The following is a 288,358-nucleotide window of genomic DNA, read 5'->3' on the forward strand; positions in this document are numbered from 1 at the left end:
TATCAATAACAGAGGTGCTCTTAACGATAGAGACTCAACCAACTAAGCTAACCTTCGAGACTAATTAATAATTATTCATAATAAAAAACATATAAAATATAGAAAAAAGAAAAAGAAAAAAAGAATAACTATATCTCTCTCTCTCTCTCTCTCTCTCTCTCTATATATATATATATATATATATATATATATATAGATATAGATATAGATATAATTAATATATAGTTAAAAGTAAATATATATTTAAATATAGAAATGTGAAATAAATAAATAAATACATCTGTGATTTATAAATTATAAAATGCACCATCTTGAATTATTAAGTAGGAAAATTTATGGTGATGTAGGAATGTTACTCTCCTATCTTTTGGATCATAGAAATAAAGTATTAAATAATATCAACTAATCAATTGCCTCCTATAGGCCCAATAGGCCATAGTGCTCTTAGTGGATGTTAATCATCATCATCATCATTTAACCATATAAAATAAAATAATGATTTGCATTCATAACTATATATATTCAATATTTACAATAAGTTCCTCCCCCCACCCCACTAAGAACCTGTTTGACTTGTTAAGTCAACAAAACTTCAATGAAGTTACAACACTTCTCTCCCTTCTTTTTAATAATAGAAATAAAATATTAAATAATCTCATCTTTTAAGGTCCACTACACCATATTGGTCTTAGTAGAAGTTAATCATCACATAATCAAATTAAAAATTATACAACTTGTAATTAAATATATTATTAAAGTATAATAAAATTAAAAATAAGAATACTTTTAGAAATGTCAAATTTAAATAAATATAAATATTAAGAGTTAATATATATAAATTTTAATTTGGGACTCACCAAATACCCAAAATAATAAAATCTCTTGAATGAAAACACTAAAAAATATGATCTTCAATACTTAATAAATTTATAATTAAAATAAATCTATACTATGATGATGATGATGATGGTTAATGTCCACTTAAACCAGAATTTGGTCTATCGGACCTAAAGATATGAATTATTTAGTTGGATTTAAGATTTTATTCATATGCTCAAAAAGCTTGGAGAGAAGCCTCCCGAACTCACTATAATTTTGACAACCTAAAAGACTAGGAAGGTCAGTGTTGCAACAAAGATTATGAAACTAAGATCTAATGTGGTTGTACACGTGGCACTCTAAGAGGAAGTGATTTTCATCCTCGATGTTCATATTCTCACAGAGATGGAAAATCCTTTCCAACCATAGTGTTTTAGGAATTTCCCAACGACCCGTTTCACTATGGATCTCATGAGAGTTCGTTCTAATCTTGTCTATATTAATTTTCTTCTTTGAGCTAGTTAAAAACAAAAAGATACTTTTGATACTCTATAGTGGGATTAATGACCTCCTTATAATATCTTAATTTTCTTTTAGCTGCTAAATCTTTCTCACACCATATTTTTTCTTTGAAATTGGAAGTAACAATATTTTTAATGTTATTAATGTTTTTCAATGCAACATTCTTGTCGATCTCCCAATGGTTTAACCAGGCCATGGTGTCTTTATACAAACCTTGTTTGAGCCTTAGGTGGTTTTGGCTGGAATTTAAACCTAGCTTAGGAAGTTTATGGTCTCCTATGTTATTGAGTTTGTGCTTATACAACAAAAACCTAGTCATAGCTAGGCTCTCGATAGAGGAAATACCCACTTCTATAAGGAGAATAGGATAGGGTGTATTGCTTTTAATTTTGAGGTTATACATTATAAAATGCTTCTGGATTTTTCAATATTTCTCCAGGATTCTCTAGAGATGATGCAACCCCAAACCTTGCATCCATATAAGATAAGAGGAGTGACTAAAGTTTCAAAGAGGAACTTATTTCTATCCCACATTACAAGGTTTGCCATTTTACAATTATTTTCAAGACCAAAATAACCTTTCTACCCCCCAGTAATCATTTTCTCAATGCTATAGGTCTTGTTGAGCTTGTGATGAAAATCAATTCCTACGTACTTGTAAGAAGACACTTCATCCAAGTTACTATTGTCATACATAAAATTAGTGTAAGTGTCCTTCTTGGATTTGATAATCATAACTTTTATTTTGTCAATATTAACACTCATACTTTTGGTAGAGCGGAAATTCTTAATTCTTTAAAAAAAAAATATGTAGTTATTTTCATAAATAAATAGGTAGGAATGCTTACATTTAAATTATTTTATATGCTAGTAAGGCATTAACTTCATTCTTTTATATAGGTTTGAAACTTTACATCTAAAGTACTTTAATACCCACTTTGGTATCAGTACAAAAAGACGAAGTTCTTGCTTGATATGATAGAGCTGGATGCTAATTACGATTGCTTCTTTATTACCCACTAAGGTATGAACTTAAAACTAAGTATCTGCTGATACGTACAAAAAGGACAACACATGTTCAACTGGATCCATAGCAGTCATGTTTATCCATAATCATCCCACCAGTCTCTGAACCACTTACATTGTTGGTATCCTTGATAATGACCAATGGCGTTGAACTTGAGTCTGGTATAATGGGTGTCGGCTTTGTCATCGATGTTGAGAAATTCCCACCAGAGCTTTTTGTAGTCTGCGAAGTCATATACTGTATCTGGAAACATGATCTGACAATCATTTCTGGGCCATCTAGCTGCGGGTTGAGTTCTGACATGACCAGGTTCATTCCAGAGATATCTCATTCTGTAGATGCAGACATAACTTTCATACATTCCTACGCTACGACCTCCATGGTACCAAATAGTAGCAATGTTGTGAAAGTTTTGTTCCAAAGCCAGCCTTGCATATTCGGCATCTCTTCTTGCATTGTCATATATCATATCATTGATCCATTTTCCTCCTTCTGGATATACTTTTCTTTCTGGAACAAAGTGTTGAAGGTCTGTATGTGGCTGTAAGTTGGCATCTAACACCTTAGTGTTTCGGAGCTGCCACGTGGGTGTCCAGTTTCTTTTATAGGTCTCCCAGTCTTGATTATCAGGAATAGTTCTCAGGACTTCTTGTTCCTGGTGCTGGTCCCTCTCAGTGATAATCATCATGACATGATTTTTATCTTCAATGTATTCCCTGCTTAGAAGATCAGGCAGATTATTGTCTTTTCCCTTGATGTGCTCCACCTGAAAATCAAAGTTTGCAAATAAAGCCTGCCATCTGGAAAACTTGGCTTCTCCAGCCTTCTTGATATCTTTTGTTAACACTTTCTACAGAGCAGATGCATCAGTTCTGAGAAGAAAAGGTTTATTAATAAGGTAAACTTCAAACTTACTGATACAGTTCCATGCTGCCTTGACCTCTTTCTCATGCATGAAGTAGTTCATTTCAGTTGGATTCCATACTCCTGATGCAAATTGTACAACTTGTTCTTCTTTTCCAACCTTTTGTTTTAAGACTCCACCCCATCCAATATTACTTGCATCTGATTCAACAATTTTGTATGCAAGATCATCAGCAACATATAGAATAGGCAAGGATTTTACCTTAGCCTTGATGTTCTGAACTGCTCTTGTATGGACTTCTGTCCATCCAGGAGGATTCTTCTTCTTCAATCTCTGGTTTAATATCCTTCTGTCACTGGCGCAGTCCTGATAAAAGTTGCTGACATAGTTAAGACAGCCTAAGAACCTTTGCAGCTGGTTTTTGTCTGTGATGACATCTGGAAACTTATCTGCAAACTCTAAAGCATGTTTTTGCAGAGAAATCTGCCCATTGCAGATCGTATGACCCAAAAATTTGATAGTGGTTTGGAATACCTCTATCTTCTTTTTGCTAAGCACCAAGCCATTGTGCTTAACCAAATTCTTAAAAACATTTACATGTTTAAGATGTTCCTGGATGTTCTTTGAAAATATTAGTACATCACCAATATATACAATTAGCCAATCAAAATATGGCTTGAAAATACCATCCATTACCTTTTGAAATTTTTAAGGATCATTCTTGAGACCAAAAGACATGATGTTCCACTCATAATGTCCTGCTGGTATGCCGAAGGTGGTTTCAAATTTATCTTTCTCAGTAATGGCCACTTGCCAAAATCCTGCTTTCAGGTCAAACTTGGAAAATATCTTTGCACCTGCTATCCTTCTTATTAAGTCTCCTTTATGTGGGATTGGATAGGTGTCATCAGCTAGGACTGAATTTAGAGGCTTATAGTTTATGACCAGTCTGGGGATGCCTCTGATCTGTTCAGGTCTTTTGTTGACATAGAACCCATAACAGTTCCAGGGACTGTTGAATTCTCTGATCAATCCTCTACTAAGGAGCTGTTGAATCTCTTTCTAGCAAAGATCTTTGTATTATGTATTCATCGGGATGGCTCTGCTCTTACAAGGTTTGCCACTGTATCCTTCCTCGTTAGGGAGTTCGACTGTGTGCTACTTTCTGTGCCAAAAGGCATTGGGTTCCTCTGAGCAGCATTCTTCTTCTAATTGTTTCTTCAATTCTCTAATTCTCTTTTTGATTTGGGGCAATTTGAGCTGTTCTTCTATTCTCAAAGTTGACTTAAGATCTTTTAGATCTGTCAACCTAGCTTCAGCTCTATCCAAATCTTGTACAGTGTGTACCATTGTAGAAATTCTAAGATTGGAGATATATGGAAGTTCAATTTTCTTTCTTGTCCCTTTTGAAGTGGGGACAGAAATAAAATATCCAGCTTTGCCTCCCTTGAGTTTGACTGACCCATGGGGTTCTACTACTGTAAGAAATACATTACCAAGTATGCAATCTACCAGAATGTCAGCTACTGCAAACTTCAAATAAACACAGTGGCTTTCAAAGCAAACAGATGCTTTGGGTACTTCATATCTAAGATTTTTATTGCCCAATCCTACCACTTCTATTTCTGCAGTTACCCAATATCTTGCGAGGATATTTTTTATATTCAAAATATTAATATCTTCTCTGGAATCAATAAGAGCAACCATTTCAAACATTTTCCCTGTTATGCAGATATTTAGTAAAACATGATGCTGCTGGTATGAGATGGTTAGTAGCCTCATATCTCTGAAACCAAAATTTGGATCCTTCATACCTTTAGCAATTTCAATTTCTTGATTATTGCTATGAGAAGAAGTATTCTAGGGCTGATTATTATTTTCTTCTTTTTCCATTTGTTTTCCTTTCTGTATTTCTGCCATTTGAGCTTTTAATGCAGAAATTTCAGTCTTGAGGATATGAATTTCTCGACTGAATTCTCCTAAAGTAAGGGACCTTACTCTATCAGGCTTCTGTTGATGCCTCTGAAATGATTTTGTATTTTTCTCATATGATGCATCAACAAAAAGAGATTTCTTACCTAAGTTGTTCAAAGCTTTTGTTTTTAGCTGATCCATAAAAGCTTCGGTCAGGCGATTTTTCATCTCTCCATCCTCCATGGCACGGATCTGAGATAGGATCTTCAATTCTTCTTCTTCTGTGGTGGCCATAAGGAATTTTTCTTTCTAGGGCTTAAACTTTTCCCCGTCTTCTTCACTTGTTTCACTGGAATATTCAAAATCAGAGTTATATTGAACTTGACAGGCACATTCTTCAGAGTCAGAACATAAACAATCTAAAGAATCAGAATCCGAATATTTTTTTATATAAGCATGGAGTTCTTTTATAGAAGAAGAACTGAAAGAATCATAAGAAGACTCTTCTATTTGATGTTGCTGAGCTATCTCTCTGATTGTTACATTGGGGCAGCATTCTATATTGTGAGCATGAGAACCACATTTCATGCACACCATTGGTCTTCTTCCTTCTTGCTTTACTTGCTTGTTTCTTTGGGCAAAGGCTTGGGATTTCTTGCCTTTGTTTAACTTTGACTCTTCTCCTTCTATACATCTGGAGGAAGTATGTCCATTTTTCCCGCATAACCAGCAAGTAATTTTATTCCATTTCTCCTGCTTATTGGTGTGCAGGTGGATATCTGAGGGACTATAATAGTGTGTCCTGGGAACATACTTATAATACCCTTTCTTTGTTCTGGATTCTTGGCCTTGCCTCGGTTTTGAATATCTCCTTTTATTCTTTGGATAATTTATTTAGTTTTTGTAGAAAGTTTCTTTAAACTCTCTTTTGGCTCTTTTCTTAGCCTTCCTTCATTTTACAAAAGGATCATCCAATGTTAATCCATATTTGCTGCATATGGATTTTTTGTCGGGAAATCTGGAAAGCTTTTCCAAAGACTTATTAACCTTTGAGCTAGTACAAAGACTGACTAGTGTCTTTATGATGAGAGCATAAATCTCTCCCCATGTGTATGACTCAAAAGGTAATGGAAAGACTTCCTCCATTTTTATATAATCAACAAATTTAGATGGCAGAGCTGCAAGATATACCTGTTTCCATAGCAGGTTCTTTGAGTCTTTGACTTCAAATATCCTCTGCATCCAATCTCTATGGAAGTCATCATATTGGGACATTTTATGGCACTTTAGATTCACCAAAATGACTTCATTTTTATCAGCAATTTCTGTTTCACTTCCACACCAATGTTCCAGAATCATTGATGTTAATGCCTCTATCATGTTGCTGATAACTGTGCCATCGGGATTATGTATCACGTCTCCTTTTTCATCCTTAAGTACTTCTGCTTCCATTGTGTCAATAAGCTTTGGAGATGATTCTGTCTCCCACCACCTAAGGAGTGTCCCTGTAAAACACTGAATAATAGTCCTACAAGCATCAATTTCAGATTTTCCCCTGAGACACATGAGTTTATATTCCGTGTACATCATGTCAATCATTTGCCTTATTTGGCCAACACTCATGCTATCTATATTCCATTCTCTGTGAGAATCTGGAAAAAATGTATGTGCTTCAGGAAGCTTTCCTTTTCCTTCTATATCAGGTGTTGGATATCTGGTGAACCTATGTTCAAGAGGTTCATATATGGGAAGGATCTGTGTATCCTAATGTTTCTGCTCTTTCCCCTGATCTGTATCTTCATCCTTAAATAAGGATGCAATAGTGATTTTATTTGTAGCCTCAGAATCTGATGAGGTGGCTTCTTCTTTAGTAAATAATGTTGGAAATCTGTTTACATATTTCATAGGGTCTTGAATTCTTATGCTTCTTTTCAGCAAAAAGGAGTTTGGAACTAGTTTCTCAATCTTAGACAGATTCATCTTTTCAACTCTATCTGTTAAATAAGTTATTATATGTTTAGTTGCATCCAAATGATCAACTAAATTTTCTTCTACTCCTTCTATTTTATCTAAAGAACTTCTTGCATAAGAACAAATCATACTAGATTCAAACTGTACATTGTTCAAGCATCTATTTACATCATTAATTGATACTTGGATAGTATCAATTTGTTCCTTGACTTCTGCTGATTTTGCAACATTCATTTCTAAGCCTTTTACTGTAGTATTTGTCCAATTAAGTTGTTCATTGGCTTTCTGTATTCTGTTGTCAATGCCGAGGGCATTGTCATCTTTTTGGACCAGTGGGATGGGTTTGGCTGCATTTTGTTTTTCTCCTATAACAATTCCTTTGTAAGAAGGAAAAGTTGCAGGAGTTTCTATTTTGGATCCATCTAGTGCAGTCCAAGCATGCTTGCTTGCTGAAGTGCTGGCAATACCAATGAAGACATTTAATGGAGCAATATTATCTTTCCATGAATAGAAAGATATCCAAGTGTTGTTCATCTCCATATAATGTTTCCAATCTTCAGCAAATTGTTTCTTCTCAACAAGAGTATAATTCTGATCAAACTCATCTGCTTGAGGATTAGTGTATAGATCCCAATTTAACATAGCTTTCAACCATTGGGCACTAATCTCAGATTTCAAGCATCCATCCATAAGAGAATAAAAGTTATGAATCTGCATTACCGCAGGCTTTTTGTAGTCAGAAGAAACAGGGAAAAATCTGCAATCTGGAATTAGGCCTTGCGCCTGGTCAACGTATCCCAAACCATATTTGGGTTTGGCTAGTCTCATCAAACACATAATTTCTGTCAGCCTTGGATCTTCTCCTTCGAGAGTGGTAAGCTCATGCATCACGAGCAGATGATCAGGGTCTGATTCATGTGGGAAAGGAATATCTGTGCATTTGGGATTTGGGCATGAATTTACAGATGTAGTAGGAGGAGCGATTCCAGTTCTAGGATTATGGTTCGAATGGAGGTTAGATTTGACCAGAGTAAGCAGATTAAGAGGTTCTTGGAAATATGTACATTTGACTTCTAAAGAAGAATAATTTACAAGCTGGGCTAATTCATAAAAAGAATTATGTTTACAAAAAGATGAAGAGGAACAAGCTGTATCTACAATGAAAGGATCTCTGTAATACTTGGATTGTTTGTAGGCTAACTCTATTCTTCTTCGGTTAATAGTAGATCTTCTGGGAAATGAAATAACTACAGAAGAAAATTTTTATGTAATATCAGCGGAGGTAATAGCTTTAGGAGTGAAAGGCTTAGGATTATTTACAACCCAGTGTTCTGGAAATATCAAGTCTTCCCATCAGATGGTCTGATGCTCAATTCTTTGGTTTCTTGCATTAGTGAGAACGACTATACTTGACTTGGAATCTCTGCTGGGTGTATGGCGGATGGCTGGCCAAAGGGTATTAGTATGTCTGAAATAGCCTTTGGTTTGGATGGAAATATTATTTCTCTTTTTCTTCATGTCGAAACCAGTGGTTTGAATCTAGAGTTGTAAAATGTGATCTATGGTTTCGTCAAAGGTATACATAGAGAAATTGGGATAACATTCGAAGTAGACTGGGCCATCGGATAAAGGAGTAACAACCCCACCTATTAAGGAATATGTATACTTGTTGTGTGTCATATCTTTGACAGTGGATAGCACAAAAGTATTTAGGCCTTTATGTGTTAAAGCATTGATTCCGACGCGGATACACCCTAAATGCAAATAATTTTTCTTTAGCCTTTTTGCTTCTGCTTGCAATTCTTTAGGTTTTAACAAAGATATAGTCTGTATATTATCTGAATTCTCCTGGATCTGGCTTACAGACTCTTTAATGCTTATTCTAGTGGCTACTATTAAATGAGAAGCAGAAAGGTCACTATACACTTCTGAGGGAGCTATTTGGGGTAATTCCCATCGGGCTAATGGTTGGGATTCTTCATAAGACAGTTCAACAGAATTCAAAACTATACTAGAACTACTAGCAAACATCTCCCTTAAAGGGTTTTCCTCAGCCTGTGAATCTCTCTCTTCAAGGTCTCGGAAAGAAATAGATTTCCGGGGGGGGTCCATTCTTTTAACGAGTACAAGATTTAGAATACTGACCTCTGAACCAGACGTTACTGGCTTTGATACCAACTTTTTGCAGAGGCTTCTGATCACAAGCTTGCTACAGTGCTTAGTGCTACAGTGTACTACTAAAGCGCACTGCTACAGTGCTGTTGCTACAGTGCCACGTGCTTCGCGCGCTATGCTGCTATCGCTTTCTCTGCTAACTTGGCCTTGCTGTGTCTCTTCAATTATCTCTGACTACTGACACCTGGTGAACCAATGGTGACCCAATGCTGAACCTACTCATAAATTTCACGATCTCGCGGCCCCAACAACGGCTTTCTCGCCTAACAATGGCCTTGGCGTCCCTTCGTTCCTTTGGCGAACTTCCTGCGAACTTTAGATGACAGCTCAAAGAAAGCTTACTACTACAGCAGGCTTAATAGATGCACAGAGTATTCATATTGTAAAATGGCGTACTCATTTTATTTTAGAATGGATATGACTTGTTTACAGAAGAATTTTTACAAAGAGATTTCCTTACAGAGATTGACTATCTTCGCATTTACTAGGCTTTATGCTATTCGCATGGAATAAGAAATACCGGAGTCTACCTGGTGAAGGATAGACTCTGCCTCAGAATCAGACTTAGACACATACAAACTAGTCAACTCTCTATATGATTCAGCCACTTTAGGTTCTCACCAGCGTCAGGCACTGATGCGCAGGCTCCCAAATCACCTAAGGACTTGAGTTCCTCTCGTGATGTAGGAAGGTCAGACTAAACGTCCACAGATGCAGAGCAGGAAAGGCACCTGACACAAACTCTCAAAGACTCGGACTGACTCAAACTCCAAAAAGGTGAATGCCTTGGCAATGAGCCTTACCCTCCTTAAATAGGAAGTGAGGGGGGACAAACATCACTATAGGTCATCCGAGAACTGACTTAAAGGTGCAAGGAATCATAGCTTTTAGGTACTTCCAGGGCAATGTCCGCACAAAGATTCCAATTCGAAAGGTGGATGGAATAATTTCTTTCGGGTAATGCCAAGGTGTTGCCTATTTAGCACACTCCTGTCCGAAAAATATCTTATGGAAAATATTTTTACAATACAAATTGGATGCTTTTGCCAAAGCCGAAGAGAAAATTAAGATACCGACAAAATAAAGTGGATGCTTTTCGTAAAAGCCCACAGGAAATAATATCTACACAGTGGAGGCTTTAATACAGCAAATCCCATGGGAAATCTGGTCACAATTAAGCCCTTGTGACTGGTTCTTACATCAGAAAATAGTGAGGCTAGGGAATCTATCTGTTTTGTATTGCATTGTGTCCCAGGCTTTTGTATAGATCCTGCGGAAAATCATAGGCTTTCCAAGCACAATTTGGTATTGGACTTTGGTTAGTACAAGCCATTCCATGTGCTCTCTCATGTATTCTTCAAGGGAATTATTATATGGAGAGGACTTGTATGTTGACCATTCCCCACTAGCCATTTGTTTAACAGTGTTGTAAATAGGGTGATTGCAGTCAATACTACATTGCTCAATACATGGTTTGCAGAGCTTTTTGCAATATTTGCTAGATGTGATATAGCTCTATGGTAATTATGATTACCATCAGGCAGAAGGAATCATGATTTGGCCATTTGAATGTGAATAAAAAGCACAATTCTCATGACCAGAATGTATTAAATGAATTTAATTTAATTGTTAGGGTTTATATCAAACATTGATATCGTAATCAAATATATTATAATTAAAATTTTTGGAATCATTTGTAAAAAGACACAATCACAAATAAATAATAAAATATATTACAATTAAAATTGTGGAACATATTTAAATTTTTGAAATTTATTAAAAACCAATGCAACCTAAAAAAGTATGCAATACACTATAACCATTAATAAGCAAAAAGACTAGGCATATGCTGAGCATATTCTCTTGGGAATTAATCTAGGCCCTCAATTAAAAAAAAAAGTGAACACATTTTCTTCCATCTAAGATTCATATATATAAACTTATAACGAATGAAATCAACAATATGAAAATAAAATATTTTTTGATATAAAACTCAATAAATAATCCATTAACTTCAACTTCACCCTAGGATATGATAGAAAAAATAAATTCCATCCTATCAAATTGGATTTGAGAAAAAAATAATATTGTTATATATTTTTATATTAATTAAAAATCTTAAAATTTATACTAAATTATATTTAATCTTGATTTCTAGTATTTTCTTACTCATTTATTTTCTAAAATTTTGTATGTGAATTAATTTATATATATATAAAATGTTGTATATCAAACATTTCTAAATAAATATTAAACCTAATTAATAAATCAATAATTGTCCCACTATTAAATGAGAATAATGTAATATTCCAAATGAAAAACAAGCTAAACTAATAATTTTAATATTTGCAGATGGTTTCTTACCACTTCCGATATCTTTCTCAACAGATGGGTATTTTATTTTCATTCATGTTCTGTGTGTATTTTATTCTCATACATGGATGTACGGTAAATTCACGGTTGCTTATTTTCCCTTCATGATATCACTTCTTTATGTCACCATCCCACCATTTGCTCGGGGATTATGTATATTTAATTAATTATTTAAAAGGGGAAATAAACGTAGGTGCAGAGACCATTAAGTTACGTTAAGGTTAAGAATAATCAATATTAATGGAGAAAAGTCGTGATTTATAAATTTGGGTGTTGGGTAAAGTACCCTAAAGTTCCCCAACGATGTAATTTAAACTCATGATGAACATCAAACTCATTGTTGGTGTCTTTTCTTAAATCTCCTTGAGGATGTAACATGTTTTAATTGAAGATGGATTTGTCTGAAAGTCTCGAAAATGGTATAACTAAAGCATGAGATGTTCTTCTAGAAATACAGTTCTCCATCGTTGTTTGTTGCTCTATCGTTGAATTATATGCTTATGCTTATCCTTGTTATATGCTTATGACCATATTTTTATAGTATTTTTATGCTTTTGTACCGAGTAATTTTTCTATTAAGAAGATGAATTATTAATTAAATCCATCGTTTTTATCCTTCAGAAATCATCTTCTCTATTATGTCAATCATCTTCTCTACTATTACCACTTATGAGAGATGGATGTATAGCATATTTTTACTAAATGACACAACTTTAGAGATGAGAAGATGATATTGTTGAGTGATGTAGTAATTACAGATACAGAGTTAAAATTAATATTGATGTGTTTTAAGATGAGAAAGTTGTGTTATCTAGATTAATATTAACATTTTAATTTTAGTATTACATGTTATTGATATTTATTATTATCTAAACTTAGTAATAATGTGTAATCAAAACTTCACAATTTTTTCTATGCTTTAATGATTGTAAGTGTAAGAATATTGAAGATATTGTTGAAAATTTATATGAGAATCTCAATCTAAATTAAAGCCTAATTTGGGGTTTTACATTATGTAAGTGTGGGTACAAAGCATTGATCATTAGTGATTCGAATTGGAAAATAAATATGTAGTTGAGAAAAATATTTGATTTTGATTAGCCATCTTTAATTTTAATAAATTACCACATAATTTTAATAAGTTATAGATTTCATAGAGAAAATGTTGATGGTGCATACTCAAGCTAAGTTAGAGATCTTGAATAAAAGGAAATTGAGATCTATAATATGTCATATAGGTCTCTCTTAGATATTTTTATGAATCTATATAATTGAAGTGTTAAATTTCGTCCCAAATCTAATAATATATTGCAAAGCGTTTATAAAACAACTTAATAGAATCAAAGAGATTATATACATTAATTAGAAATTGATATCATTGAATTTGGGTATAATGATGGTAGAAAATTAGTTTAAAGATTAAATAAATACTTAAATTTGCATCATCTATACTTGAAAATTACTCTATAAAATTATCCTAAAAATTAATAAAAGACATGATAGAATAGAATTTTAAACTTTTCCAAAATCTTGCTAAAAACAAGATAAAATAAAAAAATTTAAAATTAATTTAGTTTTACTCTCTTCATGAGATTTTATGCCTACTTTATGAACTTTTGTACATATTTTATGACATTTTATTATTTTTAATATTATTTTTATATCACAATTTATTAATTATATATTTTTAAATTTTAATTTTAATTTAATTTAATTTCATAAAATTTTATTAGATTATAAATAATTCTATAATAATTATTTATTATTATTTATTTCATTGAAAATTATTTTTTATAATGCTGAATAAGATCATTTAATGAAGAATATAAAAATAAACTATAATTATAATAATCAAAAAATCATAATCAAAAGCAAAAAAAAAATATCGATCGGGGTACGAGTTAGGTAAAGGGGCATCATGGGATTCAGGAAAATGTAATAGTAAGAGTGAACATTAAGGCAGGGGGTGGCATGCCACCCCCACATATGCAAATGCATGCATCATAAAATAGGTAGTAATTTCACTCAGCGAGGGTGACTGGAATGTAGGTTATTGCAAGAGGAGGCAAATTGAATTGGGGCCATAAGTATTTTGAGAGATATGGTGAGGGTATCACAGGTCACCGAGCAGAGGTTGCAAGAATAGGTCATTGTTGCAATGTGGGGAGTGAGAATGATTTTCTTCTTGTCCTCAACCTGCACATACGAATGGCTCGACCTCAACTCTGAAGGGTATGTTTTGGAAGGCTTTGTAATTTACATCATGAATATGGTTATATTTCTCTACAAGTAGAGTGTTTTTTCGAATCATTATGGTCACTCCATCACATTCTAGGATTCATTATGTCATAGGGTCGACAGATGGTCTTAGACCACCTCCGCCATACTTCAGTTCAGAGGATGGTTGTGCCAAATTTGTTTTCATGTCGATATTATTGGCTTAGTTATGTGCATTTTATGTTCAACTAAAAATTGGGGCTCAGGGAATCGAGGGGACATATAAGTTTCCATTCTCAACCATTCTGCGTGGGGGAAAGTTTTTTCCAATCCTTTTCTATTTTGGGTTGAGGGTTTTATATATGCTAGTAACCACAATGATTGTTTGCGACAAAGAAGAGGTTCTCCTTATATTCATACTCGGATTACTAGTGGAAGCCTTATAAAGGGTAATGTGGCTTAGGGGAAATGCCTTTCCTTTTATATCTACAAACATTATGGGGAAACAACCCACCATGGAGGGATGGGTCAAGATGTCATGATCGCAGCTCATCATTATATGGAATGACTTTGGATTTTGTCTATTAAATTTATTCTTCTCCATGGTTGTTTGGTAGATTTTGACATGTACATCTTATTTTAGGCACTTTAAGCGTGTGGTTGAATTCTCTAGTTGAGGAAGCCTACTGATCGTGTTCAAGTGTTGACCAAAGATAACGGGCTAGGCTTCAATGAACTCTTAAAGAAAGTTTTCAACAGGAGGAGAATAAAATATATGGTGTGCTCCAACTATAGGACTAGTTCAGGTACTGGAAGAGGGAGAGGGTGAGGCATGGCCCAATCTGGCTCCAATAGAGGCAAGCGCCATAGGCATACTTCTAGTACGAGCCACGATGTTGCCAATGCTTACCGAAATGGAACTCACTCACAGGCCAAAGAGACTATTTGTGATTGGGAAATTGCAATTCAAATAGAGCTAGTCCTAAATGAGCATTACCTATTAGAAGAATGGGCTGGCATTATTCCAGAACTAACTAATACTCGGGGTTGTCACACCTTATTTTTACAAATCGTGCATGTTTCCTAGTTAATGAAAACATTGTTAGTGAAGGTCTTGATTCTTCCACTGAATAGTAGCCCAGGAATCATAGAGGAGCTACAAGCAATCCACAGGGAATAACAACTGATCTAGTGCCAAATTCAAACAAAAATTCCTACTTGATCTCCATAAGAGTCACAGTCCATGCTTTCCACTAATAGAATAACTAGGAACTATAATGAGGGAACCAACCCCAATATATTCTTCTGATGAATAGACTCCCCTAAATGCATAATATATCTTTTTTTGTTCTATAGAGTGGGGTGATAGACAGTAGATGTTATCAACATAGTTTTTTTTATGTAGCTTTCAAAGACTCACTCAAACAATTTAAATTTTAAGATATTTATAACTCAACCTTATAGTCAACAAACTCAATTTCCCACTGGATAGGTTAAAACCATCTAAATATAGATGCTCATGATATATTTATTTATTGATCTTTAAAAAAAAAAGAAAACACCACATCCATTTACAAACAATTAAAAAAAAACAAAACAAAAAAATTAAAATTTATAAATACAATAATAAAGTATAAATCTATATTAAAATTTCAAACACAATATCAAAATATTATAGATTTTAACCTCCCTCGATCCACCCACCCTTAATATTAATATTTTACAAATATAAAAACAAAGGTACTAATAATAATTCATTCACTTTTCATTATATATATATATATATATATATATATATATATATATTATTATTTTTTTCCTTTTGAAATACTAGGTTAAACCTAACATTAAAAATATTTTTTTAAATAAATTTCTAAAAAATTATATGCAATACTTTGAATTTCAATATATAGTTAACGCAAAATGCTCGGTTAAACTTAACATTAAAAATATTTTTTAAAATAAATTTCTAAAAATTCATATACAATATTTTGAATTTCAATATATAGCTAACGAATACTATACATATAGTTAATGAATTATTTATATATATATATACAAAATGACTTTTTTCATGATTATTTTTCTTGTTAATTTTAATTAAAATTTGACAATATTTTAAAAAATTTGAATTTAAATTGTTTAAGCTCTCTAACTCAAGTGTCCCAGGGTATTTGAGGGTGCTAAATATATTTATCCATTCAAAAATCTATTTAAAAACAAAAAAATATTAAAATTGTATTTTCGGATTTTAATGAATTAGAGTGAAACAAACTATTTCATCTATAAATTAAACTACCTCTATATATTAATTTTTAATAATATTTTTCAAGAATAATAATATTTAATATAATATTTTTTAAATTAAATATTATAAAAATAAAAATAAAAACCAATATAATTACAATGTATAGAAAATGTAGGGATTTTTTTTTGCTGCGTTGTTGTTGTTTATCTTTCTTTTAACTTTACATGATATTTAAATTACATGGAATACATCTTTTTATTCACAAATTTATATATTTAAATAAAAATAAAAAAATATATATTTTTGAAAAGGAAAAACCTACATAGTACATGTATATTTTTATGCTAATTATTTTCTTTAAACTCTTTAATATATATATATATATATATATAAATATAAATTTTAGAAAAAAAAAAAAAAAATATATATATATATATATATATATATATATATAAATTTTAGAAGAAAATAAACTATAAATATAACCTAAAATCAAATATATGAAAATAGTAAATCATTAAATAAAAACTGATTGAGAAATCCGCTAACATCAACTTCACCACTCGACATAATGTAGAGAAGGGATTTCACCCCTTCAAATTATATGGGCAAAGAAACAAATTTGTAGAAAGGGCACACGTTTTAGTTTTTTTAACCTTTGATTGAATTACAAACCTCAATTGAAAATTATTTGAAATCTCACTTTGTTGATTTAAATAGAATTTCTCAACTAAGTTTCTATTGTCAACATTATAAAAAAACACCTCAACTAAAGAAATATCTGAGTGAAGATCTTACTAAAAATAAAAAATGGCCTAAGTTAAATCTAATTTCTCAAATAAGGTTATACGTCAACGTTATAGAAAAATGCCTCATCGAAGGAGAGACGTCAACGCAAGTTCTATGAAATAAATACTTTTACTAAGGAAATAAGTTTATCGAGGCTTTGCTTTAACTTAAAAGCCTCATAATGCAATAAATTTTAACATAAAACAATACATCTAGGAAAAAAAATGTAAAATTCTGAGAAGCTAATACTAAACAACAGTGTAATCACATTAATTATGGAGAATTTAAGAAACCACCAAAGGATATATTAGTTCCAATGCATTGATTTTTATGGATGAAGATGAGGTCTGAGAATAAGCTAGAGAATACATTATCCAACCACAAACAAAATTAAGAGAGCACTAAAAAGAAATGTTGAACAACTTATTATTTAATCTTCAATGCATCCAATTGGGGATCATTTAGGGCATCAAGTTTAGGGCTATAATCAATAAATTTTAACCACGTTGCCTCAATTAAGGTTGTATTCATAGTTTCATTTATACTTTTGTTTATCACTTATATATTTAGTGATATAGGGATATAATCCTATTAATTATTGCAAGGTCTTATTTCCTCTTCATGATACTTACCTCTCCACATGAATGTGGGGCATCATTATTCACATAATCTCATCCTTCCCCTCAACCCCGTCGTTTATGCCGTGTATCTTAATTCTCTTTCCTAGTTACTTCTATGCAATAGGATTAAATTCTATGCAACACTAAAAAACATTTTATCAATGTTTGAGGAAGTATACCCAAGGTGTACCATAAGAGTTGATGAGGTTATCGATACCTTTACCTTTTAGAAAAAAAATTGGATGATTTCCAAGAATGCATTCCTATGATACACAATTATAATACTAAATGTTTAAGAAAACTTGTCATGATACAATACTTGTTGAGATCGCGTAAAAGGTGGTAGCTAATGTGACCAAATATTCCATGCTTAATTCATCCTAATGTGTTAGAAGTATATATTTTGTGAGAAAAATAGAAAATGCATACATATTGGACTAGACATCTTCTTTGCAGCCACAATACTTGTTCCATCAGAAAACTCCTATAATGACTATTGAATCAGGTGTGAAGTACACTTGTTGGTACCTAAATGGATTATCTAATAAATGGAAAGATGGCTTATGGAAAAGGAAGCTACATGAAATATATTATAAAACTCCCATGACCTAAATCAATGGCTTCTTTCCTACATACCTAAACTAGTAAGTAACCTCTCATTAGGATGGTAACACTTATGCATGGATTAAAAGTCGTGAACATTTCTTGTGATGATGCCATATGGTTCAAGGATCTTAAATCACGAACTACAGAAGCTAATGTTGAAGGGACAAAAAGAAGTGGATAACCCAATTCCATTCCTCTTCCTTTATGATATGTTGGTTTTTCATATTTCTTAACCTTATTCTTGATATTACTAGGTAAATTGATTTATCTGAATGGGAAAGTTAAGCTTGTTGTGCTTAAATCCAATTCAGAATATAAAAAAGTGCTTGAGGGTTTATGAGATAAATTACAAGTTAAGCATGAGTTTTTATGTGAATTTCATGAGAAAATTAACATAAATCGAACGTTGAACAACAGAATGTAACATACATAAACATCACCATAAACAGTAACATATCAGAACATGATGAAGTAGTTCACCCCTCCTGGGCTATGTCTCCTGGTCCATCTTCCAATGGTTTGGTCCTCTTTTATTATACTCAAATTTGTGAATACATGAATTTACAGTGCTCCAATGGCTCTGAAACCTATTCTAGTGGCTTCAGAAGACCTATTCCTAGTTTGGATGCCATTCGCTCTACAAATTCCCTAAAATTTGCCATCGATCCTACAGTTTTGCCCCAAATTGTGTTAACTGAGTGCCATTTTGGCTGATTACCGGTGCATTTAGTGGGTGTGCTAATTTTTCCATTGAGGCCTTAATGCCAAAAATTCTGGCCAAATGGGGTCCACATTCCCGGGTGCTACGACTAACACTATATCCCGTCATTCGAGCCTCGAGTCCTCGCACCATGGTCACATTGCTGCCACAACCTTGGAGATAGCCCCTCTTTGCCTGGCCCTCGATCCTGGTAGTGGTCACATGGTAAATTTTAATGGGGGCCTGGGGCTAAGCCCTGGTCCCTTCCCCCAACCACTCCGTTAATCAAATTCAAATAGGCGTTAAGTTCTTATAGTGTTAAGAACTAAATGGATGTTGCCTTGGTAATGACTTGTGTTGGAGACTTTGGAGGTTGTGGGTTTGACCCCACCCACTGTTGCTCAGACCTCACCACAATTTTGTTGGCCCTCGATCTTCCACTTGGTGGCCCCTAGCCATGCCACGTGGCAGCCTATGATTGGCCACCCAAAACCCAATCAAAACGTGCCATATCACACCAATAAACGAATGCCACTTGTCATTGCATGATTCGACGGAAGAGCCCAGTCATATGCACAGTCACCCTGCCACATAGCGATTCCATTCATCCTAACATGTCAGCAGTACGGATTGCTAACTTTGCAGTGCTGCATTTTTTTTCCAAATTCGTCTGTTTTCGAAAATGAGCAGAACATGTTTCTAGGAGCATACGGAGTTTGTTTCATGCGAAATGAGTTGTGCTAGACTCAGAATGATGAGCACTACGCGATCGTTCAAGTTCCACACCGATCCGACAAATTCTAATTTTGAGCCATTTAGGATTCATTTCGATGACAAAACTTGATTTGAAGGGGAAAGTTAGGTTTGCTATGCTTAATCCAATTCAAAATATAAATAATGTGCTTGAGGGTTTATGAGATAAATTGCAAGTTAAGCATGAGTTTTTATGTGAATTTCATGAGTAAATTAACATGAATAAAACGTTGAACAACAACATGTAACAAACATAAACATCACCATAAAAGGTAACATATCAGCACATGATGAAGGAGTTCACCCCTCCTGGGCTACGTCTCCTGGTCCAGCTTCCAATGGCTTGGCCCTCTTTCGTTATACTAAAATTTGTGAATACATGAATTTACAGTGCTCAAATGGCTCTAAAACCTATTCAAATGGCTTCAAAATACCCAAAAATGCATGTATAGTCTCTTCCTACTCCTGAAAAGACCAAAGATTCCACAAGTTATGAGTTTTCCTAGGTTAGATGTTATTCGCCCTACAAATTCCCCAAAATTTGGCACGCATCCTATAATTTCGCCCCAAATTTTGCTAATCGTGCATCATTTTGGAAGATTTCCATTGCATTTAGTGGGTGTGGTGATTTGGCCACTAAGGGCTTATTGCCGAAAAGTGTTGCCACATGGGGGGCCATGTGCCAAGGGGCCGGGACTAACGATCCAACCATACGAGTCGGGACCCTAGTCCTTCGCACCCAGGTTGCATTAGCGCCACCCGTCGTGGGGCTGGCCCCTCTTTGCCTAACCCTTAGACCTGGTAGTGGTCACATGATAAGTTTAATGGGGAGCTGAGGCTAAGCCCTGCTCCCTTCCCCCAATGACTTCGCCAATCAAATTCAAATAGGAGTTAAGATCTTATAGTGTTAAGAACTAAATGGATGGTGTGTTGGTAAAGGCTTATGTTGGAGACTTTGGAGGCTACGAGTTCAAACATGGTTGCTTCTGCTCATACCTCAACATGATTTAGGTGGCCCTTAAGTTGCCACGTGGTGGCCCCTGGCCGTGCCACATGGCAGCCTGTGATTGACCACCCAAACCCTAATCAAAATGTGTCATATCACACCAATACACATATGTCTCTTGTCACCATGTGATTTGATGGAGGAGCCCATTTATATGCACAGTCACCCTGCCACATAGGCATACCAGTCAGCCTGCCACGTCAACAGTACAGTCTACTGACTGTGCAGTGCTACATTTTTTTCACCAAATTCGCCTGTTTTGGAAAACGAATAGAACATGTTTTTGGGAGTAGACAGAGTCTATTTCACGCGAAATGAGTTGCACCAAATTTCGAATGACGAGAACTATACTGTCGTTCAGGTTCCACATTGATCCATCAACTTTTAATTTTGAGACTTTTAGGATCCATTTTGATCATGCCTCCCCACTAAAAAGGAATTTTGGTCTCCAAAAGTCTTATAGACAGAATTCGGACTCATTATAGAAATTCCCCAAACTTTATTTGACTTATCTATAGTCAAAAGAAACACTGTCGCAAAATAGTGATTTATACATGCATCACTTTACAAAATTCCCAACTTTGGGGAAACATGACATGTGCTTTACATATATATTTATAGTAATCATCTGGACAAGTAGTTCATCCATTTGTTACCCAACGAGGTGAATGAACCCTCTACTTGAACTTTTTCTTCTCCTTGATTTGATTATTGGATGGTCACAACTTGCGCCACTTTTTCCTTTATTGCTTCCTCTTTAGGTGCTTACATTTTTTGCTTTCCCTTTTTTTTTTTTTTTGAATTTGTCTACTCCTATATTGATACAAAAATATTTTTACAAAGAGGCAGTGGCCTTGAGAAGTCTAGCCCAAAGATGCGGCATGCTCACATTACATAGTTGAACACTGACCAAAAAGACTTGTTGAAAACCGACCGAAAGAGCTTCTAGGACCATGACCATGACTAGTTCATAGAAACAGAATATGCCAATATCGAAACTGAAGACTCACTAGACGTAATTCAAAGACCAAAACATGTTGATTGGGCACATATAAATAAATAGGGAAGCGCTGCCCAATTCAAAACTGAAATCTGACCCATTAAACAATTGTAACCGTAATTGAGACCCAAAGACACAATCAGAAGAATTCCGCCCATGCAGGGGAAACCGGCAATTTAACTTTAGAAAAAAGGTCTGATTATGAGAACTGTAGAGCATGTAATGACTATAACATAGGAGGGAATTGAGCACCTTCAAGCAACTGATAATCAAAAACCATTGAACGCAGACCTGATTAAGCTTCATGAGAGGTGGAAGGTGACTCTTCAATGATGCAACACACATATTTGTAGGGATCTTCATCCTCAAAGGGATGGCCCTCTTTGCCTAAAGAACCGCCACCAGTAGGGATGCTCGGACCAGCTTGAATGTTCATGTCCTGGGTTGCAGTGCCACCAGGATCCTTACTCTGCTTGTTTTTAATCTGAGAAGCACCATGCTTATCTTCCACCCTCGTCTCTAGAGTGACCCCTGGTGTCACAACAACCAGACCAGAAGTATCCTCTCTAAGCTCAATAGTGGCTGAAGCTATGAAGGGGAAATTACTGAGTGTACAGGGGAACTAAAAATGAGCGGTGTGAGATTGAAAATTATGATAGCGTGTTGCTGAATTATGCTACTCTCAACCCTGTCCATGACCACTCCTAGTAATGGGATAACGGTCAGAGCAGAAGCCCGAGGAATAAGACGAGGAGTCTGAAGTAGAGGAGGAGGGTTGGCAGATAACTCGCCCACGAGAACTTCCCCTCTTGCAGCGCATTCTCTGGCGCAATCTAGGCATAACGAAAAGAGCAGGAGGTGTTGAACAAGCAGCAGTACTGTGAAGGTAGGGGGGACTGAAAGGGGCCTAGCTTCAGCTTGCAAAGGAGCACTGGGAAAGACTGAGGATGAGCGACAACTGAATTTGCAGAATGGGCTTTGTGAAACATGAAATCTCGGTGATAAATCAACACAGCATTCCAGAGCACAACATTTCCCTAGGTTGGTCCAAGAGTGAGGCTCTTCGGCACCAAGGGAACAACATGAGCATAGGGGAGGAGCATGAATGAATTCTTGGAGGGGCGCCATGACAAATGAACTTGCAAGCTGGTGTGAAGGGATGAGCTGCATTAACGCAGCATTGAAGATGTTAGTAGAAGACTTAAAGACTGGCATCATGCAAGGCCAGATGGCGGTGGTAATAAGCCACTCACCAACCCACCAAGCTGCCCACGTACAGAACGCAATGTTACACACCCACATCCAGGAGAGATAGATCTTGTTGCACCAGAAGAGTGCAGTCTTGTTTGAGTTGTGCATCATTAGAACTGCTTAGTGGACCAGAGAAGAATGGAAGCCGCTGATCGATGCCTTGATTAGCCAGTCTGTCTGCTACCTTGTTAGCTATACATTGAATGTGCTTGAAGGTAATGTTGCGGGATGCCCTGAGCCATTCTTCAATTTGTTCCAATCTGCTTAGAAGTCGCCAACTCGAAGCGATATTTGCTGCTGAGGTGCCTGAGTGAATCCGAATATCTGCCTCTATTAAGATTTGAGAATCCCATTCTACCCCTAGAGGGAAAAGATTTTCTATTTCTACTATACAAATGCCCTTCCATAAGCCTTCAAGTTCAGTAGCGTTGTTGGTGTCTCTTCCAAGCGAACCATGATATATGTGCAAAGCAGAGCCTACAACATCTCTGAAAATACCACCGTAACTAGCAAGCCCAGGATTGTCCTTAGCAACTCCGTCGAAGTTCAGTTTGTAAGAGTGGGTGGTAGGAGGAGACCAGAATTGGGGAGAATCAGTATGGATGGAGGAGCTGGGCTTGACTTGAGCTAAAAATGTGAGGTCCAGGTTCCAGTTTTTCAGAATGAGGCATTCCTGGGGTGAAGCTGGTAAATCCGAGTCTTTCCAGTCTCTTAGAGCTAGAATTTCTTGAAGGTTTTGTTTGAGAAGTAGCCACAGGGTGTCAAGGGGTGTACTGTGATTTTTAAAGACCCTGTTATTTCTCTCCTTCGAGATGATCCAATAGACAAAGCCCGGTAAGAGGTTCTAGAGGGAATTGAGTAGTATACTTTGGAAAGGATGTCGAGGCCAGTTCCTGATGGGGTTTAAAATATCTCACACACATCTACCCATTCTTCTGTTGCATTGTGCAGTTATCTCCCAAAATTGTGCTGCTAATGGGCAGGTGTCCAAGAGATGCAAGATGGTCTCTTTTTGAAGATTGCAATCGGGACTTCTCGAAGGCCCAGTAAATCCTCGTGTTTGTAGATTGTCCCAAGTGAGGATCCATTGTTTTCTTAGTAGCCAAAGGAAAGTAGAGACCATAGGCCAGATGCTTGGTTGTCAAACCTGATCCCATAGCTGATCCTTTATCATCTGTGTGGGTTGATAGAGAAGTTGGTATGCTTCCTTGGTAGCGAACATACCTTTGGATGTATATCCCCATTGCACTTTGTCCTTCTGATCAGAGATTTTAATTTTCCTGAGATTGAGCTCTTGATCAATCTCTTCATAAGTTTCCTCCTGCCAGTTAGCCTACCAGGTGCCAGCTGATCTCCAAAGTTGAAAACCTTGATGGGCTTGCTATTGCCAAAACTGATGGACTTGGATTTGATCATTGTGCTGCATAGTATCTTGCCACTTGGGTTTCGGAAGAGAGAGGCAAGTTTGGGAAGTTGTTTCAAAGAGTCCTCCCAAAATCTTGCTATGGTACCCGAATGGATTTCCCATAAGCTATGTTCTTGAATAAAGGCACTATGTTGCTTGGCCACATTCCAAATCAATGAGCCAGGGGTTGTTGTGCTGATGCGGATGAGATCCTCCAGTGGACTACCTAGAACATATTTGGCCTGCCAAAGATGTGCCCAAGGAATGTGCGGTTTGGAGATCCAGTTCCACCAGATGCGGGTGCCCATGGTGTTATTGTTGTGGAGGGGATCCCTTAGACCAAGCCCACCAGCTGACTTCGGAAGACAAACATCAGTCCATTTGACAAGAGCCCATTTTCTGTTGAGGCCTGAAGAACCCTAAAGAAAGTTTCTTTGAAGATTGCAAATTTTTTAAGAACCCATTTAGGGGCCACCAATATAGAAAATAAGTACAGAGGCATGGCTTAGAGAAAGGATTTGATTAGGATAAACCTGCTAGCAATGTTGAGTGAGCGGTAGGTCCAAGAAGAGAGCCTGGTTTCTAAATTGTCAAGGAGAGATTTCCAGGAAGCATGTTTGATGGCTAAGTCAAATAGGGGAGCTCCAAGATATTTCGAAGGAAGCACAGCTATCAGGAAGCCAAAAATCCTGGCTATATTTCTCTGAGTGAGAATGGGAGTGTGGAAGAAGAAGAGCTGGGATTTGGAAGCAATGATGGTGGTGCCAAAAGCTGTTGAGAAGAGATTGAACAGGGACTTGAAAGCAGAGGCCTCTTGAACTGACGGATGGCCGAAAAGCATATTGTCATCGACAAACTGTTGGTGAGAGATGGGGGGTTGACCATGAAGAGAAATGCCCTTTAAGGAGTGTGAAGAGATAGCAGAATGAAGAAGGCGACTAAGGCCTTTGGCCATGAGAACAAAAAGGAACAGAGAGAGAGGGTCGCCTTGATGAATACCCTGGGAGGGATGAAATGGCGAGGAAGGAGAACCATTAAGAAGGATGGAGAAACAGGGGGAGGAGATAAGATTCATAAGCCAACGTGTCCAAGTAGCACAGAAGCCCAATGCTAATACCATTTGATTAATATAGGTCCAGCTGAGTTTATCGAAAGCTTTATAAAGATCTAACTTGAGAATCATACCTGGCTTTTTTAGAATCTTGAGTGAATGGATCACTTCATGTGAGAGAATGATATCGTCCAGAATCTGGCACCCTTCTACATAGCTTGTCTACTCTAGTGAAATGAGGAGAGGGAGAAGAGGATTGAGCCTATTTGCCAGGACTTTAGATATGAGTTTGTAGATTACATTGCAGAGTGCAATGGGCCTATATTTATCAGGTGTATTGGATTCTTCCACTTTAGGTACTAGTGCTATGAAGGTCGTGTTAAGGGAAGGAAGGATCCAATGCATCAATCATGATTCTTCCACAAGCTCCCAGCCCTCTATTTTGATATGCTCCCAGAAAGCATGAAAGAAATTCGCTGTGAAGCCATCGGGGCCAGGCGCTTTGCCATCCTTAAGTTGGGCCATAATGTCCTCCACTTCCTGCATAGAGATAGGCTGGAGAAGCATATTGTTGTGGTCCACCGTAATTGGAATATGCTGTGTAATAGATCGAATGGCCTGATTTCTGCAGCCTGGAGGCTCCCGAAGAATGTCCTAAAAGTACTCTTTGAATTCCTGTTCCACTTCTTCATGCACCTCCAATCGCTCCCCTTGCCGATTATTAATGGAGGTGATGTTATTGTGCATTCTAATTTGAATAGTAGACCTGTGAAAATTTTTGGTATTTTTCTCCCCATCCTTAAGCCATCTGACCCTGGATTTTTGATGCCACAGGGTCTCTTCTTGTTGCCTTCATGCTTCAATATTGGTTAAGAGGGCCTTCTCCTCTTGCGCATAGTCTTCCGTTCTTCCCTCAGAGATAATACACTGTTGCAATGTATTCATTTGCTGCTCCAGCGCTTTCTGATGGTAAAAAATGTTACCAAACTTAGTGCGATTCCATGATTTGAGAGCTTGTTTGAGGTGTTTTAATTTTTGTTGAAACTGGAACATCTTGGCTCCTTCAGGAGGAGTGAAGGATTTCCAGGCATCGTTAACTACGTCTTTGAAGTTAGGATGTGAAAACTAAAATGATTCGAAGCGAAAAGGTCTATTACACCTAGAGCCCGGATGCGACCACTGTAGCATTATGGGCCAGTGATCAGAGCCCACTTGAGGCATGATAGAGGCATGAAAGTCCCCACCCAGATGAATGGCATTATCCGACATAAGGAATCGATCCAGCTTGGAGGCTATATGTTGTGGTCCCCTTCTTTTATTGGTCCATGTATACATATCATTAAAAGTATGTAGATCCATTAACTGATTTCTGTGGATGAAGTCTTTGAAGTCAATGATATCTCCTTCCAGCCTCGATCTTCCTCCTGATTTTTCCTCCAACGCTGTGATGATGTTGAAGTCACTACCACAAACCCAAAGTGGAAAGCTCCTAACAGAGTTGAGAGCTATGAGAGTGTCTAGCAGATCCAACTTCTTTTGTAAATCTTATGGGAAATACACATTAGAGAGATGACCATGGATATTGGTCCCGATTAGGTGAAAAGTTGTCTGAATAAAGTAGTGTGAGGCGTGAAATCATGAAGGGAGAGAACTTGAGGGTACCAAATGATTGCTAGCCCTCCTGAATCCCCTGAAGCAACTACTGAGACTGAACGACATCCAGGCCAAACTTTATTTAGGATCTTTTCCAGTGCAATGCTATTGCATTTTGTTTCTTGTAGATAGACAAATGAAGGCTTATCTTGCTAGATCATGTTTTTTAAAATTCTGTGTTTTGCAGGGACGTTAAGGCCTCTCACGTTCCATGAGATGAGCTTCATGAGGAACAGTGGGGAAGAGATTTGAAAAACTTGGTTAGCTTGGGGAATCTACCAAATTCCACCAGCATTTCTCCAATAATAATGGTCCTCTGCAAATCTGTTTTATGCCCACCTTTCTTCGATTCTTTTAGTATTTTTTTTCCATCCCAAGGACTGCCTGCCTGAATACCAAGACATTTGTTATGCTATGCTTTGGCTAAAACTACTTCAAGACTTTCGATTTTCCGGGGGGGTATAGCACTAAATTCTTTCTGTCAACATGCTGCTTCCAGGATGAGAATGTCCAGATCTCCCAAATCTGTACTCTCTCATTCCTCATCCATGTGTATCGGTATGTTATATTCTTCCTTGTTTGGATTTTGATGGATACTGAGAGCTAGAGTTGCATCTATCTCCATGTTGGATGTTTGAAGGGCTGTATCTTGATCTTTATTATCAGAGGAGGTAGAGGCGGGGATGATGGTGAGATCGGAGGCTGAGAGCAGAGCTGAAGATTTTGGAAGAGGGGGGGAAGAAGTAGGAGGTGGATCTGAAGAAGAAGGGATAGAAAGGTGATCCTCCAAGTTATTTTGAGAAGTCAAGATTTCGAGGTTGTCCATATTTTAGGTTTCTTGAGATTATCTGGGGCGACTGGAGATTTCTTGGCATGCTTTCTTCGACTGCTGACTTTTGTGAATCCCTCGGCATCTTTTCTAGTCTCAGTGACAGGGGCTCTATACTGAAGATTCAGTGGGCAATCCCTGAATAGGTGTCCATGTTCATGGCATTTCCTGCAATGAAATGGAACATGCTCATAGTTTATTGTTTTAACCCATTCAAAATCATCATGAAATAGACTTACTGAGTCTGTGAGTGCTTTTGCTAGATGCATGTGTACACAGATCTTGGCATAGGAGGTGTATCTTCGGTGTTTAGTCTCCTCAGCGACTTTGATAAAAACCCCTAGGCCATTGCCTATGTCCTTTAAGGTCTCCTCGTCCCATTATTCTAGGGGAAGAGAGTACATACGGATCCATACTGGAGCCTAGTTGAAATCTTCTTTGTCTGGATTAAATCTCTCTATCCAGTCACGGAGGTACATGCTTGCAGAGTTGAAGAAGTACAGGCCTCCCTCAAAGATACGATTTCTGTCCTCCAGATAGTTGAAAATAGCAGTGAAGAAGCCTTTAGGACCAAGCTGCAGGGTAACTTGTCCTTTAGGCTTCCATTTGGAAGCGATCCATCCTTGCAAGACCTTTTCAATAGGCCAGAGTCCTAAGAACTTGCCTATAACGGCATGATCCCTCATATATTGGATTTGGCCGTTGATTCGGTGACTGGGGAGATCTATTTTGCTTCTTTCTCAAGTATTGGGGATGCATGTAGCAGAGGATGCCTTTGGTAGTGACGTGAAGTCATTCTAGTCTATGCCTTTGTCTTTAGCACCCGCGAAGCCTGTAGCGGTGTTGCCAGCATTGTCGATAGCGGGATCGATAACATGGGCGGCCAATGGGGTGGAGCCGGGATTGGTATTTGTGTCTGCGCTTGCAGAGTTGTCAGAAGAGGAACCACTGGGGGGAGGGGGGGGCATGCCCACCCCTCCAGAGGGTGGATTCATGGAGAAATAGTCAGTAGAGAAGCCCGAGGTGCCCAGCTTAGATACAATGTGCATAGAGGATTAGGGCATCAGAGTTTGCTCAGGAACCCTAGTAGGAGCAGCATCACCCTGAGAGGCATTCCATCATCCATCAAATAACTTAAATAATTTCACTTTCCCTTCTTAGGATGAAGTTGCAGATGCAATTTCCAGCACTTCTTGACCCAATGGCCACTGATATTACAATGGGTGCAGAAATTTTTTTGCTTGCTGTTTGATGAGATTGTCTTTAAACTTACAAGAGATTCTTTCTTCTCTGTTTCATTCCCACATTCAAGCAACTCTTTCTTTTGCTGGCACTTCTTCACACTATGGTTAGGTGAATGACATAAAGTGCATGGAACCATATTCCATAAAAATTTATTCAATTGATCATGTGGCTCAAAATGAAAGAAACTATTTGAGTGAGGCTTATACATTCCCTTATTATCCTTTGAACCATGCTTCTTAAGCAAGGAACTTGAATGGTGAGAAGAACTTGTCTTAGTCTCTTCTTCAACTTTCTCATCTCTCTTTGGAGAGGTCTTGCATTTCATGCCCTCGTTTTTCTTTGGAAACCAAGCTAGTACTAATTCTAGTTGCAAATTCCAACAATTTGCCTCATCATGTCCTTTATTATGACAAAAAGAACATGATACCCAAGAGCTATCACTGGAAGACCATTATTGCTTTTCAAAATAGCCCAAATATTCATACCAAGGTCTCTCTTTTTCCTCAATTGGATGAATAATGCCCTGATTGTTCACTCCAAGGCCTCCTCCCTTGTAAACCATATTGGACAAGAGGTTTGTTCCTATGCCTTTTCTATGCTTCTCAAAGGTTGAAAAAGAGCTTAAATCAACATTTTCATGTAAAGAACCTGCATTTAAATACTTACCATTTTCCACATATTTCAATTGAAGGACAAACATGCTCTCAAACTCTTTCCTAACTGTTGAGGTGTTTTATTGGAATCTTGGTCTTTCTTCTTTCATCTCCTTGGACTTTGGCGCTGATAGAACCTCATCCTCATAATCATGCAAACAAAAGGTGCAGACTTGGCCGTCTTCCTTCTCTGAGGGGATTTCTACACTAGCCTCTTGTGGGTACTCATCGAACAATTCCTCCTTCTTATTTGCACTAGATGAAGTGGTGGAGGATGCTTCAAGGAAACCTCCTTGTGTTCGTGGTACATAGGAGGTGTCCTCCATTTGAGAAAAATCACATATACATGTATCCTCTTGAAAAGAGTCATAGGTTTCATTCTTACCATGTCCACAAGCTTGCTTAGAATTGGAGGGACTCTTTGCTGCTTTGGTAGTAGAACATTCATCACTCTATTCCTCCATAAAATTCTACAAAATAAGGCACATCTTTTTCTTCTCTTCCTCGAAAACTTCAAGTATTCTTTTGAGCTCCATGTTCTCTTGTTGGATAAATGCAATAATGTGCTCCGAATCTTGGTGACATCATGCTATGAACTCATACCCATTCTTACTGAAGTCTCAGGTACAATAGGAGGTGAAATTTGTGGTGGATATTGTGGCAACTATGCCCTCCTTCTCCTCGCTACAATTTGAGAACATGCACCCACAATCTTGCCTTCTCCTCTCATGAGCTTCAACCTTGTAAGAATTTAAACACTTGCAAAATAATTAAATCCTCCTTGCAAAAGTAAACCAATATCTTTGATACAAAACTTGAGCTGAATGGGAAAGTTAAGTTTGTTGTGCTTATATCCAATTCAGAAAATGGACAAAGTGCTAAAGGGTTTATGAGATAAATTGCAAGTTAAGCATGATTTTTTATGTGTTTTTATGGGAATTTCATGAGAAAATTAACGTAAATAAAACAATGAACAATAGCATGTAACATACATAAAAATCACCATAAACAGTAATACATCAGCACATGATGAAGGAGTTCACCCTTCCTGGGCTATGTCTCTTGGTCCAACTTCCAATGGCTTGGCCTTCTTTCATTATACTCAAATTAGTGAATACATTAATTTACAATGCTCCAGTGGTACTAAAACCTATTCCAATGGCTTCAGAAGACCCAAAAATGCATGTCTAGTGTCTTCCTACTCCTAAAAAGAACAAAAATGGCACAAGTTATGAGTTTTCCTAGCTTGGATGTTATTCTCTCTACAAATTCCTCAATATTCGGCACCAGTCCTACAATTTCTCCTCAAATTGTGCTAAACGAGTGCCATTTTGGTGGATTCCTGATGCATTCAGTGGGAACGCTAATTTCGCCATTAAGGCCTTAATGCCAAAAATTTTGGTCACATGGGGGGCCATGTGCCTGGGGGCTAGGACTAACCGTTTGCCCTCGCCGCCCGAGCCCCCAGTGCTCCCCACCCTGGTCACATTTCCACCACACGTCCTAGGGTTGGACCCTCTCCACCTAGCCCTCGTTCGTGGTAGTGGTCACATGGTAACGTTTAATGGGGGCTTGGGGCTAAGACCTACTCCCTTCCCCCAACCACTCTGCCAATCAAATTCAAATAGGCATTAAGTTCTTATAGTGTTAAGAACCAAATCAATGGCATGTTGGTAAAGAATTGTGTTGGAGACTTTGGAGGTCAAGGGTTTTACCCCGCCTACTGTTGCTCAGACTTCAACACAATTTTGATGGCGCTTGGGCTACCAAGTGGTAGTCCCTAGCTATGCCACATGGCAACCTTTGATTGGCCACCCAAAACCCATTCAAAACATTCTACATCACACCAATAAATGGATTCCACTTGTCACCATGTGATTTGATAGATGAGAGTAGTCATATGCACAGTCACCCTACCATGTAGGCATCCTATTCAGCCTGCCACATCAGCATTACAGATTGTTGACTGTGCAGTGCTGCATTTTTTTGCCAAATTCGACAGTTTTAGAAAAATATCAGAACATGTTTATGGGAGCATACAGAGTTTGTTTCATGCGAAATGAGTTGTGGTGGATTTAGAATGACGAGAACTACATGGTATTTTAGGTTCCACACAGATCCAATAACTTTGAATTGTGAGCGTTTTAGGATCCATCAAAAGCAACGAAGTAGTACCCCATCATAATTTTTATGGAAAATAATGTTATTTATAAAATTAAAGGAACTTACTTAAGCCTTAATTCTCTTATTTTCTTTGCATCAAGATTAGGGAGACTTGTACCATCGATTAGGAAAAATATCATATCAACATACAATGAATTTTGTCTATCAAGCAAGCCTAAAACTTCATTTTGCAATAAATTTACTTCATGATTAGAACAAGGTTCCTAATAAGGTGAATTAAAAAATTTAGTGGAAAGTTTACAGAGATGTTGACCCTTGAAAATATATTTAGGTTTTAGTTCAATATCATACTCTTGAAAGGTCATCATCCAATGTGCCCTTTTCTCGCCTAACTCGTTTTGTTCTAATAGATTCCTGACTATTGGCAGGGAACAATAACTTTAGTTTTGGATTTTAGAATGTAGGTATTGAGGTGTTTTACTACCTTAAAGACAACAAATGTTTGTTTTTCCACTACAAAGTAATTCAGTTCTATTCCCTTGAGGCTAGATCTCATGAAAGAATAGGAATTTCCTGACCAAGATCATTTCTCTTTGTAAGTACAACAACATATGCAATATAAGAAGAAATAAAATCTTGGGAGAAATATGGGCTCATTAATGCAAGAGCTTCATGTTAGGTGTGGAGCCTGATTATCTTCTTTGTCCAAAGGTATCACCGCATTGGACCCCAGTTCATAATGTGGCGGAAACATCGCTCGTTTATGCTCCTCACCAGGGGGGTCGAGTGGTGCGATGATGATTCTTTAGAGACCCCCCAGTGGGGATTTGGGGCAATGCCCCCAAGGCTAAAAATAGATATAAAATTTGCTTGTAAAATGTTGTAATATCATAGTCAATCTGGGTCATTCATTACGCAGAAATTTGACACTAGAAGTTATGTTTAATTTAGGGTTTTTTGCCCTAGAAGGCAACCCCTCACTATATATGATGGAATTGTATTGCGGCTATGTAGATGTGTATTCTGAGTGACAAAGAGAGAGGAGATTGTGTGAGAGTGAAGACGAAATTACAACAGATCTTCTCTAGGTTGTGTCTCTTCATTTTGTTGGATAATATAAAATGAAGGACTGGCTATTTCTCTGTGGACGTAACCCAAATTGGGTGAACCACACATATTTTTGTCTCTCTTTTTTATGCATTTTACGTGTTTATATTTATGCAATATTTTATGTGTTCCATTGCTCTATAATATATAATTTTATAACAACTACTATTAGAGTCAAAGGTCTACTTGGCTAATAAATGCATAGGAGAGAAGGGTTCCTAATTCGAGTGGGACCTATGGCAAAAGATGGTAGGTTTAGGGTCGAAAAAGTTAATGACCATAACTACCCGCTATGGAAGATGCAGATGGAAGATTACTTGTATAAAAAATATTTGTACCTACCATTGAGAGGAAAGACAAAGAAGCTGATCAGTATGACAAAGATAGAATGGGATATTCTTGACAGAAAGGCACTTGGAACAATGAGGCTATGCCTAGCGGCATTGGCGGCCTTTAATATTTCAAAGGAAATGACAATAGATGGTTTAATGTTGGCATTGGCCAATCTATATGAAAAAACCTCAAACTCAAATAAGGTATTTCTTATGGAGCATTTATTTAATATGAATATGTGAGAAGGTGGATCTGTTGTTGATCATTTAAATGAATTTAATATAGTTACCAGTCAGTTAAGTTGTGGAGGGGTAACTTTTTATGATGAAGTTAGGGCTCTGTTATTTCTATGCTCATTGCTAGAAAATTGGAATGTTTTAGTGATGGCCATTAGTAATTCTACCTTTGGATCTAGTACCTTAAAGTTTGATGATGTTGACGGTGCAATCCTTAGCGAGGAAATGCGATGGAAAATCTCTAGAGAGACATTAGGTAATGCTTTGATTGTAGAGACTAGGGGAAGAAAAATGGAAAGAGGAAAGAGCCCAGGATATCGCAGTAAGATACAGAAAGGTATATCCATGTACAAATTGGGGATAGTGTGCTATAAATGCGGGAAGAAAGTACACCTGAAGAAATATTGCAAGTCTCAGAAGTGAAAAGAAGGAGATGTGCAACAAGAAAACAATGATGAAGTGAACGTGACAGGTGATGTGCTGCAATATTCTTTGAGTATTTCATTAGAAAATATTATTGATTCTTGGGTGGTAGATTCAAGGGCCTCATTCCATGCCACATCTAATAAGAAACATTTTCATGATTATGTTCAAGGAGATTTTGGACAGGTTCGGTTGGGTGATGATAAACCCTATAAAATCATTGGAATGGGTACATTTTTCATAAAACAGCATAACGGAAATCAATGGATGTTGAAGGAGGTAAGGCATGTTCCAGATATGAAGAAAAAACTAATTTCAACAAGGAAGTTGGGAGGTGAAGGCTATGTAACTACTTTTACAGATAAAACTTGGAAGGTCACTTAAGGAGACCTGGTAATAACAAAAGGATAAAATGTTGGTACATTGTATTTTTGCAATGGGATTTCTAATTCTGTTAATGCTTTAACCTCTACAGGAGTAGATATAGAATTATGGAATCATAGGCTTGGGCACATGAGTGAGAAGGGGATGCATATTCTTCACTCAAGAAATTTGCTGTGAGGTTTGAAGCATGTTGATTTGGAATTCGGTGAGAATTGTGATTATGTAAAATAGAAGAGAGTCAAATTTCTCAGAGTTGGGAAAGAAAAGAAGAGTGAAAATTTAGAGCGTGTGCAAACATATGTATGCGGACCTTCTGAGGTGTTATCTCTCAGTGGCTGTCATTATTACGTTACTTTTATTGATGATGCAACCAAAAAAACCTAGATTTGTTGTATTCGAAATAAATCTCATGTATTTAATACATTTAGGAAATGGAAAGCTTTGGTTGAAAATAAGATAAGAAAAAGGTTGAAGAGTCTCAGATCAGAAAATGGAGGTGAATATTGCAGCACAAAGTTTAATAGGTACTATTCATAGAATGGAATTCACAAAGAGAAGACATTTCTAGGAAAGCCACAAGAAAATGGTGTGTCAGAAAGGATGAACAGGACAATCATGGAGCATGCAAGATGCATGATATAGCATGCAGGATTGCCTTTACAATTTTGGGAAGATGTTGTAGATATTGTTGTTTATCTAATAAACAAAGGGCCTTCAAGTTCCTTGGATGGTGGTATTCCAGAGGAGGCATGGATAAGTAAAAAGGTAAACTACTCTTTTTTAAAGAATTCTAGTTGTGAAGCCTTTGTCCACATTTATAAAGAAAATAGAATAAAACTTGAGGTAAAATCAAAAGAAATGTGCCTTTATTGGATATGATGTTAATGATTTTAGGTATTACTTTTATGATTATGAAAAATAGAAAATCATTAGGAGCGGAGATGTCATATTCAATGAAAAGGTCTTTTTATAAGGATCATATGTAAGAAAAGAAACAACAATAAGAAAACAGAGAATACACAATGCTTGATGAGATTGGAGAAAAGGTGAAGGTGCTTGAAAATCATAATGATCAACAGCCATAGCAACAACAAACAACCACAATAGCAACAAGTACCTCAAACAATAGAAAGTGGTGTTAGAAGATCTAACAGGATAAGTAGACCCACTGAATGATACTATCCTTCATTATATTATGTATTGTTGACTGATTCTAGTGAACAAGAATGTTATGAAAAAATAGTGCAGGTAGAAACCAAGAAGAAGTGGGAGCAAGCCATGAAAGAAGAGATGGACTCCTTAGTACATAACCATACTTGGGACTTAGTCAGGTTTCCTGTAGATAAAACAACATTGTATAATAAATGGTTTTACAGGTTGAATGAGGAAGATGGAGGTAGAAAAAGGTATGAAGCTAGACTTTTGGTGAAGGGGTTTTCACAGAAAAAGGGTATAGACATTGATAAGATATCTTCTCCTACTCTTAAAATGACTTCAATCAGAACTATTTTAAGTCTAGTAGTAGCTGAAGGTTTTCATCTTGAGCAGTTAGATGTAAATACAAAATTTCTCCATGGGGATTTGGAGGAAGATATATATATATATATATATATATATATATGTAGCAGCCGCAAGAATATGAAGTAAAAGGGAAGGATCAACTAGCGTGCAGGTTGAAGAAGAGCTTGTATGGCTTAAAAGAGGCTCCAAGCCAGTGGTATCTAAAAATTAACAGGTTTATGTCTGAACAAGGTTATACTAGATGTCACTCTGATCACTTTGTTTATCTCAAAAGGAAAAATGAGGGGAGCTATATTATATTATTTTTCTATGTAGATGACATACCTGTTGCAGGTTCTAACATGGAGGAAATAAATGTCCTCAAAATAAAATTGGCAAATTCATTTGCAATGAAGAATTTGGGTGCTGCAAAACAAATCCTTGGTATGAGAATAACTAGAGACAAGAAGAATAAAAAACTAACATTGTCTCAGAGTGAGTACATACAAAAGGTGTTGAAAAGATTTAATATGCAGAATGCAAAACCAGTTAGTATACCTTTGGCCAACCATTTCAAACTAAGTAAGGAGGTTTGTCCCAAGACTTACGAATAAATGGCTTTATATGTCTAAAGTTCCATATGCATCAGCAGTTGGAAGCTTAATGTATGCTATGGTCTGCACAAGGCCTGATATTTCACATGCAGTGGGAGTTGTAAGAAGGTACATGAAAAATCGACGAAAAGAACATTGGATGGCAGTGAATTGGATTCTCAGGTATTTGAGAGGTACCACAAATCAAGAATTATGCTTTGGTGGTTCAAACATTGCTCTACAGGGATATGTTAATGTAGATATGGTGAGCTATAGAGATAATAGGTGGAGCACCACAGGGTATTTATTTACTATAGGTGGAACAACTGTCAGTTGGGATTTAACATTTCAAAGTGTTTTTTCACTCTCAACGACGGAATCAAAGTATGTTGCTCCTACAGAGGCTAGTAAAGAAACGATTTGGTTACAAAGGTTTCTAGATGAATTGGGTAAGAAGTAGAAGTTTGGTAGGTTATACAGTGACAGCCATAGTTCCATACATCTTCCAAAGAGCTCTGCATTTCATTCCAAGACTAAACATATTTATCTCAAGTACCATTTCATACAATCAGTGTTGGAAGATGGACAGTTGAAGCTAGAAAAGATACACACGAGCCATAATCCTACATATATGTTAACAAAAGTTGTAACCAGGGAGAAACTGAGATTCTATTCAGTTTCAATTGGTCTTAAAGTATGATGATGAAGATGAGAAACAACCAGGTCCAAAGTGGAGTCATTGTCCCATAAATGAAGCAATGGTGGAGTTGCTATAATCAGTCTCCAAGTGGGATATTGTTGGGTGTGGAACCTAATTATATTCTTTGTTCAAAGGTATCGTCGTATTAGACCCTAATTCATAATGTGGCATCAACACCGCCCATTTATGCGTGCCACCGAGGGGTGCAGGGGGTCGGGGCGACACCTCCAAAGCCAAAAATAGATGTAAAATTTCCTTGTAAAATGTTGAAATTTCGTAGTCAATATGCGTTGTTCAATTTGGGTATAAGTTGCGTTTAATTTAGGGTTTCTTTCCCTAGAAGGAAACCCCTCATTATATATGAGGGAATTATATTGTGGCTATGTAGATGTGTATTATTGGCAAGAAAGAGAGAGGATATTGTGTGAGAGAGAAGAGGGAATTATAGCGGATCTACTGTAGGTTGTATCTATTCATTTTTCTTGATAATATAAAAGGAAGGACTGGTTGTTTCTATGCGGATGTAGCCCAAATTGGGTGAACCACATATATTTGTGTCTCCCTTATGAATTTTCTATGTTTATATTTCTGCAATAATTTTTCTTTGTTCCATTTCTCTGGAATATATAATTTTCTAACACTTCAGGGATAGCTTTCTTAATTCTACATAAGGCACGTTTTTTGTAGTATCCACATTTAAAGTGGGATTTCTTTTTCAGCAAGTCTTGAGGTGATATAACAATTTCACAAAAACTAGGGATACATTGCCTAACAAAATTGAATTTTCCAAGAAAGGATTGAATATAATTTTTAGAAGTGGGAGGTGAAAAACTATTGATGGCTTGAGTTCTTTCAGGATTAATAATTATCTCATTTTTGGAAACAATGCATCCAAGCAGTTTTCCCCGAGTTTCCACAAAAATAGAATTCCTCGGGTTTAGGGAAATACCAATTTTTTTGCACCTTTCAAATACATTTCTAAGGTGTGATAAGTACTCGTATATCCTTTTGGAATAAACACCAAAATTGTCTAAATATATGATAATAGACTCATTGATTAAGCCATGAAAGACAATTTCATTTTCCCTTTGGAAGGTTTCCCTAATGTTGATCAAACCAAAAGACTTCTTCCTATAGGTGACAGTTCCCCATGGATTTATAGAGGAAGTTATTAGTTCATCAGTGGGAAATACCATAACTTGGTTGTAACCTGAAAAACCATCTAAAAGGGACAATATTTCAAAGCCAAAATCCCGTTGTAGAATTTGCACTATTGGAGGAGCTAGGTAATCGTCCTTATTAGAAGTGTTTTTTATATTTCTGAAGTAAACATAAAGAAGAATGTATTTTTTATTTTTCCTAAGCGGAAATATGTTTGCAACCCATTGTGTATGGTGAAAAGGGAAGATTATTTTAGCTAATAAAATCTTACTACATTAAGCTTTGAGAGTAGGTTCGAGATTGGGTTGTACTTTCCTTAACTTTTGTTGAAAGGGATTACTTTTTTTTTTTATGGGTGTCATGTGTTGCATTATATTAGGGTAAAAGTTCTTAAGGACATTATTCCAAGTGAATACATCCTTGTATTCCTTGAAAAAATAAATGGAATCATGGTTTTCTTTAGAAGTATAGTTTGTTCCCAAGCTTATGTTCTGCAGATTTGTTTCAGTCACCAAGTTAATGACTTCATATTTCGTAGAAGAGTTATTAGTTTTCCTGTTGACAACTCATTTAAACTTATCATGTAAATAATAAACATTTTTAACCATACACCAAGTTTAGTGGTTGATCAGGGGATTACTAAAGTGCTCAAAAGTGCTGCAAACCAAAGCCAAAGCGTAGAGATCACCAACGTGAATCCAAAATAACTTGAGTCCCTCAAAACCAATATCGTATACTCTGGATATCACGTTATGATTGTTTTTGCAAACATGTAAAAAATTTGCAGGTTGGATGCACGACTACTAGCTGGGCAGTCTATACGTTGACTCGACAAGGTGATAGGGCAAGCTAACTGTAACTCCTAAGCCAATAGAAGGCTGCCAAGTGGCCTCACGTGATTGGATGATTTTTGGGCGCATTTGATTGGTGGTTGGAGTTTTTAAGTGGCCCAATGGTTGGGTGGCACGTGCCCCAATCACAGGCTGCCATGTGGCACCCTGGTACTGAGCAAAAATTTGGTTAATTCCAAACTTCCACCGACCAGATTCAAACATACGACCTCAGAACAAGCAACACATTGCCTTACTACCAGATCGCATGGTGTAACTTAATATAGATAGTGGTGAAATTTTATATAAATTTTTGACGTTATTATGTTGTGGGACAAGGCTGGGGCTAAGCCCCAGACCCCGATCACCTTATTGCCCACGAGACTACAAGAAGATGGGAGCCGAGGGCTTAGGCTTAGCCTCGGCCGAAGGTCCGAGGATCGTTATATAACCACAATCGAAAAAGTTTGGAGCTAACAGTTGGGGACCTTGGGACAAGGCACCAGGCCGAGGTCCCATGGCCTATCATATGCCCATGCAACAGAGTACCAGAGCATTATCTATCGAGGAGGCTAGAGGATAAGCCTAGGTCGAGGTCACATGTGACACACATAATTGTGGGAGCAGGCAGAGCAGAGTTTGGTGACTGGTGCAGAGAATATGGGAACAATCATGGGCTATATGGTGGCAAGAAAAATGTATGACGACAGCCTAGGGGCTATGCTGATGGGGGCGACGGTTAGCCCCAACCCCCGGGTGCATGGTCCCATGTGGCCCAAGTTTTCGACTGACATGTCTTATTGGTCATTTAAAAGACGCAACAAATTGCACCTGAATCTATTGGAATCTCATCCGTGTCGAGAAAAATTGGCGCTTAATGTGCCCTGGAATTGTGGAATTCGTAGAATAGTTAGTAGTGTAGTCTAGTTTGTAGAATAGTTAGTAGAAAAAATTCTCTAAAGCATAACTTCTTCATTTATTGGCTAAATTGAGCTCAACAAGAGCCGAACTTAGGGTTTTTTACTATTCTGGAGTCATTGGAGACATAAATTTTACATTTTGAGCAATATAGATCCATGTAAACACAAATTTGGGCACTTAATCAAAGATGCCCAACATTGCGATATGGACCAGGAAAAGTAGCCAAGGAAAGGGGTGAACTCCTTTATCATTTTTTTGTCTTCTATTTTTTACATGGTATATCAAATTTTTAAACCATTATTTTATGTACCTTTTGAAAGTGATTTGTTTCCTAAAATATATAAAATTCTACTTGCAAATTTTCCCGTCACCTTCAAGTTTTCATTACAGATCAGGGGTAGAATTTACTAGATCAAATAGTTCATCCACTTTCCGTTGTTTATGAACTTACAAGAGATTATGAAGGTTCTCCTGATGAGTAGTCTCATTGATCACAACATCCTAAAAGCTATTTTTTGAATGATGAAAACAAATTATCTATTAATCATCATTAAATATATGCCAATTAGTAATGTTATCTTAGATAGAGGATTTAAAAATCAATTCAATAGAAAAAAAGATTGGTTTAAAACCTTCAACAGGAATTATTCAAGATACTATATTGGCTAATAAATCAACTTCTTTGTGGACATATCTTGAATAGAAGTAATATTAAAAGCTCAAATTTAAGAAATTAAATCCCATATCTCAGCTTGATAACTCCTCAAGTGAGTTGAAACACAATGTATAACCTAACTTTTATTCTCTTCATTTTATTTATTTGTAAGTAGTGCTCCCACTTGTAGAAATTATGGTGTAGATTTGAATCTTCTCATGGAATTTACTAAATCACAAGACTCAAACCTACTTTACTAATCTATGGAATTCAATTCATAATCAAGAACATAAATCATAAATATTCAATAATAATTAACACACATGCACGAAGATTTATCTAGAGGAAAGTAACTTCTCAAAACCCGTCCTATTTTCATTGCATTAATCAAAGAATATATATGTAATACATATGCTTGTTGAAGCCTGAGTATAACCTGCAAGTGTATAGTCTATCTCTCTACCTCACTCATTGACTTTGGCCAACGATTAGCTAATTTTAAATCCCTCCAAGCCCCTATTTCCTCTTGTTGTTCCTTAAGGAATTAACCCCTATTATTTTTACTCAATAAGGTTGGATCTCTGATTTCGTGCACCACCTGTACACATTTGAATAGTCTACACCTAATAGTACACTACCTTTGAATCTCCATCTCAAATAGGTAACTTGTATTTTCTACATGGAAAAATTATTTTGGGTTGATTGCATAGTTATCTAGATGATCAGTGTGTCTAATTGAAGTCATACTTACACAAACAACCTTCTACTAACTCCTCATACAGTTGGAACTAGTTTAACAGACAATAACTCAATTTAAATGAACTAGATTGGTACAAATTAGCAATCAATCATTGTAAAATGAACTCAAGCTTCCCCAACTTGAATTAACTAAGTTAACTTAGTGAGAAGTTCCATGTCACCTCAATTAACTACCTCCAAGATTTATTCTCAAGTGGAAATTCAAATTTTCTCTAGTTTGACCAAGGAAAGGTCAAATTGATATTTTCTTGATGCATTTTAAACACCCCTTAGAAAGAAAGGGATTATAAAAAAGATATATCCTACCTCTGTTGAACTTAAAATTCCATCTTAACAAGGCCTTTGTGAAAATCTCAGCATCTTATTTCTTTGTCAGAATGTAATCTAGCAATGTTATGCGCCTTTGCACATAGTCCTGTAAATGGTGATATCATAGATCTATATGCTTGGATCGATCATGAAATATAGGTTTTTCATAGAGATTGATGAAACTTTTGTTATCACAGTAGATCATGGTTGGATCTAGGTCACTTGGCCAAGTAGTCCCACAAGTATCTTTCTCAGACAGATTGTCGCACATGTTGTTTGACTTGCAACTATGTATTCTGCTTCTATTGAGATGAGTGCCACACATATTTGCTTCTTATTGTACTTGGAAACAAATTTGGGCCCAACATTGAAAATTTCACCCGATATACTCTTTAATTCTGATGGACTCCTCATCCAATCTGCATCCATGAAGCCACATAACTTCACTCCCTCTGTCTGTTCATACCTTAGTCCAAACTAGGTAGTGCCTCTGAGGTATCATAAAACATGCAAGATTATCTTCAAAAATAAATTGTTTGGCCTATCCATAGCTTGACTTAGTTGGTTAACTACACAACATAGATCTGGTCATGTCTTCACAAGATACATTAGTGAACCCACAAGCTTCCAATAAATGGTAGCCTCCACTTCCACACCTAAGGTGACGTCCCCTTTCCTCCAACTGGTTATTAGAGGAGTCTCCATGGGTTTGCTACTCTCCATTTGGAACTTCTGCAGTATCTCATTTGCATACATTTCTTGAGAGACAAAAACTTCCCCATCTCCTTAATCCAGGTGCATATTAGTGACCCCCCACCTATTCCACCTAGACCTATAGTCAGTTTCATATGTTTCCTTGTTTATTTCATCATCTACTATTTTCAGCAATTTTGTGGGTCTAGAACTTGCAGAGTAGTTTTGACCCCCCTAAATGGTGTTTTTTTGACGTCTGAAGCGAGCCCGTGGCTATAGGGAGGGGCTTGTGGAAAATATTATAGTACTGAAAGAGAGATTTACAAAAATGTATCATACACATCAAACATAGATAATATGACCAAGTTACAACCCCGAGAAGTTGGATGCCTAAATAACCCCAACGGGGGCCATAAACTTTTGGCGTTACATATCTTAGGGTTAGGGTTCTGGTTGTTTAAGATTTTCCCATATTGTTGAATAATAAATAGGCCCTTAAGCCTCATTGTAACACATTTTAGAGGCATGTAGTTGCCACATCTCTTCTCAGAGATAAGCTAGCATCACTCGAGCTAGTTTATTTCCATTATGTTTGTAAGAATATTTTAATATTTTGATATTAATGAAATGAAGTGTTATTTTTGTTGCATCTTTGTATTTATGGTTATATCTGTAATCCTTTATGTTCCTGTTTAAGTTTGGATTAGTGGAATCATAATAGTATACCATAACAATTTTCTCTTTCCATGTTTTTATTTGCATGTCCCCAATGGGGTTAAAGTATAAGGAGTTAGGGATTGAACTGGTTGAACGTTTTCAATACCAACCTCACAAACTATGATGAGCTGCCATGGTGGAAGAAAATAAATATGAGGGGGCAGGATATCCTTTTATAATAGTGCTTGAGGAATCTCTCAAGTGACAGAGGAATGCGATGATGGATAAATTTTCTCATATCCTCTAAAGACTACCCATAGATGATGCATCTTCATCCAGTAGCCATTACGGAGGTGCCAACCCTTCTAAGGTACAAGTTAAATTTGATATTCCCATATTTGAGGCCCAGATAGATGCAACCACTATAGATAAATTGTTGAATATATTGGAAGAATATTTTTCAGTTCATGACTTTTCCAATTGGGAAAAAATTACTTTTGCATTTCTTAAGGCCACCCAACATGTCAAGGATAGCTAGGAAACCTAATGTGAACAAAATGACGAGAGGGAATCCTCACTATTTTCCACCTCACCCACTTGGGGTTCTTCCTGATATGCTAGCATGGAAAAATATTACCCTATCAGTAACTATGAAGATAAATACATAAATTGGACCATGCTACAATAGGGAAGGGAGCACGATGTGTCATTGTTCACAAATGTTTTCCATACCATCCGCACGAAGTTAGGTATCAAGGATTCTAAGAGGCATTTAGTACTCAAGTATTATGGTTGTCTACACAAGTACATTGAGGACGAGATGGAGTTCCTGGACATCTCCTAGCTTGGCAAGACATATCGATACATTGTCAAGATTGAGAAGAAGTTTAAACAAAAGAAGTGACACTTTGGATCTACGAATATGAAGCAAGGGAAAGGCACCCCTAAACCATAAAGAAAAGGCCAAATCCAAGGCAGGGTGACCAGGAACAACCTATCGTAGCTGCAAGCAAAGAAAAACACCACAAAGACAAAGAAGGACATGGCAAAATGGTGTGATTTCCATAAGAGCTACACTCACAACACAAGTGAGTGTCATGCTAAGCAGTCACTGGTGGCTGAGCTGAAGGCTTTCGATTCAGATGCTTGTTCTGAATCTATGTGAGAACCCAACAAGGGGAATGAAAAAGGGAACTAGATCATTGATACACAGTTCAGTGCCACTGTGGCCATCACAAAGATCCAGAAGATTGGACCTGAATATCTAGAGGAGGGGGAACACCTCTTCCAATCATTAATGTGAGTGAAGGGTTCTTCGCTGTAGTTCTTTGTCGACAGCTGGAGCAAAAGTTATCCCATTTCAGCAAAGGTCATGAAGAGGTTGGTGGTGGGCTCCAGTATTGCAGCAATAATGCTACAACTCTTGGAACTCCCTTCTTTAATTTTATCAACCCGGTAGTTCGTAACAAACTTGGAAGCGACGGTGCTGTATGCACAAGTACTAGCTCTTGCCGCAGCTGTCACTTGGTCAGCTGGCACAAGTCCGCTAGGAGTTTAAGCCAACTTCTATGAGCCCTTAGAAGAAGCTTTTTAATTGATGGATGAAAGCTAACTCGAAGGAAGCTAATCTAATTGCAAAAAGAAACTGAAAGCCAAAAAGAAACGCAAACCCTAGCAAACCCTAATTCTACCAGCTAGTCCTACTGACGCAAAGGAGAGCATGAAAACTACTGAAAGAGATGCCATTACTTCTATGAAGTTAAAATACATATGTCTAGACTACCTCTATCTGAAGAAAACATCTTTTTGTATTTTTGATTAAGTTGTTGGAATTATCATGCATGTGCTTTTAACTATTTTTGACTGTGCAGAGGTGGATCAAGGAGGAGAAATGCTTGGAAGAGGTCGGGAAGGTTCAGAGAGGGTCTAAGGAGTCCCTAACACCCTTCCAGAGAGTTTCACAGAGTTTGGATATCAAGAAACCTCATTCGTGAGCTTCTACTTGAAGTCTACAAGGGTTCTACAAGATGTTTAGGATTTCTATAGGATGTTCTGTAATTTTTCTACAGGATGTTTAAAAATTGGATTTCGGAGGATGGGTGAGTGAGGTAAGGTGCATGAATGGATAGGGAGGTAGGGTAGGGGCCTAAAATGACCCAAGGACTGATGGATAGAGTTGAGGAGAAGGTGTAGATGGCTGGACTTGTTCCAAGAAGACTTAAGTAATGCTGCACAAAAGGTAGGGTTATGAGGGCAGTATGGAAACGTGAGGCCCAAGAAACCAAGTTAGGAGATGGAGAAGATGGGTTTGAGGGAGTCTGGGTAGACAGAGAAGTGGTACAGGTGCTCTACAATTTGTGTTTCCAACTGAACCAACAAAGACATGCAAGAAGGATGGAGAGCGCGAAGATGAGCAGAGTAGCAGCGTACAGCGGCTAGGGTTAGCTGCAGACCTGCAGCGGCAGGCGGACTGCAGGGGCAGAAGCCCACCCCAAGGCGGCAAAGCTGCACATCACGGTTGTAGGAAGTTGGCAGCAGCGAAAATGCACCCCCGCCAGGGGGCAGGAGGGGATTCCCCAACTAACGAAATGCAGCCCGAAAAACAGAACGATTCAGGGAAAGATCAGAGAACAAATGAAAAGGATACTGAAGATATGTTGGACAGGCAGAATGATCAAGCTCAGCCAGAGGATCAGAGAGTGAGATCATCCACATGCAAGCCTGTTGCTAAGCATACGCCAACAGTGGAGTTCCCCAGTCACAGAATCAATGCAAGAATACAATACATGAAGGATCATGCCCTCATAGGCAAATTTATAGGCATTTGGCCAAATGAGAAAGCCATGAGGACCTGGATTAATATAAAATGGCACCCGAAAGGACATATATCCCTGCATTTAGGTCCAAAAGGTTTCTTTACAGCAGTCTTCAACTGCTTGGAGGACAGGAACAGAGTCTTTGAGAGCGGACCTTATTTCTTTAACTCAGCGGGTCTATTCCTCAGAGAATGGGTAGCAAAGTTTAACCCAGACAAGGAGGATCTGAGCTGGGCACCAGTTTGGATCAGGTTGTACTCATTGCCATGGGAATATTGGGAAGAAGAATCGCTTAAGGAGATTGGGAAGGTTCTGGGGGACTTTGTCAAGGTTGCAGAAGAAACGAAAATGAAGAAGTATACCTCTTATGCCCGGATCTGCGTCTACATGGACTTAAAGGAACCCCTGCCTGATAAGGTAAAACTTACTCATGAGGATGAAGAATGGATCCAGTTAATAGACTATGAACATGTGCCCTTTAGGTGTAGAAGATGCCATGCCTTAGGGCACCTGTTCCGAGATTGCCCGTTAAATAATAAGCCCACGGAACAAGATCAGGACAAGCAATCGACCGATGGGTTCACCAGAGTAGCGAACCGCAGAAGAGGAAATAAGAAACAGCCGTCTCAGAACAGGCAGGTCACGAAGGATCCTTCAAAGCCTTCAACAAGTAATAGCTTTGCTGTTTTAGCTGAGGAAGAGCAACCAGTCCAAGATCCTCTGTCATCTGAGCGTATCTCAAATCCGAACATGTCGGAGGATCCCAAAGAGTCATCAAAAGGAAAAAGCGAGGTACAGGACGGCAACATCCAAAGCACCAAAATGAAAATCTGGAGCCAACCAGAGATGGAGATAGACACAACGGATTCAGGCTCAGTACAAGCACGGGAAGAAGAAGCAAGCCATCAAGAAGTCAAAAATATGGATGAGGACACAGAAACATTTGATATAGGAGAACTGGACATTCTTGGTCTGGAGGCCGCTTGCAAAACTAAGAACTTCGACAAGATAACTGCAACGCAAGTGGACAAACTGGTGGAGGTTCTGCATAAAGCCCAGAAGAAATATTCACTCGGGGTGCAAACAGGCAGCAAATGGGATGGGACGTTTATTTCAAAGGATAGCAAAAAGCGTGGAAGGAAGTCCGCTCTGGAGAGAACCATCAAGGTCGGAGAAGTCCTGGTAGATTCAGGCAGATACGCCCAGCTAACCAGGTATTTTAACATCCACCCCAAACATTCCCAATGAAGTTGATATCTTGGAACATTAGAGGGCTTAACGGCCAGAAGAAAGGTAGACTCCTTAAAAACATGATAATGGAGGAAAAACCAACAATTCTTTTCCTGCAAGAGACCAAATGTAAACAAGTAGTTTTAGAAAAAGTAGCAGCTAAGGCCTGGCCGGCAGGGCAGGTCACAGCAGTGGAAGCTCAGGGCGCTTCAGGAGGCTTGGAAATCCTTTGGGACGCAAGGGTGATACAGCTGGATAATATACATGCAAATAGAAATTTCATCCAAGCCAAGTTTCATCTCATTGGCACAAATATTGATGGGCATATTACAAATGTATAATTTCCACAAGAAACCCAACAAAAAGCTGATATTTTGGATGCATTAACGCAACTTAATGCAAACAGAATGCACCCGCTATGGATCTCAGGCGGAGATTATAACATGATTGCAACTCTGGAGGAAAAGAGAGGAGGACGTTGCAGAATTAACAGAGATGGTACTCTACTCAAAGATTTCATTCAAGACAATTGGATGATTGATCTTCCTACTGAAAATGGCCTTTATACCTGGGACAACAAGAGAACGGAACCGATGCAAGTGGCCTCGCGACTGGATCGCTTCCTAATCTCTGATAATGCAGTGCACATGGGCGGAGAATTCACAGCCTCAATCCTACCTTATTCAGGATCGGACCACTGGCCCATTGCCTTAAACTGGAACAGACCAGGCAAGAGTTTAAGGAGGCCATTCAGATTTGAATCTTTCTGGCTAACTCATCCGGACTTCCATGAATTCATAAAGACAACCTGGGCAAACTTTAGGGCAACGGAGGGGACAAGAATGGCCCTATTTCAAAAGAAGCTGAAGTATCTCAAAGAGGAAATAAAACGTTGGAATAAATCTACATTTGGTAATATTTTCAAATCAAAAGAAATCCTACTTCAAAAAATGAAGGACACCCAACAAAGAATAATTTCTCATGGCCGATCCGAGGAATTGACACAGCAAGAACAAGCAATTGAAAAGCAAATTCTAGAAAGAGATGTGTAGGAAGAGACATTGTGGAGGCAGAAGTCCAGGATTAGGTGGCTGAAGGAAGGTGAAAAGAACACAAAATTCTTTCACAAAACAACAGTCCAAAGGCGCATGATCAACCAAATATCCTCTGTGAATAATGAGCAAGGAATCAAGGTCGAAAACCATGAAGGAATAGAAATGGAGTTCGTTAACTACTTCAAACAGATGAATCAAGAACCAAATATCAATAGATCTGCGGCCATTGATAACATCACCAGGCACATTCCAAGAATAATTACTGAAGATCAAAATACTCTGATTCTTAAACCGATCAGTCTTCAAGAAGTAGAATTAGCGGTGAACCAACTGAAAGTAGGGAAAGCACCCGGCCCAGATGGGTTCACGTCAAATTTCTTTCAGCATTTCTAGGAATTAATAAAATGGGAAGCATGGCAGGTCGTGGAGGAATCAAGGACTCTCACATGGATGCATCCAGCCATGAATGCCACTTTTATAGCATTAATCCCCAAGTCTTCAGAATCCAACACTCCAGATAAGTATCGGCCCATTGCTTTATGTAATATCATTTATAAAATTGTCTCAAAGGTTATTGCTCTAAGGTTGAAGCCCTTGCTGCCCCTCATCATTTCTCTTGAACAATCCGGGTATGTTGAAGGGCGTCAAATCACTGATGGGATCATCCTCACCCATGAAATAATGCATTCTCTCAAACAATTAAAGAAGCCGGGGATGCTTCTCAAAATCGATCTTTCAAAAGCATTCGATAGTATTAGCTGGAATTATTTGCAAAAAACTCTCCTGGCTTTTGGATTTGCTCCCCCATGGGTAAGATGGGTTAGTAGTCTCATCTCCTCATCATTCTTTTCTATCCTTATCAATGGGATTCCCTCTCCCACCTTTCGTCCATCTCGGGGCATTAGGCAGGGAGACCCCTTGTCACCCTTTCTGTTTGTTATTATTGCTGAAGGACTGGGGCGAAGAATTAAAGCCGCCATTCTAGCGCATAAGCTTAAAGGAATTGCCGTTCACCATCTCCCAGCAGTTTCTCATCAACAATTTGTTGATGATAACATGTTATTCGGCCACTCTTCCATTCAAGAAGCTCACTCTTTCAAATCCATCTTGGACTCTTTTTCAAAAGCTTCTGGAGCCCTCATAAATAATGCTAAATCCCAAGTATTCTTCTTTAACACCCCTCCATATACCCAAAGAGCTATAACGCGTATTCTTGGCTTCTCCAAGGCTTCTCTGCCCTCCTCTTATCTAGGCGCTCCTCCTATCGTATCAGCCCTCAAGCATTCATCGTGGACAATCCTGCTTGAAAAACTTGAAGCCAAATTGCTCCTTTGGACCTATAGATCGCTTAACATGGCCAGTAGAATTGTGCTTATCAAGTCCGTTTTGCAATCCATGCCGCTTTACTTATTCTCCATTTTAGCAGCGCCAAAATGGGTACTTAAGGCAATCAAACAATTACAGAGAAATTTCCTATGGGGCAGCTCTGGACCAAACAGAAAATGGGCTCTCATTCGATGGGAAAAGGTTTGTATTCCTAGGCTGGCAGGAGGAATAGGACTCAGAGACCCGGAACAAAGTAATAAGACCATGGGGGCGAAAATATGGTGGAGGTGGCTTTCAAACTTCAATACCCCCTGGGCATGTCTCTGGACAGCAAAGTACTCAAGGAACTTACCCTTAGAAGAAAGGATCAGAATGTCGGAAACAAGTAAAGGATCGCTAATATGGAACTCGGCCATACAGCATAGAGATCTCATCCAAAAACATAGCTTTTGGGAGGTGAAAGATGGTCTTACTGCCAGGTTCTGGGAAGACTCCTGGCAGCAGCTACCAAATCTTAAGGACTGCATGCAAACTATTCATGATTGGGAGATAACCCCGCAGGAGAAAATAAGCAATTTCTGGAAAGAACCGAATAATCAAGAGCAAAGAGAGTGGAAAGAAACTAGCCTTATTTTACCACGCAGCTCAAATCACAACCAACTCACTCTCAACACCGAGTTAAAAAAATGCAGGATATTAAAGCAAGCAGGTATGGACACCTTGAGATGGGGTTATGAGGAGAAGGGTACATTCACCACAAAGGAGGCCTACAGGATCATCATAAAAGACAGAATGGATAAAGATCAGATATGGGGCAAAATCTGGAAACCACCAATCTAGCCGAAGGTATCCACCTTTCTCTGGCTCCTTTCATATAATAGAATCCTAACCTGGGATAACCTCAGGAAAAGGGGCTTCCTTGGTCCTTCCATATGCCTCATATGCAATTAGGAAGAAGAAACAGCCTTACACCTAATGCAGACGTGCCAGCTGAGTAGAAAGATTTGGGAAAAGGTGGCATTTCGATGTCAAAAGGAAGGCCGAGTTCTGGGGGATATCAAAGACACAATACGTCAATGGCCTCAAACACCATACCAATGTAAAATTCTAAACATCCTTTGGCAAACTATACCGGGTTTCTTGATGTGGAATATCTGGAAGGAAAGGAACAGGAGGATCTTCAAAGGTCAATCAATGACAATGGAGCAGGTATGGAAGGGAATTCATAACAACATCAGAGAAACTCTTTCCACAAAGAACTGGTCCCAAGATGACTACCCAAAGGAACCTCAGGAGCTGGCCATCTGGAACAATTGGCAGATAACGATACAAGATCAGATTCCTGTCAAGGACAGCCCCGTAAAGCACCAAACCCATTCAGTAAAGTGGAGGCCACCTCCCATCAACATGTTCCAACTGAATTTCGATGGCGCATCGAAAGGCAATCCGGGTCAGACTGGTTATGGCGGCATTATCAGAGACCATCAGGGTAAATCCCACCTCACCTACTATGGCACAATCGGGTGGAATACCAACAATGCAGCGGAACTGGAGGCTATATGGAAAGGTCTCACTCTGGCGCAGCAGGGAAATTATCTTCCGTTGATAGTGGAAGGGGATTCCCAACTTCTAATAAACATGGCCTTAAAACTCCAACAGGGTTCCCAAGTTCACAAGATCAGCAGTAGCTGGAGACTGGCATCTAGATTGGAACAAACACAACATTGGCTGCAAGAGAACAGAGCTGTTTCCTTCAAGCATATAAAAACGGACGGGAACAAGCCAGCTGATTTCCTTGCTAATTTAGGGGTGGAAAATGAGAAAGACCTCTCAGTTGGCCATCTATATGATATAGTTTCGATGGATCATCTATCCACCTTCCAAGCACTAATAGATAGAGACATGCAAACATAGGATGATTCTCACCGGGATGCGGGTGGCAACTTGAAAAACAACGATGGGCAACTGGCATGTTAAGGTGTCCTGCCAGGTCGGCTACACCAGGCGGCTCTGCCAGGCATTAATGCCTTTAAAGGCCGAGGAGAAGGTTGTGCAGAGGGGAGATGGGTTCGCGCGAGGGGACTTAACTGCATTGTACGCTAATTCGTTGGGGTTCGTTATGGAGGCATCCAGAGAATTCCGAAAAGAGGATTACTTAACGGCGTATCTGCTCCAGTTTGGGCATGCTTGGTGTATTGTTATGTTGTGCTTTGAGCAGAGTGGAGAGGAGACGATCTCTGGCAGTGTGCGCAGTGGCAGAGGCCTCACCTCTGCTCAGAGTATGCTCTCTCGACCTTGGCAGGCTAAAATTATAGTGAGGACTCATACTTTGGTTCAGGTTTCTACTAGGCCGGTTCTGGGGGGCAGAGTTCAGGCTCTGCGTTTGGATACTGGGCCTCCCACTGTAAATAGTTCTCAAGTTTCCCTGCTCATGGCGCCGAGACAGCGTGGGGTCCCGAGAAGAGGGGGTGTTTAGGGAATTAGTCGAAGACAGGAGGTTCAAGCAAGGGAAATTCAGCCGTTGGCTATGGTAGCGCCTCCGTCTTCTCCTTTAGAGGAGTCGGACCAACTAGATAGTCAAGTGCATACATCCCGTTTCACATTCAGATGCCGGAGAAATCAATCACGGGTGTCTCTGCTGATAACTGTAATCGCGACGGAGGAAGAAGATGAAGACTCCGACAGCCAGGAGGAAGACGTTGGGGAGCTGGCTCAGATTGGTAATGCCCAAGCGAGGGCGGAAATTGGCAATGTCGTTATTCCTCCTCCAGGCGTTGTCAATCGTGAGGAGCATGCTCTTGATCTGGGTTCGCTTCAGCAGCCAGCACACCCACCGGATTCCCGACAGCCAGTGAACGAAGATGCAACTATGCCAGATTTCGACAACAAAGCATAAGGTGAGCCTTCGAAGGCTAATTTATTGTTTCTGCTGCTACTCAATGGTCAAGTTTTGGAGTTTTGGAGGGGTCTCTTCTCTTTCCGAGATGCCCAGGTTTTGGTTTTGGGGTAGAGGAATGCCCAGAATTCGCAGTGTTTCCAGATCTCTGGAATCACTGGTCTTCCTACCCTCAACTGCCGCGATGATATCAGCAGCAAAGGTTCTTTGTTTCTACAATTCTGTTGCTGTTGTTCTTTTTGGAGGAATCTCTCTTGTAAGTCAGAGGACTACCTGCTTCTGTTTTGCTCATGCTTACTACTACTGCTTCTATCTTTGTAATTCAGGTAGCCTTGCGTACCTGCTATTCTCTTCAGACAGAGGGTGGCCTTATCCATCCTCAGAGGCTAGTACCTCTTTGTAAATATTTTCTTTCTTTATTAATACAATAGCTTAGTCTTTACATAGAAAAAAAAAAAAAAAGAGATGCAAGAAAACAAAGATCTATTTATGCTACCCTAATATGATCTAGCTAATAGTAACAAGAATGGACAGCAGCTTTATTTGCAAGGAAACCATGTATATTAACTATGCAATGAAGCATTCAAAGATCTGAACATGTAACCAACTTCTGCAAATGAAAACCAAACACTAATGATTGCATGGCAAAGCAAAGTCAGTGTTTTTGTGGGCAGCAAAGTCATCCTAGTCACAGCTCTTGATCCCACTGAGGGAGAGGTGAAACCACAGATGTTTGTTGGCCCTTTTCTTGAAGCTTTTTCTGTTAACAACCTATCAACTAAATCTGAGCATGAAAAGCTATTTTACTCATCAAAAAAACAAACTAAATAACAAAACAAGATTTAGATCTAAATAGCAGATTTTATTCTAAGAATGCAGCAAAAACACATAAAGATAATCAAAGGAGGTATTGGGCACTTGAGATGGGCCCAACCCCAAGAGCTATAGCCTCCTAAGAGAGATTTAGAGCTGGTGCAAAATTGGATTCATCTTTATTGAGCAAGAAAAGAAGAGTTACATCAAAACTGTCCACAAGGAGAACTTGAAAATGAGCTGAAAGAAAAGCTAATCTATTGCCTAAAAATCGAAATACAAACTAGCTAAATTCTGGCTACAAAATGACTAACCACTAGCTACAAAATGACTAACCACTAGCTAACCAAAATGAGGCCCTAAGCCTTCTTATTTATACAAATTGAGGACCCCAACAGTCCTCCTAAACTTTAGGGACTCGGCTGCCCAAAAATTGTAGTTAACAGCAGTCCTACTTGACTTGCTTGGCTGCCCTTGTGTTTATTGATTTGGTGGCCCTTGAACTCTGAGCTGATGGTGGAGAATTCGAGGTAAGGGCCCATAAATGAAGGGGACACCTTCCTACAAATCCTCTCCCTTGTTCTCCCACGAATTTGGTTGCCAAGTGCTCACTAAAACCTTCAATTTTGTCTCCAAATTGACCAAAAAGGCTACACAAAGCACACATTAGACTTGTTGGCATAATGACTAACCCAATTCACTCTATTAGCATAAATATAATCAAAAACATGCAATAAACTAATGACAATGGTGGATTAAGTTGAATTAGGAGGTTGAATGAGCCCAAATAATTATCCATTTTTGGGGCTCATCAGTTGGGCCTATTGACGATAACACATCCACAATCATACACCATCGAGTGGCTTCACCAAGGAAGATATATCTGTGTCAGCGAGCAGTTTCACCTTCCCTACAACATTAAGCCCTTCATGGATGAGGTATGGTGTGATGTTTCTCCTCTTGAATTTTGTGATGTATTATTAGGACAACCATATTTGTGGAGGCAACATATTGTATATGAGTCTAGACCTCACTCTGTGATTATTACTTTGGGAAATAAGTTGTACAAGATACTGGAGGTAGCCTCGCCTACCACCATCTTTTTTATCACAACAAAGTAATGTAGTAAGATCATTTGCCAGACTAGGAACTTTTTTTCCTTATGATTCGCCCTAAGGGAAAGAATAAGGTTGTGGCCACAGATTCCAAATAAGGCTCCTCTGCATAGAAACAACATAAGGACAAGTTCATGGTGGATTACAGAAACATTTTTACCTCACCTACAGGGTACCTTTGCACTGTTAGGTCAAAAACTCCATTGACCTGACCCCAGGTGCGTTTCTACCCAATCGACCAATCTATCAAAGCTCTGTTCTGGAGAACGATGAGATCAAGAGGCAGAATTAGGAGTTTTTGTAGAGAGGGCACATGACGACAAGCTCATCACCCTGTGGGAGCCTAATTGTATTGGTATAGAAGAATCAAAAGACCTCGAGATTCTGTATTAACTATCCACGTGCTAAACAATATCACTATCCAGAATAGGCACCCAATCCGACAGATTGATGACCTTCTCGACAAGCTCAAGGGGGCCAAATATTTCATCAATATTTAATTAAAGTTTGGTTATCATCGGGTTCTTATCGAACCAGTGCTCACATTATTAGACCTGCAACAACCATTTGAGATTAAGATAAATGCCTCCAACTATGTTATCGGTGCAGTGATTACTCAACATTGGCATCCAGTGGATTACCACAGTGAGACACTTTCAGACACAATCCGAAAGTATCCCACTTACGACAAAGAAATTTATTCCACTATGAAGGCCTGCCATCAATTGAACCATTACATTATGGGGAAGGAAACAATCATCCACACAAATCACCAACTCTTGTAGTTCATACAGACACAATGAAAGTTGCAAAATGATTTCCATCAGAAATGGTCCACCTACCTACAATAGTTCCATTGGAAGATTAAGTACAAGAACAACAGCACCAATAATTTCGTAGACTACCTCAGTCGACCACCATTCATGTTGTTGATCATTGTGCTCGACTCCTGTGGGCACGAGACTATTAGAGTGGCCATATCTTTACAAGAGCGATCTAGAATTTGGCAACACATATTAGACACTCCTGGAAGGAAAACAAGTTCCAAATTTTCACCTTTAGGATGCATCGTTATGCCATCTAGGACACATCTGTGTTCCTTCAAGTGAGTGAAAAAATATTATTTGGGAGGCTCACTATAGTCAGGTTGTCAGACGTTTAAGAGTAGAGAAAATAGTGGCATTCCTGCAAAAGTATTTTTATGGGCCAAAGCTTCGTCAGGATGTTGGGCAGTACATTAGATCCTACACCACCTGTGCCATTGTAAAACCAACCATTAAGAAACAAGGCCTGTATAATCCCCTGCCTACTCCTAGTTGACCTTGGGAATATATCTTCATGGATTACATGTCATGCCTTCCTTATACTAAGAATGACAACAATTGTGTTTTCGTGCTCAATGACAAATTATCTAATATGCCCATCATGGCAGCTTGCAAGAAGGGTATCACATAAGAGGAAACTACTAAGCTCTTATTTGAGTGAGTGTGGGTATACTTTGGGATCCCACAATCCATTATCTCATATCGGGACAATAGATTCCCAAGTGCATTTTAGTCAAGTCTCTCGCTGATGTTGGATACCAAACTTACTAAGTCCACATCGTTCCACCCCCAAACTGATGTACAAACCATCAACAGAATTATCAAACACATTCTGTGCATGTATAAATTGAAGCATCCACACACATGGGATGAAATCCTCCCCTGTGTCTAGCTCAGCTACAATAGATATTTCCATAGCTCAATGGGCCATAGCCCCTTTCAGGTAGGGCTAGGATTTCAACCATTTTTTCCCATTGATGTGGCCATACCATTTGCATCTATTTAGGAAGATTTGGCTCACGTTCAATCTGTAGTCGACAAGGCTAACAACTTCATTGACCAAATTCAACATGTCTGCCAACATGTACATGATATGTTGGAAAAATCCAATTCTAAGTACAAGCAATGCCATGATCAACACTGAGTGTCCACAAATTCCAGGTGGGAAACAATGTTTAGCTAAATTTGTAGAAGGAGTGCATCCTTGGACCCCACCGCAAGCTTCCCCCGCTCCAATATGGCTCATACACCATCACCAAGGCTGTAGGTGACAATACCTTCAATCTTAGCATCCCACCATTCCTTTGTTTGCACCTAGTGTTCAATGTAGACTACCTTCACTCATACTTTCCACCATTGTTTGACACATCCAGCATTGTAGAATAACTCACACCAATAGAGCTCAACCCAGACTACATGGAACAAGACACAATTGATTAGCTTGTGGACACGTAGATCAATAATACTCGCCAATAGAGGATCCAACTATATCAAGTTGTCAAAGCATGCCAACTCGTTCACTAGAGAAAGTGGCACACCAAGGACCAAGTTCAATATAAATTTCCTCACCTCATGGAGGCTTTACACGCAATGGAAACCATTGCTTCCTTAGGGGGGAGGAATGATCTAGGTGGATATTGGTGGCCATATGCCTATTCCACCTAGAATTCTAGTTGGTTTCATATATTTCGTTGTTTAGTTCATCATTTACTTTTTTTAGCATTTTTTTGTCCTAAACTTCTGGTGCAGTTTTGACCGCATAAACGACATTTTTTTGAGGTCTGCAGTAGGAACACAACCATAGGCAAGGGCCTAAGGTAAATATTTTGGTACTAGAGGAGACATTTCCAATAAGTTATCATACCCACCAAACAAAGAAAATATGACCAAGTTACGACCCAAGGAAGTTGGTTACCCAACCAACCCCAACGGGGCCCACAAACTATTGGCATCACATATCCTCAGGTTACGGTTTTGGTTTTTTAGGGTTTTCCCTTGTTCAATAATAAATAGGCCCTTGAACCTAATTGTAACACAACTAAGAGGCATGTATCCACCACATCTCTTCTCAGAGATAAGCTACCATTACTCAAGTTAGTTTATTTCCATTTTGTTTGTAAGCATATTTCAGTATTTTGATATTAACGAAATGAAGTGTTATTTCTATTGCATCTCTATATTTATGGTTATAACTGTAATTTAGTGTGTTCCTATTTAATTTTTGATCACTCCTTGGTATACTTCCAAATCGATGAAGTAGTGTATGAGTCCTTCATTTCAAATTCTCTTGCAAGGTCCTCCTTGGAAGATCTGATCAACTTCTCATCACCCACTAAAATCAAGTCATCAACATATAAGAAAATAACCATTAATTTATGTTCTACAACAATATGATAAAGGTTTTCATCCTCTTCACTTTTGGTTAATCCCAGCCCAGTTAGGTAGTTGTCGATCCTGGTGTTTCAAGCATGGGGTGCTTATTTGAGACCATATAACACTTTCTTGAGTTTGCACACATACGAATCTCAATCAAAGGTATCAAAAGATTATGGTTTATTGATGTAAAACTCCTCATCAATAAATCAATTGGGTAATGTTGTTTTTACATCGACCTAATGGACCTTCCACCCCATCTACGTAGTTAGTGCAAGAATTGATCTCATGGATGAGTACCTTGCTACTGGAGGAAAAGTATCCTCATATCTAATTCCCTCAACTTGATAGAATCCCTTGGCCACAAATTTGGTCGTATACTTTTCTATGGTTTCATCTACTTCATGCTTTACCTTGAAGATCTGTCTTGAACCCACACCTGATTTATGTGTTGGTCTTAGGACCACTTCCCAAACACTTTTATTCGTAATGGACTCAAATTCCTCCATCATTGCATCAACCCATAGAGGTAACTCTATTGTTTCCTTGAAGGAGGATGGCTTTGTCTCTACAGGCTCAGTCATTAGACCCATGAAGCCAGTGTATTAATCATGTGACCTTCCTTCCCTATGCAGTGAAGTGGGTGCTCCCACATTTTCTCTAGCATCATGTAATAATCTATCAGCTTCCCTTGTTCTTTTTCTACCTTCTCTAGAAGGTTCTTCCTGAGTGGTTATCTCCACTCTCTGCTCCTCAATTTGTAGTTGCTTCACAACATCCCAAGGTTCTTCCTTTGGAGCTAAAATTTCTAGCTTTATTTCCAACTAAATATCCCTCTCAAGAGAGCATCTCAATGTTTTCTCCTCATCAAACTTTACATACCTTCGTACAAATGTCATTCTCAGGGATGGTAAGTAGACACGGTAGTTGTGAGTATTTTCTGTATAACCCAAAAATACCCCCAACTCTCTTGTTGGCTCAAGCTTCTTCCTTGATTTTTTGGAGACATGGTAGTAAACAAAGGCTCTAAAAATATTAAAGTGTGACACATTTGACTTCCTCCCTGAGAAAGCTTCCTCTAGTTTACTCATGCCAAGAATTGGATGAGGACTCTTGTTCTACAAATAGACTATTGTGTTGCAAGATTGAACCAGTAAATGCATAGGTAGTCCTTGGTCATGCAACATCACCCTTACTACTCCCATAATTCTATTGTTCTTCCTTTCACCCACCCAATTTTGCTATGGGTTGTGGGGTGCTGTAAACTATTATTGAAGGCCTTCTTATACATAGAAATTTCCAAACTCATTCAACATGTAATCACCTTGATTATTGTTTCTAAGATCCTTCAACTTCTGATCATTTTCTTTCTCAACCATGTCCTTGAATTCATCAAACTTGGAGAATGTATCATATTTCTTGTACATAAAGAGGATCTAGCACTTCCATGAGAAATCACCTACAAATATAACATAATGTTTATGTCTGGAAGTGGAGGCTTGTGAGAATGGTCCATAAACATTAGAGTGGATCCTTTCAAGGACTACATGTTCTTTGTTTTCCCGATCATGGAATGTGGATTTTTTGTACTTCCCCAAGGTACACTCTTTGCACGTATCATGCTGCTCAAGTGATCCTTTGGGTAGGCCTTTATTAATCACTCCATGATATTAAGGGTTCCATGATATAAATGGCCAAGTCTTCTATGTCAAAGTTCGCAAACATTGCGACTCTGCACCTGCTTCACCTTTCTGTTGAATGAATCACAATCCCTCACATCAAGTTTATATAGGTTATTCACATAGACCTCGATATGCTTCAGCTATCTTGTGGCTATGTGTCTCAGGAAAGCTTTCCCTTTGCTAAAGATGACATCATAACTATAGTCTTTCAAAACTACAAAAGAGATGATATTTTTCTTTAGGTCCATAACAAACATGACATCCTTGAGTCTGAGAGGGGAGCATGACTCCCTCTAAAAGGTGATTGTACCAATCCTAGTCACATTGTACATTCCATCATCCCTCATCTTAATGTGCATCTACAAATATTTTTCCTTTAGGTCACTCAAAAAACATCTATTCCCCATCATGTGGAACGATGCACCACTATCCAAGTAACACAAGCTCCCCATCATTGTTCTCTCCATGCATGCGATAAAGGTGAATTCAAGCTCGAAATTTGAAGCCAAATCTTCACCTTTCACTCTTCCTGAGGTATCCTTGCTTGAAATTTTGTGTGGACACTTCATGGCATAGTTCCTGAATTCATGACAATTGAAGCATTTAATTTTGGACAAGTCTTTCTTCTTTCCCCATTGGCTAGATTCTAGTGTGGATTGACATTTTTTCCCTTTTCCCTTCTTTCGCTTTCCAGCCAGTGCACAATCTTCTTAATCCTCACCCTTGGATGAGGTCTCGTCTCTGGTATTCTGCGTTATTTCCTCCTGTACCAAATCAGACCATAAGCATTCCCAATTTGGTAGTTTCTCCCTCCCATTCACTGAATATTGGTAGCTATGCTAGCTCTTGGAAGGGCTTAGAAGGGATAGGATTACCAAATCATCATGACATTTCATGAACCTCCTCAGATACTATTCAATGGAGTCATTCTTCTGCATCTTGATCTTTCAAACTTTATCCTTAAGCACCAGTTTCCTATGGTCACTGCTACTTTGGAACATATCTATCATTTCCTTCCACATTGCATAAGGATTTTATTTCCTTTGAATATTGGAGACAATGTGTTCTCGTACTCCCTCTAATATTATGCTCCTCACTTTGGGTACACACTTATTCCATTATGCAATAGTATAGGCATCAGTTGATCCTTGTTTTGGGATGTCATTATCAACAAATTCCTTCAATGCATTGTCTTTTAGCACTGCCTCCATGCAGTCCTTCCAAGCAACAAAATTTTAGCTTCCCTCATCGGAATGCTCGAGTATTAGTCCATAGCAAGTCATCCTTCTTGCTATAAAGAATTTTTGATACACTGATCGTGTAAATTCGATCCTCGTGATAAACAAATTCAATTTCTTTTCTCTAATGTGAATTCTATTTTGATACCATGCATAAATTATGGTGTAGATTTGAAAATTCTCTTGAAATTTACTAAATCACAAAACTCAAACCTACTCTACTTCTATACATAATTCAATTCACAATCGAGGACATAAATCATAAACATGCAATAAGAATTAACACACTTGTACAAACATATATCTAGGGAAAGCAACTGCTCAAAACCCCTCCTATCTATATTTCATTAATCAAAGAATAGAGATGTAATACATATGCTTTCTCAAGCCTGAGCACAACCTGCAAGTGTATAGTCTATATATTTTCCTCACTAACTGACTCTAGCTAACACTTAGCCAATTTTAAATCCCTCCAACCCCCTATTTCCTTGCGCTGTTCCTTGATGAATCATCCCCTATTATTTAGTTATTTTTTAGTTAATTAATTTTGCAATCCATAAGTTTGGATCTCTGATTGCATGCAACACATGTACACATTGGAATAGTCTACAACTTATAGTACACTGCTTTAAAATCTCCATCTCAACTGGGTAACTCAAATTCTCTACATGCAACAATTATTTTGGGCTGATTGATTAATTATCTGGATGATTTTCGAGTGTGACTGAAGTCACACTTACACATTTGACCTTCCACTAGTTACTCCAACAGTTGAAACTATTTTAATTGAGAATAAGTCAATTTAACTAGTTTAGATTGCTACAAATTAGAAATCAATCATGATGAACTAAACTCAAGCTTCCCTAACTCGAATTCACTGAGTTAAATGAGTGACAAGTGCTAGTTCACCTCATTTAACTACCTCCAAGTTTTTTGCTGATGTGGAAGTTCAAATTTTCTCTAGTTTGACCAAGGAAAGGTTGAACTAAGATTTTCTTGATGCATTTTCAACACCACTTTCACATATATACATATCCCTATATGTAGTATTTGTCTGGTCCCTTACCATAGTGTTAGCAACTAATATCAACTATATGTGTGTGTGTGTGTGTGTGTGTGTGTGTGTGTGTGTGTGTGTGTGTGTGTGTGTGTAATTACCCAACCATTCTATTGGTGGTTGATATTCCTGGCGGTGGTCCTCACAACATTTTTCACCCTTGGCGTAAATAGAAGTAAGCCACGCTACACAATGTGGTGGTCCCACCATCCACTCATGGATCTGACAACCAAGATCATCCTTATCAGATCAACAGTTTGTGTGGGGGTACTCTTCCCTGCTGACATCACAAGGGTGGGGGGGTGAGGTAATATCTCGCTTGTCGATCCCAAAACTTAGAAAGGTGCATGCGTGGGGAGTACCCCTCCCACTAATGTCACCGGGATAGAGGTCACGCATTTTTTTGATATCAGGATGGTAGATTACTCCCATCCAATGATTGTGTGGTCGCCATTGACATCATATCCCACTACCAGTTAAAATTTTCATAGATCTAATAGCCTACAGTGATTTTGCAACTCCTTCCTTACATCATATGGAGTGTTGCAGACGATCTCCATTGTCCAATTTTGGTGATATTCGTTGTTCATTTGAGAAAGGTCTCGTTCCTAGTCATATCACATGGGCACTTGGGATTAATGCCATTATGCCTTCTCCCATGGTCTTGCCCATGGTTATATGGCCCTGTGCAACCTCTACGTGCAACCTTTACAGCGACCAAAACTTTTATCACTACACGTTATGCAAACTCCCATCTCATAATTGATCCTCATGGACTAATTATCTTTGCAGAGATCATAGTATGAGACCAACGATCTCAAAGTTACAAGGAACCATATGATAGAAGGCCTTGGTATCAGAATCTAGGAACAATGAATATGTTCATTCTCCTACACTCAGAGTTATATATATATATATATATATATATATATATATATATATATAGACAGACACAAAACACACACACACACATTCTCATTGTAGCCACTATTCACAACCACACATTAATAGATGCCAAGGAACCATTAAAATTGGTTTTAAGAGACTTGTGGCATTGTTTTTCTAGAGGCAAGGTGCCTCACCCTAAAAGTGCCAAGGGAATCCACATAGTAAATGTCCACTTTTAAAATAAAAACACAATGGTTCCACTCACTAGGTGAATCCAAAACCCACTGTAAATCCAACAGCAAGAATGTTTAAGAGGCTCTCCATCCAAGAGTCAAAGGACACAATCCTACACCCAAACCAGTAACGGAATCTAGAGAAAACCCTTCTCCACCCTCTGACTACATCCATATTATGACCCAAAAAACACTAAATAAAGTCTCACTGTTCGATTTCCTAGAATATAGTGTGGTATTCTTCATAAACCTCAGTAATTTTGCTTCTAATTTTTTTGTTGTTGTAAATTCAGTGTTAAAGTCCTTCCTTGATAGGGACTACTAATAAAAAGTGTTGTGGGGTACTCTAGTCTCTACCACTTAGGTGGGAATCATGATTTTAGAAAAATCGTAAAATTATATATGCATTGAAAAAATTAATTTCCTACTAAGGGTATGGAGTTGCATAAATTTTTGGTGGCTATTAATCACTAGTCAGTCTACACATTTACATTTTTACACATTGCTAGAGTCATTCTTAGCAAAAGAATAATAAGATAAACCAAATTGTGTTTCAATATAAATTAACCATTATCATTATATATAAAAATAAATGAAAATGAGAAATTATTCAGTGAAATAATATTTAAAAATAGTATTCAAAGATTTAAAAAAAAATTACACTTAATTATATTTATTATGAGTTTTCTTGAAAATAAAAATATTAAAATTCCAAAAGAAATATGGTTTAAACTTGAGTTGCAATAGTTAAACAAGTGAGGATACAATGCATTCTTCCCCATAGGGATTTACAAGATCCCATTCTGAATAAAAAAAATGCATCAAGAGATAAAAGGTGGTAGTAGATAAGTTGTGGCAATATAGTAAAGGAGAGACTTATCAATTTTTCCTTTGGGGCTCTACTAGAACGCACCATAAGAAAGGGGTATAAAAATATGATAATCAAGAAACTAAACAGAAAAATAGAGAAGACGTGATGTTTTTATCTATTTAGGGATCCTTGCTAAAGTATGAAAGTGAAATAAAATGTAAGACACATCACTTAAGGAGTTACATAGCATGAGGTAGTGCATTTTTTTTGCCTTAGAGGCTAGATTGGATCCCAACGATCACCAAGTAAACTTCCTTTGGGGGCTTAATATATTTTTTTTAAATATTATTATACTTAATTGTAAGTTTGTCATCCACCATTTAGAATGTCACACAAATCAATGTTCTTGAGTCAATAAATTTTAACTGATTATTAAAAAATTAGATTTCTTCATTAGCATAACTCATTTCAAAACATAATATTCTCATATTAAATACATATACACAAAAAAATATTCTTATCGACAATCGATATTATTATGCTCACTTCATTCTATGGATATCATACACCATTTATAGATAGATGAAACAATAAAAAATAATCAAATTATTGCTAAGTGCTTAATTAATTTTACAATCAAAATATATTCCATACTGGAAGCGACCCAGCTTTGTAAATTATTTCATATGTATTGTATTACAAAGTAGAAAACCTATTAGAGTAACATACACCTCCTCCTCAACAAATCCATTGAATAATGTTGTGTTTACAACCATCTAATGGACCTTCCACCCCATCTACATAGCCAGTGCAATAATTGATCTAATGAATGAGTACCTTTCTACTAGAGGAACGTTATCCTCATATTTAATTCCCTCAACTTGATAGAATCTCTTGGCCACAAATTTTGCCTTATACTTCTCTATGCTTCCGTCTACTGCATGCTTTACCTTGAAGATCCATGTCGAACCCACAACTGATTTATGTGTTGGTCTTGGGACCACTTCCCAAACACTTTTATTTGCAATGGACTCATATTCCTCCACCATTGCATCAACCCATAGTGGTTTCTCTATTGTTTCCTTGAAAGAGGATGGCTTTGTATCTACAAGCTCAGTCATTAGGTCCATGTATCTAGTGTACCAATCAGGTGACCTTCCTTTCATGCGCAATGCTCCCACATTCTCTCTAGCATCATGCAATAATCTATCAGCTTCCCTGGTTCTTTTTCTACCTTCTCTATAAGGTTTTGCCTAAGTGGTTATCTCCACTCTCTACTCCTCAATTTGTAGTTGCTCCAAAGCATCATGAGGTTCTTCCTTTGGAGCTAAAAGTTTTAGCCCTGGTTGCAACTAAATATCCCTCTCAAGGGAGCATCTTAATGCTTTCTACTCATCAAACTTTACATCTCTTCATACAAATGTCATTCTAAGGGATTGTAAGTACACTCAAATAAAAAACAATAAAATTATTCCCAAATAGGTTTTTTATATTCAACATATATTCCATTCTGGAAGTGACCCAACATTGTAAATTACTTCATTTGCATTGTATTACAAAGTAGAAAACCTATTAGAGTAATTGGTAACAATTTTATAGTGTAATGTTGTAGATTGAGAGTTAGTTTCTAGTGAACAAGTAATTTTATGATTATGTAACCCTTAATAACTAATATTCCTAGAGAAAGATTCAAGTCCAACGTGGTGGAGAAAATTAGCATGTTTGAGAATAATGTGAAATCTCATCATTCAAATATTAAAGTACCAATAAATATTAAAGGGATTTTCTCAAATCCCAAGAACTTGCTTCATCTCATGAAAACAATGAACAAAGCACTGAGAGAGCAAGTATGCATCTACATATCCTTTCATAGTTATGACTTGCACCCTCAACCTAAACATGTACCTTGTACTTGTCACAAGATGTTCCTAACATGTTCAAATAAAATTGATAAATGAAAACCACAAATTTATAATACATTGATTAACACATGAAACAAAAGAATGGTCAACTTCTAACTTGGGGCACCCCTGATGTCGATAAATATAATAATATTATGAAAAAATACCCCTCCAAATGAATTCTTGATGTGTTGGATATATTCCATTGTGAAAGTGGTGAAAGACATCACTTTAGGCATCCACTCCACACTAGGTGATGTCCAAAACAGTAACTCACTAGCATCCGTCCATTTCACTCTTAATGAGTTCTTGATCAAATTAAGTAGTGTGCAAAAATATGAACACAAACTTAAATAGTTGATGGAATACATTATGACCAAGGAATAGGTGAACGTATTGTTATACGATATTTATGATTGCAAACAAAAGTAACTCCCCTAGGCTTGGTCACTAACCTATAACAACATAGAATCAAGGAACCAAATTCTTTCCTTAAAGAAAATATATGACGGAATGAAGCCTACCTGGGATATGTTGAACACTTCGTTCATTATTTAACTTGAATGCTCTAATTCCAGCTCTGATTTCCAAAATTAGAACCTACACAATCACATAACACAATCTAAGAAACTGCGATATCTATGCAGTATCACCTAAATACTTTATTCAATATATCAACGTGGTATTGAAATACATGAAATAACAACATATATAGGGAATTCTTTGAATTAATACAAATGGAAGGAGTTACAACCATAAATAGATGTTTATGTCATAGAAGATCTCATTCTTGATGACTTGTCCTTTCCTTGTCAAAATGTGCACCTCCAAGCACCCTAAATGCATGAAATGAAACCTCTCACAACAACTTAAGGGTAGAATCACTCTCCAAAATCCAACCACTTGCATATGGAAGCTTGTAAATATATAGAGGAGTGGGATAAGTTGTGAGTTATTATCTAATTACGAATCTAAGGTTTTAGATCCACCTTTGATGGGAGGATGATATAAAAGGATAAGGGATGGAAACTACAAAGTAGGGTAGGATAGGATTTGAATGTTTTATCTGAGGTAAATGTTTGTAACAAATTCTGGAAACTTTTGGAAGAGAAAGCTTCCGTAATTTCTCTCTTTTTCTTGAATTACTATAACCAACAAAGGTGAGAAGGGGAGAAACATGTAGGTAATCAACATAAGCCGCATTGGAGCAACCTATAAGTGAACACTGCCGAATAAGAGGCCATGGAGTGTTGATCCTAAAACTAGCTCAGATGATGCAGCCTCAGACAAAAACTTTGGGGAATGAAGAGGCGTGTTTAGGGCTTTGTGCAAGATGATGACAATGGGGGAATATGATGTTGATTGATCCCATTAGGAGGCCTATTGATCGGATGTGACAAAATGGCTTATAATTCACTTAGAATTTTTTGGATTCTAACAACAATAACGTTATAAAAATGAGAACTGAAAAATGGTTACATTAACAAAGTAGTACCATGGTAAAAAGTCACAGTTGCAGAAAACTTTGTTGAATGAAATATTATTCATTATGTTGCAATGCACGTCTTATTCTATGTCATGAATTCCCAACCTATTAGAGTTATGACAAATATTTTATCACTAAGATTGGGATAGGTGACATTATATTTGAAATAAGAAATCAAAAATTTAGTCCAATGAAGTGTTTACAAATACATTTTTTTTAATTATAATAAAAATTAATTTATTGATTTCTAAAGTTTAAAATGAAATATCACATAAGTCAAATATAAAGTAATAATAGTCAAACTACAAATTGATTGCTAGGGTCTGACCATGACAGGGACTAATAATATAAAATAAATTACTAATTCGTGCATATTGCATTCCTCACACTTCTTCTTCTTCTTCTTTTTATCAATGAAGAAACTTACATTAATTCATCAAACGGATACAACATTCATTCCAGAGGCCTTCCGCTCTCTGGGATTCACTCATACAAAATTTGTTATCCAGGAGAGAAAAAAAAAGCAAAGAAGATGTTTCCAATTTTTACATGAGTCACAAAAGTAACATAGACACACAACCCAAAGCACAAGCAAATCCAAAAGACAACTAACAGATTTAATATTAGGGGCGAGGGTTTGGGCCATGAGTACCACATGGGGCCACAGGAGGTTCATGCCCTTCGTGAACATGGTAGTCAATATGCGCGATCCACGCTTCAATATCATCCAATTTCTTGCTATTACAACATTGTCTACGTCTCACTAAGGTAAGGCACTCCATAATTTCTCCTTGGCTATATTAAATATCATTGATGTAAGCAATAATATCATTCTGGTTGTCATACATATGGTATCATATGGAATCTAATTTCATCGTGATATCCCATAACTAATAAGGTATTGAAGCTAGAAGCGAGGGTTTCTCTACGTGGCTTGGAGATTGGGCTTAGGCATGAGCCACCTCACCCTCCATGTCCACCCCTTCCAACACTTCCTTGTTCAACATTTCCACCTGATCGGCTCACTCCCCTTGCTATCCATGAGGACCAACACCCTGTCGAGCATACTAATGAAAAGGAGATCTTGGTTATAGGCAAAAATCCCCTTTCATGTTAAAAATCTCGAACCTGGGCCTATGGGTTATGGCCCACTAAGCCTAAACAGAAGCATTTTACTTCTCGTTTTGTAACGTGGATCTTTATAAATCGGCCATCCCCTTAATGGGATTCTAAATCACCATTGCAATCATTAATACAGGCGTTAATGTTTGAAAACCCGCGCCATACACATCAATATATGGGTTTTAAAAATAATTATAGTCGACTCTATGAACATCGGCGGTCGCATGCACATCTCCATCATGGCAAAGAGTGGACATCACAACCGTCAGCAGCTCCACACAACAAATTGCCTCATCTGCGCTTTTGAGATTTCTTTCCAACGTTCGTGTAACTCTGTGCTTCCAATTCCACCGTTGCTCATCATACTGGACCACAAACAAAACCATGTTCAATTTACCGACTGTATTTCAATGCATTATAGTTCTGATCTGACCAATTCGCCTTCGTTCCAATTCCTGTGAAGTCGTTCCTCTATATTTCAGTTGCCAGGATGGCATTAAACATAGAATATTCACGATTTCTATTAGAAATACAGATCGAAAACCACATCAGGCAATTGCTAACACGCCAATCCTCACTTGCTCTTTATATATAACAGTTAAACGTTAAATTAGATCGTCATCGATCTTTTAAGTGATCGATGATCGATCCAGCATGCAACACCAGATTTACACATAAACGTACACAACATACACTAGAACAGGCTTATATATATTATACAAAACAGTTACATACTAAGGCCCTTTCAGCCTTAGAAATGAGCTTACGCTCGACTACATTCTTCTCACTCAGAATTTTCCTCACCAGAACAAACATCTATCACACCCTATCACATTAAATTTATATAAGACGCATTAGATAGGAAGGATCGATCAGATCCTCTCCTTATTTTTCTCCAATCGAAAGCTCTCCAAAAAGCGTGCATGGCTGTTAACAATAGGAAGTCTATCGAGACATATCCGCTTTAAATCCACTTTAAATCTGTTTTTCTGCTTTAAAGCAGACTTTCCTCTGTTTTTCTCCCTTTGTTCAGCTTCGTTGTTCCACGTCCTCCTTGGTCCGCTTTGGATTCCTCCCTTTCTCTAAGGGTGCTGGATGCTCCTACATCAGACTCTCGAGGCACAAAAATTTATGACCTCCTGGTCATATGCTTCTCCTTGTACTTAGCAATTCTACCCACTTCATATCTTCAGTGGAACTGCCTTCATTCTCTCCTGTGAGCTGCAACCAAACCTCGGCAGTAACAGTCTTCCTCTACTACACGATACCTCACCAAGCTTCCTCCTGAGCTTAGTCTTTTGGCATCCTTCTGGTTCTCTTCTCTGGAACCCTATGAGCACTCCATGCTCTAGGTTTGCTGAAATTTTCTCACCTTTGGCTGTCGTTCTCTGTGCGACAGTAAGACCACAAACTCTCTAGCTTAACCAACTGTACCTCCTTCCGCGGAATCTTCTTCTGCTTTGATACCAACTTCTGCTCTCTGGAATCCTTCTCCCTGCAGGAAAATTTCGCTACTCTGATACCACTTGATGAAAAGAGATCTTGGTTATAGGCCAAAATCCCCTTTCATGTTAAAAATCTCAGACTTTGGACCTGTGGGTTAAGACCCACAAAGCTCTATCGGAAGCGTTCTAGGCTATAAACCTCCAAACCATGGACTTACAATAAGAATCCCACTTTATAACTTTTTCACGCCTTTAATTTCCATCGGAAGCCACCACCCATCCACTTTATTTATTAATAGAGCTTTAAAGCCCACGGCCACACATTACAACCATTGCAAGCATTATAGTATATGTATTATGTCTTAAACCCCACGACCACATATATATATTAATACACTGGAGAACACCATAAGTCCCGCTTCAATCCACATATATGGATTTCAAATTATATATGCCCGCCTTTATAAATATCGGTGGGTCCGCACATCGGCCATCGTAACAACAGTTAAGCCGCCTTCCTTCCTCTGATGCGATAGTCACATATATTATATATTATATATATGCGATAGTCGCGGACCCGACACCTCTTACGGCCCTTCCTATAATGACTTCGGGTTCGGGATATCGGCGATTCCTTATCGGCGGGTTTGTAATGTAATGGGTCCTGCGGACCCGACGCCCCCTTTGAGTTGCGCTTTGTAATATTTCGGCTCCGGTTGCCGGAGCGCACACAGTTCTAAAGCCCTTGCGGACCCGACGCCCTTTATACTCTTATTTATAATGTTTCGGCTCTGAGAAGTCGGAGCTTTCGCACTTAGCAATATTAAGGCCCTCTAGTGTTGATAATCAGGCCTGTGCGTGTGAGTGTGTACGAGACCAAAATCTCTCGAATGTAAATTTGTGCTTTTATGTTAATAAATGCAAAGTTCCCTGATTATGTCAGAATGTATGGAAGGCGTGTTCCGTGGTTGTTTATGATATGAAACAGTAGTGTGGAAATAATTATAATCAATCACGATCGAGGGTGAAGCACAAAGAGAGAGAGGAGCAGAAGCATTATTCCTAAAGAGTTTTCTCCCTGTCTGTCTGAAATAATGGCCTCTGTTAATTGAAATCTTGTATCGACTAACTTATTTTACTGTGTTTCGAAGTTTATGAATTTGCCTTAATTTTCCCGCATGATGCTTGAGTGAAGCGTTTATGGCCGTTTCCCTTTCATTGCGGCGTTCGCAGGCTTCCTGAGCTATCCTCCAAAGTTTTGTGTTTACTCTGTTTACACAGAGAATTCATAATATTTTCCTTAAGCGGAGCATTGTGGCGGACGTGAAAGCTTGTTAAGATTGGTTCATACCCATATCGGGTCCAAACCAAATATCGCATCGGAGAAGCGAGAGGGCCTTAATATTGCTAAGTGCGAAAGCTCCGACTTCTCGGAGCCGAAACATTATAAATAAGAGCATAAAGGGCGTCGGGTCCGCAAGGGCTTTAGAAGTGTGTGCGCTCCGGCAACCGGAGCTAAAATATTACAAAGTGCAGCTCAAAGGGGGCGTCGGGTCCGCAGGACCCATTACATTACAAACCCGCCGATAAGGAATCGCCGATATCCCGAACCCGAAGTCATTATAGGAAGGGGCGTAAGAGGTGTCGGGTCCGCGACTATCGCATATATATAATATATAATATATGCGACTATCGCATCGGAGGAAGGAAGGCGGCTTAAGTGTTGTTACGATGGCCGATGTGCGGACCCGCCGATATTTATAAAGGCGGGCGTATAGAATTTGAAATCCATATATGTGGATTGGAGCGGGACTTATGGTGTTTTCCCGTGTATTAATATATATATGTGGCCGTGGGGTTTAAGACATAATACATATACTATAATGCTTGCGATGGTTGTAATGTGTGGCCGTGGGCTTTAAAGCTCTATTAATAAATAAAGCGGATGGGTGGTGGCTTCCGATGGAAATTAAAGGCGCGACAAAGTTATAAAGCGGGATTCTAATTGTAAGTCCATGGTTTGGAGGTTTATAGCCTAGAACGCTTCCGATAGAGCTTTGTGGGTCTTAACCCACAGGTCCAAAGTCTGAGATTTTTAACATGAAAGGGGATTTTGGCCTATAACCAAGATCTCCTTTTCATCACCTACCCACATTGACGTATCATGTCCACCACCAAAAATAGATAAAATAGACACTAGATACTCTAGGAAAGGGTGTCACATTGCCCATTCCAACAAGGCCACCTATTTTTGACCTCGTGGAATAGATTCTCCACCCAACCCATTCAAAGACCCCCAACATTTTCAACACACTATCAATGGACCCTAATAAGACAGGGACATGAAGGTCTGTCCTTAACCGAGTTTTCAAAGAATGAAGGGAACCCAAAGCTACCTCCCCAAACCCCCTGAGCAAGGATAGGCTTCAAAGCAACACCATCCCTAAGGAGGAAGCCTACCCAAAAATAAAATACTCACAAAATTTACAAAATACGTTGCACTTTAAACAGAATGGAGGTATCCCTCTCATCAGGCTACCTTCAGAATAGTTAACAAACCATTCAATTCTAGCATTCATTGTAAACCCTATAAAATGCAGGAGAGGAAAAGCTACCTCATACATGGCTTTATACTTGTCTCTTATAGCCACAACACCACTAAGCCTGTACCTCAAGGTGGGCCTCTTGCTATTTGAGTCAAAGCCATGAGCCAACCTAACCATATGAGCTAACTCCCATGCTTGAATCGACCCAGGGTCCCATACTGCAGGTTGATTTTTTTTTGCATGTAAAGTGATTTCATATTGCCAAACTACCACGGCAAGCACTCTCGACTAGTCGAGACACCAACCCGCCTCTCCATAGAGGTCCCCCAAGTGAACCACGTAGGTAATGCATCCAAAAATTCTAATTCTCATCTCTCTGTTGCAACAAATACACACAAGAGTCATCGTCACTACAATAATAACCTAGTGTACTTCGAGAACATTCCCCTGCAAGCCACCAAGCCCTTCATACCAACCACATTTATCCCTCATTGTTATCGCAAGAGAGGGAAATTATGCTATGCGCCACCAAACTTACCAATTCCATCACGCCTTCTTCGTTTAATATTAATTATAAAATTGTATTTTCTTTTAAATTAAATATCAATAATTTTATCCAAAACATTACTTTAATAAAAAAATATGTTTTAGCAAAATTAAATATCAACAGTACAAATAATAAATTATCACTCCATGTTAAAATAATAAATTATTACTCCATGTTAAATAATTACATTATTTAATTGGTTAATAACATTTATAGAATTTTACATAGTTTGGTAAAAAAATATATTATAAATATAAATCGAATAAATTATTAGTCCTTTACAAAATTATTACAATTACAACGTTTATTTTATAATAACGTTCATAAGAATTAGCGTTATTATTTAATTAAGTTGCATAATTATAAAGACTTTTCTTTAAAAAATAGTTTAAAATAATTATATTTTTAATCTTATATAATATTTTTTTATATAACTTAAAAATTGTTTATCGCATTATTTATTTCTATAATATTTTTAATTAATAATCATTATATTGTTTATTTTTAAAGATTATTTTTAAATGATTAGTAAATATTGGTAGATATTAATTTATGGTAAGTATCAAAATACTTATTTTATTATACATTTCACATTCTCCAAATTTTAAAATTCATAAAAATTAATCAAGCTATAATTTTATTTTAAATCTTGACTATTAGTTATAAAAAGAATTCCTATATAATAATATACATGTAATAATATTCATAAAAAGTAATCAAGCTACAACTTTATTTTAAATCATGATTATAAAGATAATTCCTATATATTAATAAACATGTAATAATATTCTTAATCATGTCTATTCAACCCAAATGTACTATGGAATAGCTCTTCTTACAATACTATGGGCTAATGCCATGGGTTATAATTACCACACATCACATGTATTTATGTGATAATTTTTTTAAATAATTAATTTGAAATAAATAAAATAAAAAATATAACTAATTTGGAGATAAATCTTAACCTTGATATGTGAATACTACTATGAATATTCCTCATATTACATTGAAATTAAATCACTACCATCCACTTATTAATTACAATTGACCAACTCTAAAAAAACCATCTATCATCATAATTATTTTTAATTATTATAATACGCAAATTGAAATGTAAAGCACTTTACTATAAATTAAAGTGTTTGGCCATTCACATTCTATTTTTATGTGCACTTATTTTCATGGAATTTTTTTTATGTATATTTTATTTTTATATATAAATTTGTTTATTTTATTTTAATAAAAAAATTAGTTTTGTATTCAGGCTTCTATGATCCATAATGAATTAAGTAAAGACTTTGGTAGAAATCACATGAGAGAAATTTTTGGCAGAGGGTTTCGAACCAACAACTGTAATTCATTATAGGACCAGATGAAGAGGCAAACAATGGTAAAAGTTTAAATAAAGAGCAATGTAGAGACAAAAATTTTGGTCTCTACATTGCTCTCTATTTAAACCTTTGTCATGGTCTGCCTCTTCGTTTTGGTCTCCATATTGCTCTCTATTTAAACCTTTGCCATGGTCTTCCTCTTCATCTGGTGGTCCTGATGATGAACCACACTTGTTGGTTCGAAAGGTGTTGGTAAAAAAATTTTCTTATGTTTTCTACCGAAATACTTTGCTTAAAAAAAATTATGTGTAGTTGTTTTGAGAGATATATAAGAGATGTTGTAATGTCTTGTCGAGTAAACATTTTGACTAGATAAAAATAAAATAAAAATAGAAATAACCCTTAAGTTAAAATGAAAATAACTTCAAATTAATATCATGAAAATAAAAATTATATCTTATTATTATTATTATTTTTACTATTTTTGGTCAGATAGTTAAGGTAACTTTGACTTGGTAAAGTTATTTGTGGTTTTTGAACTCCAAGATTATGAGATCTACCAAAGTCAGAGAAGCATCAAATTTTTTGAGATACAAACCCATTTAAAAAAATAAATAAATAAAATTGATACCTCTTAATGCTCGATAGATCGAAAATAAAATGATTCTTCTCTAATTTACTTCTATAAATAAATAGGTGTAAATATTTATATCTTAAACACTTTATTACAACTTATGTACCAACTTAAAAATATTTGTTGATGGAGAGAGAAAAAACAACCCGTATTTGTTGATGGATAGAAAAAGAACAACCAGGTATTTGCTTGATGTGATACATTTGATTGCAATTATTGTTGCCAATAATAAGGTACAAGGAATCATGATTGAAGGTAAAATTCTCATCATTAGAATGTATAATTAAAAGATTTAATTTAATTTAATTGTTATAATCGATATCAATTACTGGTATTATAAACATGTTACCGTATTAGCACGTACTAAACATATTACAATTAAGATTTTAGGAATAGGTTGTATGACACAAAAGAACTTTAAAATTTAAAACATATTACAATTAAGATTTTGGCAATCGGTTATATGACACAAAAGCACTCTTTAAAATGAAAAAGAAAATTGCGGGGAAGAATTTTATGACACAAAGTATCACTGTAATAATAATATAGACAGATTGCATAGCAAGATTAATCAAAACATAAATTTGCACAAACTCTCATCATATATCGAATATTACAATTTCTTGAAAGGGCCTTAAAATAAATATATGAAAAGATATTGTAAAGCCCCTGACTAATATATTATTGCAAGCACAAACTTTATTGAAACATAAAAGTATTTTGAGATACACGAACGCGAAACTATACCTATCGTCTTCTTTATCAACTTGTATATTTATCATAATATTTTTTGATAATCGACTAATGCAAATGATGCATCTTTGATAGTCCATTGTATAATTTATTTTATCAACCATTATATTATTTATATCTAGATATATATGATGATAAAATATATTTATATTAAAATTTATAATATTAAATATATATATTTTTTAATATTTTTTTTTCATATATTAATTTAATATATATGTCATGGGATGTTAGAGGATTGGAATGTGGGGATCAAGGTGAGTGTTCTGTCATCTCATTGATTTTTTTGCTATTTAAGAGGGGTGGTATGATATCTTGCAGTCATGCAGCTTCATGTGAAGAGTAATTTCGTTAATACAATTAGGTTTTTGTTATTTATTAGATGTGATGTTTGACTTTATGGTTGAGGTGAAGTTGCATACCATGAAGGTGGTTTGTCAGTCATGGTTGGATGAATTTTCTATGGGATTGTTGAGACTGTGTAGTCGAGTTGTTGTTAGCGAGGGAGGTGATGGGAACTGGCTTGGTTGTCTTCTTGTTGTGGGAGCGTTTGTTGGCAGTGATATCTATTGTATCTGTGTGATAGGGATGGTGGTTTATCACCTCTATGAAAATTCAGATGGGATCATAGTATATCGAGCAATTGTGAGGGGTCTCATGGAGGGACAAGTAATTATATGAAGTTGGTTTGTGTTGTCGATGTGATCAACTGGATCCAAAATTTGTGATGGAAATTCCAAGCCTAGAATAAGTTATGGTTCTATTGTTTTATCCTCTCGTATGTTCATTTTGTCTCTAGAGGCCTAGGTTGTAAGCTTAATTTATGGACATGTTGGTCTCTGGGTGATATTCATGTTAGTTTTATTTATGTCTGTCAATTTTGGGTTGTGCGGAATCTGTACTTGTTAGAGGGTTAAGGGGTTTAATCAAAGCGTTTTGTGCTAGGACATTCTCTTGACAAGCTGAGTGAACCATTTGACCATTATTGGTGTGGTTTGCATGCATTTCTTAGCGGAGGATGTGGGATCATTAATTTTTTTGACCTGGTCCTAAGCTCATTTGAGCCAGTCTCAAGATTTATTATAATACCTTTGTACCAACATAGAGGTTATTTGCATGATATTTCTCTTATTATAGGACCTTTTTACCAACATAGAGGTTATCTGCATAATATTTCTCTTTGAGGTAGTACTAGTAGTTGTGGTGAGGGAGTTAAACTCCTCAAACTCTTGGTTTGATACTATACCCTTAGGTCTCATACAACCTCCTAGTTGGATAGTGTTAGCATAGCTAGTCACTGTGGGGATTCCCTATAACCTTATCAAAGGTGATCAAATATCATATGTAGTGGAATTTGATTTGTTATCTACTGGTTGGAGTCGCTGCATGTGATGGAGTTTCAATGGCACTAGGGCAATTGACTCATTTACACGATACACAGTTAGCTGAAGGCGCATTAGTTTTAACTCTAAATATGACCAGTTTCCCATGTTCTGATGGCATGGAAGAGTGAGAAGGGGTCTAGGCAAAATGGAGCAGTGTGGGGGGCACAAGGAGCATGGCCTTATCGAGGGAGAGGTCTTCAACCTTGTGCCAACTCATCCACCTAACACCATAAGGTGACCCCCTCTCCCGAATGATGTTTGCAATGCATTACAATAGATCATTATTAATATAGACCAAGTCAGTTGGGCCCGACATGATGACTACAATGCAATTATAAGCATCATGATTAATCTCCAATGCAACCAATGACACATGCATGATCGATTGCCCAACCTAATGAGGGGTCAAAGGCACATTCAAGAGAAGTAGGATTAGCTAGATGGGAGGTTGACCCATATGGAGAAGCATGTCCATTGCGACCTCCTCCACCTTCACCTAACTCGGGACTGGACCATCCAGCTCTGGTCAATTCTTCTAATTTGCAATGGTGATCTGTTGTATTTTGATCTTGAAAATATTTTGGTATTACTTTCCTTTTAAATTATGGTTATTACGATTATTTAGGTAGTTTATTGTGCCTAGGTATGCACCTATTGGCCAATAAATGTAGTGACTTTGAGCCTAGTAAGATTTTGAGATATTGTAATGTGATGTATAATCTTTTGAGTTAATAGAAACTCTTTGATTCACGAATATATATATATATATATATATATATATATATATATATATATATATATATATATATATATATAGATATATATATATATATATATATATATACACACACACACTTTTATGTTGTTTGAAGATGCATTTATGAAAATATGAAATAAATGTGAAATATAATTTTAATATTTTATAATATATGTTTTAAAATGAATTTCTAGAAGCTTATAAATTTTGTGAATTCCAATGTATAGTAAAGAAATTTGTTGTGTTTTGTTGTTATGATATTTTTACAAAGCTTATTAATGTTATTTAATATGACAAATTTGAGATCTATATTTCTATCTTTTTAGATCTTAAGAAATTTTAGTAAATAATTTTTGTTTGTAATATTTAATTATTATTCAATGAATAATTAAAAAAAAAGTATGATATAAATGCAATTTACATAAAAGATACTAACGACTTAAGTTTTTTTATAAGAAATTTTTTTTTTCCCCTCTTTTTTTTTCTTTTTATAATTCGATATACTATTATTTTGAATCACTTTGTATACACCTTTGTGTTTCCTATAACTAATTTTGTTTTGTATTATTCAAATGAAAAGTAGGAAATAGCCTTACAAAAAAAATCTACTATATAAACATATATCTTTTATTATATTTTTATTATGTAAATTTTATATTTTTAATTATATTTTTGATATAAAAATGTTATGTTATTAACTTTCTTCACTAACCTTAAAAAATGTGAAAAAAAATTATATAATTTTGTAAAACAAATAAACTAAAATTTAAATTTTTTTATATATCTTTTATTATATTTTTATTATGTAAATTTTATATTTTTTATTATATTTTTGATATAAAAATGTTATGTTATTAACTTTCTTCACTAACCTTAAAAAATGTGAAAAAAAATTATATTATTTTGAAAAACAAATAAACTAAAATTTAAATTTAAAATTATGAAAATCAAATATCTTTAGATATAAACTCAACAAAAAAATCCATTAAAATCAACTTCACCACCCGACTTGATAGAGATAAATAGTTTTCATCCCATGAAATTGAATTTACCCTAAACTTAATATTATAATACATCTTTATATTAATAAAAAAACACTAAAATTTAAAATATTCTTCTAATTATTTTTTATATTTAAAATTATTTACGTAAAACATGAATTGTCTGCCTACTTTTCCATCTTGTTTATTTATTAAATAATAATGGAGTTGTCTATAATGCGACTTTTTGGAGATTCTGGTGACGGAATCCTGCGGAAGAAATTGAGGCTAAATCTTGATTTGTTGCAGTTAAAATGGTTTTTAACTGCATATTTGGATTCAGCACCCTAGAAAACCCTTGGGACGCTTTCATTGTGCAGAAACTAGCTATCAAACTTGCGATTCCAATAAATTCCTGCCGGATTTCGACCGGAAAAACCCACCAGAAAAGCTTTCAAAAAATCGCATTATAGACAACTGCAATAATAATAACGTAATATTCCGAATAAAAAAAGACTGAATTAATAATTTTAATATTTGTCGGTGGTTTCTTACCAATTAAGATATCTATCTCATCGACTCACATTCAAAATTTTATATGCATTTTATTTTCATTCATGTTTTGTGTGTATTTTATATACATGGATGTATTGTAAAATCATGGTTGCTTTCTTTCCCGTTACGACAATAACTGCCTTATGTCATCATCCTTTTCAATAATTAATTGAAAAGGGAGATAAACTTAGGTGCAGTGATAATTAAGTTACATAAAGAATAATGGAGAGAAACTGGGCCCATAACTCGTCTACCTCACTGGTCGATACCTTTTCCCATGGACATGATTTATAAATTTGGGTATTGGGTAAAGTACCCACATTATTAGTGCGTAGTGTGTGAGTTATTAGTGACATCCAGATTTTATGTGAAAGATGAATCACATTGTAGGAGATTCGCATAGTATTTTCCTAAATTTCAAACTCATTGTTGGTGTCTTTTCTTAAAGTTCCCTAAGGATGTAATTTTTTTAATTCGTGGTTTGTATACTCTTAAGTAAAACAAGAGATATTGTTCTAACAAAATGTTGCTCTATCGTCGAGTTATATTTTTGATAGATTTTTTATTAAGCGATCTTTCTATTAACAAGAATAGTTAATTAAATCCATTTTCTTTATCCTCGAGAGACCATCTACACATTCTTTATTATTGTTATTATTGCCATTTCATGACAAGTAGATGTATTAGCATATTTTTACTAAATGACATATATCTAGAGACCGAAATCTCTATGTCGAATGATATATTAACTATATATAACACGTTGACCTTAATTTTTCTCAAAATGAGAGAATTGTGCTATTTATATTAACATTAATTTTAATAGTGCATGCTATTGATATTTAACATTATTTAATCCTAAAACAATACTTTATCTTCAAAACTGCACAATATTTTTCATGTTTCAATAATAACCAGAGTAAGAAAATTGAAAACATCACCAAAATTTTATATGAAAATCTCAATTTAAACTAAACTCTAATATGAGATTGTACATTATGTAAAGATAAGTACCAAGCATAATTGGAAAAGAAATCTGAAATGAGGAAATAAATTTGGCTTTGAATAGCACCTTTAATTTCAATAAGTAACCCAGAGATAATGTTGATGGTGCGCACATAAGCAAGGTAAGAGATTTTGAATAAAAGGAAACCGAGATCTATAATGTGTCATATAGGTGATTTTTAAAATATTCTTATGAAATTATATATTCGAAGTGTTAGATTTCTTACCAAACCTAATAATGTGTTGCAAAGTGTTAAGTAAAAAAATTAATGGCATCAACTATATTTTATACATTAATTAGAAATTGATACCATTGAGTTTGGGTATAATGGTTATGGATGGTAGAAAAATGGTTTAAACATCAAGTATATACACAAATTTGCATTATATATATATATATATATATATATATATATATATATATAATTTTTTTTACATAAAATTTTGTAGAAGATTTAATAAAAGTAGATGAGAAAATAAAATTCTAAAATTACCTAAAATTTTATTAACGATGAAACATTTTTTTTTTTAAGAAATAACTTCAATTTTAATCCATTTATTAAATTTTATGCACATTTTATGAAATTTCAGACATACTTTATCACATTTTATTATTTTTTTAGTATTTTATTCATATCTAAATTTCCTAATTATATATTATTAAATTTAATTTTAAATTAAATTAGATTTTATGAAATCTTAATAAATTATAAATAATTTTATATTAATTATTTTTTAATAAATTAAACAAAGTCTTGAGAATTTTTTTGGATGGTGTTTCGAACCAATAAGTGTGGTTCATCATCAGCACAAGATGAAAAGGCAGACCATGAGAGAGCAATGTAGAGACATAATTTCAAACGATTATATTTGAACAATAATATTTAAACTATAATATTAATTTATTAATATATTAAAAACAAATATTATTAAGTAATGGCTATATTAAATAGCTAGTTTTTTAAAAAAAATATTTCAATAATGATATTATTTCATTAATTTATTAAAAATATTAATAGGTAACGGCTATATTAAATGGTTAATTTTTGAAAAATAATAATTAAATTAATTTATTAAAATCAAATATTACTAGTTTTTGAAAAACAATATTTTAATAATGATATTACTTTATTAATTTTAGTTTTTGAAAAATAACATTTAAATTAATTTATTAAAACCAAATATTACTATTTTTTGAAAAATAATATTTAAACTGTGATATTAGCTTATTAATTTATTAAAAACAAATATTAATAAGTAACCCCTATATTAAACAACTAGTTTTTGAGAAATAATATTTAAAATAAATAAATAAATAATCAAAATTAAACTTAAAAAAAAGTCAAAAATTAATATTTACTTAATTAAAAAACATTTTTTATAATTCTAAGTAAGATAACATAATCAATAATATAAAAAAATTAATTACACTGACTTTATAATATAATAATAATAAAAATAAAAACCAAAAACAATAAATTTGAATTAGATAAATACACTTAAAAAGATTTATAGATTTTAATCTGCATTGATCCACCCTTATATAGTATTTGATACAAATTAAAGCAAAAGTAATAATAATACTTCATTGATTTTTGTTTATTATTTGAAGGCGATTTATGAATTTGTGGTATGCCATTTTATTGAAATGTGAGGTTGGAAACATAACATTTAACATATGTTTTTAAAATAGTTTTTTAAAATTTTATATATAATTTCAAAATTTTAATATATAGTTAAAAAAATATTTATATACAAACAATTTTTTTTTATAAATGTATTATATATTTAATAATAATTTTTAATAAATATTAATATTTAATACAACTAGAAAATTAAGTTTAGTTGGTTTTATTTTTTGGAGTGAAGAACAGGAAGAGCGAAGAACAACCAAGGTTGAATTTGTGTAGGCATAGTTCTCCATGGTCGGGAGGGGAGGAGGGAGATCCACTCCTTCCTACACGCAAGCGGTGAACAACCATGGTAAGAAGCCACTGGAGGAAGTCAGGAGAAATGACAAGGTGAAAGAAAGCAGGGAAGAAGGGAAGGATAGAGACAAACATAGTGAGAATCAAAGCACTAGAGACAATGAAGAAAATGACAAGGAAAAGGAAGCAAAAACCATGGCTCAGATGGGTCCTTGTAAGCCTAAATATGAGGTCACACCTAGGGTTGTCTTGAATACCCTGCGCTATAGGCACACAGGGAACACATGAGCACTTAAGCTATTATTTATAAATTCATGGGAGTATGGCCCACTGAAAAAGGTTTACAGACATGGATTAAATATCATTGGAAACCTAAAGGGAGCATTGACCTACATCTGGGGTCAAAAGGATTCTTCACAGTGGTCTTCACTAACATTGAGGACAAAGATAGAGTGTTTGAAGGAGGGCCCTGCTTCTTTGTAGCGGTTGGCCTCTATATGAGGCCATGGATGATGAACTTTGTCCCAGAGCGGGAGACTTTCACCTCAGTTCCAGTTTGGGTAAGACTTTACTCCCTCCCTCTTGATTACTGGCAAATATAATCGTTAACAGCTATAGGAAATAAACTAGGACATTTTGTCAAGGCTTCAGAAGCCACCAGAAGAGGAAAATATACATCCTTCGCATGAATTTATGTGGAAATGGATCTCTCTGGAGCTCTACCGGATGAGTTGATCTTGGAAGTTTTGGATGAATAATGGGTGCAAACAGTAGATTACGAACACATTCTTTTTAGATGTCGCAGATATCATGAGCATGTCCACCTGTTCAGAGAGTGCCCTCTTAGTAAAATAGAGAACAGAAGAAGAGATTATACCATGAAAGATACAGAGAGTTTTTCAAAAAGTGAGCCACAAAGGAAAAGGCGGCGAAAGAGGTCTTAGACACCAGCAAGCCGAAGGGTCTCAAGTCATGCAGAATAGGTTTCAAGTGCTCGAGGAGGAAGAAGAGACTATAAAAGAAGATCAGGGATTAGAGGTAAATCCAGAAAATAAGGAGACATAGGAGAATAAATACCAACCAGAGCACAATAACATACAGAAATAGGCCATGATGAGCGATGTAGAACGGGACATGGACCAGGAAATGACCCAAAGTGAGATGGAAATGGAGGATCAGGAGCTGCAGGAGATTTTAGACAAAGAACACCTAGATTTGGAAGGGTTCTTGAAACAAGGAACCATGGAAGGGTTAGATTCGTTACCTCAAGAAGATTTCTCTAGAGTACAACAGTTGTACTTATGGAAAACCCAGGCTGATGGGAAGGAAAGGCAAGGCAATATGGCAAAACAAGGCAACGAAGGGGTGAAATCCACAAAAAACACACCAGGATTAGCACCTAGAGGCCCTTGCAAGAAGAGAGGCAGAAAAAAGCAGAATGAACTGCTGATGGAGTGTGGAAAGATAATGATAGACTCGGGTAAGACGAAAGACCTAACCAGTTACTCTTTCACTAATCTTTTATGATGAAGTTTACCTCTTGGAATATACGGGGTCTAGGTAGTAAAAGAAAACAAAGTTTACTTAGTAACAGGATGAAGCAAGAAGCTCCGGATATCATTTTTATCCAGGAAACTAAATGTTACATACAAAAGATTAAAGAACTTCATAATAAATGGCTCAGTTTTTTTGAGTTTCTAGATGTCAAGGTAGAAAACACAGCAGGTGGTATTCTGACTCTTTGGAACCCCCTCAAGATTAGCATAATGGATGTTGAAGCTTCCAGAAATTATCTTTGTTTGGTCATACAGCCGAAGGGGGATATGGAGACCTATCTGGTAACGAATGTTTATGGCCCTTAAAGAATGGATGACAAATTGAGATTACTTGATTCTCTTATGGATCTCAGAGAAAGATATGTTGGGACTCCATGGATTTTGGGTGGGGACTTCAACATGATCAAATCACTATCAGAGAAAAAAGTGGGCACCAGAGCTCTCACCAGAGATGCCTTAGACTTTCAATCCTTTTTGGATTTTGTGAAATTGGTTGATATTGAAACAAGTAATGGTCTCTTTACTTGGAACAATAGGAGAGGAGGAGGGTCTTTAGTGGCCTCTAAGTTAGACAGATTCATCTTATCAGAGGACCTTATTCTCAAAGATTTTGATATAGGAGCAAGGATTCTGCCCTTTGGAGGTTCGGATCACTGGCCAATTCAATTAGAGATCAGGGGCATTGGCACTCCCAGGAATAGACCTTTCAGATTTGAGAACATCTGGCTCTCCCATCTAGATTTTATCAACAATATTTCTAGTTGGTGGTCTGAGGATTTGCATATTCAGGGTTCGAGTATGTTCATTCTTCACAAAAGACTAAAACACATAAAACTCAGGCTTAAAGAGTGGAACAAGAGTGAGTTTGGCAACATTTTTGAAGGTAAAAAAGCTGTTGAAAATAAATTGCAGATACTCAACCAATCCATCATTGAGGTTGGATTTGATAAAATCAGAAAAGATAGAGCTACCATTCTTCAGCACGAGTGGGAGAACTTATGTAAACAAGACGAAATTTTCTGGAGACAAAAATCTAGAGTGCAATGGTTAAAGGAAGGGGAAAGAAATACCAGATTTTTCCACAGATCAACCTTGGCTAACAGGGCTCATAATAGAATCTCCTCAATTAAAGATGAGGAAGGGCAACTCGTGAGTACCCAGGAAGAGATTGAAGCAAGTTTTAGTTCAACACTTTAGAGGGGTTTCACAGGAAAATATTCCAAACAGAGAGACCTTCATAAAGGACATTACAAGAAATATACCAAGACTTGTGTCCAGACATGATAATCTCAACCTCAACCGGCCAATTACGGAAGAAGAAATCAATGAAGTCCTTAAGGAAATGAAGAATGGTAAAGCACAGGGTCTTGATGGTTTTAATGTGGACTTCTTCAAAGCATGCTGGAATATTGTAAAACAAGACATGTTGAATGTGGTAGAAGATACCAGGAGGAATAGAACTATTCTAAAGGCACTCAACACCTCCTTCATTTCTCTGATCCCTAAACAAGTTAATGTTGTGACTCCAGATAAGTTTCGACCCATAGCACTGTGCAATGTGGTTTACAAGATTATATCTAAGGCTGTAGCTAATAGACTCAAACCTTTTCTCCCCATCCTTGTTTCTAGGGAGCAATCTGGTTATGTGGAAGGTAGACAAATTCTCAACAACATCATTCAAGCACAGGAAGTAGTGCACTCACTGACTTGCAACAAGAAGGCGGGTATGATTATGCAGCTAGACATAGCTAAAGCCTACGATAAGGTAAACTGGACCTACATTAGGAGGGTCCTCATAGCTTTCAGGTTTGATCATAATTGGGTTAGATGGGTTATGGCTTTGGTAACCTCTTCTAGCTTTTCAATTTTGGTAAATGGCTCTCCCTCCGAGATGTTTATTCCCTCAAGAGGCCTTAGGCAGGGAGATCCACTCTCTCCCTTTCTCTTTATTCTCATGATGGAAGGACTTGGTAGATCGATCAAGCAAGCGAAAGTCGAAGGAAAAATCAAGGGTCTTCAACTTTGTGAGAATGGTCAGACTTTGACTCATCAGCAATTTGTAGATGATACCATGCTACAGGGGGTTCCCATAGTCAAGGAAGCTTTGGCTTACAAACAAATTCTAAATGATTTTGGTCTAGCCATAGGTATGGAGGTTAATATTTTCAAATCTAAAATATTTTTCTTTAATACTGATATTGTTATCCAAAGGAACATCTCCAGAATTCTAGGTTTTCAAAGAGATTCTCTTCCTTCGAAATATTTGGGAGTCCCCCTTATTGCTAAACCTCTTCATAAAAATATCTGGGAACCGGTGATTAACAAGATGCAGGATAAAATCAGAAATTGGACCTTCAGAGCTTTAAATTTAGCTGGCAGGTTAGTGCTCACAAAGGCAGTTTTACAATCAATCCCAGTTTTTATGCTTTCAGCACTCCCTGTTCCAAAAGGAGTCTTACAACAATTCAGAACCATTCAAAGAGACTTTCTCTGGGGGAAAGGGGAGAAAAAAAGGAAATGGGCCTTAGTGGCATGGGAAAAGATTTGTAAACCTAAAATTCATGGAGGTTTGGGTTTGGATGATCCAGAGGTTCTAAGCAGGGCTTTAGGAGCTAAGTTATGGTGGAGATGGGTAAAAGAACCAAAGGCCCAGTGGGCTAGAATATGGACAGAGAAATATGCCAGCACTTGGGACAATAACAATATTATAAGGATGTCCGGCAATATAAAGGGTTCATACATCTGGAATAAGGCTTGGGAGAATAGAGGCCTAGTTCAAAAGAATAGTTTCTGGGAAATCAGAGAGGGGGACTTGGCACTTTTTTGGGAAGATAAATGGCAACAAGAACCAATACTGCTAAATGCACAATTTCTGGACCTCAAAAGAGAGACTGATAACAAGGGGTTATCACAAGTCAAAGATTTTTGGGACCAAAATAATGATGTAAGTAAATGGAGAAAGTGGAGGAAAATGTTTTATGAGGAAGATAACCCCTTGAAAACTAAAGCCGAGGCTCTTATGAGGATACTGGAACAAAGAAAGATCTTAGTAACAGGAGGGCATGACCAATTAAGGTGGGGCAACAATAACAAGGGTACCTTTAATCTGAAGGAAGCTAAACGTAAACTCCTAGATTTGGACTCTCTGGCTCCGGATAGAGTATGGCAGGATCTATGGAGGCATCAAGGATGGATGAAGATTAAACTCTTCATGTGGATTATCTATCACAAGAGAATTCTGACATGGGATAACTTAAGGAAAAGGGATGTGCTGGGGCCTTCTAAATGCCAGCTCTGTGAGGCACAAGAAGAAACCATGGAACATCTCCTCAATAATTGCAACTTTACCTCTAGTTTATGGGATTATTTTGCTAACATCTTCCAAAGGAGTGATAGGGACAGAGGGTGCATCTTCAACACCTTGACCAGATGGAGAAAATATTATTCAGATAATGAGATGCTCAGTGCAGCTTTGGCTCTTACACCTACATTCATTATTTGGAATGTCTAGAAAGAAAGGAATCAGATAATTTTCAAAAATCAGAAGAGATCCCTTCAGTGTCTTTTAAAACAAACTTTGACACAACTTAAAGAGACAGTGGGCACCATAGTTCAGAATTCCCCTAACATTCCCCCCTCAGAGGCTGACTTGAGGATTCTGGGTCTGTTAGGAATGCAGGGGCTTTTGTCACAGAGCCCGGACAGAAGAGTTTTGGTTAGGATCTCTAATCAGGAATTCTGGCATCCTCCCCCTTTGGGCTTTCTGAAGTTCAACATAGATGGGGCTTCTAAAGGCAACCCGGGCAATGCAGGCTTTGGAGGGGTGTTAAGGGATGTAAATGGAAATATCCTTTCCTTCTTCCATGGACATTTAGGTAGGGCTACAAACAACATGGCTGAAGCCATGGCTATGGAGCAGTGTTTAGATCTCCTGGTACAGGAAAATCGGCAGAATGTTATTATTGAAGCGGACTCGGAAATAATTATCAACTCGGTCAAAAAAATTAGTTGGGGCTCGGAGCCGGAGAAGGTTTCAAATCACTGGAGGCTGATCTAGGTCTTCCAAAGGATACAGTTCCATCTCAGAAGCATACACATGGTCAGTTTTAATCACGTTCGAAGGCAGGCCAATAAACTTGCTGATTTACTGGCTAATCAAGGAGTGAAATGTTCCATGTACAGGGAGATGTTAGGCGGGCATAGGCAGTCTCAGGACAGTTTCATGGACCAGTGTGACATCCAAGCTAAAGAGGATATGATAGTGTACCGGAATAGAACCATGGAAGCTCTGTCCAATAATGTGGATGAATTGTGAGGTGCTTTTTTCCCCTTCTCGCGTTTTTTCTCGTGCTGCTTGGAAGCGTTGCCACCAGAACAGAGGTGGGGGAGGCTGGATTGGTTCGACCCTTAGGATCACCAATGGCGGCAACAGCGACAGTGGCTACGACCAAAATACGGTGTCAAACGGCGACCGTTACATTCCTTTTACGCCGTCTAAGGGAGGCATTCAGCTTGCGGAGTGGTTTCCGGTATATCGGAGGCCTCCCGGGCGGGAAGTGGTTTTTATTTTTTGGCAGCGATCACACTCCCCGATCGACACATGGTGATGGGGCGGTTTTATTTACCACCCTCATCGCGCGTTAAACAGCAACCATTTTGTCGGGAGCGATATGTTCCTCCACCGTAGGATCTGGCCAGATGAATCAACGGCTGTGATCTGTCGTGCAGGTCAGTGGGGCCACAAGGTTAAAGGACGAAAGTCTAGGAGGTGCGATATTTTCTTCGCCGTTGGATCGATTTGGATGAAACAACGGTCAGGATCAAGCACGCTTTTTGATGTTCCAAACAGTTTTGGCGGGAGTCATACATTCCAGTTTGTGGGTATTTTTAAAGTTTCGTTTGGGTGTCTAGATATTAGGTGCCTTTTTGGGGTGTGCAGGGTTATGGGAAGTCTTTCACTTAACATGTGACCCTTTTTCTCTTGATTGTAGTGCTGGTCAGAGACCCATGTTTCCTCATGGGTAGTTGTACGCTATGTAAATAATTTTCTGATTTAATGATTATGAAGGTTCGACTCTTGCTCAAGCAAAAAAAAAAATATTTAATATAACTAATTTGTATTTAATTAAATTTTTAAATATCTGTATTAATATTAACATATAACAAAAAATAATATAATTACGGTCTTTTTTTTTTAATTAAATCTTAATTTAAGTATTATATTATATTATTATTATTATACAGAGAGAGAAATATCTTGTGTATATATATTTTTAATTGTGTAGATTTTATGTTAGTGATTTTTAAAAAAATTATAAATGTAAAATTTAGAAGAAAATAATTTAAGAATATAACATGAAATCAAAACAATAGAAAATCATAAATCATTAAGTAGAAAATTCACTTAGTAATCTACTAGCATCAACTTCATCACTTGACATGATATCGATGATGGGGTTTCACCCGTTTCAAATTATATGTGAAGAAAAAAAAAATTGTAAAAGGGACAAGGATTTTAGTGTTTTGAGCCCATCGAATTACAAACCTCAGTTGAAAAATATTTGAAATCTTATTTTGTTGATTTAAATATAATTTCTTAACTAAGTTTCTATATGAACATTATAAAAGAACACGTCAACCAAAGAAATACCTTATGAATATTATATGAAAAATCAAAACGAAGATACTCTAAGTTTAATCTAATTTCTTAGAAAAATTCCTCAATGAAGGAGATACCTCAACCAAAGTTGTATTAAAAAAATATAATAATAAATACATACTTTTACTACAGAAATAAGTTGATCAAGATTTTGATATAACTTAAAAATACGAAAATGTAGGAAATGTTACATAAAACAAATGTATCTACAAGGAAAAAGAAGTAGAATTGTGACAATCTAATATTAAACCACATTTTAATCGAAATGCTTATGGAGAATTTGAGAAACCAAAAAACGATATATTAATGGAAATATATGGAAGAAGATGAAGTGTTAGATTAGGCTAGAGAATATATTATCCAAAAACAAACAAAATTTAGAGAACACCAAAAGGAAAATGTTGATTAACCCATTGGTCAATATTCAATACATCTAACTAGGGAGTATTTACCACATCAATGTTAGGACAATATCAATAAATTTTAACCACATTTCCTTAATGCATATTATATTTGTAGTTTCAATTTATGCTTTTTCTTATCACTTATATATTATGTAAAGTAGGGGTAAAATTCCATTAATAATTGCATGGGCCTATTTCCTCTTCATGATACTTACCTCTACACATGGATATTAGACACCATTATTCACATAAAATCACCCTTCCCCTCCCCACCTATTGTCTATGTAGAGTATCATGATTCCCTTACTTAGCTGCTTCTCTGCAAGAGGATTCAATTCTATGCAACACTAAAAAAAACTGATTAATGCTTGAGGAAGTATACCCAAGGTGTACCTCAAGGGTTGATGAGGCTATCCATACCTTTACCTTTTCAAAATTTTCTTTTGGATGATTTCCAAGAATGTATCCTTACCATACACAATTAAAATACCTAATGTTTAAGCAACATTGTCACCATACACTCCCTGTGCAAATGTTGTAATCAAACGGTAGTGAAAGTGACTAATTATTTTGTGCTACAACACACTTACTTCATCACAATGTGTTAGATGTATATATTTTGTATGAACAATAGAAAATACATACATCTTGGACTAGAAATCTACTTTACTAGCTACCTTTGTTCTATGAAAAAGTCCTATAATGACTATTGAATTAGGTGTGAACTCCACTTACTTGTTGGTACCTGAATATATTATTTAATAAATGGAAGGATTTTTTATGGAAGAGGAAGGTACATGTAATATATTATAAAATTGTCCATAATCTAAATCAATGTCTTCTTCCCTACATACCTAAACTAGTATATTATCTCTCATTAAGATGGTACCATTGTTTCATGGATCCAAAGTAACAAACCTTCCTTTTGATGAGGTCATATGGTTCAAGTCTCTTAAATCAAAAACTATTGAATATAACAAGGAAGAGATATAAATAAGTGTATAATCCATTACCTATTCTTTTCCTTTATGATCTTTCTGTTTTTCATATTTGTCAGCTTTATTCTTGATATGACTAGGTAAAAGGATATTATATTTATGAAAAATGGGTCATATTATCAATTTGTTCCCTCATGCATGCATATTCTTCATGATTTGGTTTCCTATAGTAAGAATATATCAAATTCTCCTTTTTCTATTTCTTAGTTTTTGTTCCCTCATGCATGCATATTCTTCATGATTTGGTTTCATATAGTAAGCATATATCAAATTCTCCTTTTTCTATTTCTTACTTTCAAAGAAATAGGACTATTATGTATCTTTTGGATTGCAATCTTTCTATTCTTGGTCTTTATTTCCTTTGAATTGCTTTTAGTTTGTTTCTAGTCTTACTTCCTTCATTTGTAGACAACTCATTCATGCTTTTAGCATGGTCAAAACTTCATTGGGTATTTTTTCTAACTTGAAGTAGAATAAGAGGATAGGATAAATAGAGAGAGATAGAAATCCATATCTTTGATCCATTCAACTAAAACATTTTCCATTTTCATAAGTGATTTTTGTTTCATCTCATTCCCATTATGGTTTTGCATGTCATCCATTCATAGGAGTTGAATGGTGTAAGGACTATCTATTAAGACTGATCCATCCTATCATGTGCGCCCTAATTTGTGTCTTCCACTTACAAACCTAAATACTATTCCTTTAGCTTAAATCATGCTCTAATACCATGTAATCTTTTATTGATCAAATTGGAAGGGGATTTGTAATCCAATTGAGAAGAAATGAAATTAATAATTTGACAGAATATAAGAAAATAAGGATTAATGGAGAAAACTATTCCCATTAATGTGTACTAAATAATTTTTTTAAACATGAAATAGAATTATTATATTGCAATATAGTTGAACGCAACATAACAAAATAATTGCTCATTCAACTATGTTAGGATTAAGTCCATGCAAAGTATGAGATAACATGTTTTCCTTAACTAGACTAGCATATCCATATAAATTAAATGGTTTGTAAATTCTTATAGGTAACTCTACACACTTACCTTATGAGACATCTCACATTATTATAACCCACATGGGGGTTTCTCAATTAGTAATTGTTGTGTTATGAAGTATGATGTAAACCATGAGTTTCATTGTTCAAATCCTCTTGGGTCAAGCCAACAATTTTTTATTTTTTTGTAGGCATAAAATACAATCAGAGAAACGTGTCGAGTCCAGGTGAAATAACATTGCCTTCTACCCTTATAGGCGAAATCATATAGAATACTAATCAAAAAGACACTCTAAATCTAAGACATAGTGGTTGCAAGAAAACAAGAACGCATACATTTTATAGCCATATCTAAGTCAAATGTCTGCATTTAAGACTCTGATAGAAGAGAAAAAAGAACAAAAGTATGGTAAAGTTGGAGAATCTAGATGACTTGGTTATGCTGGATGCTTTCCTTCGAGATTAGAAGAAGGTTTCTGAGCGGGAGCACAGGCAACTGTGTCACCTTCATTTTCCATTTCTAGCATTTCCTGTACAATAAGGCAACCATATGTGTTGTGGCAGTGGAGGGGTAGTTCTTTCAGTAGGAGGAGCATCAGTTGTCTGAGGCCCTTTAGAATTTCCTTGCACACCCACAGAAAAATCCTAACCATGATTGTTTTTATTACGACCATCACGTTCCAGGCTAGTAGAAGGGGAGGGAGAGAGAAGTTGATGCGAGATCACGTCACCAAGATATTACTCTAAATACCAGTCCAAAGCACTGGAGGAAGTGTAGGATGACACGTTGGAAGGGAAATTGACACCAATGCTTCATGAGAGGTGTCAAAGTGTAGTTTGGATGTCAATGTCATAGGTGTTGGTTGCAGTGAAATGATGTTCAATGGGGGTGCAAGCCAACTCTTGCTCATAAAGATGCTTTGCTAGAGCCTTACGAACAACCTAAACTTAACCACCTAGTCTTCGTCTCTTGGTTACCTCCAAGATGAAAACCCCGTGCTTGATATGATATGGAATGTGTGGGTTGAAGAAAACCAGGAAGTCATTGCACCAAGGGGAATTGGGAGAGTGACATCTCCCCCTATTGCATCGATAAATGCAGTTGTGTTCTCTCACCATGGAAATATGCATGAATAATAAAATGGTGGGGGGGGGGGGGTGAGTCTGAATGAAATTAACATAGAAATAAACATTAAATGGAACATGAGCCTAGATAGGCGAGGTAACCTTGAGATGATGCATGGAAGTAGGGTGAAGTTAATCAACTGCACAAATGTGCTATTCACATGACTATAAACAAGTTGATGTTTATCTCATGGTTTCCATATGGTAATGGTAGTCATGTGAAAATTAAGAGACTTATGAGATGTAGGTGGTGGGTGATCACCTGGACCTGGGAAAAATTATTATTATTATTATTATAGAAATAATTAATATATGATTTAAACATATATACATTTAAATAAAACATGTAACTATATTTTTAATCGTGGAAATTCTTAGTAACTTTATCATGGACGTTAAAATTCTCTAAATATGATTTGTTACAATTTACCATGACTTATTATTACCATATCTCTAAAAAATCATAACTCATTTCAAATATTTTTGATATAATGAAAAAATGAAACACTAATTAAAAAATAAAGCACTATTATCTATAGAAAAATGGAGCTTTCCTAAGATCATTCTCATGATATACTTGATACTTACTTATAACAATTGAGTGATCTTTTGGTTTATGAGCTCCTAGTTTTAGAAACCCGTAGCCCTTTCCCATAGTGTTACATATGATGAAGCAGTGTGCTCTAAGAGAGAAAATTATAATTATGCATGTGAGGGAAAATTATGTGTATGCAACAAGAAAGTATAAATCTAGGAAATCCCCTTCATGGAATCAAGGTACAGTTGATGCTTAGTTATATCAATTGAGTGAGATTTTTCCAAAATGATCTTATTTAACAATATGAAAATTTCAAACATTGATAGTCTAGCTTGGATATTAAGAATATTATTATTCTTTAGTAAGCTCAACTAAGCTCCCCTAGGAAACTCTTGACTCACTTGGTTCCAACACCTCATTTTTTAAGCTTTATGCCCCCAGCACTATTTTGACTATGTGTTTTATGCTAGCTCACACTTTTTATGTCAATTGAAAAATGTTGCAATATAAAATGTGTTGGGTATGTGTTATATCTTTGCACAACTAGTCATATTTGGTATTACGTTACACCAGGCGCAGCTAGGGGGAGGGGGGGGATCGTACAGGGGTGGTAGCCCCCCCTTCACGAGACCCTTGCAACGCCCTTGGAAATATTTTTTATGTGGATCCAATAATGGTTGGGCAGACCCAAGGATGATCAGTGGACCTACCCATGGTTTATTTGCATGGTTTTGACACATGCTTTTGGGCATGATGGTTTTTTGCCTATCATATTTCATAAATTTGGTCAAGGGAAATATGGTTATGTCCTCATCCAGGGTTAATGGATTGAGGTTTATGAATGATTTGGCATGTATATAATGTCTTGCAACATTGAAATTAATAATAATGAAATATCAATTTGATTCTTCTAGTTTGGGTACCAGGAGAAAATCTTTGTGTATATTTTATGTTCCTTCCATTGTATATTCATTTGTTTTAAGAATTTGTTTGCAGGTAATTTCTATACATGTTTAAAACCATTTTCGATGGGTTTTTCTCAGGCCTATGATACACCTTGTTATAGTGGGAGATCCGTGGGATCAATTCTTGTGGTGAAAGGACATGGAGAACAGTGGAAAGATAAAAAACGAGAAATTCAATGGACCAAGTTTTGAGATGTAGGATCTCTTGGTGGATAGATATTAGTGGAATTTTGTAGATCCAGGTAGAGAACCAACAAGAATGTTGGCAGAATACTCAGAAAATTTAAATCGAAAAGCGAAGACAAAAAATGATTATGTCTCCTAAATTCAATATTTTCGAATTTATTAGGGGAAGCTACAGTGAAGGCTTTATGGATAAGTTAGGGAATTTGTATCAATCTAAGTCTCTAGTGAACAAACTGTTCCTATGGAAAAAGTTGAATAACCTTAGGATGAAGGATGTAGACTCAGTGACAAAGCATTTAAATTCCTTTAATATTGTTGTAATTCATGTTTTATTTATTGATATTAAAATTTCAGATGAAGATACATGCATCAATTTGTTTTTCTCTCTACTAGACTCGTGGGATATTATGGTTGTTGTTATAGGTATTAATACTACTACCTTGAAGTTTGATGAAATAGTCTAATCCTTGTTATTGGAGGATATGCCTCCCTAGAGGATGAAATGAAGACTAAAATCATAAGAAATTGAAAATTCAAGCTGAAGTTGCAAGGTGGAAGGATTAGAATACTTCCTGGAGTTCTGCACATTCCTGCATTGGCTAGAAATCTAATTTCTATAAGCAATATGGATGATGAAGGTTTTAAAACAATGTTCAATAAAGATACCTATAAGATGGTTCGTGGAGTAGTGGTATTGATGTGAGGAGTTGGGATTGGAACTCTATACAAGATACTAGGTTGCATTGTTATTGATGGGTGCAATAGTTATATGGTTCCTAAAAGTGAAGAAGAAAATCTAGTGGTTCCTAGAGAAAAAAATATGATCTGGAATCAAAGAATTAGACATATTGGAGAGAAGGGCCTTTTAATACTACATGATAATGGTATGGTAGAAGGTATGTCTAATTTCTCTCTAGATTTAAATTTTTGTGAACATTGTGTGTATGGGAAGTAGAATCAAGTGAGTTTACCCTCTGATGTTAAGAGGGAAAAAGGGATAGTGCACAGTGATGTGTTTGGACCTGTGTCAGTTCCATGACTGGGTAATTTCGTGTACTATGTCTCTTTTATAGATGACTTCTTGAGTAATACATCGATATATTTTCTCAGGAAGAAATATGAGGTCTTTGATAGGTTTAAATAATTTAAGGCTCTAGTGGAAAATAAGAAAGAGAATAATATCAAGTTGTTGAGGATAGATAATGGTGGAGAGTTCTGCATGAAGGAATTTGAAGAGTTATGTACGAACTGTGTTATAGGAAGGGAAAAGACTACTCCATACACACCTCAGCAAAAATAAGTTGTAGAAAGAATGAATCATATGTTGATGGAAAAAGAAAAAAGCATGCTAAGTGGTGCTTGATTAGGACAAAAATTCTGGGTAGAAGCAGTGGATAATATATGTTACTTGTTTAAAAGATCTCATTCATCACCTTTATTTGGTATTATATGTGGATGATATGTTGTTGATTGGAAATTACAAAGAAATTATCCAGGATTTGAAGACCCAATTGTCCTCTAAATTTGACATGAAGGATCTTGGTGTTGCAAACTATATTTTGGGCATGGAAATTAAATAAGAATGGGAAAAGAGTAATCTCTAGTTAAACTAGAGGAAGTATGTTGAGGAAATATTGTAAAGTTATAATATGTAGGACCGTAAAACAGTAAAGGCTCCTACTCTTGTAGGTGAAAAGTTATCTACTCAACAATGTCCCAAGAGGAAGAAGACATGTATCATGTTTCATATGCGAGTGTAGTTGGTAGTGTGATGTATGAAATGTTTTGTACCGGACCATAAATTACACATGTTGTGGGAGTATGGAGCAGGTTTATGTCAAAAATAGGAAAGGAGCATTGGACAATTGTGAAGTGGGTGTTCAGGTATTTGTGGCACTAGTGATTATGGTTTGTGCAACCAAGGAAGACCAGGTTTGAATAGAGTTTCAGACATGTATAGATTTTTTAATGCAGACTGGGTTGGAGATCTGGATCAAAGAAGATCTACGAGTTTCTATGTGTTTAACATATTTGGAGGAGCATTTAGTTGGATGAGAAAGATACAATCTGTAGTGACACTTTCAACTATATAGGTTAAATACATGGCATGCCCTCATGCAAGAAAGGAAGTAGTTTGGTTGAAAATATTGTGTTAACATATGGGGTTAGTACAAAGAGATATAAGGATATGTTTTCATAGCTAAAGTGCAATTTTATTGCCAAATAACCTTTCTTATCATTTGAAGACAAATCATATTGATGTTCAATATCACCTTGCTAGGGATATGGTTGAAGACAAAACAATGTTGCTGTTAAAGGTGGACACTTTGAAGAATGTTGTAGATGCATTGACAAAGTTGATGAGGGGGTGGGGTGGGGTGGGGGGAAGGGGGGTGGCAGGAGGGGTGGAAACCCCCCTGTCGGGGTGTTTGTAGGAGGGAAGTAGCCCCCCTTGCACAGGGTCTGAGGTAGCACCCTACGATATTATTTTATGTGGACCATGTTGTCACCTAATGTGTACACCTAGGGCATAATGCTCAGAGTAGTTGTTGTCACCCTGATCCCTACTCACTCCGTTTTAGCTCTCTCCTAGGTAAGCTAAGGGGGTTAGTCCCTAAAGATAGATGAAAGCGGGAAAGCTTGTTGAAGAAACACGTCCTAGGAAATCAAAAGGGAAGATCACTACCTTTCTAGATAACTTGAATTTGGATTAGCAAGTATGATTATTAAGTGAGTCAAGTATATCTTAAGTAGATGAAGAAAATTGGATGAGTGAGGCAATATCAATATTATTCAATGAAGACCAGTGCCTAATGAACAATTCTCTATATAGATTATATCACTTGCACAAAAAAAATCTTTCAAGTACTAGATAAGTAGTGCTACAAGATGCAAATGACACAATATTAAAATATGAGCAAGAGAAAAATGAAAATTGTATTTGTTTCACAGAGAAGCGCTCAAATAAAGATGACAGTGAGCGATATGATTAAAATATAAGTACAAGAGCAATATTATAACTTTGCAAGTGAAATAAATATGCTCATAATTTAAAAATATGCCAAAGATAGGTGCTTGGATGTTAGATCAAATCCACAGTACCTTTAGATAAAAGTGTGCTAATTAGATGTTCTTACTTATTTAGACAGGTGAATAAGGAAAGTTTTGCAGAAGTAGAACACATACTTGATAACAGATGAGGTTTCTAAGCAATGTAGACAAGATACACTCAACAAAGTTTAGATGAAAGTAGAAATGTAAACCAAATTTAGATTTCAAATCTCTGTTGGTTCATTAATTGAACAAGCTACAAGAAAACCGAACTTCAAACTATCATTGATAATCTTATAATGCTTATTCATTTTTCGAAACAAGATGCAGAAACAAGAAACAACACTTTAGATTAGTAACAATCTTCAAATGAATTTTTCAAAGGAGATCAAGTATTATTATGAGCAAGGGACTTGTTTTCAATGGTCTGCTACAGATTACAAGGGCTTTCTTCAAAGAATAGGTAAATGAGCTTTAATGTTTTTAAGTTCTTACAACTATTTTTTTTTAGAATGTATTTTGTTTGGCACAAATGCTTTAGATAGATCAGGTGGTTAACAAATTCTTCATGTAACTATTGTGCAACAATAACTAAACCACAATGTTGGAGCCTTGACAAGATGCCTCAAACTCAATCAATGCAATTCACTAAAAATACTTCAGAATTTTCTCATGATTACTGTGCAGTATTCTTGATTTTTTGAGGTTTAGTCTTTTTTTTTTAAGATCTGAAAATGAAGTTCTCAATTCAGACTTACTTGACAGTGTGCCTTTGATGATAGGTGTGCTAATGTTGGCATTATGATTCAAGTGTTGTCCTTGATGGCAACTCACTCAGAAGGTTGGTACAGGTGCTCAGAGACTGGTACAGGTGATGACAACTTAACTAGAAGACAGATCTCAGTACAGCAGGACAAGAAAGAGATATACGCAGGTTCAGCAAGGATAATCAGCGTGTACACGCAGGTTGGCTTCAGCAAAAGCGCGTGTATGTGGAAACGTACCTTTGGTCCATGGCGGTTAGTCCTTGGAAGTTGTGCCTATGGTTTCGGACCATTGTGTCTCGACGGGCGTGTCGATCCCTAGTATTGAAGTTGATGGTATTGTGTTTCTATGGTTTTGGCTCTTGGTATTGAACAAGGCCTAAAGCTATATAAGGAGAAGATCACTAGGCAAAGGAGCATGGATTGTGTGTGGCTGACGCAGTGAGAGGATCTGGTATTGTTGGTTATCTGTTCGGGACGCTTGGTAAGGGTCGGATCTGACAGCAAAGGCAGAAGTAATCATTTCTAGATCTGCACGCGGGTTGCCTTTGGAGAAAGCGCGTATACACGCGGTTTTGGTACAGTGAAGTAGCGTATGCATGATAAGGGTTGATATTTCAGGTTGTTGCTGATTCTGGTGGTTGTTGCAGAGTTCTAGATTCTGGTTTGGGTTCTGTGTTCTTGATGACAGGGTTTCAGTGATTCGGTATTGGGTTGTTTAATGAATTATGATGCAAGTATAAGTTGATGATTGTATTGCGGTAATGTTTGCTTTGTACTCTTGGATCCAGTCTGAAAATTGATGAAACGTGGTCCCTGAAGGTTGTAGGGTCAGCACCTACGTACTAGTAAATGGATCAGCTAGTACAAGAGCTGAGGGGGTTGTAGCTCCCTTCCAAAAGTAGTTGGAAAACGAAAGAGAGGGTTGTAGCCCTCTGCAGGTTGTAGCCTGCATACTGGTAAAGGACTGCACCAGTATATTGTAAAAGAAGTTTCTCATTAAAGAAAGAAAGAGACGAATTGCAGCAGGTGGTTTTCACCCACATTGGGTTTCCACCTTATATCATGGTGTTCATGTGTGTGGCTCTTGTGTGATGATTCTGTTCTGTTATACTGCACCTGTTTACTCCTAAATTGCTTAATAATGTTCTGATGCATTTACTGAAGATAAGATTAACTGAATCATAAGATATCTGCATATACGCTAGTTGCTTTAGACACAGTCGCGTGTACACGCTGGTTCACTTAATAGAAGTCGCGTATATGTTTCTGAGTAGGAAATTGAAAAGGTTTTATTAATCTGATAATACTGATTCACCCCCCCTCTCAGTATTATTTCCAACAATTGGTATCAGAGCAGGTCCTTCAGAGGAAGCTTGATCGCTTGAAGGAAAAGATCCATCAAAATGGCTAATCCAGAAAGAGAGGCACACATCAGGCCACCAGTCTTTGACGGGAACAATTTTACTCACTGGAAGATAAGAACCACTGCATATTTACAGTCTCTTGGAGCAGAAGTTTGGGGACTCATAGAAGGAGGATACAAATTCCCATCAGCAACTCCTACAGATCCAGCAGAGAAAAAGCAATATGAGCTCAATGCCAAAGTAGTTAATGTCCTATTGGGTACTTTGACTCAATCAGAATTTATGAAGATCATGCATCTCAAATCAGCTAAGGAAATATGGGACAAAATCGTTACAAGCTACGAAGGAGATGATCTGGTAAAAATAGCGAAGCTTCAAACTCTCAGAATCCGGTATGAAACTCTTAAGATGCGAAGTAATGAAAGCGTAGCTAATTATTTCCTGCGTATGGATGAGATTGTGAATTGTATGAGGGATCTGGGCGAAGAATTTGAGGAAGTTGTCTTAGTTCAAAAGGTTTTGAGATCTCTGTCTACTAAATTTGATTCTAAAGTATCTGCCGTAGAAGAAAAGGAGAATGTGCGAAAACTTACCATGTCACAGCTTCACGGGATCCTAACTGCTTTTGAAATGCGACTAGAGGTACCACCAGAGGCCGCATTCGAAGTGTCAGAGGAAGAAGATGAGGTAAATTTTGTCAAGAATCTTGAACGTGGAACTGGATGGTTCAAAGATAAGCTGCCTTTCAAATGTTTTCTATGTGGTAGAGTTGGTCACTATGCTGCTAGATGTCCTCATAACAAAGAAAGGATATATGAACAAGATGGTAGAAGCTATTATTCCCATATTAAAAGTTCATTTAATGATAGTGAAGATATTAGAAGTCTCATGGCGCACAAGAAGAAGAATGCTTCATCCAATGATAGCGAGGATATTAAAAGTCTCATGGCACATGAAGAGAAGAATGCAGAAACTGAAGAAGCTGCCAAATTAAAAGAACTATTGGAAACGGAAACCAGGGTAAGGGAGAAATTGCAGGATATAGCAAAAGATCAGAGCACAACTATTCAGAGACTTGAATCAAAGATCCTCTCTCTAAAAGAAGATCTTGAAGATCAAGAACATGAAGTGATCAAACTAAAGCGACAAGTAGAAGAAGGGAGAAAAGTTGAAGAAGACCTAAGGAAGCAGTATCTGAAAAAGGAAGAACAACATCAAGTTGAGTCAAAGATCTCCTGCTATCAAGACTGGTCTTGGTTTTCATGAATATGTTGAAGGTGAATCTAGTTCACAAGGTGAGACAAGAAACTCTAATGAGAAATCTGAAATGCTCAAGGAACAACCAAGAAAAGAAATTCCTCAAGGAAGATCCTTTACTCCTAACTATGAACGTGATAGACGATTATTTCCTCCGCTGAATAAAGTTGAATGTTATGTATGTCATAATCTTGGACATGTTGCAGCCAGATGCAGAAGTAGAATGGTTCAAGAAAGATCATCTCATCCCAGGTATTTCAGAGGGTATTGCTTTGCCTGTAATGCATATGGACACAAAGCATTTGAGTGTGATAGAAGGAACATGAAAAATATAAGGTGCTGTACATGCAACAACTATGGGCATAAAGCAAGGGAATGCAGAAGCAGATTTCAAAATTCAAGACAAGGGGACCATACATCATCACAGTTGCAGGAATTGAAGAAGACAGAGACAGAAAGGTGTGGGATAACTCAGACAGCTGACATAACAGACACAGGGGAATCTGAAAGTGATGAAATTCAGTATTCCATCCTGCATACGCTGATAGACTGAAGACAAGTCGCGTATATACGCGAGTTACAGGCTGCAAAGTCGCGTATATGAAGAAAGGGCAGCAGAACAGACCCAGGTTCAGTCATGGTTGGCTCAGGCTCAGGGGGAGCAGAACAGACTCAGGAAATGGTTCAGACATGGTTGGCTTACCTCAGGGGGAGAATATTCTTCGAATAATGCATTGTTGGCATTATGGTTAGAAGGTGTTGATAAAGTCTATGAAGCTAAATGATACATCTTACTGTTTAGGAATGGTATTGCAGGCTGATGGTACAGATCATGATGCTGTTGGTGGCTTTCATAAGTCTTGGTCTAGATATTTCATCACTATGTCATGTATCTCCTTTATGATGTCAAGGTCATGTAACGGCCTATGTTGGTTTCCCCACTATGCCTGGGATGAATGATGAAATGTTCATATATTATCATGTATCTTCACATGGTTAGGTGAATGAGTCAATATTGGGATATCCCCACTAGGTTGGGTGATGAATGTATGTTGAGTCTTTTGGTGATAGGAAGGTCTTCTATGATGTATAAGTCTTTGTTCTTCTTGTAGAACATCTTTTACAGATCTTGCCTACAGTCAAGGGGAGCATGAACAACACTTTTCAGCAAGAGCAGGATGGATAGATTGGTACACTTTGGCATACACAAAGGGGGAGCACATTTGGAGATTTCAGCATATACTCAGGGGGAGTATGGACAGCAGTATGGTCAGCAGAAGGTATACCAAGGAAGAGAATATCTTGGTCCACCCTTTGCCCTTGATGTCAAAGGGGGAGAGTGACTTGGTGTGGTGGTTGCCATCAAGTCCAAAGGGGGAGATTGTTGGCATTATGATTCAAGTGTTGTCCTTGATGGCAACTCACTCAGAAGGTTGGTACAGGTGCTCAGAGACTGGTACAGGTGATGACAACTTAACTAGAAGACAGATCTCAGTACAGCAGGACAAGAAAGAGATATACGCAGGTTCAGCAAGGATAATCAGCGTGTACACGCAGGTTGGCTTCAGCAAAAGCGCGTGTATGTGGAAACGTACCTTTGGTCCATGGCGGTTAGTCCTTGGAAGTTGTGCCTATGGTTTCGGACCATTGTGTCTCGACGGGCGTGTCGATCCCTAGTATTGAAGTTGATGGTATTGTGTTTCTATGGTTTTGGCTCTTGGTATTGAACAAGGCCTAAAGCTATATAAGGAGAAGATCACTAGGCAAAGGAGCATGGATTGTGTGTGGCTGACGCAGTGAGAGGATTTGGTATTGTTGGTTATCTGTTCGGGACGCTTGGTAAGGGTCGGATCTGACAGCAAAGGCAGAAGTAATCATTTCTAGATCTGCACGCGGGTTGCCTTTGGAGAAAGCGCGTATACACGCGGTTTTGGTACAGTGAAGTAGCGTATGCATGATAAGGGTTGATATTTCAGGTTGTTGCTGATTCTGGTGGTTGTTGCAGAGTTCTAGATTCTGGTTTGGGTTCTGTGTTCTTGATGACAGGGTTTCAGTGATTCGGTATTGGGTTGTTTAATGAATTATGATGCAAGTATAAGTTGATGATTGTATTGCGGTAATGTTTGCTTTGTACTCTTGGATCCAGTCTGAAAATTGATGAAACATGGTCCCTGAAGGTTGTAGGGTCAGCACCTACGTACTAGTAAATGGATCAGCTAGTACAAGAGCTGAGGGGGTTGTAGCTCCCTTCCAAAAGTAGTTGGAAAACGAAAGAGAGGGTTGTAGCCCTCTGCAGGTTGTAGCCTGCATACTGGTAAAGGACTGCACCAGTATATTGTAAAAGAAGTTTCTCATTAAAGAAAGAAAGAGACGAATTGCAGCAGGTGGTTTTCACCCACATTGGGTTTCCACCTTATATCATGGTGTTCATGTGTGTGGCTCTTGTGTGATGATTCTGTTCTGTTATACTGCACCTGTTTACTCCTAAATTGCTTAATAATGTTCTGATGCATTTACTGAAGATAAGATTAACTGAATCATAAGATATCTGCATATACGCTAGTTGCTTTAGACACAGTCGCGTGTACACGCTGGTTCACTTAACAGAAGTCGCGTATATGTTTCTGAGTAGGAAATTGAAAAGGTTTTATTAATCTGATAATACTGATTCACCCCCCCTCTCAGTATTATTTCCAATAGCTAATACAAGCACCAGGTCAAACTATTTCAGGCCACAAAAATGTCGGGAAAAAAAATCCTTTAAAAAAAAAAGTGCCTGGTGATTAGTATATTAAATGGAAAAACACAAATTAGAAAGACCAAGCCGACAGATTAGTAGTGTAATCCATCAGAAAAGCAACACTGCCAGAATATTATGTAACTTCTTACTCCAATGATTTGGAAATAAATTCAAGCCACCAGATCATTGATCCTAAAGCTGACATCTTCCAGAACTTGTTACAGATCAGGTATGCGGATTCCTTCAAATGATGGCTTGGGAACATGCAAAACAATTTTGATCAGACATACAACCTTATAAAAAAATGCAAGGACTTTTAGACCTCAAACCCTTTCGAATTTATATGTGATCTCTGCAACACAAGCAAAGGGTTTTATGAAAAAATTATGCAAAGGAAATGAAGCTCTTCAAGTCTGCAGTTCTAATTAAAATTCCTTCATGAGTTGCTTCAAATTATCAATTCTAAGCCAAGAAACACATGACCAAAACGCTAAATTAGATGACTACAAAATCACCAGGATCAACATATAGATCAGAGACAAAATTTTTGATATCATTGAGAAGCTTCAGGCTAGGGTAAAAGAGCTACAATAGGTTACGACACCTTGAAAAGGCATGTATCTGTTTAATAATGTGAATAGGGTTTTCCAACTACAAAATTAAAACTACTCAAGTTTCAAAAACAAAAACTAGCACCATAAACGTTAATGTTCAAATCTTCAGGGAAGCCCCTTAAAACATATTCAAATTTACTTTTTAAATTAAAATGTGCTTATTGAGACTGCAGATCAATTATTTAATTCCCAAAAGAGTTTGTGGCTTCACGAAAATTTCCTCCAAGTTTTTAAATCTGCAGAATCTTAATACCATCAAAGGTTTTTTTGACAATCTATCCACAACTTCAACTTTCATAAAATTAATGCCCATTTTATCCGCAACTTCATCTAAAGAAAACACTCACGAATATATCGAAAGTATTATTTACCAAATAAAGAAAAAATAAAATATGTACAATTATTAAAATATGAAATAAAATATTTACAAGATTGTATTTACAAAGTTAAAAAACAAAAAAAATAAAATAAAAAAAATATGATATATACAAGAAAGAATTTTAAAATGCAATGGGTTAATGAAATAATACAATGCGAAAGGTTAGTATATATAGATACAAATTAGAGAAACTCTTTTTCAAGTTTTGAATGTGGGATAATGAAAATAAATAAATAAATAAACATCCATAACTCCAAAAGTTAAAAAAAAAAAATATTTACAAACTAAAAGATCTAAGTAGCCAGATCTGTCATTATGTTACACACAAATTAAAGATTTTTAAATTTGAGAAAGAGATGCTACTCAAAACCCTTTGTGTATCACTAATAAAATCTCATGATAAGCCCAAGTTTATTTAATTGGGTTCTTTAGTAAATACACATCGAGAGTTGGTTGGTCCAATTGAAGACTATCCCCTAACACCCAATAATCTATCTCAAGGCTTCCCTGCAAAACTCGATCCAATTATTAAAAATAGAACGATAAATAATAATTCAATTTAGACAGATAAAGATACTTATTATTACGTTCAAAAGTAAAATTATTACTCAAACCCCAATAACTGAGAAAGATACTTGTACTCAAATCACTCTTCAGAAGCTATCATGAATGGCTTTAGAAAAAATTATGCATGAAAATAAAACATCTTATAGTATTCCCATGAAGAGTAACACCATCAGAAATTAACCTCAAAGTCTTTCTTTATTATCCAGAAAATATTACACGAGAGCTTTTCGCTAAGCAAACAACTCAAAAGTCGGATGAATTGATAGATGAATGAATTCCTATTTAAAGATAAATCCTCCAATGGCTAGTTCGAGTGATCCTCGTCAAAGAAATCTCAAATGTCGATGAAGATTAAAATTTCTTTTAATATCATCCGTCAAAATATTTAAATATTTGGGGAAATTTGAAATTTTCAATTTAATGCATTTTAATTAACTCAAAAATTAAAATTTTCAGTTAATTTCCCCAAAATTTTGACTTTGACTTAACCCGTGGATGAAAGGTTTAGTATTTATCATTATAATTAATTTACTTTAGTCCCTAGGCCTTCTAAAATTTATTTTTTAAGGACCGACGAATTTTTCCTTTTGAGAATTTAAATTTACCTAGGACCTATAATTAATTAAACTTCTGGCTTATGATTTTAATTAATTTTTGGCCATAAAATTTAATTAATTAACTTATGAGGGGATAAATTATTTTTCTAACCTTCAAGGTACTTTACATCATGATTTTCATATTTTTTACATCATAAGGGGGAAAACCCATTTGTAATAGGCCCTCACAAACTACCCATTTCTGCGACACAAATATAATCCAGCAGACCAAGCAATTTGTAATAAAATAACCTAACCAAATAGTTATGATTATTCCCAAATTACTTTTATATAGACTCGATCTAGAACGCTAGGACTCGCCTTAGATCCTAGCGACAAAAGCCATTCCAAATTTGGGGTAAGATTGGAGGAAAACTGTGTCGACCATTTGAGAATGGATTGGTGAGAACAAAAACCTCCCAAAATGGAGATCGCCACTAGTAAAGTAGGTTTAACTAGATCGTTACATACATGACACAGATCTGCTGAGATCATTTACATTATACATATGAAGAAAGGGTTTACATAACATCTTGGAAGTGAAGCTGATGATGATAGTTGTACGACACGAACACATCGATCAGACACTAACCCTTTCGTGAAGAAAGGGGGTGTACTGCTATGGGTCGTTGATATGTGTTGGTCAACATATGGCTCTACTTGGGGACACATTGATGCACTGAAGGAATGTGAGAATCTAGAATTCCCATGCACGCAACACACAATATAACATAAGTAGTGTCCATCCAAAAATCCTCATTTAATGTTAAGCATAGGAAATATATAAGCTCTTCATTTATTAAATATCCTAATAACATGAAAAACATCCATCTACAAAATAAAATACTGAAATAAAAGGGTGTAGGGTTAGGAATACAATACAAAGGATGCCCCATGGCATCATATTCCTTCAATGTAGTGCATGCTGAGCATTTTCCTACTTTCGCGAAAATATGTTGGTTGTTTCTCAGATTTTCCATGTCCAATCCTGCATATAGTAAGACTTTTTCCTATCCAAAATTCAAGTTGTGCATGGCCATCAAATGGATCAAACCACTTTCTCATTCTCTTTCTCTGGTGCTTTTTCTTTATGGAAGGTTGTGATGTTGATGATGATGTGGTCGACGTGCATATTCCTTCTTGATCCGAAAAATGCTCATATGGAAAATTTGGAATGTTCAAGACTTGTGTGACCTACGATTATTTAAGAACCTAATTTCTTATGACTGGAGGATCAACCGTGTAAGCATCAACCTGATTCTTATCAATTTCCATTTTATCCGGGTCACCTTGAATTAGCCACTTTTCAATGGGACAAATGACATCCTCATAATAATATGGAGCTTGCTACAACAGACAAGGAGGCTTATGATTTGTTGACGTTTCCTTGTTTCTTTCATCCTCTAACCGATGCTGAAATTTCTGTACCTATATCTTTTCCATTGTTATGGCATCCATCTGGTTAGAGTGTTCCACCTTCATAGCACTGAATTCCTTGGCATGGTTTTCCTCCATGGTCAATAACCTATTTCGAAGACATATTTGACCATCTTCCATGTCTTTTATAATTTTATCATTCTTTGCTTTCATGCCCATGAAGCAGTTTTTCATATAGTTTATCTCTTTCTTATGATTTTCTTGCATGGTATCTAACTAATTATTATAATCAAATCTCATGATGGTCATTTCTTCATCCATAGTTGAAAATCTGTTATGAATCAAACTTATTTCTTCTTGATAACTTGCTTCCATGGCAGTCACTTGATTTTAATGATTGAATTCCATGATCGTCATCTTTTCCTCGAGGGCTAATAACTTGCTTTGCATAGAATTAATTTCCCTCACATGATCAACTATTAATCTTGCTTGATTAATTTCCATATCTTTAATAAGTTGAGCATGATTAACTTCTGCATTCTTGATTACTTGAGCTTGATTTAACTGTATGTCTTTAACCATTTGAATTAACTCCTTGAAATTATTTTCCACGTCTATAGTTTCCTTTACTTCAGTGTTTGCCTTGACATTTTCTTTATCTCCATATCTATCTTCAAAGGCATCAATGATTGATTGTAGTGAATCAAAATTTTTATTAGGGAACTTAACAAACCAATATAAAGCATCTCTAGATAAGGTGAGAAGGAAAATCTTCATCTTCACATCTTCATATTTAGAATATGGGCGACACATTCTTATAGATAGGCCGACATTCTGAAGGTGAGTTTCGGCAATAAAAACATTGTTACCTTGAAAAGGAGGAAATTCATCGATGGTTTCACCAAAAAAATAAGAATAACCATGCAGAGCTCCCTGAATGTTAGTAAAATAACAAGGAGAAAACAAGTCAAAATCCATGATGATCTGCTTAATGGGAAAAATATGGGCCAAACGGATGTCAAAGAGAGAGATCCCTGCTCAAGAGAATCAAAACATCTACAAGAAGTGAGATTCTAGTAGAAATTGTTGTAAGAAATGGAAGCAGTGGAGTCACCACTCGAGCATGAATCTCTCACAAAGTTTCCAAAGGTGAAAGAGAAAAGTTAGTGGATGGAGGAAGATGGATATTTAGGTAGGGCTCCTTGTCTGGGATTAAATGAATGAATAAGTGGAGTCGTCGCCCAAACAAGAAACCAACCAGAAATTCTAGGTGCAAAAAGTGAAGATGAAAGGATTAGATGAAAGAGATGACGAGAGTTAGGATGGTGAGAAACGAAGAGACGAAATGACGCTAGAAAATTGAGATGAAATGTCGTAAAGCCAAGGTCCAATAAATTGGTCCTTGGCAATAATGCCAAGAAGTGTTGCCTTTTTTGTCTCGAATAAGAGATGAGAAATGAGAAGAATTATGAGAAAATGTCATTGAAATGCGGAGAATAAAATATCCTCGACAATGGCGCCAAAACTGTTTTCGCCCAATGTGTACACCCAAGGAGCAACGCTCAAAGTAGGGTCTGTCACCCTGATCCCTACTCACTCTGTTCTAGATCACTCCTAGATAAGCTAAGGGGGGTAGTCCCTAAAGATAGATGAAAGGGGGAAAACTTGTTGAGTAAAAAAGTCCTAGGAAATCAAAGGGGAAGATCACTATCTTTCTAGATAACTTGAATTTGGATTAGCAAGTATGATTATTAAGTGATCTAGGTATATCTTACCTAGATGAAGAAACTTAGATGAATGAGGCAATATCAATATTATTCAATGAGGGCCAGTGCCTAATGAAAAAGCTCTGTATAGATTATATCACTCGCACAAAAAAAAGCTTTCAAGTACTGGATAAGCAGTGTTGCAAGATGAAAATGACACAATATTAGAATATGAGCAAGAGAAAAACGAAAATTGTATTTGTTTCAAAGAGAAGTGCTCAAATAAAGATGACAATGAGCGATATGATTAAAATATATGTACAAGAGAAAATTATAACTTTGCAAGTGAAGTAAATATGCTCATAATTTAACAATATGCCAAAGATAGATGCTTAGATGTTAGGTCAAATCCACAATACCTTTACATAAAAGTGCGCTAATTAGATGCTCCTACTTATTTAGACAGGTGAATAAGAAAAGTTTTGCAGAAGTAGAACACTTACATGATAACATATGAGGTTGCTAACAATGTAGACAAGATACACTCAACATTGTTTAGATGAAAGTAGAAATGTAAACCAAATTTAGATTGCAAATCTCAGTTGGTTAGTTGATTCAACAAGCTGCAAGCAAACCCAACTTCAAAGTATCATTGATAATCTTTTAATGCTTACTTATTTTTCTAAACAAGATGCAGAAATGAGAAACAACACTTTAGATTAGTAACAACCATCGAATGAATCCTTCAAAGGAGATAAAGTATTATTATGAGCAAGAGACTAGTTTTCAGTGATCTGCTACAAATTACAAGGCCTTTCTTCACAGAATAGCTAAATGAGCTTTAGTCTTTTTAAGTGGTTACATCTATGTTTTTTTTTAAATGTATTTTGTTATGCACAAATGCTTAAGATAGATAAGGTTGTTAACAAATGCTTCATGTAAGTTATGTGCAACAAGAACTAAACCACAATGTTGGAACCGTGAAAAGATGCCTCAAACTCAGTCAATGCAATTCACTAAAAATAATTCAGAATTTTCTAATGATTACTGTGCAATGTTCTTAATGTTTTGAGGTTTAGTTTTTTTTTGTTTTGTTTAAGATATGAAAATGAAGCTCTCAAATTTACACTTACTTGACAATGTGCCTTTGATGATAGTTGTGCCAATGCAGGCACCAGATCAAACTATTTCAGGCCACCAAAAAGTCAGGGAAAAAAAATCCTTTAAAAAACAAAAATGCCTGGTGACTAGTATATTAAATGGCCAAACACAAATGAGAAAGACCAAGCCAACAGATTAGTAGTGTAATCCATCAGAAAAGCAACACTTCCAGAATATAATGTGAATGCTTACTCCAATGATTTGGAAATAAATTCAAGCCACCAGATCATTGATCCTAAGGCCAACTGATTCTAGAACTTGTTACAGATCAGGGAAGCAGATTCCTTGCAATGATGGCTTGGGAACATGCAAAAAAAATTTGATCAGACAGGAAACCTTATAAAACTATGCAAGGACTTTTATACCTCAAACCCTTCCAAATTTACATGTGATATCTGCAACACAAGCAAAGGGTTTTATGACAAATTTATGAAAAGGAAATGAAGCTCTTTAAGCCTGCAGTTCTAATTAAAATTCCTTGATGAGTTGCTTTAAATTATCAATTCTAAGCCAAGAAATACATGACCAAAACTCTAAATTAGATGACTGCAAAATCACCCAGGATCAACATATAGATCAGAGACAAAAAAATTGATATCATTGAGAAGCTTGAAGCTAGGGTAAAAGAGCTCCAACAGACTGCGACACCTTCAAAAGGTATGTAACTGTTGAATAATGTTAATAGGGCTCGCCAACTGCAAAAGAAAAACTGGTCAAGTTTAAAAAAAAAAAAACTAGCACCATAAATGTTAATTTTCAAATCCTCATGGTAGCCCCTTCAAACATATTCAAATTTACTTTTTAAAATAAAATGTGCTTATTGACGTTGCAAATCAATTATTTAATGCCCAAAAGAGTTTGTGGCTTCACCAAAATTCCCTCCAAGTCCTAAAATCTGTAAAATTTTAATACCATCGTTTTTTTTTTTGATACCACAGCTTCACCTTTTTAAAATCTGTAAAATTTTAATACCACAGCTTCACCTTTCATACAATTAATGCCAATATCCACGACTTCATCTAAAGAAAACACTTGCGAATATATGGAAAGTATTATTTACGAAAAAAAAATCAAAATACTTATCATTATTAAAATTGAAAATAAGATATTTAAAAGATTGTATTTAAAAAGTTTAAAATTAATAATAAAATAAAATAAAAAACCAATAAATTATATATACAACAAAGAATTTTAAAATGCAATGGGTTAGTGAAATAATACAATGTGAAAGGTTATTATATATAGATACAAATTAGAGAAACTCCTTTTCAATTTTTCAATGTGGGATAACGAAAAAAACAACATCCATAACCCCAAAAGTTAGAAAAATAAAATATTTACAAACTGAAGATTCTAAGTAGCGAGATCTATCATTATGTTGCACACAAATTAAAGATTTTTAAATTTTAGAAAGAAGTGCTACCCAAAACCCTTCATGTATCACCAATAAAGTCTTATGATAAGTCCACAGTTTATTTAACTGGGCTCTTCAGGAAATACAGATCGAGAGTTGGTTGGTCCACCTAAAGACTATCCCCTACTGCCCGATAATTTATCTCAAGATTTCCCTGCAAAAATCCATCCAACCATTAAAAATAGAATGAGAAAAATAATAATTAAATTTAGACAAATATAGATACCTGCTATTACGTTCAAAATTAAAATTATTATTCAAACCCGAGCAACTGAGAAAGATACCTGTACTCAAATCACTCTTCAGAAGCTATCATCAATGGCTTTAGAAAAAAAATATGCATGAAAATTAAACATCGTACAATATTCCCATGAAAAGTAACACCAGGAGAAATTGACCTGAAAGTCTTTCTTTATTATCTAGAAAAGGTTACACCAAAGCTTTTAGCTGAGCACACAACTCAAAATTCAGATGAATTGGTTGACGAACGACTTCCTATTTAAAGATAAATCCTCCAACGGCTAGTTTGAGTGATCCTCGTCAAAGAAATCTCGATTGTTGATGAAGATTAAAATTTATTTTAATCTCATTTGTCGAAATATTTAAATATTGGGGGAAATTCGAAATTTTCAATTAAATGCATTTTAATTAACTCAAAAATTAAAATTTTCAGTTAATTTCCCTAAAATTCTGACTTTGTCGTAAGCCGAGAGATCAAAGATTTAAAATTTATCAAAATAATTAATTTACCTTAATCCATAGGCCTCTTAAAATCTAATTTTTAAGGACCGACGAATTTTTTCTTTGGAGAATTTAAATCTACCTAGAATTAATTAAACTTCTGGTTTAGGATTTTAATTAATTAATCTATGAGGGGATAAATTACTTTTCCAACCCTCAAGACACTTTACATCATGATTTTCATATTTTTTACATCATAAGGGGGAAACCCATTTGTAATAGACCCTCACAGACTACCCATTTCTGCGACACAAATATAATCCAACAGAACAAGCAATTTGTGACAAAATAACCTAACCAAATAGTTAGGATTCTTCCCAAATTAATTTTACATAGACTCGATCTAGATCACTAGGACTTGCCTAAGATCATAACGACAAAATTCATTCTAGCTTTTGGGTGAGACCGGAGGAAAACTCTGCCGACCACCCGAGAATGGATCAGTGAGACAAAAATACCTCCCAAAATGGAGATTGTCACTAGAAAAGAAGGTTTACCTAGGTTGTTACATACACATACAGAAAGGGTTTACATAACATTTTGGAAGGGAAGCTGATGATGATAGTTGTACGACACAAGCACATCGATCAGGCAGTATCACTTTTGTGAAAAAAGGGGTTGTACTGCTATGGGTCGTTGACACGTAGTGGTCAACAGACCTAATAATGGTAGGGCGGATCTAAGGATGATGGGTGGATTTACACATGATTTTTTTGCATGGTCTTTGCACATGGTTTTAGGCATGATGGATTTTTTCCCATGGTATTTTGTAGATCCGATCAAGAGAACTACAATTATATTCCAATATAGGGTTAATGAATTGGTGTTTATGAATGCTTCGACATATATATAAAGTATTGTAACATTGAAAGGAATAATAATGAAAAATCAGTATGGTTTTCCTGGTTTGTATTCGAGAAGAAAACCTATATATATTTTATGTTCTCGTTGCTGTGTATTTTTCTATTTAAGAATATGTTTGCACGTAATTTATCTACATGATTAAACCTAAAAAATGTCTAAACCTAAATGTTATGACACAAAAAAAAGCATGGTATCCTTGATTGCATGACTAACTAAGATAGTGTATTATAAAACATACATACTTAAAATTTCAACCAATTGTTAGTCCATCGAATGCCTACCACACTAATTGAAGCAATTAAACAAAATCTTTTTTTAAACTATTTACTTCCATCAATTTAATTTCTAACTTCTAATTTCATAAATTAGAATTTTTACTTTATAAAGTGTTTTTTAGGTTTTTTTTCTTAAGTTAATATGGTTGTAGTAGCTTATTTGCTAGTTATTTTCATTGCTAGGATTATGAATTTTAACTTGCGTTCATTTTCCTTTGGTTGGTGCATTGTTTGAGATGTTCCATACTCACTTGAAAAATTGTTTTGGTGCGAAGAACTCATTATTTACATTTATTATTTGTTGTCTAAAATCTTTAGTCACATTAAAATACATGGCTATAGTTTTTTTTATTAAATCAACTTAATTTCAATGAGCAATTGTATAAAAAAATCACTAGTTAAGTTATCCTAGAAATTTCTAAATCCTAAGGGCTATTTTATTTTGACTTTTCAATCTTATAAAGGAGAAAAAAACCTATTATTCACACATATTAGTTTGTTGATTGAAACGTGAGCTTCTTTATTTTCACAGTCATTGAACACAATTATCATTCCTTAACCTTGTCACCCCTATAAGGAAATGAAGGAGGACAGTATCCAAGTTGGGTATTCCTCAAAGGTCTTGTACATAAGTCTATCACCTATCCTTATGCATTTTATTGCCTCGAACTTAGGACCATTGGAGGTGGAAGTACCCTCTACCTTATGTGAACCTACTAAAAATATTGTAATGAGCTTCAATCTTGGATAGGTGGAACATATCTTTATGTATTGATTTTACATATAAAATCTATTCAACAATGAACTAGAGTTGAAAACAAAACTTACATTTTGGAGAATAAAAGATAAAGATCTCATCTTGGTTATAATCTCCAACCAAGAAACTTTTAAAGATGGAAATTTACCTTAAAACATAGAAAAATTCGAAAAAATAGCTTATCCTTAAAATATGGGAATTGTAAAATGTTTAATGATATTTTCATTAAATATTTCAAATATTGAAAGATTTATATAATTTTTTAACATATTTTAGAAATATTTTAATTAAAATATTTTTTCCTTGTAAAAGGGGTTAAACATTTAAAAATAAAATAAAATAAAATTAGTGAATATTATTTTTAGGAAAATACATAGAAAATGAATGATCAAAGATAAAATGTATTGAAAGGTTTTGCTTATATGATTTTTTAAAGTAAGTGGGATATAAACCTAAAAACCAAATAACGTAAAAAAATGAGAAAGAGAAGCGATCTACATCAAGGAGACTTGTGTGATAAGAATTTTTTCAGCACAAAAAAAAAGCTTATATTTTGCATTATGTAAAAATATACATGGAGATGGTATACATTTTATATATGACGGAGATATACATGTAGAACTTGTATATCTAAATACAAACCAAAATATGGGAAGAACGGAAAACATATACATAGGAGAACCGACCGATTGTTCATCGTGTTTAGAGGATATAGCTTTGATATAAGGATGCTATTATCAACATGCAAGAACTATCAAAATGAAGGCAGAGGTCATCTAGAATAATAAGCAAAAAGAAAGGTCTTAGGTACATACCAGAATTGTGGACCTGAGAAAGAAAGAGTTATATACCCGGCATTTGAAAATCTTGAATTTGATAGGAAGTGGACTCCACAGTGATGCACATCATCCATTTATCATGCTGAGAGAGGAGACCTTTTTTCGATAATGCATCCGCAACAGCATTTTTGCCCCTATCAATATGTTCAATGGAGAAGTCCGGTCTATTGTACCATATATACATAATCCTTTCCAACCATTCTGATAGATTATAGTTCTTGATGGCATGTTTGGAGCGAACATGGTCTATGATCATCTTAGAGTCTCCGTAAATTTTTAGCCCTTGCAAATTTAGAAAATCAGAAAAGGAAAGAAGGCCAGCAAGAGTCGTAACCTCTTCCTTATTCTTAGTACCAGTCCCACCATTCCAATAAATTTCATATTGTTGTCCAACAACAGGAATAATTAAAACACCGCAAGCACAGATTCCCTGTTGTGCAGCCCCATCATAGAAGGCACGAGGGATACTGTTATAGACATTTTTGGGCACTGCAACCCCAATCATAAATGTCCATAAACCAAGGGCTCGTAAGTCCCTAAAAGTGTTGTTCCAACCTCTAAAAGAACAAGGTCAACTGATTACATCTTCTCCCAGAAGTTCTCCATGAAAAGCTACTAAGAACTGGTCAAAACTGGACCATCTCACCTGCTCCATCGTCAAAGTGTGCTGCATCCCACCTAAATACACACGGGAGGTGTGATGCATACTAAAAAGCCCTTCTATGGGGTGCGATGGGCGATAGTGGACAAATGGCAGGGTCAATCCGCGAGGTGGAAGATCATGGAATCTTCCAGAAGCTTCTCTTGTGACACTTGCCTCTCTGCATTCGCCCAGGGATGAGTATGAGATGATCAATCTCCAAGTGGAATCAAGAACTATCAGAGAGAGGACACTAATCAAATCTCAAAAGCTAACTCACCCCCTTGCAAACATCTATATATGGATCCCTCATCCTAAAGATCCAGAGGCTGGAATTTTGTATCTTGTAAGGAAGTGTTGCTGGTTTCTTGGTGTAACATCACAGTGTTGGGTGATCTAAGCTTTTCATGAGGTGAAGAAGAGATTTCTTGCTGAGAGGATGACACTGGGTCAGAACAATTGGTTGTAATCCTCTTTGCTATTCTTGATTATTAATAAAGCTATTCAAGTTTTCCTCCACATTCTTGTATGATTGATGATATATGCATTTGTGTGGTCAATATATATCTGGTCCTATATGGTTTATGATAGTGGATCTTGGTTCATGGATAGTATTATGCTGCTTTGATTCCACAGGTGCTCTTTGAAGCTGGGTAGACGAGGAAGCGAGTGGCAAAGATCTATAAGAAGGGAGAGGAATCAAGAAAGGAACTAAGTGCAAGACAGAGGTTGGTCTCCTTCTTTACCCTCTTATCTATCTCTCATAAAGGAAAAACAAAAGTGGTTTTAGTTTGTTTGTTTCTAAGGTAGCTACCAGCCTTAGTGGGACTAGCAGCTCTGCATAGACACTAGATTTTCCGATAACAAAATGGCAACTTCGCTGGGGAGCAAATAGATTGTTTGTTTGTCTACATTTGTCTGCTTTATAAACTTACAGACGAAGCCTGAAGTCAAGCCAGCTAGCCTTCGAACTGCATTTGCTATGCAAGTGCAAAGTAGATCAATGTTGCTTCAGTCTATCTCCGGTTTTGTTTATGAACTGAACAATTGATTTACAAGCTCTCTAATTTCCCTTGTGGTGGCTCTAGTAACCTCCTTAGATCTACCCTTGATTTATTTACTGATTACCACTTGCTCGGCCTAAATCCCTAAACTGAGATGCAAACAGTGACCCGGAACCCAGTTGAAGTCTCATCCCTGGACCATCGCATTGTCTCTTCTTTGGAATCTGGATGCATCGCACTTCCCGTGTGTAGTAGGTGCGCTGCATCTCATTTTCCCTGTGTTACAGGTGTGCTGGTCAGACAAGACCTCTTCTGCTCTAAGATTTGGTTTCTGTGTTCACTCTTTTCAGCTCTATTCAGGAGTTTTGCTGTCTGTAGTCAGTATACATCTGTTGAAACCCCCTTCCTTGCCATCATTCCGACTCCATTGTGCAAAGAATTGTAAATGTTTTGAAGTATTTTGAGCCATTTTCAGTTCTCTTTTACAAAGAAGTAGCGTAATTGAACTGTCGTTTCTTAATTTGAAAGTGTCCCAAGTGTCGTTTTCAGTCATAGAAGAGAATCCGATTGTTCTTGATAGTCGATTACACTGTTACTCTTGTATTTGATTTGAATTAGTAGTTTTTCAAGTGTCGAAACCAAGTTTTCAATTCCAAATCACAAAGTGTCGTCATTGTCTTCATTTTGTCTTGAAAACAAACTTGTTAGTAATGTCGCTTTGAAAAATAATTCAGATTTGCGCTTAGCTTTCTTTTTATCATTCACACATTAAGAAGGCTGAAAACAAATACATGCATGTGCATTTGCATTTAGACTGTTTGTTGGTTTGATTTAGAACAGTGCATATAGTGTGTGCTCTCTGCTCTATGTTGAAAGAATATCATCTCTCTTTCCTTAGTAGCTAGGATTTTCATTGCAAAAAGAAGATTAAACAATTGTTTATCATCTTAGATTGCATTTTAGGAATTATACATCTACATCACGCGATGAACCTGAAAGGAAAATTTCTTAAGCAAGATCAACTGTAAAATAAATTTAATGAATCTAAAAACACTTTGGAACCTAACGCACAACATTTAGAAGTCTAGGCTAGAGACGTATTCCGGCATCGTAAAGCCTGGTAACTGTTGTTTTCATTGCTGGTTGGGTGATTCCTCCACTTTGAGATGATAAGTGCCAGTACGGACTTGTGCTCCCACGTACCATTGAGTATATATTGGGAGACCACAATAGGCTTTATCCTTTATCCATAGGAAGCCGTGTCTGTCGCCCTATCGATCGCAATGCACTGAACACAACATTTGAGAAGATTGACTGTCGTACCGTAAAAAGTATTCTGCAGTTTTGTGATTGGTTTGGTAATCCCTCTATCTAGATTTCCAGAGCAGTCTCTTTCGTCCCTTTTCAGACTCCTTAGAGGAAAAGGTCAGTCTGAGCACTTGTCACTTCAAGCTCATTAAAAATCGAAGGCGACTAGAGTCATCTTTTGTTTTTTCTCGACTCTTAAAAATTGAAAAAACAAGTTGTGTCAAAGCGTCTAAAATTTATTTTAATCGGAATAATCATCACCTTTCCTATGTTGGTCTTAGGTTGAGAAAAATGGAGTCCACCAACCAAGGAGTTCCCCTTGGGGGAAATCCTAGTTGACAATCGGCTTGCCCGTATGGCTCTTCTCGACCTCTGTTGTTCAGGACACCGTGATTCTTGAACAACCAAGTCAGCAACTAAACGATACCAAAGTTACCCCCAACCTTCTACTTTGTCCAATTCTCCCTCTCCTCCTTCCTCTTCGCTTGATAAAGCTGGTAAAGCCAAAAATCAAGTAACTGAGAAGAAGAAGGAGAAGAAGAAGAAAGAGAAGAAAAAGAAGGAGCCAAAGGCGAAAAGGGGCAACCAGGCATCGTCTGACGAAAATCCACACACTGCACCGTCCAGGACTAAATCACCATGTGTCATTTGCAAATGAGACCACTATCATCGAGATTGTCCTTGCATCCCTCGGATCTTAAGGGACTGGTTTCCTCATTTGCACAATCCGGTGTCATCAACCTCTGATGATCATGTTGAAGATACACCGTCAACTAGTGAAAGTGAAGCCCCTGGACAAAAAGGAAAATGTAAATTTCCTTGTAAAATGTGTGAAGGTGATCACGCTGTCCACCATTGTCCCTTCTTAGACGAGGCTAAAAGAGTTTTGGACGACCGTCCGGTTTCACCATTATGGCTTCCTCCTGGATATAAGCTCTTGCCGAGTCCGTTAGTAGTTGAAAATCTGACCGGCACGCCGTTGTGGTCGGCTGAAGTGTCTATCATTGAATATAAACCATCTGAATTCACACCAGACGAAAGTCAAAAGGTCGAGGCGGCAGTTGACCCGGTCTTGCCTTCAGAGGATCCATCTTCAAATGATACAGTCACGGGAGAGAACAAGAACGACACCATCCAAATTCTCTTCATAAGCACAAACTCCGATGAACATAGGGGCAGTCTACCCATTCCTTTACCACAGGAAGGAAGTCCGTCAGAGTCGCATCCGACCGTCTATTCGGTCCCACCTCCAAGCAACCTAGTTGTTTCCTTTCATTGGAATCTACTAGGCAAATCCCGCTTACCGGCTAGTGTACCATTTCGAATCATTGCTCAAATATATAGAATGGTCATGGCTGGTACCATCATAGATGAAGGGGCGTCTGTGAGTATCCTTTCCTCAATTGCTTGGAAAGCGCTTGGTTCACCATCGCTTTTGCCTGAAATGAGAAATCTAACAGGCTTTGACAAAGGAACCAGTCGACCGTTAGGGATCCTTCCCAATGTGCCGATAACATTGAGAAGGAAAACCGTTCACATGAACGTAATGGTAGTCCATGGACCCCTGGATTATAATCTACTCCTTGGACGTGACTATATTTATTGCATGGGAGCCATTGTCTCCTCACTCTTTAGAGTAATGTGTTTTCCGCATGAAGGAGGAGTGGTCAAGCTCGTAGACCAGCTTTCATTCCCCGGTTCACACATAGCAAATAGTCAAATACCACCCCTAAATCATCTTTTCATGAAAGGAATGTCTCATCAATCCCCAGTCCGTCCACTTGATGAGCACGAGTGATTCATGAGGACATGACTGAAACCCAGGGGGCATGCACCCTGGTCTGTTTCGGCAGGAAAACCTTGGGCATAGAGTAGATTTCCGCGAAGGATATATGACTGGTTGACACGCCTGTCCATTCAGGAAAATGGGGTTAGACCAGAATAAGATACCTCTGTTAAAAGGTAGGCCTTTCCAGGTAAAACAAATGTTTTGTCTGCAAATTGAGGGGTAACCTAGAAACTCTACTTCACTATACCCGGGGGCATGCAAACCTTTTGGCATGCAAGCAAAGAGCGACCATTTACTTTTAAATTTTTAGGTCCTCTAACCCTTTAAACTCGTAGAATTGGTCGTTTCCTAATTTGCATAAAGAAAGGATGCGGGGCAAAGCTTTGAAAAAATGCCATTTTAAAATGAGACATCCTTATTATACGACTGGATCGAGCAGTTTTAACGCGGAATTCAAGCTCGTTAAAAAATAAACATAAGCAATGAGAAAATGTTCCCCCAGAGTTTAAGCTCATTAAAAAATGAACCAATTTTCGGTAAATAACCATCATGAATGTATTATCATCAGCCTTTGAAAGCCTTGGTCGTGTTCTCATCATCACCTCCACTCTATATTGGTCGATCATTCACCTCCATTTGATTGTTTACCCTTTTTGAGGAACAACTGCGAAGAGTGATCCTGTTAGCCATCCTTGTGACACTGTCGTGATTGGAAACTTCCAAACCTTACCTGGAATTAGTTGCTACCCAAAATTATCACTCATTCCTCAAAAAATGAGTCTCCTTTAAGCTATTTTCAGCTGACTCGTAAAATATGAAAAGATTGCTAAGAAATTGGCCTCTCCAACTCGTTAAAGTGACCGGAAGTGCTATCCCTCCTTTAGATTTTAATGTTTTTGGACTTGAGGGATTATTACACAAAAAGATCAAGCGCTTGTTTTTTTCGGCTCGTTACAAGTACCGAAAATTCATCCCCTTTGTATTGTTTTATACTTTTTCAGACTTAAGGGATTATATGACGAAAAATGATTATTGGAGTTTTCTTTACGTCCCTTTTTTAGACTCTCTAAAATTGAAAAGGATCGAGTTATCCTTGTCATTATACTTGTTAAAACCGAATAGTGACAAACTTGTCCATACAGACAAGAATGAGTTTTACTATCACTAGGCTCGTTAAAACATAGCGATGGGTTTGCCCGAAGGGAAAATTATAGAACAAGCATATGTTATCCTCCTCAAGCTTGACAAAAATAAATAGGTACTGGTCAGCAATGAATGGGGAAAAATTGGGAAGAAAACTTGAAGAAACTTTATTGGTAGCAAGTCGCTCTTGAACATGACACTTTCACTCCGCATCCGAGTCGGGTTGGGTTGTTTCGTTCACTGGTCATATCACAATGGGTCCATCACACCATCCATATTTGGGGTAACACTACCAATCCATCATGTCAGTGTCGCCGATATGTTCAAGAGAAGTCGCTCGGAGAATTCACCTATGTCTCATCCACTGCAATACAATTACACTCCATCCTTTCATGACCGCCACCCTGAACCTTATATCTTCAGATCGTTTTCACCTCCATTAAAATCATTTGCTCCGTTCCGTGTCATTGATGTGGGATTCACTAAGGCCCTCCTATGACGAATCTCTTCTTGTCGACATCAGCTCATTATCCAAGAAGTCGATCTAGGAACAAACCTTTCAGTACTTTGAAGCTTGCATGCCTCAATGGCAAGTTTCTCACTTTCGGCGACAGGTTTACATCAATGGCCTTCGACCGAAAGATTTTGCGTGGTGTTCGACGCAAAGTCCCTTATTCACACCACGTGAATTGTACTGCAGTACCTTGAGGGTCATCATCATTATCGGTGATTCCTCTCTTGCCTGTTAACATCTTACATCATTGGCTGGTAATCAGGCGCTGTCTTTCCATGTTCAACCCCAGAACATCTCTCACATGGATCGACTTGTACTTTGAGTGAAGATCGAACCAGATTGAAGACCTTGGATCTAGTTTCATCCATTCGGGCTGGGAGATATATTCAAGAAAATAAAGACATCAAATGTACATCATTACTGCACAGATAATCATCCAATCCAAGGGATGATGGCTCTACCAGAATCATCAGTCTACACACAGGCGATTGTCTATCTTATGTACATGAAAATGAATTTATAAAGCTGAGCATGGGAATTCCCGCCTCAGCTAGATCATGAAAATATTATGAAGATAATGTATTGTATTGTATCTTATTACAGGTTGCCTTCCAGTGCGAAAAAAACTTCAGATCCTCATGATAAAGCATTTCACTTGACATCAACAGATTAACGACCTCATGCTTTAGGGGGCAACTGTTATAGACATTTTTGGGCACTGCAACCCCAATCATAAATGTCCATAAACCAAGGGCTCTTAAGTACCTAAAAGTGTTGTTCCAACCTCTAAAAGAACAAGGTCAACTGACTACATCTTCTCCCATAAGATCTCCATGAAAAACTACTCAGAACTGGTCAAAACTAAACCATTTCACCTGCTCCATGGTCAAAGTGCGCTGCATCCCACCTAAATACACACGGGAGGTGCGATGCATACTGAAAAGCCCTTCTATGGGGTATGATGGGCGAGAGTGGACACATGGCAGGGTCAATCTGCGAGGTGGAAGATCATGGAATCTTCCAGAAGCTTCTCCTCTGACACTTGCCTCTCTGCATTCGCCCAGGGATGAGTAAGAGATCATCAATCTCCAAGTGGAATCAAGAACTATCAGAGAGATGACACTAATCAAATCTCAAAAGCTGACTCACCCCCCTTGCAAACATCTATATATGTATCCCTCATCCCAGAGATCCAGAGGCTGGAATTTTGTATCTTGTAAGGAAGTGCTGCTGGTTTCTTGGTGTAACATCATAGTGTTGGGTGATCTAAGCTTTTCATGAGGTGAAGAAGGGCTTTCTTGCTGAGAGGATGATGCTGGGTCAGAACAATTGGTTGTAATCCTCTTTGCTATTCTTGATTATTAATAAAGCTATTCAAGTTTTCCTCCATATTCTTGTATGATTGATGATATATGCATTTGTGTGGTCAATATATATCTGGTCCTATATTGTTTATGATAATACATCTCTGTTCTTGGATAGTATTATGCTGCTTTGATTCCACATGTGCTCTTTGAAGCTGGGTAGACGAGGAAGCGAGTGGCAAATATCTATCAGAAGGGAGAGGAATCAAGCAAGGAACCAAGCGCAAGACAGAGGTTGGTCTCCTTCTTTCCCCTCTTATCTATCGCTCATAAAGGAAAACAAAAGTGGTTTTAGTTAGTTTGCTTCTAAGGTAGCTACCAACCTTAGTGGGACTAGCAGCTCTGCATAGACACTAGATTTCCCGATAACAGATACCCAATGGATCCATGGATGTAGCTTTCCCTAATGTTCTGATCCAAGAGTGTTTTGGAAAGCCGAGGGAATTGTGCAAATTCATAATGGAGTCAAAAACTGTTCGATGGCATTCCAGTCTAAAGTGGAAAATACAAGTATTACACCACTTCCAAATTTCCCATATGACCAACATTGAAATAGGTCTCATGTAACTGTTCATATCACTCCAGCATGCGAAAGCTTCAGCAATAGATTGGAAGGAGATTCTGTTTAGCCCAAAGTGTGCTGCCACATGCTGCCAGATAAACTGAGATTGCCTACAGAGAATGAACAAATGGAGATTATTTTCCGCATCATCCTTACATAGGGGACACTTGGACGGCCCATACCAGTGTCTCTTTTGGAGATTTTCCCAAGTAAGGTTCTTGTTATAATACATCAACCAAGCAAAAGAATGATCCTATGGGGACAATCAGTTTTCCAGAAAGAAGCAGGGAAGATGTGATTGCACTGATCAGTTCTTGGTTGAATAAGAAGCTGGTAAATGTGCTTGACATATATATCCATACTACCTCCAAGACCCTTCCATATTAAGTAGTCCTATTCCCTAGATCGGTAGATTCCTCTATCTCGCAAGTTTATTACGATCCTGTTCCATTGTTGAGCCAATGTGTTCCTAAGACCCAATTCGTCAGCAGATTTCCATATTAGTATGGCTCCTTCCCATCTGTGTATGACTTTATCCCAATAAAATATTCCCCTATTGTGCAGAGCCCCAATCAGAAGTGGGGAGAATTGGATCCTATCAGTCCCACCAACAAAATCATCCGAGCCAATAATAATGTTCTTACCAGACTGAAATTTCCAGATCAAATTCTTTAAGAAAAATTGTTGAATCTTCCTGAAACTCCTCCAGATGGCCGAACCCCTAGGAGATCCAATGTATCCCATTCGGAACTAGAAACAAATTTCTTTGTTTTTCATATACTTTGATCTTATAAATCCCCCATGACAGCTTTCCACATAGATTTACATAACAAAGCCTTTCGAAAAAAAATTAAGTCCATTATGCCCCATCCCCCCTTTCGTTTTTGGGCGGGCCAACATCTCAAGTTTCGCCAAATGGAATTTTTTCTCATCCTTGAGTCCACACCAAATAAAGTAGGCAGTCATCTTGTTGAGCCTATTGATAATGGAAGCTCGAATGAGGAAAATATGTGCCCAATATACCATTATTTGAGCCAGAACCGCCTGAGTCAAAATCACCCAGCCACCAATGGACAAGCATTTATATTGCCATCCTGAAATTTTCTTGTAAAAACGCTCAGGTAACGAAGACCAATCACTAGTTGAATAACCAACAGATTTCAGTTTAAATTCGAGGTATTTCAATCCTTGTTTAATCGGATAAGCCTTTATCTTGAAGAGTTGAGAAAGAAATATAATAAGATCCCTATGTATATTCTCAACATGAAATGATGATTTATCTTCATTTACAGATATCTCGGTTGCTTTTTTAAAACAATTCAAAATTTTATGTAAATGAATCCATGTCTCCTGGCATAGCAATGCCGAGAATAATATATCATCTACAAAAAAGTTGTGTGATATGGATATCCCTCTGCAAATAAGGAGAGGTCTGTATCTATTTTGTAGTATCGCTCCATTTATATGAAGGCTCAATGAATCCATGACCAAAATGAAGAGCAGAGGAGACAAAGAGCATCCTTGCCGCAAACCCCTAGCCGCCTTGAAAAACGGAGATGGAATGCCATTGACTAGGACAGCAAAATTAACATCAACCACACATGCCATAATCCAATTTGTACATTGACCGTCAAGACCAATCTTATATAGCAGGCACCTTAAGAAACCCCAGTCGACACAATCATAAGCTTTTTTAAGGTCTACTTTTAATAGTGCCGCCTCAGACTTTTTTATATGCATGGAATGTAGGCATTCTTGTGTGAGAGCTACCGCCTCCAAAATATTGCGATCTTTTAGGAATCCATGTTGTTCAGGGGATATGTGGATAGATAAAGTATTTCTCAGCCTAACAGCAATAATCTTGGAAATGATCTTATACAGAACATTGCACAAGGAAATCGGCCTAAAGTCCATGAAAGAGTTAGGCACTCTTTTTTTTGGAATCAATGCGATATATGTGGATGTTAATTCTCGGCATATATGACCTTGAGTCCTGGAATCCTCCACCATGTTAAGGAGATCGCTTTTGAATAAATCAAAGAAATGGATGAAAAAATCAATAGACCAACCATCCGGGCCAGGACACTTATCTTTTTGGAAAGATTTCATTGTAGCCAACAATTCCTCCTCAGTGACCGCTGAAAATAGAGCACTGTTCAAATTTTCATCAAACATAGTAGGATATGGGTCTATTCCCCACAAAATATCCTCAATATCTGAGCCGATGTCCCTATTGTACGCCTTTCTGAAATATTTTACAGCAGCGTCCAAGATCTGGTCCTGTGTAGAACAAGTATAGCCATCCTCATCCTTAATGCTCCAGATAGAATTAACATCTCTACGCATATTAGCATATCTATGAAAAAACTTAGTATTTTTATCACCCTCCTTGAGCCATATAGCTCGACCTTTAAGGCGCCAGGTGGCTTCTTCCTCTGTTAGAATTTTTTGCTTCATTTTTTCCAAAGCCCAAATTTGGGAGCGGATAGCCCACGGGATAGTAGAACCATTAAAGTGGGCCGATAATTACATTGCAAGGTGAGCACATTTTTCATATATGTGTTGGTAATTTTGATATAACGATCTAAAAATCTACGGAGGTTTTTAGTTGCACGATCCCAATTTCGCAATTGTTTCAAGCTAGATAACATTGGCCATCATTTTTAATCCGTCTATTGTAGTAATGAAAAAAAAAATTAATTAGGTGCATGATGATGTATTATGTATGGTTAATTTAAATGTTATGATTTGTATTATTGTTTTGAGAATTTTTATTATAATGTATATATTTTATTTTGATAATTACAGTAGAGTTAATATAAGTTTTAGGGGTAGTTTAATTGGCGTTCGAAGTGATGCCAAATTTATGATAATTGAGAGACTTATGGTTCAAATTTCTGATTGTGACTCAAATTATAAAGATAAAGATAAATTGTAGATCCCAGAAATTTACTAATAATTACGTGTTAAATAGAGTGATGAATTCCTCAGAATAGAAAAATAATAATATTAATATGTTATAATGAAAAAAAAACACTCTTATTTAAAAAATATTATAAAAAAAAATATTAATATCTAATGAAGTTAAAAATATTCTTTAATATCAACACATATACCTACTATACAAATATACAAATATTTACGGAATAAAAATCCTATTCGATAACTACAATTTTCTCAAAATGTAACAAAATTAGATAGTAACAAAATTTTATTAGAATTCTGGTTTCTAAATCATAATATCTATATCCTCGTTACTGTTGCTTTATTTTAAAAATTAAAAAATATCTTTAAAAATCCTTATAAAGACTTTAATCTCACACTCTTATAGAAATGAAAACCAAGATGATAGTAAGTTTATAATTATGATAGATGGAGCAATCGATGATAATAATTAAATTTCTTTCAAACTAAGTGTTGAATTCTCACCAAGGTTAATTGCATAATATAGTACGCTAGTTTAAATAAAATATTATTAATGTTATAAAAAATTTATTGTTGTTATAATTATTTTATAAACCTTTAAGATACGCCATATATCGTAATGTAAAATCTTAATGAAAAAGTGATGTTTTTATGAGAGATTTCCTTAAAGCTATATCGATAAATCAGAATTTTTGTTTACATTGTTGACACCATTTTATCTTCGTCCTCTCTGCTACAATCGTTTTCCTACCCTCTTAAAGCTATGTAATGCTGTTTAAAGTTTTGTTTTTTTTTTTTCTCTCATGATATATATTAATATAACTATTATTTATTTTTAAATTTTGTTGGTTTATGCTCTAAACTCTTTAAGATATTTTCATATAGTAATTATATAATGTTTAGTGACCTACCTATGAAAGGGTTAACTTGGATCTAAAGGTCATATGCATTGTTGATAAGATCATTAATGTCACATATGCTACGAATTAGAATGAAAACTATGAAATGTATTCATTAATTATATGTATGAAACCACATGCCATATTAAAAGTATTCGATCCTATTTTTCATATAAAAAAGTGAATGTTGGTCTTAGCTCCTGGTTTTCCATACAAATAGTAGGCTACATTGTCATCTGCCAACATAGTGTGTAATATAAGTGATTCCAAACAACATTCCCATTTGCGTTCTCTTCTTTACATTTCAAAGATTAACCGTACAAATAAATCAAGAGTGTTAGTATGTATGATACAATTTGAATGGAGACGGCCTTTCTTTAAAAGTGGAATTTGGATTTAATAGCTCAAAATATGATTGTAATTAAGAATATTAACGATTAGCTTGTTACGAAATTATTTTACTTATTTCTGAATTATTAAAAATAGTAATTAGACATAAGCCTTACATTGTGGGTTTGAATTCTCCTTATAATTTTGAAGAAATTTTTAATGTATCGATTTTTGGTTTTTCACTTGATCGGGAAAAGTTATTTTGATGTGAAGACCATAGTTTACAATTGATTTTTTTGTTTTTTTTATTTTATTCATTGGTTGATTAAAATACAATGATTAAGTATTGAAGTGAACATATTGTTCACAAAAACTTTGTCAACTTATCTAAATTTGGAAAATATGGTGATTTTTTTTTTTTTATGTAATACCACTTCAAGGCATATCTATAAAGGAATTTCTAAAATCTAAAATATTTCTTCTGCAATCATATTTTCTCATTCAGCGCCCACATGGCTTTCAAGGTAAATTTGTTAGCTCTAAAAAAATTCCCACAAAATAACATTGTAGGACAATCCCAAGAGAAAGATAGGCATACCCAGCCTAATTGTTGAATTCCCATAGCTAGCTCTCTCGCCAAAAAGATGTTTGAATCTTTTGCTCAAGGACCTGAGTTCATGCTTGCCACATCTTATGTACAATCATGGTAGGTAATTTTAAGCATGGAAATATATCTTAATGTTTGGAATCATTGTTGATTCTTACTAGTTCCTAATATGAAACCTATAAAATATTTGTCTATAGTTTGAAAAAATATTCAAATTTCTAATGATTTTATATTTTCTCTATGATTTTTTGTAATTTTTATGGTAAAATAATTGTATACTATACAATTTGTGTGAAAAATGCTAGAAAAATTGGAATTTGGAAAATCAGTTCTTTGAAAACAAATATGGAAAATTAGCACATGTGTGAATATTAGACCCTAAGATTTTCCTTGAAGAAGGGGTCTTATTCTGTGAAGACAAGATAGATGGGAAATCCTATTGTCAAGAGTTAGTATTTCCCAACTCTCCAAATGCACCTTGAGAGGAAGAGGATAATTTCCATGAGGGAATGGCATATGAAAACCTTGTTAAGGGGGAGAAATGTACTTTCAAATTTCCTTGTTTTAGAATTAGAAGAAAATAAGATGAAGAGTGTCCCAAATTCCATGGGTTATCTAAATATGATCCACACGCATTCCTATTTGATTTGAAATTATCTATAGAATATACAATTATGTTTATGAGGCCCACAAGTTGAAATATTTTATTGCTACACTAAAAAGTGCTATGTTATACTAGTTCGTGGGTCTTGTTAGAGATAGTAGCTGCACTTGGGAATATATGAAGAAAAAGTTCCAGAGAAATATTAATATTACTATAAAGATATGGATCAAAGGGAAGAGGCATTCAAGGTGAATTAGAAAATAGATGAAATATTGGAAGGTTGTGATGAATGGTTCAATTAAAACCCGAAATGGGAAATAAAAGGAGATTTGGCTCAAGACAGATTACATGTCTTGCTACCGCATGAGATTCTTGATGATTGTATTGAGCTTTTAAACCTGATGGGTTGAGGAGATGTGTCAAATCAATATTAGGATATCATTGTTGAATTATATTGAATTTATTTTGAAGGGACATTAAGGACTGCGAAAACAAATATATATATATATTTGTTTTTTAGATTTTAATAAAAATAAAATTGTCTCTTTGCAGGGACAAGGAGGCAATAACTAGGTGTCAAGTGTCATTCGTTGATTGAGCAGTTTGTCAACATGTAAACCTTGTGGGTCCCATGTAGCACATTGTGGGCCCCTCTTTTCTTGTTTATCTTTTCAACTTCAAGGTACGATAAGTTGATCATACATAATCCAATTTGAGTGTCATTTACGCCATTGGAATTGTAAAGATGTACACTACAACTTTGGTCTTTATTTCACTACGTTTTAAAAACTTTCATTTTTTGAGCCATTAGGTATCCTCTTAGATAATTTATATCCACTGAGGAGATTTTTATCCTCCAAAAGCATGCACAAAATATGCAATCCGTTGTACTCCCTCATTTGCATAACAAGTGCTATAATAGGTTAAACTTCTTTCTCCTTCACATTTGTACTCTGGAGCCACAAGTTATGAACGGATACTTGTATTTTATGTGATCTTGTAATACAAATTTCAAAATACATGCTCTTTTACAAGAACAAAAAAAAACAAATAAAACCCCATACTTTCCAAGAGTTTATAGCACACTCATGTTCAAGTTCACATCAGACTCATAAGCACAAGCTATTTCGCAGACTATCAAGTAAAAGGCCAAAAATATCACCATGTTGTATTCATAAGTGCAACCACTTCATCATTTTTACAAACGTGTCGCAACATGTGATTTACAAAATCTGCTCATGCTCAAAAAATGTTTTAATGGCACCATCTTTCACTCAGCATGGTCAATGGGTCTTCTTCTGGTAGTTGACTCACTTGTTGAAAAAATTTACCAACTGGTTCCTTCACTGGTACTTTCTCCTTCTTGAGATGGTGATTTGGATGGAGCCTCCAACATGTGGCTCTCAGATGTCGACTTTTGTTTCAATGGCTACAAAAATTCTTCTTCCTCCAAACATTTCTCACCTTCTTCCTTCCTTTATTGGAGAAGGTCTACATATCTTATCTTTTTCCTCACTAGCATTATCTTCCAACACTTGGAAACAACATGGTTATGCAAGCCATAAAAAGTACATGGTTTTTCTATGTCACAATTTTTTCTCATCATTATTAATCTTCTTGTAACCAAAATGAACATTATAATACTGAGATTTTTTATACCTCACTTGGTTGTATTTGCTGCAATCCTGACAATGGGATATTTCCTTAGCTCTTCCTCTATAATTCTCACTATCGTGGGAAGACTCAGAAGTGGTTTGAGGATCCTCTTTCTTTGATGGATTCAACAATGGCTTGAAAGCTTCCATTGCCTTCAAACAATCTCCTTCAATGTACCCCATCTTTGCGAGTAGTCTAATGTCGATTCCTGAAAGAGGTATCTCAATGCTTCCAACAGAAATAACATCATGTGAAAATGAAACTGAATAACTATCAACATTGTTTACCTCAATTGTTGATTCTAAAGTAGGTGATGGCAGCTTCGATAAGCCTCTGTTGTACTTAAAAAATTTTAAAGCCTCTTCCATGGCTTGTAATTGAATATGCAATCTCTACTTCTCCTCTTATGCTTCTTGTAGAAGTCTCCTCAATTCAACATTATTTGCTTGAATGGTTCAGGTTATCTCTTCATTTGAATGAAGAGAATAATATGAAGAAGACTAATAGTCTCCCAAAGATGGAGATAGACCGTCGTCCTCTACTCTCTCTTTCTCCTTTTACCCTTTTGTCATTTTCTCCTCATAATCTACAAACAATATATATACCATATTTTCCATTTTATATAATGCCTCTTAGGGATCTTGGTTCTTCTCCGTTTTCCTTCCTATTGCACACTCAATTCACAATCCTTGGAGAAAAGGTCAAACCACTCTGATACCACTTGATCCAGGAAATTTTCGTGAATGATTTAAAACAAAAGCCCACATTACACAAGGCCTTTTACTGACAAATATTTGCATGTGAAGTCATGAGCAATGTGAATGTTTAAAAAACACTTCTACAAACCATCAACATGAAACAAGGAATAAATAAGAAGCAATCAAAAACACACGATATGATAACGGAGTTCATCTAGTGTGGACTATGTCTTTGAGCCCAGTGTTAATAGTGTGGAGGTATTTCATTAGTCTCTACAAGAATATGATGAGTACATGATGCAATCTTTGTCAATAGAGGGATGAAACGCCATATATAGAGTGGTATGTGTCTCCCAAGAGATGTTCTCCTATAATAAATCTCTCTCATAAGAAGTTCTACTTCAGTATGGCAAAGGAACAATCACTCACATAGTGGCATAAATGGACTCACACATAAGTGGCATAAAATAGACACGTTTGAATCCATAAATCAAATTCAAGGCATACTCATCATCATTACATTCATCTCGAAATTCTAAGGCTGTTGACTACAAACACGACTATTTTATAGGAAAAATAAGCAAAATGGCCAAAAGGATCAATATACCTCTCACTCTGATGATGGTCTAAAAATCATATGTTGAAATGAAGACACGGGTTGTACCATCACACTCTTTTCGAAAATTTATGAAATTTGAGTAGAAAGTTGACCCTATTATGAAATTATCAAATCTGAGCTCTCCAAGAATCTTAAAGATTCCTCAAAAAATTCTCTTATCGAGACGGGCGAAAAATCAACTACTAAGATGAAAAATTAGACTACATCATAAGACTCTCGAGAAAAATCGGTTCAAATAAGTATAAATTTGACACATTTATGAGACTATCAAAATCTTGCCCCCAAGGAATATTTTAAATTCCTCAAGATTCTGCTACAAGAATATTCCCTTGGAATCTCAAATATTCTCCTAAAATATTATGTGAAATATTATCACCTAGAAATACACGCCAAGGGTGAAACTCTTCGATCTCAGTTCTGACTTGTGCTCGTTGTTCTGCTTTGGTTCCCATTGCTTCTCGCTCGCTCGAATGGCAAAGGTGTGTATAAATGTTGTTGTACGGGCAGAGTAAATAAGATTGGCCCATTAGGCCATTGGTTTTCATATGGTATTTATGTGGTGGTATGTTGACGACTCCGAAGGAAGAACCACCCATGGATTACTTTTGTACAAACCTTCTTATGTAGTCATAGCCACTGTATTATATTTGTAATTATGTCCATAGCCATATATCAATTTTTAACAAGCTAATCTGTTTGTTTTATATCACCATTAGAACTATCATCTATTTTGTTTGGCCAATTTATATTATGGTTTTAATAACCACACATATTGATCTGTAAATGAGATCTAAGATAATTAATAAGGTATTACAGACTTATGGGCATGGATTAGTCTATGTCATTATATGCAATGGATTGATAAGATTGCGAAATGCACAAACAATGAAGTAGTAAACAAACATAATAGATAACACATGACACATCCAATTTAATAAGGAGTTCACCCAATACTCTTGGGCTACATTTCCTAGTCCAGCCTACAGTGGTGGCCTCTCTATTATGTCTTCAAGCAGATTTTTGCTTACAACAGTGAGCTCAATTTGAGCCTGACACACAAACAAATTACAATAACAAGAGCTTCACTTGAATCCCTCAAGATTCCTCTGAGTACACAGACTCCCACACAACTCTCAATCTACTCTAAACTCTAACTCGCATTTTCTTTTGAACACTGCCTACCTGTTTGCACTCTGTCTGTGGCTTTTAAAGCCATTTTGGACTGCCTGTTCATTTCATCTACTTGTCCTTCAGTCTCCCGGGCCTCTGTCTATTTGAATCCCTCTTCCAACGTTTCCCAGGTATGGCATAATGCTTGAAGGGGAGGTGGTCAACGATTCCGTAACGTAAGAATGCCTGGGTCGCTTGAACTCCATCGGATTCCAAAACATGGTTGTTTTTCATCAACACAGAGAAATATGCCTAAAACAGGAAAAATCCACCAAAACATGATATCTTCAAAGTCATTTAAATATGGTTCAATACCCTATCAGGTCCACCCACCGGTCGATATCGCATATCGGGATGGCTCTGTCTTTGTGTATTTCGTTTAATACGAAAATACACTAAAACGCTGTAAATCCCCGCATTTCGGACTTGAAATTCTGTCTAATATTGTTAATGAATCCTCTTGGGTCCGCAACATCGCATTGGCACCTTTCCCTTGGGTTTTTCGTTTGTTTGCAAAAATGAAATTTACAAAGGAAAACATAGTTTTCCAGACTTCAATATATATGCAATTCCACCTATCGGATTATTGGGTCCATAATATCACTGCCCTTATGGGTATTGGCCCCGCTCCACTGCATTGTTTCGATGCAATGTGGTGATGTGATATATCGCAATCGCTCATCACAATAACCCTCGGGCCATTATAAAGCGCTCCTCTGCATACTCTGACAGCAATCCGTCGATTTAATATGGACCGTCGATCTGCACGCTTGTTCAATGGTCCAAATTCACTCCGCCATTCACTCATCACAATTCATATATAAAGTGCTGATCCCCACCGATAGTCTCCGCTGATTGAGATTTCCTGATCCGATCTAGACCGTTGATCTACCAAATCGGACGACTACTGTGCATCACTTATTCCGCCTATCTTTTTATTGATTTCACGGGTTTTGGGCCTCCCAATAGTGTTTCTCCGCCCTGCTAAGGGTGTCCCTCTTTCACTGTTTTCGATTCTTCAAGGGATTTTTGGATTTGGCATGATTTTTAATATATTCATGAAGACTTAGAGGGCATTCTTGGATCCATTTGGATCACGCCTTCCCACTGAAAAAGGCTTTTGGACCACCAAAAGTTGGTTTGCAAGCATCAATCAATTGAGGCTATTGCTGCCTCACTTGTCCAATCTCTATACATTTTGCACTGTTGGGTTTTGAACCTTTCAGTCAAATCCTTAGGTACTCAATACCTCCTATGTGCATTGTCCTCGCCTTCCTATCCAAAATTTTATCTTCCCACAGCTCATTGAGGTATTCAAGTAACAGGTCATCAATGGAAGGCAATTGACTTTTCTCTTCAGGATATTTAATTAATGAAGGTTCAAACAGTCTTAAATTTTCTGCATTTACCACTGAATATATGTGCATGTATGCTGGCAGATTGAAGCGGAAAGCATTCTGACCAATTTTCTCAAGTACCTTAAAAGGCCCATACCTTATTTTCTTCAGCTTCTTTCCTTCACCTTGCATTTTGTCCTTGCTGATATACAGCCATACTTGATCACCAACCTGGAAGCTGTGCTCCGCACGGTGTTTGTCATGCCTTGCCTTGTATTTGGCTTGGCTCTTTTCCGGCTATTCCTGCACTGCCTGGTGAATCTCTTGGATCTATTCAATGAATCTGGTTTCTTTATCCACATCACTGTGTCCAGCAAATGCTATATCTTTTTCAAAGACAAAATCCAAGGGAGACCTTGGTATAAAACCAAAACATGTCTCAAAAGGAGATCTCTATGTAGAAGAATGTTTAGCACAGTTGTAAACATGTTGCACATAACATAAATGTTCATCCCAAAGCTTGGGATGCTTGCTGCAATAACCCCTGAGCAACTGGATCACTGTCCGATTGACAACCTCTGTTGGCCATCGGTCTATGGATGAAAGGATGTGCTTTTCTTCAGTCTGGTGTCCATTAATTCCCACAGACTTGACCAAAACTTCCCAACAAATCGGGAGTCTCGACTAGATACTATGGAAGTGGGTAACCCAAAATGCACCTATACATGCTGAAAGAACAATTTCGCTATTTGTTCAGCTGTAATCTGCTTATTACAAGGTATTAAAATACACATTTTTCTAAACCTGTCCACAATAACATATAAATAGTCATGTCGCTTTCTAGATTTTGGCAATCCCCCAACAAAGTCCATGGAAATACTTTCCCAAGGATGGGAAGGGACTGGCAGTGGAGGGTACAAGCCTACTTTTCTATTGTTGGGCTTGCTTTAAGCACAATGTATGGTACACGCTCTTACTTATCTAGAAACTGTTTCATCCATTTTTGGCCAATAGCAGTATCTTTGTAGTTGTATAATTGTTTTGCTTACACCAAAATGACCTGATATCAGAGAAGTATGTGCTTCCCTAATTATATTAATTCTCTTTTTTGTGGAATGCATAACTTTCCCAAATGATACAAGAGTTTGTCCTTATTATAGTAATCCTCTTCTTCTACCTTTTTCCCATTACTTAAAGTTGCATATACATCTTTAAAGTCTTTATCTTGAGCATATTGTTCAATGTAGCTTTCATGCATTACTAAATTATGCTTAAGTATAGTAGATGCATTTATGATTGGTCTAGACAACATATCTGTAACTTTATTGTGTATGCCCTTTTTATATCTGATGACTAAATGAAACTGCTATAGGAAACCCATCCACCTATAGTGTCTTGATTGCTGCAACTTAGTTTGTGAGTGCAAGTACTGAAGTGGTTGATGATCAGTATGTATTATTGTTTCTTTTCCCATTAAGTAATGTTTCCAATTCTTCACACTCTAAACTAATGCATATAATTCTTTATCATATGTAGGATAATTAACTACTGTAGAAATAAAAGTCTCAGAAGGGTAGCATATGGGTTTACTGTGTTGCGTCAACACTGCTCGCATGGCATAGTCACTGGCATCGGTTTTGATCTCAAATGGTTGTTGAAGATTTGGCAATGTTAGTATTGGTGCTGTACTAATTTTTTCTTTCAAGGTGTCGAAGGCTTTCGGTTGTTTTCCTCCCCACTGAAACACCTTGTTCAATTCTATCAATTCATGTAAAGGAGCTGCAATTAAGGAAAAGTTAGCAATAAACTTTCTCCAATATTGTGCTACCCCTAGAAAGCTTCTAACTTGAGTAGCAGACTTGGGTTTAGGCCGGTTTATAATGACTGCGACCTTAGAGGGATCTATCTTCAATTCACCACCCCCTACTATATGACCCAAATAATTCAAAGATGTTTTTCCAAATTCACATTTTGATAATTTAAAATAGAGATTTTCGTTTTTCAAAATATCTTGAGTCTGTTGTTGGCATTATGAAGCATGTGTTGTACTTGATGGCAACCCTCTCATAGAAGAATATCTCACTTATGTATAACTGGATGAATCTTCAGAAGAGATGTCAGATGTAGCTGATCAGATGATAGTTCTAAGTGTAACAAGTTAGCTTTGCCATCAAGTCCAAAGGGGGAGATTGTTGGCATTATGAGATAAGTATTGTCCTTGATGGCAAACCACTCTGATGACAAATCATAGTGCAGAAGGTCAGCAGCAAGGAATTTATGATCAGACTATAAGAAGAAGAGAAAGTTCATACACGCAGGTTCATTAAGCCCAAGTCGCGTGTACACGCAGGTTCGCTTCAGTAAAAGCGCGTGTATGTGGAAAACTCATTTTTGGTCCGTGGCGGTTATTCCTTGGAAGTTGTGCCTATGGTTTCGGACCATGGTGTCTCGACGGACGTGTCGATCCCTAGTTTTGAAGTTGATGGTTTTGGATTTCTATGGTTTTGGCTCGTGGTATTGAGCAAGGCCTAAGGCTATATAAGGAGAAGAAGATCATTAGGCAAAAGTATCTGAAAGGTCTTGAAATATCTGAGGAAGTATTAGATCCAGTATGTAGGTTATGGGTTGATGATGCATTGCTTGATCTGAGCTAAGGAGAGATCTCACCGGTTGATGGAGAACAAGATCTAAGGAGAGATCGGGATCAAATGGTTTGAAATGAACTATCTTTATATGGTTGATTATGCTTATTCTAGATCTGCATACTGACGCAAATAATGTTCTATAAGGGTTATAGTATGATTGATGTCTGGTACAGCCGCAAAGTTATAAGGAAATATTTTTAGATCTGTACGCGGGTTGGCCTTGGAAAAAGTGCGTATACACGCAGGTTGGGTTCATCCAAGTAGCGTGTACATTGTAAAGTTTGATATTTAAAGTTGCAGTTGGGTCTGAATGATTTTGCAGAGATCTGTGTCAGCTCTGTGTTCTGGTGACTGTGTTATTGACAGGGTTTCAGTGTTTCAGTGATTCAGAAATTGATGATGTTAGTAGTGATTGTTTTGAGCTTCAATGATAGTTATGGGTCCAGTATGAAAATTTGATGAAACGTGGCCTTTCAGATTATGTGTTGTGCTTCAGTGTATCCAGTCTGAAAATTGATGAAACGTGGTACCTGGAGGAGAGAAGATTGTAGGCCAGCACCTACGTACTAGTATCTAAGCTAGTACAAAAGCTAAGGGAGATTCTTGAAGCATTGTAGCAGGTAGCAGCCTGCGTACTAGTAAATGGATCAGCTAGTACAAGAGAAAAGGGGGTTGTAGCTCCCGTACTGGTAAAGGACTGCACCAGTACATTGTAAAAGAAATTTCTTATTAAAGAAAAGATAGAGACGACTTGCAGCAGGTGGTTTTCACCCACATTGGGTTTCCACCTTATATCATGGTGTTCATGTGTGTGGCTTTTGTGTGATGATCTGTTCTGTTATACTGCACCTGTTTACTGTTAATATGGTTAATAATGTTCTGATGCATTTACTGAAGATAAGCTAACTGAATCATAAGATTTCTGGATATACGCTAGTTGCTTTAGACACAGCAGCGTGTACACGCGAGTTCACTTAACTGAAGTAGCGTATATGTTTTTGAGCATTGAAAAAGTTTTAATGATCTGATAATACTGATTCACCCCCCCCTCTCAGTATTATTTCCAACAATTGGTATCAGAGCAGGTCCTTTAGTAGAAGCTTGATCGCTTGAAGGAGATCCGTGGAACAATGGGAAAGAAGCTTAAGAAGAAAGCTCATAAGAAGAAGAAGACATCTCAGAAGATCTATGACAGTGGGAGAGTCGATTGGGGATTAGGTATAAGAAGTTCTTCAGATTCAGAATCATTATCAGGTATGAATGTGTTATCCTCTGATGTTCCTGCTATATTTCCTTGTGAAAGTGATGGAAGTGATAGTGAAACTACTGAACATGCTTTTATGGGTGAGCAAGAAAAGTATCAAATAGAGGCAGTATTTAGAAGGCTTGCAGACAAAGTTAAAGATCAACAAGATCTATTGAACAAAAGGGAATGTGCTTTCAAAGAAGAAGTTACCAAACTAAAGGCCCAACTAGAAGAAGGAAACAAAGTAAGAAAGCTTCTCAAGGACAAGGAAGACCAATGTCAAAAATTGCAGCATGAAGTGACATCATTAAGAAAAGAAGTCAACGAAAGAAGCACAACCATCAAGAAACTCAAAGATAGATCCAGCTACTATGAAAATCTTGAAGCTACTATCCTCTCACTAAAAGGAGATCTTGAAGAATCAAAGAAGCAGAATACAGATCTACTCCAAGCTATTGCAAAACAAGAAAATGAAGCCACCAGCTTAAAATCTCAACTAGAATGTGCCTTCCGAGTTTGTCAAATGCAGCAGGATCTGAATGAAGAACAAGAAAAAGAGATTCTCAAACTAAGGGAACAAATGGAAGAAGGAAGAAAAGCTGAAGAAAATTTGAAAAAGCAATCTCTTGAAAAGGAAGAACAGCTTCAGGTTGAGGTAAATATCTTGAAAGGTAAAATAGAAGAAAAGGATAAGCTTTTACGATTTCAAGATAGCTCTAAAGTCTTGGATGATATTATTAGTAGTCAAAGGTCTCCTGCTATCAAGACTGGTCTTGGTTTTCATGAATCTGTTAAAGGTGAATCTAGTTCACAAGGTGAGGCAAGGAACTCTAAAGAGAAAACTAAAATGATCAACAAGGAGAAAAGAGAGATGAAAGGTCAATCTCATCATCAACCAAGGAAAGAAATTCTTCAAATAAAATCTTTTACTCCTCCTATGAATAATGTTAAATGTTATGTATGTCATAATCTTGGACATGTTGCAGCTAGATGTGAAAGAAGAAGGGTTCAAGACCATCATGTAGAAAGATCATCACATTCAAGGTACTTTAATGGATATTGCTTTGCTTGCAATATGTTTGGTCACAAAGCTGCTGATTTCTACAGGAGGAATATGAAACATGTAAGATGTTATGCTTGTAACAAGCTTGGACATATAGCAAAGGAATGCAGGAACAAAGGACGAACATCACACCAAAAGGAGAAAACATCATCACACTTGAAGATATGGAAGAAGAAGGAAGTACAGTCAGAAAGATGCGGCACAGCACAATGTACTCAGATACAGCACAACACAGACATAACAGACTCAGAGGGAGCTGAAAGTGTAAAACATCAGTGTCCTGAATCTCATACGCCAGTTCCTTAAAGGGAAGTCGCGTATATACGCGAGTTAGTCACTACAAAGTCGCGTATATGTCAGTCTGAGGAAAAGCAGTGGGGACAGGCTCAGAAAAGGGATCTGATATGATTCAGTCCATTATTTGCTCTATTGGTTACAGTCTACTGAGGATGTGTAAAAATGTTTTGATACTTGTAAGATGTCTAGAAGTGTTTTGATCCTAACTTGATGATGATGATGATGTCTTGATGCTTACTGCTGATATATGCATGATCAGATCTAACAGATGGCACAGGTTGAGGGGGAGCATATGCCTTTAATAATTCATTGTTGGCATTATGGTTAATAGTCCTTGGTGATGATTCTTATATGGCTAAATGATATATCTTGCTATGATGTGGTTGTGAGTTGTCTATGATAATCTCTCATATGATTCTTGAAGTTACATAGTAGATGTTCAGATCAGATTTATGGTTGATTCTTTGATGATGCATATATGGTGCTTACATGGTGATCTTCATAAGGACAAGGAGAAGTACAAAGCCTGAATACACATCCTCCTCACTTGATGATGAGTCACTCATATATTGCTGTTGACATATGCATAAAGATCATATAGTTATGATTCAACCACTCATGTGAATAAGGATTGTTGCTGTTGATGATATCAAGAAGCTTTGTCAAAAGAGTTTGAGCTCAAGATACATAGTGCTGATACATGGATGACTCCTCAAAGTCGCTTTGTTGGAGACATGATATATGATGATAGGTTTAGACTTACATATGTTGGTTGATGCAGATGTTCCCAAGTAATGATACTTGGATCATGTAGAGCTTGATGAAATGGCTATGGTGGTTTCACACATAATGTGAATGACTCTGAATTCTGTTCAAAAGGATGAATTTGATGCAGACATACCTTGTTATAGGTTGATGGCTTATTCCCTACAGGACTTTTACAGGTTGCTGATATGGAAATGGTTGTACGCGAGTTTCATAAGGCCTATCCGCGTATATACGCTTGTTTATGTGGATACAGACGCGTATATGGAGTTTTGAAGGAAATCAGCAGGGACAGATGTTGGTTGCAGAGAGTCTGATATGGGTCTGACAGAGACCATTTGGCACAGGCTTAGGGGGAACAAATAATCTTCCAATGATGCATTGTTGGCATTATCTTAGAAGCTTTTTGGTTCTATTTCATGGTTGGTTTCAGGTGAAACAAAGGCAGAAGGATCTCTTGGTTGCTGATCTGAATCGACAGATGCTGGCGATATCAGTTATTAGTGACTTTCATAAAGTCTTGCTCTAGATATTTCGGTCATATATTTCTTTTGTGATATCTCTTTCATGGTGTCAAGGTCATGTAACGGCCTATATTGGTTTCCCCACTATGCCTGGGATGAAAATGTAATGCTCTTGCCTTATCATGTATCCCCACTTGGTTGGGCGGATGAGTCAATTCTAGTATGTCCCCACATGGTTGGGAAATAGATGTATGTATGAGTCTTTGGTGATAGGAAGGTCTTTTATGATGTATAGAGTCATGTTCTTCTTGAAGAACATCTTTTGCAGATCTTGCCTACAGTCAGGAAGAGCATGAACAACACACTTCAGCAGTACAGAGATTCAGCATGTACTCAGAGGGAGCATGGACATATTGGTACACCTTGGCATATACAAAGGGGGAGATTATTCAGAGATTTCAGCAGGTACTCAGGGGGAGTATGGACAGTGGAATGATTCAGCAAATGAAGAGAATATCTTGGTCCACCCTTTGCCCTTGATGTCAAAGGGGGAGAGTGATTTGGTGTTATTGCCATCAAGTCCAAAGGGGGAGATTGTTGGCATTATGAAGCATGTGTTGTACTTGATGGCAACCCTCTCATAGAAGAATATCTCACTTATGTATAACTGGATGAATCTTCAGAAGAGATGTCAGATGTAGCTGATCAGATGATAGTTCTAAGTGTAACAAGTTAGCTTTGCCATCAAGTCCAAAGGGGGAGATTGTTGGCATTATGAGATAAGTATTGTCCTTGATGGCAAACCACTCTGATGACAAATCATAGTGCAGAAGGTCAGCAGCAAGGAATTTATGATCAGACTATAAGAAGAAGAGAAAGTTCATACACGCAGGTTCATTAAGCCCAAGTCGCGTGTACACGCAGGTTCGCTTCAGTAAAAGCGCGTGTATGTGGAAAACTCATTTTTGGTCCGTGGCGGTTATTCCTTGGAAGTTGTGCCTATGGTTTCGGACCATGGTGTCTCGACGGACGTGTCGATCCCTAGTTTTGAAGTTGATGGTTTTGGATTTCTATGGTTTTGGCTCGTGGTATTGAGCAAGGCCTAAGGCTATATAAGGAGAAGAAGATCATTGGGCAAAAGTATCTGAAAGGTCTTGAAATATCTGAGGAAGTATTAGATCCAGTATGCAGGTTATGGGTTGATGATGCATTGCTTGATCTGAGCTAAGGAGAGATCTCACCGGTTGATGGAGAACAAGATCTAAGGAGAGATCGGGATCAAATGGTTTGAAATGAACTATCTTTATATGGTTGATTATTCTTATTCTAGATCTGCATACTGACACAAATAATGTTCTATAAGGGTTATAGTATGATTGATGTCTGGTACAACCGCAAAGTTATAAGGAAATATTTTTAGATCTATACGCGGGTTGGCCTTGGAAAAAGGGCGTATACACGTAGGTTGGGTTCATCCAAGTAGCGTGTACATTGTAAAGTTTGATATTTAAAGTTGCAGTTGGGTCTGAATGATTTTGCAGAGATCTGTGTCAGCTCTGTGTTCTGGTGACTATGTTATTGACAGGGTTTCAGTGTTTCAGTGATTCAGAATTTGATGATGTTAGTAGTGATTGTTTTGAGCTTCAATGATAGTTATGGGTCCAGTATGAAAATTTGATGAAACGTGGCCTTTCAGATTATGTGTTGTGCTTTAGTGTATCCAGTCTGAAAATTGATGAAACGTGGTACCTGGAGGAGAGAAGATTGTAGGCCAGAACCTACGTACTAGTATCTAAGCTAGTACAAAAGCTAAGGGAGATTCTTGAAGCATTGTAGCAGGTAGCAGCCTGCGTACTAGTAAATGGATCAGCTAGTACAAGAGAAAAGGGGGTTGTAGCTCCCGTACTGGTAAAGGACTGCACCAGTACATCGTAAAAGAAATTTCTTATTAAAGAAAATATAGAGACGACTTGCAGCAGGTGGTTTTCACCCACATTGGGTTTCCACCTTATATCATGGTGTTCATGTGTGTGGCTTTTGTGTGATGATCTGTTCTTTTATACTGCACATGTTTACTATTAATATGGTTAATAATGTTCTGATGCATTTACTGAAGATAAGCTAACTGAATCATAAGATTTCTGGATATACGCTAGTTGCTTTAGACACAGCAGCGTGTACACACGGGTTCACTTAATTGAAGTAGCGTATATGTTTTTGAGCATTGAAAAAGTTTTAATGATCTGATAATATTGATTCACCCCCCCCTCTCAGTATTATTTCCAACATCTGCTTCACATGCCGCAAATGTTCTTCCCACGTTTTAATAAATACAAGAATGTCATTGAAATATATAATTACAAAATCATCAATAAAAGGCCTGAGTACATCATTCATTACTCTCATGAAAGTGGAATGAGCATTAGTTAAGCCAAAAGATATAACTAGCCATTCATACAGCCCTTGCTTTGTTTTGAAAGCAGTCTTCCATGCATCTTGCTGGTACTCTGACCTGATGGTAACCACTACGTAGGTCCAACTTGGAAAAGTAAATAGCTTCTTTCATCTGATCTAATAGATCATCTATGCGAGGAAGGGGATAACAATTCTTGATCATTATTTTATTTAGTGCTTGGTAGTCAATGCACATCCTCCACAAACCATCCTTCTTTCTCACCAACACGATTGGAGATCCACATGGTGATGTGCTTGGTCTTATGAACTCTTTCTCGAGCAACTCCTATACCTGCTTCTTGATTTCTACATTCTCTAAAGCGGAAAACTTGTACATTTCGATGTTAGGCAATGGAGCATCTTGCTGCAAATTAATATCATGTACAATTTCCCTTTTTGGTGGCAGACCTTTAGGTTCTTGAAATAATAGATCATATTCTGAAACAACCTTTTCTAAATCAGCTTGATTTTTAGCATCACAGCCATCAAATATATTGGTTTTTTAGGTTTCTTTTCCTTTACAACCATCAGTAAAAATTGCTTGCATGAATTTAAAATCCTTTTCCTCTGCCTTGAGTTTATGAGTATAATTATTTTTGAGTTTATGAGCTCTTATAATATATTCGATTCCATCTTTAACAAGTTGATACTTATTTTTAGATCTATAGAATATGGCTTTTCTATCATACAAGTAAGGACTTCCTAAAACAATCCCACATATATCCAAGGGAACGATATCTAACTCAACCTCATCTACAAATGTTGACCCAAAAGAAAACTTAAGTTTACATTGTCTAGTCACTTGTAGCTTTGCTTTATCACATAACCAACCCAATGGATATGGCTTCTTGTGAGGTGTGGCTAGTAATCCCAGTTCCTTTACAATTGCTTTGGAAATTAAGTTTACTTGTGAGCCACTATCAAACAAATTATCAATCTTTGATGCTTGGAAATAACTCTAATATGAAAAAGTTCATGTCTTCTCCTCTCATTTTCTTCACTATCAATAACTTGTGCAAAATTGCTAATAGATGCTTCAGAATTTTGACCTTTTATACCTGTGGCTGCGATTGTTGTTTCATCACCTGAGTCTTACCCCAAATCTTTTTGTATGGCAGCATCATTCTTCTTCTTCTTTCCATCGAATTTCTTGGGTTTCAGCTTCGGATGCAAAGACCATCAATGTTCATCATCATGTCCATCCTTCTTGCAGTGAGTGCATGAAGGTTTGGCCTTTTGTACAGTATTTGCCTTCCTCTCTTTCCATTTCTACTTCCTAGTTTCCTTGTTTTTGCTTGCAGTGGTTTTTGATGATCCACCAATCTCTGGGTTCACATTCTTGCCTCTAGCCTCTAAATGGGTAGCTTGAACAGATACCTCTATTGGAAATAATATTGAGAGGGGGGGGGGGGTGAATCAGTATTATCAGGTCAATTATTTTTCATTTCACAAGCAGATTTGTATACGCTATTTCAGCTAGTAAAAACCACGTATGTACACAATTGTAGTTAAGTAGACTAGCGTATAACCAGCAGACTTGTAATTTAAATTATTCTTCAGATATTGATCATTAATCTATGCTTCAAACCATATAAACAGTAACCAAGAACAGTAAAACAGAACAAGCAATCACACATAAGAACACAAGATATAAGGTGTTAACCCAATGTGGGTGGAAACCCAATGTGGGTGAAAACCACCTGCTGCAATTCGTCTCTATCTTCTTTTAATTAGAAACTTCTTTTTACAATGTATCTGTACTGGTGAAATCTTATACCAGTATGCAGGCTACTACTTGTAGAAGGCTACAACCTTCTCTCATTCTCCAGCTTCTCCTGGAAGGGAGCTACAACCCTCTAAGTTCTTGTACTAGCTGAGGTACTAGTACGTAGGTGTTGACCTATAGAAGTCTACAACCTTTTCTTTTCTTCTAGGGACATCGTTTCATAAATTTTTAGACTGGATCCATGAATAACATCAATCAAACATCAAGTATATCTGCATCAACCAATCTCCTTTGTACAAACCAATATAGAATCAACCAGTCACTTCTCAAAATGCTGTCAACAGAAAACAATAACAGTGACCTGACACCAATTCTGAACCCAAAACACTGCAATAATAAACAGAAGCAGCTAAAACATATTTCGTGAGACGTACGCTACTTCAAAATGTAGAAACCTGCATGCATATGCTTCTATGTCAAGGTCAACCAGCGTATACGTTTTTTTGACTTACTGAACCGGCGTGTATACACACCTCTGCTGTGCTGAACCTGCGTACAGATCTATAAAAGATAATTTACACAACTAGATTATCAGATCTATAGATCTAATCATGCGCCAAATATAAGAGATCAAAAACCACACAATGATACTACTATTCAAGTCTTAAGATCTTGACCCATCAATAGAACTTATCCATCTTTTAGCACTCAGGTTCCTCCTTGGTTCAGATCTAGAAATGCACGGTAACCCAATGCTAGATCTTGCTCTTCATAAGATATTAAATTCTTACGTGAATGCCTTTGCCTAAAGATATCCTTCCCCTTTTATAGTCTTAGGCCTTACTCAATACTATGGTTCAAAACCATTTAGTACCAATACTTGGGACCTAATACCTGGGTTCAACACTTAGGACACAATACCAAGGTACAAAACCATAGGTCCAAATACCACGGACCAAATACCATGGATTAAAAAATAAGTTTTTCCCATATGTACGCGCTTTTACGTCCATGAAAGTGCGTGCATATGCATACGCGACTTTTGGTCGTAATCCTGCGTGTATACGAGACTTTGTTAAGAGGAACCTGCGTATATCTCTTTTTCTTTCATTCTGAGAGCCTGAACTATGATCTGCCATTTGAGTGAGTTGCCATCAAGGAAAACACCTGTGTCATAGTGCCAAACCTGTGTCATAATGCCAACAATCTCCCCCTTTGGACTTGATGGCAACCCCAAGTCACTCAAAGTCATTCTCCCCCTTTGACATCAAGGGAAAAGGGTTATGCTCCCCTTGAGTACACACTGAATTCTCTGCTCTATTGTGCTATCCAAGCTCCCCCTGACTGTAGGCAAGGTCTGCAAGAAGATGTTCTATAAGAAGAAACATGACTTTATACATCATAAATGACCTTCCTATCACCAAATACTCATACATACATCCATCTCCCAACCAAGTGGGAATATACCAATATTGACTCATCCACCCAACCAAGTGGGGATACACCAAGAATTTACACATGATAAAACAAGAACATTACATCATCCATCCCAGGCATAGTGGGGAAACCAAGATAGGCCGTTACATGACCTTGATAAGAAAAGAAATACATGACATAGAGATGAAATATCTACAACAAGACTATGATAGTTATCAACAACTATTTTCAGCATCATCTGTCAATCATCATTCAGACCAGCAACCATGTTCTCCCTTTGCACCTGTTTCACCCGAAACCAAAACAACTGTGAAATTTAACCAAGATCTTCTAAGATAATGCCAAAAATGCATTATTAGAAGAATATATGATCCCCCTAAACCTGTGCCAGATGGTCTCTGTCAGACCCATATCAGACTCTTTTCATCCTGATCCTGGCCCACTGTTTGTCTTCAAACCGACATATACGCGACTGAATCCATAGAAATTGGCGTATGTACGCGGATTCTCCACATGAAACTCGAGTACAACCATTAATCTCTGAAACAGACAAGTTTCAACAATAAGATGATGCATCAACTACTCCCAGCTTTTGTTTGAGGTATTCAAATGTCTCCCTGGGCAGTGGTTTGGTGAGTATATCAGCAACTTGTTCCTTGGAGGGAACATACTCTAATTTGACCTTTTGTTCAAGCACTTGTTCCCGGAGAAAATGATATTTGATAGGTATGTGCTTGGTCTTTGAATGAATGACTGGATTCTTTGAAATACTGATTGCACTTGTATTATCACAAAAAATGGAGATAGGTGGAGTACAAGTGATTTGAATGTCTTGCAATGTTTGCATCATCCAAAGGAGTTGTGTGCAGCAAGTTGTAGCAGCCACATATTCTGCTTCAAATGTAGATAATGCAATTGAACTTTGTTTCTTGCTGAACCAAGATACTAATCTAGGACCCATGAAGAATGCACCACCACTAGTGCTTTTTCTGTCATCCACGCTTCCTGCCCAATCTGCATCTGTATATGCATGAAGTGTGAGATCTGTACCTCTAGGATACCATAAGCCATAGTTTTGAGTTCCTTGAAGATACTTGAAAATTCTCTTAACTGCCTGAAGATGAGTTTCCTTTGGATTTGCCTGAAACCTTCCAACTATTCCCACTGCATGCATAATGTCTGGTCGGGTACCTGTTAGATAGAGCAGACTACCAATCATGGATCTATAGGTTGGTTGATGTACTACTGCTGATTCATCATTTGCGCTGAGGCTGCATCCTGTTACCATAGGGGTACATACTGGTTTCGAATCCTCCATCCCATATTTCTTCAAGATCTGCTTGAGATACTTGTTTTGTGATAGAAAAATATCGTCTTTGTTTTGTTGGACTTGTAAACCAAGAAAATATGTGAGCTCACCAAGCAAGGACATTTCAAATTCTTTTTGCATCACCAAGGCAAAGTTTTGACTCATGTCTTCTTCATTGCTACCAAAGTTGATATCATCAACATACACAACAAGTATTGGCAACTTATCATTGTTAATTTTTATATATAGATTGTTGTCTGTTGATCCTTTTGTGAAACCTTGTTGATGGAGGTACTTATCCAAACGATAATACCAAGCCCTTGGACCCTGTTTAAGACCATAGAGAGCATTTTTGAGTCTGCATACAAGTTTTGGATCATTTCCAAGGATAAACCCATCTGGTTGCTCAATATACACTTCATCCAAATCTCCATTCAGAAAAGCAGATTTCACGTCCATTTGAAATACTTTAAACTTCTGAAAGCTAGAAAGAGCAAGGAACATTATTATGGCTTCAAGTCTAGCAACTGGTGCAAAAGTTTCTTCAAAGTCTATGCCTTCTTGTTGAGCATACCCTTTACAAACAAGTCTTGCCTTGTTTCTAATAACATCTCCATTTTCATTCCACTTGTTTTTGAATATCCATTTTGTCCCAATCACATTTTTATTGTTTGGTCTAGGAACCAACTCCCAAGTGTTATTCTTTTCAATTTGCTCCAGTTCTTCATTCATGGCCTTGACCCAACATTCATCTTTGCATGCTTCACTTACATTTTATGGTTCAGTGGAGGAGAGCAATGCTAGATAGCTTGAAGCTTATGAAATTGTTCTTCTTGTTTGTATGCTTGCCTCTTTCTGCCCCAAAATTTGAGTTTCTGGATGATTCTTCTGAACGTACCTGGATTGAGTCTTTTCTTCTATCCTTATCTGTTCTTCCGGTGCCTCATGGGTTTCTTCTTCATGGTAAATCTGATTTGATGTTGAAGGATAGTCCTCATCATCTTCAAAATCTTCGGATTTTACCTGCCTAGGAATGTTTCCTTCTTCATCAACCACTACATCAATACTTTCAACAATTTTTCCAAGTCTTTTATTGTAACACTTATATCCTTTGTTGTGGGAAGAGTAACCAAGGAGAATGCCTTCACCTGCTCTAGGTTCAAACTTGCCAAGGTTTTCATTAGTCCTTTTGATCCAACATTTGCTTCCAAAATTTTTGAACTATTTTACCGTGGGAGTCTTACCATACCAAAGTTCATGAGGAGTTTGATTGATGTTTACCCGGATGTTTGTCTTGTTAAGAATAGTAACTGCAGCAAATTTGGCTTCACCCCAAAAGCTTGTGGGAGTTCCAGACTCATCAAGCATATCACGAGCCATTTGTTGAACCGTTTTGTTCATCCTTTCCACTACTCCATTTCACTGAGGAGTCCTTGCAGTAGAGAATTCCCTTCTTATTCCATGTTCTTCACAAAAATCGAAAAATTCATCCGAGGTAAATTCCCCTCCTCGATCAAACCTGAGGCATTTGATTCTGCGATCTGATTCGTTTTCAACCAAGGCTTTGAATGCTTTGAACTTTTTGAAAGCTTCGTCTTTATGCTTCAGAAGTCCTATCCAACACATCCAGGAAAAGTCGTCAATGAACAATATAAAGTATTCTTCTCCTCGAGGTGACCTTTTCCTAGATGGACCACATACATCAGTATGGACAAGTTCAAGTGGTCTGCTAGTTGATCCTTCCTTCTCAGGAAAATTAGTTCTCGTTTGCTTACCAAACTGACATGATTTGCATATTGTATTGTCTAGAATTCTGATGTCAGGGAGATCACGAACCGCCTGATATTTGCATGCTTTCCTTATCTGAGAGAAGATTAGATGCCCCAATCTTTTGTGCCATAGCCAGTGTTCATCATTCTTTCTTAGATAGCATTGTTGTTGACCTCCCTTGAGTATGTATAAATTATTTGGAGTTCTTATGCCTTTGATCACTGTTTCTCCTGTATCAAACTCACGAACAATACATCCATTTGATCGAAATATTACTTCATTTCCTTGATCACACATTTGACTGACACTTAATAGATTATGCTTTAAGCCATCAACATACATAACATTTACAGCTTTGACCTTTTCTTTCAAAAGAACAGAACCTTTACCTCTTATGAGTGCAGGGGTGTCATTTCCAAATGAGACCTTCCTTTCCTTTTCTAAGGCACTATATGACTGAAGTTTTTCTTTATCACTTGTCATATGTTTCGAGCATCCACTGTCGATGTACCACTGATTTTCCTGTCCTTCCACATATAAGGCTATCCCACATCTTTCGGGTTGTGGTTCTTTCTCTCTCCATGTTTTGGGACTTAATGAAGCTTGCTCCTTCTGAGTTGTTTGCCGAAACCTACTCCTGCATTCAGATACTTCATGACCGAAGTTGTTACAAATAGAACATTCCATTTCATTCTCAAGAGCAGAAAAGTTATTGTAGGTCCTTTTCATGATCGCAGTCATACTTCTTTGTTTTTGAGCTTCTCTTGTCATGATGGTCTTGTAGGCAACACATTGAGCAGCTTTGTGTCCAAAGTTATGACAAGAGAAACATTGGCCATTGAAGAAATTCTTGCGATTATCAAACCTACCGACCAAATGATTGTAGTTTCCATTGACATCCATTCTTGAGGCGAATTGAGAATGATTTACCTGTGGTTGATTTTAGCTTCTATTCATCCTTGAAGTAGATTTCCATTGATTTACTTGGTGATCTCTGTTCATTCTTGAAGTAAATTGTCTCTAATTTACCTGGTGATATGCATTATGCTTTTGTTGTCGATTGTCAACCTGTTCACTTCTCCTTGCTACATCAAGATAACTTTTGGAGGTGGACGGCTTCTATGCTTGAGACGCTTCTTCATTATATCCAAGACCCTTCTTGATTAGAGGAGAACACTTCTCTTTGATAATCTCATCTAAAGTTCTAGATCCTTTAGCAAATCTAAGATTAAGAGCTTTTGATTTCTCAATATCTTTTCTAAGTTCCACAATTTCACATTCTAACTTTTCATTGTGTTTTTCTCTTTCAGCAAGTTGGAATGTCAGAGTATCTATAATCATATTCTTTTCCTCTAAACAAATTTTAAGTTTAGAAATTTCTTCATAAAGACCTTCTTCATCTATAGCATCCAAGAAATCATCATCTTCAAAGGCCATCAAAAGTCTATAATCATTACATTGTTCATCTTCATCACTATCTGAAAATGCATCACTTTCTTCATGTGTATAATAGCTCTTCTTACTTACATTATGTTTTCTGTTCCATCTAACTGGTTCCTTACCTTTTTCAAGTTTATCTTTATGAGGACACTTGGCAACATAGTGACCGACTCTTCCACAAGGAAAGAATTTGAAAGGTAGCTTACCTCTGAATATTCCAGTCCCCCATTGAAGGTTCTTGAAAAAGTTTGATTCTTCCTCTCCTTCTAACATATGTCCTGACTCATTGTAATCTCCTTTTCCTGAGGCTTTGAATGCGGCTTCTCTCCTATCTGATGGTCCCCCTTTTCTCATTTCATAAGCAGTTAGGATTCCGTGCAGCTGTGACATGGTAATGCTCTGTAGATTCTGCTTTTCTTCTATGGCAGAAACTTTTGAATCAAACTTAGAAGACAAAGATCTTAGAACCTTTTCAACCAAAGTAACTTCTTTTATTTCTTCACCCAAGTTTTTCATACAATTAACAATCTCATCTATACGTAAGAAATAGTTAGCCACACTTTCATCATTGTGCATTCTGAGATTTTCATACTGAATTCTGAGAGTTTTTAGTTTTGCCCGTTTTACCTTATCATCTCCTTCAGAGCTCAGAACGATCTTGTCCCATATTTCTTTTGCGGTTTTGAGCTGCATAACCTTTCCGAATTCTGATTGAGATAGACTCCCTAATAGAGTATTGACAGCCTTTACATTTGTTTCATACTGCTTCTTACTAGCCATATCTGTAGGAGTTGCTAATGGAAACGTGTATCCTCTTTCCACGATATCCCAAACTTCTGTACCAAGAGATTGAATATAGACTATGATTCTTACCTTCCAATAGACGAAGTTTCTCCCATCAAAAATTGGTTGCCTGATCGATGCCTACTTTTCGTAGTTGCTCATGATGATAGATCTTCCTTCAAGCGATCAAGCTTCTTCTAAAGGACCTGCTCTGATACCAATTGTTGGAAATAATACTGAGAAGGAGGGGGTGAATCAGTATTATCAGCTCAATTATTTTTCATTTCACAATCAGATTTGTATACTCTACTTCAACTAGTAAAAACCGCGTATGTACGCAACTGCAGTTAAGTAGACTAGCGTATAACTAGCAGAATTGTAATTTAAATTATTCTTCAGATATTGATCATTAATCTGTGCTTCAAACCATATAAACAATAACCAGGAATAGTAAAACAAAACAAGCAGTCACACATAAGAACACAAGATATATGGTGTAAACCCAATGTGGGTGAAAACCACCTGCTGCAATTCGTCTCTATCTTCTTTTAATTAGAAACTTCTTTTTACAATGTATTTGTACTGATTCAGTCTTATACCAATACGTAGGCTGCTACTTGCAGAAGGCTACAACCTTCTCTCGTTCTCCAGCTTCTCCTGGAAGGGAGCTACAACCCCCTAAGCTCTTGTACTAGCTGAGGTACTAGTACGTAGGTGCTGACCTACAGAAGGCTACAACCTTTTATTTTCTTCCAGTGACCACGTTTCATAAATTTTCAGATTGGATCCATGAATAACATCAATCAAACATCAAGTATATCTGCATCAACCAATCTCCTTTGTACAAACCAATATAGAATCAACCAAGCACTTCTTAGAATGTTGTCACCAGAAAATAGTAACAATGATTTGACACCAATTCTGAACCCAGAACACTACAATAATAAACAAAAGCAGCTAAAACATATTTCATGAGACGTACACTACTTCAAAATCTAGAAACCTGCATGCATACGCTTCCGTGTGAAGGTCAACCAGTGTATACGTTGTTTTGACTTACTGAATTGGCGTGTATACGCGCCTCTGTTGTGCTGAACCTGCGTACAGATCTATAAAAGATAATTTACCCTTTTCACTTATTCAGACATCAATTATACCCAGATTATCAGATCTATAGATCTAGTCATGCGCCAAATATAACAGATCAAAAACCACACAATGATACTACTATTCAAGTCTTAAGATCTTGACCCATCAATAGAACTTATCCATCTTTTAGCGCTTAGGTTCCTCCTTGGTTCAAATCCAGCAATGCACCATAACCCAATTCTAGATCTTTCTGTTCATAAGATATTCAATACTTCTGTGAATGCCTTTTCCCAAAGATCTCCTTCACCTTTTATAGTCTTAGGCCTTACTCAATACTATGGTCCAAAACCATTTAGTACCAATACTAGGAACCCAATACCTGGGTTCAACACTTAGGATGCAATACCAAGGTCCAAATACCAAGGACCAAATACCATGGATTAAAAAATAATTTTTTCCCATATGTACGCGCTTTTACATCCATGAAAGTGCGTGCATAGGCATACACGACTTTTGGTCGGTAATCCCGCGTGTATACGTGACTTTGTTAAGAGGAACATGCGTATATCTCTTTTTCTTTCATTCTGAGAGCCTAAACTGTGATTGTCCATTTGAGTGAGTTGCCATCAAGGAAAACCCCTGTGTCATAGTGCCAAACCTGTGTCATAATGCAAACAACCTCATCTATGCTAGTAGGGTTAAACATGAGAATGGTATGTCTCAAATAACTATGTAGACCACCTATATACTTCTGCAAAGTTTTAGGTGAGTCTAAATAAATGCCTAGAATCAAAGCTCTTTTTCTAAATTCTTGGGTGTAACTTTGTACGCTTTGCCCTTTTAATTGGCGAAGAGTTTGCCAAATCATCATAGCTTGCTGCATATAAGCTAGTGGATAGAATTGTTTTTTAATTGTAGAAACAAATTCACTCCAGACAGAAACAATTTTACCATGCTTCTTCAAGTCAGCTTGTGTTCTTCTTTCCCACCATACCAAGGAAGTTCCTCCAAGGCATAGGCTGGTCAGCTGAATTTTACTCTTGTCTGAGTCAATATTTTGCACCCTGCAATACACATCAATTTGCCTGATCTTGTTATCTAACTTCTCTGCATTTAACTCTCCATCATATATTGGAAAATCAAATTTAACATCTAATTTAATCAAAGATGCTTTCTTCTTTTCATTTTCAGGGCTATCAGGAGGTGTGGGCAGAGGAATCTCTTTTCCTTTCCCTTTGCCTTCATAATGGCCATCTATAAGAGATTCTTCTGTTCCTTTGTCTTGTTTGGAAGTAGAGGAATCTTCACTTCGACCTTTCTTAAATTCTCGGTACATTTCCTCTACCATGGCTCTCACGGTCATGAAGTTGTCCATGAACTGAGAGTCTGATTGCAAGGGAATTTCTTCTGTCATTTTCCTCTTAGGATAGACTCTACCAATTTCTAGGTTAGTTTCAACCAATACTCCTTCTCCTAATTTGATCTTTGATCTAGTTAGCATTCACTAATCAGCCCAGCACAAGCTTGTCTAACTTTAACAACCTAAAGCTCTGATACCACTTGATCTGTAAATGAGATCTAAGATAATTAATAAGGAATTACAGACTTATGTGCATGGATTAGTCTATGTCATTATATGCAATGGATCGATAAGATTGTGAAATGCACAGACAATGAAGCAGTAAACAAACATAATAGATAACACATGACACAACCAATTTAATAGGGAGTTCACCCAACACTCTTGGGTTACATCTCCTAGTCCAGCCTTTAGTGGTGGCCTCTCTATTATGTCATCGAGCAGAGTTTTGTTTATAACAGTGAGCTCCATTTTAGCCTCACATGCAAACAAATTACAATAACAAGAGCTTCACTTGAATCCCTCAAGATTCCTCTGAGTACACAGACTCACACACAGCTCTCAATCTACTCTAAACTTTGTCTCGCATTTTCTTTTGAACAGTGCTTACCTGTTTGCACTCTGTCTGTGGCTTTTAAAGCTATTCTAGGCTACCTGTTCGTTTCATCTCCTTGTCCTTCAGTCTCCCAGGCCTTTGTCCATTCGAATACCTCTTCCAGCATTTCCCAGGTATGGAATAATGCCTAAAGGGGAGGTGGCCAACGATTTCGTAACGTAAGAATGCCTGGGTCCCTTGAACTCCATTGGATTCCCAAACACGACCGTTTTTCATCAACACAGAGAAATATGCATAAAACAGGAAAAATCTGCCAAAACATGATATGTGAGACTTCAAAGTCCTTTAAATATGGTTCAATCCCTTATCGAGTCTTCCCACCAGTCGCATATTGCTTATCGGGATGGCTCTGTCTCTTTGTATTTCATTTAATACGCAAATACACTAAAACACTGTAAATCCCCGCATTTCGGACTTGAAATTCTATTTAATATTGTTAATGAATCCTCTCAGGCTCACAACATCGTATCGATGCCTTTCCCTTTGGTTTTTCGTTTGTTCACAAAAATGTGATTTAGAAAGGAAAACATAGTTTTCTGGACCTCAATATATATGCAATTCTGCATATCGAATTATCGGGTCCGTAATATTGTTGCCCTTATGGGTATCGGCTCCGCTCCACTGCATAGTTCCGATGCGATGTGGCAATGCGATATATCGCAATTGGTCATCGCAATAACCCTCAGGCCATTATAAAGCACTCCTTTGCATACTTCGACAGCGATCCGTCGATTTAATGTGGGTCGTCGATCTATGTGCTTGATCGACGGTCTAGATTAACTTCGCCATTCGCTCATCGCAATTTATATATATAAAGCGCCGATCCTTGTTGATAGTCTCTGCTGATTGCAATTTTCCGATCTGATCTGGACCTTTGATCAGCGAGATCGGATGGCTACTGTGCATCACTTATTATGCCTGTCTTTTCATTGATTTCATGGGTTTTGGGCCTCCCGATAGTGTTTCTCCGCCCTGCTAAGGGTGTCCCTCTTTCGCTATTTTCGATCCTTTAAGGGATCTTTGTCTTTGGCATGATTTTGAATAGATTCATAAAGACTTAGAGGGAATTCTTGGATCCATTTGGATCACATATATGGCAAACAAAACAAAATGTGTTTTAATACGTAGATGACATAATTATATAACAAGTTTTCACCTTTTAAAGTTGGAGTGATAACCATATATGGCATAACAAAACAAATGGATCTGTTGATAAGTCACATGTTTTATTTTGGATTTTATATGGTTGCATTAATAACCATATTTTTCTTTATGTGCTCCTATTCAATATTCATTGGTTTAGTGTTTTTGTTATATGATTAAAATAACCATATTTCAACATATATAACTTTGTTATATATATATATATATATATATATATATATATATATATATATACATGTATATACATATATGTATATATATATGTACATGTATATATATATATATGTATATATATATATATCTATATATATATATATACATGTACATTTATATATACATATATGTATATATATATGTACATGTATATATATGTATATGTATATATATATAAGTATATATATATATATATATATATACACACACATATATATATGTATATATACATATATACACACACACACACACACATATATATATATCTATATATATATATATATATATATATATATATATAATATGATTTATTATATATATATTTTATATTTTAATATATTTTTGTTTTTAAGATTTCGATTATATTTGTTTCATCTCTTTGCAGGGATAAGGAGCCAATAACTAGGTGCCCAGTGTTAATTATCTATTGGTCAGTTTTTTTGCCACGTAAGCCTTGTGGGTCTCAAGTAGCACAATATGTGGCCTTGTTTTCTTGCTTGTCCTATCAACTTCAAATTGTGATAATTTGGACATCCGGACTCAGATTTCAGTGTCGTTTGTACCATTGGAATCATAATAAAGAACACTATAAAGTGGTCTTGGTTTCGGTGTGTTTTAAATAATTTGATTTTTGAGCCGTCAGGGATCCTCCTGGATCAACTAGTTTTGATAATATTTTATAGTGGCTCATTTTTTCCTCTCTTTCTTCTTCAACAAAATGCTCATTTAATTCAAATGGGGGATTGTGGGGGTTCAACATTCTTGTAATTTAAAATTGAAAGCCATTGTAAGCAAGAAGTATGTGCAAAGGAGGAAAATATGGACACATATTATGATCAGTACACAAGGAGATTCAAGTGATAGGAAATACCCTTCATGGACCAAGTTGTAAAGTTTTTTTCCTTTGGGAAACATCTTCACCATATTTTTTGTTAGTAGTTTTTTTGGAATAATTATTCCTTATGATCTTCAGTAATGTCTAAATAATATGACGAATCTATAATAATCTAGACCAATTCAAAGTCCAGGTAAGAATTAAAGAAAAAGAGAAATGAGTGAAGTGAGGGATGAAAATTGGTTAAGGGACTCATGGAGAGAATATTGAGAAAGTTATTCATACGACTTGAACTAATTATCTAATTATGAAATAGTTGTAATGGTTAGCTATTGTTACATAAAGGGATCAACTGTATATCAAAATTACACATGGGAATGGTCACTTATTATAATTTTCTTAGTCTTTTTTAGTGTAAATTTTATGCAACCCTTCTTAATAATTGACTATTATAAGTAATAGTTGGTATTTGTAACCATTGCAAGGAAAAACCTTCTAGCAGAGGTCTTTGAGGAAGCCCCTATAAAAATAGCCCAAAAATCCGTTTGTAGCGAAGGTTACTAGCGGAGGGGGGCCGAAGGATGTTTGAGCGGATTTTTTTGTACGATGCATATAAAATATGAAAACACATGAGTGCATTAGTATCCATATAAGAATTGATGCTGCATATAATATAGTGCATCGTCGAAAATTTATATTTTTAAAATAACAAAAATACGATGTGCTAAATAACATAACACATTGGTTCTTGAATAGTTGATATCACTAGTGCCCTTTACATATTAAAATGCTCTAGTGCATACTAGTAAGGAGCACTACTATAGTTTTAAATTTCAAAGAAATCTATTGCTATTTTCAAATGAAGCCCCAGTGTGGTAAGCCTACAAAACGCCATAGGGCATCTTTTAAAGAGCACCACTAGGTGGTTTTTAATTTCTAAAAAAATAGCGGCGCTATAATAAAAGCATAGCACTAGTGTGGTACATGTATAGGACCGCCTGAGGACGTCTCGAGGAAAAGAACTGCGATATTTTTTAAGTAAACAGAAGCACCACTTTTGGATATATTATGCATTGGTGCATTTGGAGAAACACATGGGACGAGGGTTAAATTAAAAACCCTCCTGATTGTAATTTTCATTTTTAAAATCTACAATGTGGGAGAGCTCTAAAGTAACAGAGCTACTCTTGCTACATGCAAGCACCCTGATGTTGGTGCTTCTCTTTCTCACTATCCTTCTGTACCATGCTCATTATTTGAGTTTTCAAGTTTTTCAAAGTGTCCTCATAAGTATTCCCCATCTTGCAGTGGCTAGTGTTGACACACGCTATTGTGGATATGGCTTAGTTGTTTGGAATCACCTATGGATATGATGTTAGTTATTCATGTCAACTTATTTTTAAATAGTTATGATTTGACCCGAGTGGTCATGGAAGTTGGATTATGGTCCTTATTTTTGGGAGATAATTTTTATTTATGAGATTTATTCATTTGTATTGAGGACTAATTGAGATATATATAAAGCCTCAATTCTGAGAGAGGGGGTAGGAAAGATGATCATTTATCTTTGGTAATTGTGGAACCATATAGATTGTGGTTACAATAAGTTTTTGGTTTTGTTTGAATGATTTCAACATATCTAAACTTAATCATATATGATATTTAAAATCTATAGTTCTTATTAATTCTTTTCTAAATTTTTCAAGTAGGGTGAAACCATGAATATGAGTTACACTTTTTTGCCAAATGTGGTGATGAAATTTCATGTTTTTCCTCTTTTATCTAATTGAAGCCCTAAAAGTTCATATAAGCACTGTGAATTTTGATTCAGAGTAAAAATAAAAATTGTACATAATTATGTTATTGTCCTAATGATATTTTTTTGCAAAAGTATTGTGTCGTATAATATGTCATTTTTCAATTAAATTAAATTCTTGTCCTTGCAAATTTTCACACATCTTAACAGGTATGTGTGTGTTCATGTAGCATAACTTAGTCTAAAATGTAAAATTTAACACACACACACACACACACACCATATATATATATATATAGTTTACCTTGAGAGAGCTAAGTTTTTCATATTAACTTTTTTTTTTAATACAAAATTATATTTTATATTATTTTTTGAAGTTGGTGAAGTAATATTTAAATAAATTGAAAAACTAAGAGTACCCTTTTGAAGAGGAGTCGTAAAAGAAAGTAGTTGTATTTCTCAAAAAACATTTCGTTGTGTAAAATGTGTAATTTAATATATATATAGTTTACCTTGAGAGAGCTATGTTTTTCATATTAACTTTTTTTTATACAAAATTATATTTTATATTATTTTTTGAAGTTGGTGAAGTAATATTTAAATAAATTGAAAAACTGAGATTACCCTTTTGAAGAGGACTCGTAAACAAAAGTAGTTGTATTTCTGGAAAAACATTTCGTTTTGTATTTTTTATGATATTGATTTTTTATACAGCCTCTTTAAAATTGTTCAAAAAAATTCCAAGCATTATGTTTAAAAGAAATTAGATAAAAAATATCATATGAATTTGAAAATGTCAAACTCATATGCCATTGGATAGAGGGTTTCTTCCCAAATACAACATGATCTACGCTGCTAGTTAAAGACAAATTTTGGTTGGATTCCACTAGGGTACAAAAGACATAGTCTAACTTATAGATGAAATGACCTTTTTCATGACCATTTATTTGGTTAATTTTAATTTAAATCCTACAAAAGTTCTTAAGCACTTGAGTTTAAATTGTTTAATCTACATAATTCGAGTGCCCCACGGGTTTCATATATGCCTTATCTTTATTAACTCATGTGCAAATTGAAATGTAAAGCACTTTGTTATAAATTAAAGTGTTTGTGAATTCACACTCACACTTTATTGAAAGTTTTAGGTTTACTTATATTCATCGAATGTTTTGTGTAAATGATATGTATATATTTACATCAATATGTTATTTTAATAATAAAAAAAATGTGTTGTTGTGTGCGAGACACTCTCTAGTCCAATATAAAAGAGAATATGTAATAAAAATAAAAATAAAAATAACCTTACGTTAAAATGAAAGTAACTTCAAATTAATATAATAGAAATAAAAATTATACATTATTATTATTATTATTACTATTTTTTGTGAGGTATTTAAGGTAAGTTTGACTTGGTGAAGTCACTCGCAGGTTTTGAGCTCCATGGTATTCATGTGGAACATATAGCCTGTTTAAAGGGGGAATTAAACCAACTTACATCGGTCTTAACTCTCGATCTACCAAATGTTGAAAGAGATCAAATATCCTAAAATGAAAACCCATTTTAGAATCAAAAGAAATTTGATTTGGATCTACTAGATGTTGAAAGGGATCAAATCTCCTGAAATGAAAACCTATTTCAGAATGAAAAAAAAAAAATGATCCTTCTTGATGCTAGACTCCTTTACTTCTATAAATAAATAGATATAAATATTTAGGCGATTCCTATTTCCACCACAGTTTTTTAATTAATGCCCCCTGACATATGGGGGCGATAGGGAAATATAAGGCTCGCCGTTTTTTTTTCTCCTCCAGACATGACGGGGCGCGTTATATTTCCCTATCGCCCCCACATGTCAGGGGGCATTAATTAAAATACTGTGGTGGAAATAGGAATCGCCTAAATATTTACATCAAAACGATTTATTACGAGTGAAATATCACCTCAAAGTAACATGAAGAAAGGGAAAAAAAACAACTAAGTATTTGATTGATGTGATATAGCTTGATTGCAATTATAATTTACCAATACGGCACAAGGAATCATGATTGGTGATTTCGATATCAACAAAATTAAAATTCCCATGATTAGAATGTATTAAATGAATTTAATTTAATTGTTAGATTTGATATCAATTATTGATATTATAAACATATTACCAACCAAACAGGCGTGAAAGATCTTTACACACGCCATATCTCTTTTGTAGTTGTTGCTCTCGACTGCTGTGTTCCTCAGGAGTCTCGGAGACTCGAACCTGGATCTTGTGCCATTACTTCACACAGAAATATACAAATTTTCTTCGGCTGGGAATATGTTTTTGTACCTTAGTGGGACAATATATAATGAAGAGCTAGGTATATTAGTTGATAAGTTGTTGAAATTAAATAACAATTAAATTGGTTGTGCAGGTAGTTGTACATTTTCATATTTGCCCTCACCAAACTTATTCTTCTTTTAAGATCAAGTGTACTTGCGTTCCTCTGATGACGATCATTTTACAGGACATGATCCTAGTTTAGAGAATAGAAAAAGGAAGTAAAAGTCGAGTTAGAGAAAATGAAGTTACGTAAATAATATTTGGGAAAGTCCGGCCCCTAACTCATGTGCCATGTTAGGAGTGATGTACATGCAAAGTTGGAAAAAAATACATTTTTCTCTATGGATATGCTTTAACAAAAAACAAAAAAGTTGGCTGTTGGGCAAAGTATCCACATATTTAGTGAAAAATGAATCACATTGTTCGAGAAAGTGCATAAAGTTAGAGAAACTAATTTAATTGAAAACATCAAGTTCACTATTGTTGTCTCTTCTTAGAGATTATATAACTTTTCTTAAGTTCATGGTGGGTTTGTCTGGTCATCCCACAAATTAAATATTCTAAGTAAAATATTAGATATTTTGAATAAAATTTAACATCTTTTTTATCAATTTATATTTATCATAATATTTTTTCATAATTGATTGAGTTACATGTTTATGAAGCATTTTTGATATTTATTTTATCAACCGATATATATATCTATATATATATATATGTCTATATATATATATATAACTTTTTAAATATGGAATAATTTTATTTATTTTTTTTTAAATTTTTATATATTAATTTAGTATCATATTTGATGGGATATCAAAGCATTAGAATGTGGGGATTAGGGTGAGAGCTCATCACCTCACCGATCTTCTTACCATTTAAGAAGGGTGGTATAAAACCCTGTGGTTATGTAGTCTTATGCGAAAAATAATTTAGTGAATACAATTGGGTTCTTGTTATTTATTGGATGTGATGTCTAACTTTATGACTAAGGTGACATTTCTCACAGTGAGGGTGGTCTTTTAGTCACCGTTGGATGAATTTTCTATGGGATGGTTGAGATTGTGTATTCGACCTGTTGTTATCAAGGAGGAAGGTGATGGGAACTAGGTTGGCAATCTGCTTGTTCTCGGAGTGTTTATTGGGAGCGATATATATTGTATCTGTGGTGATAGGGATGTTGGTTTATCAAGTTTGCGAAAATCCAGATGGGATCCTAGTATATCGAGCAGTTGTTAGGGGTCTCATGGAGGGACAAGTAATTATATGAAGTTGGTTTATGTTGACGGTGTGGTCGATTAGATCCATAAATTGTCATGGAAAATGCAAGCTCGAAATAAGGTATGGTTCTTTTGTTTTATCCTCTGGTATGTTCATTTTGTCTCTAGACGGCTAGGCTGTAATCTTAATTTATGGTCATGTCGGTATTTGGGTGATGTTCATGTTAGTTTCATTTATGTGTGTCAATTTTGGGTTGTGGGTTGTTTGTACTTTGTTGGAGGGTTGAGGGGCTCAATTAAAGAGAATTGTGCTAATACATTCTCTCGGTAGGCCAAGCGAGCCCTTCAACCTTTAGCGGTGTTCTTTGGATGCACTTCTTAGTGGAGGATGTGGGAATCACTAATTTTTTTAACCTAGTCCTTAGCTCATTTGAGCCAGTCTCAAGATTTGTTATCATCCCTTTGTATCAACTTAGAGGTTATGTGCATGATATTTCTCTTTAGGGTAGTACTAGTAGTTGTGGTGAGGGAGTTAAACGCCTGAGGCTTTTGGTTTGATATTATACCCTCGGGTCTCATACAAACTCCTGGTTGGTTAGCGTTATCATATCTACTCACCGTGGGGCTTCCCTAGAACCTTATTAAAAGTGCTCAAATGTCATATGTAGTGGAATTTGATTTGTTATGTAGTGGTTGGAGTCGTCACTTGTGTTGGAGTTTCAACGGCGTTGGGGTGGTTGACTCATTTACGAGGTACATAATTAGTTGGAGGCACCTTAGTTTTAGCTCTAAATTTAACCATTTTCCCATGTTACGATGGCATGGAAGAGTGACAATGGGTCTAGGCAAAAGGGGACAGCGTGGAGGGCACATGAATCATGACCCTAGCTAGGGAGAGGTCATGGACCTTGTGCCATCTCATCCACCTAGCACTACAAGGTATCCCCCTCCCCCTGATGATGTTTACAGTGCATTACATTAGACCATTATTAATATAGACCAAGTAAGTTGGGACCGACATGATGACTACAATGCAATTATAAGTTTCATGACTAATCTCTAATGAAACTAGAGGCACATTCGCGATCGATTTCCCAACCTAATGAGGGGTCAAAGGCACATTCAAGAGAAGTCGGATTAGCTAGATGGCAAGCTGACCCATATGGAGAAGCATGTCCATTGTGACTTCAAACCTCCTCCTTCACCTTACTCGGGACTAGACCATTCATCTCTGTTCAATTCTTCTAATTTATAATGGTGGTCAATTGTAATCTAATCTTGAAGATATTTTGGTATTACTCGCCTTTTCAATTCTGGTTATTACAATTATTTGAGTAGTTTGTTGTGTTTGGGTATGCACCTACTAGCCAATAAATGTAATAAGAGTGATGCTAATAAGATTTTGAGATATTGTAATATGATGTGTAATCTTTTGACTTAATAAAAACTCTTTGATTATATATATAAAGAAATAATAATAATAATAATAATTTATTGGTACTTTTATGTTTGATGATGCATTTATAAGAATACAAAATACTTTTAGTGAAATGTGAAAATACAAGTTGAATATTATATATATGTTTTAAAATAAATTCCTAGAAACTTATATATTTTATGAATTCCAATGTATAGTAAAGAAATGTGTTGTGTTTCGCTTTTATGATATTTTTTCAAAATTTATTAATGTTATATAATATTACAAATTTATGTTTAACTATATTCTATCTTTTTAGATCGTATGAAATATTAGTAAATGAAATTTTTTTCTAATATTTAATTATTATTCAATGTATAATTTAAAAAAATATATAATATATTGCAATTTATATAAAAAGAGAAATGACTTAGGCTTTTATTTTTTGAAAGTTATTTTTTCCATTTTCAATTTCTTTTCCTTTTTTTAATTTGATTAAGTAATATTTTGAATCATTTTGTACAAACCTTTGTGTTTCCTATAAGTAATTTTGTCTTGCATTATTTAAATAAAAAGTAGAAAATACTTTTAAAAAAAATCTACTCTATGTAAATATATTTTTTATTATATAAATTTTATGTTAATATATTTTCTATGTAAATATATTTTTTATTATATAAATTTTATGTGAATATATTTTTTATTATATAAATTTTATGTTATTAACCTTCTTCAATCACTTTCAAAATTGTGAAAAAAATATAATATTACTTTGGAAAAAAAATAAAATAAAATAAAAAATGAAATTTTTTGGAAATAAAATTCAACATAAAATTCCATTAAAATCAACTTCACCACTGGAGAGAATAGAACTAAATGGGTTTCATCCCATAAAATTGGATTTGCCAAAAGCTTAATATTGTAATACATTTTTATATTAATAAAAAAACGCTAAAATTTATATTTAATTATATTTAACTTTTATTTAAAATATTTTTTAACTTTAGTGAATTCATTTTGAATCTTGTCTATATATATTTAAAATTATTTAAGTAAAACTGTCTCGTTTTCCATCTTATTTATTAAATGATAATAATGTAATATTCCGAATGAAAAGAAGCTGAATTAAAAATTTTAATATCTGCCAGTGATTTCTTACGAATTAAGATATATATCTCATCGACTCACATTCAAAATTTTATATGTATTTTATTTTCATTCATGTTTTGCGTGTATTTTATGCTTATACATGGATGTATGGTAAAATTATAGTTGCTTTCTTTCCCTTCATGACAATAACTGCTTTATGTCACCATCCTATTTACTCTAGGGTTATGTATATTTAGATAATTAATTGAAAAGGGAAATGAACTCAGGTACAGAGACAATTAAGTTACGTAAAGAATAATGGAGAAAATTTGGGCCCATAACACGTCTACCTCACTGGTAGATACTTTTTCCCATGGACATGATTTATACATTTGGGTATTGAGTAAAGTAGCCACATTATTAGTGCGCAGTGTTCCAGTTATTAGTGACATCCAGCTTTTATGTGAAAGATGAATCACATTGTAAGAGATTCGCATGAAGTTGGAGAAACGTGAAGCTCATTATTGGTGTCTTTTCCTAAAGTTCCCCATGGCTGTAACCTAAACTCACGATGAACATCAAACTCAATGTTGGTGTCTTTTCTTAAAGTTCCCTAAGCATGTAATTTTTTTAATTCATGGTTTGTATAATCTTAAGTAAAACAAGAGACATTGTTCTAACAAAATGTTGCTCTATCGTTGAGTTATATGTTTATGAGGATAATTTGATAGTTTTTTTATTAAGCGACTTTTCTATTAACATGATGAACTATTAATTAAATCAATTTTCTTTATCCTTAACATACCATCTACTTATTTACTTTATTATTGCCACTTCATGACAAGTAGATATATTAGGAGGTTTCTATTAAATGACACATCTCTAGATATCGAAATCTTTATGTTGAGTGATTTGCTAACTGCATACAACATGTCAACGTTAACATTAATGTGTAAGGTGTCATTACAATATGTTAACATTAACTTTAATGTGTAATGTGTCATTACAATATGTTAACATTAACATTAACTTCTCTCAAAAGAGAGAAATATGTTAACATTAACATTAACTTGTCTCAAAAGGAGAGTTAAAATTATCTATGCCTAAAACAATATGTTTTGTATTCAAAACTTCACAATTTTTCCTATGATCCGATAGTTGGAAGAGTAAGAAGATTGAAGACATCACCAAAATTTTGTATGAAAATCCCCCTCAAAGCTAAACTCTAATATAGGATCGTAAATTATGTAAATAAAAGTACACAGAAAAATTGGAAAAGAATTCTGAAAGAATTTTGTTTTGACTAGCCATTTTTAATTTCAATAAGTAGCCACATTATTAGTGCGCAGTGTTCCAGTTATTAGTGACATCCAGCTTTTATGTGAAAGATGAATCACATTGTAAGAGATTCGCATAAAGTTGGAGAAACGTGAAGCTCATTATTGGTGTCTTTTCCTAAAGTTCCCCATGGCTGTAACCTAAACTCACGATGAACATCAAACTCAATGTTGGTGTCTTTTCTTAAAGTTCCCTAAGCATGTAATTTTTTTAATTCATGGTTTGTATAATCTTAAGTAAAACAAGAGACATTGTTCTAACAAAATGTTGCTCTATCGTTGAGTTATATGTTTATGAGGATAATTTGATAGTTTTTTTATTAAGCGACTTTTCTATTAACATGATGAACTATTAATTAAATCAATTTTCTTTATCCTTAACAAACCATCTACTTATTTACTTTATTATTGCCACTTCATGACAAGTAGATATATTAGGAGGTTTCTATTAAATGACAAATCTCTAGATATCGAAATCTTTATGTTGAGTGATTTGCTAACTGCATACAACATGTCAACGTTAACATTAATGTGTAATGTGTCATTACAATATGTTAACATTAACTTTAATGTGTAATGTGTCATTACAATATGTTAACATTAACATTAACTTCTCTCAAAAGGAGAGAAATATGTTAACATTAACATTAACTTGTCTCAAAAGGAGAGTTAAAATTATCTATGCCTAAAACAATAGGTTTTGTATTCAAAACTTCACAATTTTTCCTATGATCCGATAGTTGGAAGAGTAAGAAGATTGAAGACATCACCAAAATTTTGTATGAAAATCCCCCTCAAAGCTAAACTCTAATATAGGATCGTAAGTTATCTAAATAAAAGTACAGAGAAAAATTGGAAAAGAATTCTGAAAGAATTTTGTTTTGACTAGCCATTTTTAATTTCAATAAGTAACCTAAAGGCAATGTTGATGGTGCACACATAAGTAAGGTAAGAAATCTTGAATAGAAGAAACGAAGATCTATAATATGTCACATAATTGCTTTTTTAGTTGATGGTGCACACATAAGTAAGGTAAGAAATCTTGAATAGAAGAAACGAAGATCTATAATATGTCACATAATTGCTTTTTTAGATATTCTTATGGAGCTATATATGAAGTGTTAGATTTTTTACCAAATCTGATATTGTATTGTAAAATGCTTAGAATAGAATTAAATGACATTAACTATATTTTATACATTATTTAGAAATTGATATCATTGAGTTTGGGTATAATGGTTGTAGACAATAGAAAAATGGTTTAAACATTAAATATATACTTAAATTTGCATTCTCTATACTGCATAAATTTTTCTATAAGATTTTCCAAAAAAATTAATAAAAATAGATGATAAAATAGAATTTTTAAAATTGTCTAAATTCTTATTAACGATGTTTTTTTTAAGAAATAAATTTAATTTTAATCCATTCACTAAATTTTTATAAAATTTCATGCATACTTTATGACATTTTATTATTTTTTAAATTTATTTTTAAATTAAATTAGTTTTTATTAAATTTTAATAAATCGTAAATAATTTTGTATTAATTATTTTTTACTATTTATTTTTTTAAAATATTTTTTATAATTCTAAATAATTTAATATAATAAATAATAATAATAACAATAACAATAATAATTATAATAATAATAAAAAATTAATAATAAAAAAAATTAAAAAACCACTTAAAGAGATTTATAGATTTTAACATACATTGATCCACCACCCTTATAGTATTTTACACAAATTAAAGCAAAACTAATAATAATAGTTCATTCACTTTTCTTTAAAGAAAAACTCATAATAATAGTTCATTGACTTTTCTTTATTATTTGAAAGCAGATTTATGGATTTGTGGTACACCATTTTATTGAAATGTGGGTACACCATTTTATTGAAATGTGAGGTTGAAAACATAATATTTAACCTATTTTTTAATAATTTTCAAAAATTGATATATAATCTCTAAATTTTTATATAGTTAAAAAAATATTTGTATACAAACAAAATTTTTTATAAATGTATTATATATTTTTAATGAGCACAGTATAGCGACCAATCAGGTATGTACAGTCCGCTCGTTCATCCTATCCTCAATCTACACTTTGCGACCATAGCTGTCTAGTATCGGGCCTGGACGTGATTCTCCCACGTCCTTTTTCAAAGTTTCTCTATCGAGACATCTGTCTGGCCATGGAATGAGGCGATTGTCGCCTCTCTATATTACTGGGAAGCCGCGTGTTTTTTATGCCTTCATACGTGCCTTTTCATGGTCTCGCCATTCATACCTATCATAGCCTTGCCTCTGTTGTTCCTTTTATAACCCGACTACCTGAATTGGAAGGATTTTTGCTTCATGGAATTACTTCCATTTTGGGTATGATTGCTATTTCCGGCTGTACCACTTTCTTATCCCCGGTTCTATGCTTTTTTCTCTGTTATCTTGCCCTGAACGGTTCATGGTACTCGCTGCTCAACACTCGGAGAACGCTCGCGCCTCAGGTCAGTTGGTTTTTTTAGTTTGAGCTAGCAAATTTTAATGTTTTCCTCTGGTTTGCATAATATATAGATCTGTTGTGTGGATAGTGTATGGCGTTTTACTCTCCATCGTAGTTTATCATTCTTCCATGATATGCTCTATTTCTGCTGTAGACTCATCCTTTTCCTACCTATTCCTCTCATGTCTTGTTTTGCATCTTCCTGCTGGTCTTGGATATCCAATTTCAATATCGCGGATTATGTTGTCATATCCAAACCATGCTCTGATATTCGTTTCAAATTTGGAACATGTTGGTGCATTTTTGAAATATGTTGTTGCTGTGTTGTATGCCCTGGTATATCCTTCTGAGTGTAGGCTGCTCTCTAGTTTTTCCGACGCCTGAAATTCAAATTTTTTGAATTTTCCGGGCGGTCCGTTTGGCCTTGGTTTTCAGATCATTTGCTCATTTACTTCCTCCATTAACTTCCGCAGCCATTGTTTCCCTTTGTTAGATCTCCGAGGTCCATCCGTAGATTTCCTTACCTCAATGGACATTCTCTCTTATCCATTTTTCTGACTGAAGGGACGTTCTTGGTGAATGGGCATTTATATCTACTTACCCGCTTTTACTATCCTCTATACGTGGCCCCTATTTAGTCTTTTTTATATCTCTGGATTTCTCCATCGTACTGTTGCTGCGGATCTTCTCACCTAATTCGTCCCTTCCCTTTATGCCATAAGATCATTCTTTTGTCAGCATATCCTATTGGGATTCCCACACTGACCATTTTGGTGTCAGTCCCTATCCTGTCATGGAGTTACTCACTGACCAATCTACTGAGTCAGCCATGGTTCGTGCAACTATGGATGCCGAAATATCTCGTGCCAGATCAGCTCCTCGGTCTGACTGGAAAGATTCGCTGGAGGCTGACATCATTCTCCCCTCTCTATCTCATTTGCCTCTGCGGGATGATGACTTGTCATTTAGGCAGCCTCCCAAACATCATCGGCCTGTTAAGTCCTCCCCTCCTCCCTCAGCCATTAACTTGGATGGTCCACTTTTAAATGACAGAATTGTAAGTTTACAGAAGAGGGCGCTCATTGGGAGATGGTTCTTCCCGTCTATGGAGGATTCGCAAATTCGTTCATGGATTGCGGCCAGGTGGGCTCCTCTTTTGGGATACTCCCCTACCATTGTTCGCCTCATGAACAATTGGTATTGTTTTCACTTTCTCCGGATCTGTGACCTGGAATTCATCTTTTCGAGACCCTAGGTAAAAGAGAGGAGTTTTTTAGCTCTGCACAGATGGTTTATCGGATTTAATCCGCTCCGTTGCACACCCCAGAATAATTATATTTGGCTTAAATTGCCTGGATTGCCTCTCGAATTGTGGACCAAGGAATCTATGGAAAAGATTGGGAACGCTATCGGGTGTTTCATATATGTTGACCCTCGCTGTATTGGGGCCAAAGACAAACGTGTGGCCTGGATTCTTATAGAAAAAGAATTCAGGGGTGGTTTTCCTGAGACTATTGATCTTTCTTGGGAGCTTTCCAAAATCCAACAACGTTTAGACTACTGGGGCGTGCCTTTCAGGTGTTCCATCTATCATAATACTGGTCACCTTTTTTCAAATTGTCCTCGTCGCCAAGGCGGCAAGCAGAAGAAGAAGGTTGTTCATATTCCCTCCTCGACTCATGACAGAGATGCTTCGGCCTTTGATGGGCCTTTCCCCCAGGAGATATTTCAGGCTCCTATCATTTCCAATGCCGCTCCTCATCCCCGGACGGGTTGTGCCCTTGATCGTTCTGCGAGCCTCCCACATTCTCGTTCTGTCTCTGTGGGCCCATCTATTCGTATTCCTAATTTTTCTGCTGAACTACAAAGATCTTCAACTGTTTCAAAGTCCCCTTCTCTGCCCCTATTTGACCCATCGGCCCGAGCTTCGAGTTTTTCCAATATTTCGCCGCCGATCGAACCGGATCCTGACCCCGTTGTTCCCCTCCCGCCCGCATCATCTAAACCCCCCGGTATTGACCCTGCGACAGGCCACATTTTATACATTTCTTCGTCTCCCCAATCCCCCCCTCCCTCACTCATCCTATCCCGGGACCCTCGTCTCTCCCTCCGCCTGGTCGCTTTTCTGATATTCGATCTCCTTCTCCTTTTAGAGCTTCCTCCCCTATCCCCCCACCTCAGGGACTGGTACCTGATCACAAAGGGAAGGCGCCATTTATCCCTATTTCCCCTCCACCATCCCCCCGTACCTCTCCTCATAATTCTTTTGACCAGGACATCGACCTCCTCCTCAAAAGAGCGTCATTAAAACTCCAGCCTTTAACTGTTCATCGACCTTCTCGTTCCCCCTCGCCCCATATTAGCCCTAAATCTGCGGGGAACATTACTGTCCGCTGCAAAGAGAAGCGTGGCAGTAGGCATTTTCGCGGAAGGAAGGGAAGACGGGATTCCTCTACCAGAGATCTTTCCTTAATCGACATTCCCGTGACTGAAATTGCAGATGAAGTTTTCTCTGAAAATAGGCCTCTTAGAGCTTGCCGGCCTCATGAGGTTCCCAAATGATTGACATCTTGTCCATGAACATTCGGGGCCTTGGAACTGATCACAAATTTCTGGCCCTTAAACATCTTTTTGTCTCTTCGAAATCTAAAATGCTTCTTATTCAGGAAACCATGCACGAAAGCTCTCAAACCATCTCATACTTCCGGCGAATGCTTCCGGCATGGCATATGGTCGCTTCTAATGCTGAGGGCATGTCTGGGGGACTTGTTGTTTTGTGGGACCCCAAGTGGATTACTGCTGCGGCTTTTCAATGCTTTGCAGGCATCCTTGTTCTGGCTCATTTCTGGGGATCCACTGATCCCTTCCACATTTTGAATATTTATGCTCCTTATAAAAATTGATTCCCTTTCTGGAATCATTTGCTTTCATCTGAACTACTTGATATAGACTCTTTGATAATTGGCGGAGACTTTAACTGCACATTTTGTAATGACGAAATATGGGGCAATGGCAGGAAACATGATCCAATAGGGAGACTCATCCGGGAATCTATTTTTCAAAATGATTTCATTGATGTCTTGCCTATTGATCAGGGACCAACCTGGGACAACGGAAGATCGAACAGCTCCTACCTGGCGAAGAGGATAGACAGATTTATTTTCCATGAGCGACTGATAGAAAAATATGGGCCTCCCACTATGAACATCATCCCATCCTTCATTTCCGATCATCGGCCCATTACCTTTCAATGGAAAAATGCTGGACGCAGATATGGATATCCCTTCAAGTTCAATCGTACTTGGCTTGCTGATGAAAAATTCAATAAATTTATAAATGATACTTGGAAGCAATCTCCCATGCTGGTTAATGACTCTCCTCGGCATTTCATTGATCGCTTGCAATCCCTTCGAATGGAGGTCAAAAAATGGCAAAAAGAGAAAGCGACATCCAATAAAAAAGAGCTAAAGAACATATGCATGGAATTAGAATGCTTATCTTTGCTACTTAAAAATCCTTGCATGCTGACTTACATCAGAAATCGAATTTGGGTCTTGGAAAAAAGAAAATAGAAGATTTTAAAAGAAGAAGAAGCCTCGTGGAGGCTCAAAAGTCATGCAATATGGCTCAGAGAGGGTGATCAAAACACCAAGTTCTTTCACAGGTATGCTAATAAGAGAAGGGTGACTAATGCTATTTGGGAGATCAGGGACGAGCATGGAAATTCACACTCCACACAGGACGCTATCTCTAAAGAGGCTGTGAAATATTTCAAAAAGGCATACAGCGAGGATTCTGTTCGCAATTTTGAGGATATACTATGGGGGATAGACCCATACCCCACCATGTTTGATGTAGATCTTAACAATGCTCTTTTTGCTGAGGTTACAGAAGAAGAATTATTGGCAACAATGAAAACATTCCAGAAAGACAAGTGCCCCGGGCCGGATGGGTGGACCATCGACTTCTTCATCCACTTTTTGAATTATTCAAGGAAGATATCCTCAAGATGGTCGAGGATTCGAGAACTCAGGGCATCATCAGTCAGAAGATCTCCTCTACTTATATCGCCCTTATTCCAAAGAAAAAGCTCTCATCATCATTTTCAGACTATCGGCCCATCTCATTATGCAATGTATTATACAAGATTATATCTAAGACTATAGCTCTCCGTATCAGGAACACTCTATCTCTTCATCTGTCCACAGAGCAACACGGGTTTCTTAAAGACAAAAATATCTTAGAAGCGGTGGCTCTCACCCAAGAATGCTTACACTCAATGCACTGCAGAAATATTGATGCGGCTCTTTTGAAGATTGACTTAAAAAAGGCATACGATTGTGTGAGCTGGGGCTTCATAAGATGCCTTCTGTCTAGGATTGGCCTTGACGTCAGGTGCACTCAATGGATCATGGCCTATGTGGTGGATGTAAATTTCGCAGTCCTCATAAACGGTGTCCCCACTCCTTTTTTCAAGGCGGCCAGGGGATTATGTCAGGGCTGCTCTCTATCTCCACTTATCTTCATCCTTGTCATGGAATCTCTGAGCTTACACATAAAGATTGCAGTACAACAAGAGAGATTCAAGCCTCTTCCCATTAGCAAGCATAATTTCATGTCTCACTCACTTTTTGTCGATGATATCCTTCTGTCAGCCATCTTGTGCAGAACTACATGGTTATGTATCTTTGAAATCTTGGAGCGATTTCAAAAAGCCACCGGCATGTTTATCAATGACTTAAAATCTTCCTTTCATGTCGTTGATGTAAGTGGTGATACAATCACCTTTATTACAGATCTTTTTCACATCAAAGCTCTTCCTATTAAGCAGGGTTTCAAATATCTTGGTTTTTATTTGAAACCTGTGAGCTACAAAGTGGCTGACTGGTCGTGGATTCTGGACCGATTCTACTACAAAATATCAACATGGGAATTCAGATGCTTATCTATTGGAGGGCGCGCCATCCTTTCCCAATCCGTGCTGGTACAAATCATGGTTTATTGGGCTCTCCTATTCTATATTCCTCCATCTATTATAAACAATTTAAACAGAATGATTGCCAACTTCATTTGGGGTGGACAGAAAGAGAAGATTAAATTTCATCTCAGCAAGCTCTCGAAGCTAACTCAGCCAAAAAACATGGGAGGCTGGGGCATATTGGATTTACACTCTTTCAGAAGAGCGCTTCTTTGTAAAACAATGTGGAATGCGGTTATGGGGGAGTCCATCTGGAGTAAAACATTCAGAGCTAAGTATATGGAAGACCTCGACATAACTTATTGGATCAGGCAGCGATCCATTGGGCCCGCCAATGGCTCATACATATGGAGGGGCTTTAAAAAATTGGAGCCATTTTTCAAAAAAAATTGATTTGGAAATTTCATACAGGATCCAACATTATTATTGGTATCGATGACTTTGCTGGAGCGGGTGAAATGATTCATATCTCCCCTCAACTTCTGAGATATTTACATAGCAGGGGATATTTCTTTTGGGCCAGTGTAATTAAAAAATGGGACGGTGCCATCCCAATCTGGAAATCTGCCTCGGATTTGCAATTGACCAGTGTTCTTGAATCCCAATGGAACGATATCACTCTCTCCCTGCAGTCGCGTGGTCTATATCATTCGATGGACAGGGATTGCATCATTTGGAAAGGTCTCGGTGGCACTTCGGTAGTTTATGCAAGGCATATTTACCTACAGATTTTACTAACAGAAGTCGATTCATCAGACTATATCTTTCCGCCTACATTCTGGAAATCTGGGAGATTCTCCAGAAGTTCAAATGGTGTGGGCCTGCTATATGCCCCCTCTGCAGATCGAACACTGAAAATAATTTACATATTTTCCTTCAGTGTCCTCAGTCCCTGTTGATTTGGCAGCACTTATCTGCACACTTTGGATTCGCCAATGTCATCGCTCCTTCCATCCACGAGGCTTTCAATTTATGGAGTAACATGTGTTGCAAGTGGAGGCCGATCCCTCTGATTACTATCTGGACCATCTGGAAATGGCGCAACCGGATGATTTTCGACTCCAAAAGGGAACCGTTCAAGATTTTCTACGAATCTATTCTTAGTTTAAATGAAGCGCTTGATCGGCATCGACAACCCAAAGTCAAACATGGAACGAAATAGCAGCCCATCGATGTCTATGAATATCCCTGTGCTTTCTTTGATGGTGCTGCTCAGCATGACTTATGCGCCTGTGGTGTTTATATAATCCCAGAAGAAGGTCAAGATTTTGAATTACATTGGAACGGAGGACCTGGAACCAACAGCAAGGCAGAAATTATGGCTCTGGCCGGTCTCATTTCCTTCTTTGATTTCCTTGGTCTCAAAAACCTTCATATTTTTGGAGATTCCAAAGTCACCATAGACCATGTTCTGTCCAAAAATAGCATAAAAAATATTCACCTCTCTGGCTGGCTGAAGAGGCTTGAGGATTTGTGGCACAACAGGAAGGACTACTCAATCTCCCACATCGTCAGGGAAAAAAATCAGACAGCTGATGCTTTGTCAAAGCAGGGGCTATCATCACCACGAGGATTATGGAGGCTGCAGATTACAGTGGACAATATCTCCTATCAGATCCAAGATTTTTTCATGCCTGGTACATAATTCTCTATTTTATGAAGTCAAATCTGGTATGAATTATGCTACCCATCCATTGTCCTTTTATATGTTGTTTCTACATACATATCAGTGGCTCATGGGACTGTTTTTTTGGACTTCTATATGAAGATATGTCCATATTGCAATATTTTTCCTCATAGGATACATATATCCTTTCTTCTAGAGATCTTGGAACATCTCTTCTCTTTTTTTGATCAGATACTGTATATTTCCATTTTGGATAAACATAATATAACTATATCGCTTTTTTTCATGCTGAAACTAATCTGTATTTAATTAAATTTTTAAATGTCTATATTAATATTAACATATAACTTTTTTTTTTAATTAATTTTGAACTTACATATTATATTACATTACATTATAATATATTTATTACTATTTATAATGAAAATAAAAATTATTTAAAAAAATATATTTTAAAGTGTGTATATATTTTTTAATTGTGTACATTTTATGTTAGTGATTTTTTCGAAAATTATAGGAAAAAATATAAATATAAAATTTAGAAGAAAATAAACTAAAACTATAAAATTCACTTAGAAATTCACTAGCATCAATTTCATCACTTGACATGATGTAGATGACGGGGTTTCACCTGTTTCAAATTGTATGTGAAAAAAAAAATTGTAAAAGGGGCAAGGATTTTAGTTTTTTGAACCCGATTGAATTATGAACCTTAGTTGGAAATTTTTTGAAATCTCTATTTTGCTAAAGCAAGAGTCGGACCTTCTTTTTCATTAATTAGTAAATAAAATACATAAGATACAACACTCCTCGGAAAGATATAGATCAAGGAGGAAACTCAACAATAACTAAAAACGGGCCCAAGGCAAATGCCTCGAAACCTACACCCAAACCTTAGGATGCACAAAAGAAATCCAAGATAGAGTTGGACCCGAGGCGGAACAAATGTGCCATTCCACAATATTTTGAGTCCGCAAACTCCCAACCCGTATGTCTTTGAAACGTGGGAACAAAAGGGCGCGTCCCTCCAAGAACATTTTGCTTCCCACCTGGAGTATTGAATCCTAACATCTCCCACCATTTTCCTGAACAATATCTTTGATCTTGACCGTCGAACCGTCTTTCCCGATCCTACGGTTGTGGACAATTTCGTTGTGCTTGGACTTCCGACATTTACCCCTGTGGACCCACCAACTTGCTCGATCCATATGAACCATAGATCCTCCTCGCAAAATCCTACGGTTGAGGTTCATATCGCTCTGATCAACATCGCCGAACAATAGCGTGCGATCAGGGCGGTAATTCATCTGGCCCCACTGCCACGTGGGGTTCACTGAATGGAATCGCTCCAAAAAAGGGAAAACTGCTTCCTGCTCGCGAGGCTTGCGATCACCCCAAAACCGCCCTGGCCATGGTATTACGATCAAAGGCGAAAAATTCAGGTTTTCGGGGATGCCAAGGGTTCCTAGATTCTGATCTCTCGCCATATCTACTCTACTTGTGCCATTGTGAGAAGAGGTTTCCGCCATCCTGCCTGAAACCCAGAAAATTAAAACTCTCACGCTACAACCATTGTTAGCCTGTATGAGAGTATTGACTCGAGTTGCAGAGGCCCACTGAAGTCCGTCATCCACTGTATATTTAATTGTGAACACTCCACTGATCATAACGCTTCTGAGTCATCTATGCTTCCCTCCATGGCCCTGTTCCGAAACACCAACCAATCTTCCTTAGCCTAGTCGTGGCACTTCGCCTTTAGTCTATGTTGAGGTAGATCTTGCCATTCCATTGCAACCCTATTTGCTATGTAGTTCACTCCTTGATTGGCCAGAAGATCTGCCAATTTATTCGTTGATCTTCGCACATGTTTAAAATTGACTGTGCGGAGGCACAGAAGGTGATTGTGGATCCGTTGAAAGATCTGGATCAACCTCCAGTTTCTTGAGGCCTTTTCCGGCACCGTACCCCAGCTGATTCTCTTGACCGAGTTAATGATTAACTCAGAATCTGCTTCAACAATCACATTGTGTCAATTATCCTGAATCAAGAATTCTAAACATTGCTCCATAGCCATAACTTCTGCCATATTGTTGGTGGCTCTCCCTAGGTGTCCATAGAAGATGAACAAAATATTTCCTCTTTCATCTCTTAAAACCCCGCCATGACCCGTAGTACCCGGGTTGCCCTTTGAGGCACCATCAATATTGAATTTCAAAAAACCCTTGGGGGGTGCCAAAAATCAAGCTCAGAGTCTCTAATGAGAATCTTCCTATCCAGGCCTAGGGGAATGAGACCCTGTAACCCTAGCTGACAGAGAATCCTCAATTCTAGTGCCAAAGGTGGATTCTTAGGGAGATTTCTGACTATAGTACCCATCGTCTCCTTAAGCTGTTTTAAGATCTGTTCCAAAAGGTAAAGGGATGGTTTTTTTACTTCCTTGAAGATTCTGTTATTCCTTTCTTTCCAAATATTCTAGATAATGAAGCTTGGCATTAGAGCCCAAGTTGAGCCAAGAACTTCATTATTCGAAAAATTTCTTCTCCACTTGTTTAGGGTGTTGATGATGCTCCCTTTGTCCCTATCTGACTGTTGGAAAATGGTGGCAAAAGAATCCCACAACCTAGAGGTAAAGGTGCAATTGTTGAGAAGGTGCTCCATTGTTTCCTCTTGAGCTTCACATAGTTGGCATCTGGAAGGCCCCAGAACACCCCTCTTCTGAATATTATCCCAAGTCAAAATCTTCCTATGCTGGACCAGCCACATGAAGAGTTTAATTTTCATCCAACCTTGATGCCTCCATAGTCTTTGCCACGCTTTTTCCGAAGCTTGGGAGGTCAATCCAAGGAGAATGACTTTTGCTTCCTTAAGATTAAAGGTACCCTCATTGTTGTTGCCCCATCTCAGCTAGTCATTCCCTCCTGACACTAAAATTTTCCTTCGATCTAACTCTTGCATTAGCATTTCAGCTTTAGCTTTTAAGGGGTTGCCATCCCTGAAATCAAATTTCCTCCATATTCTCCATTTTCCTATATTGTTGGTTTGATCCTAGAAATCCTTTACTTTGGATAGTCCTTTAGTATCTGCCTCTGCCTTAAGGTCCTTCAATTCCTCTTTTAACAGAATGGGTTCTTGTTGCCATCTATCCTCCCAGAACAGAGCTAAGTCTCCCTCTCTAATTTCCCAGAAGCCGTTATCTTGGACTAGGCCTCTGTTTTCCCAGGCCTTGTTCCAAATGTGTGATCCCTTAATATTTCCATCCATCCGTATATGGTCATTACTTTGCCATGAGCTGGCATATTTTTCTTTCCAAATTATAGCCCACTGAGCCTTTGGTTCTTTTATCCAGCGCCACCATAATTTAGCCCCTAAAGCCTTGCTTAAAATTTCAGGATCATCCAAACCAAGACCCCCATGGTTTTTAGGTTTGCAGATTTTTTCCCAGGCTACCAAGGCCCATTTCTTCTTTTCTTCCCCCTTGCCCCAGAGAATGTCTCTCTGTATGGTTCTGAATATTTTTTGAAATCTCATTTTCTTGAGTTAAATATAATTTCTTAACTAATTTTCTATATCAACATTATAAAAGAACACCTCAACCAAGGAAATACCTCATTGAAGGTTATAGGAAAAAATGAAAATGAAGATACTCTAAGTTAAATATAATTTCTTAAACAAGGTTATATGTAAACATGATAAAAAAATCCCTGAATGAAGGAGATACCTCAATGCAAGTTGTATGAAAAAAATATAATAATAAATACTTTTACTATGGAAATAAGTTGATCGAGATTTTGATATAATACCAAAATACAGGAAATTTTACATAAAACAAATGTATCTAGAAAGAAAAAGAAGTAAAATTGTGACAATTTAATATTAAAGCACACTTTAATCGAAATTCTTATGGAGAATTTAAGAAACCAAAAAAGGATGTATTAGTGGACAAGGATAGACGAAGATGAAGCGTTAGATAAGGCTAGAGAATACATTATCCAAAAACAAACAAAATTAAGCGAACACCAAAAGGAAAATTTCGATCAACCCATTGGTCAATCTTCGATACATCTAACTGGGGAATATTTAGAGCATCAGTGTTAGGATCATATTTGTAAATTTTAACCACATTTCCTTAATGCATATTATATTCATAGTTTCAATTTATACTTTTTCTTATCACTTGTATGTTATGTAAAGTAGGGATACAATTCCATTAATAATTGCAGGGGCCTATTTCCTCTTCGCGATACCTACTTCTACACATGGATATTGGACACCATTATTCACATAATATCACCCTTTCCCTCCCCCTTATTGTCTATATAGAGTATCATGATTCCCTTTCTTAACTACTTCTCTGTAAGAGGATTTAATTCGATGCAACAATAAAAAAAATTGATTAATGCTTGAGAAAATATACCCAAGGTGTATCTCAAGGGTTGATGAGGCTATCCATAACATTACCTTTTCAAAATTTTCTTGTTGATGATTTCCAAGTCCTTATCATACACAATTAGAATACTTAATGTTTAAGCAACCTTGTCACCATACAATACCTGTTGAGATGTGGTAATCAATGGTAGTTAACGTGACTAATTATTTTGTGCTACAACACACTTACTTCATCACAATCTATTAAATGTATATATTTTATAAGAACAATAAAAAATGTGTACGTCTTGGACGGGTCATCTGCTTTTCTAGCTACCTTTGTTCTATGAAAAAAGTATTATAATGACTATTGAATTAGGTGTGAACTCCACTTACTTGTTGGTAATTGAATAGTTTATCTAATAAATGGAAGGATGGTTTATGGAAGAGGAAGGTACATGTAATATATTATAAAATTGTCCATAATACAAATCAATGTCTTCTTCCCTACATACCTAAACTAGTACATTATCTCTCATTAAGATGGTATCATTGTTTCATGGATCCAAAGTAGTAAACATTCCTTGTGATGAGGCCATATGGTTCAAAGCTCTTAAATAAAAAACTATTAAATATAACCAGGAAGAGATATAAATAACTGTATAATACATTACCTCTCATTTTCTTGTATGATGTTTTTGTTTTTTATATTCCTCAGCTTTATTCTCGATATTACTAGGTAAAATGATATTATATCTATAAAAAAATGGCCATATTATCATTTTTTTTCCTCATGCATGCATATTCTTCATGATTTGGTTTCCTATAGTAAGTATATATCAAATTATTCTTTTTATATTTCTTAGCTTCAGAGAAATAGGACTACTGTGTATATTTTGGATTTCAATCTTTCTATTCTTGGTATTTATTTCCTTTGAATTGCTATTTTAGTTTGTTTCTTGCCTTACATCCTTCATTTGTAGACAATTCATTCTCCCTTTCAACATGGTCAAAACTTCATTGGGTGTTTTTTCTATTTTGAAGTAAAATAAGAGAATAGGATAAATAGAGAGAGATAACAATCCATATGCTTGATCCACTCAACTAAACCATTTTCCCTTTTCAATAAGTGAGTTTTGTTTCATCTGATTCCCATTGTGATTTTGTATGTCATCCATTAATAGAAGTTGAATGGTGTAAGGACTATCTATTAAGATTGATCCATCCTATCACGTGCGTCCTAATTTTTGTCTTCCACTTTAAAACCTAAATACTACTCCTTTAGCTTAAGTCATGCTCTAATACCATGTAAGATTTTATTGATCAACTTGAAAGGGGATTTGTAATCCAATTGAGAAGCAATACAATTAATAATTTGAGAGAATATAAGGAAAGAAGAATTGATGGAGGAAACTAATTCCCATTAATGTGTACTAAATATTTTTTTTTAAAGATGAAATAGAATTATTATATTGATATATAGTTGAATGCAACATAACAAAATAATAGTTCATTCAAATATGTTAGGATTAAGTCCATGCAAAGTATGAGATAGGATGTATTCCTTAACTAGACTAGCATATCCATATGAATTAAATGGTTTGTAAATGCTCATAGGTAACTACACACTTACCTTATGATACATCTCACATTATCAAAATTAAAAAATTGACAGAAGTTAAGAAAATTATAGATTTATTTTTAATTAGTATTATTATTATTACCCACATGGGGGTTGCTCAACTAGTGATCACCATGTTATGAAGTATGATGTAAACCATGAGTTTCATTGTTCAAATCCTATAGCCTGAAGCCAAAATTTTATTTATTTATTTATTCTTGTAGGCAAGTATAGAACATTATATTAGCACCTTTTTTTTGCATAAAATACTCTCAGAGAAATGCGTCGGATCCAGGTGAATGAACATTGCTTTCTACCCTTGTAGGTGAACCATATAGGATACTAAGCAAAAAGATATTCTAAATCTAAGACATAGTGGTTGCAAGAAAACAAAATTCATACATTTTATAACCATATCTAATTCAAATGTCTACATTTAAGGTTCTGAGAGATGACAAAAAAAGAACAAAAGTAGCCTAAAGTTTGAGAGTCTAGATGACTTGGTTATATTGGATGCTTTCCTTGGGGATTAGAAGAATCTTTCTAAGCGGGAGCACAAGAAACTGTGTTACCTTCATTTTGGAATGTCTAACATTTCCTGTACAATAAGGCAACCATATGTGTTGTGGGAGTAGTGGGGAGGGATGGTTCCTTTAAGGAGGATGAACATCAATTGACTAAAGCCCTTTAGAATTTCCCTAACCAACCACAGAAAAATCCTAACCATGATTGCTTTTGTTATGACCATCACCTGCTAGTATAGTGGAAGGGGAGGGAGAGATAAGTTGATGCGAGATCACGTCACCAAGATATTACTTTAAAGAGTAGTTTATAGGCACCGAAGGAAGTGGAGGATGACATGTTCGAAGGCAAATTGACATCAATTCTTCATGAGAGGCGTTAAAGCATAGTTCGTATGTGGATGGCATAGGTGTTGGCTTCAGTGACATGATGTGAGCCAACTCTTGCTCCTAAAGCTACCTCGCTAGAGCATTGCGAACAACCTAAATCTCGCCACCTAGTCTTCGTCTCTTGGCTACCTCCAAGATGGAATCCCAGTGCCTGATATGATATGGAACGTATGGGTTAAAGAAAACCAGGAAGTCATTGCGCAAAGGGGAATTGGCTGAGCATCATCTCCCCCTACTGCATCTAAAAATGCAGTTGTGTTCTCTCACCATGAAAATCTGCATGAATAATAAAATGTTGGGGGGGTGAGTATGAATGAAAACAACTGTGTGAGTCGGGTATGACCAACTACTCAAATCTTTAAACATTTGCATGAAGGAATGAGGAGAAAGATGACTAAGAAGAGGAATTAACATAGAAATAACCATTAAATGGCACATCATTCTAGATATGGGAGGTAACATTGAGATGATGCATGGAAGGAGGGTAAAGCTATTCAATTACACAAATGTGTTATTCACATGCTTATAAGCAAGTGGATTTCTATCTCATGGCCACCATACGGTAATGGTAGTCATGTGAAAATTAAGAGCCTTAATGAGATGTAGGTGGTGGGTGATCACCTGGACTTGGGAAAATTTATTATTATTACTATTAATTATAGAAATAATTAATATATGATTTAAACATATATACATTTAAATAAAGCATGTAAGAATATTTTTAATTGTGGAAATTATTTGTCACTTTATCATGGAGGTTCAAATTTTCTAAATATGATATGTTACAATACCATGACTTGTTGTTACCATATCTATAAAAAATCATAACTCATTTCAAATATTTTTGATATAATTAAAAAATGAAACACTAATTAAAAAATATAGCTCTTTTATCTATAGAAAAATGGAACTTACATAAGATAATTCTCATGATACACTTGATGCTTACTTATAATGATTAAATGATCTTTTGGTTTATGAGCTCATATTTTTAGAAAAACATGGAATTTTCACATAATGTTACATATGATGAAGCTCAAGTGTGCTCTAAGAGAGAAAAATATAATTATGCATGTGAGGGAAAATTATGTGTATGCAATAAGAAAGTATAAATCTAGGAAATCCCCTTCATGGAATCATGGTACACTTGATGCTTACGTATATGAATTGAATGAAATTTTTCCAAAATGATCTTATTTGACAATATGAAAATTTCAAACATTGATAGTTTATCTTTGATATTAAGAATACTATTATTCTTTAGTAAGCTCAACTAAGTGTCCCTAGGAAATTCTTGACTAACTTGCTTCACACATGTATCTTTGTTCCATCCAAATGGTGTTAAAGTTTTAAAATGTACTAGTGGCAATAAGGATCCAGCACCTCATTTTTTAAGCTCTATGCCACTGTCGCTATTTTGACTAAGTGATTTATGCTAGTTTTTTCTTTTTATGTCAATTGAAACATGTTGCAATATAAAATGTGGTGGGTATGTGTTATATCTTTTCATGACTAGTCATATTTCGTATTATGTTATGCCAAGCACAGCGGGGGGATTGTAGGGGGGTGGCAGCCCCCCCTTCACGAGATCCTTGCAACACCGTGGGAAATATTTTTTATGTGGACCCAATAATGGCTGGCCAGACCCAAGGATGATTGGTGGACCTACCCATGGTTTATTTGCATGGTTTTTACACATTTTTTTGGGCATGATGTTTTTTTATCCATGGTGTTTTGTAGATTTGGTCAAGGAAACTATGGTTATGTCCTCATCTAGGGTTAATACATTGGTTTTTATGAATTCTTTGGCACGTATGTAATGTATTGCAACACTGAAATGAATAAAAATGAAAAATCAATATGGTTTTTCTAGTTTGGGAAACAAGAGAAAATCCTTGTGTATACTTTATATTCTTGCCATTGTATATTCATTTGTTTTAAGAATCTGTTTGCAGGTAATTTTTGTACATGTTTAAAACTATTTTTGATGGGTTTTTCTCAGGCCTATGGTACACCCTGTTACAATGGGAGATTAGTGGGATCAGTTCTTGTGGTGAAAGGACATTGAGAGCAATGGAAAGATGAAGATTGAGAAATTCAATTGACAAAGTTTTGAGATGTGGAAGTTTAAGATGAAGGATCTGTTGGTGGATAGAGATTAGTGGATTGTTGTAGATCCAGGTAGAGAACCAACAAGATTGTTGGGAGAATATTGGGAAAATTTATATCGAAACGTAAAGATAAAATTATGATTATGTCTCTTAAATAAAATAAATTTTTAATGTATTAGGGGAAGCTACAGTGAAGGATTTGTGGATAAGTTAGGGACTTTATATCAATCTAAGTCTCTAGTGAATAAATTGTTCCTATGGAAAAGGTTGTATAACCTTAGGATGGGGGATGGAGACTCAGTGACAAAGAATATGAATTCTTTTAATATTGTGGTAAGTCACTTGTTATTTATTGATATTAAAATTTTAGATGAATATGCGTGCATCAATTTGTTTTGTTCTCTACTAGACTCATGGGATAATATGGTTGTTGTTATAAATATTAATACTACTACCTTGAAGTTTGATGAAATAGTCTCATCCTTGTTATTGGATGAGATCACTAGAGGATGAAAGGAAGAATAAAATCATAAGACATTTAAAAGTCAAGCTAAATTTGCAAGGTGAAAGGATTAGAACACTTCTTGGTGTTCTGCACATTCCTGCATTGGCTAGAAATATAATTTCTATAAGCAATATGGATGACGTAGGTGTAAAAAAATGTTCAAGAAATATACCAATAAGATGTTTCGTGAAGTAGTGGTATTGATGTGAGCAGTTAGGATTGGAACTTCGTACAAACTTCTAGGTAGCATTGTTATTGATGGGTGCAATGGTTTTGTGGTTCCTAAAAGTGAAGAATAAAATCTAGTGGTTGCTCAAGGAAAAACTATGATCTGGAATCAAAGAATTAGACATATTAGAGAGAACGACCTTTGAATATTACATGATAATGTTACAGTAGAAGGTATGTCTAATTTCTCTCTAGATTTGAATTTTTGTTAACATTGTGTTTATGGGAAGTAGAATCGAGTGAGTTTCTCCTCTAGTGCTAAGAAGGAAAAAGGGATATTAGAGCTTGTGCATAGTGGTGTTTTTCGACCTGTGTTAGTTCCATGACTCGGTAATTTCATATACTATGTCTTGTTTATAGATGACTTCTTGAGGAATACATCGGTATATTTCCCCAGGAAGAAATATGAGGCCTTTGATAGGTTTAAATAATTTAAGGCTCTGGTGGAAAATAAGAAGGAGAATAATATCAAGTTGTTGAGGATAGATAATGGTGGAGAGTTCTACATGAAGGAATTTGAAGAGATGTAAGAACTGTGGCATAGGAAGGAAAAAGACTACTCCATACACACCTCAACAAAAATAAGTTGTAGAAAGAATGCATCAGATGTTGATGGAAAAAGAAAAAATCATGTTAAGTGGTGCTTGATTAGGACAAAAATTCTCGGTAGAAGAAGTGGATAATGCATGTTACTTTTTTAAAAGATCACCTTCATCACCTTTATTTGGTATTATATGTGGATGATATGTTGTTGATTGGAAATTACAAACAAAATATCCAGGATTTGAAGGCCCAGTTGTCCTCTAAATTTGACATGAAGGATCTTGGTGTTGCAAACTATATTTTGGACATGGAAATTAAACAAGAATAGGAAAAGAGTAATATCTAGTTAAACAAGAGGAAGTATGTTGTGGAAATATTGTAAAGTTTTAATATGTAGGACTGTCAAACAGTAAAGGCTCCTACTCTTGTAGATGCAAAGTTATCTACTGAACAATGTCCCAGGAGGAAGAAGACATGTCCCATGTTTCATATGTGAGTGCACTTGGTAGCCTGATGTATGCAATGTTTTGCACAAGACCAGAAAGTGCACATGTTGTTGCAGTATGGAGCAGGTTTGTGTCAAAACTAGGAAAGGAGCATTAGACAATTGTGAAGTGGTTTTTCAGGTATTTGTGGCACCAGTGATTATGGTTTGTGCAACCAAGGACGGCCATGTTTGGACAGAGTTTTAGACATATGTGGCTTTGTTAATGCAGAGTGGGTTGGTTATCTGGATCAGATAAGATCTATGAGTGGGTATGTGTTTAACAGATTTGGAGGAGCATTTAGTTGGATGACCAAGATACAATCTGTAGTGGAACTTTCAACTATAGAGGTTAAGTACATGGAAACCGCTCATGCAATCAAGGAAGTAGTTTGGTTGCAAATATTGTGTTAACAGATAGGGTTAGTACAACGAGATATAAGGATATATTGCGATAGACAAAGTGAAATTTTCTTGCCAGATAACCTTGCTTATCATTTGAAGACAAATCATATTAATGTTCAATATCACTTTGTGAGGGATATGGTTGAAGACAAACAGTGCTGCTGATAAAGGTGGACACTTTGAAGAATGTTGTAGATGCATTGAAAAAGTTTGTGAGCATTGAGGATTTTTATTGGTTTAGATAAAAAATGGGTGTTGCAGCTCAGAACTAATGACTGTTAACTCTGGTGACCCCCCGTTTGGAACAAAAACAAAAAGTGGGAAAATTTTGGTTATGTGTTATATTATTTCCATGACTATCCTGAATCATTGTTACATTACTTCAGGCACGACGTGGGGGTTGTAGGGGGGGGGGGGGCGGAAACCCTCGTGTTGGGGTGTTTATAGGAGGGCAGTAGTCCCCCTTGCATAGGGTATGAGGCAGCACCCTAAGAAATTATTTTATGTGGACCCAATAATGGCAGGGCAGATCTAATGATGATGGGTGGACCTACACATGGTTTTTGTGCATGGTTTTTGCACATGGTTTTGGGCATGATGGATTTATTCACATTGTATTTTGTAGATCCTATCAAGGGAACTACAATTGTATTCTAATATAGGGCTAATGGATTGGGGTTTATGAATGCTTCGACATGTATATAAAGTATTGTACCATTGAAAGGAATAATAATAAAAAAACAATATGGTTTTCCTGGTTTGTATTCCAGGAGAAAACTTGTATACATTTTTATGTTCTCGCCGTTTTGTATTTTTCTATTTAAGAATATGTTTGCAGGTAATTTATCTACAGGGTTAAAACTACAAAATGTCTAAACCTAAATGTTATGACTAAAAAAAAGGTGTGGTATCCTTGATTGCATGACTAAATAAGATATTATATTATAAAACATACATACTTAATTTTTCAACCAATTGTTAGTCCACCGAATACCTACCACACTAATTGAAACAATTAAACAAAAGATTTTTTTTTGACTATTCACTTTCATAAATTCAATTTCTAACTACTAATTTCATAAATTAGAATTTTCATTTTCTAAAGTATTTTTTAAAGATTTTTACTTAGTTTAATATGGTTGTAGTAGCTTATTAGATAGTTATTTTCATTGCTAAGATTATGAATTTGAACTTAGGTTCATTTTTCTTTGGTAGGTGCATTGTTTTAGATGTTTCATGTTAGAAATTCTACAGTTTCAACAATGATTCTTCATGCAGAATAACTGAAAAGAATCACTGAAACTTAATACCCAGGGATCCGAGTTACCTCCAGCCATTGGTGAAACTGTTGATGCAATTTCCATCGGAAACACCACGCTCCAGCTGCGCATGCAAAAAGGAAAGAAGACAACTAATCTGAAGGCACTTCTAAGCTCTGTTATCTCAGCTAGATGGTGTAGAACTAAAGGGGATTGAGATAGGAGCTTGGGGACCAAACAGATGAACATATAGCTAAGCTTCCATCAAGCTTCTAAAAGCTATGTGTTAGAAAAACCACAAATCAAGGTAGATATCAGATCAAAGTGATGGACCACTTTAGTAGCTCCCAATTATAAATTTAGTAATTGCAGTTGATTTTCTTAACTTAAGGAAACTACTGCAGTTGGTTTCCATAAGTTAAGAAAAGCTGCAATTCCATAAATCAAGGTAGCTTTTGTGTAAAATTAATGGAGCTTAACATTCTCCCACTTGGTCCATACTTCCAAACTTAATATCTCAAAAACCATTGACAATCTTTATTAAGTAATAGATACATGAATCATGGCGATAAGTCCTCTAATGACGAGTATTATCTTCCATGTATTACTATGCATTTATTCTTATTCTAATTTATGTGGCAACAATTTCTTAATGAATAAACCTTATGTTTATTCTTGGTCCTTCTTAAATGAATTTTCTCAAATCAACTTAAGGTGCACATAAATATGAGAAAAAACATCACAATAATTAAGAATTTCATTAACATTGTCCATACAATGAAAAACTGCATAATGGAACCAAGTCCCATATTCAATACATGATCCTTGAATTTAAATGGTGGCATGGCCTTAGTCAAAGGATCAACGATCATTAACTCAGTGCTGACGTGCTCAATGACCACTTTATTTTCTTTAACACGTTCCCTTATAGCTAAATACTTAATGTCGATGTGTTTATTTCGACTCCCACTTTTTTTTAGCCATAAAACCAGCAGCTGAATTATCACAATATATTCTCAATGGCTTAGATATAGAATCCATAATTCTAAGCCCAGAAATGAAATTCGTAAGCCATACACCATGTAAAGTAGCCTCAAAATAGGAGACGAATTTGGCTTCCATAGTGGAAGTGGAAATCAAGGTCTGCTTGGCAAATGTATCCTGATGTTGATTTGCGTGAATCAACACATTCAACAAAGTCAGAATCTGAGTAGCCAGTTACTTCCAAGTTGTCCGTCCGTCTATACATAAGCATGTAGTCTTTGGTCCCTTGAAGGTACCTCATTACTTTCTTTGTAGCTCTCCAGTGGTCTAAACCTGGATCACTCTGATATCGTCCCAACATTCCCACGACAAATGCAATGTCAGGTCTTGTGCAGGCTTGAGCATACATTAGGAATTGCTGATCTCTTAGGTCTAGTAGATCTTCTTAATGCTGTACCATCATCTTCCTGAGAAGTATGTGGTTCAACTTGTTGTTCAAAAGTTCTTGGCAACTCTTGAACTCCTTGATCTACTGGAATATCGTCAGCAGCTTGTGGAACTTCAACAATTGGTTGTTCAACACCAGTTTGTACTTGATGGTTGCTATGAATAATAACCAATCTTTCACTTGAAGTGGAAGGTTGAGATTCTGAATGATCTTTCTCAAAAACTATGTTTCTGGTTTGATCGCTCCCACTGATCAAGTCATTTTCAAGAAACTTTGCATTTCTTGATTCCACAATCCTAGTGCTGTGAGATGGACAATAAAATCTGTAAGTATGTATGATTTCTAATATGTCTGAACTCCTATTGGCACCTTTCTTTGACTTGTTGGTCTGCTTTCCATTTATGCAGTCCACACAAGTCTCAAGATCAGTAAAATCTAGAGTATTAAGTATTCCTTCATTTACCAATCTTTTAATTCTATCTATGGAGATATGACCTAGTCTCTGGTGCCATAATTTAGAGGAATCTTCATTAATAACACATCTTTTAGTGCCAGTGTGAACATGCGTTGAATCATATGTGACTTTGTTTTGTAAATTAATGTAGTAAAGACCATTAGACAAAATACCATTCCCAACATAATCAGATTTATAGAATAGACTGAAAGATTTTTCTGAAAAGTTTAAGGAATATCCAAAAGGTACAAGCCTTGAAACTGAAATCAAGTTTCTAGAAAAACTTGGAACATAAAAGGTCTTTTCTAACTCCAAAACAAAGCCACTACTTAAAGTTAAATAACATGTTCTTATAGCTTCCACATGTGAGCCCATCTTGTTTCCTGATAAGATGCTTTGCTCACTTCCAACTGGCTTCCTTAGGTTTTGCAAACCTTGCAAGGAATTCGAAATGTGAATTGTTGATCCAGAATCAATCCACCATGTGTTAATATTAACATTAACCATATCAGATTCATAACAAACAAACGAGATTACTTCCTCAAGTTCGGGAATGTTAGAACGAATTTCAGAGAAATTTGCAGGTTGTACTACTGCATCAAAATAAAGAATCACATGCTTATGTTGAGGCTTAATAAACTTTCATGTTTTACCAATGTAAAACATGCTAAAAAGAATTGAATCAAATGACATGAAAATTGCCTGTGGGCTACATTTTCAATTCAAACAGATTCAATAAAACTTTATGAACTTTCATGTTTTACCAATGTAAAACATGCTAAAAAGAATTGAATCAAATGACATGAAAATTGCTTGTGGGCTAAATTTTCAATTCAAACAGATTCAATAAAACTTTATGAACTTTCATGTTTTACCAATGTAAAACATGCTAAAAAGAATTGAATCAAATGACATGCAAATTGCGTCTGGGCTAAATTTTCAATTCAAACAGATTCAATAAAACTTTATGAACTTTCATGTTTTACCAATGTAAAACATGCTAAAAAGAATTGAATCAAATGACATAAAAATCGCCTGTGGGCTAAATTTTTAATTCAAACAGATTCAATAAAACTTTATGATAAAACTTATTAATTCATAACTCCTGTGGGTAGGTTATGAAATTTTATCCTAATTAATCACATAAATATAATAAAAATTCCTGTGGGATAAAATTTATTATATTCAGTGTAATTAATTACAATTTAATGTCTAAATAATCTTTATGTGATCTTGCCAATCAATATATAATTTTATTTAATTAAAGATGCTGTGGCTATTCTCTAATTAATTAAAATCATATGGATCACTAGACATTATTTTGTTGCATAAACAAAACTTAACCAGAGAGAAAAATAATGTTTACTGAAAGGAGTAAGTCAAAATGACATTTTAATAAACTCCATATAACTGTAATAATTCTCCAGCAAAATCAAAAGCAGTCAGCATTACCGAAAATGACTACAAATTGATTGTTCAATTTATAAACTAAACCCGGAGATTGACTGAAGCAGCGTTGATCTACTTTGCACTTGCATAGCAAATGCAGTTCGAAGGCTAGCTGGCTTGACTTCAGGCTCCGTCCTTAAGTTTATAAAACAACAAAATAGACCAGCAAACAAGCTATTTTGCTCACAAGATCTCTGAACCATGATTTATATCAACAGCAACCTTTATTCACATGTATCCCAACACACAAAATATTGTTCCTTCAATCCATAAAAAAGGAAACATATTTACTGATTTGTTGTGATATTATTTAAATGAAAATAATATAAATGAATAAATTATTTTCAATGATCAATTAATGAATTTGCTTGAAAATGAATATAATGTGGTTTAACTTTCCGATTCTAAAATGGATAATGTCCCATTTCATTTTCAAGAATCTAATCCAACTGATCATTCAATTCATTCATATGGGCTGCATATAATCAAGCATATAACGCTTCATTGTCAAACATCAACTGATGCATCAGACACTAGCAAACATGTGCAACAATGATTGGAAGATGCACGTCTTGGACAAAATAATGAGAAAGCGCTTAAAGTCAATCAGCAGTGAAATCGCCATGAGCAACGTTGCTGCTGAGTGCATATAAAACTAACACATTATATGTGTATACATCTACACATATAAGCTACAAACATGAGAAAAGACAAGAGAAAACCAACGTTGCATGATACAAAATGAAGCAGAAGCAAACACAAATGAGGCAGCTACTACTCCAACATGTGCAACATGCACAACCGAAAAACAGTTTGACACTTCCTTGATTTACATTGTGGAAACGGTTTATAACTAACACCGAAAACCAATTCATACAAACATATATTGAATAGCATGGCACACGCTACCACACAAATTGTGCAAGTCTTTAAGGCTGCTAACTGCACCACTAGATGTGTCAGCCAGAAGCCTTGCTACATAAAGACATCCATTTGAAAATATGGGCCAAACTTACTATTCCATAAAAATAATTATCAAATAATAAAAATGCTCTGATAATTTTTCTGAGAAGTTAGATTTCCAATTTTCCAATATTTAACCAATATCCCCTCGACAAAATTTCCAACATAAAAATGGAACTCTAAATATGGCACTTGTGAACATTGGGTGAAAGCGTTTGATTTCTGAATAAACATTTAACCCGCAGATCTCAAACCAATTTAATTTTCATAAAAGCCACCAGAATGACGATTTTCCATAACCTATGATTCTTTGTTGCGATTGAGAGGTTTGCGCGTTCCCCAACAAATGTTACAATGATGTCAAATGGAACAGTCTTGGCGTGGTTTCTTAGGGAATTCAAAAAACACTTAAACATAAACCCTGAATGAAAAACGTATAGCTGTTATGGCACAAAATATAATCGCAATAGGCTTTGGCCAATTGGCCAATTCTGTTGCAAAGTCCTTCGTTCAACGGCCTCTCAGTCTTATTAATTTTGTTTCAAACACAGATGGGAATAGAGATTAAGAGTGATTGAGAAAGTGAAGGTTCGAAACTAACTCCACCATTAAAACAACTCCAGAGAGTGGAAAATTGTTTTGGCGCAAATTTCATTTGTCGATTGGTAAATTCTCTTTACGCATTGGCCAAACATGCATATGCACATAATACACAGGTCATGTATACGACCCACGGTTTGCGCAAAAGGAAATAAATTATGGAACGAAACGGTGGATCGAAATTTGTTTCTTGGCCAACACACAGCAAGGCAGAGGTAAAAAGGGCTCTGATACCAAATGTTAGAAATTCTACAGTTTCAACAACGATTCTTCATGCGGAATAACTGAAAAGAATCACTGAAACTTAATACCCAGGGATACGAGTTACCTCCAGCCATTGGTGAAACTGTTGATGCAATTTCCTTCTGAAACACCACGCTCCAGCTGCGCATGCAAAAAGGAAAAAAGACAACTAATCTGAAGGCACTTCCAAGCTCTGCTATCTCAGCTAGATGGTGTAGAACTGAAGGGGATTGAGATAGGAGCTTGGGGACCAAATAGATGAACATATAGCTAAGCTTCCATCAAGCTTCTAAAAGCTCTGTGTTAGAAAAACCACAAATCAAGGTAGAGATCAGATCAAAGTGATGGACCACTTTAGTAGCTCCCAATTATAAATTTAGTAATTGCAGTTGATTTTCTTAACTTAAGGAAACTACTGCAGTTGGTTTCCATAAGTTAAGAAAAGCTGCAATTCCATAAATCAAGGTAGCTTTTGTGTAAAATTAATGGAGCTTAACATTTCATACTCACTTTAAGGCTTGTCTTGGTGCAAACAACTCATTATTTACATCTATTATTTGTTTTCTAAAATCTTTAGTCACATTAAAATACATGGCTATAGTTTTCGTTTATTAAATCAACTTAATTTCAGTGAGTAGTTGTATAGAAAAGTTGTTCGTTAAATTATCCTAGACATTGCTAAACTCTAAGAGCTAGTTTACTTTGATTTTCCAATCTGATAAAGGAGAACAAAACCTATTATTCACACATATTATTTTTTAGATTGAAATGTGAGCTTTCTTATTTTCACATCCATTGAACACAATTATCATTCCTTAACCTTGTCATCCGAAGGAGGAAAATATCCAAGATGGGTTTTCCTCAAAGGACTTGTACACAAGTCTATCACCTATCCTTATGCATTTTACTGCCTCAAACATAGGACCATCGGAGGTGGAAGTACCCTCTACCTTATGTGAAACTACTAAAAATATTGTAACTAGCTTCAATCTTGGATAGGTGGAACATATCTCTATGTATTGATTTTACATATAAAAGCAATTCAAAAATGAACTAGAGTTGAAAACAAAACTTAAATTTTGGAGAATAGAAGATAGAGATCTCATCCTCGTTATAATCTCCAACAAAGAAACTTTTAAAGATGGAAATTTACCTTAAAGCATAGGAAAATTAGAAAATTTAACTTATCTTTAATATACAAACTGTGAAATGTTTGATAATATTTTCATTAAATATTTTAAATATTGAAAAATTTATATAAGTTATAAGATATTTTGGAATTATTTTAATTAAAATATTTTTTTCTTTAAAATTAGGTTAAACATTTAGAAATAAAATAAATGAATATTATTTTTAGAAAAATACAAAAAAATAATAATAAAGAATAAAAATGAATCGAAAGGTTTTTCTTATATTAGTTTTTAAAGTAATTGGGATATAAACCTAAAAACCCAATAATGGAAAAAGAAATGAGAAAGGGAAGCGACCTACATCAAGGAGACTTGTGTGATAAGAATTACATAATTAAGTCATCGAGCATATGATTGGTGGAAGTTACATTGCAAGGTGAGCACGTTTTTCACATATGTGGTGGTAATTTTGACATAGCGATCTAAAAATCTACGGAGGTTTTTAATTGCACGAGCCCGATTTCGCAATTGTTTCAAGCTAGTTAACATTGGCTGTAATTTTTAATCCCTCTATTGTAATAATGAAAAAAAAAGTTAATTAGGTGCAGGATGATGTATTATGGATGGTTAATTTAAATGTTATGATTTGTATTATTGTTTTGAGAATTTTTATTATAATTTATATATTTTATTTTGTTAATTATAGTAGAGTTTATATAAGTTTTAGAGATAGTTTCATTGGTATTTAAAGAAATGTGAAATTTACGATAATTGAAAGATTTAAGGTTCAAATTCCCTGATTGTAATTTAATTTATAGAGATAAAAATAAACCATAAACCTTATTAATTACGTGTTATGTAAACTATTAAATATTAATATCTAATAAAATTAAAAATATTCTTTAATATCTACCTAGATACCTAGTATAGAAATATTTACACTCAAAAAGTAACAAAATTAAACAGTTATAATTAGAAAAAATTTATTAAAATTCTTGTCTCTAAATCCTAATAACTATATCCTCGCTACTGCTACTTTATTTTAAAAATTAAAGAACATCTTTAAAAATCCTTATAAATACTAATGTCGCATTCATATAGAAATAAAAACGAATATGGTAATAAGTTTAGAATAATGACCAATGGAGCAATCGATGATAATAGTTTAATTTCTTTCAAAATAAGTGTTGAATTCTCACCAAGATTAATTGCATAATATATTATGCTGGTTTAAATAAAATATTATTAATGTTATAAAATTTTTAATGTTCTTATAATTATTTTATAAACCTTTTAGATATGCCATATAGCTTAATGTAAAATCTTAATGAAAAAGTGATGTTTTTATGAGAGATTTCCCTTAAAGCTATATCGATAAATCAGAATTCTTGTTTACATTATTGACACCATTTTATCTTCAAGCTATGTAATGCTTTTTAAAGTTTTGTTTTCGTTTTCTCTCATGATATATATTACTATAACTATTTTTAAATTTTTAAATTTTGTTATTTTATTCTTTAAACTCTTTAAGATGTTTTCATATAGTAATTATATAATTTTTAGTGACCTACCTATGAAAGGGTTAACGTGGATCATCACTTAATTACTAGAGTAAAGTTCTAAAGGTCATATACATTGTTGATAAGATCGTTAATGTCACATATGATACTATAATGAAAAATATGAAATGTATACATTATGTATATGTATGGAACCACATGCCATATTAAAAGTATTCGATCCTATTCTTCATATAAAAAAGTGAATGCTGGTCTTAGTTCCTAGTTTTCCATACAAATAGTAGGTTACATTAACATCTCCCAACATAGTGTGTAATATAAGTGTTTCCAAATTAGAGATAATAATGAATGAGAAGCCAATAATTCATGCATATGCATACATTATTTGTAGTAGTTGTTACTCAAACATTCCCGTTTTCGTTCTCTTCTTTACATTTCGAAGATTAACATACAAATAAATCGAGACCGTCAGCATGTATGATACAATTTGAATGGAGACGGCCCTTTTTTCAAAAGTGGATTTTGGATTTAATAGCTCAAAATATTATTGTAATTAAGAATATTAACAATTAGCTTGCTATGAAATTATTTTACTTATTTAATTAAAAATATTAATTAGACATAAGCGTTACATTGTGGGTTTGAATTCTCAATTTAATTTTGGAGCAATTTTAATGCATCGATTTTTGTTTTTTCACTTCATCAAGTCATCTCAGAGAAAAAAGTTATTTTGATATGATGGTCATACCTTACCATTGATCTTTTCTTTTTTCCATTCATTGGTTGATTAATATACCATGATTAAGTATTGAAGTGAATATGTATTTTTGACAAATAACCTATGTGACTTATGGTTAAACTTGGAAAATATGGTGATTATTTTTGATGTAATATCACTTTAAGGAATATCTATAGGGGAATTTCTAAAATCTAATTCATTTCCTATGCAATCATATTTTCTCATTCACCTCCCACATGGTTTCAAAGGTAAATTTGTTAGCTATATAAAAAATCCCCACAAAATAATAATATAGGACAATCCCAAGAGAAAAATGGGCATACCAAGTTGAATTGTTCAATTCCCATAGCTAGTTGTCTTGCCAAAAAGATATTTGAATCTTCTGCTCAAGGACCTGAGTTCATGCTCACCGTATCTTATGTACAATCATGGTAGGTAAAATTTTAAGGATGGAAATACATATTAATGTTTAGAATCATTGGTGATTCTTACTAGTTCCTAATATGCAAACTGTAAAATATTTGTCTATAGTTTGTTAAAATATTCAAACTTCTAATGTTTTTATATTGTCTCTATGAATTTTTGGTGTTTTTTATAGTAAAATAATTGTATACTATGGAATTTGTGTGAAAAATGTTTGAAAAAATGGAATTTGGAAAATTTGTTCTTTGAAAAAAATATGGAAAATTAGCACATGTGTGAATATTAGACCTTAAAATTCTCCTTGAAGAAGGGGTCCTATTCCATGAAGGAAACATAGATAGGAAATACCATTATTAAGAGTTAGTCTTTCCTAACTCTCCAAATGAACCTTTAGAGGAAGAGGATACTTTTCATGAGGGAATTTCATATGAAAACCTTGTTAAGGGGGAGAAAATAAGATGAAGAGTATCCCAAATTCCATGGGTTATCTAAAGATGATCCACACACATTCCTCTTTAATTTGAAATTCTCTATAGAATCTACAATTATGTTTCTGACGCCCAAAAGTTGAAATATTTTCTGCTACACTCAAAAGTGCTATATTATACTAGTTCATGGGTCTTGGTAGAGATAGTATCTACACTTGGGAACATATGAAGAAAATGTTCCAGAGAAATATTAAGATTACTGTAACGATATGGATCAAAGGGAAGAGGTATTCAATATGAATTAGAAAATAGATGAAATATTGGAAGTTTGTGATGAATGGTTCAATTACAACTTGTAATGGGAAAGAAAAGGAGATTTGGATCAAGGCAGATTCCATGTCTTGTTACTGCATGATATTCATGACGATTGTATCGACCTTTTAAACTTGATGGGTTGAAGGGATGTGTCACATCAATATGATGATATAATTGTTGAATTATATCCAAACTATTTTGAAGGGACATTAAGGACTGCGAAAAGGACCAAGGGAAATATTGCCAAAATTTAATTTCAAAAAATAGCAATGTAGTAACGAGAGTTTGAATTGGCAACACATTATATGATTCCAAAACTAATATACTTAGTTCATTGATACCCAAAAATTAAACAAGAATAAGAAAGGAGCATGGTTTGCTTTGGTAACATGTTTCCCAAAAGTGTAGAGGAAAGCACCCACTGAAGGAATTCCCACTAGATCATATTGAAGTTTATGAAATTTGTAGCTGTGACCATACCATGAGCAGGTCTATGTCCCTTCCTAGACTAAATGTTGTGTATTAAGAAGTTTGGCAACATGATCAATTTTATTTCATCTCTCATAAGTGTTGTTGGCAGCACAAGCCTCAAGGTATAATCATTAGAATTTGTACTAATATAATCCTTCGATGTAGTATCATTCTTTGTAGTAGTATTCACCTAGCCAACCATGGATGGCTTCCCCACCTAAAATTAAACGTTAGCAGTATGGATTGAAGAACCCATCCTTTGGAAGCTCTCAAAAATCCTTGTTGTAGCCACCAATCCTTCTTCTTCCTTATCCACCAATGAAACCATCCACATCATCCCCATTTAGCCTCAACTTCTTACCCATCGAATCTTTGACCATAATAATGGTAAGGAAGTCCAGCCAACATAGGTTGTTGTGATTGCTACTTACACCACATACACTATATCTTCCCCAGAGTGCCATGATATCCATCTTAGATCAATGTAGAATCTTAATAAAGGGACTCATCCAATGATGTGGTGAAAAAAAGAATGTGATCACAATGTGATGAACAATAAACAACATCATAAAGTGATGAAAAAAAACATCATTGTACTACGATGAATAAAAGACGTCATTGCAATGTGATGAACAATAAATGTCATTGCGACATGAAGAAAAATAAATAACATCGCAGTGTGAAAAATATAAAAATCATCACAATGTGATGGATAATAAATGTCATCAAAATGCGATAAAAAAATAAACAATGTCACAATGTGATGAACAATCTAGTAATGTGACAAACAAATTACATTGCCACAATAAGATGAACAAATGAAGTTGTGATGTGCCAAAAATTAAATGACATCACAATGTGATGAACTATAAAAATCATCACAATGTGATGAACACTAGACAACATCAAAATGTGATGAAAATTAAACATTGTTGCAATGTGACACTGATGCAGGAGCATCCAATTAGGAAGGCGATAGTTGGACATGCTGTTTTAAGAATTCTTTTAAAATTTACTTTTTCAGTTTACTTTTATGGTTATTTCTTTTCAAGAAGGCTGTCACAGCCAATGTCGTTACTTTTTATTTTTGAAAGTAAATAGATTAGGGAATAGTCTTAAATAGATTAATATTTGAATAACAGAAAAGGGAATGTAACTGCAGGTAGTTCCTCAACTGAATGAGGCTACCAATAGCTTAAATACACAATCAAAAGATGAACCAAGGGTTGCTGCCAAAAAGGAGAATAGACACCAGAGAATGTAAGACTCTGACAGAATATTTTAAAATAGTAAAGAGAAACATTTCAGGTATCCAACAGCTGTTATTATGAATGACTGATACTGTGTATGAAATTAATTACATGACTGAGAGACTGTAATGAGACTGTGCATCATATCAAGCAACTAAACACTGCAGGTGAATTCATTCAGGTACTTTACGAAAGCAAATCATTGAAATTCTTACAAGTAGAAGATATATCATTTTCTATAAATATATACACATATATTGCATAAACATTTGTTATAGCCAGAGACAGTATCCTGTAACCCAACACAGGTTCAGAGCATAAGGCATAGTGCCTTCCAAAAAATATACAAATTCCAAACAGTCCTCAGATATTTCACTCCAGACTAAGAAGGGTTTCTGTGACCTAGGACCAACCAAACAAATAGAGACGGGACCACGCTCAACAATTAGATCCGAGCTGCACAAAATTACATTCAAATTCTCAACCAAAATCTCAGTAGAGCCACAGACACTAATGACCAACTAACGACCTAGAATTTTCGACGGACGGACATGACCGAGGACCAACAAAAGAAAAATGAGACTTCATCTCTACAAACATCAACCTACAAGAACTATATAAGTTAAACAGGAAGGACCCTACCCGGTTCACGTGGAGACTGGAACTGAAGAGGGAAGGAAGAGAAACTGTCAAGGACTAGACCCTTTCTGCCACCACAGAGGAGTGAACCACCTGCACAGTCAGAAAACAATGATTAGAGAGGCAGCATTACCATTCAAATGGAGAACAAACCGAGAGAAGGGTAATGATGAGTACCCTGAAGGTTACCTAAAGTGGAGAGCAGGTTCCACAGCCGAACCCAAGACCAGCAACATTTGAGCCACGGCCATAGAGCCACGAAACCCCATTTGCTCACAAGGAGCGGAGTTGTTAGCTGAAGAAAAGCAAAGAGGGAGCCTGGAGTCGGAACAGAGAGGTTACCTCGAGTCAGAGCCAAACTGTCGCTAAGGAAGTCGGGCTGAAGACCTGGCAAGAACACACACCATAGTCGCAAACAAACACAACAGAGATGAACCAGAAGTGCAGCAAACCAATTTACAGAGAAAACACTGCATACCCAGGCTGGTCATGAAGCCCAGCATTTTTTCATGAAACCATGTGAGAAGCAGCCACGAAATTCATCGGAACAACATATTTACGCTGCATAGTAACATAGAACCAGAGCCGAGACCAGAACCAGTAGACGATGGAAGGTAGAGGGTTATTACAATCAACAGAAGGAGCCAGGTAAGGGCATGGAGGAGCAGAGCAAAACCAGCGATATCAATGACCAAACCACAAACAAAGACCCATACCATAGAGCCATAGCACAGTGACCAAGGTCACCTCGAGAAGGTGGCGGAGTTAATGCGCCATTAAAACCTCACCAAAACCCCAGTTACATACGAGCGCGGGAAGGGATCACATGGGCTAGTTGCCACGAAGGCGTCCACCTTAGTGTTTGGGGTGAGCCATCAGACACACACCAAATGACATCATAATGCGATGAACATCAAATGTCATCACAATTGGAAAAAATAATGATGTAACAATGTGACAAATAGGAACTTTGAGAATCATGGTCAATCATGATTAACTAAGTCAACCAAGGTACTCCCTTGGTTGATCGAGATCAAACACAGATAACCATGGTCATACATGTTTAAGAAAAGTCAATCATAAACAATAAGCTCAACCATTGTCAACATGGTCAACATGGCCAAACATGTTGAATAGAGGTTAAACATTGAAAAACCATAATAAAAAATGGTCATCATGGTCTACATGTTTGACTATGGTTAACCATGGTTAGCATTGTTAAGATGGACAACCATGTTTAACATGGGCATCATGTTCACCTATAGTTAACCATAGACATCATGCCTATACTCAACATAAAATAGTTGTTAACATAGCCACTAATGTTACTCACTTTAAATTAAGTAAGATTATATAATAAATTTGTATGCCATGCTTCTCCATAATCAACCATATGTTGACCATTGTCAAACATTGTCACTAGTTTCAACCACAGTTGACGTTATTCAAACAAGTTCAACATTGTTGAACCATGGTCAACATGGGAAAAACATTGTTAACATGGACACGATGGATTACCAGGTTGATGGTAAACCATAATTTAGCCATATTTAATTGTCGTCAACCATGATTAAACATGGTCAAACAAGATTAAACATATTTAAACATTGTCACCAATTTTAACAATGTTCAACCTTGTTTAGTAATGTAACATAAATGCATCATTACATTAATGGTTGACAATGGTTAATCATGGTCAACCTCATCAACTTTTTGGAGCCATTAATGTATCATTTATGCAAAATTAACATTAACATTAATGTAACATAAATAATGATCAACCTTATCCAACCATGGTAAATCTTAGTCAATAATGGTCAACCCTCCTCAACAATGATCAACCTTATGAGTCGTTACCAACCATGGTTTATGAATGTTCCCCATGCACATCAGTTGCCAACTTGCACAACCTTATTACACAAGTGGTCGTTATACACCAATGAATGTCATTATTGGCTTTAAAAGGTGGAATGTGACATTGATCAACATATGTCAACCACTTTATTAATTTGGTTGTGCTAATGTGTTTGTTTATATATATATATATATATATATATATATATATATATAATGTTCGTTTTGCATTTGAATTTGAGATTAATACAAATTATTTATATATTTAAAACCTACAAATTTTTTCCCCTTTAATTTACCAACTTAAATAAAAAATTAACTATTTTTCTTTTGCTTCCAATTACAAATAGAAAATAATACTTATAGAGAGAGAATATATCCCATAATTTTTTCTCCTTTGTTCAAATCAACCTCATCAAACTAGATCTCATTAAATAATAATTATTTTCAATGCAAGATCTAGAATATGAGGCTAGGGAATTAATGTAAATATTATGAAGAAAATGTATGTAGTTGGAGCTTCATCTAGGATTTCTAATCTTGCTAGTTGCTCATATTACTAGTGATCTGAGAAATTTTTGTGAATGCCTTCATACAAAAATACCCATTATACAAGACCTTTTACTAATGCATATTTGGATGTGAAATCATGAGAAATGTGAATTTTTAAACAAAACTTCAAAAAATCATCAACATGAAACAAGGAACAAATAAGAAGTAATCATAAATACACGATATGATAACTGAGTTCGTCCAGTAAGGACTACATCGTTGGGCCCTTTGTCAATAGTGGGGAGGCCGCTCCATTAGTCGTTGCAAGTAGATGAAGAGTACATGATGCAATTTATGTCAATAGAGTGATGAACCCCCGTATCTATAGTGGCATGTATCTCCCAATAGATGTTCTCATGGAATAATGCCTACAAGATGTTCTCCTTTAGTGTGATGAAGAAACAAACAATCACATAGTAGGATAAATGGACTCACACATAAGTGGCATAAAATGAAAACTCTTGAATCCACTGATCAGATTCCATACATACTCATCATCATTACATTCATATTGAAATTTTGAGACTGTTCACTGTAAACACGATTATTTTCACGCAAAAAAAAAAAGAAAATTGGCCAAAAATATACCTCCCACTGTAATAGTGGCCTAAAAATAGGTTGTTGAAATAAAGAAACTAGTTTCACTATCGCATTCCTTGTGAAACTTTGTGAAATTTGAGTATACAGTTGACCTTTTTCTGAAACTTTCAAATCTTAAATATTCCTGACAGAATTCTCTTTTAGAGACGGGTGAAAAGTCGGTTGCTTAGATGAAAAATAGACTACACCATCAGACTCCTCGAGAAAAATAGGTTTAAATGAGTATAAACTTGGCACATTTCTAGCACTATTGAAATCTAGGCCGGAGGAAATATTTTAGATTCCTCAAGAATATTCCCTTAAGTATTATCATAAAATATTCCTCAAAATATTCCCACCTTGAAATATTTCCCAAGGGCGGACCCCACTAATCTTGGTTCTGGCTTGTGCTCATTGTTCTTCTTTGGTTCCTATGGCTCCCCACTCAAATGGAAAAGGTGTGTATAAATGTTGTTGGACTAACAGAGTTAAAAAAGGGCTTGTTGGGTCCACTGTTGTAAAATGGAATTTAAGGTGGTGGTATGTTGAGGAGTCCTGAGGATGAAAAACTCATGGTCTAATTTTGTACAAACCTTCCACTATATTCATGACCACCACATTATATTCATAATTGTGCCCATAACCATATATCAATTTTTCATAAGCCAAACTGTTTGTTTTAGACCATCATTGGGAATGTCGAATAGTTTGTTTTGCCAATTTATATTATGGTTTTAATAACCACACATATACGGTATAAAAAAACAAAATGTGTTTTAATATATGGCATAACAAAGTAAATGGATCCATTGATAAGTCACATGTTTTATTTTGGATTTTATATGGTTATATTAATAGCCATATTTTGTTTTATGTGCTCTTTTTTAATATTCACTGGTTTAGGTTTTTTTATTTTTATTATAGTGTTAAAATAACCATATTTCAACATATATATAACTTTGTTTTATATGGCTATTAAATAACCATATCTATATATGTGTGTGTGTGTGTTTTTGAGATTTTAATAATATTTTTTTTGTCTCTTTGTAGGGACAAGGAGCCAATAACTAGGTGTCAAGTGTCATTCACTGATTGAGCATTTTGTCAACATGTAAACCTTGTGGGTTCCATGTAGCACATTGTGGGCCCCTCTTTTCTTCCTTGTCTTGTCAACTTCAAAGTACGATAAGTTGGTCATACATAATCAGATTGGAGTGTTGTTTGCGCCAATGAAATCACAATGATGAGCACTACAAATTCTATATTTCGTTCGATACGTTGTAAAATTTTTAATATTTCAGCGATTAGGTATCCTCTTAGATCATTTTTATCCATCGAGGAGGTTTTTTTCCTCCAAAAGCATGCACATAATCTACAATCTGTTGTACTCCCTGGTTTGCCTAACAAGTCCCCTAATAGGCTAAACTTCCTTCTCCTTCACATTTGTACTTCAGAGCCACAAGTTATGAATTGATACTTGTACTTTATGCAAACTTTTAGTACACATTTCAAAACACATGCTCTTTACAAGACCAAAACAAAACCTAAGCAAATCCCATACTTTCTAAGAATTTATAGCACACTCATGGTCAAGCTCACATCAGACTCATAAGGTTAAACCATTTCCTAGATTATCAACTAAAAGGGCAAAAATATCACCATGTTGCATTCATAAGTGCAAAAACTTCATCATTTTTACAAACATGTCGCAACATGTGATGTACAAAATGTGCCCATGCTCAGAAAATGTTTTAATGTCACCATCTCTCACTGAGCAAGGTGAATGGGTCTTCTTCTTGTAGTTGACTTGCTTGTTGGAAACATTTACCCACTAGTTCCTTCATAAGTACTTGCTCCTTCTTGAGACGGTGCTTTGGATGGAGACTCCAACATGTGGCTCTTTGATGCCCTCTAAACATTTCAGACCTTCTTCCTTCCCTTATTGGAGAAGGTTTGCATATATTATCTTTTTCCTCACTACCATTATCTTCCAACACTTGCAACCAACATGGTTATGCAAGCCATAAAATTTACATGGTTTTCTATGTCACAAAAGTTTCTCATCATTATCAATCTTCTTATAATCGAAATGAATATTACAATACTGAGATTTTTTATACCTCGCTTGGTTGTCTCTGATGCAATCCCAATGATGGGATATTTCCTTAGCTCTTCCTTTATAATTCTCATTATCATGGGAAGACTCACATGTGCTCTCAGCATCCTCTTTCTTCGATGGATTCAACAATGGCTTGAAATATGCCATTTCCTTCGAACATTCTCCTTCAATTTACCCTAGCTTGCTGAGGAGTCTGATGTCAATTCTCGAAAGAGGTATCTCAATTTTCCAAAAGAGATAACATCATGTGAAAATGAAATTGAAGAACTCTCAACACTATTTACCTCAGTTGTTGATTTTGAAGCAGGGGATGATGGCTTCGCTAAGCCTCTGTTGTACTTCAAATTTTTGAAGGCCTCTTCTATGGCTTGTATGTTAGAAAATTATATATTACAGAGCAATGGAACACATAAAATATTGCAAAAATATAAACATAGAAAATGCATAAAACAAGAGAGACACAGATTTACGTGGTTCACCCAATTTAGGCTACGTCCACAGAGAAACAACCAGTCCTTCCTTTTATATTATCCAATAAACTGAAGATATACAACCTACAGTAGATCTGTTGTAATTCCCTTTCCACTCTCACACAATCTCCTCTCTCTTTCTCACTCAAAATACAGATCTACATAGACACAATAAAATTCCCTCATATATAGCAAGGGGTTGTCTTCTAGGGAAAGAAACCCTAAATTAAACATAACTTATGCCGTCAGATCTTTGCCTAATGAACTACCCAGATTGACTACAAAATTATAACATTTTACAAGGTAATTTTACATCTATTTTTAGCTTTCGCCCCCCTTGGACCCCCTAGCGGCATACATCTTACTGGTGACGTTTTTGCCACATTATGAACTGGGGTCCAATGCAACAATATCTCTAAATAAGATAATCAGGCTCCACACCCAACATCATAATTGAATCTACAATCTCTACTTCTCCTCTTATGCTTCTTTCAGAAGTCTCGTCAATTGAAAATTGTTTGCTTTAATTCTTTGGTTGATCTCTTCATTGAAGTGAAGAGAATAATATGAAGAAGAATAAAATTCTCTCAAAGATGGAGATAGAGCATCATCCTCTGCTCTCTCTTTCTCATTTTACTCTTTTGTCATTTTCTCCTCATAATTTGCAAATAATATATCTACCATGTTTTCCATTCTGTATAAGGCCTCTCAGAGATCTTAGTTCTTCTCCATTTTCCTTCTTCTTGCACGCTCAATTCACAAACCCTGGAAAAAAGGTTAGACCACTCTGATACCACTTTATCTGGGAAATTTTCGTGAATGATTTGAAACAAAAGGCTACATTATACAAGGCCTTTTATTGAGACATATTTGCATGTGAAATCTTGAGAAATGTGAATTTTTAGAGAAAACTTCAGAAAGCCATCAACATGAAACAAGGAACAAATAAGAAGCAACCATAAACACATGATACGGTAACAAAGTTCATCTAGTGTGGACTACGTCTCTGAGCCCAGTGTCAAGAGTGTCAAGGTGCTACATTAGTTTCTACAATAATATGATGAGTACATGATGCAATATCTGTCAATATTAGGATGAACCCATAGAGTGGCATGTCTCTCCCAAGAGACATTCTCCTAGAATAACTCTCACTCATAAGATGTTCTCCTCAGCATGGCGAAGGAACAATCACTCACATAGTGGCATAAATGGACACACACATAAGTGGCATAAAATGGAAAATTTTGAATCCTCTAATCAAATTCAAGGCATACTCATCATCATTACATTCATCTCAAAATTCTAAGACTCTTGACTACAGACACAACTATTTTCTAGGAAAAATAAGTAAAGTGGCCAAAAGGATCAATATACCTCTCACTCTGAGGATGGCCTAAAAAGAAGATGTTGAAATGAAGAAACTGGTTGTACCATCACACACTTTCCGAAAATTTATGAAATTTTAGCATAAAGTTGACCCTATTATGAAATTGTCAAATCTGAGCTCTTCGAGAATCTTAAATATTCCTCAAAAGATTCTCTTGTCGAGATGGGCAAAAAATCAGCTACTCAGATGAAAAATTGGACTGCATCATTAGAATCCCAGAGAAAATTTAGTTAAGATGAGTGTAAATTTGACACATTTCTAACATTGTCAAAATCTTGCCCCCAAAGAATCTTTATATTTATAAAGATTTTGCTATAGGAATATTCCCTTAGAATCTAAAATATTCTCCTAAAATATTATGTAAAATAATATCACCTTTAAATAAACGCCAAGGGTGGAACCCTCTACTCTCAGTTCTGACTCATGCTTGTTGTTCTTCTTGGGTTCCCATGGCTCCTTGCTTGAACAGGAAAGGTGTGTATAAATGTTGTTGGATGAGCAGAGTAAACAAGACTGGCCCATTGGGCCATTGGTTTTCATATGGTATTTAGAGTAGTGGTATGTTAAGTATTCCCAAGGAGGAACCACCCATGGAATACTTTTGTACAAATCTTATGATGTAGTCATAACTACTACATTATATTTATAATTATGCCCATAAACATATATCAATTTTTAACAAGCCGAGTTGTTTGTTTTATACCACCATTGGAACTATCAACTATTTTGTTTGGCCAATTTATATTATGGTTCTAATAACCACACATATATGGGATAGCAAAGCAAAATGTGTTTTAATACATAGATGACATAATTATATAACAAGTTTGCACGTTTCAAAGTTGGAATGATAATCATCTATGACATAAAAAAACAAATGGATTTGTTGATAGGTCACATGTTGTATTTTGGATTTTATATGGTTGCATTAATAACCATATTTTGCTTTATGTTCTCTTTCTCAATATGCATTGGTTTAGTTTTTTATTTTTTATGTAGTTAAAATGACCATATTTCAACACATATAACTTTATTTTACATGGTTATTAAATTATATATATATATATATATATATATATATATATATATATATATATATATATATCTATATATATATATATATATATATATATATATATATATATATATATATATATATATATTATATTTTTGCTTTTGTGATTTTGATTATATTTCTTTAATGTCTCTGAAGGGACAAGGAGCCAATAACTAGGTGCCAAGTTTTAATCATTGATTGATTAATTTGTCACCACGTAAGCCTTGTGGGTACAATGTAGCACAATATGGGGTCTTCTTTTCTTGTTTGTCCTATCAACTTCAAACTGTGATAATTTGGACATAGGGACTCAAACTTGAGTGCTGTTTGCGCCACTGGAATCATAATGAAGAGCACTATAAATTGGTCTTGGTTTCGATGTGTTTTGAAGACTTTGATTTTTGAGCCATCAAGGATCCTCCTAGATCAATCAGTTTTATTAATATCTTATAATGGCTCAATTTGTCCTCCTCTCTTTCCTCTTCAACCCAATGCTCCTTTAATCAAAATGGGGGAGTGTGGAGGTTCAACATTCTTGTATTTTTAAATTGAAATCCATTGTAAGCAAGAAATATGTGTAAAGAAGGAAAAAATGGACACATGTTATGATCAGTACAGAAGGCTATTCAAGTGATAGGAAATACCCTTCATGGACCAAGTTGTCAAGTTTTTTTCCTTTGTGAAATGTCTTGACCATATTTTTTGTTGGTAGGTTTTTTGGAATAAATATTTCTTATGATCTTCAGTAATGTCTAAATAATATGATGAATCTGTAATAATGTAGACCAATTTTAGAAGTCTAGGGAAGAATTAAATAAAAAGATAAATGTGTGAAGTGAGGGATGAAAATTGGTTAAGAGATTCATGGAGAAAATATTGAGAAAGTTATCCATATGACTTGAAATAATTGTCTAATTATGCAATAGTTGTAATGGTTAGCTATTGCTACATAAAAGGATCAATTGTACAACAGAATTACAAATGGGAATGATGACTTATTATAATTTTATCTTAATTTTGTTTTAGAGTAAATTTTATGACACCCTTCTTCATAATTGACTATTATAGGTAACAATTGGTATTTGTAACCACTACAAGGAAAAAACCTTCTAGTAGAGGTTTTTGAGGAAGCCCCTATAAAAATAGCCCAGTGATCTATTTGTAGCGAATTTCACTAGTGAAGGTGGGAAAACAGATATCTTTTGGATGATGCATCTAAAATCTGCAAACACACCAGTGCATTACTATCCATACAAGAATCAACTCTGCTTATAAGATAATGCACCACTGAAAATTTATTTTTATAAAATAACGAAAACACGATGTGCTAAATAACATAACACGTTGGTGCTTGAATAGTTGATAGCATCGGTGCCCTTTACATAGTAAAACGTCTTGGTGCATACTAGTAAGGAGAACTGCTATAGTTTTAAATTTCATAGAAATCCATGGGGCATCTTTTAAAGAGAAATACTAGGTGGTTTTTAATTTCTAAAAACGTAGCGGTGCTATAGTAAAAACATAGCACCGGTCTGGTACCTGTAGAGGATCACCCTGAGACGTCTTGAGAAAAATCACTTTGATATTTTTTAACTAAATAAATGTGGCGCTTTTGGATATATTATGCACCGGTGTATTTGGAGAAACACACTGGATGAGGGTTAAATAAAAAAACCCCGACGACTGTAATTTTCATTTTTACAATATATAGTGTGGGAGAGCTCTAAAGAACTGGAGCTACGCTTGCCACATAAAAGTTCCCTGATGTTGGTGTTATCTTTCTCACTATCCTTTTGTATGATTCTCATTGTTTGATTTTTCCATTTTTTCAAACTATCCTAAAATTAATTTTCTCCATTACATGTTTGTAATTCCTCCCTGACGACCAAATGTCTAGGTAATTTCTATCTTTATTTGTATTTTAAATTTTTAGTACATTAGAAATGTAAATTAGGCTACACTATTTAAAAAAAAAAAAAATCACCACTCGGTGCATTCCATACATTCAACTCATACTGATAGTGGTGCACCCTATCAATTTACATGGTGCACCGAAATTTGGTGCATGAATATAACACACTGTCGTTATTATGGTGTGTTTTTTACATGAAAATTCACTAAGAATGATGTGAAAAATTGTACATCAGTGCATCACACCCGATTCCATTATATTTAACAAACACACCATAAACTTAATATTTAAAAATATAGGCATAGCTTAGTGCATTCAATAACTTGAGCATTCATGCTAGTGCGAAAAGGTTATTTGTGCACAACATTGCACAAGTTTTTTGCATTATTATTAAAAGTTAAAATTTTGAACTAACAGTTGTGCGTCATGCTTATCTGAACAACTCTAATGGTGCGGTTGTACTTAAAACAAACCAGACGCTAGTGCATGACTCTGTTTTGAGTGCGTTGGCATTTTTTTTTTTCAATTGAAAGTTATGTTTCCATATTTATAAATACATGTAACATTTAATAACAAAAAAAATCTATTTTATGTATGAGGTAGATGTATTTTATTTGTCAATCATGTAGTAGAGACGTGAATAGAGGGATGTTAGGAAACCAGCTCACAAAGAGATAGGAAAGATAGATCAACGCCTTAGAATTCAACCTCTTCGAGGGGGAAACCTCCTTTACATTACACCAATGAACAATTCTTGGATGATACAAATGATTAAACCTCCCTTCTGTATATAGTAGTCTAAGGGGTCACAATATAATCAAGCTGACATAACAATAGTGGGTTTCTATGGGGCATACTAATAACAATATGGGAACAATAGGGGCATACTAATAACAATATGGGGATAATAGGGGCACAATAATAACAATAAGGGGTACAATGACAATAGTAATGGGGGAATCACTAGTACTATAGGGGCCTAACATGCTCCTCTCCTTCCGAAAAGCATTTTCCTCAACACTTGAGTAGTTATGGATGCTTCTGTATAAAATTCTCATCCCCCCATGTGGAATCTTCAGCAGATAAGTTCTTCCACTTGATGAGATACTCCGAAATTGATCGATTTCGTAGTTGTCGAGTTATTGTTTCTGTGAATGCCTCTGGTTCGAATATCATTTTTCCTTCCTCGTCAAGTTCTGGAAATATTGTTTGAACTGGGAGCTTTTCACCTATAACCTTCTTTAAACATGAAACATGGAAAACTTGGTGCACTCAGGAAGCTGCAGGAAGCTCCAATTTGTATGCCATAGTACCAATATTTTGCAACACCTTATATAGACCATAATACTTTGGTGATAATTTTCTATCCATATTAGCTTGCTTGAGCGAAATTTGTTTATATGGTTGTAGCTGTAGGAATACCCAGTCACCTACATCAAAACTTCTTTCGCTGTGATGTTGATATGCTTGTTGTTTCATTCTATTTTGCGCCAATGTGAGGTTATCCTTTAAGAGTTGGAGAGCTTGTTGTTGATGATCGATGTGATCTTCCACTGCTTGAACATTAGAATTTTCTCTTAAATATTATGTGATGGATGGTGGATGGTATCCATAAATGGGGTCATTTTTGCTGCAGTATGGAAGGAAGTGTTATACCACCATTCAACCAAAGGAAACCACTTGACCCATTGTGTTTGATTATCAGATACAAAGCAACGAAGATATCCTTCCAAACATTTGTTTACTATCTCAGTTTTCCCATAAGATTGAGGATGATAAGATGAGCTATGACCTAACTGAGTACTGAGACAAGAAAAAAAATTGTCCAAAAAATTCCACTGAAAATAGGATCTCTGTCACTTAAAATAATCTTTGGGTTTCCATGTAGCTTTTGAATTGTTTCCATAAATGTAGTAGAAACTGTACTGGCTTTAAATGAATGTGATGATGCACAAAAGGTGCATTGGTAAGGCCAAAAGGCATTACCAAAAAATCATAATGACCCTCATGAGTTCTAAATGATGTTTCAGAATGTCTTTAGTATTCATTTTGATTTGATGATATCTTGAACAAAGATCCAACTTGGTGAAGTAAATTGATCCATGCAATTCATCTAATAATTCATCAATGACAGGAATGGGAAATTTATCTTTAATAGTGAGCTTGTTGAGCTCCCTATAGTCCAGACACATGCACCATGATCCATCCTTCTTGTGCACCAATACTATTGGAGCAGAGAAATAACTTTGACTAGGTTGAATTATACCAGCCTCTAGCATTTCTGCAACCATACGTTCAATTTCACTCTTTTGGGCATCTGGATATCTGCACGGCCTAATGTTTGGAGGAACACTTCCTGGAATCAAATGAATAGCATGATCATGATCACGAATAGGTGAGAGACATTTGGGAGTCTCAAATACCTTGGAATGATTGTCCAAGACTTTTTGGAGATCTGAAGAAATACATGATTTCGATGTGGGAACCTCTAGAAAACATAATTGTGCAATTATACCTCGGTGTTCCTTCTTTAGAAGCCTTTTCATACCATTAGAGCTTATTATCTTTCCCGATTTCCCTGCAATACCCCTTAATTCAACTTCCTTTCCTTCCACACAAAATTTCATGAAAAGTTCTTGAAAATTAAAAGCTATTGTACCCAAGGATTGTAGCCATTGGGCTCCTAGTACAACATCAGCACCACCCATTGGAATGGAAAGTATTGGGCTATTCAATACATATTCTCTCATGGATAGCTTGATATTATGGCACTTTCCAGAGAAATTTATGGTTCCTCCACTTGCAACCATCACTTGAAACTCTGGTGTTGGATATAGGAAGAAATTCAATTCCTTTGTTATCTTACAATGAATAAAATTATACGTACTTCCCGAATCAATAAACATTATTACCTTTTTATTTTTTATATGTCCTTCTATCTTGATAGTTTGAGGAGTGGTAATTCTAGCCAATGCATTACAAGATATGGTCGGATTCATTTCTTCTTTATCTAGGGTTTGTTCCTGGAGTATATCCTCTTCTTTTTACATTTCTTGTTCCTTTTCTTCCTCCTCTTCACAATATATGTAGAATAAATTCTTCTCAGCACACTTATGACCTTTAGTGTATTTGCTATCACAACTGTAACAAAGCCCTTTTTCTCTTTTTTCTTCCAATTGTTATGGTGTCAACCTTGTAGGTTGTGGAAGGTTAGGGGCAACAACACTTCCATCTTTATAGTTGTGAGTGGTAGGCTTCCTGGTTGCCATAATTTTGCTTTCCATTTTTCTTGCTAACCTGAATGCCTTCTCCAAGGAATCAGGTTCCCAAAGGCGAACCTCATGTTGGATATTATCCTTTAAAGTCCCTATGAATACATCAATTCTATGCTCCTCTGGAATATCTTTTACCCTTATGTTAAATTTTTGGAAGTCCTCAATGTGCTCCATCATTGAACCCCTTTGTTTTAGATTTATCAATTGGCTAAAAAAGGTGTTGCTTTTTGTATCCTCATAATGTGCTATCATTTATTTCATAAAAATTGCCCAAGTGTCAATTTGTTTACGAGAGGAAAGCCATCGATACCATACAAACTTATTTGGTTCCAAATATAAAGTTGCAATATGTACCTTTTGTGTGTTTTGCAAATTATGGAGATTGAAAAATTGCTCCATCTATAGTATCCATGTTCTAGGATCCTTGCCATCAAACTTCCTCAAATCGATTTTTGGAACATGGTGGGTCTTCAATCCAGCATTGGAGTCTATGAAATCATGATTAACATTTCTTTTGTTCTCATCATGAGTTTCCTTTACTACCCTTTCACCGTTAGTGACTATTTCTTATAGCAACTTATTCAAATTTATCTTCAATTATTCCATCTTATCATTCATTCCAGTCATCTTCCCATCGATGCCATTCATATTAGCTTCCATGCCATCCATCTTAGTTTCCACGCCATCCATCTTAACTTGCATGCCATTCATATTAGCTTCCGTGCCATTCATCTTGGCCTCTCTTACCTTTAGTGAGAGTGAAATTTGTTGTACTTGGTGTTGTAATTTTGATATATCACGTTGCATTTCTTCCTCTTATTCACGAGTCATGCTAGAGCTTTCAGGTTTCTTACTAGGTGTTTCCATTTTCTTTCTTCAGGGCATTAATTAATGCTAATAATTATTCACTATTCCCTTTGAATTCCTTCAAACTAATTTTTCAAACCAATCTTATGCAAAATTTAAAAAAAACTACACACCTTTTTTTCACTTTGTAAGAGCTCGATATTGAATCTGTTGTATCCATGTAACTGCGGATCCCAAATATTTGAAATCTCTTCCTATGGTAGCACTTTGAGTCCTCTTTCTAACCGTGCAAGTCTGATCAAGGTTGGATTCTCCAAGGAAGAGTCATGCCAAATATCCCATAGTGACCTGATTATAGACTAGTTAAGTAGAGTGGACTTGTATGATGTGCCACATGTCATTGTTTCGACCATAGTACCTAAACTGATACACATAAAACTACAGGTTGTCCTCTTTTTGAAACTTCTTATGAAATTTCAATATGATGCTCAAAACAAAAGTTATGATGATTTTCGCCAGGTCACATGTTTGGAATGTGATTCAAGAGTCTGCAAAAACCCTAACTTCCTTAGATCATATCTCCGCAAATATAGCGAGACAAGCTCTGCAATTAGGACCTCGAAGTTAAGAACTATTTCAGCTCAAATAGGTGTTTTGTTTAGCTTCTAAAACATCGCAGATAAAAAGTGATACCGAAAATTCTTCGATGACCCATTTGGAGCAGTGAAACCCTAGAATCCAAAGCTGTAATACCAAATGTTAGGAAACCAACTCACAAAAAGATAGAAAAGATAGATCAATGCCTTAGAATTTAGCCTTTTCGAGGGGACAACCTCCTTTACATTACACAAATGAACAATTCTTGGATGATACAAATGACTAAATCTCCCGTCTATATATAGGAGTATAAAGGGTCACAATATAATCAAGTCGACATAACAGTAATACATAAGGGCACAAAAATAAAAATAGTGGGCTTCTATGGACATACTAATAACAATATGGGGACAATAGGGGCACAATAATAACAATAAGGAATAAAATGATAATAGTAATGGGGGAATCACTAGTATTATAGGGGACTAATAAGGGAGCACCCGTAGGAGTAGGAGCAGTAGGTGGATCCATAGAATATGGTCATAACATGGAAGACCATAGAGCGGGAGAGAGACTTATACCCTTTCCCTATTGCTACAGTGGCTTGAGCACTCTTGAGGAATGTAGGCCTCCTCAAGTACTATGAGGAGGCTACATCCCTTAAGGCACACTCTATCTTATTGGTGCATATGATCCGCTGATGGAGTGTCAAGGAGCAGGATTTCCGTGTCAGTCCTAAGGCATGATATAGGCATGATGAGGAGGATATATACTTTATCACTTGCTTATCCAGGAGAGGGGAGGATTTTCTCCAGTTGGGTTGAAGCTAATAGACAACTTGCATACACTTTCAGATATTTCAAGCCTCATGTGTTCCATCCATCATATTTTTAGGTCTATGGTGGACATATATGTATTTCCTCTTTTGTTGCAGAGGAGGTTAGGTGCCTCTCACTATTAGTTAGCATGATTGCACGCTCTACTAGTGATGGGTATCACATTAGTTTCCCTCTTTTGTATTATGTTGATTGAATCCTTGATTTAGGTGCCAAAAGGTAGTTTTTCATGGATTTAGAAAAATGTCGTGCATTGAGACATTAGAGGGAGACCTCCCCTTTTACTTCAGAGATTTTTTGTTTATTTGTTTGAGAGGTTTCCAGAGACGAGGCCTGCATTTGACTGTAACTCTCCTATGATTATCATTGAGATCCGAATGCACATGTGCGGGTATATCATGCCCAAGAGGTGCTTTTCGAAGAATCCAGATAGGATTTCTCTCGAGGAACTAACGCTACTAACTAGTGAGGATGACCATGTTTTTTTCATGTTGGAATTTCCATATGCGTGGATTTATTGGAGAGGGTGTCCCAACATACTATTCACAGCGGCTAAGCCTCCAAATGATAGAGGTAATATTCTTAATTTCTTTAAATTAATCAACCAGTTTCATTTTCTTATTTTAATGAATTATAATAAAATATATTCCAGCAATTTATTTAACTTCTTTTATTAAATTGTTTAATAAAAGTGTCTAATCATTTATCTGTACTATATATTTTGTATATATCAGCACATTGGATAGGGACATGCCTCCTACCCCACCCGATGTCGGAGGAGATGAAGAGATGGGTGAGAACCAAGAGGGTGAAGCACATCCACAAGGTGACACGGGTGTCTGAAGCCATAGGCCTGGTATGCAAGTTCATATGGACTACTACGACCGATTGGCTAGAGCATTTATTGATACGTTAGTCTGCCCTACGAGGCCTCAAGATATCACCATGGATCCTAATTGTGTCGGTTTTTATAGGGACTTTTGCGCAAGATGATTTCTCTATGTAGTGGTAGATACATCAGATGAGGGTGGTGATGACGCTGATCAAGGTGATGATCATGATCATGATGATGAAGGTGGCAATCATGATTCTTCTAGTAGTACTACCCCTTTGTATCATGGTCGTCAAGGTGTCAGTGATCCATCTGGAAGTACACCTCCTCAATCGCCTAATGATGAGATGCTATAGCTATAGGATGTGAGTCATGTTTCTACTAACAGAGCAGACTAACCACCTTCTCTTCCACCTTAGACTTCACCAGACCACACTTAGGGTGCAAACGTAATCGAACATCCATCATCTTCTACTCATTCAAACTAGCTGCCTCCTTCTCCACCTCAACCGAGTTTGACAAACCTTGACCATGTAGTAGTTGACCACCCATCTTATGCTACTATAGAGAAAATAGGCACTACTGTTGGTTGCTAAAAGGTGTCTTTTAAAAATCCTAATTACCTCACATTAATCATTAACCCGGGAAAGTCATTTTATTCCAAGAGTGTACAAAATATGTGCATGCTATGAATCCAGAGAGTAATGTTTCTTAAAATGAAGTATAAACCTTTGATACAAGAGTAAACAGATGCATATATAAAACTCAAATTGCAAATGTTAAAGGAAATATTACATCTAAACATCAAGACTTCATCCTACACTGAAATCGTAATCAAATCTAAAACAAGCAATTCAATTCACAATAACATCAATCGAGAGTGTAGTAGCATTAACCAATCTCTTCTAGATGATTCTATTATATCACACTCAATCTCAATTAAGCAATCCAAATGGAAATGATGTCAACCGAGAGTTCAATAGCAGTAACCAAATTCTTTCAGCTGATTAGATCAATAAGGTTCATTATCTTAATGGCTAATTGATTTAATCTATAATAAGCATAAATAGAACCAGATGACAATGCTGCGAAACATGTAAAGAAAATGTACTAACTTCAATATAGGAAATAGGTAAATAGAAAATAAGATAAACTCACAGAAAATGGGAAAAATATCAAACCAATCAATCTTGCGTGAATGAGAAATGTATAACACAAGGGATAGCAGTTTAATCCATGAGAGGCTAGGCCCTTAACCACCATCGAATACTATTGAGCTACTTTAGAGAATACGAATGAACAATGGCGTAATTTATATATTAACCATTGAACTCAAGTGTCATTAAAATACGGTCGTGTTCCTCCAACAACATGAGTTTGTAAATTAAAATTACAATTTGAAATAAACAGAGATCAATCTCGTTTCCTCCTATAGTATTTTTCTTTTATAATCAAAAAGAGGTAAAAGATAAATGCGATCCCTCAAGATCGGGAGATCTTGAGGGAATTGAAACTAAATGTTATCTTCTGACACCCTTCATATTTAGCATTGATCCTCCTGATTTGTCCTTCGCCCGGACCGCAACTAACGTGCCTCATTCTTCCTTTGTTGGTTTATGGTGTTTCGTCCCTAGGGAGCATCAACTATTCCTTTCATCATTTCTCTGCATAAAAAGGAATAAGAGTTAGTTATGGTGGCTAAATCTTAATCGAGAGTAGTTCATTTGTTTCTTATCATAATCCATCAATATGTTAGGTATCAATATATGAAAGAGATAAGAAAAGAGGAAAAAGGTGATGGAATTAAGAGTAAATATATACCCATTTCGTAACTCAACATACTCCCCTGCTTACCCTATTTCATGTCCTCATGAAAAGTAAATAGTTCTTATGCAGCGTAGTTAAGGAGTAGGCTAGAGAGAAAGCGTAAAAAATTGGTCTAAAACCATGATGCTGAACTAGGAGCGCAAAGGCGGGCCCTTCCTTTCCTTCAAGCAATTCGTAGTCATCCCGATACCCTTCAGGGGGATAGCAAATAATGGGGCTCCAAAAACGGCATTCTAACCAATAAGGTCCTTCTCTCAAAATAAGATTGCTATAGGTAACCATACGGGCCACAGAAGCTTTAAAATGTTTGTAATTAAATGGTTCCCTATCTTTCACACTGTTAGTGGAGATCGTCCATCTGAGCTTAGATGCAGTCAGAGATCTTTCTTGAATGGAGAGGAAATATGATATTCCTTTCTGCACAATATCCTTATGTATGGGCCCTAAAGTTTTAATCACCCCTTATTGTTTCACCGAATTCTTTTGGTTGGAAAACATTTGTAAGGGGTGCTTAGGTTCACTTCTCACCCAAAGATCCAATCCATGTTCCTGTCTTTGAAATGCATTATAAGCTTTAAACCATTTGAGTTGGTTAACTGCAAATGAAATAAAAGCCTCGAATTGAACATCTCCTACAAAAGGATTAGGGTTATTTTACACCTCATTCTCTAATATAAAATTGTGTAGAAAAGACTCACAAAGAAGCCTTCGGACCTTTACACCATGTTGCTTTCAGCAATTTATAAAATCTTGAATTGTTCCTAATTCAATTGGTTTACTAGCTCTTATGGATTTGATTTTCAATAATAGGTACCGTTATAATAAAAACAAGGAATAATTGGTGGCAAGAGACCTGCATGCCAAGACATCCGAATATAGTGAGCAAATGGTGTTTGTCTGACTTATGACTATGTCTAGCTTGAACTTGATCATCTCCATTTTTTCTTCCGCCTTTCTACACCTATCAAAAGTCTCGCTTTCTATTATAGTCATTTCCCGAAGTTGTTTCTACAACTCTTGATATTTCTGTTGGGAAATAGTTTCTTGTTCAAATCGTTCCAACGCGAGCCGGGCTTGTGCCAATTCCTCCTGAAGATTTAGTAGAATGTGGTCATGGTGCGTCATAATTTCTTTGGCTTATATGTCCGTCTGAGTGCCTATGCTATAAGAGGGGATATCTTTTGTCTGTACTTCTTTATTGTAGGAGGTCCAAACCTCCATTTGAGTAGCTACGTCTACTAAATCTGCATGTGGTCCTTCTTGAGTGATGATTGTTTGAGTAGGTATGAGCTCAGTTTGAGTTCCTGCAACCCTACCTTCATATAATTCCATTTGCACAACCACATTTACTACCTCAGGGGTATTTTTTGGAACCTTTCCCATTGTGATTTCTTTTATTTTTCTTCGGAGCCTCTTGACTGTCTTACGAAGCTTCTGGTGTTCTTTTCTTAGCTTCTTCAATTTCGTTCTGGCTCTATACCTTTTCTGAGGAGTAACTGGTCTGCTAATAGTCTCGTTAATAGCTTTTGTCTCTAAAGAGCTTGGTTGTTCACCTTGGCTTTGTTCCAATAAGACCATGTCTCCAGATTGATTATCAGACTCTCGAATAACCTCTGTCTCTGCTTCCTCTTCTTGGCCTATGTTTTCTGTGTCTAGACCTTCATGACTATTTTCCACTGGGAGCGTGTCACTAGATTGGTTCTCTAATTCCTGAATAGCCTCTGTATCTATTTTTGCTTCACAGTTTGTATCTTTTGAGGAAGACAGAATTCTGGTATAGCCAGAATTCCCTGGAGATTGGGTTTCTCCTAAGTTAATATTAAGCAGTTCTTCAGGCTGCATGTAGACATTCATGTTGGCCAAGACCTGGGCCATCCCTGCCTCGAAATCGTGCAAAAGATCATCTTGAGAACTCATATTTGGTGTTGGAGGAGGCCCCACTTCATTTCTTCGTTCATTGTCAGGATGCCCTGCTCCTTCCTCAGGTTCTGGTTCAGGGTTATCTTGTCCTCCTGACTCTAGTTGCAAGTCTTGTACATTTACTGGGCTGGATAATTCTATGGGTTGACTAGCACTGCCTTGAGGATTTTCAGACGTTCCTTGGTTTGAATTCAACCTTGTGAATCATCTACATTTGTGAGGTATGCCTCCTAAAAGGGAAGTCCTTCTTCTTTTTGGAACAGGGTTAGGTGCTGACAAGTTTTCACCTCTTTCGAGGGCCGATATGATGTCATCCCAGGTTGATTGTTGTTGGGCAAGGTTGTGAATAACTATTAACCTGATCAGACAATGGTGGATAACTACTGTTTCTGGATGTTGAGACCGTCTCAGCCTCTTGGCAGTGTCATGTAATAATGAATTCAACAGTGTAGGCAAATTAACAGAGCATTTTTGTTTTAAAACTACTAAAAGTTTGAGTTGTCCTCGGCCTTACCACGTCTCTACGCCCATTGTCGGTAATATAGTTCTGAAAAATTCATGCCAATTCTCCCCATGGCTCTCTGAGAGAAGATGGCCAAATTTATTTACCCTTCTTGATTAGCTCTTGTCCTTCCTCCATAAAAACCTCCATAGCGTCATGTAGCCTTAATCGCTTTTCAGCGCATACTAGTCCTTCTACCGGCAACCCAGACACTTCCGCTATCACAACATCTGTTACAATGATTTGTCTACCTATTACCAAGGATTATCCATTTCGTAGATGCTGTAAAAATTCGATGCCGATTTCCTCATTAGGGGGTTGAAATCTTGTGAAATATGTTGTCCATCCTACGTGAGCTAGAATTTCCCTGGCTTCATCAAAGACAGCCAGTGTTAAAGGTTCTCCACACACTATTCTTCCTCCCATGATGCTTGACTTCTGGAAACGATTAGTACATTGGAGAAAGCATAACAACGAGTGGAGCAGAGAGATGGAACAAAAATGGTTGCAATGGCTCTATCAGGTGATGTTTTATAAACATGAATACCGTTATTGAGGACTGTTATAATGCCACATGCTCTGTGATTATGGGATGTCGTATTATTCTACAAAATCAAATGAAAAGATGACAGCACATGCATGAGTATATTGACGGTCCTCGCCCCCTCTTGAAATCATAGGTCACCTATGACCGATTGGACGAAAATATGATACGCTGGCGGCAAAGTACAGGGGTGATGGATTGGGTAATGAAAGAGGTAGGGTACATACATTAATAAAAGGATCATAAAAGGATATTGGAGTAATGAAAACAAGGCATGTAACGAGAATTATTAATAAGTGATAATATGTCGTGAGGTGATGCGATAAAGAAAAAGGACAGCATATGCAAGAGATGATACTTTACCGTCGTTATTCCACTTGAAAATGCTGTGCTTGATTTAAAAAAAAAATAACTCATGCATAAAGATTCAAGGTAAGTTAATGAAATAATCTCTCCGTAGAAAAATTTAGAAACATAAGAAGAGGGCATTGTAATAATTATTGATGTATAAAATAAAACTTCAATACCATAAGCAGAGCTTTTGTTGCCTACAGGAATCCATAGCCTCGACAAAGTTGCTTTCTAACCCTTGGGAGCCATGGTCCTCTATGTATAATTGGGGAAGTGCATTATGATGTCCATAGTAGAGACCAATGTGCTGGCATGGTAACCAGATGAACACATTGCCATTCACTAGGAAGTAGCGAAAGTGGTCAGGCCGGCTCGTGATGAGACCCCCTATCCTCCATCTGTGGAAAAAAAATCATAAAATTGTTAGTGAATATATATATATATATATATATATATATATATATATATATATATATATATTAAACACTCCCCATTTTATATATAGAGGGTCGCTTAGTACTCCTTAAGAGTAGGGATGGTGGAAGAAGTTTGAGCATATCAATAGAAAAAAATATACCCATAATCTTATTGATAATAAACATAGAGAATTATACGAGATGGAGGAGAACCAACATGGTAAAGATAATCAATCAGTTTCATTTATAGCGGAAATGAGGACAGTGAAGTGATATAGATAATTGTGTCCTTTATCTTTTTATCATCACAAAGAAATCCTGTTAAAGATGATAATATTCAAGATATTTGTCTGCCTTAGTGGACTCCATACTTGTTGTCCTTAGATATGTATTGTACTTTTATGCCATAAAGAGGATCATAAAGAGTGAACTGGGATGGGGTAGGAATGATCATGCAAGCGGAAGAAAGGGTTTTCTAAAAAATACTCACAAGGTGTTGTTCCCTGAAGGGAACAACAAAAGAAAAAACACACAAAGATTGCTATTCCCTATAGGGAACAATAGTTTTTTGAACAAAAAAGAAAAACACACATGAAAAGTGTTATTACCTATAGGGAACAATCGTTGTTTCCTATAGGGAACAACAAAGAAAAACACGCAGAAAGTGTTGTTCCCTATAGGGAATAGTAGTTGTTCCCTGTAGGGAACAACAAAGAAAAACACGCAGAAAGTGTTGTTCCCTATAGGGAACAACTGTTGTTCCCTGTAGGGAACAACAAAGAGAAAAAAGATACATGCAAAAAGTGTTGTTCCCTATAGGGAACAACAAAGAAAAATACACACAAAAAATGTTGTTCCCTATAGGGAACAACAAAAAAAAATGCACACGAAAAGTGTTGTTCCCTGTAGGGAATAGCAAAGAAAAATGCACATGAAAAGTGGTGTTCCCTCTAGGGAACAGCAGGTGTTCCCTATAGGGAACAACAAAGAAAAATGCACATGAAAACTGTTGTTCCCTATAGGGAACAACAGCTTTTACCTGTAGGGAACAACAAAGAAAAATGTACACAAAAATTGTTGTTCGCTGTAGGGAACAGCAAAGGAAAACAAGAAAAAAAATAGACAAACAATCATCTCTATTGTTCTAAGCAAATACAATTGAATAGAAAGAAAAAAAAAAAAGAATTGTATGTATAGGTAAAAATAAATTCTTTACTAGATTGGTGTTGTCGAAGAGTTGCCTTCTTCAGCGAGAATTTGTATCATAGAATCTTCACATATCTTTTGGCAAAATGATTCCCTTGTAAGTGGTTTGTGGTAGAGGCATACCCGATTCCCATTTGATTTAAAAGAGTATCTAGACGCATCAATGGTGGCTAATGTAAGGGTGCCATTATCGTGCACCTCTTTTATCTCATAGGGACCTAACCATCTAGTCTAGAGTTTGCCCAGGAAAACCTGGAACCTGGAATTGTACAGAAGTGCCTAGTCGCCTTCATGGAATATATTTTTCTTGATGAGGGAGTCATGCCATTTTGCTCTTTGTTGTTAAATCAGTGCAGTATGTTGAAGAGCTGATAGTAGGATTTCATCCAATTCATTTATTTGTTGTAGTCTACTAATCTGTGCTTCATTCAAATCCAACCCTACTTCTTGGGCTATCCTCAATGTCTAAATTTCAAATTGTATGGGGAAGATAGGTTCCTTACCAAACAACACCTGATATGGGGAGTATCCTATGGTATTCCTCCAAGTCGTGTGATATGCCTACAGGGCTTCTCACAATCGGGTAGCCCAGTTGCATCTATGCGAGGCGATTGTCTTTGTTAGAATGGCCTCGATTACTTTGTTGGTACTTTCTACCTAGCCGTTTTCCTGTGGGTGGTACAGAGATGTGATTCTGTGCAAAATGTGATGATGTTTTTGTGTAGAAGCAATCTTATTGCCTACAAATTGTGGGCCTCCATTCGTAATTATTTCTCTGGGCAAGCCATACCACACGAAAATTTCGAAAAGAAAGTGGATTACTGTGTCCTCTGTTGCTCTTGGTAATGCTACTGCCTCCACCCATTTAGTCATGTATTCCGTTGCAACCAATATATATGAATTTTGATTAGATGATGGATTTATTGGGCCAATGAAATCTAATGCCCAACATTCAAAAGGTTCAATGACTAACTATGGATGTAGGGGCATCTCGTCAGACTAGCCAAGGTGGCCCATTATTTGGCAGTTGTCACATGCCTGGACAAATTTCTTGGTGACCTTAAAAATGGTGGGCTAATAATAGCCCATCTGTAAGATTTTATGTTCAGTCTTGCAGTCTACAAAGTGTCCACCACAAGGTCCATCGTGGCAGGCTTTTAGGATATTGTAGATTTCGTCTTCCCTGATACACCTACGGATATGCATATCAGCTCCTGTGTGAAAGAGGTATCCTCCAATCCAGGAGAACTGAGTGCTGTGTTGCACTATTAATTTTCTTTCTCTGGGCGTCAGGTGTTTGGGTAGTTTTCCCACTACTAAGTAATTTGCGACATCTGTGTACCATGGTGTTTTCATGGTCATAGCAAATAGGTGCTCATCGGGGAACTAGTCTTCTACCGCCATTGTGTCATTTATTCTTGGCACACGTGAGAGGAAGTTTGCCACCAGATTTTCCTTTCTTGGTCAATCCTTGATCATTATGTCAAATTCCTACAAAAGGATTAACCATTGTGTCACTCTTCCATTCGTAATAGGTTTATTAGCTAAATATTTGATAGCAGAGTGATAAGTATACAGGACCACAGGGTATCCTGTTATATAGTGTCTAAATTTGTTAATAGCATAGATTACAGCTAGAAACTCTTTCTCAGTCACTGTGTAATTCAATTCATCAGGAGTTAAATTTTTGCTGATGTAGTATATCGCATAAGGTTTCTTGTCTTCTTCTTGGATGAGAACTGCTCCAATGGCCATATCTAATGCATTGGATGAAATTTGGAATGGTAAATCCCAGTTCGGGCCCCATAGTACTGGGGTTGTTGATATTATTCGTTTTAATTCTGCAAAGGCAATGTCACATTTGTCAGTCCATATAAAATCGATATTTCCTGTCAAAGCATATAATGGTGCAGCAATTTGGGAGAATTTTTTTATAAATCTCCGATAATATCCAGAAAATCCCAAAAAACTACATACCTCTGTTTGAGTTCAGGGGGTAGGTAGTAAGAGGATTACCTGAATTTTTGTTGGATCTACCTGAATTCTAGTTGCTAAGATGTAATGACTCAAGATCAGGCCTTCGGTCATCATCATGTGGCATTTCTCGTGGCTTAAGTAGATCCTAGTAGCAATGCATCTTTCCAGTACTTTCTCCAGTGTTTGTAATCCCTGTTTGAAGTCATCACCATAGGGTGTAAAATCATCCATGTACAACTCTAATCCCTCGTTTATCAAGTCTGCAAAAATACTGAGTATGGCTCTTTGGAATGTAGCAGGTGCATTGCACATTCTGAAAGGTAATACCCTATAAGCAAACGTCCCCCAGGGGTAGGTGAAGATAGTATTATCTTGGTCTTCGAAGGCAATTTGGATTTGGTTGTAGCCACTGAAGGCGTCCAGGAAAGAGAATAAAATTTTACCTGCCAATGTGTCTAGAACCTGGTCAATAAACAGAAGGGAAAAATGATCTTTTTGGGTTGCTTTGTTAAGCTCTCTGTAATTTACACATATACACCATTTCCCATTTTTTTAGGAACCACAACTAATGGAGAAACCCATTTACTATCAGATATAGGATAGATGAAATTTACATCTAATAGTTTTTGCAGTTTGTCTTTAACAACATCCTTTAGGTGAGGGTTTAATCTTCAATGAGGTTGTCGAATGGGTCTTGCATCTTTTTCAGTGTAGATGTGGTGCATACATAATTGGGGGTCAATCCCTTTCATATGTGGGTAGTCCCAAGCGAAAGCCCTTTTATATTTCCTAAGGATTTGAATACGCTTCTGCTGCTGGACATCACTCAGGTTTTTGTTAATGTTAAGGACTTTCCCTGGCTCAATTTCAATGGGTTTGCTATTATAAACAATTGTTTTTGGTATTGTTTCGTCATTGATATCTTTTAAAGGATCTTCTTCAATTTCACTATCAAGGACTTCTTCAATCATGTGACATTTTAGATTAGATACGAAAGTTGAGTGATTAATGTAAGTGTTAATAATATCATCTTATGTTTGGTTCTTAAATTCCAGAGCATTTGCTACAGTTAGTGGTGATCGAATATTTTCAGTTAAATATGTTACAGGTTGCTTAATAGTTTTTATTATGGTTAGGGTTGGCTGAGCTGCACAATATAAAGTCGGTTTCTTCACATCATTTCCTATGGCTATAGTCATACTACCTGTTCGACAGCTTATATAAGCATTTACGGTTGCTAGCCAAAGTCTTCCTAATATTAGAGGATGTCCATCTAGCCTATTTCTAGGATTAATAATCAAGAAATCTGCTGGGTACTCCCAAGAATCTACAGACACCACAACATCCTGTAATGTCCCTTCTGGTTTAATAAGTAAATAGTCAGTAAGTTCCAGCAAGGTCGTAGTTGGATCTAAGGTTTTGATGCCAAGTCTCTAACAAGTTGTGGTTGTGAGAATATTAATGGCTTCCCCTAGATTGACTAATGCATTGGGAAAGGAGCATCCATTTATTTGTACTATGAAAATAAGGTTTCCTAGGTCTTCATATTTCACTGGTATCTCTCTACCTAATAATAAATCAGAAAAAGTTCTGATTAATGGTTTTTCCATAGATTGGAATGTCCTGAATAGCCTGGAGGAGGGGTATTTTTATGCAAAGATTTTTTAATTCTCCCAGGAGATCGAAGTCGGGATATTCAATTGGGCAAGGTATAATCAATATTTCTGGGAATGGAGGAGAAGAGGTAATAGTTTGTTCATGGCTTTTTTGCTTGACTATATTCTCCCTTTGAGGTGTTTGTTCTATAGGTAGTGGTTCGTCCAATTGTATATTTTTATCATCCTCTTGTGTGATTATTCGTCCAGACCTCAATTTGAGTTCATTACATTCTCTCAACTCAGTTTCTGGATCCAGATCTTCAATAATTTGTACCGACTGGACTAGTTTGTTGTTAGGATTTGGGTTGGACTGGGCTAGGAGTTGCGGTCATAGATTGGGTTGAGGATTTTGTTGCAACGTGTAAGGTGCTCGTAGCGTAGGTTGAGGTAGGGGAATTTTCCCTACTTGCTGGTTCGTAGGTCTTTTCCAGCTTGATTTCCAGTTTTGGTTTTGTGAACTGGAGGGGGGCCATTGAGATGGATATGGATTGTTCTACTAGAATGATGGAAAATAAGAGGAATTTGGCCAACTATTGTTCGAACTTGACTGATTGGACCAAGGTGGCGTATAAAATGAATGTGGTGACCAATTAGGAAAAGGTGGTTGGTTTTGCCATGTAGATCTTGTGTATTGTTGAGAATTAAATTGTGAAGGTTGAAAGAATGAAGATGTGTCAGTAGGCATACATGTTTGCCGTGCTTGCCATTGGCGACGCTGGTTTAACAGATAGACTAGTTCCGCTTCTTCCTCTGCCTCCTTGAAGACGGCCTTTAATCCTGGGAGCGATGGGAAATTTTTTGTGGCATATTCTTTAGTGCATATGGCACAGGTCTGTACCATATCCAGTGGGCATTCTTTATGACTATGTTTCTTCCAGCATCGAGGGAAAAAAATAACTAGGTTCTATTATGCTTCGACCTTCTTCTGCTTGGCTTGCATGATGTCTAATTGTGTTGTCAAGGTTCCCAGGATATCCATTTTGAAATCTTCCAACAGGTTGCCAATTTCAGTACGAGTAATGCTTCTGCCAGAGAGTTTGCTGTCCCTAGTGATCGCATTGCGTTTAGCTAGTTTCAGTCTTGTACTGCCCCTCGAGCACCTGATACAAAAATCAATAATGTTAGCATAGTCTTCTTGATAGATATCACCTTTACCCATGATATCTGGTGTCTCTATCCACTGGTCTTTCATCCCCTTAATCATTGCGGGTTTTAGCAGATTATCAGGTAGATTTGTGTAGGGAGACCTTCGGAGGTTATATTGGAAATGCTCCACATACTCTTCCAAAGTTTCAATGGGCCTTGCTACCATTTGGAATATCTCATCTTTTAGTTCTCTAGATCTGCAATAATCTTGATATTTTTTAAGGAAGGCCATTTTCATTTGATCCCAATCATTGATGGTGCCTCCACCCAGTCCCATAAACCAACGCAGGGCTGCTCCCTTTAAAGTGGAGGGAAACAGCTTCAGTTTCTGGGGGTCGGTGATGTAATCATAAGCCAAACATAGGATGTCGAATTGAAACAGGAACACATCCATATCTTTTGAAGTGAGTCCATGAAAGGTGGGAATATTTTGTAGAGGGATATATTTCATGGGGGTGTTGACAGTTGTGTCAACAATAGGATCATACTGTAATGTAGAGGTCTGGGGTGTTTGTGGATTATTGGCCATTTGATCAAGGATATGCTAGTATCCTTCCGGGATATCTGGAGCTAGAGAGTTGTCCCTAGGATTTCTAGAAGAGGCGGGAATGATCCTATCAACACTCCCTTGATTTGGGACACTGGGTGTCCTCTGCTCAATTACTACCTCAAGAGATCTTGGTTCCTCGAATTCACCTGTTTCTCCTTCTCCTTCATGGATGTTGCAAGAATTCCCTTCTTGTGATGGAGTTGATCGCAAATTTTCAATATCTTGAAAACTCTGTTCAGTCACTTCAGTTTTACTGTGGGCCTCAGCATAGGCTACAGATGGTGATCCTGTGGCCTAAAGGGAGACAGTAGGTTATCTAGAAGCAATAGTTTGGGGACTTACTGATGGTCGACATTCAACTTTTCTTAAGATTTCGTTGATAAAAATTGATCGTCCAAGGGTCACTAGTCCCTTAGATTTTTTAGGTTTGGGGTGTGGGATTGTATTATTTTTTGGTCTTTTCTTCTTAGTCATTCATGAAAAAATTCAATTGTTTATTTCTACCTTGAATTCCTAGCAATTCTGCTAGAAAGCGGGTGGGGGAGCAGGCATTTTACTTGCTCCGTACGCAGGTTCTTACCTTCCATTTTTAATACCCAATTCTCTCTCAACAGACAAACATCAAACACCTACTTTACTTTTCTGTAATTGTGTTGAAAAGCGAGCGGAGGAGCAAGCACTTTACTTGCTTGTTACATAGGTTCTTACCTTCCGTTTTCAATACCCAATTCTTTCCCAACAACAATTATTAGATATACATCACTCTTTGTAAAATGGTGACACTCTCCCCGACAATGACGCCAAAATGTTGGTTGCTAAAAGGTGTCTTTTAAAACTCCTAATTAACTCACATTAATCATCAACTTCGGTAGGTCCTTTTATTCTAAGAGTGTACACAATATGTGCATGCTATGAATCCAGAGAGTAATGTTTCTTAAAATGAAGTATAAAGCTTTGATACAAGAGTAAATGGATGCATTTATAAAACTCAAATTTCAATTGTTAAAGGAAATATTACATCTAAGCATCAATACTTCATCCTCAACTGAAATCGTAATCAAATCTCAAACAAGCAATTCAATTGACAATAGCATCAACCGAGAGCGTAGTAGCATTAACCAATCTCTTCTAGCTGATTCTATCTAAATCACACTCAATCTCAATTAAGAAATCCAAATGGAAATGATTTCAACCAAGAGTTCAATAGCAGTAACCAAACTCTTTGAGTTGATTAAATCAATAAGGTTCACTGACTTAATGGCTAATTAATTTAATCTACAATAAGCATAAATAGAATCATATGAAAATGCTGTGAAACCTGTAAAGAAAATGTACTAAGTTCAATATAGTAAATCGGTAAATAGCAAATAAGATAAACTCACAAAAAATGGGAAAAATATCAAACCAGTGAAACTTGTGTGAATTAGAAATATAGAACACAAGGGATATAAATTTAATCCACCAAAGGTCGGGCCCTTAGCCACTAGTGAATACTTCTGAGCTACTTCAGAGAATACGAATAAACAACAACATAGATTATATATTAACCATTGAGCTCAAGTCTTATTACAATATGGTCGTGTTCCTCCAACAGCACGGGTCTGTAAATTAAAATTACAATTTGAAATAAATAGAGATCGATCCCCTTTCCTCTTACAGTCTTTTTCTTTTATAGTCAGAAATAGGTCAAAGATAAATGCGATCCCTCAGCATCAAGAGCTCTTGAGGGATTCACAACTAAGTGCTATGTTCTGACACCCTTCATATTTAGTATTGATCCTCCTGATTCATCCTCCACCCTGACCACAACCGGCATGCCTCATTCTTCTTTTGTTGGTTTATGATGTTCCATCTCTAGGGAACAACAATTGTTCCTTTCACCATTTCTCTACATAAAAAGGAATAAGAGTTAGTTATAGTGGCTAAATATTAATAGAGATTAGTTCATCTGTTTCTTATCACAATCCATCAATATGTTAGTGTATCAAGATATGAAAGAGATAAGAAAAGAGGAAACAGGTGATGGAATTAAGAGTAAATACATACCCATTTCGTAACTCAACAACTACGTCTGTTTTATCGGATATTTTGTTTCACTTAATTGACTTGTTTGTACATATACATATACATATACATATACATATATATGTTGTTATAATTAGTCTAGTTTCATTTTCTTGTTTTAATCAATTAGAATGAAATTTATTGTAGCACATTCTTTAACTTTTTTGTTAATTTTTTTTAATGAAATTGTCTGATTAATTTTTTGTACTATATATTTTGTAGACATTGGCACATTCGATGGGGACATTCCTCATCCCCCACTAGATGTCAGAGGAGATGAGGATATGAGCAATGCCAAAGAGGGTGAGGAACATCCTTAGTGTGGTGTAGGCATTTGAGGTCGTAGGGCTAGTCTATGAGTTTGAATGGACTACTATGATAGATTGACCATAGTTTTGTTTGATGTGAGGGTCCACCCTATGAGGGATTAAGATATTAGTTCAGATCCTATGTTCATGGTTCCGTACAGGGATTCTCCATGTGAGATGATGTCTCTTATGCCTAATATCATCAGAGCTAGTATAATACTAACATCAATGAGGGATGCATGCTAACATCATGCAATGATAGATACATCAGATGAGGGTGGTGATAATGATGGTCATGGTGATGATCATGATCATGAAGATGAGGGTGTTGATCATGATACTTATGGTAGTACCACCCCATCAGATCATGGTCATCAGGGTGTCGGTAATCCTTTGGGGAGTACATCTCCTCGTCAGTTACTTGATGATGAGATTAGAGAGCTAGAGGATGTGCCTTATGTTTCTCCTAATAGAGCAGACCAGTCGATTCCTCCTCCACCTCAGATTTCGCCAAACTGTGTTGAGGGTGCAATATTTTACCATCCATCATCTTCTACTCTAGACCAACCACCTTCTTCTCCACCTCAATTGAGTTCGACAGACGTTGATCATGTAGTCGTTGACCATCCATCATCTTCTACTATAGACCAGGATAGCACTGCATTTTTTTTATCAAATAATTGATTGCAGTTATTTTACTTCGTGTAGTGGTTTGACTTGCTTGTATATATATAAATATATATCTATATTACATCCTTTTTTCGTGTTTGTGTAATTAATTTATATGTTGGTGTTGATGTGTATATTGTTAATCCATGTTAGATATGTTCATTTAATGTGCTTACAAATAGATGTGTATGTGCATGATAACAATTATTTGACATGAGATTGATATTAATTTAATGATTTGTGTTGTGATGATATTAGATTACAATTTTTTTGTTTTTGTAGATGTGATCGCGATGATGGTGCCTTATTAGATTATTAGATTTGTGTGCTGGCTAATGACATTAATATGTGCTAGAGGTGTATATAATTAGATTATGGTAGTGAATTCAAGTGTGTATCTTAGATGATGTTTACAATTGTTTGATGGTTATCATCGTGATGTTTAATTTTATGAAATAATATTTATTTTAGATTATGTATTGGTGAATTTATATCAAACTTTTATATATGAAATTGTCTGCAAAACGAGTTACTTAAAAAAAATGCAAAGATATTTTTATAAATTACAAAGTTTAGTATGGTTGAAACAATGATTGTAAAATTACATTTAATTATTTAATTATTAATATTTTGTAAAATATTACATATCAAGTCCATATTAAACATTGAAAATTTTACAAATATCCCTCATAAATTGAATTAAAAAGAAACTATTAATGGAATAAGAATTCTCTTAATCTTTCCCACTAAAGTAAAGTATAAGAAAATTTTCAATTTAAATTACTTTACTTTTCTCTATATAAATATCTATAAAATTATGTTATTTAATATGGACATTTTAATATTTTACTTATGGTCGCGAGTAAAATGTTTTTTGTTATAAATATATCTCTTTCAAAATATCACATGTAAATGGAAAATAGAATTAATTACACATAATGTATTATCAATATTACTATTTCTTGTGAAGTAAAAAAATTATATTTGTTCCTTGTAGTAAAAGGTAAATTATATTTTTTTACTCATTATATTTCTTCCTCATAATAAAAATTAATTTTTTTATTATTATATAGTTTTGGTTACTTTATACCTCTATATAAAGTTATATAAGATTAAGGTGTAAATTGAAGTATTTTTTTTTAAACATTTTAGAGCTCTCTGTATTTACTATTTCAGAAAAAGTTTTTACATCCATAACCTCCGGTTAGTCACCTGCCCGAAGGAAACCAGGTGACCACCAGTTAGCATTATAACCATTCCAAAATTTGAATAAGTTCATGAGAAACCATCTACTTCTAGAATGCTTGTCTCTACTATTGTCTCTACAGATCATAACATAATTACTTATTTTCTACATCTAAAATGGAGTTCAAAGACAAAACTCAGACTCTAAACTAATCCTCATTAGAGGATGCTATTTGAACTGAATCCTTTGCACCAGGGCCTGAAGCCTTTACCCCAGGGCCTGGAAGCTCACGTCCCTGTGTTAGTTTCCATTTAATCTCTATCAGATTCTGCTTGATCCTGCGCAGTGCGGGATTATTCATGTAGGTCTGGATTTGTATAGTTGGAATATCTTTGAGGATTTCTGATCTTGGTGTGGAGCCATAGCCCGGGCTACGACGTGTTTCATAATCCGGTATTGCTGTAGGGTCTTTTTAAACAGCGATTACCTACCATTTGATGTCCCTGGGTCCTGTAAGATTCCTTCCCATTCTTCCATGGTAAGTCTCTACACCTGAGGTTGTTTCTTAAGTCTCTCTCCCAGCTCCAAATTTGGTCTCTGACCTCCTTCGGGTTTCCTTCCATGTAGGAGTCTATGATCTTCTTCATTTGCTCTTCATCAGACTTCCTGCCCTTTTTCTTTCCTTTGCTGCTGGTTCCTTCTTCTTTTTTTATCATCCTCTTACTTCTCCTAGGAGCCATTCTTCTTTCCTCTTGGCCTTTAGCTCTCTTTTCCTATTTCTTTTCATTTTGATTCACAGTCTTGCCCTGTGCTGAGGCGAGACCTATCATAGAATAAACACAATTGTCAGTCGTATCATTTAAGTTTGCATTTTACCCAGGGATTTTCTACCCCCCCTCCTCTTATTTCCACTCCTTCGGTTACCCACCCTCTGAGTTTCTAACCTCTGGCTTCCTTCCCTGTTTGGAATGGCTATGGCCATTATAGTTCTTTTGGTTTTGGGGTACCCATGTTTACTTAGTTTTGCCCAATTCATACAAAAAGCCCATTCATGGTTTGAATTCTTTTTCTCTCTCGAAAGTTCGCTCCTTGTGCGACTTGGGTTGTAGGTACCTCTCTTTGTTATGGGTCTTTCGGCATGGCCAGCCAGATTTTGGCTAGCTAAGGTTTCTCCCCTCACCATGAGGTGCAACTCCATCCCCCAGGGGTTTTGGATTTTCCTATCCCCTCTGTTGTCGTTCAACGTAGCATGCGTTCTTCCTTTCGTTGTACTACGATTTACCAAGGCCTCTATTCTACAGTGGGGTTCAGGTGAAATTGGGTCTTGCAAGCCATTTCTCTCATACTCCTCACCCTTTCTCTTGACTTTCTCTCCGTCCCTGGCACCTAGGAACTCTTCACGATAATTTCCTTTCATGTCTCTAAGATTTCTATGACAATTGCTATTATCAACCCAGATCTGCATAACATTCTTCATTCCTAATCTATGTTTCAGACTAATTACTCTTTCATAGATTGGGGTGAGAGATATCACATACCCTTTTACCATTCTGCGCTTCGCTACAACCTTCTGCTCCCACTTGTTGTCTGCTCTTGCCTTCTCACTACCTTTCTCTTTTCTCGTCTGCATGAAAAATCCCTCTTTTCCCTTTTCCTTAGGCTTTATCCCTTTTTTGTTACCCCCTCGTGATTTTACCACCAGCTGTCCTCCCTTCCCTCCTGCCTTGGCACGCCTCCCTTCCCGCCTGCCTTGGGACACTGCCCTCCTGTCCTGTTTGCCGTCCTTCATTTACATATTTCCTCTCCTGGTTGCTCTTACTGTCAGGTCGCTGACTCCACCCTGCCACTTGGCATTAATTCATTTCCCATCCTCGGATTTGTTGTCTTGCCCTCTCCTCTTCCATTCCTTTCCATCTCTACCCCCGTGCTCTTGGGTGTTGTCCTTCCTCTGCCCCCCTCCATCATCCTACCGGGCTCTGGTCTTGCGTCTATCCTATGTTGTTCCGCTTCTGTCCTATTCTGTCCCTCTTGCATCTACCCTTGTCCTTCTCTGCTCCCTTCCATTTGGGTCAAGTTCTCTAGATGCTCACTTTGGTGCCTATCTTATTCTATCATCTGGATCAATTGTCCAGTTTCCTCTTTCTGAGGAAGCTCTTTCGCGCTCACATCCAATTACTGCTCTCCTTTTTGGCATCCCCAATTCGCAAGGTAATCTATAGGAGCAGTTCCTCTGTGTCTCACATGGGAAGGTATGGTGCAGGGTATCTTCCTCAATTGATGGCTTATTTCTGTTACTATCCATGTCGTCTGCCAACTTTTACTCAACTTCTCTGCTAGTACTCCCTGTTGTAGTTGTTTGATTGTTTCTATCACGAGCATCGAATCAGCTTCTATCTGTAGGCTTTGGTACCCTTCCCTGATAGCTATTTCTAACCCCCTGTTTATTGCATGGATTTCTGCCTCATTATTTGAGGCATTTCCACAATCCATCGCATAGACCCAACGGATTTTCCCTCCATCATCTTTGAGTATCCCTCCTATTTCGGATTCCCGTGGGTTTCTTTTTGCCGTGCCATCAAAGTTTAGCTTGGTGAATCCCTGTGGCGGGTTCCTATAGCGGTCTTCGGCTCTTGCTTTACCTACCTTATGTTCTCTTCCTGTCGTGCATGTATTGCTTACTTTGATTTGCAGGTGGTTCATAATGTGTGTCTCTGTTGAATCTGTCTTCCAATCTTCATCGTTCCATTTTTCAAGGATTATTGTTTCTCTTATGTTCTTTATGGTTTGACTCCATATTTCCTCTTTAGCTTTTTCGTCTTCCCTGAATATCACCTGATTTCTTGCCTTCCATAGGTTCCATAGGAGGAATCCTATGGAGAGATTCCAGGCTCGATTCAAGATTATGGCATGGTATGGATTGCTCCTCCATTTCTCTAGTGTGGTAGTTATGCTGCCTGTTTTTCTATCACTAATCTGAAAGAGCTGATGGTGGTTTTGCCACAGGTTGTTGCTGACGCTACAAGAGTTTGTCAAGTGCTCCATGGTTTCTTCTTATTCCTGGCATAGGGCGCTGCACGATGGTCCTTATGTCCCCTTCCTTCTCAGCTGGTCCTAGGTTAAGGCTCGCCCTTGGAGCAATATCTAGGTGAATAATGCCACCTTTGGCCAAGTTTTTATTTGCCAAATTCTATCCCATTTTTTGCTGTCTGGGTTGTTGGTTCTTCCAGCCTTTATATGATATCCTTATGTTATCATAAACATTCCTTTGATGCATTTTCCCCACCTTATTATATATGAATTGTCTTTGGCTACAATTTTCCTTGTCTCCATTTCCTTTTGGTAATTTACCCATTGTTCTGTTTCTGGTGCTTCTTGCTAGTCGTTTTCAATTTTCCGTTTTCTCTAGTAACCGTCCTGTTCAGGCAGCCAGTGGTTCCTGATTACATCTTCCTCCATTTGGGTGGTGAAATGTTGAATGTCTTGGAGTTGAGGTTGCTGGTTGAGGGTTTCTCGCTGCTGCCACGCCTCCTGCCAGAAGTTTGCTTTGTCGCCCTCCCTGATTTCCCAAAAACTATGTTCTCTTATCAGGTCCCTATTTAACCTTGTTAGGTTCTAGATTGTTGAGCCTTTATTTTCTGATTGGCTTCACAGTTTTCCTTCAGGTGACCTTGCCATCTCATATTTCTTTTCCCATAACGTTTTCCATAGGTCTTCTCCTCCTTGAATCCACCTCCACCATAGTTTTGCACCCATGACTTGGTTTAATATGTAAGGATCCCTCAACCCTAAACCCCCTTTTGTTAAAGATTTGCTTAGCCATTTCCATGAGAGCAACGCCCACTTTTTAGTTTTGCTTGTTCCTTGCCATAGAAATTTTTTGAAAATTTCCACCATTTTCTGGCATATAGTTTTTGGGATAGCTTGACTAGCCATTTGGTATATTGGCATAGCTTGGAGGACTGACTTCAGGAGGATGAGGCAACTCAGTATGTTTAGTGTTCTAAATGTCTAGTTGTCCATTCTTTTTTGAATTCTCCCTATCAGGCCTCCCGAGTTCGCTATTCTATTCTGTTTGTCGCTTTGCTATACTCCCAGATATTTGGTAGGGAACTTCCCAATTCTAAACCCCATTGTTTTGGCTAGGAATGCTTGTGAAATCTTTGGGGTATTGAAGAAGAAGGTTTATGTTTTATCCTTTTTTATCTATGCTCTTGATGCTTTTGTAAACTCTTCAAGGATTTCCAATAGTTTCTTCACTTCCTTAAGATTGGCTTGACTATACATTATTACATCATCTACGAATTGTTGATGTGTAATGGTTAATTCTTCTCCCCATAATCTAAGGCCTTTAAGTTTTCCACTGCTTACTCTTGCTTTTATTAATCTTCCCAAACCATCAGATGTTATTATAAATAGGAATGATGGCAGTGGCTCCCCCTATCTGATCCCACGGGACGACTTGAAGGTTTTTGTAGGTGTTCCGTTCACCAGTATAGACATGCTTGGAGTGGATATCATAGACATTATCCATTCTATCCATCTTTCGTCGAACCCATAAGCTTTTAGGATTCTCTAGAGGTATTCCCAACTGAGTTTGTCATAAGCTTTTGCTAGGTCGAGTTTAATCATCATTCCTTTGTGTGACGAATTCTTCAATCAATGGATTGCCCCTTGTGCGACTATGATTCCATACACTATCTGTCTCCCTTTCACAAACCTTGTTTGTTCTTCTGCAATCAATTCTGGGAGTATTGATTTTAATATTTTCTTTTGTATATTACATTACATAATGCTATTGGTCTAAAACCGTGGGGTTCATCAGCCTTTTCTAGCTTCAGTATCAATGCTAGGAAGGTTGTGTTCCATGTTGGGTTCATTCTTTTAGTGCGTCTTGATTCTTCCACTGCATTTACAATGTCTTACTTCATAAAACTCTAGGTTGCTTGGAAGAATTCCGCTATAAATCCATCTGGTCCTGGGGCTTTGTTCTTGGCCAATGTCTTCACTGTCTCCTCTACCTCCTTTTGAGTGATTACCCTTAGGAGTGCCATGTTTTGCTCCCTATTAACCTTTTTAGGAATGTATTGACTTATTTTTGCTATCTCCTCTTCTCTATTGCTTTGTGTCTCCATCAATACGCCTTTGAAGTGTTGTATCAGTAGTCTTTCCATTTCCTCTTTTTGATTTAACATGTTACCTTGGGTATCTCTTAGGGAAAAGAATCTATTCTACCGCCTGTGCTGCTGCATGGCTCTGTGGAAGAATTTTGTGTTTCTTTCCCCCTCTTTTAGCCATTGTACTCTTGACTTCTGTCTCCATAGAATTTCCTCAAGTTTTCTTCTTTCCTCCTGTCTGTTTAGGACCCCTCCTTCTTCTTGTGCTAGTTCCTCTATTCTCCATTCTTCTATTATTTTCTTTTGTATCCTTTTCATATCTGTTTGTAGCTTTTCTTGGTCCTTTTGAATATTTCCAAATTCTTCTCTATTCCATTTCTTGATTTTTCCTTTTAACTCCTTTAATCTTAATTGGAGTGTGTGCATCTTGTTCCTTCCTTTTATTTCATCCTCACTACTCTGCCACCAGTTCTCCATTTTTTCTATGAAGGTTGGGTCTCGCAGCCAAAAGGCTTCAAACCTGAAAGGTTTGTTTTGGTTTTGATTGTTCATAGCAATTTCTAGTTTTATGGGCCAGTGGTCTGATCTTTGGGATGGTAGGATAATTGCTTCATATAATATGTCTTTCCCAAGAAAGTGTTTTGTTGCTAGGAACCTATCCAATCTAGAAGCTATCTACCTGTTGCCTCCTCTTCTGTTATTCCAAGTGTATTTTCCATTAATGGTGTTTATATCAATCATTTTTAGAGATGACTATGTTTCCCTAAATCTTTCCATGTTTGCATCCTCCCATTGCAGTCCTCCCTTCTTTTCCTCTTTTGAAGTGATCATATTGAAATCACCCGCTATCACCCACAATTTTTCTGTGTTCATGTTTCCCAACCATTGCAGATGTGTGAAGAAGTTCTCTCTTTCCACCGTTATATGGGGTCTGTAAACCGCAGAGACTAAGAAACAGCCTGTGTGGCCTATCACCCTGAATCTCCCTGAGAGGATCCTCTTCATTCCTATCGAGTAGTCTACAGTGACTTCTGTAGGGTTCCACAAGATTGCAATCCCCCCTGCACTACCTTTTGCATCAAGTGTCATGCACTCATAAGTAGGCTTTATTCTTTTGAGAATCTCCTCCATTTCCCCCCCTGTTATTTTTGTTTCTTGTAGCATCATAATTTGGGGTTTTTCTCTTTTAATCCTTTCTGCTAGGTATCTCTGCTTACCCTTGCTGTTAAGACCCCTAATATTCCAGGATGTAATTATCATTGGGCAGGTGGGGTGGTTTGGTGGAAGACCACTGAGAGCGGTACTACTCGTCCCGTATTAACTAGCATTTCTCCCATAACTTGTATTGACTCTTGAAGATTCTTTCTTCCTCTTTCTTTCCCACCTTTCCCTTTACTTTGTTGTTCTTGGTTATTTTCAAGTTATATTCCTAGTTGCTCATTCATTCTTGTGTTTCCTTGCTCCTGTTTTTATTTATATTTTTGGAAGATTTCATTGTATAATTTTTTATCCTCTTTTGGGATAAACCTCTCATCCAAATGTCTCCATTTTTCCAGAAGTTTCCTCAAAATTTCTTCTTCTTTTGTTGGGTGTCCCCCCTTGTTGATATCTATTTCCATTACTTCATTTTCCTATTTATCCTCCTTTTCTTTTCCTGCCTTTTCCCCTGTTTCTCTTTGGGTTTTCTGTTTAGTGTTATTCGTATCTTGACTTAGTCTGTTTTCTTGTTCTTTTTCCTCCTGATAGTCCATTACTCGAATCTCTGAATCTTCTTCTTCTACTTGTAGCATTTCAAACCTATTTTCCTTATTTTTTTTTACTGGTTGTTCTTTTCTTTTGTCCTTAGGGGTTTCCTTTGCAGGTCTTTTCTTGTTTTCTATCTCTTGGAACCCTTCATTATCTTCTATGCTTTTATCTTCTATGCTTGTCCTCGGCATTAAGGGGGCATTCCTTATAAAGGTGCCCATATTCATGGCATTTTCTGCATCTAAAAGGGATGTGTTCCTAGTCCAATGCCTGCTGCCACACCTCTTCATGGTATTCTAGTTCTACTGACCCTGGTATAGGATTCACGATGTTCATATATACACAAATTCTTGCATAGGATGTATATCTTCCTTTCTTAGTTGATTCAACTATTTTGACAAAGCTACCTATGGTATTCCCTATTCCTTCCAAGATCTCTAGGTCCCAAAAATCCATGGGTAATCCAAACAGTCTTACCCACACAGGTGCTGCTGGGAATTTTTCTTTGTCTGGGTTATAGCATTCCTCCCAGTACCTAATAAATAAACCTACATTATTATGAAAATATGGGCCATTTTCAAACACTTTTTCTTTATCTTGCAGGTTTGAGAAGATTACTATAAAGAAGCCATGTGCACCTAGCTTCAGCTCTATGTGGCTGCGGGGTTTCCATTTCTACTTTATCCATCTTGTTAGGTCTTTCTCTGACGGATAGACATCGATGAAATTGCATATTAATGCATGGTCCTTCATGTAACTTCTATAACGCTCAAGTTTGTTCATAGGAATAACAAATCTTGGTTTTTCTGTTGCGCACAGTAAGAATTTTCCTTTGCTTCCTGCCTGCCATCTTGCTCCGAGGACTAGTCCTGGTGTCCTCTTCTCTTCCTCCAGTTTGTTGTTTCTTGTTCCCTCGCCTGCCATTGCATCTCTGTAGGAGGGGATCTCTCCCCTCCTAACTTCCTCTGTCATTTCTATGCCTCCTGTCCACTTTGTTTTCCATGCCTGTCTGCTTGTTTTCGAGGTTTTCCGCGCCACCTACCTCATGGTTGCGTGAACATTAGGGTTGCAGAGCTCCAGGAACCCCTCATCTATATATCTATATACTTTGTTGTACTCAGGTGTAAATTGAAGTATTGTAATTATGACAAACATCAATTTCTTTTCTTATTACAATTTTTAATTTGTTAATTCAAATTATTATTTTACTATTTTTATATGTAACGTCACGTGACATATCTCACACACTGTGTTGTACAATGCCCTTAGGTGCAATTAATTTATATTTATTATAACTTAAAAAATTCTATTTTTATAAAATTTAATTTATTTCTAAAGTTATGAGATTTTCAACAAATTTGAATTTAATATTTATTATAACTCTTACCAATTTAAATTATAAATTTCTCTCTCCAAATATGAGGATAAAGAAATGTAACATGATAAGACTTCATGTGGAGTTACCTGTAGTTGGAGATTTCCTCTATTGGAAGTTCTCCCTTAAAGAGGCAAGTTAATTCTTTTATACTAATAAAGATACAACAATTTGATGTTATTTTAGTTCTTTATTTGCTATTGTACTAGATTAAATTTAATTTTTTTGAATAATAAATATGAGTTAAATAACAAAAATTGATAATAAATTATATTTAAACTTTTGACAAATAATATACTTGATTATTTCTTAATGAACAACTCAAAGAATATTATTTTTTCCACCTGCTTATCAGTAAAAATAATGTTTTCACATTTCTCGTAGGTAATAATAGATCATGTTCACACTGATAAAGACATATCTACTTTAAATAATTTATTTAGAAATACATAAAAAAATAGATATTTATTTCCCATAATCTAAATAGGAGACAAAAATGCATCACCAAGTCTATTTGAAAGCAAATGAATGCCTCTTAATCACCATCACAAATTTCGTGCACTTGATATGTTCCTATTTAAGAAGGGTTGTGACCTTGAATCATTATTTTCGTAGATAATGTACATAATTGGAAACACTTAGTTTTAAGAAGTATAAAAATGTATCTAATGTAAAAAAAAAGTTTAAAAACGTTGGTGAATCTTACCAATTATATTATAAAGGTGAACAAGATGAATAAAATATAATATAATTAGTAAAATAAATACAACAAAAAGATACTACAATATTATAAATGATGAAATAACACAAGTACATATCACTCTCGATTGTCATCACCCTAGTTATCTTCCTCGCTTGGCCTAATAACACTATTCATCTAAAATTATGTTTTGAATTAGGTTCGTGTATTAATATGAACCACCAATTCCTATCCAACATATCTGGGTAAAAAAATCATGGTTACAATGTTTTGGGAAAACATAAGGCTCTCTAGGTTCATGGCACATCTTTCTAGAGTTCATAGATATCAACCCATTATTGTGATCTTCCTTTAAATTATTATGATCAAATGTGAGCCACCAAAACACCTAAAAATAACATATTGGAATGAAGAGAGGTCCACTTGAATGATCTCTTATATCTTTCCAACATAACCTAATGTCCCTTGCATTATGTTTTGATTGTGGTGACTGTCATGACTAGATTGGTAGAACTTGACTTCCACTTGATAATCTTGTGTCACACATCCATCATTGGCATCCTCTTTGTGAAAAAATATGTGGATATTCCCACATATATGGGAAAAAATGCACGTATAAAAAAGTGAAAAAATCATAGTGGCATGTGTCTAATAACCTGAACATAATTAAAAATAAGAAACATATATAGATGTTACAATTCAAAGGTGTAGTATGAAGTTAAAAGTGTACAAAAAGATAATATAATTTCCAAGTTGTTGCACGCAATCCCTATGTTTAGTGCATCCTCTTTAGCACGTGGGTAATGACCAGATGCACCGCATGTCTCTCTGACTTGATCAACAACCTAACTGTTAGGGAATGTCATTGGTATATTTCCTTTTAAATGATTAGGATAAGGTACACTTTTACCATTCAACTATTTGAATTATTTACTATCACTGTCCCATTTCCTTCTCTTCTCCTAATACAATGGGACCCATAATTTTGTCACTTCAATATTTTAAAGAATGAACTTGTTGATGGATTCAATTTCTGAATTCATTGATGATCACATAAACCAACATACACATACATACATACATCTATATATATATATATATATATATATATATATATATATATATATATATATATATATATATATATATATATATATATATAGTAAGTATATGAGATAAAAATATGCATTAATATGAAGTTCAGTGTGAATAGTTACTATGTAGTATTTGACAAATGATAAGCTTGCACTGAATCTTTGTCATGTGCCTATTTACATTCGTTTCAAGAAGCTTCCCTTCTCTTTCGTCTTCATCCCTTTCGCCATCCTAAATCACCGCACCTGGTATGTTGTCAACATTCTTAATGTACTCACTAGAATAATAGAAAAAATCAAAATATATATACCCCTCTGACATAGACCCCTCCGTTTTTTCCCTTTGTCCAACCAAACCTTTCAATTTATTCTTATACCTCTATAAGAAGAATGTCCAAGGATAAGAAACGACCCAAAATTATTCAACCTCATCTAGTAGGTGAATTAGAAGATGAACCTGCAAGTCCATGAAACTCGTCGACATCTCCTTCCCAAACATACAAACAATCTCAGCTATCTCTTGATACCACCGTGGAATGCTAGCCATACGAATCTCCTTTGATTTGATCCAACGTAAAAATGTAGATAATTTAGATATGGAACATGATAGGTCTAGGGGGATGTCATGGTCCACACACCCATGCACAAGCAGAGAATAATGACATTGCACAGTAAATAGTAAACTATGCAAGAATTAATTATAAGATATCCTATTACATAAAAATAAAAGTAAAAATTATAAAATCATGTTTTTGACATACGTACTCTTGAAGGCTTAAATGGTCACGTGATCTCAATCCTGACAAACAATCTTCCACAGTGAAGTAGTGTTGTATTGAATACCCATATAAATGAGGAACCCCCAAACTCATTATAACTTCCTTTTCCAAAGAAATATCATCTTTATTTAAAATCCTTGGGACATCACCTTCTTTGAAAGACCAAGAGGGACCAACCTCTCATATAGTTTATTGTCTTGGAAAATATTTCTTTATAGGATTTGAAGAAATAAGATCTCCCCTTACAGCCAATGCATCACGTTTTTTAAATGATATGTGCCTCTAGGAAGATGATGAAACGGTTTTAAATATATGCATGGGATTTAGTAAGTGGGAAATCTTGAGATGATCCTGATATGGGAGCTCATAAAAAATAGATTTCCTTTTCATCCCAATGGGAAATTTCTCAACATAGGTGTCGAAGAATTCTTAATCATCGATCCTAAGCTCCCCATTTGAATCGAACATTTTTTAGAACTCCTTATCCTTTTATCTCTCATATGCTCTAAGTCATTGAACTGGTGTCATTATTGCAAGCCTTTGGGTTATCTCTTGTTTACCATTGAAAGTGGATGTTTCTCTTCTATAAGGTTGTTCTTCTGGGAGGAAGACCCTGGAGCAGCGATACACTTTATTTCGTAGGTGGTCGTACCACCTATTCTTTAGAGAAGGTCCACAACATCTACATCCATGATACCCTTTCGTTACAAGACCTACAAAATTATTGTATATAGGTTGACATGTTAGCAACCATGAAGATCTGAACAATTGAAACAAATTAAATTAATATGTGAAACAATATTGTTACTAAACAAATCAATAAGAATGTAATTTACTAGAGAAGACTCCTAAGCCTGGATAATCATGTATGGTGTAAGAACATATGACATACAATATAAAACTCCTCCCCATTTTGATGGGTATTAATACATCATACACATGTGTCCCTTCCCATAATTCCTTCAATTCATCTACCAATTCTGGTAAGTAGACATCCATATTGTTCACTTCTCTTCTACCAGGGACAATGGGAGACAACATAAGATGTTCATTGTTCATGAAAAACCATGGGGGGGATATTGGTATTTGATCACTGGTATAGGTGAAACAAAATAATTAGTGTTTTGGAGGGAATATGGGTTGATGCCATCCATGGCTATGTTGAGTTGTAGACTTCACACTTCATCCTTGAATTTTTCAGGCCATGTATCCTCTACATGTTCCATGGCTATTGAATCTGTTCGGATTCACATAGGTCCTTACTCACTTCTGTGTGAGGCATGCCATCCTTGTAACATAGCTAATTCTTTGCAACAAAATAGCCTTTAAATCCTTGGGATTATAGACATGTGCTTTAATATATTAGGAGGAGGACAATTTGATTTACCCATTTTTTTTAATTACAGTACCTATTATGCCCACATTTCAGACATATCTCTTTGTATGCATATTCTCCTATATATAGAATACAATCTTTTAGACATGCATGATATGATACGTACTCAACACCCAACATTTTCAACACCTACTTTTCCTCTTCGAAGCTACCCGAAAAGACATTATCACTCAAAAGAACCTTATGTTTGAATATCCTATAGTTGGCGGGGAATATAATTGTACAATGTAAATATTTAACATTCATAAAATAGACCATTTTTAAATTTCATTTTGTGACAAAATATAAGGAACTTGATCGATCGTGATAGTCAATAACCTAAATATTTCCAAGAAACATGCATTTGACATGCCAAACTTTCCTTTCACATTGTACAACAACATCATTGTCCCCACCTGAGTAGACTTTGACTTGCCGCCAGGTCCAAAGAGAGGTTTGGTGGAAGCATCTTTTAGGCCTTCGAATAAGATATCAATGATATTAGCATCATACCTTAGCTTACCATTCTGGAATGCATCTAACGACATTGCTTCCATGGAAATCATATCATATAATTAATCATCCATACCAATCTCCATTTGATTGCCTCCATTGCTAATTTTTTATGAAGAACTACTATTGTTGTAGTCATTCCTAATTGGTGAATATGGACATAGTGGGAATTGAATAGATGGTTCATTCAACCATTTTTGTTTGCTTCCTCTCTGATTATTTCTCTTAATGCATCCTTCTCTTGAGTTGAAATTGTAGCGGGGTACTCCAAAAGATGGTAGGTGGGTTTCTCACCATCACAAGAATCCTATTTTCAAAAGATATTGATTGTCATTAGTAGAATATCAATGATATTAGTAAGCATGTCAATGCAATTGGTTTATTGAAATTACATTATACCAAACAATTATTACCATTGTTGATCCAGGATTACGGCTGGACGATGCCAAGTTCCATTTGGCAGGGTGAAGAGATTGTCCATTTTTAGCTACCAATTGCTTGCGATATGTTGCTCCTCATAAGAGCTTCTGACGTTTTTGAAAATATGGAGTAATATTTTCTACATATGAACTCGTATCTGAATAATGTTTTTGCAAATTTGGATATATTTTTATTCAAATTGACATGTATTCAAGACAAATAAATTAAATTAAATAATTGAAATATAAATAAATTTGAACTTAGTGGAGATGGAAAGAGAGACTTCGTGAAGGACTTTAATCAATAATATGGAATGTGTTGGAATTCGAGGAATTGGCCATTTGATATTATTGATATCTAGTCCTTGCATTTGGGAAAAATCAGAAATAAAAATTTGTGTGCATATCCAAAATTAGTCTCGACAAACATATAACCATAATCTGAATTTCAATATAGTTTTTGAACCATTTAAAGAATAAGAGGACTTTAAGCGGAAGATGTATACTATGAACTACTATAATTCATGGGGATGTACCATAAATATTAATTTGAGATTAATATGCCATTTTATGTCAAAATTAAAATTTTAGATAGCTTTTAAACCAAATAGGTGCACTTATCAGAACAAATCACATCGATGCGTTTAAAAAATTAACAACACTGGGGCATTCAAATAATACCCGTACCAATTTCTAGCTTTCAGAAAAAAATATGTTACCATATCAGTGCTCTTCTACAACATCATTACCATATCAGTGCACCTATTTGCCGCCCTGTAAATGTGAGTGCATTTTTTTATAAATGCACCAGTATGCTTGGCTATCGAACGCACTAATGTGCAAAGAAATTGAAAAAAAAAAAAAAAGTTATATATTTTCTTTTTTAAAATTAAAAAAATGAGCGACAGTTGATTTTTTAGAATATAATTTCATAAATGCTTTTAAATATTAAAAATTTATTCACCATTTCCTTATTTTACACAAAATTTCAAGTGGCTAATTTGCAAGATATATATACTAGGAGCAATGTGGAGCAACGCAAAACTTTGGAGCCACAGAACTATTCAAAAGATCAGAAGCTAAAAGGTATAGTGATTCACTCAAAAACCCACATAGTGGAAATTTTGAATTTTATTGTTTATTTTACTAATAATAAAAATTACAATTTTGGTTAGGGTTTAATTAAAGGAGAGATCATTTGCAAGAGAGACATACTGAGAGCACTATGGAGTTGCAAAATATTTTGGATCTGCCAAAATATTAGGAGTTGAAAGGTACGGAGATTCACTAAAAATCCTAGATAGAAAAAATCTTAAATTTTACTCTTAAACTATTTTACAAATTCTGTTAGATTTATTCACAATCCAAAAAAAAATTAAAAACCCTGTATAATAAAAAAATTACTATAGATTTTACCAGTAATCTTTTTTGCGATATGCTTTTTTATTTAAATTTGATTAAAATTCAGACAAAGAAAAAAACTCCAATACTTACCTTAAACCCTTGCTCCTTTCAGCAAAATTTCACCTTAGGGTTAACTTCCTCTACCACATTATAATTAAGGATTTTCAATTTAGGTATTTTATATTTAATGGGTTTGTGTACTTACTATATATAGGGCGTTTGACATGTAAAGTAGGGGAATCAATTATTCAATTAGATCCAAACTTTATCAACGTTCTCTCTATGTAATACAACATACTAACATAATATAACACTCTCTATTTTATTCAGTCTATTTATTGTTGCTCTCATTCTAATATAACGCATCGACGGGCCTATTTCAAATAACACTGTTAAATAATTTCAATGTGTTTATCCTTATGAATCACACCGTAATAATTTAAAATTATTTTTAAAATTTATTTGTCCATGGTTGTGTTCAACAATTAATGGTCCAATGCTTTTAATGTTCTAAACTCAACGGTGCATTTATTTAGATAAGCACACGTGTTACTGGAGTTTTTTCGGCTAAATAATATTTGATTTATTTTTAAAATATATTTAGTGGATTCTATATTGAATGTTATGGGTCTTATATTGATAAAACAATGTCTTAGAAGGTATCAAGTAACAAGAATATTGATCGACACAGTGATAGCACATCAAAAAAAGTGGAGAAGACAAGTTCTTTGTAAATTCTTTACAAAATTAATATGTTTGAGATATATGTAAGTTTAACTAATATATATTGGTTGGTGTGTTTAGTGCAGAGCCGCAAAATGAATAATTTTGATAATATTATTTCTAATATAAGTGCATAAGAGTGTGAAATCCCAATAGAAAAACATACTTAAGAATATTAGATAACATGTTTCGAACAATCTATTAATTCATATATTTTTAATGTTTTGCAGGGAGTTGCAACAACGAAGGAAAATATCAATGTCATTCTAAGAAAAGAAAAGTTATAGAACATGCAAATGACAATGAATTGGTCCTTAGTTCATCTAGAGTGGTGTTGGAGGTTAATGAAAGGGGCAATTTTTTTACAGAACTATAAGGCATCTAGTGGAATGAACCTATAGACGTACTTTCTACTTACAATGCAAAAATAAATACAATGATTCTAAGAACCAAATTATATCTGAACTATAGGAAGCATTTCTAGAGCAATGGTCAATGAGACATGTTATATTTGCAATAAGAAAAACATACAACAACAAAAAAGAATCATTCAAAAGGTAATATTCCTAATTATATAAAATGATTTTCTAGATGTATATATTACTACAAACCATTCATTTATTAATATTTATTTTGTTATATTTAGTTTTCCTATATCATTATAAATACAGTTTATTACTTTTTTCAAGAAGATTATGAAAATCCCAAATGATCAATGCGTTGATATGTGGAACATGCTAGTAGGAATGTCCAAAAAAGTGTATAAGGAGGTTGTAAAAGAAATGGACATAATTGCATCAAAGGAGGAGCCATATCAACAACACCATGGTTCAAATGTATGTAATTATGATTGACTTTATACATATAAAAAAATAATTTAGCGTTAAATATTCTCTACATTTAACGCCTCAGTGATTTTATTTATGTATGTTTCCTGGTGCTTTTATGTATGAAGTGCACTGGTACTACTTTTTCCATTTAGCATACTGCAAAAAAAACATCAACTAGAACCTTTAGCCACCCATATTTTTTTATTTGTGATGAAGTTTCATTAAAACCTTTGCTAAAAAATATGCTATCCCAAACGAATACTTTAGTAGATGTGTTTTTTTACAATTTTTTCCAATTTTATAACACAGAAAACCTCCATTATAACCTTCGCTACAAGGTATTTTCCTTGTAGTGTGTTATGAAAAATCTAACTAGGTTTGATCTTCATAATGACATGTGGAAATATTATTTGATGTAATGGATGTAAAGGATAAAAATACAATTATTATTAATGCTTGTCTCATGGGTTTCATAAGAAAGGAATTTTATTTTTAGTGATGGCTCCATTTGTGAGCATTTAGGATTTGTCATCTAGTCATACAAGTCAATTTGAGTCTATGTCATGTATGAAGGACCCTTCTTGGTCATATAATATTTATATATGAGTCAATGAAAATGTAAAGTAGCCCTTGAAGACCAAGAACAAGAATTAACCTTAAGTCAAATTCAAAGGGGAGTTAATTATCTCCTCCTAACAGACATGTCGGCTCACCCTCTTCAAGTCGGCATATTTAAGGAGGAAACAACTATAAATAGGGTTTTTTGGCATCAGTTTTTAGACAAAATTTCGGTGGAACAATGATCTAAAATAGAAGTGCAAAAAGGGTAAAAGGGGAAGCTTCCCAACTTGTGAAGTAAAGAAGAAGAAGAGTAAGTTTCTTAGGGTACCTGTTGATGGTGCTGGAACTGCCAAAAAGGGGATCTCCTCAGTATGAAGTCCCAACTAGACCTTACACCATTTGGTGTAGGAGTCCCATCTGGTATGATGGATCAGTTTCCATTATATTAGAGATTTGCACTAACTCTTGTTTTTCAGCACATGAGAGTGTTATGCTTGTAACCTCAAGAAATTGAGGTGTGTATGCCTCGTGAGTGATTAATGTAACTCTATGCTTGGGATCTCTTATTGTCAAAGGGGGGAGGTAAAGTGCGCCACTTAATGAGAGGGAATAGTCCCAACCCATTAAGAAACACACGAGAACAACAACAAGGGTTTTTCCAGCATCCAGCGGAATGGTCTACAATGGATGTAGTGGTTGTGAATTACCAAAGTTCAAGGGAGAACTTGTACACCCTCCAACGGAGTAGTCCACATGGGGGTGACAATCGTTAAAACCAAGAAAATATAAAGATGGTCTGTCTAATGTCTAGTGGATTAGTACACATGGATGGGATAGCAGTGATAAACAATACAACACATCTTCAACAATATGATTACTAAAATAACCAACATAGGGCCACCATCAGTGAGTAAATATTTAAATGAGGACCTAAGTGGAATGAAAAAAATTTCAGAATGGAACCCTAATAGGATATAAAAGAGGGGTTTTGATCACTGATTTCAGTATGCAAATACTGACTCTAACTGAATCCATCAAGGATCCCCTCATCCCATATATATCTAACCTTGAAACTTCAAAATAAGTCTATGACAAACTGGTAGAGTTATATTTGGTGAGCACTGCCGGAGAAGTCATCTCATTAAGGTAATAGATTGACAAGATAAAGATGTCAAGGGAATATGGAATGGCCTCATGATTTATGAGGATATCTAAGATCCAGGATCAACTACAAGATCTGGGAGAATTCATGTCTAATGGGGAAATGAGTACAGTTGTATTAAATGAACTATTGGAGGAGTGGGGTAGCTTTACTTCAAGTGTTTATGGGAAGAAAGAATCTATTCCATTCCAGGATCTATGGTTACCGTGCAAGATTTAATAATCTATACTAAAGGCCAAATATGATGTGGGAGTGGGTGAGTAAAATCAACCTTATGTTGCAATAACAAAAAGAGAGGGATAATTTGGAAATTTTGGTCCTCAGAAAAAGAAGAAGAACATGGCTTAAATACAATTATGTGGGTGTCAATAATATAGACACTACAAACGAGATTGTCCTAATATCAAGAAGGCCAATAAGAAAAGAGGAAGCGAAGAAGTTCATATCACCGAAGAAGTGGAGGAAGCTGAAAGGAAGAAGTTCAAGATAGAGGAAGTAAGAGATATCTACTATGACTGAGATAGCCTTCCTCACCTAAGTTCTTTTCAAGTTCCCAAGTTTTCTCTTGTAAGATATGGCTATCATGATTTAGTAAATGGGATACCGTAAGGCATCATATAAGCATTAGAAGTAAGATCTCGGGACATCATCATAGAGCAACATGAAATATCGTTAGAATATATGGAAGTCTAGGATATAGCTCTTGCGAATCTCATTGGAAACATAAGTGGCCAGGTCATCTAGTTCAAGGGTCATCATACATTTGTCAAAAGGAAAAATTTGTTGATGGGGCTACTTTAGATCGTCAAGATTCTCTTATGGCATCTTTATTGAAAGGTTCATTGATCATGAGGGGAATCAAGTGTTTCATCAAGAATTCCAAACTCGAGGAATTCATGGGATGATGGTATTATCACATAAAAGTGAAGCAACTCAAGGAATTGAATTTCTTTCAATATTGAAGGAAGTTTTTGCAGGACATCTAGATGACCCAAAGAAAAAATGAGGTATGTGTTCTTACATTTGATATTGTGGAAGTCACGTCATATGGTTGCAGGTAACATGGATCAATGTTCTATATTCGGAGCATTATCAAAAGAAAGGATTTCCTCCCTCGAAGGAATGCACAAATGCCTGCGTCACACATTCACTAGATGAAATCAACATAACATGTCCTCATATGAAGTATGAGGTGGTCGAAAAAAAAACGAGGAACTTCGATTGGACACTCTCGAGAATGAAATATGTGAAGAAAGGAAGGAAAATATTGTGGAATATGAGACCATGGTAAAGGCAATCAACATCCAAAAGACTAATTAGATTTGACTAGGATATCTCCATGAAATATATGAAGACTCTGATGGAGTCTGAAAAATAAAGAGACCTTTGACAATATATAACTTTGGTAGATGTGTCGATATGTATGCAGGATGTTGATGCAAACTAGAATATGCCATGATGGAAGACCATCACAAAGGTAATGTTGATTGTAATGTTCATTCCTATATTTTTAATCAAATATGCACGTGTAGTAGGATGAAATATCCTTAAGTAAACATGGCTTGAAGAAAGCAACATGGCATGAAGGAAGGCCAAATATGGGTTGATGGATCACTTTCCAATGGTTACATGGTTGACTCATGGATGAAAGTGATGGATGCTTAGTGCCCTATGTAGAAATCCCAAACATGAAGACTCATAGATAAAAAAAAAAGTTCATGACATCATGAGGATGAGTTCTTCAAGCAGCTGGCTGTCCCATCATCTCCACCTGAAGAGTTGTTGTATGTCCCTAATTAAGGGGGAGCCTAGAAACAAGTTACATACTTGGAAGAAACTTGTAAATCCCTACACCAAGAGGGAGCTTAGGTATATTACTTCCATAGGAATGAGTACATTCCTTTATTGGAATATGTATGTCCTCCCTAAGTAAGAGGGAGAGATAGACACATCATTCTTGTCTTCACTTGGAAACAAAGAATGGAGGATTGGGTAAATAGCTAGCATTCGATGGTCTTTGAGGATGTATTAGGTGTAACACCCCATCCTCCCATGTCCACCCAAGGAACCGTTTGACTGGGGTAAACATGCGATGAGAGAGGTTACTATAAGGGATTCAACATCCTTGGTGGCCTTAAGGAAGTGGAACCGATAGAAAATATTAAAGAAACCCATCCACATCAGCCGCAACACCCTTAGGAGACATGTCAACCACTCAGACATCATGTCCCTGAGTCCCACTGATGATTTAAGCATTTTAACCCCTGGTCTCTTTCACGTTGTACGAAATACATTTTCCAGAAGCCAAATTCTCTCTCACAGGCTTATTTGCGAGCATCGCTAGACTCTTTTCAGTGGAGTTGTGCCAACATCCCCAAGATTTAAGCCATTTCTCTAGCCTAGAATATTGGCCTCTACCCATAACATGTTACAACCTCCATAATCCATCAAAGGCATGATGAAAAGATAAACAAACCAAAAATAAAGCTCAAGACTAGGATTGAGCATACCCAACTGGGACTGAATTTCTGTCAAACACTTGGCATCAATGCAACCTACAAGTCTAGGATACAAGACAAAGCATGAATGACTGAAAGAATTAATGAAACCTAACCAGAAGGATCAAAACCTTATCCATTGAGCTATTATAACGTCAATTAGTTCTTTCATACATCCATTTAACAATTACAAGTAAATACATCAAATAACGATTACATGGACCAATCATATAACCATGCTTATAACTAGCATAAAACCATAAATATAAGAGATGGAAACCATTAAATCCACATATAAACAAGTGAAAAAATAAGGGAACATAACTTTTATTAATCATAGGAAATTATGACTAGGTCTGGGACTTCCACGTACCACTTAACTGTACACATTGTTGAACTAAATCTTTCTTTCATCCAGTGACCCACATGCTATATTCAAAGCATGAATATGGGATATCAAATTGTGATCACACCAAAACCAGTGCTCTGATCATAACTAAATCGAACTTGGAATTCCATTGGGAATCCATCACTATGCTTGAGTATTTTTCCATCTGATTGTCTCTCATGATTTACCACAATCCAATCCCAGGTGACTAGGCCCTAAACTGAGACTAGTCTCTCAGGATTTACCGCAATCCAATCACAGATCACTAGGCCCTAAACCAAGATGAATTTCTTAGGATTTACCGCAATCCATACCTACATCACTAGGCCCTAAGCCAAGAATCCCTCCTCAACCTTTACCAAGTATCCCTTCAAAACAGGTCAGGGGATTCCTAGGCCATTGGGAATGAAACTTGAGACCACCTCCGCCTCGGATTCCAAACTCCATTTGGAAAGCCAAAGCTCAAAAATCAAAATAAACACCCCAACATCATGGCACCTAGAAAAAGGAAAGGCTAGGCTGAAAACCACTGTGATAACCCAGAAAAACCATGCCACCGACAATAAGAGAATCATACGCAACCATGAAAATCCATGCATGTCCAAAGCAGCTAGCAAATCACACATGAAAAATGTTACCTGCAAGAATTCCTGCTGAAGCTGCTTGACCCTACTTTTCCTTCCTTGATCCTTACTTCCCTTCCCTTTGCTTGTTTTTCCTTCCTTGATCGAAATCTAGAGTGCTCCAAGAAACTCTAAGTGCCCAAGAGTGAGTAAGAGAGAGAATAATGAGAGATCTCCAAAGTTGAACTTACTAAGAGCTTATCACTAACGAAGAAAAAACTTGCCAATTAATCCTCAGAAGCCTTTTTATCAACGAGGCCTTTATTTTCTTCATTTTCAATTATTTTCCTTCAATTTCCTCCTCATATGCAACCTATAACCTTTCACCTTACTTTTCTCCTAATTTCCTTTATTTTCATAAATAAATATGCTAAAAATGCATTTTCCCCTTTTAATGCCTTTGCCTTAGCCTTTGCAAATTTGCTTAGCCAAAAACACACATCCAATGATGCTTATTAGGATATATTTGCCCATCATTCAACTTGGAATTCGTGTCCCTTACCCGTGGTCTTATTTTTCCTTTATTTATATTTATTACACAGAATTTTCACCAATGTTGCTACAGAACCCTCCCCCTTGGGGAACGCCATCCTCGGTGTTAAACCACACCAAGACCTCAAAATTACCACTGAAATGAAAACATACTGCCCATGAAGCTCTATAACATAGCTCGTTATAGTATTTACGATGAATGACTTTCTCAAAAGCAAAACATCATGGCAATATGACAACACACCGCATACCAGAGATTTATAACATAACTCATTAAGGTATTTACAATAACCACATATACACATATGAAAATTGCTAAACCAACAAATAAAAGGATATGATGCATGTATCAATCAACAAGGGTATACCGAGGATGACATCTCCACTCTCAAAGTAGTACCAGGATTCACCTCCTTCCTAGGAAGTCCAGAATCCACTGCCATGGTCAAGGGTGCATCCAATGTTCAGCGCTACAATCCTGCACCACTTTTCCTCTCAGCAAAAAGTTACTGGCTCATTGTTCTAGGGTGCACTCGCAATGTGCATATGATTCCATCTGGAAATGCTAATGATCAAAAACTATATATCCATGACCTTCCCTTCTCTGCTACACGTCCCTTGGGAAATCTGGTCACCCCATTTTGTGTAGTCACTAACCTTCCAAGTTCCCAGGAATCCCCCATCCTGGGTGATCCATCCCTTGGAAAGTAATCCTTGCATCAAAAGATACAAAACCGAGTTATATACTTTCCCCAAACGGGCATGTTCATGCATTTGTGTTCCAAGCATATAATTTCCATTAGATTCAAATAAATTGAAATAACCTCAAATCATACCTCATTGGTAGTTAATCAATAAGGTACATTTGCAATCCTCGTCACTTCCTATCACAACAAGTCAAACTAACATCTTTAGCAAAATCGTCATGTATAAACATCACATCAACTTAGCTCAAACACAACCATCATATATCACAATCATAAGTCACATGTAACCAACATAAGCTAGAATCATAGATCACATATAATCATCATATACCATTCATAAATCACATGCATAATAAAACTGAAATAAAATGTTGATACTTATCCTTTCATCAAATCCTTAGTTTCTACCTTTGTATTTATTCCATATGCACTATGGATCAGTTGCTACACCAAACAAACACCGAGTCCCTTCTCCTAAACCATGTGCACATACACATGTCACAATACCATAACTACGTACTGCGCGTACATAGTAGCCCGTGCCTTCAACACAACATGTATGACATGCACACAATAACACACGTACACCAGTACCATATGCACAACGTCTGCACAACATCACATGTACACGACACCATCTGCGCAATGTGTGCACAACATCACATGTACACGACACCACCTACGCAATGTGTATACAATGCAACATGTACACTTCACCACATGTGCAACGTGTACACAATACCACATGTACACAGTACCAAATGAATGACATGTACATGACACCACATGTACATACTATCACAAGCATGACATGTACACAGAACCACCTACACATAGCGCCATGTGTACAACATGTACACAACACCACATGAACACAACATCACTTTTACAATTATGCACACAACACCATACGTACATAGCACCACATGTACAAGATGCACACAACACCACATGTACATAGCACTGCATATCCAACATGTACATAGCATCATATGCACACAACACCGCATATCCAACATGCACAGAACACTATATGCACACAACTTCGCATACACATCGTACACGCAATATAATATGTACATAGTTGTATTAGCTATGGTAAATATTCCATGTAAAAATATATATGACCATGGTGATGGGACATGTATTGCAAGCTTAACGGTGGGGGAAACATCCTAATGGGTGTTGATTTGTTTTGTTATGGCTAAGGATATTGGAAAGGCCAATGAAGAAGGCATTAAAGAGGAAAAAAGGTATTTTAGCACATTTATTTATGAAAATAATGGAAATTAGGAGAAAAAGGAGGTGAAAGGTCACAGGTTGCATGTGAGGACGAAAATGAAAGAAAATAATGTAAAATGAAGACAATAGAGGCCTCATTCATAAAAAGGCTTATGAGGATCAGTTGTTTACCTTTGTTCAATTCAGTGTTGGAGCTCTCTCTCATAATTCTCTCTCTCTCTCATACTCTTGGATACTTATAGTTTTCTTGGAGCACCCTTGGAGGGTGTGGCATACTTGGGTTTTTGGAGAAAGAAGGCAAAGGGAGAGTAATAAAGCATAAGAAGGCATTAGCATCAATAGCTACATCAGATTTTCTTGCAGGTATTGAGTTGGATGTATGATTCCTTCACTATTTTTGGCATGCATGGAACTTGCATGTGGTTCCTGGTCATGGTCTCTCACTGGCATGGAGGATTGCTTGGACTGACAGTGGATTTTCCTAGCCTTTCCATTTCCTGGATAACCATTGGGTTATGGTTTTATTTGCTTTGTTTTCTGGTTGGTTCTCATGTTTCCTTTACCTTGGGTTGACTTATTAGTTCCTGGAGCCTTGGTTGGACAAATGCTCTAGATCCTTGTAATGGCATAGGTTGAGTTACTAGTCTTGGAGCCTTGGTTGGACAAATGCCATGGAGCCCTAGAACAACTTTCGATGAGTTACTAGTCCTGGAGCCTTGGTTGGAAAAACACTCTGGAATCCTTAGTCGGTTGAGTTACTAGTCTTGGGTATTTGGTTGGAGAAACACTATAGATCCTTGTAAAAGTTGTGGGTTGAGTTACTAGTCTTGGATTCTTGGTTGGGAAAATAATTTGGAGCCCTGCGTAAGCTATGGGTTGAGTTACTAGTCTTGAAAGCTGGTTTGGAAGAAACACTCTGGAAGGTTGGGATAGAGACCGATATGATGTTGGTTTTGTAATGTCCGACCGTGAGGTGGGATCACTGTTTGATGGGTTGAGGTGGATGACCTCTGGAAGACCTAAATGAGTTTTGATTTATGTGTTCTATGAGATCCCACATTCATGCTTAGAAATGACACAGGGGAGAATGGATGAATAGAGATTTGTCTCAGCCATTCTACTCTTAGGTGGAACGTGGAAGTTCCATCCCTGGTTTGGATTTTGCATCACTAATTATACGTGGTCCATACGGTTGTGATGTCATTGATATTTCTTTCCCTATTATGTTTGTTATGAATGTGTTTTATGACAGAGGATATGTATGGCTCTCATCATGTTCCTACTTGTTATTGAATGATTAATGTTTCTATGACTAAATGGATGAGATGGCAGCTAATGTGATAAGGATACAATGATTCATACCGAATCTCAGTTAAGTATGAGAGACCTATGCTCGGATATATTATTTACACCTTTAAGTTACATATGTACTAAGTGTTTGACAAAATGGCTATCATGGCTAGTAGGGGTCTGGTTAAGTTATTGTTGGGCTTATTCCTTTTGCTTCATTGCCTCCCTGTACTTTTCTTGATTTCAAGCTATCATTTCGTTCTGGGCAATGGCTCAGGCTCTAGGCCTACAAAAGTGGATTAAATCCTGGGGTCGCTTGCACATAAATGACAATTATGGTCAATATTCATTGGAAGGTAGGCCTATGAGAGCGACTTTGGGTTTTTGGTCGCTCCCTTTCCCATAGCATGAGAGCGACTATGGCCTAAGAGGTCTAGAACGGTAGTGGGACCCAGGGACAGGCTGTCATAGTGGCTGAATTGTCTCTTGAGGGTTTTGTTGATGATGTTGGATGATTATATGTGATGTTCCATCGATTCCATTTCCTTAAGGTTACCTAGGAGTTTGAATCATATCACAGTGTCCTCTCGTTACATGTTTACCCCGGCTAGATGGTTGCTGAGAGTGTTATAGAGTGGTATCAGAGAGTGGTTGTGCTTTCCTTGGACTGTGTGTTTCTCATGCATTCATGTTGGTTGCATGTGTGTTCCTTATGCATGTATTCCATGTGCTTGTTTCATTTTTCATGTTGTTAATTATGGTTGTTGTGATGTCACCATATGAAGGTTGAAGGTGTTTTCGTGGAGTATGTCTTCATGTGTGAATGGTTGATTATGTAGTTGTTATGCATGTATGGTTTGGGTTATAGTTATGCATGAATAGTAGGTCAAACATGCCTTGTGAAGTCATTGTTTTCAATTTAGGTAATCATGGTGATATTGGCTGTTATGATGCTAATGTGTTGGCTGAGATAGAACGAGAGATGCATATCATCAAGTGAAGTTATAGCATTGGACCTCAAGGTGAGAGAATGTCATCATACAAGCTCATATGTTCAACATGCAGGTATGTAGGTTAAGGATTTTTATATGCATTAGGGTTATATACATTAGGTTATGTACATGTCTTTTGATGTTATGGTTACATTCCTGATAGATGATAATTGATTAGCATAGTCATATGCACATGAGTCAGGTAGTCAAGCATGATAGTAACATGTGGTTGTAAGCATTGTTATTGTTGGTTGGGTTAGATAACTTGATTATTATGTTATATGATATGTTGTTGATGAGTATGTTATAGGTTAACTTGTTGATGCTATAGGATAGTTAGCTTGATGAGGTTTTATGTTCTTGATGAGCATGATATATAGCTTATTGTTGTTATGTGCTATTAACTTGATGATTAAGGTTATTTCATTCAGATCTTTATGTTGTAATTTTGATTGGTCATATGCGTGATGGCTATGTTCATTGCATTGAAGATCTTGATGTTATATGTATTGTGTTAACTTGGTTTGACCTATGCCGATGGTCATGGTTGCAATATTTAGGTATGAGCCAACATATTTGTGATAGGGTTTCGTACTAACCTAGATTGATTGTACATGTCATTTTTATGCACGAACAACAAATTCGTATGAGCTTATGATGTGAACATGTTAGTTAGTTATTGTTATGGATATCATAATTTATGTTTGAGTTGATACATTTTAAAGTTATATCTTGCTAACTAGATTGATTTTGTAGACAAGATAGCCTCCCTGGAAATACGTTAAGGTACGAGCTTTCTTATGTCATCTATTTAGTGTTTGAATGCTTGATTATTATGTTTGATTGGTGTTTGAGTGTTTGGTGTCTATTATGTCTCCTAGTTGATTTATTTAACATGGTATGTTTGCAAGTTGTTTTAATGTTTGATAAGTTGCATAATATGAGTATGTGTTCAAATGATTTTGTTTTAAGATGATTGTACTAACATATATGTGTTGAGACAGTTCATATGTAGTGTAATGTAGTTGACAATTGTAGCATTATGTCTAATGACTATGAGTTGAGTTTGGATTATGACATGATTGTTTGTAAAAGTTGATCTCAAATTGATAGACATGATTGTCTTGATATTTGAAACATGTGGTTGACATGTGTGAGAAGTTGCATGAAACATGCTTGGTATTAGCGTGACGAGGTAATAATTGATGTGTTTATATAACTAACAATTGGGTGATGTGACAATATATAGTAAGACTTAGTTGCAACAGGGTAAAGGTAAAAGAAGGGAATTAGATAAGAATTCATTTGGCTATGTTTGGAAACGCTAATTCCAAACGAATGAGTGCTTTGCATACAAGAATTCTTCTTAACCTTTATTTTTCTGACATTGTGGATATGTTCTATAGTCGTGAACATGTACTTGATAGGCATATTAGCCAGTCTCTAGTTGCAAGTGAATCTCTCAATGGAATTGGATCCCCTTGAGAGATGGTGTGGATGTGTTCAGTTAAAAGCAACGTGCTTGACACACCAAGGTAAGATAAATGGTATATTGTTATATTTATTTATGCACTAAAAATTATGTGTTAATTAGAACATGATGCAGGGAGTTGCCTGGCAAGAGAGGTTGCCATGAAAGCTTGAAGGAGGCTCTAGTTGAGTTTCCTTGGGAACCATGGGATTGAGTCATGGTGTCTATTGCTAGTCTTGTGCTTTTGGTCTTTTATGACTTGTTGAGCTTGATTTGAAATTTTTCTATGTCTAGTGCATGATCATGCCACTTTGTTTGCAGAGTCATGTTGTTATTGGTTTTCATGGTTTTCTCTTGTTTTCTTCTTGCTATTTCCTTTTATGTTTGGAGTCTTGGAAATTGGTTGGGAAAGAGGAAAGTTAATGGAGCTCAGGGAGAGTTGTGTGGTACCCAACACATGATGTAAGACTTGGATCAAGCTCAGTGCATGAGTAAGCGCAACAAAAGGTAAAACTATGACAATATCATTGGGTAAATTGGTTTGGTCCATTGGTGTACATGGACAGTGGTAGTATAGTTATAAGAAAGGTAACCAGAAAAGGTAAAGTAAATGGATCTAACGTGTTAGATGCCTTGGCTATGTTGGGCAGGACTATTCTTAATGTTATGCATGCTATAATAAGGATGTTCTCTTAACCTAGACCTTATGTTATCTAGAAATTTTATTTTGATCATGATTATGTTGATGTTTAGATATGTATACATGTAGGCTTGTATGTATGTCATGTCTGACATGGTGATCATGAATCATGATTATGTTATGTTGATGGTTATATGTACATATGTATGTATGTATGACGTTGACTGACGAGATCATTATTATAGCTTGATGTATGTATGTGTACATGTATCTATGTTACTGTCTAACATGATCATCATGAATCATTCTTGTGGACGAATGATTGCTTACATGGGAAAATGACAAGAAGAGATCCCTAGTCTATGAGGAATCAAATGAGAAGAGTACTCATGACAAACATATGAGGTTAGTATCATGCGAATATGAATTTATATTGTATGCTTTTATTATGCCTATTCTTATGTTATGGAGAGGTTATACCAAGGGATACATCAAAACAGTGGAAGCAATATGGTCTGTAGCATGCTGGGACAAGCATGGATAAGGCACTGGAAGAAAGGTTTCTTGGTAAAGAGTTAGTATGGCTTTGGATGTGTGGTACAACTGTTGTGCATATCTCATATATGTTGTACTTGTTGCACCGGTGATGTTGTGTCCATGCGGCGTGGTGTATATTTAGTGTGTGTACATGTTGATTATATAATGTTATGTACATGGTGTAGTACAGATAGTGTTGCATGAATGTTGCATATTCAGTGTTCGGTATAGATGGTGTTATGTACATGTTGGATATGCAGTGTTGTGTGTAGATGATGTTATGTACATGTTGGAAGTGCAGTGTTATGTACAAGTGGTGTTGCATGGATGTTGTACATGTGGTGTGATGTACATATGGTGTGGTGTGCATGATTGTACAAGTGATTTTGTGTGCATGTGTTGTTGTGTACATGTTGTACAAGTGGCGATGTGTGCAGGTTGTGTTGTGTACATGTCTTGCATGTCATGTTGAGTACATGTGGTGTCACGTACATGTTGTGTGTGTGGTATTGTATACATGTGGTATTCTGTACACGTTGTACAATGGTGCAGTGTACATATGGCATTCTGTACACGATGTGCAGGTGGTGTTGTGTACATGTGATGTTGTGCACACGTTGTGAAAATGGTGCTTGCTACATGTGGTACTGGTGTAAGTGTGGGATTGAGTACATGTCGTACATGTTGTATTGCGGGGATGCAATACTATGTATGTGAATTGTGTAGTCATGCTATCATGACATATGCATTCATTATGTTGGACTTTAGACACGTATTTGTGTTATGATGTACATTAGGTGTAGGTACATGTATTGTGTTGTACACTGGATGTAGGCGTATGTATTGTATTGTATACATTGGTTGTAGGTGTATGTGTTGTATGTCAGGTGTAGGTGCATGGATTTTAATCTATGATTGTTATGTTTTGAGCTAACCTAATGTGATATTTTTATACATGTTGATTTGGTCAAATACGTTAGTTTAACTTGTTGTGATAGCAAGCGAATAGGATTGCAAATGTACCTTATTGATGAGCTACCAATGAGGTATGATGTGAAGTTATTTCAATTTATTTTGAATCTAATGGAATTTATGTGCTTGGAATTGGAATGCATAAACATGTTGGGTTGAGTGGTTCAAATTGACTGCAAGAATTAGTAACGTCAACAAAAGGAATTGGAAGATGTAGCAGTATGATGGTAATGAATTTTAGGAGTAGTGCCATTCTGGGACACTGGTACCCAATAATGTCTGTTGATTTTCATGAGCATGCTATGACCTATATGATGGTTTTGAGGCTTGGATATCCCTTGGTTTCCGTATCTTTTAATGAGAGGAAGCCTTGCCAAGGGATGGACTGCTTGAGATGGGGGTGCCAACGGAACATGGAAGGTGAGTGACTGCAGAGAAGGGGATTACTCGATTTCTTGAGTGACTGTATAACAGAGAAGGGAAGGTCACAGATGGGTTTGTTTTGGTCATTAGCATTTGCAGAAGGAATCAAATGCACATTGGGAGTGTGCCACAGAACAATGAGCCGGTAACTGTTCACTGAGAGTACAAGTGGCACAAGATTATAACGTTGGACATTGGATGTAGTTTGACTATGGCAGTGGATTATGGCCTTCCTGAGAAGGAGGTGAATCCTGGTATTACTTGAGGGAAGAGGTGTGAGCCTCTCAATTCCCTTGTTGCGGATGCAGGAATCATATATTTTATTTGCTAGTTGAAAAAATGTGTATATTCATATATTATTGTAAATACTGTATTGAGTTGGATTTATATAGCTCCATAGACAGTATGTTTATTTGTTGGTTGAAGCAAATGTGTATGTGAATATGTGGTTATCGTATATACCATAATGAGTTTTGTTATAAAGCTCCATTAAAACGATATGTTTGTCATGTTTCAACAATGGTCATTATAAACGCTGCAATGAGCTATGCTATAAAGCTCAATGGGCAGTATGTTTTGTTTTCAGCAGTCTTGTTGGTGATAGGTGTCAATGAACACTGAGGATGGTGTTCCCCCAAGGGGGAAGGTTCTATAACAACTCTCGTAAAAATTCCATGTAAAAATATATAAGGCCATGGTGATTGGACATGTATTCCAAGCTGAATGGTGGGGGAAACATCCTAATGGTTGTTGATTCGGTTTATTATGGCTAAGGAAATTGGCAAAGGAAATGGCTAATGCATCAAAGAGGAAAAAAGGTATTTTGACACATTTATTTATGAAAATAATGGAAATTAGGAGAAAAAGGAGGTGAAAGGTCACAGGTTGCATGTGAGGAGGAAAATGAAGGAAAATAAAGAAAATAGAGGCCTCATTCATAAAAAGGCTTTTGAGGATCAGTTGGTAACCATTTGGTAGTTCAATTTTGGAGTTCTCTCTCATTGTTATCTCTCTCTCATACTCTTGGATACTTAGAGTTTTCTTGGATCACTCTTGGAGGGTGTGGCATACTTGTATTTTTGGAGCAAGAAGGCAACGAAAGAGCATGAAAGTGAAAGAACGCATTGACATCAGCAACTACATCAGATTTTCTTGTAGGTACCAAGTTGCATGTATGATTTTTTCATTAGTTTTGGCATGCATGGCACATGCATGTGGTTTCTTGGTCATGATCTGTCACTGGCATGGATGATTTCTTGAATTGACAACGATTTTCCTAGCCTTTCCATTTCCTAGATAGTCATGGTTTTTTGGGTTTATTTGATTTGTTTTATGGTTGGCTCTCATGTTTTCTTTAGCTTGGGTTGAGTTATTAGTTCCTGGAGCCTTGGTTGGACAAATGCTCTAGAGCCCTGTAATGGCTTGGGTTGAGTTATTAGTCTTGGAGCCTTGGTTGGAAAACTTCTTTGGAGCCCTATAACAACTTGGGTTGAGTTACTAGTCCTGAAGCCTTGGTTGGAAAAACGCTCTAGAACCCTTGGTGGGTTGAGTTACTAGTCCTAGAGCCTTGGTTGGAGAAACACTTTGGAGCCCAGTAAAAGTTATGGGTTGAGTTACTAGTCATGGAGCCTTGGTTGGGAAAATTCTATGGAGCCTTGTGTAACCTGTGGGTTGATTTACTAGTCTTGGAATCTGGGTTGGAGAAAACACTCTAGAAGCCCTGGAAGGCTTGGATAGAGACCGATATGATGTTGGTTTTTTTATGTCCGATAATGAGGTGGAATCAATGTTTGATATGTTCAGGTGGATGGCCTTTGGAAGCGCTGGATAATTTTTTATTGATGTGTTATATGAGATCCCACATTAACGCTTGGAATATTGCACAGGGGTGAATGGCTAAATATAGATTTGCCTCAGCCATTCTATGGGCGGGTGGAACATGGAAGTCCCATCCCTAGTTTGGATTTTTCACCATTAATTAAAGGTTATTTCTCCTTGTATTTATATGAGTATTATGATGGATTATACGTGGTGTGTATGGTTGTGATGTGATTGATATTTATGTCCCTATTATCTTGGTTATGTATGTGTTTTATGACAATAGTTATGTATGGCTCTCAACATGTTATTACTTCTTATTGAATGATCAATGTATCTATGACCAAATGGATTAAATCGAAGCTAATGTGATAAGGAAACAATGATTCATAGAGAATATCAGATAAGTATGAGACCCCTATGCTCAGATATGTTATTTATACCTGTAGGTTGCACATTTACTAAGTTTTTGACAAAATGTCTGTCATTTCTAGTAGGGTATGTTTCAGGTGTTGCTGAGCTTATTTATTTTTCTTCATTGTCTCCGTATATTTTCTTGATTCCAAGCTATCATTCCATTCTGAGCAGTGGCCTGGGCTCTAGGCCTACAAAAGTGGTTTAAATCTCGGTGTCATTAGCACAGAACTGGAAATTCTAGTCCATAGTCGCTGGTAGGTAGCCTATTAGAGTGACTTTGGGTTTCTCGTTGCTCCATTTCCCATAGCATGAGAGCGATTATGGCCTAAGAGGTCTAGTATAGTAGTGGGACCCAGGGATAGGTTGTCACAATGGCTGACGTGTCTCTTGATGGTTTTTTTGATGATGTTGGATGATTGTATATCAATTCTATTTCCTTAAGGTTACCTAGGAGTTCGAATCATATCATAGTGGCCTCTCGTCGCATTTTTACCCTGACTAGTCGGTTGCTTGGGTACATGTGGGAGGAGGGTGTTACAATAGCTTGACATATCCAACATCTACATGGCACCATTTATACCCAGCACTGCATATGAAATATCCACACAACACTACATGCACATAACATCACATATGTAACATATGCAGAACAATAGTACCACACATCGAAAACCACACTTTCTTTATCAAGTAACCTTTCTTCTAGTGCCTTATCCGTGCTTTTCCCAGCATGTAACAAACCACACTGCTTCATTTTTCTCATGTATCTCTTAGTGTTACCTATCATAACATAACATATGCATGATATAATCATATAATATGAATTCATAACCACATGATATTGAACTCGTATATTTGCCAGGGCTACTCTTCCCACTTGATTCCCATAAGACCAGGAACCTCATCATGCCATTCACCTGTATAGGCAATCATTCCTCCACAAGAATGATCCTTGACAACCCTGTCAAAAATTGACACATATACATACATACATGCATATATAATCATTATCATAAAGCAATCATCAACCTATCATACAATGAAATACATACACACATACATGTATACATATATAAACATCAACATAATCATGATCATAACATCATTATCAAATAGAATAAGGTCAAGGTTAATAGAACTTCATTTATGCGTGTGACATATGTGCAAAATAGAGAACAACAATTCCTAAGATAGCCCAAGGCATCTGACACCTCAAATCAATTTAGTTTATGTTTTTGGTTACCTCTCTCATAATTGGACTACCACCATTTATTTACCGCAATGGACCAACCAGTCCAACCGACTGTCATAGTTTTACCTTCCACTACACTTACCCATTCACAAAGCTTCATCCAAATCTTACATTACCTTTCGAGTGCAACACATCTCTTCTTGAGCTCTATAAAATTTCTTTTTTCCCAACCAATTCCCAAAACTCAAAACATAAAAGGCAAGACAAGAAATAACAAGAAGAAAATCATGAAAACCAATAAGAACAATACTACAACACGACCAATGTGGTAAGGCCTTGCACTAGACATAACAAAAACTGAAAATCAAGCTCAACAATTCACAGACGAACAAAAGCACAAGACTGGAAACTGACACCATGACTCAATCCACATGGTTCCCAAGGAAAGCTCAACTAGAGCGTTCTTCAATATTTCATGGAAACCTCTCTTTCCATGAAACTCCCGGCATAAAACTTCCATAAACACATAACTGTCATTGCTTAAATAAACATAACAATACACTTAGGTTACCTTACCTCTTTGTTCCAAGCTTGCTACTTCTAACTAAAGACATACACACAATCTCTCAAAGGACTACAATCCTTTGAAGGATCCCGCTATAAGTAGCAACTAGATAATATACCTGTCAAATACAAGTTCATGCATCTAGCACATATCCACATTTTGTCACACAAGATTAAGGTTAATAATACTTCTTGTATGAAAAATAATCATTCATTTGGAATCAGGGTTTCCAAACATAACCAAGGAATTAGTACCCCAGTCCTTTCTTTTACCATTTATCTTGCTAAAATTGAGTCTTACTACATGCTATCACATCATCCAACTGTTATTTATATAGGAAAATCACTTATTACCTCATCACGCTAATACCAAGCATGTTTCCTACAACTGTAAACCACATGTTTCAAACATCAAGACAATCACGTCTACCAATTTGAAATAAACTTAAAAAAAAATCATGTCATAATCCATAGTCAACTCATAGTCGTTAGACAAAACGCTACAACTGACACCTACTACACTTAAGTACATATCAACTGTCTCAACACATATGTTAGTACAATCATCTTAAAACAAGATTATTTGAACACATACTCATATTAAGGAATTCATCAAACATTCAACCAACTTGCAAACATACCATGTAAACTAAATTGTCTAGATGAACTAATCAAATAGTCAAACACCACATATATGACATAATCAAACTCGTATCTTAATGTATCTCAGGGGAGGCTATCTTGTCTACACAATCAATCTAGATTAGCATGATATAAATTCACAACATATCAACTCAAACACAAGTAAGATCATGATATCCATAACAATCAGTAACTAACATGTTGACATATTAACTCATAAACAATTATCATTTAGGCATAGAAATCACATATGTAAGATCGGTTGAGAATAGTACAACACCATATCACAATTATGTCCTCTCATACTTGAATATCGTAACCACAACCATTTTCATAGGCTAATTCAATTTATTATGATACATATAACATCAAGATCTTAATGTAATAACCATAATCATCAAGTTACTAGAATATAACAAAAATAGGCTATATATCATGCTCATCAACAACATATAACCTAATCATCAAGATAACTATTCTATAACATACTCATCAACAATATATAACATAATCATAAGGTTATCTAATATAAAAAAAATAATAGAAACGCATACAACTACAGGTTACTATTGTTCTTGTCTATCCGATAAATGTGCATATAACTACACTAATCAACTAACATTTATCATGAATGTAACCATAACATCAAAAGACATGTACATAAACCAAATGTATATAAACCTAGCACATATAACAATCCTTGACTTACATACCTGGATGCCAAACATACAATAAATGTATGAAAATCTTCTCTTACCCCAAATTCCAATGCTACAACCTCATTATGATTATCTACATCTCTTACTCTATCTAAGCCAACATATTATCATCATACATACTGATAGCACCATGATGACCTAAATTGTGTACCATGACTTCACAACGCATGTTTGACCTACTATTCATGCATAACTATAACCAAGACCATACATGCATGACAACTGAATATAGACATATAACACACAAGTACCAAACCATATTCACATCATTCTAGCTACAATCGAGTCATGAATGCATGACCATATCAACTTCATAAACCATGACCTCATGCATGAAAAAAAATCACTCCATTATACACATTTCCACATGCAACCATCAACATGCATAAGCAATTCCTAATCGAATACACATATGCATGAACGCATGTAGTTGAGCATAAGCAATCAATTCTTGTAAATAACCTAAAAGAATGATAAATGTAATAAAAACTACAAGAATATAATAAAGATGCATATAATCATGTAATCAATCATATACTGCTGACAATGCATTCCACAAAATCAACATCAAGTAGCTCATGACAACATCACTACAATCATGAGCAATAATTATGAAATGCAACAAGCACATGTAATGCAAGTGTAAGAGAGACACATGCAACTGATATGCATGCATGACCAACACATTCACCCAAGGAAAGCGTAACCACACTCTGATACCACTCTGTAACACCCCCTCGTCCTATGTCCACCCAAGCAATCGATCGAATCGAGTAAACATGTGATGAGAGAGGTTACTATAAGGGATTCAACCTTCTTGGTGACCTTAAGGAAGTGGAACTGATGGAACATATCAAACAAATCCATCCACAACAGCCAAAACACCATCAGGAGACATGTCAACCACTTAGACATCTTGTCCCTTAGTTCCACTAATGATTTAATTCTTTTAACCCATGTTCATTCTCATGCTATATGAAAGACAATGTCCATAAGCCAAAGTTTTTCTCACAGGCATATGTTCCAGCGTCCCTAGACTCTTTTTTAGCAAACTAGTGCTAGTGTCCTTGAGATTTGATCCACTTTTATAGCCTAGAATCTCCACCTCTACCGAGAACTTGTTACAACCTTAAGAATCCATCAAAGGAATGATGATGAGATAAACAAATAAAAAATCAACCTCAGGACTAGGCCTGAACATCCCCAACTGGGACTCATTTTTCATCAAAAACTTGGCATCAATGCAATGTACGGGTCTAGGATACAAGATAGAGCATGAATGATTGAAAGAACTTATGAAACATAACCAACAGGATAACCATATTCTCCACTAAATTGTTATAACATCAATTATGTCTTGCATCCATCCATTTAACAATTACAAGTAAATACATGAAATAACCATGACATGAACCAATCATATAACCATGCTTATAAATAGCATAAAAGCATATAAATATCATATATATGAAAACCATTAAATGCACATACAAATAATTGAAAATGTAAGAGAACTTAACTTTTTTTAATCATAGGAAATTCTGACCAGTTTCGGGACTTCCACATACCACCCAACCGTAGACATGGCTAAACCAAATCTTTGTTTCAACCAATCACCCCTATGCCATATTCTAAACATTAATGTGGGATCTCATAGAAAAACAAAGGGAATCCAGAGGTTAAACCACCTCCACCCTTATCAAACCGTGATCACACCAAAATCGGTTCTCTGATCACAACTGAACCGAACTTGGAATGCAACCTGGAATCCATCACTATCCTTGAGGAATTTTTCGTCTCCTTATCTCTCATGCTTTACTGCAATCCAGTCCCAGATCACTAGGCCCTAAACCTAGTCCAGTCTCTCAGGATTTACCACAATCCAAACTGGGATCACTAGGCCCTAAACCGAGACTCCTCCCTAGATCTTTACTATGTATCCCGCCAAAAGCAGTCAATGGATTCCTAGACCTTTGGAAATGAAACTTGAGACCACCTCTGCCCCAGATTCTGAAATATATTTGGAAAACCAAAGCTGAAAACTGAAATAAACATCCCAACACCATGGCACCCAAAAAAATGCAAGGCTAGTCTAAAAACCACTGCCATAACCGTTATAGACATTTTTGGGCACTGCAACCCAATCATATATGTCCATAAACCAAGGGCTTCTGAGTCCCTAAAAATGTTGTTTCATGCCCTAAAGGAACAAGGTCAACTGATTACATCATCTCCCAGAAGTTCTCCACAGAAAACTGCTCAGAACTGGTCAAAACTGGACCATACAAGTTGCTCAGTGCTAAGGGTGCCATGCATCTCACATGCCCAGTGTAAAAGGTGCGATGCATGCTCGAAACCCCTTCTATAGGGTGCAATGGGTGAGAATGGAAAAATGGCAGAGACAGTTTGCGAGGTGGATGATCATGGGATCTTCCAAAAACTTCTCCTGTGACATTTTCCTCTCTGAATTCGCCCAGGGATGAGTAAGAGATCATCAATCTCCAAGTGGAATCAAGAACTATGAGAGAGAAGACACTAATCAAAATCCCAAAAGCTGACTCACCTCCTTGCAATCATCTATATATGGATCCATCATCCCAGAGATCAAGAGGCTGGAATTTTGTATCTTGTAAGGAAGCGTTGTTAGTTTCGTGGTGGAATATCATATTGTTGGGTGATCTAAGCTTTTCATGAGGTGAAGAAGGGCTTTCATGCTAGGAGGATGATGTTGGGTCAGATCAATGGGTTGTAATCCTCTCTTCTAGTCTTTACATCAATAAAGCTATTGAAGTTTTCCTCCACATTCTTGTATGTTTGATAGTATATGCATTTGTGTGGTCAATATATATTTGGTCCTATATTGTTTATGATTGTAGATCTCTGCACTTTGAAGGTATTATGCTGCTTTGACTTTACAGGTACTCTTTGCAGCGGAGTGGTCAAGGGAGAAGTGGTAAAGACTTGTTGGTGAGGAGAAGGAACAAGCAAAGAACCGAGCGAAAGATCGAGGTTGGTAATCTTTGATCCTCTCCTATCTACTTCTCATGAAGGAAAATGAAAGTAACTTTAATCTTTTTGTTTCTAAGAGAGCTACCCATCTTAGTGGGACTAGCAGCTCTGCATAGAAACTAGATTTCCCGATAACAAAATGGCGACTCTGCTGGGGAGCGAATAGCTTGTTTGCTTGTTTATACTTGTTTGTTTTATAAACTTACAGACGGAGCCTGAAGTTAAGCCAGCTAGCCTTCGAACTGCATTTGCTATGCATGTGCAAAGTAGATCAATGTTGCTTCAGTCTATCTCTAGGTTTTGTTTATAAACTGAACAATTGATTTGCAAACATCCTAATTGGCCTAGTGGTGGCTCTAGTAATCTCATTAGATCAGCCCTTGTGATTTCTATTTACTGACTATCATTAGCTCGGCCTAAATCCCTGAACTAAGTTGCAAACTGTGACCAAGAACCAAGTTGAAGTCTCATCCCTGGACCATCGCACTTTCTCCTCTTGGGAATCTAGATGCATCGCACCTCCCGTGTGCAATAGGTGCACTGCATCGCACTTTCCCTGTGTTGCAGGTGCGCTGATCAGATAAGACCTCTTCTGCTTCCAGATTTTGGTTTCTTTGTTCACTCTCTTCAGCTTTATTCAGGAGTTTTGCTGTCTGTGATCAGTATACCACTGTGGAAAATACCTTCTTTTGCATGATTCCACCTCCATAGTACAAAGAATTGTGAATGTTTTTATGTATTGTCTGCCATTTACAGTTCTCTTTTACAAAAAGTAGCGTAATCAAATTGTCGTCTTTTGATTTGGAAGTGTTGCAAGTGTCGTTTTCAGTCAAAGAAAAGAATCCTATCATTCTTGATGGTCGATTATACAGTTACTCTTGTATTTGATTTGAATTAGTAGTTTTTCAAGTGTCGAAAGCAGTTTTCAATTCAAAGTCGCAAAGTGTCGTCATTATCTTCCTTTCATTTTTGAAGAGAAATTTGTTAGTATTGTTGCTTTGAAAAGATAATTCAGATTTGTACTTAGCATTCTTTATGTCATTCACACATTAAGAAAGCGAAAAACAAACACATGCATGTGCATTTGCATTTAGACTGTTTGTTGGTTTGATTTAGGATAGTGCATCTAGTGTGTGCTCTCTTCTCTATGTTGAAAGAATATCATCTCTCTTTCTTTAGTAGCTAGGATTTTCATTGCAAAAAGAAGATTAAACGATTGTTTATCATCTTAGATTGCATTTTAGGAATTATATATCTACATCACGCGATGAACCTGAAAGGAAAATTTCTTAAGAAATATCAACTGTAAAATAAATTCAATGAACATAAAAACTCTTTGGAACCTAATGCACAACATTTAGAAGTCTAGGCTAGAGACATATTCCGGCGTCTTAAAGCCTGGTAACTATCACTTTCATTGTTGGTTGGGTGATTCCTCCTCTTTGAGACGACAAGTGCCAGTACGGACTTGTGCTCCCACGTACCGTCGAGTATATATTGGGAGACCACAATAGGCTATATCCTTTATCCATAGCAAGCCGTGTCTGCCGCCCTATTGGTTGCAATGCACTGAACACAACATTCGGGAAGATTGACTGTCGTACCATAAAAAGTATTCTGCAGTTTTCCGATTGGTTTGGTAATCCCTCTATCTAGATTTCTAGAGAAGTCTCTTTCATTCCTTTTCAGACTCCTTAAAGGAAAAGGTCCATCTGAGCACTTGTCACTTCAGGCTCATTAAAAATCGAAGGTGACTAGAGTCATCTTTTGTTTTTTCTTGACTCTTAAAAATTGAAAAAGCAAGTTGTGTCAAAGCATCTAAAATTCATTTAATTCGGAATCATTTTCCCCTTTATTTTTAGTTGATTGAGTAATCTACAATCGTGGAGGAAAGTCAATCGAAACCCCATCGTTCGCGAAGACTTACGAGTCAACCGTCTTTGTCTCTGGAAACAAAACTATTCCGGACAAAGCGAACTCGTTTAACTGGATCAAAGTCCCTTGGTTTGGTTGGAACAAGTGTTCCGACACCCTCAGAGACTCCGGTTACTCCAAACATTTCTGGTATCCCTGCCTCTACAGAAGAAGTTCCGCAGCCACAAGAGGACAGTAGAACTGATCCTAGTGTGATGGTAAACACTTCTATTCCTGAACTGGCTCCATCTACAACTGATTCGAAAGGTGTTATTCCCCAAACATCTATTGCCGTAGAATCTATACCTTCTTTGGCATCGGAAATATTTTACGGACCTGACGGTCTACCTCTTCCACTTGGATTGATTGCTATAGAAGAGATTGTGGAGGATACTCCATCGCATTTTTGATTTGGGATCACCCTATATCCTTCTTCGTCAAAAATTAGTCTCCCATCATCGAAAGTTCCAGTAGAATCGCTAGGAAATATTTTGGATAGACTAGATATGTCTGAACAACCATCGACATCTAGGACTGTGTCATCTGACACAGCAGCGGTAGAACTTCCTGTTGTTACTCCAACAATGTTTGTCGACGTACCGTCTGTCCCAAATAGCTCTCAATCGCTGGATGGAATCCGTCCAGGGGCTGTTTCGACGGTATGGCCTGTTCCCGTTTGTTCGTCCGGAATAATATCTGGAGTCTCTTATGTTGAGTCTCAGCAAATTAACCCTTCGCAGTGTCAATTTGGGCAGTCTGGTCCTCAAAGGCAAATCATTCCTTTGAGCACTGGATTACCGCCGTATGGGGGGCAATATACCCTTTAATTGTCTCCTCTGGGAGAACAAACATATGAGAGTTCACAACAGAATTCAAGTTATTTTGGAATTACATCTAGCGGTTGGGTGCCGATACTTCCTCAACAACCAAGAGTTGTATCCTCAATGCAACAAAGTCTACCTGTGTCAAATATCCCCACTATGCTAGTTATTGTGACTATGTCACAAGTACAAGCGTTGCCTGTTGTATCCCAACCTCAAGCTTCTCAGGTCGTAATACAACAGCCTCTTGTCTCTATGACGCCACCACAATCACCAATTAGTGGCTCCTTAACTGGAGTGACCCAGGTTCAAATGGGTACCATCACCTCTCTTCTTGGTCAAACAACCAGTATTGGACAACAACAAATGGTTTCACAACCATGGCTGGTGCAAGATCAACAACTTCAATTCCAACAAGTTTACCAAGGATCTGAGCACCAAATCTTTGCAAGTAATGGGCAGCCGTATGTTACACTAAAAATGTCACCATGACTATTTGCAGTTAGTATGGCTTCATCCACTGTCTTACTATCCTCCTTGGCAAGTCTCATGCCTCTGCTCTGCATGTCAAACTCCAAAAAAGAAGAGAAAAGTCATTTAAAGTCAATTATCTCTGGTACGCAGTTTCTCTTAGCCTTACCTGCGTGTAAGCAACCCAAGTTCACAATACCTGCATACTTGTACGCTCTGTATGTAAAGGAGTGGGTGCGTACCCCTGTAAAGGTCAAAAGGCGCAAGTTTCATCTTTAAAAAGTTACTTGTGGTCATTTCTAGAGCATTCTAGAAGCTTGTTTGACGTGTATGAAGCGGCTCCAGATGGTTCATGTACCCAAAGAAAGAGGAACTTATCCCATGAAGAGGGGAGCTACCCCATTGAAAGAGGGGCTTATCCCATCCATGGTGGAGCTAATTAACTTCCTCTAGAGCACTATAAATACAGGCATTGGGCTAGAGGGAGGGAGGTTGAAAGCTGAACATTCCTAAGGGTAGATGCTGCTGGAATTAGGACTTCTTTGTAGAAGCTTGTGAGGAGAGATTACCATCTTTTCTTGTTCTATTTGGAAGTGGGTGAGCTGATCAAAGTAAAGGAGGACTCTTGTGGACCCTGGGAGGAACTTGCACAACACCAAGGCTCAGGTTGTAATGGTTCCTTTTGTTACCTTTTAATACAAATTAGTCCATTCTTCTCAACAATTTGTTATTTATGAGTTGTTTCATATACTCCTTGGTCTATATGCTAAATATGTTCTATTTTATGTGATATTCAGGTCCTATTTAATTGTTTGACTGTTGGTGAATGCAGGTTTCGAAGAAAAGGAGGAGCTCATCTGGATCAACGAAGTTGGACTACTACAACAGCGTTGGGTTATAGGTAAGGTCTAAACACTTGATTTCTCATATTGTAATGCATATTTAGAGAAAGATTGCTCTTATTTGTCTTGTTTGTCACTAGAAAGTCTTAGGCTTCTAGGGAGGTCGGCTTTGTCCGCAAAGTCGACTCTTTCCATGTGACAAAATGGCGACTCCGCTGGGGAAACCATGAATGTGTTTGAGTTCTTTTTGATTTCATATTTTGATCTGAGAAAAATCACTTGTTTTCTGGTTTTTGGCTGTCTGACTGTGTATTTGGGTGGGTTAGCTTAGGGTCAAATTAGTTTTTTATTTTTCTTATCTTTGCCAGCAGTACGCAGCCTCTGAGTTAGGCACAGTGCGTACTTGTACGCACTGCGGCTTTGCACACAGAGCGTACCCGCACCTATGTGAACAGATGACCTGCGTACCCCTGCCAATTTTGAGAAAATTTCAATTTTTGCTTTTTGCTCTTTAGATTTTGTTTTTAATTTGTTTTTACTGCCCAGATCCATTAGTTTACTATCAGAGATCTTCACCTGAACTTGTTCCATTAGTGTCGAGAGTTTTGGTGGAATTCATAGAGATTTTGCCTTAGGGTTTGATTTTTAACTGGTCCTGTAGTGACTTTGGCATTAGAGGTTGTCAAACTTTGGATCTCCCTGGTTTTGTTTATCCCTCTTAGGAGTCGGACCTGTCATAGAATTCACCCTTGTGAGAAACCTACCTTTGTGTCTTCTCTTTGCGAATCTCGAAAAAGTTTGTTGATTAAAGCTTTGAATTTCATTTTTGTGAAAAAGAACAAAAAGATTTCGATTTTGTTTTTCGATTAGTTTATGATTCTGCATGAACTGATCCTTAGTTGCATTTTGACTGAGTAAAACATCTGGGAATTATTCTTGTAGGCTTTTGTCCTCATTAGTTTTAATTTTAGGTGAATTTCCCTTTAATTTGCTTTTGAGTGATCTTGATTTGATTGCCTTAGATTTGTTAAATTTGATTTTTGATAAATAGTTTTACATGCTTGATTAATATAGGAAAAATACAAAAATTCTTTTGGAAACAAGTTTGCTTTGGTATCATTTGTAGTCTTTTGAAGAAAAAGGAAATTTCGTGAATAATTAGTGGTCATGAGTTGCATGTTTTGAAAGATAAAGAGAATTGTTTCTTTGATTGTCTTTGCCAAGAAAGTTGTTTTCTATAAAATTTGCATTCTTCCAACTCTCTTAGCTAGGAAATTCATTGAAAAAGGAAAGTAGTGTAAATCATCTTAGGTGCATTTTTGTAGTGGTTGCGAGTCGAGTCTACACACCACCAGTTTCATCTCCACTACCTTTTGTCTTAAAAAAGCCATAAAATTAACGCTTAAAGTAAAATCAACTTAGTAACTTTTTATTTACTAGGGCTGTGAAACACCAATATAGATCATACTAGTGTCTTGGAGTAGGAGAGTAATAAACACTCCAAGACAACAAAACCAAACAAGTAGCTTATCTTGTGATAGAATAAATCCAGCTGTTTCATTTATACTCTGGGAAAGCTCCTCTTAAAGGAGAAGCACGAGCTCGTGTCCGAACCAGTGAAGGGATCAATCCTCCCTCGTAGGGAACGACGCCAGACACGAACGTATTACAAACGGTAAACCTCGGATTAACCATTGTCGAGGAGCCAGGGGTCACTTGTCGGTAAACCTTGGATTATTGTCAAGGAGCCGGCAAGGGGATTGAGCTTGATACTCTGCCCTTGCGTGCTGTCGGAGTGTAGACTGTTCCCCCAGGTGTATTTGTTGCTGTTGGTAACCTTAGTGACCATAATCTTTAGGATTCTACCGAGGTGACGGTGGAGGGAAGATCCCACTGTACCTGGAGCAGACGTCGGCTAGACTCACTTGGATTTTCCAAGGGGTTCACTTCACTCGAGACGGTTAAAGCGGAGGAACTTGTGCTGGTCTATTCATTAAGCAGGTTGCGGGGTAACTGTTCCACCTGCCACTTCTGTACTGAATCCGGCGATGTTGGGTTTCATCTCCAACTAGCGTTTTTGGTCCGGAAGGCTACTGTTTGTGCTTGGTTTGACGCCCTAGATTCTTTAGGCGTGTGCTTTAAATTTGTTTGGTTATTTAGAGACTTTAGGCAGTTTGCTTTGAGATTTTACTTTGTTTGCGTGTGTAGTAGTTAAAAGTCTTTAACTGTGGCGGAATTACCGAGACAGTCCCGTAGACTTCGGGGCCAGTCTCCTGAGATTGTTTCCGTGGCCGAATTTTTGAGGACATCCCGTAGAATTCGGGGTGAACCTCCCGAAGAGGTTCCGAGTCATTACGAAGGTTTGAAAGTCCTTGTAACTCCTCCTAGTGGCAGTAGAGTAGGTTCACCTGAAGAATGAGAGTCTTCGTTGGTAGTCCATCAAGATTACCAAAGTCTAGAGACAGGTTATAATCCTGAAGCTGTTCCAGTTTCTGAGCTTACTGGTAGTTTTTCATCTGCTAGTGATATAGGCGAAGAACCTGAAATATCTGAACCTGTTACTCCAACTTCTAGTGTTCCTGATTCACCTAGGGTAGAAAGAGTCATAACCGAAAATCTTCCTTCTGGTTTGATAGCTATTGAAGAACTTGCTCTAGAAGAAGAAGTAGGCGGCCGTATTCTTGAAGATCAACCTACTATTGATCTAAGAGAGCGTGAATCTATCTTTTACAGTCCACCTAGAAGTACTACTTGGTATCTTTCGTTAACCAATTATTTAGACAACTCAGGTACAAGTTTTTCTCCACCTCGTACTCCTTTTCCACCTGGAGGTATTTATACTCCTGTAAATATGTCTGGTCAGTCGTCCATGTTCACTCAATCACCTGAATCATTTTTGTGTGGCGGTCCTTCTGTTCCTACTGGGTATCAGTCACTTGCTAGTACTTTTGGAGGAGCATCTCCTCAACCCATTGAACATGGGTTATTAGCTGGAAATAATGGTAATAAGCCGTTGGGTGTAGGAGACATCTATATGATTTCAGGTTCAACTCCTAGTTCTCAAGCTCAAGGTGCGCAGTTACCGCCTGGGGGGCAACCTCAAGTAACGCCTGGGGGGCAACCTCAAGGTACACAAATTGCGTCTGGGGGGCAACCTCAAGGACAGTATATACCTGTGGTACAATACATTCCTCAAGGTCAACCCCATCCTCAATATGTACCCCAAGGTCAACCCTAGTATCAGTACTTACCTCAAGGGTATCAACCCCAAGGTCAGTACTTGAGTCAAGGTCAACCCTAGTATTAGTACGTGCCTCAAGGGTATCAACCCCAGGGTCAGTACTTGACTCAAGGTTATCTACCACCTCAAGGTCAAGCTTATGTTCAAAATACAGGAAATGTACCTGTCAATTATCAATCCTACCCTCAACCTGGTTATGGATCTCAGTATCCTCAACCTGTTACGGGTCAATACCCCGGAATGATAGTGTGGGATCCATCACAAGGTCAACAGGTGTTGCAGCCAAGTATACAGTTGTTACCTCAAACTGGACAACCCGTAGTTTCTGGTTCACCCCAGCAACCGCAACCTGTCCAGTCAACTATTCAAACTTCTGTAACTTCGGTAGTTACTCAGTCGCCAATTGCACCTAGTACTCCATCTCAAACGACTGCTGCAACTACCGCAACATCTGTCCAGTCTACCGCACTTACTTCTGGAGTATCGACAGCTCCGGTTTCTACTGTCTCTGCAACCACCCCTCAGACATCTTTACCGTTGTCTGGATCCACGATTCAAACCACGGTTCAGATGCCTGTAGGGCAGCCTGGTTTAAGTACTGTTGTAACAAGTCAACCTCAATTTACGTATCAACAGTACCAGGGACAGTACCAATTCGGTCCTGCTGTCCAACAACCGGTTTACCAGTATCAACTGTATCCTGGGTACACTTATCAACAACCTCAACAACCCTAGTACGGTCCGGTTAATCCTGGTTTTCCAGGAGGATATAATATCCCGAATGCGATTCCTATTCCTAGTTATCCTGGATATCCTCCTCCTGGAACTGGTATTGTGACCCAGATTTTTAGAGATCCTAACCGGTAATTACTGTTTATCGAAACTTTAGATTTACCCGACTTGACGCGCCTAACGAACGACCCAATCAATTATCTTCCGTTCTGGCCGCCAATGCCAAATAAATTGCCCAGTGATATACCCAAGTTCGAAGGTAAGTCTGGAGAGGATCTGTCCAATCATGTGATGACTTACCACCTCTGGTGTGCCTCAAATTCCATCTCGGATGATTCAATCTGTTTACGTCTTTTCCAGCGTACACTGATCGGTCTCGCGGCCAAGTGGTATATTGAGTTACCACGGTCCTCTTTTTATAATTTCAGCCAGTTAGCTACCTCATTCCTTACTCATTTTCAGTTACCGGTCAGCTACGATAATGGTACTGAGTTATTAACTTCATTAAAACAATCGACGTCCACTTATATTTCCGATCATATTCATGAATGGAGACGTCGAAGACGTTTAGTGAAAGTTTTTATCCCGGACCAAATCTTAGCTGAATGGTTTGTAAAATCATTATTACCGAAGATTACTGAAGATGTAGCTAAGGCCGGAGTAGTTACTGAGGAGCAAGTCATTGCTCAAGCCCAGTACCTGGACTTAGTTTATACTCAGTCGAGTACGTTGCACAAGAAGATCCCAGATCTTCCTAAGTCGAATCAAATCGCTGCTGCTCCTTCGGGGTCTCATGCTGTTGATGGCATGATTGGTATGGTGAATACTAAAAGTAAGAAGAAACCCTCAAAGAATTCTTCTCCAATAATAACCTTACCAGACTCCCCGATAGGAGAGCCTTCTCCTAAAATTACCGCTGACGTTCACGCTGTAGAGTCATCTACAGCTAAATCAAAAAACGGTGGTAAGAAGAAAGGTAAGAAGAAGCAAAAAGAAGATAAGGCTCCAAAGGAGAAAAAAGAGAAGTTAGAATCTAACGACGAGAAGCGCAAACCTCGCTATCCTTGTTTAATTTGTCAAGAAGATCATTTCACAAGAGATTTCCCTCATCAAGCGAAGGTCGTGAAAATCGTTAAAGGTTCCCCAACTCCTGCTGTTTTGACAAATCCATTTCCAAAGCAGGAGAGTAAGATGATAGGTTCTTCTTCGAGTGCCAGTGAAGAACCCATATTGATGATGTCTCATGTACGGATTGCAACTCAATCGCAAGATTATGGTAGTAAGAGTCCTGTTGATGGCAAAGAAGCAGAATCTTCTCATTCTAATCCATCAACCTCAGCTCCCGGTTCCAATCCACTACAGATCGAGAAACCTAACCCAGACTTAGTAATCAAACAGCCCGCCAAGGGTATACTTCGAAAGTCTGCTTTCAATCCACATGCGAGAGCAGCTCAGAATTATAACATTGTTGAGGACTTAGATGTTTCACCCTCAGCAATGTCGGCTTTGGAAGTGCTGCAATCATATCCAGCACAATGAAAATTACTTTTGTCAGCTATAGGAGCTGTTGATATTCAGGACCCGAACCTGATAATCTTTGATCTAGAAAATAGTACACCACGTCTCCCTCATCAAATGGCTTTCCAGATCCCAGTGATAGTCAAAAACAGGGCTATTCATCGGACTGTAATTGATGAAGGAGCTTCTACGTGTATTATGTCGATTCAATGTTGGAGATCGCTTGGTTCTCCTGAATTGAACCAATCCCCGACAATTCTTAAGGCCTTTGATGGCCGTGGGTTCCATCCGTTTGGCATTCTACAGGATTTGCCTATAGGGGTTGAAGGAAAAACCGTTAGTCTAAATGTGGAAGTGGTTGATGCCCCTCTAGACTACAACCTTCTTTTGGGTCGCAGTTGGTCTTATGCTATGACAGCGATCATGTCATCGGTCTTCAGAGTTATAAAGTTTCCACACAATGGCAAGATCGTGACAATAGACCAGCTAGCTTACTTTTCATCCGACCCGGCCTCTTCAGAGAGTATCCAGCATGTCGGTAAAACGGCTATCCCTTACAAGGATGTTGGTGTAGGATTAGTTAAAGATTCCAGTTTACTGGGAACTTTTCCCTTTCCTCCACTCAACGCAGACCCTTCATTTTCTTTCATTCATATGATTACTTCAGACACTACTATTTACAATGATCCTTAGATTGTCGCATCTGAATCCGAGATAGACTCATTCGGTGATGCTATGCCTTTCAGTCCATATGAAATTGCTTATGAAGCCGTGCAGTATTTTTCTGACCCGCGTTCAACCCAAATTGACCAAATGAATGTGGTCGGTGAGGAATCACTTTTCACATCAACCTCGGAACGGATAATGTTTCCTGAAGTCGTGTCATCTGACGAACAACTTCGCGAAATCCTAAGTGTAGATGATCTACCATGGGAAGATCTCCATCACAGATCTTCATTTTTACCTGAGGGTGATGACTTTGAAAATGATTTTTCATCCATTTTTACAGCTGAATATGTCAAGGACGCTTAGAATCCCATGAAACATCCTGATTCAGAGTTGAATTTGGGAAACATTTCTCAAACTATTGCCATTGACATTTCAGTCAAAACTGGAATTATTGAGAACATTCATATAGGTGCATCGTGTACAGATGATGAAATTAAAAAATACAAGGCCCTATTTCAAGAATTCCGCAACGTGTTTGCCTGGTCCTATGAGGAAATGCCAGGAATTGATCCCTCCATTGTTGTTCATGAAATCAAGACCTACCCGGACGCTAAACCCGTTCGGCAACGTCTGCGTCAGATACACCCTAGGAAAGCAGCTGCGATTAAAGCAGAAGTCGAGAAGCTGTTGAAAGTAGGTTTCCTTTATCCAATCCCGTTAACGGATTGGGTATCGAATATTGTTCCGGTTAACAAGAAACAAGAAACAATAATAATATGCATCGATTATAGGGATATAAATCGTGGTTGCCCAAAAGACAACTATCCCATGCCCTATATCGATCAAATAATTGATGATTGTGCCGGCAGTGAAATATTTTCCTTTATGGACGGTTTTTCCGGTTACAACCAAATCAATATTCTACCTGCCGATCAACCAAAAACGGCTTTCATTTGTCCTTGGGGGACATTTGCTTATTGCAAATTACCTTTTGGACTTAAGAATGCCGGAGCCACTTTCCAATGGGCAATGTCTTATGCGTTTCACGACATCAAACACATTGTGCAACCGTATCTCGATGATTTGCCTGCTCATTCTTTACATCGAGCTGATCACCTTGTCCACCTACGAGCTATTTTTATGAGGTGTCAACATTATCGAATTCGGTTGAACCCACACAAATGTGTCTTCTACATACAAGTAGGATGATTGCTAGGATTTGTCGTTTCAAAAGCTGGTATCCACGTCGATCCCTCGAAGGTAGAAGCTATCATCAAATTTCCTCCTCCTTCGAGTCTGCACCAACTCCAAAGTTTGCAAGGGAATGTAAACTTTTTACGTCGATTCATTCCTAACTACGCCGAGGTTACAAAGGGTTTCACCCGGTTGTTAAAACAAAACGCTCAATTCTCTTGGGATGAGATAGCTCAGAAATCTTTTGATGCACTTAAGCACGCGTTGACCCATGCATCGTTGCTGCATCCACCCGACTACAACCAGGATTACTTTTTATATCTCGCTGCCTCCCACTCCACCATTGGAATGGTCTTAGTTCAGGAAGATGAATTCGGAACGGAACATGTGATATATTATCTTTGTCAGACCTTAAATCTGATCGAGTTAAAGTATTCACATGTGGAAAAGTTGGCACTGGCAGCCGTTCAAGCTATCCAGCGATTTCGTCACTACATTCTTCTCCGCAAAACTACAGTGATTTCGGATTGCAACCCTATGATCTATATTCTGACTAAACAATTGCTAGGGGGAAAGTACTCCAAATGGATCGTTATCCTGCAGGAGTTCGATTTGGAGTTAGAGAACTCCAAGTCTAAGAAATCCTTAGTCTTTGCCGAGTTAATGTGTGATTTCCCGCGTGCTGACACAGAAACAGTGGCAGAGGAGCCCATTGCGGACGAATCTTTGTTTCTTATCAGTACTTTAGATCCGTGGTATGGGGATATAATCGTCTATCTCCAGACCCAATCCTTTCGGCCCGAAATATCAAAGTCGGAGCGTCAAAAAATTCGATTCCAGTCCCAACAATACAAAATCATTGGAGATACTCTTTATCGCCGTGGGGCGGACTTGATTTTTCGACGTTGCTTAACTCATGAGGAAGCTGAAAGGGTTTTGAATGACTGTCACTTTGGAGTGTGTGGCGGTCATATGTCTGGGTATGCCACTGCCCAAAAGATACTGCACGTTGGCTATTTCTGGCCGTCCTTATTTAAAGACTGTATTATTGCGGTCCGAAAATGCCACAACTGTCAGGTGTTTGATCGAAAGATGCACGCGCCACCTGCTCCTCTCCACCCTATAATTTCCGTTGGTCCTTTCGCTAAATGGGGTATCGACTTTATTACTTGTAACCCTCACTCAGCCGGGGGGCATGCGTATATCATCCTTGCGGTTGATTATTTTACTAAGTGGGCCGAGGCGATGCCTACATTCGAGGCAGACGGCAAGACAGCAACGATTTTCGTATTCAATCATATTATTGCTAGGTTTGGTGTCCCACAAGCGATAATCATTGACCATGGGCGCCATTTTCGAAACATTGTGATGACAGAACTTACAGGCTAACTTGGTTTACGTCATGATAGTTCTACTCCTTATTATCCCCAAGCAAACGGTCTGGTTGAGTCTATCAACAAAGTTCTAGTTATCATGATCCGACGGATCATTGGTATTCATCGGTCGAATTGGCACAACATGTTATTTTCGGCGCTGTGGGCATATCGAACCTCAGTGAAAACATCAACAGGGTTCACTCCTTTCCAACTAGTTTATGGTTTGGAAGTCGTGCTACCCTGAATGTGAAATCCCATCACTGCAAATGGCCATCGAAATACTCCTAGCTACTTCCGAAGAGGAGAAGCGTCTGTTATACTTAGTTAAATTAGATGAGACTCGACGTGAAACTGCTTTAGTGATCGAGACTCACGCAAAACGAATGAAAGCTCAGTATGACCGGAATGTGACCCCTCGAAATTTTTCGGAAGGAGACCTAGTGTTGTTATATGATCAAGCTAATGATAAGTTAGGTGCTGGAAAATTCGTTCCTATGTGGCATGGGCCCTACATTGTCAAGCGAAAGCTAGCAAAAGGGGCCTATGAGCTGGTAGACTTTGACGGGGACTCTTTGGGTAAGCCTAGAAATGGACTTTACCTAAAGAGGTATTATGCTTAAATGATGGGTATGGAGATTTTTAGTTAGGATTAGTTTTCTCTTTCTAGCTGGTATGTGTGCTTAGTTTAGACTGTGTGTTTAGTTTAGACAGTGTGCTTAGCTTAGAGAGTGTGTTTTCGTCGTTATTCTAGCTTATCTTGGTTTTACTCTTGATATTGCAGATGTTGACGCCTCTCCAAACGTACATTGGATTTGCTGATGGTGCTTGTCGTAGTACATGGAATATCTCTTCCGCAGCTTGGGTTATCTATTCGCCCTCTGACGAGTTAGTTTCTATGCATGGGGTGAGCCTCGGTCAAACAACAAACAACATTGCAGAATACAGTGCAATGATTGAATTATTATCTGAATCTATTTCATTTGGGATTCGAAGTTTGATAGTGAGGTTAGATTCTGAACTCGTTGTATTACAACTTAATAGAGTCTATGCCATTAGAAATCCAGTGTTATTAAGGTTGTTTTTGAGCGTGCGTCTCTTGGAATGTGAATTTGATTACATTGAATATCAGCATATTCCAAGGTTTTTAAATACATTAGCAGATGCAATGGCGTCTCGAATGCTAAATAGACATTTGTAACAATCATAAATGTAAATTTATAAACATTTCATCACACATGTTTAACAAAATAAGTCGGTAATAATGATATATATAGATAGGAGTGTGTCAAAAAATATACATCGTCTTCGATCATAGGTTGAAAAACACCTTATGATCAGCAAAAATGATAAGTACAAAAAGTCAAAATGTCACATGTATCTACAAATGACCATCCAATCACTGGTGGTGCTCTCTATACGACACCACTGCACGGGCTACCCTACACAGAAACCTCCTAAAAGGTCCCAGGACTATGACTACATAGCGCTGCAGTCCGATAGGAATATCATCTATAGTCGTCTCTGGTATATCCACCGTCAGACGCTCTAGATCCTGCTCCAACTCAGCTAGTGTCTCTGCGGCCGCGTCCTATGGGGCCAGTGCCGGTGCAGCTGGATGTCTCCTCTCAAAAGCCCGGAGATTGGCTGGACGTCGTGGGCCTACATCTGCATTTTGAACATTTTTACTGTCAGTTTGAGACGATATATATAAAAAACAAAAAGAAATAGATAATTTAAAAACTTGTGAAAAATGAAGTACCTCTGTCATCCCATTGTTCTCCCTGTGGAAGAACCATGTCCTGATCATTCTGAAAATCCATTCCGGCATAAGGAAAATCTTGAATCGCAAAGACCTGGTTCTCTAACCAGTGAAAGTAACCATCAGGAAATCGAACAACTGCTGCTCCCTCATCAGGATGCCGGGCCATCACCGCAACCCACTGCGTCATCTTAGGCTCCCGAGGAGGCCCAACTGGAACTATAAGATGCTGGGGGATCAGCATTGGAACTCTCTCTAAGGCAAAGCTCACAACTAAAGGCCCATATCCAAAGGTCTTCAGTTGTCCGTTCTTTGCCCTAGTTAGTTGGCCCTTCATATTGGGCAACACAGCATCGCACCAGTTGAAAATGGTGCCTTGGAAGCAATCTATAGCCATCCGCATTTGGGAACCAGTGGCTATGTGCAAAGCGGCAGCACCGCAAAGTCTGGTAACAGTAAAGGCTATCACCATAATTTCAGGTCGGGATATGTATTTGATTTCTATCCCCTTCTCCTGGTTTTGATTGTTGCACCACTCTAGCCGGAGACTAGCAAGGGATTGGCCACCCAGCCTAGTCCCGTATAGAGACAGTTGCTCGCCCCTGTTAGGCAAGCCAGTGAGAAAATATATGTCGGAGGGCTCTATCTCGAGCTGGTGCTCTCCGATGTAGAAACACTGATCCTGAATGTTCCACCTTTCAACCAGCCACTCTAAGAATGACACCTGGGCCCTCATGCCAGGTATGGCCCAGTACTTGTAGAGACCGCATGCCTTTAAAGCATCAATAGAAGGTTGATGACCTATTGCGGCCAAATCAATGCCTTTGTGTTCTCTTTCACGCCAATCTGGCATGGTGGGAAATATACACACCAAAAAACACTGATTATAATTCATAAAATAAAAATTTGATGGTTGATTTTTGTGGTTGGGGTTTGAAAATCCGCTTTGCGCGGAGTACGCACCTCGCATTCAGAAAACAGAGCGGGGGTATGCAGCTGTTCTGAAGGTGGGCTGCGTAATTCGACCTTTTTCCTATATACGAAAAAGTCGGGGTACGCATGTCACCCATGGGGCACCTGCGTACCCCGAAAAGCGGACCCTAAAACCCAAAACCCTCTAAAAAATCAAACTAAGACTAAAAATGAAATTCTAAACGGATGAAATTGAAGAGGAGGATGTTGTGAAATACCTGAAAGAGACAGCGCTCGATTCTGATGGTCGGATTCTCCGCAATGTCCACGAGAAGTTTCTTGTCAAAAGCCCTTTTCTCAACCTCAACAGTAAAATGGTAAAAATGACATGGTAAAAAGTCTTTTTATAGGTTTTTTGGATAAATGAATGCTAAGTTTGTTTATTTTTCACTGTGAAAGGATATTTTTCAATGTATTTTTGCCTATCTTAAACAGGTATGAGTAATGTGTTGTTTTTGTGCAGGACAAAGGGACTTTAGGGCAAAATCATCATTTTTCACGAACCAAGAAATCAGAGTCATCTTTTAAGCCCTTTTCTGACTCCTAAAATATGAAAATATTGCCGAGCGTTTCTTTTACACTCGTTAAAATGGAATTAAAAGATGGTCCTCTTATAGCCCTTTTCTGACCGTAAAAACAAGAAAAGATTGCCGGGTTTTTGTCGTTTCAAACTCGATATTGGATATAAAACGACGTGTCCTTGATCGCTTTTGACTTTTCGAGTCAAAGGCACTAATCATGAAAGTACTCCTTGGTCGCAAGATCAAGCGGTTCTCTCAGGTATGATTTTATACTTTTTCGGGCTTGAGAGACACAAATTTACGAAAAAGTTCACCTTAGAGTCTTCTTTAGTTTTTTCAGACTCTCTAAAATTGAAAAACGCCGAGTTTCTCTTATACTGGACTCATTAAAATTTCACAGTAAAGGACCTGTTCGATTACAAACAGGAACGGACCACTCCTTCTTAGGGTCCGAATCTAAACTAAGTTGGACTCATCCGAAGGATGAGCTTATAATCAAGCATATGTTATCCTCCTCAAGCTTGTAAAAAATAAAGAGGTACTTGCCAGAAATGGTGGGGGAAAAGAGAGAAGAATGAACCTATTTGTTATCCTTTGTTACAGAAGAACCTTATCACCGCTTTTGAACACGACACTTTTGATTCACCTGGGTTGGGAAATCCTTTGCCTTAAAGTTGATCAAACCTCTTTGAAAGTCTTCAACCGTTCCTGGGTATTAACTTTGGGTCAATCGTCACCAAGCCATCTGTCGTGTCGTTATGTGTTCAAGAGGTCTCTACAAATAAACCATTCATATTCAAAACACATGTCATCCATTTTGACCATCTCTGAGTCAGTCCTTACAGCAACATTTCTTCAACTTGAACAATGATTTCGTTTTGTGGGCTTGCCTGCAACGGGTCGCTTTCTATCGACATCAGCACATTATCTAGAAAGATGACCTAGAAATCATCAGTACCTTGAAGTCTGCATGCATCAATGGAAGGTTTCTCGCCTTTGACGACAGTTTACATCATTGACTTTCGATCAAAGGATTCCGTGACGTGTTCGACATCAACCCATTCATTCACATTTCATGGATTGTACTGGGTACTTTGAGAACCATTGACATCACTGGTGGTCTCTCTCACACTTGTTAACAGTTTACATCATCGACTGGTAATCAAGTGGTTTCTACCATGTTCGACATCAACTCATTTATTCGCATGGATAGAATCGTACCAATTTGGGAAGTAGAGATGAATACCCTGGATCTAGTTTCCACCATCCAGGCTGCGAGGAGTTTTGTATTCATTATATAGTAGACTTATCATAAACAGATCGTTGCGTCCATACTGTGTCTACAAAAGTCTATGATTGTGATGTACTGCAAAATCATTCTTGTATCAGAGCAGTAGTTAGATTTTTAGTTAAAGTTTTCAATCTGAGTATGGGAATGCCTACCTCAGTGATGATATCATCTTATATATGTATTTTGTGTTGAATATTTGCAGGTTCTGACCGGGCTCTCCGCAAGATACTCCTTGAAATGATAAAGTACTTCACCCTTCCTAGATCATATGAAACCCTAATCTACTACAGCCTTCGCACTTTAGGGGGCAATCTGTTACAGTAAAAATGTCACCATGACTATTTGCAGTTAGTATGGCTTCATCCACTGTCATACTATCCTCCTTGGCAAGTCTCATGCCTCTGCTCTGCATGTCAAACTCCAAAAAAGAAGAGAAAAGTCATTTAAAGTCAATTATCTCTGGTACACAGTTTCTCTTAGCCTTACCTGCGTGTACGCAACCCAAGTTCACAATACCTGCGTACTTGTACGCTCTGTATGTAAAGGGGTGGGTGCGTACCCCTGTAAAGGTCAAAAGGCGCGAGTTTCATCTTTAAAAAGTTACTTGTGGTCATTTCTAGAGCATTCTAGAAGCTTGTTTGACGTGTATGAAGCGCCTCCAGATGGTTCATGTACCCAAAGAAAGAGGAACTTATCCCATGAAGAGGGGA

The sequence above is a fragment of the Pinus tabuliformis genome, chromosome 1_1, assembly GCF_031772625.1.
Source record: "Pinus tabuliformis cultivar Carrire ecotype Pingquan chromosome 1_1, CPIR1, whole genome shotgun sequence".
NCBI classification, from domain to species: Eukaryota; Viridiplantae; Streptophyta; class Pinopsida; order Pinales; family Pinaceae; genus Pinus; species Pinus tabuliformis.